The 288,358-nt window shown below is 44.8% G+C and overlaps 1 protein-coding gene across 3 annotated transcripts; it reads right to left on the minus strand.

Moving 5' to 3' along the window:
- Positions 1–3,504: 3,504 nt before the first annotated feature.
- Positions 3,505–176,229, minus strand: LOC144504205 (cadherin-6-like). Of its 3 annotated transcripts, none has more exons than XM_078229318.1 (12): positions 175,999–176,116; positions 123,034–123,328; positions 98,017–98,136; positions 87,184–87,351; positions 83,149–83,336; positions 82,812–83,055; positions 47,018–47,027; positions 36,599–36,735; positions 31,120–31,247; positions 24,588–24,705; positions 19,634–19,885; positions 3,505–3,995 (listed from the first exon to the last, which is right to left on the minus strand). In XM_078229318.1, exons 1-12 carry the CDS (start codon positions 176,059–176,061, stop codon positions 3,505–3,507), a joined length of 2,214 nt encoding a protein of 737 aa, XP_078085444.1. In that variant the 5' UTR covers positions 176,062–176,116. The 3 variants fall into 3 exon arrangements, with proteins under 3 accessions (XP_078085444.1, XP_078085443.1, XP_078085442.1); XM_078229317.1 differs by lacking the exon at positions 47,018–47,027 and adding an exon at positions 28,071–28,097 and having other exon boundaries at positions 31,135–31,247; positions 82,802–83,055; XM_078229316.1 differs by lacking the exon at positions 47,018–47,027 and having other exon boundaries at positions 82,802–83,055; positions 175,999–176,229.
- Positions 176,230–288,358: the final 112,129 nt, after the last annotated feature.

A 288,358-nucleotide genomic window follows, 5' to 3' on the forward strand; every position in this document is an offset into this window, starting at 1 on the left:
AGAATGTTTTGTGTTATCCACAGGAGAGCCTCAGAGTGCTGTGTACGTGATCTTTGTACTGTTACCAAAAGGTGCGGGGAGCCAGTCTTTTTATTGAAGACAATGAGCCTGTTTGAGGAAATGGTGCGCGTGTTTTGGCAGAATGTGGAATATAAAAATTGCTGTTGTTTATTGGCACATTCTACCATCGCTTACCCCTTGTCATGCTGAATGAACAATGATGCTCTTGAAGAGTATCAGATTTAGTACTCCAATTATTAATTACTAACCAGGACCACTGCCTGTGGTAACCAAATAAGACATGGTCCATTTTAATATTGTGGGATTCCAGATGCCAGGAATTAGGTCCACAATAAGTTACATTGCCCAATGGTACTAGGTCTTCCCAGAAGTTTTGGTTGCCATTTGTCATATAGTGATGCCTCTAAGACTCGCACCCTTGCTTCTGAACATTTATCCTTCAGTGCACCTCTGTTACCTCAGAATTTAACCGATTCTCTTTAATATCCCTCAGGGCCCAACCTGCGGCAATCCAAAAACGTTTGATCAGTAGAGTGGTTCACTGACAGAGTTAGAACCATAGAATCCCTACAGTGTAGGAGGAGATCCTTTGGCCCAACAAGTTGCACCGACTCTCCAAATGAGCATCATACCGAGGCCCACACCCCTGCCCTATTCCCATAATCCTGCAGATTTACCATGGCTAATTCACCTAACCTGCACATCTTTGGACTGTGGGATGGAACTGCAAAACATGCAAACTCCACACAGACAGTGACCCAAGCCAGGAATTGAACCCGGGTCCCTGGCGCTATGAAGCAGCAGTGCTAACCACTGTGCCACCATGCTGCAGAATTCTCCGTGATCCAGATCCATGATTGACCCGAGAGGAGGATTACTTGATGCCGAACACCTTGGATGAGGACAGGAAACTGTAAAAAGCTCCAAATTTAAAAATCAAATCGTCTTTTTTTTGCGCATTTATCTTTCATTTTATCAAGTCCTCAATGCTTCCCATTAGATTGAGTCAAAGAAGCTGGCAGTGACATTGCAGAGGAGAAGTCCGAGCTCACGGGTTTGTAAGCTTAATGTAGGCTGAATTATTGGATTTTTTTCACCGAGGTGCGGGACATTAAGGGTAAATGTACGATTAAATTTTGGTTGCTGTGAAAGTGATTCAGATGGGGACAATAAGGAATGGTACCTCTAAACTAAGGTGGTTTTTGAAGAATATTTTACCATGATTCACACTGCCATTAAGTTCAATGGTTATATTCAGGAACCATTGCAACAGTTTAGCATCCTGCGCTCCCATTATTATTGAAATGAAAAGCAGTGAATGAAGATCTTTTTTTCCTGTTATTTAGTTCTATCAGATCATCACTTATACCTCCAGGTTAGCCCAACAATCAATTTGTTATCTGTCCCAGCAAGGTAACCGGCCAGCACCCGGGGGGGGTGGGGGGGGGTCTCAGTAACATGCCCCTCAGCGATGTGTACAGAATGCAGGAGCTTACTGACCCATAATTAAAACAAAGTACCCTTCCAGTCGTTTCATGGAGAGGTAACATTGAGGTGTTAGATACAAGTCTAAGTGGGGATATAGGTCTGGTTGCTATATAACCCTTCCCTCAGAAGTCAAACTAATTACAAGAGATAATTTCATGAATTTGCATTTCAGGCAGTTGGGAATCTGAGTTACCATCAGTTTATTTGTGGGTAAAAACTAAAATTTGTAAACTTACCCCTTTGGAGTTAACCCTTCAACGTGGCACTGTGACGGATCTTAATTTCAACAAAAGATCCTCGCCTACAGACTTAATAATGAATAATGCACTGCCATGTGATTTATGTTAACATCACCTTGGAGATATAAAACTATCGGCAGCACAGAGAGTACAAATTGGATATGAGATAGTGGCCGGCATTTTACCGGCACGCCCGCCCGAGGCTCATAAGATCGCACCCGAGGATAACGGAGACTGCCGTTCTGTGAGCCTCGCGCCACCCCCCCCCCCCCGAAATTGGGGCAGGCATGTGAGTAAAATCAGGGCCAGTGTTTCTGATCTTTAAATAATTACGTAGACTGAACCCCGTTAGCACATCTCTCTTCTACGAGACTTTGTAATGCTGAAGGCATGTAATAAATGCCTCACTGCCCATTCCCAATGTATTGTAGGGAGGTTGAGCTACATTTGAGTGGGATGATCAGAATTGACTTGCCTCTGGGTGTATTGCACGCTGACCATTTGTGGTGGTGAGTGAGGCGTTATCCTGAACGGAAGAGCCAAATCGGTATAAAAATCCACTTGGCAGCACGTGTGGTGTATCACGTGCCACTGTTGCCCCCAACCCAACGGGTAACTGCATTCGTCTGCAACTTAAGTTACTGGCCCTTTCCCAGGAATTGAAAGTTCTGAAGTGATTTTAAGCTTTGCAACGTTTCAGACAAGAAAGTAAAAGGGAACGATGTATCGTCACGGTAACGTGTACAGCTTAGAAACCGCTGCAGCATCAAACTGTCAACAACATCAAGCAGATTAACTCTGTTTTAAGATGCACCTGTAGTGATTCACATCGACACTACATAATACAGCCCTGCATACAATATGTATACATCTGTGTATATTGAATCTAAGTTACAGTACAGTACATTGTGAAAGAAACAGTTGACTCAACCACATGTTCAGCTCAAACATCTAATTCACTAATTTTACCAAAGGGATGTGCTGGCCAGCAGACTTCAGAGTCTAAGACTGTTAAACCTGGGATGGATCCAGCAAGCTTCTGACTAGACCAAGTCTTGTAGTTCAATGGCGCATGTGTGACTCTCTTTTGCGTCTTTAGAAGCTTCGTGTCGGTTTGATGCACATTGTAATGTATTTCACGAGCAGCTCGATGGACATAATTTGTTCCACGTGTACAAACAGTCCTGCAGACGGATAGTGTTCCTCTTCCAGACTGAGCGGGATCCTATCTTGCGTCGGTGTAACTTGAGGAGAGTAGCACAAAATGAGTTTTTGACCTGGAAGGAAAGAACCATTGCATCTGTGATCCAAAACTTGGTTCCAACTTAGATCTTCCAAACCATCAACATTTGCCTCAGGCCATTTTCAAGAACTTGCCCTATGCACATCCCTATTTTAACACATTTTCTATTCCTCTGTGGAGACAGGATTACCTGTGAAATATTTCTATATGAGAAACAGAATGAGCAACATAACTTGTGTCTCCACTAGTACATCAGTGGCTAAGGATAGGTATATAATTACTGTATAAATTCCCATTGACATGGAGTCGGGTTCTTGAGGATTCTCATTAAATGAAGGGTAAATTACACACTTTTCACACTGGAACCATTCTGAGACCATGAATATATGGAATAAAGTCCAACAGTTCACAATAAATGTTTGTTTAGTAGGATAGGTTTCATAAAATGGCCCTTGTGTTTACACAGCAACACTTTTGTTTTGATAGCTGAATTTGAAGGGATGGTTTTCCTGGCTAAGAGTCCCTGTCACTGTCTTCTCCTCCATACATGTCTGATAGTTTTTTGAACCGAGGTCCCCAGTCACTCAAGTAATCGTAATCCTGGTCTGTCTCTGTAGTAATTGATTCTAAGGAGCTGAGAGACTCAGCTATGGACCCATTTCCCTCGTAGGCGTATGTTGCTAGAGAATCGTAAGGCGGAGCTCCGGGATCTGTATCGTTCTCCTTTAACCTCTGGTTAATGAAATCTCTGACGTCAGTATTATCTGGTACGGGTGGGGCCGGCCGAGGTAGAAGGAAGTTCTCTGGTTTTATGTCCCTGCGTAGCTGGGTGTCTTCTATTACTTCTGGGTTCCTCAGCGTGCTAATGTCAAAGGCCTGCGTATCCTCCTCACCACCGCCTTCGTCATTGTAGCTGACAATGTTGTCCCGGATATCCTCTTTGGAAATGATGAGAGGTTCCTTCTTTCTTTGTTTCCTCATGGCAGCAAAGAGCACTACAATAACTGAAAAGAAAAAGAATATAATTTAATTGTTCTATCCCGGAAGTGGAGAGTGCACTGTTTTAATCCTAGAGTAAATCCTCCCCCTCTTAGAAACGGATAGAACCTTAGAAACCCTACAGTGCAGAAGGAGGTCATTCGGCCCATCGAGTCTGCACGGACAACAATCCCACCCCACTACCCCACACATTTACCCCACTAATCCCTCTAACCTACACATCCCAGGACACTAAAGGGCAATTTTGCATGGCCAATCAACCGAACCCACACATCGTTGGACTGTGGGAGGAAACCGGAGGAAACCCACCCAGACACGGGGAGAGTGTGCAAACTCCACACAGACAGTGACCCAAGACGGGAATCGAACCCAGGTCTTTGGAGCTGTGAGGCAGCAGTGCTAACCACTGTGCTACCGTGCCACTCTGTTTACAGGAACATGCTAAGTCTTTGGTTCTCTTTGCTGTGGACCAGTGACCTACCTCCTCTTTACTAATTTAGATGCAATAAAAATGAGCTGAATCAAGATCCATTTAAATCAACTTTGAAATTGGATTTTGTTTTGCGATCTCTTTCTTTTGTTGACGTAACACACCACCACGCTGATTTGCTGGATCACACAATGATAGGATATGGATCTGCCAATGCTCTATCCCACATCTTTAGTACCTGAGGCAAAAGGCAATTCAGTTTGGGCATTTGTCAGGGGCAGAAAATTGGAAGGACAACTCAATTGCACTTTACTCGACAAGGGCAGCATGGTGGCACAGTGGTTAGCACTGCTGCCTCACAGCGCCAGAATACCCGGGTTCGATTCCTGGCTTGGGTGACTGTGTGGAGTTTGCACGTTCTCCCCATGTCTGCGTGAGTTTTCTCCGGGTGCTCTGGTTTCCTCCCACAGTCCGAAAGATGTGCGGGTCAGGTACATTGGCCAAGCTAAATTCTCCCTCAGTGTTACCCGAACAGGCGCCGGAGTGTGGCGACTAGGGGATTTTCACAGTAACTTCATTGCAGCTTTAATGTAAGCCTACTTTTGAACTAATAAATAATTTTTTTTTTAAATAGCCAAAACTAAAGGGCTGGGATTAGCACATGCATCTTAGTTCGGACACTGTTGCATGGTGGCTAGACTCGTAGCAGATTCACATCTTCGAGATTCAAAGTTCTGATTTATGTCCTCTCCCCGACCATATGATTCATTCTCATAGTTGGGCAGAGTGTTGTGATGCTGGCAATATTGAGATGAGATATTAAACTGTGGGTGTGGGGAACAGCCAATAATCTGTTCAAATACTGCCAATGAGTACTAACGATACCACAGTGTTATTTCAAAGCAAGGGCTGCTTCAAATATCCTGCCCTGATAATCATCTCTCAAACCATACCATCAAAACAATGAGAGGCCTTGAATCTTTGGACAATGACAGATAGGAAAAGATCCCCTGCTCGATCTGGCCGGTACATTAGTGATACTCGTGGATGGCAATATTTATACTCCATCCACCCCTCCAACCAGAAACCAGGTCATCATCTGGGACCTCCCCCTTGGAGCTGCCTCACGTTGAGATGCCGTAAGCTTGGCAGATGAAACCTTGTTCATGAAGAAACAGCAGCAACTCCAAGGGGGATTCCAGACCACATTCCATTTATTGATCTCATTGCTCAAGAAGAACAAAATGGCAACAGACAAGGCAGGCAAAACATTTGAGAGACATGGAGCGGCACGGTGGCACAGTGGTTAGCACTGCTGCCTCACAGTGCCAGGGACCCGAGTTCAATTCCCGTGTGGAGTTTGCACGTTCTCCCCGTGTCTGCGTGGGTTTACTCTGGGTGCTCCAGTTTCCTCCCACACTCCAAAGATGTGCAGGTTAGGTGGATGAGCCATGCTAAAATTGCCCCTTAGTGTCAGGAGGATTGGCAGGGTAGATACATGGAATTCTGGAGGGCCGGCGTGGGATTGTTGTCGGTGCAGGCCGAATGGCCTCCTTCTGCACTGTAGGGATTCTATAATGAAAAAGCGCTACATAAATGGCAGAGAAAATCCAAATTATGAGAAGAAAGTAGAAAACATCCGAGTGTTTTTTTTTCAATGGTGTGCTCCCATTGGAGAGCATTTCCCACTGGGAATGAACACTCAAAACTTTATTCAGCTGTTTTTCGAATTTCTGACATGTGATGAATAAGGTTTCTCGGGGGAATGCAGAGTCAGAATATCAACCAGGAAAGCATATTAACTCTAAATAATTAGACCCACATCTTTCAATGCCTAGATTATTGTTTAAAAATACATTCCTGGAGCTGTGGCGGCTTCTCGAGAACTCGTCTCCCAAGCTCGATGTACTTTACCGCTGTCAGCTTTATGAACTTTAGGAACAAAGTTTTCGGGATTTCAAAGGGGTAGAGGGAGGAGGGAGCAGTCGAGTTCCTCGATAAACAATGTTGGAAAGCTCTTTTGCAGGCATTACCGTGGTATGAATTGCTCATTAGAATTGAGTTCTCCCACCAGCGAGAAATGAGAACATTTGCTTTTACGACTGCACGTGTGAGCATCTCACGAAGCAGGCTTCTTCCATGATTAACGGTGCGTTAATGCTCCATTGCCCTCTTTGGCAATGCCAGTGTTTTCAGGACTGGTTGGTTACAATACAAGTTGTGTGGAGGGTGCCTGAGAAAGGATTTGTGGGGAAGGATGGAGCAGAGGGCAGGTAAGGGTGGAACGGATAGTGCTGGCTTGTCTGGGTGCCCTTTTAAGTATGGCACCCAGTCCTTTGACTCCTTGAGTTAATTCAGGGAATGGGGACGTCCTTCCTCCCCCACCTGTGAAAATCGGTGAGCTCCTCGCGAATATATATGTAATAAGATGAACAGTCAAAAACTGTGCCCCTCACAGGATCTACACCCACCACTGAACTTTAGACTCCAGAACAGAATACCCTGGCCTGCGTTTTTAGCATCATTAAGGTGTCTGCAGTTATGTAAAATGTTTGTTTATATGTATCATGGGTGCCACAGTGGTTAGCACGGCTGCCTCACAATGCCAGGGACCTGGGTTCGATTCCCGGCTTGGGTCAAGATCTGTGTGGAGTTTGCACATTCTCCCCGTGTCTGCGTGGGTTTCCTCTGGAGGCTCCGGTTTCCTCCCAAAGTCCAAAGATGTGCGGGCTGATTGGCTGTGCTAATTTGGCCCTAGTTTTGGGGGGAATAGCAGGGTAAATATGTGGGGTTATTGGGATAGGGTGGGTTTGTGGTCGGTGCAGGATCGATGGGCTGAATGGCCTCCTTCTGTACTGTAAGGATTCTATGATTCTATACAGAAATAGGTTCCTTTCAATAGAAAGAAAATGAGTGGTGGAAATACAAGTCATAGATTACTGAACGAATGATGTAGGTTAGGGGGATTAGCAGAATAAATATGTGGGGTTATGGGGATAGGACAGGGGGTGAACCTAGATAAGATGCTCTGTCAGAGAATCAGTGCAGAGTGGATGGGCCAAATGGCCTCCTTCTGTAGTGTAGGGATTCTTTGATTCCATGGCAGAGATTTCATGGTAGGAGTCGCTACAAGCAGAACAGGAGGATGCTTTAACTCACCACAAAACCCTGACCACAAACTGGGTCATCAGAGGTGACCATGTTTGGGGCTTTAGTTAGCGAATGCATGGTAAATTAAACCAGGACAAATTTAAAAGGGCAATACTCATCGAAAAGGACCCCGGATTCGCATCAGGGAGGGGAACCTCCTAACCAGCACAACAATGACCCAAGAATAAAAGAGAGACAGAATTTAAAGCATTCAAGTATTTCCAATCAGTTTCAGAGGATCTACACCCAGTTTATGAAACTGCTCCATTCATCAAATGGCCATTCATATTGTCCATTTCTTGCAGTGAGCAGCCGAACTGTACAGTTCTAACTGTACATTGACTCTGTCTACACTTCCCGCTGCCTCAGCAAAGCAGCCAGCATAATCAAGGACCCCACACACCCCGGACATTCTCTCTTCCACCTTCTTCCGTCGGGAAAAAGATACAAAATTCTGAGATCGTATACCAACCGACTCAAGAACAGCTTCTTCCCTGCTGCCGTCAGACTTTTGAATGGGGCGACCTCGCACTAAGTTGATCTTTCTCAACACCCTCGCTATGACTGTAACACTACATTCTGCGCTCTCTCTTTTCCTTCTCTATGAACGGTATGCTTTGTCTGTACAGCGCGCAAGAAACAATACTTTTCATTGTATACTAATACACGTGTCAACAATAAATTGAGTCAAATCAATTCATACATATATAATATATCAACACGGTCAGCACTGGTCATCGCCATCACAGGACTTGTGACTGTGAAGGCACTGCAACAAGGTGACACGGTGGCACAGTGGTTAGCACTGCTGCCTCACAGAGCCAGGGACCCGGGACAGCACGGTGGCACAGTGGTTAGCACTGCTGCCTCACAGAGCCAGGGACCCGGGACAGCACGGTGGCACAGTGGTTAGCACTGCTGCCTCACAGAGCCAGGGACCCGGGTTTGATTCCGGCCTTGGCTGACTGTGTGTGGAGTTTGCACGTTCTCCCCGTGTCTGCATGGGTTTCCTCCCACACTCCAAAGATGCGTAGGTTAGGTGGATTGGTCATGCTAAATTGCCCCTTAGTGTTTCAATGATGTTTAAGTTAAGTGGATTGGCCATGATAGATGTGTGGGGTTACAGGGATAGTTTGGAGTGTGGGCCTGTTTAAAGTGTTCTTTTGGAGCATCGGTGCAGACCTGATGGGCTGAATGGCCTCCTTCTGCAGTGTAGGGATTCTATGTTGCCATTGGGACCTGCTTTCAAGCAGGAACATTGTTTTGATAAGCAGTTATTCCTGCAGCGACATCTCTGGAACCACTACTTTGAGCATGTCTAACTTCACCAATGCCGAGTTGTCCTGGTGGAATTTCTCCACCCACTGTACTGCACAAAGTCAAACTGACTCCTGGCAAGGATGGTCCAGAGGTTCAGGATCAAAATTTTCCATGTTCTCCTCAAGAAGGCTTTCCAATTATTCATCAATGGTTGCGGAGATTCTGTTCAGGAACGCATCGGACAACTTTCATCCGAGGCTAGACCGATGTTTATTTCCAGTGACTGCTTGGTAAGGAGCCATCGTGATAACCTCATAGTAACTGCTGTTCATCGCCCACTGAACAAAATGGACACCAAAGCTCCAGTGAGCACAATTGTTGTCATGCATCCAGCCCACTAGCTTCATACCGTCATTACTGTCCCCCACAGAACCATGGCTGTGATTCTCCCATCCCGCTACACTAATTTTTTAATGCAGCGGGCTGGGAGAATCGCACGTCGGCCAATTCACGGGATTCCCATGAGTGTTCGTGCCGCGCTTGCGGCTCCCAGGCCCCAATTTCTGGCGGCTTCTGCATGGCACTGGAAATCGGCTGGGAGGCAGGGCTACCATTTAAATAGTATTTTACATTTCTGCCTGCAAATGGGGTGGGGGGCGGGGGGGATCGTCACTTCTGGGGAGGGGGGTGGAACGGACGCAGGGGAGGGGTTCGGGGCTGGCCCTCGAATGGATGGGGTGGCCGCAATCGGGCCGGTGGGGAATTGGGGGGCCCCCCTGCGGGGGTCCAGCAATTGAGCTGGCGAGCAAACGAGAGGCTGACACTTTGGGGCCACTGCACATGCGCAGAGGCCGCTGGTTTCAGCCTTTCCGGCATGAATAGGCCCCACTCCGTGACATTTATTGATATTCGCCCTGGCGACCTCTGCAGTGCACAGAGTGTGGGAAATTCTAGTGTGAACCTCCACTGAAAAAAACCAGCGTGAATTACTCCAGTTTTCCCGCGAATTCAACGCTTAGAAAGTTTTTGGGAGAATTCCGGCCCAGGACTGTGGGGATATCCGAGGTGCCTCTTGACGAACACTAGTTGTTCCGGAGTGTTGCCAGTTCACGGGTGACCTGTGCTATGAGATCCCTCCTGTTTTGTGACTGAAGAATGGGTGGAGCTGTGATGTCCAGAAATGTGAGAAGCAGCACGAGGGCAACCTCAGATTGCAGAGGGCGAAGGATACAAAATCTGGTCAGGTGCTCCATGTAGCACAGTATGAAATGATAACCTCCATCCTTCATAGGCTGCATGTCAACCCTTGTCCACATTCATTTAAGTCACTTTAGACCAGTTAGTTTTCCTCGTACATCTTGTCTAATGGTAGTGATTTTAAATAATAGGTTTTCTGAGATTAGTGTTGTACTGGAAACATGTGTGATGCAAAGATTATGAACCCTGTACAAGAACAAGTGTGATTGGAACAGCTACTGAGGCATCTCCCTACTCAACATTCTTGGAAATATATTTGCCTGAATTGCCCCAGTCAGACTATAGATCCTTTCTGTTTGCATCTTCCCCAAACATCAATGCGGCCTCAGAAGTTGAAGATCTACAATTGACATGACCTTGTCAGTCTTGACAACTTCAACAGAAATGCCATGAACAAGGAGACCACTACATTTTTAAAAATTCAATTGTGGGACATGGGTGTCGCTGGCTGGTCAGCATTTATTGCCCATCCCTCGTTGCCCTTGAGAAGGTGGTGGTGAGCTGCTTTCTTGAAATGCTGCAGTCCATGTGCTGTGGGTTGACTCAGGGGCGGCACGGTAGCACAGTGGTTAGCACTGCTGCTTCACAGCTCCAGGGACCTGGGTTCAATTCCCGGCTTGGGTCACTGTCTGTGTGGAGTTTGCACATTCTCCTCGTGTCTGCGTGGGTTTCCTCCGGGTGCCTCCCACAGTCCAAAGATGTGCGGGTTAGGTTGATTGGCCATGCTAAAATTGCCCCTTAGTGTCCTGAGATGCGTAGGTTAGAGGGATTAGCGGGTAAATGTGTAGGGATATGGGGGTAGGGCCTGGGTGGGATTGTGGTCGGTGCAGACCCGATGGGCCAGATGGCCTCTTTCTGCACTGTAGGGTTTCTATGATTCACTGAATGAAAGAGAGATCTCACTGACACTCCTATTGCTCTGTCCTGCCTGTAACACTTTACTACGCATCTCTCACAGCCAATGTACTGTCCTGTTAGAGATGTTTCCAAACTTTTCAGAAGGCTTCTTGTGTGCTTTCTTTTCGTCACCATGGCCAGCTCTGAAGAAGGGTCATCCTGACTCGAAACATTGGCTCCAATCTCCACAGATGCTGTCAGACCCGCTGAGATTTTCCAGCATTTTCCGTCTTTGTTTCAAAGTGGGCTGGTTGGATGACGTCCAGGGCTGTTCCCTTGGTAGCCATGTACTCACCATTGCTCTTGTCCATGTCATCTAGAGTTATGTAAGCATGAAAGTTTCCAGGATGTGACATTCGCCTCGCGTGAATTTCAGTTCAGTTTTCCCACACTTGAGGACAACAATAGCCCTCTGTTCCATTTAAGCAGATCACAAAACAGCACGGCCCTCTCTCCACTCATCGCCATCTTCAGTGTGTGCATGGGTGAGGCTAGTTAGTACAGACTGCTTTGCTTTTACACTGGTTCTACAAGAGGTGTGAATGCCATCACATTTTCATCTGGATATAACAAAGGAGGGATGAACTTGTCACCAAGGAACTGTTAAGTGGCACTTGTCATGTGAGCCTGTGAAGACAACACCATGTAATTTTCACTTCCAACACAGGATACGACACCTCCTTTGAAGTTAAATCGGCAGATGTAAACTGGTTCTTTTGAAACTTATATTAAATTTTACACCTTTCTCCAACCACCAGTTGTGCCTTTACAGTGTTCATGCTGTAACTGAGCAAACTTGTGTGTGATGTTACGCTTGTACACTGCAACAGGCTCGAGCAAGAATTCCACCACTAAGATTTTAAAACGCGTACATAGTGCTGCCCAGTTCATGAAATGGGCAATATGATGTTGGAATCTGAAAACAGAAAATGCTGGAAAATCTAAGCAGGTCTGACAGCATCTGTGGAGAGAGAATAGAGTAAGAAGTCTCACAACACCAGGTTAAAGTCCAACAGGTTTATTTGGTAGCAAATACGATAAGCTTTCGGAGCGCTGCCCCTTCGTCAGATGGAGTGGAGTCCATCTGACGAAGGAGCAGTGCTCCGAAAGCTTATGGTATTTGCTACCAAATAAACCCGTTGGACTTTAACCTGGTGTTGTGAGACTTCTTACTGTGCTTACCCCAGTCCAACGCCGGCATCTCCACATCGAGAGAGAATAGAGCCAACGTTTCAAGTCCTATTTTCTTTGTCTTCAGCTCTGACGAAAGGTCATCCAGACTCAAAACGTTGGCTCTATTCTCTCTCCACTGATGCTGTCAGACCCGCTGACATTTTCCAGCATCTTCTGTTTTTGTTTCGTGAAATGGGCAGTTTCGCAAATTGGGTGAAACATATGGAAATGAGACATGGATTTGTGCAATTTGAACAGGAGCTGTGTCTCTGAACTGATTAGGGTTATCGACTTGTATTGAGTATAAATGCTGGAAGGAGCAAAGGCTTGACACTATTACTATTTTAATAGCCATGTCTATTTGTTAAGATAAAAGCAAAATACTGCGGATGCTGGAATCTGAAATAAAAACAGAAAATGTTGAAAATGTTTGAAAATCTCAGCAGGTCTGACAGCATCTGTGGGGAGAACCCAGATGTTAAGATCCCAATGCCAGCGGCAGGTCAGTAAGAGGACAAAAGTGCCGTGGAGAGAGAATAGAGCCAACGTTTTGAGTCCTATTTTCCTTGTCCTCAGCTCTGACGAAGGGTCATCCAGACTTAAAATGTGGGCTCTATTCTCACTGCCAGAACCCAATTTAGCTGCCCAAAGGCAGACTCAAACTCCACACATTGTTTTATGTTGGTCAGCAGTTAGCAATTTACATCAGCAACACCAGGATTCAGTTTAACTCTTGGTGTTAAAGGGGCACCGTTCAATTGAAGTCAACCAAAGATGACACTGCACAGGGCATCTAAAGTGTGGCAGTTCAATACTGTCACTTTATAGCACCAATTAAAGTTAGAATCATAGAATCCCTACAGAAGGAGGCCATTCAGTCCATCAAGTCTGCATTGCCTCTCCAACAGAACATTCCACCCACGCCCTATGCCCGCAGCATCACGCATTTACTCCACTAATCTCCCTCAGCTACAATCTTGGGACACTAATGGACAATTTGCCATGGCCAATCCACCTAACCTGCACATCTTTGGACTGTGGGAGGAAAACGGAGCACCCGGAGGAAACACACGCAGACACAGGGGAGAATGTACAAACTCCACACAGTCACCTGAGACCGGAATCGAACCCGTGCCTGAACCTGTGAGGCTGCAGTGCTAACCACTGTGCCACCGTGCCCATCATAGTAGAATAGCCTCTCGCCAAATAAAAGTGACATTCTTGCTGTTCAAGGCAATTTTCTATGATAAAAGGTCCAGCATTGTGTTCTGATGATCTGTATAACTCACCAAGTTAATATCCATAAAACAGTGAGAATGTATTGCTCACCCCCACTCTTGACTGCTCTTCTTTTCTGACTTCCTACCTAATGTTTTCTCTTTGCCTTTTCACCCTGTCACTTAGTCTTTTCCTGCTGCTGTCTCTCTGTTAGTTTATTACTTCTGTCCCTTCCTTTTGTTCACTCACTCCATCCTGCCTCATTTGAGCTGCACATCTCCCCAATGTTAACATTCTGAAGGGTATGGACAAGGCAGAAGACTGAGAGTTTCTTCTCTTTGGTCAGGGAATCTAAAACACGGAGTCGCGGTCCAATTGTTTCGGATTAAAGTGAGGAGAAATCTCTTGACCCCCAAGGGTTGTGAATCGTTGGAATTCTCTATCATAGAATCCCTCAGGTGCAGAAGGAGGCCAGTGAGGTGTGGATGCTCCATCGTTGAATATATTTAAGGTTGGGATGGACAGATCTTTGATCTCTTAAGGGACCTGGGAAATGGGCAAGAAAAATAAGTTAATGCCAAGAATTATCCATGATCAAATTGAATGGTGGAGCGGGCTCCAAGCTCTTCTGTTGCTTCTGTTTTTGATGTTTCTAATTTCAAAATGCTGGCTGTAACTCGTGATTATTTTTCATGGCAGGTGAAAGATTTGGCAAACTATTTAGGAAATAATAAAGCAAAAATGACTCTTCATTCAAGGTGTTTTCATATCATTGCCCTTTAAAAGAAAAATTCTTGAGGGAAATACAATGGTATTACAAGGGCGGCATGGTGGCACAGTGGTTAGCACTGTTGCCTCACAGCGCCAGGGACCCGGGTTCAATTCCGCCCTCGGGTCACTGTCTGTCTGGAATTTGCACGTTCTCCCCGTGTCTGCGTGGGTTTCCTCCGGGTGCTCCGGTTTCCTCCCACACTCCAAAGATGTGCAGGTTAGGTGGATTGGTCATACTAAATTGACCCTAGTGTCAGGGGGATTAGCAGGGTAAATATGTGGGGTTACGGGAATAGGGCCTGGTTGGGATTGTGGTCGGTGCAGACTTGATGGGCCGAATGGCCTCCTTCTGCACTGTAGGGATTCTACGATCAGATTGTGTACAGGGATAACATTCTCAGCATGTGTGAGGATAGGTATTTTCACGGTGCTTAGCTTCCAACTGGGGTTACCTGTGGTACTTGTTCTGACTACACCGACTATTCTCTGTACGTCACTATAAATCAGAAACCCTGTCCTTTTCAGTCAAATTTATATTCCTTCTCCGAAGAGAACGGTCTTCGTTGCAGCTATTTTAGTTCACTCACTTTGTGAAATGATTGCACCTCACCTTGGGGAAAGGAATCCTAATGTAATTATCTCTGGATTTGCATATCAGCAAATTCAATGAGACAGCAGCATCTACAGTGCCCCATCTCGCCCGGTTTAATTAACGTTTTCATTTTAACAGCTGGACTTTTAAGCCCACATACATTGGTAATCTCATCTCGCAGCTTCAGTGTCTGCCTAAGACCTTTGAAAATGTGCCTCCAATGTTGTGAGAGGCCATACATTATAATAAGCAGAGCCTGCGATCAGATCAGTTGTGAGTGCAAAGGAAGTACAGTACCGGTTCCAAATAAAGAGTAATTGGAAAGGCTCCCAACCAGTTCAGCAAATGTATCCAGTGGACAGATGAGCCAGTGAGTGAATCATTAATTGCACAAACTGAAGACAAGTGTATCAAGCCCACAGTTCTAAGCGAACTTCCACAGAACACATGCTTGCCCTGCCTCTGTAACCTCGACAGAAGAATGATGGACATAATAAAACATCAAAAATGGCCCTTTCCAATTGTTTTGTCTCTAAGGGAGCCACCAAGATTATGCTGGTGAGTTCAGGAGAGTCCTCTCAAACTCTCCTGAAGAGAGGCCAGGGAATCTTACCTATTGAATCTGTAGGTAGCATTCCTGAGGGTGAATTTGGATGTGGCCAAGTTGGTTAATCTACATCGCAGTTGGGAATCAATGAATTCTTCAGGCTGTTTGAGATCTGATATTGCGACTAATAATAAACTATGAGGTCAGTGGTACTAAACTAACTGGAACAGTTTATTAACATGTCTTTATCCTAACACAGTCAGCACAAGACTAACCAGCCAAGCTCCACCCAGAGTGATTTTTGTTATGCATGTTGGGGCATGCCCCTTTAAGAGAACAGGTCAGGTGACCTGGGACTCAAGCTCCACCCAGGGTGGAGTCCCAGGTGACTTCTCTTAAAGGGGCATGCCCGAACATACATAACAAAACTCACCACTGACAAAAACTGCCAAGAAACCAGTTCAGGATAAAGCATCAGCAGACAACAAGTCAAGGACTTGCCTTTGGGCAAAACACTGATGACATGAATGTGAACATTATCACAGCCTTTTACAGTAAAAGTGGCGGCACTGAGGTATATTGACTGGATTTCTCTGGCCATTCACATCCCGCTGCCACTGCCAGCGAGAATGAAGAATTGGGTGCTCAGCTAAATCTCTGTTCACCGCAGTGAGACTGGAGGATCCCAGCCACGGGTGAGGTCAGAGAATCTGGCCCACAGGTAAAATTTTACTTTATATTTGTGGAGTGCGGCAGAGGGCATGAAATGTGGTGGTGAGGTTGCTGGCATCAACACCGGCTTCCTCTGACGCTTTCTAGGAACTTAGTGCATTAAAAGCTGAAGGGGCGGTTCCCACAATGTCGTGCTGTGGGCAGAGCCTGGGCAGTGCCAGGGCAGTGATCAGGCATAGAGGTGTAATTATATTCAAATTTATCATAATAGAGTTCCAAATTTTGAACTTTGGAATTCTCATGATGCCACTGGCAGGGGGTGGGGGACAACCGCAGTGTGACTTCCTGCCAATGTAAGATACGAGATTTTACATCAGGCTTGAGGGGCCAAATGGCCTACTCCTGTTCCTAATTGGTATGTTGGTATGATGGCCAAGCAGACAATGGTGAATCACTGGTAATCCTTTCCAGCCTTTACTCAATCAGAAGGCACTAAAACATCCATGGCTGTTAGTTTGGATTGTAAATGATGGTATCCATCCTTTTAACTGTAATAAGTCTTTGGAAGCAGAATTCCCTTCAGCAAAATCCCTTTATTCACAATTCCAACAGCAGTACACAGAGTGCTCTCAGTCAGCAGTCTACCTTCAGGAGTGCCAGAGGAACTGACACTCCCAGTTAAATACAAGGAAAAAATTCCCTGATTGGCCCATCAATTGACTCCTTCATCAGGACCAACATCAAAGGCCTGATTGAAGTCATTACCCTAACTACTCCTACATTCCTAACAGAATTTTTATTCTTTACCCTCCCACCTTGAGCATTTGCATGTCTTTGTTGATGCTGTTGTAATTTATTTGATTTTCCAGCCCAGTTTCCTCATTGCTCCCACAAGGCGGCAAGGCTGGTTTCTCTCTACATGCTCCTGCTCTAGCCTGTCAATCCTTGCTGTGTGCAGTCAGCATTCCTTCCTTCGCTATGACCAGTACCCTAACCCTCAGTAGTATGACTACCCTCTGAAAACCTTGCTCCATCAATCTCTCTCTCTCTCTATAGGTGTTCATGCAGCATTGTCAGGAAAACAATGGGGGAAATTTTCCCATCCCACCCGCCACAGGAATCGTAGCGGGCGGGGGCGGACCACGCAAAGGTCCTTTGACTTCGGACGGGATTTTCCGGATTTGGAGAGAATGGAGCTGGAAAATCCCGCCCAATGAGTATATTTATTATTAAGGAAAAACTGTGCAGAGGCTGGCAAGCTACGGTGCCCCAGTCCCTACATGTCTTCTCCATGTCTTCAGATTGTCTTCAAACTAAGGTAGGACTCCACCCCCTGGGGTGATAACCCAATTCCAATTGGCCCCTCAAGCCAGATGACCCTCTTCTGCTGTGCTGCCCTTAAAGAGACAATCACCACATCCTCGCTGTGTCAGATTGTCTCCAACTCTGCCTTAGCATCTGGGATCTTCAGATCATCGCATCTCAGTTGAAGACAGATCCTGCATATGTGTCAGAGTTGTTGCCTTCAACTCAGATCTGTCTACACACTTCAGGAGCCACACAATACTGTGGCTGTAAACCTCTATGCAAATGTGTCTGTTGCTGAATCTGTACAGAATATTTAAGACAGAGCAAAGGAGCAACATTTTCTTTCTCGGAGGGATGAGAGAATGTGGAATACATCATCAGAGTTGGCAACTAAAGTAGAAAGAAAGACAGATTTCATTTCTACAACACCTTTCACATCATTGGGAGATCCCAAAGAACTTTGCAGCAAATGAGATACTTTAACTGTTGTGGGAAATGCAGCCACCTGGTTGTGCACAGTAAGATCCCACAAAAACAATGATAGAACTGGTCAGATTATCCATACTGTGGGGGTTGGTAGTGAGCTAAACATTGGCCGCGACACCAGGGAGAAGTGTCAACACTCCAACTTTTACAAAAAGGTTTGAAAAGTGGTTACAGGAAAGGGGGGAATGACAGGAACAAGGCATGGGATTAGAATCCAAAAGGCAAAATGCTGGAAAATCTCACCAGGTCTGACAGCATCTGTAAGGAGAGAAAAGAGCTGACGTTTAGAGTCCAGATGGCCCTTTGTCAAAGCTTTGACAAACGATCATTTGGATTCGAAATGTCAGCTCTTTTCTCTCCTTACAGACGCTGCCAGACCTGCTGAGATTTTCCAGCATTTTCTCTTTTGGTTTCAGATTCCAGCATCCGCAGCAATTTGCTTTTATGGGATTAGAATGACTGTTTTTTGCGAAGAATAAACCCAGCAGAGTGTTTGGACTGAGTAATCTGTTTTAACGGTATTAATCTCTGCAGAATAGCAAGGGCTCTTCATAAGTTTTTCAATTCTTCTGGGCAAGGCTGTATTTGTGAACAGGGTAACTCTCTTTAACCTGTGCTTAACGCTGTCTCCACTCCCATTGTCTGTACATTTGAGACTTGATTACCTGTAAAGACTCGCATTCCAACCATTATTTTGTAAATTGAGTTTGTGTCTTTATATGCCCTGTTTGTGAACAGAACTCCCACTCACCTGATGAAGGGGCAGCGCTCCGAAAGCTAGTGGCTTGTGCTACCAAATAAACCTGTTGGACTTTAACCTGGTGTTGTGAGACTCCTTACTGTGTTTACCCCAGTCCAACACCCGCATCTCCACATCATTTGTGAACAGGGGCATGACTCACTTAATAATGTTACAATTTTAACTCATTTGGAAGTCACCACCTGAGGGAATGCACTGCAAATCCTACTCCCTTTCTCCTTCTATATGTTCTCTTCAGAATGAGGCCCACACAACATGCGATCACCTGCCAGCTACATCGCAACTTATTAGGCCAAGCTCCTTCGCCTGCCCCAAGCACCAGCACACGACACAATGAGTTTGAGGAAAGGACAGGAGTGAAGAGGAGATGCCGGGTCAAGGCAGAAGGAAGTCCTGGCTTTGAGGAGACTCTGCAATCCTTGCATGGGCAGCAGGGTAGCATGGGCATTCTTCAAATGGCCATTAATTCAAGAGCAAAGGCTTTTGTACATGCCAGGAGCAACTGGTGTGAACCGTGTACCAACACAAACTTGGATCGAGACAGCAACTTTAAAACAACAAAATGTTCCCAGGCACTTTTCAGGGGCATTAACAAACAGTGGTTAGCACTCCTGCCTCACAGTGCCAGGGACCCGGGTTCAATTCCGGCCTCGGATCACTGTCCATGTGGAGTTTGCACATTCTCCCCGTGTCTGTGCGGGTTTCTTCCAGGTGCCCCGATTTCCTCCCGCAGTCCAAAGATGTGCAGGTTAGGTGGATTGGTCACGGTAAATTGCTCCTTAGTGTCAGGGGGACTAGCTGGATAAATACATGGGGATAGGGCCTCCAAAGATGTGCGGGTTAGACTATAAGACCATAAGGTTGGGTGGATTAGCCATGGGAAATGTGTGGGGTTACAGGGATAGAGCAAGGGAGAGGGCCTGAGTAAGAGACTATTTCAGAAAGTCGGTTGGAGAATCGATGGGCTGAATGGCTTGTCACCTGAAGTTACCATTTCAGGCATTGAGAGGTGTCACCCTGTGTTTCTGACTCAAGTGACTGCAGTTGCTTGAGATGAGAGGCAGAAGTGGACAATTGACTGAAATGAGAGAGCGACTGATAAAAATTTGAAGACAGACTTACCGAGCAGAATAATGATACACAGCAGAATAGCAATGAGGGCACCAGTGCTGAGGCCGGGCGGAAGGATGATAGCTTCAGTATTGCAGGATTGCATTGTGCCATCACTGTCACAGGCACACACTCTAATCAGCAAGGTATTAGTGCTGCTCTGTATTGGATACTCCTTGTCAGAAATGAGAACGGGCAGAAGGTAAGTGTTCATCTCTTGACGACTAAATCCACCTCTCCTGGTCAGAATTCCTGCTGTATTATCTGAAAATAATAGTCAAAGAGGTGAATCATTATGTTGTGTGACTCCATCAATCCTTTCACAAAACTGCAAAGCAGAGAGGTTACAAGACTAACTAGCTTTTCTACTTTATTGTTTGATCGTTATCTGCTTTTTATGCCCTAGAAATCTGTTGGCTTCTTCTCTGCCACTCTCCACACAATCCTTTCAAATGTTTCTCCCCGGCAATAAATGGTTTAAGGTCGGGATCCCTGCTTTACAAAAGCACAGAGCCCAATATGTTCGAGGATTTTTTGTTTTGACAGGATGGATGTCCCGTTAAAATGAACAGGATCGACCATTACAAAACTGTAACAGCACATGATCACCCTCCTTTCCAGAAAGATAGAAAGGGGCGAGTCTGAGATCGTAAAATCCCATCCGAGGCCAATGGAGATTTCCGTTCTGCGACCCTCGCCCGTCCCGGAAAATTCCAGCCAGAATATCTAAGGATGAGTAATCTGGGGAATGAGTAAGATCATGCGGAAGTCATACTTCTCAGGGCAGGCACAAAGGTCCAGTTAAATTGTGTTCCTGTGGAGTGAGATGGTCAGATAGTGTATGTTTCCACAGGGGTAGGTGGGGTATTGTGTGTATCTCTATGATGAGATAGTCAGAAAGTGTAAGATTCATAGAAACATAGAAGACAGGAACAGAAGGAGGCCATTTGGCCCTTCGAGCCTGCTCCGCCATTCATTATGATCATGGCTGATCATCCAACTCAATAGCCTCATCCTGCTTTTTCCCCATAACCTTTGATCCCATTCGCCCCAAGTGCTATATCCAGCTGCCTCTTGAATATGCAGGAGGATTCAGGGGGATTTCTGCGGGGGTAGGTGGGGTATTATATGTACCTCTGTGATGTGATGGTCAGGTTGTGGTTGTTTCTGCAGGGGTAGGTGGGGTGATATTGTACCTGTGGTCATTGTCCTTTTAAGGGCAACACGGCAGAGTAAGGGTCACATAGTCTGGGTGACCAATCAGAACTCTTGAGTGTGGAATCATCCCATGGTGAGAAAAGCTCTGAGGCAGAGACATTTTGGGAGCTAAATACAGCCAATTCTTATTAATAGATATTTTTTGTGTTCACTAATTAAGTCTGTGAAAGTGTCGCTTTACAGTACCTCTATAATGAGATGGTCAGATAGTGTCTTTTTCTGCAGGTGTAAGTGGGGTATTGAATGTACCTCTATAATGAGATTGTCAGGTTATGTGTGGGTGTTTCTGCAGGGTTCAATGGGGTGGTGTATATTCCTGTACAGCGAGATGGTCACAGTGGGATAGTCACTTGGAGAGTGAGTTTATATATTCTGTGCTGTGGAATTAGAGGATCTGCTATTGAGGTGTGATGGACATTCCCCTGACATCTCACTGTAATTAATGAGATTTAGCGACAGAACCAATGGAGAAACTGCGTCAATGCTTGTTTCTCGTGGGTCTCCGGCACTGGGGGAGTGGGAAAACCGGCATAGAATTTCCAGGCCCCAATAGAATTCTCCCCTCTTCAGTACGATGGTCCGGGTTACAAAGTTTATCAGAGTCACTCTGAAAATAAGGAGAAATCACCTCCTACAGTAACTGAACAGTGCGTGAGAGAAACGACATGTCCTGAATGATACATGAGTGTGTAATACCCTGAGATTGTGTCGCCGCTATTAGCTCCATTCTGCGTTCAGGATTTTGGTTTATAGTAAACACTGTGCAGAGAAAGAGGGTGGATCCATGCCATTTCATTCCTCTGCAGAATATTGCTGAAACCTGCCTGCTTCTCCCAGTTTATTTCCCCAAACCCCATCTTGGCACACGGCTTGCAGCTTGCCGTTTGCATATGCCACCTGAATTAAGCTTATATTTTCAGAAAGGCTGAACTGAGAGACACAGTGGTGAGAGTTCACATCGGACCAGCTGTTACTTTTAATGTGAAAGCTGACATTAGGCTGGTCTTGGGAATTAATAAAGGACATAATTGGAAGATTTTTAAAAGGCTAAAATTAATTATGCCAGATCCAAGAATAAACTCGGCTTCATTTCCATATGAATTATGTGTTTTATAATACATATCCAGGATAATAAATAATGCAATATTTCACTCCAAGGAATAAACTTGTTATATCTTCTTACCAGCCACAAGATTGATGAAGCTACTTTATTTATGACACAGCGTTGTAATTTAAACTCACTGACATCATCCTTAAAAGCCAAGGATATTTCATGTACAACTCACTGGTATACTGAGTAAAAATAAAATGCAGATTACTGTGTGTTGTAAAAAGGTACTGTAATGTCAGACAATATCGTTATTTATTAAAGGAACAGGGAGCTAAAAGTAGTTGTAGAATCCGTAGGACTCCAAAGATGTGCGGGTTAGTGGATTGGCAATGCTAAATTGCCCCTTGGTGTCAGGGGGATTAGCAGGGTAAATACATGGGGTTACGGCCTGGGTGGGATTGTTGTCGGTACAGGCTCGATGGGCCACGTGGCCTCCTCTGCACTGTAGGGATTCTATAATTCTATGCTTCTATGATTTAAAACTTTGCAATCATTTTTAATTACATCAATTAACAGTCATATTTGTGCACCATAATCTCCTCGTATCTACTTGTTTTCCTAGACCTATTTGTTGTGTGTCATTGTTAACTTTATTGTCAAATAATTGACTAATTTACCAGTCTGAAATGACAAGACCGTCTCTCCCTTGTGCTGATACACAATGGACATAACCTCACCACTGAAGGTGATGAAATGAATGAGTTCGCACAGCCTTTCAATGGACCTTTGCAAAATCTTAACATTGGTTTCAAAGTCAATCTTGGTGAGAATAATTTACAATTACTTGTTAACAATTTTATTTAACTTTTGCAGAAAGGACGTGTATGCACAAAGCTCAAAATTTCAAGTGAAATAAATCTGTCCAGACAAAATGACACCGATATGGGTTAGTCTAATTCACGCTACAAGTGAGGCTTCTTTGTTATCCCAGAGATTGCTGGTGACTGGGGTATAAACACTTACTCTTCTCTCAAAGAGACAGGTTTTTACCATTTGGTTCTTGGGAAATTAACTTAGCCAGGAATTCTGTTAGAACTGCTCCAACGAGGCATTCCTTCCACAATTCCTGGGAAAGTTATTGCAGCATACTGGAAGCAGCTTGAAGGGATTTCTGTCTTTAGCTGCTTTTGTATACAGGCGAGCAGATGGCTATCATAATCAAGGCGTGAAGTCTCATAAGTTTGATCCTGGAAATTTACTGGGATCATACATTGGCTTGGAGAGTTTGATAGGAGAGCGGAAAACAGATGAGCTACAAATTGCCTGTGAAATACTTTGAAAATCTGCCTTGGCGAGCAACTGCAAACTCTTATTCGCGTGTGAACTTAAAGCTTATTAGAATTGAGTTCCAGGTACCTACAATAGCTGTGTTACCAGCTGTGGCCTCAGATATTCTGTGCAGACCAATGAAGATGTTTGATATGTTTCTATTGGGGGGAAGGTGGGATCAGGCTATTGAGTTGGACCATTCGCCATGATTATAATGAATGGTGGAGCAGGCTCGAACGGCCGAATGGCCTCCTCCTGTTCCAATTTTCAATGTTTCTATGAAGTGTAGCAGCAGGAGCTCTGGTTTAAAGTTCAGACTTAATCATGAGCAAGCCTTATTGTGCTGCTCCAAGTCGTAACCATGTGGATCCCTGACGTCCCAGACAGATCTTGCTGAGGTAGACTCTCAAATATCATGGAGTTTGATATCTTTATGATGTCCACTGGACTGTGCAGTCTTTGGTCTACAGGTTATTCGGGAACAAAAGATTAATTTTTCCATAACGTGCCAAATAAGGTTATAACAATCAGTCGTTTGGCAGTGGTGGACTTTGCTAAACAGTCCGTTTAATAATAGCACTGGAATCATTGGGTATGAAAATTATGTTGTTTCTAGATTGGGTGACTGATGTGGAATGTCAGTTTCAAACATCTGTGTCACAGGTTGAGATTTTACCCCCCTCTCCGCTGACTCTTACTACCTAAGCTGAGACATGGCAAATCCTAACAGAGAAACAGCACAGAGACCAAGGGCCGGGATCTTACGGCTTCGCTCGAGCGAGACTGGCAATGCCCGCCCCAGGTCAACAGACATATCTCCACCCCTCACCCACTCCGATTCTGTGGCGGGCGAGGCGCAAAGCTCCCACCTTTAACCAATTATGAAGCAACCCCAAATGTGAAATATAAGTAGCAAACGCTGGAAGCTCTCAGTAGCTCAGGCAGATGTAGGTTGACTGATGCTGCCTGGTGTGCTGAGAATTTACAGCATCTTCTCTTTCTGTAACACTTCACTGTGTTTTATTTTAAATTTGTTAATGGGAAGTGGGTGGGCATTTATTGCCCATTCCAAAGCCAACCACATTGCTGGAGTCACATGTAGGCCAGACCAGGTAAGGATGGCAGATTTCCTTCACTAAAGGGACATTAGTGAACCAGATGGGTTTTTCCGACAATCGTCAATGGTTTCATGGTCATCAGTAGATTCTTAATTACAGATGTTTTTTATTGAATTCAAATTTCACCATCTGCCGTGGCGGGATTCGAACCCGGGTCCCCAGGACATTAGCTGAGTGTCTGGATTGAAAGTCTAGCTATAAGACCACGAGGCCGTGGCCTCCCCTTGCTGGCTGTGAGTTAAATCCCTACCTTCGTTATCCCGAACTGTGAAATTGGGATTGTTGGCGGCCTCTGGAGCCAAACTGAAGAAGAATCTGGATCCACTTGGCGGCGAGTCCTGATCCATAGCACCAACAGTTTGTATCAGCTGTACGTCAAATCAACACCAAAATCAATTCCACGCTATCATCCACATCTTGCTCTTTAAACACAAAACTGTTCCAAGGACCGAGTAGTTACAAAGCATACAAGTCAAATTTGCACCACAGTTTTTAAATACTGCTTCCCACTAAATATATAACTTGGATTTTTACAGTACTTTCCATGTAAGGAAAGGGTAGGGAGTTAGTCAAAGAGGCAGGTTTCCAGGAACATTTTAGAGGAGGAGAAACAGGTGCAAGGGGGTTTGGAAGGTAATTCGGGAGCTTAGGGTCGAGGCAGCTGAAGGCACAACCAATAATGTAGCAATTAACATCAGGGAAGCCTGAATTGGAGCAGCAGAGAGATTGTAAAGGGCTTGTAGGGTTGGAGGAGGTTAGGGAGGGGCAAAGCAATGGAGGGATTTGAAAAGAAGAAGAACGTTAAAAGTTGCTAGGACGGGAACCAACGTAGGTTAACGAGGGGTGATAACTATCATAGAATCCCTACAGTGCAGAAAGAGGCCATTTAGCCCATCGAGCCTGCACCAACTCACTGATGGAGCATCTTACCCAAGCTCTCTCCCCTGCCCTATCCTCATAACCGCACACATTTATCACGGCTAATTCCCCCTAACCTACACATCTTGGGACACTAAGGGGCAATTTTAATATGACTAATCCACCTAACCTGCACATTTTTGGAGTGTGGGAGGAAACCGGAGCACCTGGAGGAAACCCACACAGACACGGGGAGAATGTGCAAACTCCACACACAGAGTCTCACCCGAGGCTGGAATTGATTCAGGGTCCCTGGCACTGTGAGGCAGCATTGCTAACCATTGTGCCACCTTTCCACCCTGATACTAATAATGATCATTTTTCGTGTTATCTTAAATGGGTCAAAATTGATATTGGTGGACACACAATAAGCACTCAACTGCTAATGTAACTACCAGTACATTTTATCTTGTCAATCATTGTCCATAAACCACTGTTTGATGCGCCGAATGTATGTATTAGGATTGACTATCATGCCCTACTATTCAAACAGACTGAAAATTCATTGTTCGAATGGCGGGGTATGTGGATTGGTCACATTGCTAAAGGACTGGAGGGTTGGCAGTATTCATTATGATGATAAATCATGAGGCAATACCTTCAGGAGAACGGAAAGAGAAGGAAAGGACAGGGAAAATCAGGAAAAAAAACATGTGAACAAGTTTCTTATAAATAATTAAGCAGACTCAAGTCTTTTATGAAAATAACTGGAGTGATACAAAATAATCCATCCCACTATGTCTCATATTTCTAATTTCTATTGATTCGATAAATAAGATATGTGGTGATAAAATTCGATATAAAAGACAGAGAAATTGATTGCTGTCCATTCTTCCAAGGGAGCTGGGTGCCGGCTAAAGTAACAGGGAGCAAAGCTGCTGAATTGCGCTATTCACACACAGTGGACAAAACCACAGAATACGAGACGCCAGCAACATTCGCAAAAATCACGCAATGTCGTGAAAAAAAGTAGAGTTTGACTTAGAATAGAATCCTACAGTGCAGAAAGACGGAGGATGAGGGGAGACTTAATAGAGGTGTATAAAATTATGAAAGGCATAGATAGGGTGAACGGTGGGAAGCTTTTCCCCGGGTCGGTGGTGACGTTCACGAGGGGTCATAGGTTCAAGGTGAAGGGGGAGAGGTTTAACACAGATGTCAGAAGGACATATTTTACACAGAGGGTCGTGGGGGCCTGGAATGCGCTGCCAGGCAAGGTGGTGGAGGCGGACACACTGGGAACGTTTAAGACTTATCTGGACAGCCATATGAACGGAGTGGGAATGGAGGGATTCAAAAGAATGGTCTAGTTTGGACCAGGGAGCGGCGCGGGCTTGGAGGGCCGAAGGGCCTGTTCCTGTGCTGTATTGTTCTTTGTTCTTTCTTTGTTAGAAGGAGACCATTCGGCCCATCAAGCCTACATCGCCAACAATCCCACCCGGGCCCTAACCCCACCTTGCATTAAGTTGATCTTTCTCTACACCCTAGCTATGACTGTAACACTACATTCTGCACTCTCTCATTTCCTTCTCTATGAACGGTATGCTTTGTCTGTATAGCGCGCAAGAAACAATACTTTTCACTGTATCCCAATACATGTGACAATAATAAATCAAATCAAATAACCCCATGCATTTACCCCGCTAATCTCCCTGACACTAAGGGGCAATTTAGCATGGCCAATTCACCTAACCTGTACATCTTTGGACTGTGGGAGGAAACCGGAGCACCCGGAGGAAACCCACGCAGACACGGGGAGAATGTGCAAACTCCACACAGACAGTGACCCAAGCCTGGAATCGAACCCAGGTACCTGGCGCTGTGAGGCAATAGTGTTAACCACCGTGCCACCATGCCAGAAATCAATGGCCTGGTTTGTAAATAAATGGCATTGTGGCCTGTGTGCCCTGAACCAGCAGAACATGAGCACATCATCTGACAAACATTTCAGTGCATTACTGAGGTAGTTTAGCACAGTCAAAGAATTGTCTTCCAGATGATATTTTAAACAGAGATCCGGTCAGCCTTTCCCACTGGCCCAGATGGATGTGAAAGATTCTCTGATATTAGGAACCACCCCCTCCAGCCTCCTGCTCCATTCAACATGATCCTGGCTGATCTGTGATCCAACTCCATCGACCCACTTTTGCCACATATCCCGAATATCTTTGGTGAATAAGAATCTATCTAGCTTGGATTTCAAATGAACATTTCATCTAACATCAATTGCCACTCAGAAGATGTGTGGGTTAAGTGGATTGGCGATGTTAAATTGCCCCTTAGTGTCAGGGAGATTAGCAGGGTAAATACGTGGGGTTACGGGGATAGGACCTGGGTGGTACTGTTGTTGATGTAGACTCGATGGGCCAAATGGCCTCCTTTTGTGGGGTTTCTATGATTCATTTGTAGAAAAGAGTTCCAAGCTTTTACCACCTTTAGTCTGTTATATCATGCAAAGAACTGGAAAGTTCTCCCTGTGATGTGGCTCCCATTCAGTTAGAAAGGAGATTCCCTCATCATTCAATTCACTTTTTTTTAACTCATGTATGGGATGTGGGCATCATTGGCTCGGTCAGCATTTAGTCTCCATCCCTAATTGCCCCTGAGGTGGTGGCGAGCCGTCACCTCAAATATAACTGACTGACTTTCTCTGCCACTTCGGAGGGCAATTGAGAGTCACATTCCTGTGGGTTTTATTTAGATCAGATTGGGTGAGGACAATAGATTTCCTCAAAGAGGATTAGTTGAGCAGATGGGTATTTATGACAACCCAGCAGTTTCATGGTCACTTTTACCCGGGGAGGGATTTTCCAGCCCTTTCGGCCAGTGGGATCTTCTGGTCCTGCCGGAGTTGACCCACCGGCCGACAGTGGGGTGGGTGAGCCATGCAAAAGCCCATTAACTTTGGTGGGACTGGAAGATCCTGCTGGGGCCAATGGCTCATTGCAACTACTGCAGTAAACTCCCACGGTGCGGTGGGAGGGAAATCTCGGCCTGGGTTTATATTTCCAGATTTATTTAATTAATTGAATTAAAATTTCCCAGCTGCCATGGTGGGATTTGAACATTTGCTTTTGGATTCTTCTTCCAGGGCCTCGTGTATAGTAACCCACCACCCCACAGTCACTCTAACATCACACATTGGTGAGAATTTGCTCTGTGCAAATGTATTGCCATGATTACCTATAGGGAAGCATTTTGGGATATATTTAAGGTGTAATAAAGTGTTGTATGAATCCAAGTCCTTTCAATATCCTGGAATCTCATACAATAAAAATGGAATTGAATTCATTTGTCGCTGTACGTCAGTGGTGCCGATTATTCAACTTATTTCAATAATCTTCACATTAATCTAATATCCTGCACCATTTGTGAACTTTGGCTCATCTATTACACTGCTGCATGTATCTTATTCTGCATCAAGCCATGTTCACTCATCACCCTACCTTTTCATATATCTCAATGCATCCCAGTCCATAAAGACTTCACTCCAGCAGTTCCTCAAGGCAATATCCTAGAATCAACTATCTTCAGCTGCTTCAAGAATCATAGAAGCCCTACAGTGCAGAAAGAAGCCACTGGGCCTATCAAGTCTGCACGCAATCCCACCCAGGCCCGATCCCCATAACCTCACTTACCCACCCTGTTAGTTCCCCTGACACCAAGGAGCAATTTACTATGGCCAATCAACCTAACCTGCACATCTTTGGACTGTGGGAGGAAACCGGAGCACCCAGAGAAAACCCACGCAGACATGGGGAGAATGTGCAAACCCCACACAGTCACCCGAGGCTGGATTTGAACCCGGGTCCCTGGCGCTGTGAGGCAGCAGTGCTAACCACTATGCCACCATGCCGCCCAATGACCTTCCTTATATCAGAAGTTGTACTCACTGTTCACTGACGATTGCACAATGGTCACCATTCTTCGGATAATGAGGCAGGTCATGTCCACATGCAGCAAAACGTGGACTACACTCAGGTTTGAGTTGAAAACTAACATTCATGTCATATAAAGGCCAACCAATAACCATCTCAAACAAGAGAGTCAAGCCACCTCGAACACTCAATGGGTGTTGCTCTCATCAGCTTCCCCACCATCAGTCACAGTTGAACAGAAACACAACAAACAGAAGCAACATGGCTTGGAAACTAAGTGGCTCATCTCTGGACTCCCCAAATCATCTCCACTGTTGACAAGGGATGGAATACTGCCCACTTGCCTGAGCACCTAGAGCAACACTGAAGAAGTTCAAAACCATCCAGGACAAAGCAACCCGCTTGATCAGCACTTCATCCATCAGCTTAAACACTCACTCCCTCCATTACTGCTGCACAGCCACTCCAGAGATGGACTGCAATGAGTCGCCAAGCATCCTCCCAAACCTGCAACTTGCATCTCCCAGAAGGACAAGGGTAAGAGAGCACCATCAACTTCAAATACCCCTCCAAGAAGTACAACATCCTGACTCGGAAATATTTCACTCTTCCTTCAACATTGCAGTCAAAAGTTTGGAACTCCCACCCAAACAGCAACTTGCCCTATGGGCTGCAGTGGTTCAAATAAAGGTGCCTCGCTCTTACTTTCCCCAACGACAATTAGGCAGAAGCAATAAATACGAATCTGATCAGCACTACTCATCCTGAGAATAAGTTTTTAAATGAATTAACAATTGTTGCTTATGAAGATCCCAGACTAATTAATTTGGAAATGATTAGATGGATGAAGCTGGAGTAACTCCTCTCAGATATGGGCAGCACGGTGGTACAGTGGTTAGCACTGCTGCCTCAAAGCACCAAGGACCCAGTTTCAATTCCAGCCTTGGGTCACTGTCTGTGTGGAGTCTGCACTTTCTCCCTGTGTCTGCGTTGGTTTCTTCCAGATGCTCCGGTTTCCTCCCACAGTCCAAAGATGTGCAGGTTAGGTTAATTGGCCATACTAAATCAACCCTAGTGTCAGGGGGATTAGCGGGGTAAACGTGTGGGGTTATGGGAATAGGGCCTGGGTGGCATGTGGTCGGTACAGACTCGATGGGCCGAATGGTCTCCTTCTGTGCTATATGGATTCTATGACACATAAAGCATACTCTCTTCCACCTTCTTCCGTCGGGGAAAAAGATACAAAAGTCTGAGGTCACCTACCAACCGATTCAAGAACAGCTTCTTTCCTGCTGCCATCAGACTTTTGAATGGACCTACCTAGCAGTAAGTTGATCTTTCTCTGCGCCCTAGCTATGACTGTAACGCTACCTTCTGCACTCTCTCCTTTCCTTCTCTATGAACGGTATGCTTTGCTTAGCACGCAAGAAACAATACTTTTCACTGTATGTTAATACATGTGACAATAATAAATCAAATCAAATACAGTTTGAACTACACAGTACAAATAATTGTTGCCATTGAGGTGGCTAAGACATGTAGCTAAAATTCCAGTCACTGACCACAAGCAGAAGGAATGTCTCTATTATAACGTATCACACCCTGAACACTAAGCCAATGGCAACAAACGTATGTGCAAGGGAATTAAAATTCAGACATTCAGACAACACTGGACTTTTTAAATATGTTCCTTCCAGTTCAATTTTTTAACTGTTTCTTCTAATTTCAGCTGAAAAACAATTCAATTTGTTTTGGGGAATTTATCATCTTGTCGCCAAAGTGGTTGGGATTCCGCCATGGCACTGGAGTGAAATAATGTGCAGATGGATTGGGAGGTGCATGAAATACAGAGCATGGACAGGAAGATTGAAAAGCCTTCACGGTCACATGGGAACGAAGAGGGCAGCAAGGCAGCCGTGTGGGAACGATGGGACGATCAAGCTATCGACATCTTAATTTCAATCTTCAACATTTATTGCAACTTACCTGTCCAGCCTTCGCGTTTTCACAGACAAAGGTCTCATAAACCACGGGGAATTCTGGAGCATTGTCATTGACATCTAAAACTCTGATTAGAACTGGTACTCGGCTCGTTTGCCTTGAGTTTTCCAAAACTGCAAATAAGCAAAAATAGATGGAAGTCAAGGTAGCCGACAGTGTAATCAATGAAGACTCTAAGCAGATTTAATCCAAGTATCACAGGTCTAAGTCTGATTCCGAGGACGAATCCCAGAAAATGTATCATTCCCAGTTCTTCCAACTGAACATCGGAACAGGAGAAGACCATTCAGCCCCTCTGATCTATTCCACCATTCAACGAGATTCTGGTTGATGCTTATTCTAACTCTATCCACCTGAATTGGTTCCTTAATAAACCCCATCGACCAAAAATCTATCCATCACAGATTTCATGCGTGCGGTTCTCCAGCCTCTCAGCCGAGTGCTTCCCGCCAGTCGGAGATGGCATGTTGTTTGCTAGTGGCGGGATTCTCTAGTTTCCCATTGACGTCACGCCATGCCGGTGGTAAATCCCGCCGGTGTGAAAGACCAGGAGAATTCCGGCCAACATCTTTAATTGAGCTCGAAGCTTTTGGTGGGAGAGAGTTCTGCCAATCCAATTGCGTGAATAAATGTTTCCCAACTTTTCTCCTATAAGGCCCTGCTTGGAATTTAGGGTCATGCCCCCTTTTCCTAGATTCCCCCACTAACAGAAACAGTTTCTATCTGGGCTATCACTTGCTTCTAAAAACGGGGAAAACATTTCAATGATGGCATTTTTAAAAAAAAACATTTTGTACTCCATTTGTTACAAAACCGAGTGGACCGGGCAAACCCAAATCCAGTCCGTCTTTGCTCCAAAAACCACTGGAACCAAATGCTGGCCCAAATGCCCTGTTCAGCCCAGGATCAAACCAGGTTTTCCGTTCTTTCTGATCCCAGGAATCCTTGGGCTTCACTGGATCAAACATGAAAAGTTGGGATGCACAAGGCAAATGGTTCATTAAAAATTAAATCCAAAGCAACACATTTCCTACTCCACATTTTCAAAGCAGAGATTGCACCATTTGTTGAAATAGGTTGATTTTTTTTAATAATGGAAATCGACCACAACTGTGGATCTTTTGGTTATAAGACTGAATTTATAACTACAACTGTTAAATTTATTGCTCTTAATTTTTTCACATGCAATGTAAAATCAGATGCTGCCTGCTCAAAAGTTGCAACTCAAATCAGGAGTTTATCTGTGGTTGTGGAGGAGGTGTGGCTTGATGTTGGAATGGAAAGTTAGATGTTAGTCATATGTGTTCCTGGTGAGAGAGCCAGCACCTTAAACCCAACTGAAAGGTCAGCTGTTTCTGCTGCTGCTTCAACTGGAGGTGAGAGTTTTAAGAATTAGCACCCTCCTCACTTGCCTGTGTCTCTGAACTGTGAATGGAGCAAGGTATGGAATCAAAGATCGCTGTGGAGTGGGGAAGTCAGATACAAAGATCACTCTGAAACTCAAAGAATGAAACTCATGGAAGAGTGCGAACATCGTCAAATTAATTCAATGTTGAGAGTTACACAAAACTCAATTCTTCGCCTCATATTATTCATGTTGTCAGTTGCAGTCACACTGAATCACAGAACGGTTACAGTGCAGAAGGAGGCCATTCAGCCCATTGCGTCCATGCCAGCTCTCTGCAAAAGCAACCCAGCTACTCTCACTCTCCCCAGCTTTTCCCTGTAGCCCTGCAATTTTTTTTTCTTCAGACTATTATCCAAATACCTTTTGTAAGTTACAATTGAATCTACCTCCACCACACACAGAGGTCACGCATTCCACATATTTTGAAATGCTCTCCTCAGATACAAACCAAATCTGGAAGGCAACCGACAAAGATCCCACCATAAGAAGACTTTGAGTTAAAAAATGGAGAATAATGGGCGAGCTGACTACAAAATCCTGACATGGGTTCCTCAGTTCCAAAGCTCCATACCAAGAATGGTCCAGCCTTGACTATTTTCCAAACCATCACTACTCCCATTTACTTCGATGGAAACAAAAGTTCTGAGTTTCTGAGTCATCTGCTTTACACTATTGCGTAAGGTAAGGTTACTACTGCCAAAGAGTCAAGATAAAATGCAGTGTGAAGTTCAAGCAGGGTTAGAATGAAGGGGATAATTGGACCAAGGGAATCCAGATGTAATACAGTCCCCAGTTTAAAGCCATGTATTCCATTCTTAGTTTTGTACAGCAGTTTGAGTTTATAACATTATTCAAAGCTGAATTGCATAACCTGCAGCAATTTGGGAAATGATGATTAGGGTGGTTAGACTGCTAAACTGAAACATAGGAACAAAGGAAATAGGAGCAGCAGTAGGCCATTTGACCCCTCCACCCTGCTCTGCCATTCAACTAGATCATGGCTCATCATGGCACAACACTGTTTTGCAGCAATATCCCCATCCTTTAATTTATTTAATATCTAGAAATCTATCGATTTCTGACTTGAATATACTCAAGGCCTACACTGTCCCCTGGGGTAGAGGTTTCCAAAAATTCACCACCCTTTGAATGAAAACATTTCCCCCCATCTCAGTCTTAGCCTCTTATTCTGAAGCTGTGAACACTGGTTACAGACGCCCCCCGCCCCCTAGAAACACACTTCCTGCATCTACCCTGTCAAGCTTTGTAAGAAATTTCATAGAATCCTACAGTACAGAAAGAGGCCATTCGGCCCATCGAGTCTGCACCGACCACAATCCCACCCAGGCTCTACCCCCATATCCCTACATATTTATCCACTAATCCCTCTAACCTACGCATCTCAGGTCACCAAGGGCAATTTTTTAGCATGGCCAATCAACCTAACCCGCACATCTTTGGACTGTGGGAGGAAACCGGAGCACCTGGGGGAAACCCACGCAGACACGAGGAGAATGTGCAGACTCCACACAGACAGTGACCCAAGCCGGGAATCGAGCCCAGGTCCCTGGAGCTGTGAAGCAGCAGTGCTAACCACTGTGCTACCATACCGCTACATTTCTAAATTTCTACATTTCTATGAGATCTCCTCTCATTCTTCTAAACTGTAGAGAATACTGACCCAGACTCCTCATTCTCTCCTCATAGAATAATCCCACCATCCCAAGAATCAATTGGGTGAACCTTGCTTACACATCTTCTATAGCAAGTCTATCCTTCCTCAGATAAGGAGACTAAAACTGTACAAAATACTCCAGCTGTGGTCTCACCAAGGCTCTTTACAATTTCAGCAAGGCTCAGATCCACTTGCAATAGAGTCCAACATATTATCTGACTTCCCAATTGCTTGCTGCACTTGCATGTTAGCTTTCAGTGACTCGTGAACAAGGACACCCAGGTCCCTTTGGACATCAATGCTTCACCTCTCTCAGCATTTAAGAAATACTCCGTATTTCTGTTTTTCCAATCAAAGTGGATAACTTCACACTTGTTCACATTATATTCCTTCTGCCAGGTTCTTGTCCACTCACTCACTCCGTCTGTCTAAATCTCCTTGAAGCCTCTCTCCATCCACCTCACAACTCACATTCCCACCGAGCTTTGTGCCATCAGGAATATTTTTGCATTTGGTCCCAAAATCCAAGAACTGAGGAGCTACAGCACCACCACAGGTGGGAGGATATAATTTAGTATGACAAATTTGTATAGAGATTCCATTATAAATGGGAACATGAGAATTCAGAGGGGAAAAGTTCACATGATTATGTGCCGAGATGTGTGATATTTCATGCCCAGGAGAATCGTCCCATTCACCTTGTCAGTCCTTTCCCCTTGGCTAATGTCTTTTTCTGTCATTCTCGATGGAGTGCTGTCACTTTACTGAAGGGTTTAGTGCCAGTATTCTATCATGCGTGTTTAAAGCCAGTATACTTAAATGGAGTAGGGTTAGGCTTCTTAAGCAACATTCTTAATTCATCGCCACAAATTGTTCATCTTGCCAGCAGAAGTTGCAGTTACGTACCTCACAATTATCTCTCCAGAAATAAGTCAAATCTGGAAGCAGAGATGAAGCTGTTTTGGTTGGGAGGCTCTCTCAATTCAAACCAACATGATGAGAAATTTCAGATACCTCTCTTAGGTTTGATTTAAATCCTATTTAAAATGCATCCAACAGGTAGTGGCATGGAAATTTCATGAGAGAGCTTTATTGAGAAATAATTCGTCGGCATGCCACTGGGGTTTTACAAAGCTTAAAAAATACAGATCTTTTAAATTACTTTGCATGCACTACTATTCTTTATAAATGTTCCCCCTTTTTACTGAAGGAGTCACATTATCATCAGAGTCTTAGGGTTGCTGCAGACTTGTGTGGTATAAGATTTGGGATTAATGTAGAGTCATAGAGGTCTACAGCACAGCAAAAGACCCTTGGCCCATTTAATCTGCATTGGTCAAAGACAAACCATCCAACTATTCTCATCCCATTTTCCAGCACTTGGCCCATAGCCTTGTATGCCTTGGCATCGCAAGAGCACATCTACATGCTTCTTAAATATTATGAAGGTCTCTGCCTCCACCACCCTTTCAGGCAGTGAGTTCCAGACTCCCACCATCCTCTGGTTGAAAAAGGTTTTCCTCACATCCCCTCTCAGCCTCCTGTCCCTTATCTTAAATCTGTGTCCCCTAGTCATTGATCCCTCCACCATGGAGAAAAGTTTCTTCCTGTCTACTCTATCTGTGCCCTTCTTAATCTTATACATCTCAATCATGTCCCCTCTCAGTCTCCTCTGCTCCAAGGAAAATAACCCCAGTCTATCCAATCTCTTTTCATAACTAAAACTCTCCAGCCCAGGCAACATCCTGGTGAATCTCCTCTGCACCCTTTTCAGTGCTGTCACATCCTTCCTTTAATGTGGATTCTAGAACTACACACAATACCCTTGCTGTGGCCTAACCAACATTTTATATAGTTCCAGCATAACCTCCCAGCTCTTAAACTCTCTGCCTCAGCCAATAAAGGCAAGTATACAATCTGCCTTCTTAACCACCTGTCTTGCTACCTTAAGAGAGCAATGTACATGCACACCAAGGTCCATCAGACATTGGTGCTTCACAGGGTCCTGCCATTCATTATGTCTTCCTGTGTCTGCCATAGTGGGCTCTCCTAGTTCCTATCTTCCACCGTCACATGCGTTATCTTGCATTCACTACAAACCCATTTATGTTACATTTACGAGACTGTTTCTCTCTCCAGTGGGGTTTGGCCGCATATGTTTGGCAAATATTTTGCCCAGACTTGGACAGAAGCTGGGAGGACTCCTCACAGGGAGGCAGATGCTTGAGCAAGACAAGACTCATGCCAAGGGACCCAATATTACTCTGTTTGAAAATTAGAAACAGCTTACTGTTTGCCTAATACGAATCTAAACAACTTTGGTGAATCACAGGAACAGTGTGGAAAAATGGAAACAAAACAGCAGCCATGTTGAAGCTTACCTGTCTCGGTTGCTATGACAGTAATATTGTGCCACGGCATTTCTTCCCGGTCGAGTGGTTTTAATGTTACAATTGATCCATTGGCAGAGTTTATGTTGAAGTATCTGTCCAAATCAGTATGTCGATCGATAGAGTAACTGGAAAGTTCAAATCAGAAAAACAATTTAGATAACTAAATACCCATTTCCAAAAGATGGAGATTTTGACCCTTTGTGTTTGTTGATTCCTATTGCAAACTCAAACACCTTTTATGCAGGGCTTTGACCCAGCAATCAGTTTCCTGACTGAATATCCTCCCACCTATTCCAGCCAAGAGTTAGATGCAGTATCATTTAATGTTTTTTGTGCCTACTTAGGATAACTTTCCAACTATTGTTAATATTTTTCCTTGTATCGGCAGCATTCTCTGACATTAAGCCTCTGTAAGTGCTGCTCTGTAACCGTCTAGTGTTCAGTTGTTCCGTGTTTTATTATGTTTATTTACTGGGGAGGTGATGGCCTAGTGGTATTATCGCTAGACCATTAATCCAGAAACTCAGCTAATATTCTGGGGACCCAGGTTCAAATTCCGCCAAGGCAAATGGTTGGAATTTGAATTCAATAAAAAATATCTGGAATTAAGAGTCTACTGATGATCATCAACCATTGTCGATTGTCGGAAAAACCCACCTGGTTCACTAATGTCCTTTAGGGAAGGAAATCTGCCGTCCTTACCTGGTCTGGCCTACATGTGATTCCGGAGCCACAGCAATGTAGTTGACTCTCAACTGCCCTCGGGCAACGAGGGATGGGCAATAAATGCTGGCCCAGCCAGCGATGCCCATGTCCCACAAATGAGTAAAAAACAAATGAGTCTGTTTACAATTGCTGCTTACTGTGCTTGGCTAGTTAAGCCTGGGTATGGACTCAGGGAAAAGTTATAGAAACCAGGGGGTGAATTTTCCGGTTCCGCCCACCACGGGAATCATAGTGGACGAGAGGTGGACCCTGGAAAGGTCTGTTGACCTCGGGTCTGACTTCTAAGGTGGGATTTTCCGGGTACGCCCCGAAACTGGGAAATCCCACCTTAGAAGTCAGACTGGAGGCACGGAGTAGATATCATAAAGCACAGTAAATAAAACTCATTACCCGTTGAAACTAATGTAATTTCTTTGTAGATCAGAAATATAAAATTTACTACAATGGTCCCTAGGATTTGTCTGTCAATGATCGGTGAAAACATATCTGCCCATTTTTCCTCTCTCGCTCCCCTGAGGATATTTCTAACATGGATAAGTGCTTTTGCGGTGATTCAATCAAGATTGAGGACTTGTCACATGACCAATTGTGGACATGCATTTATGTTTTAACATTTTGTTCTCCAATATAAGGGTGCATTTGAAAAGAAGATTGAAAATGCATTAAAGAGCTCCACTGCTAACTCATAAAAAACCCGAGTCACACAGATAGTTAAAGGTGGCCTTTTGTTTACTCATTTTCAGGATGTGAACATCACTCACCCCAGCCTGCATTTATTATCCATTTTAACTGCCCTCAAGAAAGTGGGGTGAGTCACCTTCTTGAACCGCTGGAGCCCATGTGGTGTAAGTACTCCCACACTGCTGTTAGGAAGGGGGAATCCAGAATTTTGACCCAATGATAGTGAAGGAATGGTGATATAGTTCTAAGTCAGGATGGTGAGTGCCTTTGAGGGGAATAGGTAGTGTTCCATGTATTTGCCACCTTGTCCTCCTAGGTGACAGAGGTTGTGAGTTTGGAAGTTGCAGTTGAAGACCCTTGGTGAGTTGCTGCAGTGCACCTTGTAAATGGTACGCACTGCTGCCACTGTACATTGATGGTGGAGGGAGTGAATGCTTAAGATGATGGATGGGCTACCAATTATACAGCTGTTTTGTCCTGTATGGTAGTAAGCTTTTGAGTATTGTAGGAGCTACATTCATCCTGAGAAGTGAAGAGTATTCCGTCACACTCCTGACTTGAGCCTTGTCGATGGTGGACAGACTTTGGGGAGTCTGGAGCTGAGTTACCTGCTCTGGAGCCACAGTGTTTAGATGGTTGGTTTAGTTCACTTCTGGCCATTGGTAACCCCCAGGAGGTTTATGGTGGGGGATTCAGCGATGGTAATGCCAATGAACGTGAAGGGGAGATGGTTAGATTCTCTCGTGTTGGAGATGGTCATTGCTATCACTTGTTTGACATGAATGTTACTTGCCATTTTCAGCTCAAACTTAATCTCTAGTTAGTGTTGAGTCACCTGGTCTCAACTAGTGACAAAACAATTAGAATGCATAAACATGAGTGGGGGAGGGGGAAAACTGGTCAAAATTTCCACCCCTAATCACCATGCAGTGAATCCTGCTGCACCTATGGGAATTGTGTGAGGACAAGATTAGTCTTGGTTACCATGCCCTGATGATAACAAATCTTGAAGATATGTCAATAATCCGCACAGGACTAGTGATCTGGAGACATGGGGCTGAACTTTCCCAGAGAGTGAACAACACTCTTCAGCAAAGCTCTATTGCGTTTTCCCATCTCCATGCAAGTTTCCCGGAGGCAGCCTCCCAGCAAAATGGGCTATCCACGCCACAGCAACAGGTAGCAATTAAGGTACTTAAAATGGCTAGCAGCCATTTTGGGCACAATAACATTTTGCCAGTGGTGCACTGACCCCCCACTGTATCTGCCTCCAGAAAATGGGAGGAGAGGGCTTCACAGTGGGATATCGGAGCCTCGCTTCTTCTGATGCTGTTGAAACATAGAAGATAGGAGCAGGAGGAGGCCATTTGGCCCCTTGAGCCTGCTCTGCCATTCATCACGATCATGACTGATTGTCCAACTCAATAGCCTAATCTCCCCATAACCTTTGATCCCATTCGCCCCATATTCTATATCCAGCCACCTCTTGAATACATTCAATGTTTTGACATCAACTATTTCCTGTGGTAATGAATTCCACAGGCTCACCACTCTTTGGGTGAAGAAATGTCTCCTTGTCTTCGTCCTAAATGGTCTACCACAAATCCTCAGAAGGGTTCATCGGCAGCAAATGGCAAGATTGCTGACTTCACATTGAATAATGAGATTATGGAGACTATATGCATTCTATTATTCACCAGCTCCACAAACACTAAAGGCTGGAGTGCCTTCCTGCTACTCTATCAGTCTGGCCAGACCTCCATAGGTCTCTTTTGTGGAGGGCTTTGAGGTCTTGCACATCCAGCTCTGGATCTCACCCATTATCACTATTTGGACAGTGAACACAGAGATGACCTGTTAATTAGCCAGCTCTCATAAGACAAGACTATTGAGTAGTGAGGGCGGCATGGTGGCACAGTGGTTAGCACTGCTGCCTCACAGCGCCAGGGACCTGCGTTCAATTCCGGTCTCAGGCTGTCTGTGTGGAGTCTGCATGTTCTCCACGTGTTTGCGTGGGTTTCCTCTGGGTGCTCCGGTTTCCTCCCGTAGTTTGAAAGACGTGCTGGTTAGGTTGATTGGCCATGTTAAATTGCCCCTTAGTGTGTAAATGGGTGTGTAAATATGTGAGAATGGGTGCTCCGGTTTCCTTCCACACTTCAAAGATTTGCGGGTTAGATTGATTGGCCATGCTAAAAATTGCCCCTTAGTGTCGCAAGATGTGTAGATTAGGGGGATTAGTGGGGTAAATGTGTGGGGTTACAGGGATAGGGGCTGGGTAAGATGCTTTGAATGAGAGTCAGTGCAGACCTGATGGGCTGAATAGCCTCCTCTTGTGCAGAAGGGATTCTATGATTCTAGGCCTTGTGGAGCAGTGGGTAGCATCCCCACCTCTGAGACAGAGATTTTGGGGTTCAAAGGCCGAGGAAGGTGTGTTGTGGCCAAACAGGTTAAGTATCAGTTTATAAATCCTTCCAACACTCACCGAAAACAATGGTAAGAGTGGGAGAGATTCCTGGTCAGCCATGTGGTGGAAAGAAATTGGAGCCTCTACCATCACTGTCCATAGCTCCAGGCTGCATGTAAAAGTTCATGTTGCCACAGCAACGTGTGCTCCTTAGAGGGGTTAGTTGGCTCAGGAGGCTTGGTATGGATCAGACTGGTGCCAAAAGCACCAAGCTTGATTCCCCTATCCAGCTGGATTGATTTGAGATCTGCTGCCTTGTCGTATCCATGGTGAAGATCACGGCACACAGGGTCACACCTACCCTTAGGCAGAGATTCCCACAGAGAGGAATACATGCCGCCATCATATGATATTTCACTAATGTTCTTTTACTGGGATTTAATTTGTCTCCCACTGTTGTTTCATTCAAGATGCGACCGTCCGGCACACATCTGCAATGTGTGAGGCCGGGACTCAGAAATGGTCCCGACTTCTGGATTCTGGCACCTCTGGGAAAATGCAGTCCATGAGTTCAAATTCCACCGTGGCAGCTGGGGCATTTAAATTCACTGAATTAAATCAATCAGGAATAAAATGCTTATATTTGTAATGGCGACCATGAAACTACCAGCCTGCTACAAAAAAAACATAGAAACATAGAAAAACTCCAGCACAAAACAGGCCCTTCGGCCCCACAAGTTGTGCCGAACATATCCCTACCTTTTAGGCCTATCTATAACCCTCCATCCTATTAAGTCCCATAGAAACATCTGGTTCACTCGTGCCCTTAAGAGAAAAAAGATCTTTTTTTTCATTTGTTCATGGGGCATGGGCATCACAGGCGGGCCAGCATTCATCCCTAGCTGCCCAAGGGCAGTTGAAGAGTCAACCACATTGCTGTGGCTCTGGAGTCACATGTAGGCCAGACCAGGTAAGGGCAGCAGATTTCCTTCCCTAAAGGACATTAGTGAACCAGATGGGTTTTTCCGACAATGGTCATCAGTAGATTCTTAATTCAAATTCCACCATCTGCCGTGGTGGGATTTGAACCCGGGTCCCCAGAACATTAGCTGAGTTTCTGGATTAATAGTCTAATGATAATATCACTAGGCCATTGCCTCCCCATCCACCACCTCTGTCCAGTCTGGCCTATATGTGACTCCAGGCACACAGCAATGCAATTGACCCTTAGCCCCTGAAATGACCTAGCAAATCAGTTAGTTGAGAAAATGTCTGCTGTTAGATATGATTATGTGATCAGGCAGTGCTTGCTGGGCCATCCTGAGTGTGCTAATAGCTACGCTAACAACCAGTTTAAGATAATTAGTTGCACTCATAAATGACTCATTTAGGTGACATACATTTATACACAGGGACCCGTTCTGTGCAACCGAAATCAATCTGTTCAAGCCTTGTGCCTTTTTTGAATTACCCGGGAGCTTGGGGAGTCCATAGTCCCCCATTGCTTTCTCCATGGCAACGTCTCAGCCAATCAGAACCATCTTGCCAACCAATCAGCACATTCTTCTCCCTCAGTATAAATTGTTGTTTGAAATTGGGCATTCTTGCATTTGTCCTGATGCGTGCAAGATGAAAAGTTTCAGCAACACGTCCCTCTTTTTAGCAGTATTCACTTTGTTGTCAAGAAAATGGTTCAGCACCATCTTCTCAAAGGCAATCGGGTTTGGGTGGTAAATGCTGCCTTGCCTCTTGCGCTCCCATCCCATGAATGAAGTAAAAAAAAAACCTTGGGTGGGGCACTGGTCCCATGGAGTTATCCCCCTCCAAGAAACCAATGTGTTCAGTCAAGGATGGGAAGAGACTAAACCACCAAAAGAAATAAATTAACATGTGTTTGAACATCAAATAAAATGTGTTGAAACATAAATTTACAAAGAGTTGTTCTCCAGTGTATGGTGGCAATGAGTGGGAAGTAGCAAGTTCCTCATGCTGTGAGTTCTCATCTAAACCATCTGCCAGTGATAAAGTGCTAAATGCAGGAAAGATCATTCCCAAAGGGAGGCAAGGAAAAACTGGGAAAGTGAGTCATGTTTTACCCAATCCTCAGGCATTTCCTTACATTTGAGCATTTTCAGGAGGCCGGGAGTAAGTCCCAGCTGTGTTGTGAGTCGGAATGATACATGGTTCATTGAGATGAAGTACATTAAAAATGGATCTTCGGGGCAAGTTAGGAACATGTATTTAAAGAGCACACAATACAGAATCTACTTTATCCTCGTGTTGTTCTGAAAGCACAAAGAGGAAATGCATTTGAATTCTGGAATTGGAACTAGCCTGGAATTCCTGCATTTCTCCATTCTCTCCCCACTCTCCATGTAAAATCATTCCAACTAAACTACCTCTCCCAGTGCTGAAGAAATCACTTTGGACTCGAAACGTTAACTCTGTTTCTCTCTCCACAGTTGCTGCCAGACCTGCTAAGCTTTTCCAGCACTTTCTGCTTTCATTTCAGATCTCCAGCACCCACAGTATTTTGCTTTGATCTCTATGTTCTTTACCTGGTCCCCTTGTAAGTGGCTCCTTCTCCTTAAGACACTCTTCCCCCTTTCTTTCAAAACCATCAATTATTAAACTCTTAATCACCCATCTTTTGCTGGCTGTCATCCCCTCTCCAAGCTCCTCCTCCCTTTGCCACCTCTAAATCTGTGCCCAGTTTTCTTGCAGCTTTACAGTTTGACTCAATCCTAGATTTTAACCTCTACAGCAGGAGTTCACGGCTGACATTTTCTGCAGCTCTGAGCGTGATGCACTGTCCATCTTTCATCCTCGATTCCTCTGCGGCCTCTAAGATGGTCTCATCCACGCCATGCCCCTTCCTCCTCCAACATGATGGAGCGGCACGGTGGCACAGTGGTTAGCACTGCTGCCTCACAGCACCAGGAAATAGGTTCAATTCCCGGCTTGGGTCACTGTCTGTGTGGCGTCTGCACATTCTCCCAGTGTCTGCGTGGGTTTCCTCTGGGTGCTTTTGGTTTCCTCCCACAGTCTGAAAGACATGCTGATTAGATGCATTGGCCATGCTAAATTCTCCCTCAGTGTACCCAAACAGGTGCCGGAGTGTGGCGACTCGGGGATTTTCACAGTAACTTCATTGCAGTGTTAATGTACGCCTACTTATGACTAATAAATAAATACATTTTCCTCCGATCACAGCGAAATTGGAGTCCAATAAGGATCCATTGTTAACCCTCCCCTCTCCTTATTTTATGCTATTCTTTGATGGCATCACCAGTGTCATGGCGGGAATTTGAAGACCAAGTTGCGAATTCTGAAAACTGTTCACTGGGATACAGAAACGTCAGTGACTTTGGTGTGGGAACTGTGCTAGGAGCAGCGGACCACATGGAGATGAAGATAAGGGTTGAGTGAGTGTTAGTGAGGGGATGAAGATGGAAAGACAGCAAGGAGAACATCAAAGAATCAAGCTGGTTAAAAAAAAAACTGGTGGATTTTTGGGTCCTGTGAATATAGGCAAGTCTAGTCAATAGATCTGCCTCATTCCTATCATCCTTACTCCAATTCTTGGCGGAACAGCAGCACAATGGTTAGCACTGCTGCCTCACAGCGCCAGGGACCCAGGTTTGATTCCTGGCTTGGGTGTCTGTCTGTATGGAGTTTGCACATTCTCCCCATGTCTGCGTGGGTTTCCTCCGGATGCTCCGGTTTCCTCTCACAGTCCGAAAGACGTGCTGGTTAGGTGAATTGGACGTGCTAAATTCTCCCTCAATGTACCCGAACAGGCGCCAGAATGTGGCAACTAAGGGATTTCACAGTAACTTCATTGCAGTGTTAAAGTAAACCTACTTGTGACTAATAAATAAACTTTACTTTTTACTTTTTACTCATTTTTTTGCAATCCCTCTCCTTCCAAGGACAAGCTTATCACTACCGTGTCCACTTTACAGTGGATACCCATTCCCAATCATCCTGACCCCTCATCATTCCTCTCTCCATTTCCCCCTCTCCCCCTCTGCTTCCTTGCACTATTCCACACTCAGCTCCCACCCCCCCCCGCCCCCCTCCCGATGTGTTTCACTGTCAATCTGTTTTGACCATATCAAAATCTCTGTATCTCTCATCTCCCCATCTCCGGCTGAAACCCAGTACACTCCCAAGCTGACTACAAACCCATATCTCCTGTCCACCGAATACTTCTGTCCCTCTTTGTTTATTGACCCTTCCCATTCTCTCACACTCTAGCAGAACCCCAATCTATTACAGTATCCCATCGCCCACTATCCACCCCTGTTTTATGGCTGACCTCCATCCATCTCCTTCTCCCTTAGCTGACACTTCCTCCCACGATGTATCACAGCAATTTGTGTCAGGAGCAGTAATCCATGTACAGAAAGGTGATGGTGCCTTACAGTCCACTCAGAAAGTCCAAGTTGCTGTGGCAACAATCACTTCTACATGCATGCTAGTCTGAAGCTATGAAGGGGTTCCAACATTCTCCTCATTACACAGCTGACCAGGATCTCTCCCCACCCCCCTCACCGTCTGCCATTAGCGTGTGTGTTGGAAGGATTTGCAGGTTGACACTCAGTCTGCTACAAACGCACTTTCCATGGCCAAGTGGGAATTGAACCCAGAGCTTCCGGTGCAGAGGCAGGTTTGCTACCCTCTGCACTGCAAGGCCTCCAAAATATGTACAGAACACAGCTCCATCAATGTAACATAGCTCTTTGAGAAAGAAATGATCTTTTTCAGACATTTGGGCTGGGATTTTATGACCTCGTTTGGGCGAGGCTCGTAAAATCCTGCCTGAGGCCAACGGAGAATTCCGTTCTGCGTTGAAATTCTGATCTTGAAGTGGTGCAACCCAAGCACAAAAGCAAGGAAGCTTAATCGTGTCACAGTAAAAACAATTGGAAGTTTTTGATTTTTAAGAATGGAGCAGGTTGACTGGCCCAAGAGAGTCTGAGGATTGAAGATAAGACATGACAGGCTAGGCCACGTTGGTAGATAGTGGGGAAGAAGTGGAGGCTAAGAGCATGTGACAGGAGGCTCAGGAGCAGGTCAAGGAATCGAGGTGTGAGGCAAAGGGTGGGGGGCAGCTGAGAGACAGAAAACAGCAGCACCCATAGCAGCAACCTGGTTTGCTGAAGTCTCAACAAACCCCTTTTGGGAGATTCGTGGGTCCGTCATCAGATTAACATTGAAAACCCAATTTAAATTTCACCTGCAAGTATTACAGACGTATTACAGGGAAAGTGTCACTGCTCCTGTGGACAATTTAACACCAGAATCACCATGTGGTTGCACTGGATCCTTCAAAATGGAATGTGTGACCAATTTGAATGTATTACAGATATAATTCTACACTCAGAAAGCCTAATACTTGGAAAGCCTTTTGCTATTTATTTATTAGTCACAAGTAAGGCTTACATTAATACTGCAATGCAGTTACTGTGAAAATCCCCTAGTCACCACACTCTGGCGCCTGTTCGGGTCAATGCACCCTAACCAGCATGTCTTTCAGACTGTGGGAGGAAACCAGAGCACCCGGAGGAAACCCACGCAGACACGGGGAGAACATGAACCTCCCCGACCTTCCCTTTTCTTCTTCTTCACCACCCCCTGCTGCCTCCGTACTTAAACTCATTACATCTCCAGGCTTGTCAAGCTTTGGCAAAAGGTCACTGACTTGAAACGTTGATTCTGTTTCTTTCCCTCCAGGTCCTGCCTGGCCTCCTGAACATTCCCAACTATTTTCTGCTTTTATTTCAGACTACTAGGCTAATCGGTGCTTTGGATTTGTTTTAGCAAGCAGCAGTCAGGGCGAGTGCATGGGAAGGATGACGCGATCTACCTTGGAGACCGTTTGAATTTAACACCTCGGCATGTAGACAGACTCAGGAATTCTTAGCAGTGGCAAGGTATTAATAACACAATCATCAGTAACTCCACTTCTGTCAGTCTGTGGGGAAATCCCACCACACAGTTGGTCCACGACTGCTAAGCAACCCGATGATTTTTCAACACGCGTGCTGCAAATGATCTCCCAGATAAGGGCTGGTTTTGTGGCTTTCCCTGGTGTCAGTAAATGTATTAAAAAAAAATACCGCCAGACCGTAATCATAATCTTTTCAGCCGCAGAGCAATTTTCTATTATTAACCAGTTAGATTTGGACTCCTGTTTGACTGTGATCTGGATATGCTGTGGAGTTCACACCTCATTATGACACTTGGCTCCTGAGAGCTGCGTTGTAATGAAGGCGCTGCCTCGCTGCTGCGTTATCAGTGTTGTACAGGTACAAGTCCATCATGATTCATACTTGTGTTATTATCTTATGGTTGCCCGGAGCGATAGTGTCGCGCTGTAATTGCTTTTCCTCCCAGACTCACCTAAGTAGTCACACTAAGGCATTGAAATGTACTGACTTTTAATAGGAAGTCAATCTCGAGGGATGGATTTTTTTTAGCCCCCCCCCCCCGCCCCCCGCCGTCCTCCTGCAGAGGAAGGGGCGTAACTGACCACTCAAGTTTCAAACTGGGCCTCATTTCTCCTGGGCCCAGGGTTTGGGGTTTAGAACCGGATGGGGTCTGGACAGCTTGGACTTCAAGGACAGTTCACTAGATTGATTCCTGGGAGCAGAGAGCTGTCCTAGAGAGACTGAGTAGATTGAGCCTGTATTGAATGGAGTTACATAGAAAATAGGAGCAGGAGGAGGCCATCGGCCCTTCGAGCCTCCTCCGCTATTCATTTTGATCATGGCTGATCATCAAATTCAATATCCTGATTCCCCTTTCCCCCATATCCCATGATTCCTTTAGCCCCAAGAGCGATATCTAATTCCTTCTCGAAATCACACAATGTTTTGGCCTCAATTGCTTTCTGTGGGAGTGAATTCCACACATTCACCACCCTCTGGGTGAAGAAATTTCTCCTCACTTCAGTACGAAAACTATGACCCCTAGTTCTAGACTCCCCCACCATTAGGAACATTCTCTCTGAATCTACCCTGTCTAATCCTGTTAGAATTTTATAAGTTTTTATGAGATCCCCTCTCATTCTTCTAAACTCCAATGAATATATTCCGATACGACTTAGTCTCTCCTCATATGACAGACTTGCCATCCCAGGAATCAGCCTGTACTCCCTCTATAACAAGGGCATCCTTCCTCAGATAAGGACACCAAAACTGCACACAATACTCCAGGTGTGGCCTCACACCAATGTCCCCTGTATAATTGCAGTAAACCATCCCTATACACTATACTTGAGGGAACTCAATGAAATATATAAACCCTTAATTTTTCTAAGTTTTTAGTTTATTTATTAGTCACAAGTAAGTCTTACATTAACACTGCAATGAAGTTACTGTGAAACACTGCAATGAGGTCTCTGGCGCTGTGAAGCAGCAGTGCTAATCATTATGCCACCTGCTTCCCCCTGGCTGAATTAGGGGCCATAGTTTCAGGATAAGGTCAGCCATTTAGGACTGAGATGAGAAGGAATTTCTTCACTCAGAACAAACATACGAATTAGGAGGAGGATTAGGCTATTTGGCCCCATGGGCCTGCTCCACCAGTCAATAAGATCGTGGCTGAACCCACTGTAACCTTCGCTCCGCATTCCCCCTCCCTCCACCCCGATACCCTTTGACTCCCTCATTAGTCAAGAATCTATCTACCTCTGCCTTAAAAATGACCCTGCTTCCACAGCTCTCTGTGAAAGAGAGTTCCAAAAACTCACCACCCTCTTGAGAGAATTAATTTCTTCTCATCTCCCTCGTAAATGGGAGGCCTTCTATTTTTAAACTGTGCTTACGAAGAGACTTTGAATCTTTGGAATTCTCCATTCCAGAGATGTTTGGTCATTGAGTATTTTCAAGATAGAAATGGATGGACTTTTGGGCACCAAGTATACCGAGGGATATGGAGATCAGGTGCACAAGTGGAATTGAGGCAAGGGTTAAGTCATGAACTTATTGAACACTGAAGTAGTCTCGAAAGGCCGAATGGCCTACTCCTGCTTCTATTTTCAATGTTTCCATGTGTTTCTCTGAAGCAGATGTGAGGGGCCGAATGAACTACTGATCCTGCATCTTAGGAAGGAAGTCAGGTTTCTAACTGGAGACTGGGGTTACTCCATGGTGACAGATGGAGCGATGGCGGCTACTGAACGGTAAGCTACTGCCCTTCTCTTTGGAGTGCGATTGGCCACCAGGCAAATAAAAGGGTGAACATTCTGTCCTTTTGTGGAGGCCAGATGCTGCAGATGCCAATCAGAGGGGACCTGAAGCAGTCTGACTCACTCTGACCCCATGAAATGTCTGCCCAAGTCCCAACTTGATATTGCACGAGGAGAAGTTTTCTCCGTGGACTTGATGCTGAGGTGGGGGTGAGGTGAGATCTGCAGGTTCCTGCAGCATGTGTTATGGAGCTAGGAAGAGTGTGTGCCTGCACCTTCCAACTCCACTACAAAAAAACCTCAGTAAAAATAAACTTCTAACATCCTTGTCATGTCATTTACTGATCCGAATACCAGCACACACAAGCAGATCTTTTGTGTCTCAATCTATGCCCATGTTCCCCTTGGAAATTTCAATAGTGTGGCTTCTAATGCCATTATCCAGTCTGCAATTCATGTTGGATGAAGTTGACAACTTGTTTCAGAGGTTACTGAGAGGTAAAGGCTTCCAATCCTATTTTTAGGCCTCATTATTATTGATTTTCTTAAGGGTGAACTTGATCCACTATCGCTTGCTGGAATAGTACCCTTTGGCACAATAAAAATATAAATTGCTGTCCTTCACTAGATAAATTACTGAACAGTCTGATTGTGCCCAGAACATATAGCACAGAAAAAGACCATTCGGCCCATCTGGTCAATGTCAGTTCTATGCTCTACTTGAGTGTCCTCTCTCCCCTCTACATTTAATCCTATCAGCATTTCCTGATATTGCTTTTTCCCTCATGCACCTAGCTAACTTTTCCATAAATATATCTATATTATTCATCTCTCCTGAAGGGGAGCCATTGGCCTAGTGGTATTAGAACATAGAACATAGAAAAGCTACAGCACAAACAGGCCCTTCGGCCCACAAGTTGCGCCGGTCATGTCCCTGCCTACCTAGGCCTATATATAGGCTTACCTATAACCCTCAATCCTGTTATCGTTCCTACCTACCTAGGCCTAAATATAGGCTTACCTATAACCCTCAATCGTATTATCGCTCGACTATTAATCCAGAAACTCAGCTAATGTTCTGGGGACCTGGTTTCGAGTCCCACCCATGGCAGATGGTGGAAATTGATTCAATGAAAAATACCTAGAATTAAGAATCTACTGATGACCATGAAACCATTGTCAGAAAAACCCATCTGGTTCACTAATGACCTTTAGGAAAGGAAATCTGCCGCCCTTACCCAGTCTGGCCTACCTGTGACTCCAGAGCCACAGCAATGTGGGTGACTCTCAACTGCCCTCTGAACAAGGGCAACTAGGGATGGGCAATAAATGCTGACCAGCCAACGAGGTCCATGTCCCATGAATGAATTATATGACAACAAGTTCCACATTCTCTGGGTAAAATTGTTTCCACTGATTTATTTATCTGATTCATTAGCGACTTTCCTATATTAATGATGCCTAGTTCTGGACTTTTCTAAAAGTGGAAATATAGGCCGGAATTTTACCATCCCACCCGCCATGGGAATCGGAGCGGGCAAGGGGCGGACCATGGAAAGGTCTGTTGACCCCGGGGGGATTTTACGGTTTCAGGACAAGTGGGGCCGTATAATCCCACCCATATTATCTATATTAATTGTACAGTTGTAGAGAACTCTATCAGGTTACCTCACCCCCTTTTCTAAGGCAGAGTTGGTGGTATGTTGCAGTTCAGTAAGAAGTCTCACAACACCAGGTTAAAGTCCAACAGGACTTTATGTTACAGTTCACCCAGGGAGTTCAAGGCCAGAATTCCCTGATCCCATCCGCGCTGGGATTATCCAGTCCCGCTGCGGTGAATGGAGTTTTAGCTGAGCATAGAATTCTCCATTCTCACTGGCATCAGTGATGGAGAGAATGAGATCAGAGAATCCCGGTCCAGGTTTCTGCAGCAATATGCCTGTTGCAGTCTGAGCGGCGCGGTAGCACAGTGGTTAGCACTGCTGCCTCACAGCGCCAGAGACCCGGGTTCGATTCCCGGCTAAGGGTGACTATCTGTGTAGAGTTTGCACGTCCTCCCCGTGTCTGCATGGGTTTCCTCCGGGTGCTCCGGTTTCCTCCCACAGTCTGAAAGACGTACTGGTTAGGTGGATTGGCCTTGGAAAATTGCCCCTAAAGTGTCCCAAGATGTGTAGGTTAGGAGGATTAGTGGGGTAAATTCCTGGGGTTACAGGGATAGGGTGGGGGGTAGGCCTGGGTAAAATGCTCTGTCAGAGAGTTGGTGTAGACCTGACGGGCCGAATGGCCTCTTTCTGCACTGTTGAGATTCTATGACTCTATGGATAGTGATGATAGAGGCTCCAGTAATGTACATCCCACCAGATAACTGACCAGGAGTCACTCCCACTCTTATTGCCTGCCACGAGTGCATGGTGGAAGGATTTACAAGTTAATACTCAAGTTTAGCCACATTATGAAAGCACGTTCCTTGGCCGTTAAGTCCTGGAGTGGAACCTGAATCTGGAGCTTCTAGCAGAGAAGCAGGGATGCTACCCATTGTACCTCAATACCTCCTGTAGCAAGGAGTTCCAACCTATTCAAGTCATTTTGACAACTGTAACCTCTTGGCAATGGTATTATCCTAGTAAATCTTTTTTGCACAATGCCCAGCGAGTCTGTATCATTTGATCCAATACCCATTGGATCAACATTCTGAGCACAGTATGGTGTAAACAATTTACATATAAATTTAATATACCTTCTTTTGTGTTGCAATTACAGAAATGAACCCCATGTATTTTTCAGAGACTTTGTGGGTTCCTTAATTCGCCAATTTAAAATTTGGGGAATAAAAATGAGCTCTATGATTGTTAGAATGTTTGAAAATAAGCAAAAAACCGCCTCTTGTGTTTCAAGCACACACTGCCTGCTACCAAAACATCCTGATTCATTCCCACTCAAATGCTTATCCGAATGTTTGAATCAGGGTAAGACCAAAAGTGCAACGTACTTGCGGGGATCATCATTTGATGAACAATGAGGAATTCTAAAAAAAAACATTTCTAAATTATATTGTGGCTAACATTTAGAATGACCCTGTAACTTGGGTGCAATTTTTAGTTCATTGGTGGTATAAACTCTGCGCTGCACTGACTACACGCAGGAGAAATTTAATATAAGTGTGTGAAACATTGTGATAAAATGGCATTCAAGGGAATTAAATTCAATAAAAATAATGGCCCACATGATCTCATACTACAACGTAACTTTTAATATTTAAACATATTATGATTCAAAGTACTTGCTGCCTCCTATTTCAGGCTTCCATGTATCTCAGGGTTGGACAGTATTGTAACGGCATTTTGGGCAATTTAATGCATTTTTCTGACACTCAGCAGATGATGTGGAGATGCCGGGGTTGGACTGGGGTGAACACAGTAAGAAGTCTCACAACACCAGGTTGAAGTCCAACAGGTTTATTTGGTAGCAAATACCATAAGCTTTCGGAGCGCTGCTCCTTCGTCAGATGGAGTGGAAATGTGCTCTCAAACAGTGCACAGAGACACAGAAAGCAAGTTACAGAACTTGATTTCTGTGTCTCTGTGCACTGTTTGAGAGCACATTTCCACTCCATCTGACGAAGGAGCAGCGCTCCGAAAGCTTATGGTATTTGCTACCAAATAAACCTGTTGGACTTTAACCTGGTGTTGTGAGACTTCTTACTGTACTCAGCAGATATCCAGACGAATTGGGCATTGAGTACAGGGACATTATGTTACAGTTGTATAAGTCGTTGGTGAGGCCGAGCTTGGAGTATTGTGGACAATTTTGATCACCCTGTTACAGGAAAGACATTGATAAACTGGAAAGAGTGCAGAGAAGATTTACGAGGATGTTGCCAGGATTAGTGGGCCTGAGTTACAGGGAGCGGTTGGCCAGGCTAGGACTTTATTCCTTGGAACATGGGAGAATGAGGGTTGACCTTACTAAGGTGTGTAAAATCATGAGGGGCATAGATAGGATGAACGCACATAGTCAGGGAAGGGGAATTGAAAACTAGAGGGCACAGGTTTAAGGTGAGAGGGGAAAGATTTAAAAGGGACCTGAGGGGCAACTTCTTCACACAGAGGATGGCGCGTGTATGGAATGAGCAGCCAGAGAGAGTGGTTGAGGCAGGTACAATTGCAACATTTAAAAAGCATTTGGTTAAGTACATGGATGGGAAAGGATTAGAGGGATATGGGCCAAACACGGGCAACTGGGAGTAGCTGGGAGGGCACCATGGTCAGCATGGAGCGGTTGGGCCGAAGGGCCTTTTTCCGTGCTGTATTGCTCTGTGACTCTATGACTCTAATTAGGAATAGTTTTGTAATGTTGCCACAGCGAAGGTGAACACGATTTAACCCAGTCCTCACATTCATGTAAAAGGTTACATCAATTTATTTTTCACATTTATTGTAATGAAACGTCCTCGGGGGTTTAATAGCAGCACCATAAAGCAAAACTAGAAACTGGGGGCTGAATTTTCCAGCCCTTTCTGCTGGAGAGATCTTCTGGTCCTGCCAATGGTGACTTCTTCCCCCCCACCATATGGCCCGCTATCCCCTTCCCCTCCCCACCCCCCGATCCCCTCCCCTTCCAACTTCCCCCATGGTGGTTTTCCCCAGCTGCAGACGTCAGCAGGACTGGAAGATTCCGCTGGTGGCCAATGGTGACCCACCCCCACTGGCAGAAAGCACGCTGTGGAGTGATGGAGGAGGGAGGTGGGGGGGGGGGGGGGGGGAGCAAAAACTCCCCCAGATAGCAACAAAAGGACAGATGATCAAACAAAGAAGTAGGTTTTAAGGAGCACCTTATAGTCGGAAAGAGAGTTGGAATGATGGAGAGAGAGAAAGGCAGAGCATTGGGAAACAGCAGCTGATGATGCGGTTACCAGTGGTAGCCTGATTAAAATCGGGGAGACTCAAGAGGCCGGAATTTAATAAGCACAGAGATCCTTGTGGAGTTGGAGAGGATTACAAAGATAGAGAGAGGGGGGTGAGGCTGTGTTGGGATTTGAAAATAAGCATGTGAATTTTAAAATGGAGGCATTGCTTAGCCAGGAGCCGGGAGGTCAGTGAACACAGAGGGTGCTGAATGAAGAGGACTTGATGTGGAGAAGCAGAGTTTTGGGGGACCTCGTGTTTACAGGAGGTTGACCAGGAGTGCTTTGGAGTAGTAAAGTCTCGGGCCGGAATATTACGGCCGTTCAGTCCATCGGGATTTTCCCATCCCGCTGCAGTGAACGGAGATTTGGCGGGATCCCAAATTCTCCGACCTCGCTGCAGCGAGGTGTGGTGTGAACGGCCGGTAGGATTGCACCCTCGGGGTAATAAGGTAAGAGTGAGGGTTTCAGCGTTAGATTAGCTGAGGTAGGGGCAAGGTAGGGGCAGTTTTATAACCAAGGGCATTGCTGTGTTCACTTTGCAGACTTGCACTCCTTGCTTTAGCTCCAGTGTCAGAGATGGCTCACTGGGTAACATTCTCACCCTGGGTTAGAAGATTGTGGGTTCAGATCAGAATTGAGTATAAAATCCAGACAAATATTTTCAGCGCTGTGCTGTCTCTCAGGTGAAGTGAGGCCCGTCTGGTGGATGGCATGCTATTAATGAGGAGCACACGAGCTCTTGCTGGTGTCCTAGCCAACATTTATCCCTCAGTTATTATCACTGCAATGATGCACTTTCAACAATTGCATTAGTGTACAGCAAAGCATTTATTTACAAGGAACTACATGCGGCACGGTAGCACAGTGGTTAGCACTGCTGCTTCACAGCTCCAGGGACCTGGGTTCGATTCCCGGCTCGGGTCTGTGTGGAGTTTGCACATTCTCCTCGTGTCTGCGTGGGTTTCCTCTGGGTGCTCCGGTTTCCTCCCACTGTCCAAAGATGTACTGGTTAGGTTGATTGGCCATGCTAAAATTGCCCTTAGTGTCCTGGGATGCATAGGTTAGAGGGATTAGTGGGTAAATATGTAGGGTTATGGGGGTAGGGCCTGGGTGGGATTGTGGTCGGTGCAGACTCAATGGGCCGAATGGCCTCTTTCTGTACTGTAGGGATTCTAAGATTCTAAGATACAGGAGCAGCAACGTGTGTGCTGCTAGTTCTGGAACACCTCTGCCTAAGGGAATTCCTTCTCCTGGGCTGATTCCCCGCTCTGAGTCCCGATTGGTCACCTAGGCTAGATGACCCTTACTCTGCTGTGTTACCCTTAAAGGGACAAATCATTAAAAGATTGTGATTGGTCATCTGGTCACTTATTTAATTGTTTTCTGTGTGAGCTTGCTGTGCACCAATTGGCTGCTGAGTTTTCCCTATTACAACAGTGACTACAGATCAAAAACATTTCTTCCTCACAACCTACTTCCTGTAAGGACTCCATTCATTTCTCTCAATTTCTCCAGCTCCATATCCTTTGTTCTGTGCTGCATCAATGCTTCTGACACACCTTCCTTTTCCTTCAACCGAGGATTCCTCACACTCGGGTTGACAAGGCCCTCAACTCTGTTCAACCCTTCTGCTCTTAGTCCCTTCCCCTGCCTCCCAGAACTGTGAGAGCGCTCCCCTTTTCTCCTCACGTTCCACCCCACCCACCCCCGCATTCAAAGGATTGTCCTCCACCATTTCTACCAATCCAGCACCATGCCACCAGGAAGTGTACACTTGCCCTTTTACTTCTTCCCTCTTACTGCCAAGGCCCCAAACCCTCCTTCCGGGTAAAGCAGTGATTCACTTGTATTCTTCTCAATTTAGTCTGCTGTATTCAATGTTCACAATGTGATGCCCTCCACAGGGGAGACCAAACGCAGACTGGGCGAATGTTTTGCCAAACACATTGGCTCAGTCCGCATGTGGCACGGTGGCACAGTGGTTAGCGCTGCTACCTCACAGTGCCAGGGACTTGGGTTCAATTCCGGCCTCGGGTCACTATCTGTGCGGAGTCTGCACATTCTCCCCGTGTCTGCGTGGGTTTCCTCCGGGTGCTCCGGTTTCCTCCCACAGTGCAAAGATGTGTAGGTTCGGTGGATTGGCCATGCTAAATTGCCCCTTAGTGTCCAAACATTTGCAGGTTAGGTGGAGTAGCCATGGTAAATTCACAGGGTTACAGGGATAGGATGGAGAGGAGGGCCTGGGTGGGGATGCTCTTTCAGAGAGTTGGTGCAGGCTCGATGGGCAGTTGGCCTCGTTCTGCACTGTAGGGAATCTGTGATTCTAAGTACGACCCTGCGCTTCCAGTTGCTTTCAACTTTAACTCAGCAATTTGCTCTCATGCTCACGTCTCTGTCCTCAGCCTGCTGCAGGGTTCCAGTGAAGCTCAACGTGAGCTCGAGAAACAGCACCTCATCTCCTGATTAGACACTTCTGGATCCAGCAATGAGTTGGACAGTTTCAGGCCGTGAACTCTGTCTGGTTCTGTTTTTTGCCGTGTGTCAGTCTGAATCCTGTTTCTCGTGTTTCTGTTTTCAGACAGAGTCACTTGTTGTTCTACCATTAACAGTCACTTTGGACAAAAACTTTGGGTGGAATTCTACCGGCACATCCACCCGAGGTTCGTATGATTTCGCCCGAGGTCAATGGAGAATGCTGTTCTCCGAGCCCCGGGGCGGGCGTGCCGGTCAGTTCCTTTGTTTCTTCGTTACAACCATTCCCACTCCCTTTGCCTTTTGTTCCATGACATTTTTGTCATTTAATCTCTCCCTAAATTCCCTCAGTGTATGTGAACAGGCGCCGGAGTGTGGCGACTAGGGGATTTCACAGTAACTTCATTGCAGTGTGAATGTAAGCCTACTTGTGACACGAATAAAATAAACTTTAAACTCTTGTCCTCTACCCCATCCCAAACTTTCCCTGTTGTTCTTAGCATCCCTACAGTACAGAAGGAGGCCATTCGGCCCATCAAGTCTGTACCGACCACAATCCCACCCAGGACCTATTCCCGTAACCCCACGCATTTATCCTAGCTAGTCCCCCTGACACCAGGGTCAATTTAGCATGGCCAATCAACCTATGCCGCACATCTTTGAACTGTGGGAGGAAACTGGAGCACCTGGAGGAAACCCACGCAGACATGGGGAGAACGTGCAGACTCCACACAGACAGTGACCCGAGGCTGGAATCGAACCAGGATCCCTGGCACTGTGAGGCAGCAGTGCTAACCACTGTGCCACCCACTCTCCCCTATTTCAACGACATAAAACCCATCATATTTCTACCCTGCTTCAGTTCTGAAGAGGGCTGAAACATTCACTCTGTTTCTCTCTCCACTGATGCTGCTGTGCATTTCCAATCCTTCCCACTTTTATTTCAAAATATTTCCCTGGTTGTAGAGGGCTTTGGGACGCGCTACGTTCCTGAAGGGCGCTCTCTAAATGTAAAGTCTTTCTTTTCACATGGATTTCTTCCAGCAGGCTGCAAATGAAAGCAATTTTCCATTTCTCCATCGAACGCTAACTGGTGTAGAACAGCAGCTCATTCAGAGCAGCAACTGCCGACATACAGTTTTTAGTTGGGGGTGGGGGGAGAGAGGGAGGGAGGGGTGCACTGTCACAGAGGGACAGGTGGGTGGTAAAACTGCGAAGGTTTCACATTCACCTTGGTTTGAGTGAACCGTGGATTGTCTGCTCCAATCTCACCAGCAGGTGGCACTCAGACACCAGCCACTGACTGTCGTTATCCGCAATGGTTTAATTAGCCAGACCAAGCCAAGATGCAACACTCACAAAACAAATATAAATCTTTCATCCCGCGTCTGGGGGAGGAATCAGCTCAAACAACAACTATAACTTGTTCCCTTGGAGATTCCTCATTTAGGATTATGAACCCTATCATCTTTCCTGTCCCTAAGATATTTACGACCTTTTTCTTCTTGCTCTTTTCCATGAGCTGAATTTGCCGTGGTCTATTACGGTCTGTTGCCACCATACGTGCCGAGGGTCTCGATGTAGACCTCTAGTCTCTATGCTGAGCAAGATATTGAGTGTGATGAAGATTCTGGTTCAACACAATGGGATTAAATTTCTTACAAGCAGCAGCTATATACAGCACTGCACAGGCTGTGATCGAGCCTGGGTTCAAACAGTTACATGGACTGATTACTTAACCATTCTATTTGTCCTTTGGCACACTGCTTACCTTTGCTCTGCCAACACATTTTGATCTCTTATTGGGCCGCGATCATCACCCTTCTTAGCCAAGATCATTTACATTGCCTTTGTCCTTTTGTCTATGACACTCCAAAGGTGCGGGTTAGGTTGATGGGCCATGCTAAATTGTCCCTTAGTGTCCTGGGATGTTTGTTAGGGGGATTAGCAAGGTAAATATGTGGGCTTTCAGGGATAGGGCCTGGGTGGGCTTGTTGTCGGTGCAGACTCGATGGGCCGAATGGCCTCCTTCTGCACTGTAGGGATTCTATGATTCTACACCTTTGTCAATCTCCCCCTTGTCTACGTGCTCTGTTCTCTCTCCACAGACGCTATCAGACCTGCTGAGATTTTCCAGCATTTTCTTTTTCAGATTCTAGCGTCTGCAATAATTTGCTTTTATTTTACTTGACTTTATGCCTGATTCATGAGGTATAGATGGAGTCTTGCAGAGTCACAGACAGTCTTCATTAGGGATCACAGGCAATAATGAGCATCTAGCATGGTGGCTGCACCTTTTAACCTCCTGCCTTGCACATGGTAGTGTCACCTATGCAGCTTTTTAAAGGTACATGCCATTGTCTGCATTGGCACACATGCAATATCACAACACAATTTGCTCTCTATCAAGCAGAACATCTGAATGAATACTCCGGGTAACCCAAGTCAAGTGTCTAATCTTACTCTTGTCTACGTAAATTTAAAATAAAAAGAAACTCACAATTTATATTGGACACATTGTTATTGTCACAAATGGACATCTCAAAGGGCGTCACGGACATTGAAGTACCTTTGATGTGTAGTTACTGTAGGAATTGGGCGTACATGTCCACCGATCACTGAAAGTGGCAACGCAGGTGGATAAAGTAGTTAGGAAGGCATGCGGCTTGCCTTCATCGGTCGGGGCATTGAGTATAAAAATCAGCAGGTCATGCTGCAGCTGTACAGAACCTTAGTTAGGCCTCATTCGGAATATTGTGTACAATTCTGGTTGCCACACTACCAGAATGATGTGGATGCTTTCGAGAGGGTACAGAAGAGGTTTACCAGGATGTTGCCTGGTCTGGAGGGTATTAGCTATGAGGAGAGGTTGGATAAACTCGGTTTGTTCTCACTGGAACGACGGAGGTTGAGGGGCGACCTGATAGAGGTTTACAAGATTATGAGTGGCATGGACAGGGTGAATAGTCAGATGCTCTTTCCTAGGATAAGAAAGTCAAGTACGAGGGGACATAGGTTTAAGGTGCGTGGGGAAAAGTTTAGAGGAGATGTGCGAGGCAAGTGTTTTTTACACAGAGGGTGGTGAATGTCTGGAACGCGCTGCCCGGGGAGGTGGTGGGAGCAGGTACGATAGCGGCATTTAAGGGTCATCTAGACAAATACATGAATAGGATGGGAATGGAAGGATACGGACTCCGTAAGTGCATGCGGTTTTAGTTTAGGCTGGCATTGTGATTGGCCCAGAGCCTTGAATGTTATGGCGTGCCAAACACTCATCCCGGTACTTTTAAAAGGATGTGAGGCATCCCGCCTCCACCACCCTCCCAGGCAGCGCATTCCAAACTGTCACCACCCTCTGAGTAAAAAGGTTTTTCCTCAAATCCCCCCTAAACCTCCCACCCCTCACTTTTAACATGTGTCCTCTTGTGACTGACACTTCAGCTAAGGGGCTCAGAGCCTCGAAAGCTTGTGTGGCTTTTGCTACCAAATAAACCTGTTGGACTTTAACCTGGTGTTGTTAAACTTCTTACTGTGTTTACCCCAGTCCAACGCCGGCATCTCCACATTGTGATCGGCACAGGCTTGGGGGGCCGAAGGGCCTGTTCCTGTGCTGTACTTTTCTTTGTTCTTTGAATGTCAGCAGCTATTTTACAAATAGCAATGTGTTAATGACGAGGGTTATCTGCTTTTTGAGGTGTCGATTAAGGGATAAAAATTGGTCCGGAAATGAGGAATAAAACTCTCATTCATCTTTGCAAGTGTGCCACTGGATCTTTTGCCCTTTGAGAAGAGAAATGGGACCTCAGTTTAATGTCACGTCCAGAAGGCAGCATCCCAGACAATGCAGCACCCCTTGAGTCCCACACTGGAGGGCCAGGCTAGATTATCCTGCTGAACTCCAGGGGAGGGATTTGAACCTACGATCTTCTGTGTTAAAGGGAAGAGTGCTATCAACTGAGCCATCTGATGATTACTGTTGATTGACCCACTAGATGTGTGTCTTGGATTTCCATATCTCCTTTAATACATCAAGGAATCCTTGAAGCTGAGATTATAGGTGGCGTTAAGAGCTTAAATCAACTGACTTCATACAGAGAAAGTTTTTAATTACATTTTTAATTGTTTTTTTCTGCTAATTATAGGAATGGAAAAGTCCAATGTTTGGCTGTGAACAACAGGTCCTCCTAGGACAGGGTATTGTGTAAAGGTCTCCATTACAGACCTGAACTCCAGCCTTAAAACAGCCCTAGACCAGAATAACCCGACTGTAGCAAGGCAAATATATCTACTTTCCATACTGGACACTTCTCTGGACCCTCTGGGGAATGCGTTCCTCGTTGTTCATTCTGGCAGATAAAAGAAAGACTTGCATTTAGATAGCGCCTTCCGTCCAAAGGATGGCCCAAATTGTTTTACAGCCAATGAAGTACTTTTCTGACGTGTAGTCACTATTGTAAAGCTGGAAATAGCAATATGACAACGACTAGATGAGCTGGATTTATTTTGCTCTCGATTTTTTCTTCAAATTTTGTTAAACTTATTGAAAGTAGAAATGTCACACTGCATAGAATCATAGAACAGTACAGCACAGAAAGAGGCCATTCAGCCCAATGAGTCTGAATCATAGAATCACAGAATACTACTGTGCAGAAGAGGCCCTTCGGCCCATCGAGTCTGCACTGACGCATGAAAGGCCCTGACCTGCCCACCTAATCCCATCTGCCAGCACTTGGCCCAGAGCCTTGAATGTTATGGCGTGCCAAACACTCATCCCGGTACTTTTAAAAGGATGTGAGGCATCCCGCCTCCACCACCCTCCCAGGCAGCGCATTCCAAACTGTCACCACCCTCTGAGTAAAAAGGTTTTTCCTCAAATCCCCCCTAAACCTCCCACCCCTCACTTTTAACATGTGTCCTCTTGTGACTGACACTTCAGCTAAGGGGAACAGCTGCTCCCTCTCCACTCTGTCCATGCCCCTCATAATCTTGAATACCTCAATCAGGTCGCCCCCTCAATTTTCTCTGCTCCAGAGAAAACAACTCAAGCCTATCCAACCTCTCTTTATAACTTAAGTGTTCCATCCCAGGCTGCATCCTGGTGAATCTCCTCTGCACCTCTCAGTCTCTGTCAAGAGCTTATGAATTTGTTGCGAAGGAAGCTATACTGAGTTCTGACTGTTCGGGATTATTTCACATGGGGGTGCTTCTAACTTCAGAAAGAGAAATAACTTTTTGTTTCCAGGCTGAACTTGAACTCTGCTCCCTTCAAGTCAAGTGTGCCAGCCCACCACATCACGAAACCTCTCCCAGGGCCCAGCTTTCAATCTCCCACCTCACCCTCTTAATTAGCGCCCTGTCAGAGGTTTCTGAAATCCTGGTGGTTGATTAAGCACTTGCGTTCTGAATCAGCCAGTAACACACGCTGTTTTCTTGGAGATACCAAGATGGAGAACTGCTGAAAAGAGAGATATTTTACAACGGACAAGATAAAAGGCTTTGTCTACAGCTCCCACGCGTTGTATGATCTTCTCATGAGCAGGACTGAATCTGCCTGGATGCCACCATGACACGCAGCATTGGTATGCCAATTTGAGACCTGCAGGGAACTCATGTTCACTCCTGGAATATGCGACATCGCTCTGGTTAAGTCAACGTTTATAATCCATCCCTAAATGCCCTGAAGACGTTGGTGGTGAGCCGCTGCAGGCCATTTGCTATAGATACAGCCACAGTGCTGTTAGGAACTCCCAGAATTCTGACCCCCATGATAATTGTTCATATTGAGTTGCTGAAGATTATGAATCTCACCACCATGTGCAGTAAGCATTTACTTTAGAAGGTTCACCAGGATTTTGCCTGGTCTGGAGGGATTTAGGTAAAACCATAAGACCATAAGACATAGGAGCAGAATTAGGCCACTCAGCCCATCGAGTCTACTCCACCATTCAATCATGGCTGATATTTTTCTCATCCCCATTCTCCTGCCTTTTCGCCATAACCCCTGATCCCCTTATTAATCAAGAACCTATCTATCTCTGTCTAAAAGACACTCAATGACCCGGCCTCCACAGCCGCCTGTGGCAAAGAGTTCCACAGATTCAACACTCTCTGGCTGAAGAAATTCCTCCTCATCTCTGTTTTAAAGGGTTGTCCCTTTAGCCTGAGGTTGTGCCCCCTGGTTCTAGTTTTTCCTGCGAGTGGAAACATCCTCTCCATGTCCACTCTATCCAGGCCTCACAGTATCCTGTAAGTTTCAATAAGATCCCCCCTCATCCTTCTAAACTCCAACGAGTACAGACCCAGAGTCCTCAACCGTTCCTCATACGACAAGGGATCATTCTTGTGAACCTCCTCTGGACCCTTTCCATGGCCACACATCCTTTCTTAGATATGGGGACCAAAACTGCTCACAATATTCCAAGTGGGGTCTGACCAGAGCCTTATACAGCCTCAGAAGTACATCCCTGCTCTTGTATTCTAGCCCCCTCGACATGAATGCAAACATTGCATGAAGAGAGGTTGGATAAACTCGGATTATTTTCACTGGAAAGACGGAGGCTGAGGGGCGACCTGATTGAGGCCTACAAAACTATGAGAGGCACAGACAAGGTAAATAGTCAGAGGCTTTTTCCCAGGGTGGAAGTATCAATTACAAGAGGGCACAGGTTCAAGGTGAGAGGTGGTAAGTTTTCGGTGAGAGGAGAGAGATACAAAAGGGTCCAGAGGGCCAATGTTTTCACACAGACGGTTGAGAGTGTCTGGAACAAGCTGCCAGAGGTAGTAGTAGAGGCGGGTACAATTTTGTCTTTTAAAAAGTGTTCTCATCCCCATTCTCCTGCCTTTTCCCCATAATCCCTGATCCCCTTATTAATCAAGAGCCTATCTATCTCTGTCTTAAAGACATTCAACGACTTGGCCTCCACAGCCTTCTGCGGCAAAGAGTTCCACAGATTCCCCACTGTCTGACTGAAGAAATTCCTCCTCATCTCTGTTTTAAAGGGTCATCTCTTTAGCCCGAGGTTGTGCCCTCTGGTTCTAGTTTTTCTGCTAGAAAAACTAGAACCAGTTTGTGCGGGGGATGTGTGGGGAACGTTTTTCACACAGAGGTTGGTGGGTGCCTGGAACGGTCTGCCAGTGGGGGTGTGGAAACAGGCACATTCGCAACGTTCAAGGTACATCTTGATATACACATGAATGGGAGGCGAACAGAGGGATAGAAACCTCTTATTGGTGCAGGCCTGATGGGCCGAATGGCCTGCTCTGTGCTGTATTGTTTATTGTCTTTTAAGACCTGTGTTATGTAAATTCATTAAACTGGTTTAAGATTTAGGAGTGTGAACTAACAAAATTAAATTTGTAACCTCAAACTAAACATAAAGTACAGAATCTAAGGGGCATTTGGTTAATTATTGTCTGTTATTCTATTACAGAGAATTTTTTTTGTACCTGTCATCAGAACCTGGCTTTAAATCCAATTGACAATGAGTGAATGAAAGTCTATCTGGACCAGTAGTTGTAAGGGCCTTACAATAACTATCTTGGGCAATCTCTCTTCAGTTTCTAACTGCTGAGATTAACAGCATAGAATTACCCATTATTTGGCACCCAGGAAGCACCAAAAACAATTATTGTCGTAGTCGTATATATTTTCAAGGTTAGGGGTTAAAGATTAAAGGTGAAACAGAACAGAAAGCGAGCTTTACCCTCCAGTTGCATTTTCTGTAATTCTGATTGTATTCGATGCTGACGGGGGGTGAGGGGGGGCGGGGGTGGGGGGGAGGGGGGTGGTGGGGGGTGGGGGTGGGGGGTAACCTTATCAGCTCGCTGTATGAACAGAGGAGGGGAAGATCCAGAGTGGTTTCAAGAACAACAGGAACAAAGACATTGAAGAGAAAAAAATCTGCTTTCAGATATTCCAAAACCAGTTCAGAAAAGTCTCACAGTCAGTGGTTAGCACTGCTGCCTCACAGCGCCAGGGACCCGGATTCGATTCCCGACTTGGGTCACTGTCTGTGCAGAGTATGTCCGTTTTCCCCGTGTCTGGGTGGGTTTCCTCAGGGTGCTCCGTCCGGATTCTTCCCACAGTCCGAAAGACGTGTTAGTCAGGGTGCATTGGCCGTGCTAAATTTTCCCTCAGTGTACCCGAACAGGCGCCGGAGTGTGGCGGCCAGGGGATTTTCACAGTAACGTCATTGCGGTGTTAATGCAAGCCTACTTGTGACAACGATAAATTCTAAACTTTAAAGACTTTAAACTTTAAAAATTCATTTTCCAGCCTTATTGATTTTCCTCCTCATGCCCACACATGCATGGGAAGAGGGATTCGGAGAGATCAGGAACACCGGCGAGCGAGAGATCTAGCAAGAACTCTGAAAGCATGTCATTGGAACCTTTATGACTGCCTTCATGGACTTTGTGTCTCAGCCACTCGCTCATTCTTGGAGTCGATGCGTCTCATTGGCTCCTGTTGTGCATCACTCAAGCTCTGAATACAGAGACTGAAAATCTATGGGAACCAAGAGCTCAAGAGAAAGAAAAAAACCCACATTTAGGGATCTAATTGTACTTCACAAACGAAGCTGACACACAGCTCTCATTAATTCTACACACTGTGTCCAATGCAAAGGCCTCGCAAAATGAAATGACTTTGCATTAGAACAGATGAAAAAGTCTGTGCCAGTCAATAGGAGTTGTGGACTGTCTTAGCCTGACAATAGAATGTGGCAATATAGTCATCGCAAGGCACGGCAGTAAACGCAGACAACACTCAACCAGATTGCGCTAAACAGAAGGTATAACAAAATATTCAAAAGCCTGTTAGATATCACTTAAAGGTACAACCGCACTCCCACTCCACGCTGAATACCAGCGCAGCCCTTTTGTATCAGAGGTGTGGCAATGTTTCAAAATAAGTTTGAGGATCATTGAAATGTGTGCAAGGCAGTCATAGATTGGACAGATTATCCGTGCTCCCTTTAAAACTTAGTTGTTATGCCCTGCCCGTTTTTTTCCACTGTGTGGTCCCTTTAAATTATTTTGCGTAGCCGTAAACGCAGACAAGACCTGCCTGGCCCGCTTACCCATGCAGCTCAGCGGGAACACTGCAACTAACCATGATTGAGTCATAGAGGTTTACAGCATGGAAACAGGCCCTTCGGCCCAACTTCTCCATGCTGCCCTTCTTTTTTAAACCCCTAAGCTAATCCCAATTGCCCGCATTTGGCCCATATCCCTCTATACCCATCTTACCCATGAACTGTCTAAACACTTTTTAAAAGACAAAATTGTCCCCGCCTCTCCTATTATCTCTGGCAGCTTGTTCCAGACACTCACCACCCTGTGTGTGAAAACATTGCCTCTCTGGACACTTTTGTATCTCTCTCCTCTCACCTTAAACCTATGCCCTCTAGTTTTAGACTCCCCTACCTTTGGGAAAAGATATTGAGTATCTAGCTGATCTGTGCCCCTCATAATTTTATAGACCGCTATAAGATCACCCCTCAGCCTCCTACGCTCCAGAGAAAAAAGTTCCAGTCTTTGCAGCCTCTCCTTATAACGCAAACCACCAAGTCCCAGTAGCATCCTAATAAATCTTTTCTGCACTCTTTCTAGTTTAATAATATCCTTTATATAATAGGATGACCAGAACTGTACACACATGTAATGAACTGAAAGTGAAGCATAATGCGTTCGTGCTCTCAGGGGAATGCGGCGGGGTGCAGCTTTGCATTGGGGTTGTGGGGGGGCGGGGGTGGGGGGGGGGCAGCTAGTGGTAGAGCTGGAACTTGGAGGCGGACCTGGCCATTAGGGGGCTGGCGATCAGAGCGCTGTGGTGGGGTGGGGAGAGGGGGGGGGGTGAGGGGAGGGGAAGAAGGGGGGGGGGGGAGTTTGGGGTCGCCGATCGGATGGCTGGTGATTAGGAGGAGCATGTCACGGCACCGTTGCACTGTGGTTAGCACTGCTGCCTCACCGTGCCAGGGATCTGAGTTCAATTCTGGCCTCGGGTGACTGTGTGGAGTTTGCACTTTCTCCCCGTGTCTGCGTGGGTTTCTTCTGGGCCCTCCGGTTTCCTCCCGCAGTCTAAAGATGTGCGAGTTAGGTTGATTTTTCATGTAAAGATTGACCCTAGTGTCAGGGGGATTGGCAGGTGAATGTGTGGGGTTGCGGAAGTAGGGCCAGGGTGGGATTGTGGTTGGTACAGACTCGATGGGCTGAATGGCGTCCTTCTGTACTGTAGGAATTCTATGATTCTTTAACCGATCGCCCAGTTCGCTGGGAAATTCGCACATGCGCACTGGCCCCCTCAGCAGTCTGATGCCAGCTTCTCTGACGGGATTAGGCCCCCCCCCCCCCCACCGGTGTCAATCCCCTCATGGCCTCTGTGATGTACAGAGTGCCGTAAATTCATTTTACTAAGCTCGCCCAAAAAAACGGGCAGGTAAAACTCCTGTTTTCCCACCTGTTGGACACTTCGTTCTTTATTTCAGAAATTCACGCCCCCTTACCTTTCAAACAGATCACTCGCCCCTCACCCCATTTCATTCTTAATACTAGCCTCAGCATTCATCACTTATCCAAATAATAACAACAGCAACTTGCATTCATATTGCACCTCTAATGGAGCAAAACATCCCCAAAACATTCACAGGAGCAAAACCATCTCAATTTCAGGACATCAGATTAAAGGTTTGGACAAAAGGGTGGATTTTAAGGAGTGTCTTAAGGGCAGGAGAGGTGGAGATGGGGTGTTTTAGAGAGGGAATTCCAGAGCTTATGGTTGAGGCATCTCAAAGCAGGGACAGCACAGTGGCACAGTGGTTAGTAAAGTTTATTTATTAGTCACAAGTAAGGCTTACATTAACAATGCAATGAAGTTACTGTGAAATTCCCCTAGTCGCCACACTCCAGTGCCTGTTCGGGTCAATGTACCAAACCAGCACATCTTTCAGACTGTGGGAGAAAACCGGAGCACCCGGAGGAAACCCACACAAACGGGGAGAACGTGCAAACTCCACACAGACAGTGACCCAAGCTGGGAATCGAACCCAGATCCCTGGCGCTGTGAGGCAGCAGTGCTAACCACTGTGCTACTGTGCCACCCATTGCTGCCTCACAGCGCCAGGGACCTGGGCTCGATTCCCAGCTTGGGTCACTATCTGTGTGGAGTCTGCATGTTCTCCTCATGTCTACATGGGTTTCCTCCGGGTGCTCCGGTTTCCTCCCATAGTCCGAAAGACGTGCTGATTAGGTGCATTGGCCTTGGTAAATTCTCCTTCAGTGTACCCGAACAGGCACCGGAGTGTGGTGACTAGTGGGCTGGAATTCTCTCACTCGCCACTGGAATTTTAGTTGGCCGGTTGTGGACAATGTGAAATCCCATTGACAGTCGGGTGGGAATTTCCGGCTTTTCGACCAGTGCGGCGGGAGAATTCCGCCCGGACATTTTCACAGTAACTTCATTGCAGTTGCTTACTTGTGACACTGATAAATAAACTTTAAGAAACTGTTTAAACCTATCACTAATGGTTGTGCCTTGCTGCAACTGAATGTCAGTTTGGTACACCTCCTCACACCGTCTAACAGTTTCCTAACCAAAGCTATTGATAAAGGAATAGAAAAATGAAACACCAGCCACTGTCGAGAGAACAATGTCAGCTACCTTTTGAAAAATTAAATAGAATTATCATTAACTTTAGCACCGATTTCTTCTGTTTAATTTTGACTAATTTCTTTTGTTGCCGGTGTTCATTTAAATTAATGTCGGTGCTGGGAAATTAGCTCAGGGTGTTTGCTGAGTGCGCACTGAGATTGAATTAACATCAATAAAGATATAATCACAAGGACATGAATGCTTCATCTTCAGTCTGTATCTGCCAATTCAGCTGTCTTGCACTATCAAGCTCAACAACTGTGTTCAGGCAGGAGTCCCCATTGGTGCCATCAGTACTCAGTGTTCAAATAAAACTTCATATCAGCAGCAAGGGAAAAACAAACAGCGGGACGTAAAGTTAATTGTTACAGTGTGCAGTTGTTTAATCTTACAGAAAACTTATTGGCGCAGAGCAGTGGCAATGTTACTCAGCTGCTCAATATCGGTTGTTCTTGAACCTTTATGACTTTGAAGTTGGGTTTTCCCAATATTACTGCATAAGTGCTTTTATTTGTATTTTGTTCGCTGTGTGAAATTCCTCTGCCGCTTATTTAACTTAAAATAAATGGGTTGCCATCTCTCTTACAACATCCCAAGTGGAGCCGATGGCCTGGTGGCATTATCACTGGACTATTGATCCAGAAAGAAAAGTGGAAAATCTCAGCAGGTCTGACAGCATCTGTGGAGAGAGAAAAGAGCCAACGTTTCCGGGGGGATTGCTGAGACTCTCCAGCGTTTTCTGTTTGAGATTCCAGCATCCACAGTGTTTTGCCTTTATATCAATCCAGAAACCCACCTCATGTTCTGGGGACCCGGGTTCGAATCCCGCCACGGCAGGTGGGGAATTTGAATTGAATAAAAAAATAAGGAATTAAAAATCGACTGATGACCATGGAACCATTGTCGATTGCTGAAAAAACCCATCTGGTTCACTAATGCCCTTTAGGGAAGGAAATCTGCCCTCCTTACCTGGTCTGGCCTACATGTGACTCCAGAGCCACAGCAATGAGGTGGACTCTCAACAGCCCTCAGAAATGGCTTAGCAAGACACTCAGTTGTCCAGAAGGCAGCACATCATCACCTTCTGAGGGGTGACTGGGATGGGCAGTAAATGCTGGCCAGCATGTCCCACGAATGAATAAAGAAAATGTTGTTTTTGGACAAAAAGATATTCAAAGCCAATGGTTAGAATGCCTGATATTGAGCAATTAGTGTGTCTTATCCAAGTCATATAGAATTTATATTGTAGTGTCACTGTCACGACTGATATATAAATAAGTACCAGTGCCTCTGGTGAAGTACTGTCTCAGTTGGAAAGCTAACGCCAGTGATGCAGTTTTCACAGTGTCTGAAAAATTGGCTGCCCTGAAAATGAAAATTGTGACTGGCATTGCTCTTGTGCTGTTCCGACAATCTGATTTCCAGGATTCTGCCATGGCAGCAAGAGAACTCTCCCCTTCAAGAAGATACTGAACAACTGCCCCAAACACATACATTACTACTTCCTGATACACAATTCCCACCAACAGATACAGATCTTGCACAAAGTGTAAGCACTTCGTACATCTTAATGCGAACACTAACACTTAGCGCTTCAGTTTCCAAGTTTTGCGCAGGCATCTTACCCAACATTGGAGGAGAAAAGAAGACATTCAGCCCCTTGAGCTTGTTCATAGAATCATAGAATCCCTGCAAAGCAGAAGGAGGCCATTCGGCCCCTCAAAACTGCACCAACTCTCTTACCCAGGCTCTCTTCCCCTTCCCCATAACCCCACACATTTACCATGACTAATCCATCTAACCTACAAATCTTGGGATACTAGGGGGAAATTTACCATGGCCAATCCAGCTAATCTGCACATCTTTGGACAGTGGGAGGAACCCGAAGCACCCGGAGGAAACCCACACGGATACGGGGAGAATGTGCAAACTCCACACAGACAATGACCCGAGGCCGGAACCGAATCCAGGTCCCTGGCACTGTGAGAGAGCAGTACTAACCACTATGCCACCGTGCCGTCCTCTGTCATTGTGCTGCCATTCAATTGGATCACGGCTGATTTGCACACTGGATAACTGGCCTAACAAAATTGAACTGACCTCAAGAGTTGAAAATCCACAGCAGTTTGGGGATGGAGGAGGGATTTAAGTTCCAGATGTTCACCATCATTCATGTAGCAAAACACTTGCTGATTTCGAGTAGGCAACACGATGGCAGGTGGAGTATAATGTGAGAAAATGTGAGGTAATTCACTTTGGTGGGACGAATAGAAAAGCGGAATATATTTTCAAAGGCACGGTAGCACAGTGGTTAGCACTGCTGCCTCACAGCGCCAGGGACCTGGGTTCGACTCACAGCTTGGGTCACTGTCTGTGTGGAGTTTGCACGTTCTCTCCGTGTCTGCGTGGGTTTCCTTTGGGTGCTCCAGTTTCCTCCCACAGTCCAAAGATCTGTGGGTTAAGTTGATTGGCCATGCTAAATTGACCCTTAGTTTCAGGGGGATTAGCTGGGTAAATGTGTGGGGTTATGGGAATAGGTGGGATTGTGATCTGTACAGACTTTTGGGCTGAATGGCCTCCTTCTATACTGTAGGTGTTCTATGGTGCTATGTTCTACGATTCTATGATTGAAACTTGTGAATGTTGATGGCCAGAGAGAGTTGGGTATGCAGGAACACAAAATGTTAGCGTGCAGGTACAGCAGCAATTAAGAAGGCAAATGGCATGTTGACCTTTATTGTAAGGGGACTGGAGTACAAGAATAACAAATTCTTGCTCCCATTGTACAGGGCTTTGCTGAGATCATACTGCATGCAGATTTGGTCTTCATATTGAAGGAACAATAGACTTGCATTGGAGGCATTACAGTGATAGTTCACTGGATTGGTCCCTGGGATAAGAGAGTTGTCCTATATTGAGTGGCTGGGTAAATTAGGTTTATATTCTTTGGACTTTAGAAGAATGAGAGGTGATCTCATTGAAACAGGCAAGATGATAAGGGATGGCACTGAGAGGATGTTTCTCCTGGCTGGGGAATCTAGAACATGTGGGGGCACAGTGCCAGGATAAAGGGGCAATCATCTACGGCTGAGATGACGAGAAATTTCTTACTCAAAGGGTTGTAAATCCAGAAGATTATGGATGTTCCATTATTGAGATAGACAAGTTTTTAGTTTCTTAGAATCAAAGTATTTTGGGAGTATGTGGGAAAGTGGAGTTGAAGCGAAGGATCAGCCTTGACTGTACTGAATAGTGGAGCAGGCTCGATGGGCTGAATGGTCTACCCCCTCCTCCAAGTCTTAAATTTTATGTTCTAATGTTCACCTTTCACTGATCACACTGTAAGTTTAAGATTATACCCCCTTGTTCTGTCAGCAGTGGAATTAGTTGTTCTCTGTCTATTTCAAAGAGCTTGATTAGATCACAGAATGATAGAATAGTGTCATAGAATCATTACAGCACAGAAGTGGGCCATTCGGCCCATTGCATCTGTGCCAGTTCTCTGCCACAGCAGCTCACCCATTCTAACTCACCTGCCTCTTCTCCATAGCTCTGTAAATATTTTCTCTTCAGATAATTATTTAATACCCCTTTTGAAAACCATGATTGAATCTGCCTCCCCCACACTCTCAAGAGAGTAAATTGCAAATCCTAACCACTCACTGTGAAAAATGTTTTGTCGCTGTTGCTTCTTAAGCCAGTCACCTTGACTTAATGTTCCCTGATTCTCAACTCTTCCTCCAGGACGAGCAGTTTCTCCTCACTTCCTCCGACCGGACCACAATATCAAATCTCTTCTCAACCTTCCCTTCTCCAAGAAGAACAATCCCAGCTTCTTCAATCCATCTACGGAATTGAAATTCCTCATCCCTGGAATCATTCTGGTGAATCTTTTCCATAGCCACTCTTAATGCCCTCACATCTTTCCTGGTGCCCAGAATTTTAATATTCCAATTGGATCACCCTCTCAATGGCTTAAACTCAAAAGGGGAACAACTTACGTTTATGCAAACTATTCTCATAAATTAAGCCATTGAAACTAAATATTAAAGACCAGCAACATTCTGCCAAGAGAACAAAGATGTTCTTGAAGGAACAGAACAATTAGTTACCAAAACAATGAGAGAAACCTGAAAATAAAGCAAGCTAACTCCGTTTCTCCCTCCACGGATGCAACCATTGTGCCACCGTGTGAAGGCGGAGAACATTCAGTTAACAATACCAGGGAGATAAGTTGGCATCATAATCGGACCGATTGCATTTGCTACACAATGTACACTGTGCATAGTGGTTAGCACTGCTGGCTCACAGCGTCGGGGACCCAGGTTCGATTCCCGGCTTGGGTGACTGTCTGTGTGGAGTCTGCATGTTCTCCCCGTGTCTGAGTGGGTTTCCTCCGGGTGCTCCGGTTTCCTCCCAGAGTCTGAAAAATGTACTGGTTCGATGCATTGGCCGTGCTAAATCCTCCCTCAGTGTACCCGAACAGGTGCCGGAGTGTGGCGACTAAGGGATTTTCACAGTAACTTCATTGCAATGTTAATGTAAGCCGACTTGTGACACTAATAAATAAACTTTAAAAATACCTAGCAACTAACAATGGTAACCGCCTGGAAACATAGAGATTTCTACCATCTGCTATAAGGGCAACTACCAGGCAAAAGTGAAAGAAAGGCTTGAATTTACTGACTAGCCGACAGACTGGGATAGGGATCATCAGCCAGTTTGCTGTCAAACAAGTTACTGATGCATTATCTCGCAGGACTGTTATTTTCAATTATTCTCACATGGAATACAAACAGTCCAATCTTATCAGATGTCATAAAAATCTTCGGGAGTCACTCATGAACTTTCCATGGCCATTGAGCCTCTGGAGACACAGTCTACATAAGTTGAAAGGGGTTTCGCCCCAGTACTGATGAATTGAATTCAGCCTGCCAGGGTGATCTTCTATATAAGGCTCTAGTTAATGACATCCTTGCACCAGCCAGGGACAGACCCAGAGTGTGGATGCAACAAAGCACCATCCAGGGTCATTATACAGCACACCACTCACATTTGAAACAAGTGCTCCAGATAGCTTGATGGATGAGGGCTGCTTTATAGTATGACTCCATCACAGTCTCCAAGATCATTATTATCTGTCACAAGCTCTACAACTTTCCAGTGCAGAGATGCATAATGAGAAGGAGGAAAGCTCTTTCAGCAATGACCATGGCAAAGTGAAGATAGTGGCCCAAGTGGATAGCGACAGGAACATCAATGCAGCCAAGAAGACTATTGTAGCACACGCTGATTCAAGAGATAATCAGCAGGAGTACTAATGGCTAAACACAAGTGATTTCAAGTCCACTCCATTACACCAACTATCAAAGCCTGTCCTGTGAATGCTGATACCATATTCATTAGCAGCCAGAAACTCCCTGATCAATGATCAGGTAAAATGGAAACCAATTTATCACATTATTCCATGTGGTTTTACTGTTTTGTCCCGGTGTTTGTCCCAGATAGTGAAAACGTACAATCTGCAACTCTTTGCTCTTAAACGGCTACCACTAAATCTGCCATCTTTTCCTGTCTATTTCTAGCCCCACCTGCCAATAATTGCATTGGGACAATGCCACAGGTTGTATTGGCACGACAGACAGGCACTCTTTCCCTGGTCACACTGATGGGCTTCTCCCTGGAATGTTTGATCTATTGAAACCTCATTGTTTTCTCTGCTGATTCCTCAAGCTCACTGTCTAACTCATGGCAGTTTGATCCCGCTGTGTTGGTGCTTGCAACAGATGGTGTGAATAACGCCAAGTCCTGCGGGGGTGCCGTTGGCGTCTGTTCCCACCGCAGGTCTACGAGACCGATAAGAGGAACTTCATGTTACAAATGCAAGAGCAATACCTTGAAACTGTGTCTGTGTGTACACTGTATCTAGAATTATGCTTCAATATGTCAGTGAATAAGTGTGCGAGTGTGTTAGTTACATTAATAAGTAATTGGTTTTCTATTTGATGTTTATATTGATGCGCTGAGTTAGACTGAACCTTGGTTGATTATTGACAACACTTTGCCTTACCAAAGCCTCTCCCACCAGTCTATAGTTTCCATCAGCTACCTTACCCAAACTGCCCCAATGGTGACATGGCCCTTATCACCAAATCACACCTCACACCCCATTTGACATCTTTTCCTTGCCTTCTTTCACCCCTGTTGCCTCTTCTTTAAAACCCTACACCCACCTCCCCCCACAAAGCCTTACCTAATTTCTCCCTGAGCCATTCTCCCTCTTCTCCTCTGTACTCTCAATGATTCCTAATCTCCAACTCAACTCCACGTACCCTCCCTTCTCCAGATTTACTGTCTACCTGCTCTCCCTAAACCTCTCCATCTATGTGAATGGTCCTAAGTCCCACATCCCGACCCTTCCCCAGTGATCCTGCAGAGTTTTCCTCTTCAGGTACTTCTCCAATTCCTTTTTGAAAGCCACAATGTGAATCTGCCTCCACCACAGGCTCAGGCAGCGCATTCCAGATCCCAAAAAATCACTGCATCAAGAGATTTTCCTTTGGTTCTTTTACCAGTCATCTTGAATTCATGCCCTCTGGACGTTGCCCCATCTACCGACAGGAACAATTTCTCTCTATCTACTCTGTCTTCTAGAACCCCACACGATTCTGAACACTTTTTTTTCAAGATCATGAAAGATCTCATTGTTAATTGTATAAATTATGGTTGGGTCTACAGGTGGGGAGTATTCATTGGATAATGTGCACATATCAAGGGACATGATGGTGATGTAGTTGTAATACCACTGGACTAACAATCCAGGGGCTCAGGATAATCCTCGAGGAACTGGGAAGCACCTATCTTGAGGAACGAGGCCTTCTTCAATTGGTAAGTGCTGCAGGGCATTATCAAAACTAAGCATCTTAATTTACCTTGCATTTTCATTGCAGTTTTTGTTTTCTGTTACTGTGATCCTGTACTTAATTTGTTAATTAAGTTGACTCAAAAGTGTGCAAGGGACACTTATTAACATTAGTGTAGAGTTGGGAGCTATTCATTTGTAATGTCACACTTTGTGAATGTATCTATAAATGAGTAGAGATTGATCCTCATTCGCCAACTAGCTGCAAGAAGCTTAACACTTCCTGTCTCGTGACTCTTCATGTCTTCCTGGTTGCCTGGTTCCCAGAAGGATCTTGAGAGAGCTGCTACAAACTCTCAGCTGGGAAATGCTTCATGACTCAACAAGGTTCATGCAGAGCAAGGACAAAACATATAAATAGAAACAACAGGGTTACAAAAGAGAACACCACGAGATGGAAATGCTGGCATTGGACAGTAAGAGGTCTCACAACACCAGGTTAAAGTCCAACAGATTTATCTGGAATCACGAGCTTTCGGAGCTCTCCTCCTTCATCATGTGAGTAGAGGTAGATTCACAAACACGGCATATACAGACAAAGACAAGATCTTCACTAAAGAATTCTTACTAAAAGGAAAAAAAAGGAGGCAATCACTGAGCCATAGATTTCAGTCAAATGTAGCCAAACTCTATTTAAGAGTCTTTGAAAGTGATGTTGACCTATGTTTGGGCCATTGATTTACCCTTCATTGAAAATCGCCAGTGTGACAGAGAGTGATTTTGATGAATTGTTATAAAAGAAAAATACTGCAGGTACTGGAAGTCTGAAATAAAAGCAGAAAATACTGGATAAACTCAGCAGGTCTGGCGGCATCTGTGAAGACAGAAACAGAGTTAACATTTTGAGTTCATATGACTTCTTCAGAGCTAAAGAGGGGTAGAAATTAATCAATTATATAGCGGGAGAGAGTTGGAGGATGTGGAGCAGAATAGAAGGTCAGGATAGATCGGAGCTAAGGAAGGATTGACAAAGATGTCATGGACACAAGACAAAGAGGGTGTTAATGGTAGTGTTAAGGACTAAAGAAGGTGCTGGTGCATAAAGGCAAGATAGAAGGTGTCAATAGGAGAATAAAGGTCAGTGCTCTGTGAAAGCAAAACCTAAGAACAAGTGACAGATGGCACAGTGAGGGAGAGAGAATTTATATTGAGACAAACAAAAAAGGGTCATGATGGAGGAGAAAAGGTCACAGTCTAAAGCTGATGAACTCAATGTTCAGGCCTTGGACAGTGAGGAGGGGGGTGGGAGGAGGTAAAGGGGCAGGTATTGTACCTTCCGCGATTGCATGGGAAAGTGCTGTGGGAAGGGGGTGAAGTATTAGGGGTGATGGAGGAGTGGGCCAAAGTGTCACTGAGGGAGTGGTCCCTGTGGAATGCTGACATGGGGGGTGAGGGGAAGATGTGTTGAGTCGTGGCATAGTGCTGGAGTTGGCGGAAATGGTGGAGGATGATCCTTTGAATGCAGAGGGTGGTGGGGTGAAAAGTGAGGACTAGGATGAACCTATCATAGTTCTGGGAGGGAGGGGAGGGGTGAAGTCAGGGGTGCAGGTGATGGATTGGATACAGTTGTGCGCGCTGTCAACTACGATCGTGAGGCCAGGATCCAGGGAGGGGGGGGGGGGGTGGGGGGCTGGTGGGGGGAGAGAAAGTGTCTGAGAGTTGGCACTCAGACTTTGTGACGCAAAGGTCAGTGCACCAGACAACAACAGCACCCTTGTCAATCAGTTTAATCACAAAGTCAGGCTTAAAAGCATCTGGACACCAGAATAAGGAAGTGGGCACAAAGTTGGTTAAACAAGAGAGGACTCATCAGATTTGGAGGAGGGGTTACTCCAGAGGTTTCACGATGGATTTACACCGTAACGTTTAGACTATATTTGATGTGCCTTGTTCACCATGGCCATGCTAAATTGCCCCTTAGTGTCCAAAAGATATGCAAGTTAGGTGGATTGGCCATGATCAATACGCAGGCATGATGTGGAGATGCCGGCATTGGACTGGGGTGGGCACAGTAAGAAGTCTCACAACACCAGGTTAAAGTCCAACAGGTTTATTTGGAATCACGAGCTTTCGGAGCGCTGCTTCTTCCTCAGGTGACTATGCAGTGTCATGGGGATAGGGTGGGGGAGTGGGCTGAGGTAGAGTGCACTTTCGGAAGGTTGGTGCATACTCGATGGGCTGAATGGCCTTCTTCTGCACTGTAAGGATTCTATGGATTCACTTCTGGTCTGTGTTTACAGCCGTGTACACGAATGGCTTCAGTCATCTGCACTTGGGAAAATTGTTGATGTGGAGGGCTGGTCAAAAGCGCACTGGCATTCGACGGGCAGGACTGCAAGATCCTGGCGGCGGGCGGGGCTGGAAAATGTCAGCCATGACGAATGCACTGATTGAACTGTGGCAGCGGGGCCGTCTATCCTGGCTGAATCTTTCTTGTCAGAAGCAGTCCTGTTCAAAAATTAAGTCAGGATTTGTTTGATGGCTGGCAGTGTGCTTTGAGGTGCTAATGCAAGTGGATCAGCAGACGATGGAAGATAGAAGATAAATTATTCTGATTGCTGAGCTATTACAGCACCATCCTTTCAGAAGGATTTCATTAGTGAGGCAGCAAAGCCCACACAAGGTGTGAGAGCTGACTTAAAATGCTTGGATGTAAACGGAAATGATTCCCATGGCGCCAAATTACAACTCAAGTTATTCAGCTTTACTTTAGTCCAGAGGTCTGAATTCCCCAATTTGCAAATGCCTGCAATTCCTCTACAACTTCTTAAGGAGCCAACAAAAAAAAAACCCAACTAATCCATGAGTTTTACTGCTTATTAAAAGTTGTGGAAGGATTATGTTCCAATAACATGTATTTCAACTCCTCAGGGACTGGTTCTGTTTCGATTGTTTTAAGTACGATACTTCAGTGAAATGTTGCTCATGCATATTATTCTCCCGGTAAATAAATCTGACAATGTGTGTTAGCCTGTAACATTCATAAAATATGGCAGCTTTCGAGTAAGGAGAATTTTAAAAAAATTATTAGTGTCACAAGTAGGCTTACATTAACATTGCAATGAAGTTACTGTGAAAATCCCCCAGTCACCACACTCCGGCACCTGTTCAGGAGAATTTAGCATGGCCAATGCAGCTAACCAGCACGTCTTTCTGACTGTGGGAGGAAACCAAAGCACCCAGAGGAAGCCCACACAGACATGGTTCCACAGAAGACTAAGGAAATTTGGCATGTCAGCTGCGACTCTCATCAACTTTTACAGATGCACCATAGAAAGCATTCTTTTTGGTTGGATCACAGCTTGGTATGGCTCCTGCTCTGCCCAAGGCCGCAAGGAACTACAAAAGGTCGTGAATGTAGCCCAATCCATCACGCAAACCAGCCTCCCATCTATTGACTCTGTCTCTGGTGAGACCACATTTGGAGTATTGTGTGCAGTTCTGGTCACCTCACTATAGGAAGGATGTGGAAGCGCTGGAAAGAGTGCAGGGGAGATTTACCAGGATGCTGCCTGGTTTGGAGGGTAGGTCTTATGAGGAAAGGTTGCGGGAGCTAGGGCTGTTCTCTCTGGAGCGGAGGAGGCTGAGGGGAGACTTAATAGAGGTTTATAAAATGATGAAGGGGATAGATAGAGTGAACGTTCAAAGACTATTTCCTCGGGTGGATGGAGCTATTACAAGGGGGCATAACTATAGGGTTCGTGGTGGGAGATACAGGAAGGATATCAGAGGTAGGTTCTTTATGCAGAGAGTGGTTGGGGTGTGGAATGGACTGCCTGCAGTGATAGTGCAGTCAGACACTTTAGGAACATTTAAGCGGTTATTGGATAGGCACATGGAGCACACCAGGATGATAGGGAGTGGGATAGCTTGATCTTGGTTTCAGAGAAAGCTCGGCACAACATCGTGGGCCGAAGGGCCTGTTCTGTGCTGTACTGTTCTATGTTCTATGTTCTACACTTCCCACTGCCTTGGCAAAGCAACCAGCATAATTAAGGACCCCATACATCCCGGACATTCTCTCTTCCACCTTCTTCCGTCGGGGAAAAGATACAAAAGTCTGAGGTCACGTACCAACCGACTCAAGAACAGCTTCTTCCCTGCTGCTGTCAGACTTTTGAATGGACTTACCTTGCATTAAGTTGATCTTTCTCTACACCCTAGCTATGACTGTAACACTACATTCTGCACCCTCTCCTTTCCTTCTCTATGAACGGTATGCTTTGTCTGTATAGTATGCAAGAAACAATACTTTTCACTCTATGTTAATACATGTGACAATAATAAATCAAATCAAATCAAAAATGGGAAGAACGTAGAGGCTGATAACATAATTTAAAGGTGATAGTTAATTCTGGTCTTGCTTTCTCAATCACGTTACACACACAGGCGCAACTTTTGTTTTATAGCAGCTTGTTGCCCTTGTGAAAACTGTGTTTTTGCTGTAGATCCATGAAAAGGTCACCATCACCTGGAGGGTCCCCTCCAAGTCACTCACCATCCTGACTTGGAAAAACATTGGCCATTCCTTCACTGTCACTGGGTCAAAATCCTGGAACTTGTTGCCTAACAGCACTGTGGGCGTACCTACACCACAAGGACTGCAGTGTTTCAGGAAGGCAGTTCACCACCATCTTCTCAAGGGTAATTAGGGGCGGGCAACAAATGTTGGCCTCGCCAGCGAGGCTCACATCTCACATAAAAAATCAGTACGAGGAGAAATGAAATGAAATGAATGAATGAACGTCGTCAAAGTCCCAGAGGACCATAGATTGCTCTCCCCTTTTTGAGAGAGAGAGAGAGAGTTGACTGGTGATGATTTAACCTGAGGTTCACCACACCTCGGGCGAGGGGCAAGGTTGAGAAGGATGGATAACCTCAGCTGGTACAGGAATTGAACCTACGCCTCTGGTGTCGCTCTGTATCACAAACCAGCTGAGGGAAAATGCCTACACCAACACATTAATTCAAATGCAAAAACCTCTAATGGTTACATTCAATATTATGCCTCTTCTCAGTGCTCCATGTGCGCTGGTGATGTTATATAATATCATAGTACTTACATCACAGAGAGATGGGAGGCGATGGTCTGGTGGTATTATCACTCGACTATTCATCCAGAAACTCAGCGAATTTTCTGAGGACCTGGATTCAAATCCTGCCACGGCAGATGGTGAAATTTGAATTCAATAAAAAATACCTGGAATTAAGAATCTACTGATGACCATGAAACCATTGTAGGAAAAACCCACCTGGTTCATGAATGTCCGTCAGGGCAGGAAATCTGCCGTCCTTACCCGGTCTGGCCTATATGTGACTCCAGAGCCACTGCAATGTGGTTGACTTTCAATTGCCATTGGGCAACTAGGGATGGGCAATAAATGCTGGCCAGCCAGTGATGCCCATGTCCCATAAATGAATGAAAAAAAGGTCATGATTTATGTTCCACCCTTTGAACCCCATTAACATATCCTTCCATTCCTTTCTCCGTAACGTGTTTATTTGCATCACTTTACATTTATTTTTGATAGCGTCTCCCTCATTCAATCGCACAGTGCCCATGTCTTATTCAATAGAAAGGCTTTTTTCAATTTTATTCTTTTAATTTTGGCCGGAGTTCTGTGATGAATTTCCAGACATGGAGCTACATATGTGAGCAGACATATTGGAAATCAAAGCACAGAGGCCATTCGGCCCAGTGGTATTTTCTATCCAAAGTTTGCTGTGTACATGCAATGGCCAAGGATTTCTGGCCGTTCCCACGGGCGGGATCTTCCAGTCCTGCAAATGGTAACCCCACTCCACGGGGCAGAGGGTGAAAACAACGAGAACGGCACGGTAGCGGCACGGTAGCACAGTGGTTAGCACTGCTGCTTCACAGCTCCAGGGTCCCAGGTTCGATTCCCAGCTCGGGTCACTGTCTGTGTGGAGTTTGCACATTCTCCTCGTGTCTGCGTGGGTTTCCTCCGGGTGCTCCGGTTTCCTCCCACAGTCCAAAGATGTGCGGGTTAGGTTGATTGGCCAGGTTAAAAATTGCCCCTTAGAGTCCTGAGATGCGTAGGTTAGTGGGATTAGTGGGTAAAATATGTGGGGGTAGGGCCTGGGTGGGATTGTGGTCGGTGCAGACTCGATGGGCCGAATGGCCTCCTTCTGCACTGTAGGGTTTCTATGATTTCTATGATGATAAGAAACCCCATTGACAGTGACGGGACTGGAAGATCCCACTGCCAATGGCGGGCTGCCTCCACGAAACACACCACGGGGTGGGTGGAAAATTCCACCTAATGTGTTGACACATGATACAAATTAAAATTCTGGAATTCTAGAAACCAGGCTATGATTGCAGAGTGGACCATTTTCCCTGAAGAAGACAAAAAGTGTGTCACGATTTCATATCAAGCACTCAGGAATGTAAGTAATAAAACATTTCATGTATACTTAATCCATGATTAAATAAAGATCATGGAAAAAAAGATCGACTTCCTTGTAGGAATTAGACAAACACGCTCCTTACTTATATTTTCAATTTAAAAATACTTTGTGTACAAAGTCGTTTTTGAAAGCCTGATTTGGTTTCCCCACGTAAGGAATTCTTCCATGTTCTGTGGATATTAATTGGCAAGAGGCTCATTTACAGTTCTGTGTACGGTTCTGGTCACCCTATTATAGAAAGGATATTATTAAACTAGAAAGAGTGCAGAAAAGATTTACTAGAATGCTACCGGGATTTGATGATTTGAGTTATAAGGAGAGGCTGGGTAGACTGGGACTTTTTTCTCTGGAGCGGAGGAGGCTGAGGGGTGATCTTACAGAGGTCTATAAAATAATGAGGGGCATAGATCAGCTCGATACTCAATATCTTTTCCGAAAGTTAGGGGAGTCTAAAACTAGAGGGGATAGGTTCAAGGTGAGAGGGGAGAGATACAAAAGGGTCCAGAGGGGCAATTTTTTCACACAGAGGGTGGTGAGTGTCTGGAACAAGCTGCCAGAGGTAGTAGTAGGGTACAATTTTGTCTTTTAAAAAGCATTTAGACAGTTACATGGGTAAGATGGGTATAGAGGGATATGGGCCAAATGCGGGCAATTGGGACTAGCTTAGGGTTTTTAAAAAAAGGGCGGCATGGATAAGTTGGGCCGAAGGGCCTGTTTCAATGCTGTAAACCTCTATGAATCTATGACTCTATTTCTCTGTTTCATACAGGGAAATATCCACCCTTTAATCCTTGGCTGCTGCTTTATATTTTATTTCTTGCGAAAATGATACAATTCACAATGAGATAATATGGAAAAACGATGATATGTTAAAACCATGGACATTAGAGCCAAGAAGATTTGAATACTGAATAGGGTGCAAATAAAATCAATCGCCATTTTTCGGATGCGTTGTTGAATTGAGGATCCACCTGCCTGCTCAGGTGGGTGTGAAAGATCCCGTGACACCATTATGTCCTGGTCAATATTTATCCACATCAGAGGAGCAGATTATTTGTGTCAGTATCACATTGCTGTTTTTGGGAGCTTGCTGCGTTTTAAAAATTCATTTGTGGGACACGGGCGTCGCTGGCAGACGCGTAGTTGCCCGAGGACAGTTGAGAGTCAACCACATTGCTGTGGCTCTGGAGTCACATGTAGGCCAGACCGGGTAAGGACAACAGATTTCCTTCCCTAAAAGACATTAGTGAACCAGATGGGTTTTTCGACAATGGTTTCATGGTCATCAGTAATTCCAGATATTTTTTATTGAATTCAAATTCCACCATCTGCCGTAGCTGGATTCGACCCCGGGTACCCAGAACATTAGCTGTGTTTGTGGATTAATAATCTAGAGATAATACCACTAGGCCATCGGCTCCCCTTGTGTTTCCTACATTACAACAGTAATGGTGCTTCATTGGCTGTAAAGCGCTCCGAGGCATGTGGAGCTCATGAAAAACGCTACCTAAATACAAGACTTTCTTTTAGCTATTACGCAGAGCTAATGGTGCTTTGCTGTCTTTCAGAATTAGTTTTGAAGTGCACACAGATGTGGAGCAATGCTTGGATTCTGGAGGCTTACTTGTATGAGTGCCACGTTCTGAATATAGCAGCTATGATGCTTGAGTTTCCATGTACAAACTTTACAGAGCAGCAGTTAGTTCGAGGCGGAAATGTAAATGAAGCAATTATACAAATGCAACGTTTTATAATGCTATAATGTGGACAGCCTCTACTCTGTCAAGAGGATAAAGCTTACCTAACCAAACTGTGAGATGCGTCAGGATCTTGTGCTGTTATGGTATCTATGATAGTCCCCACATCAATGTCTTCATATACGTCTAACATGTAAAAGGGTCGACTGAACACTGGGGGCTCATCCACATCCTCAACTATAATCCTCACGGTGGCTGTGTCCTTGTACGGACCCTGGTTAAGGAATCGAGAGTCAAGGTGACTGTTCAGTGCTTCTACCTTTAAGATATAGTTTTTCTTGCTCTCATAGTCCAACATCTGAGGTAGAAGAACAAAGCATTGGTTAATCTGATTGCATGAAACAAAATGGAAAGGTTCTAGAAGAAAGTAAGCTATTGACTATGTCTGCACCTTTTTCACGAGGACAACACCTTCTTGTGTAGCCTCATCTGTGATGATGTCAAACATATTCATCCCATCACCGTCAATGATACGATAAGTTATTTCTGCATTTTCTCCAATATCGGCATCGTAAGCTTTAATTCTGCCCACAGCAGAACCTTCTCGTGAAGACTCCTTGACACTCATTTGGTATACACCTGCAAGAATAAGAAATTCTCTCAGCTATGGTCAGATGGCTGGACATTACTTTGGATGACACTCCAGTAAAACTCAACCAGAACTGTGTGAGCCAGGGCTTCTCAATGAATGGATGGCTTACTTTGAAACGTACATTCAATCAAATGTAACACCGTGTCCAATTCTCCACAAGGACGTGGTGGCTTTTGAGAGGGTACAGAAAAGGTTTACCAGGATGTTACCTGCCTGGTATGGAGGGTATTAGCTATGAGGAGAGATTGAATAAACTGGGATTGTTCTCCCTGGAAAGACGGAGGCTGAGGGGGGCCACCTGATAGAAGTTTATAAAATTATGAGGGGTATGGATAAGGTGAAAAGTTGGAAGCCTTTTCCCAGGGCAGAAATGATAATCACAAGAGGGCACAAGGTAAGGGAGGAAAGGTTCAGTGGAGATGTGCAGAGGAAGGTTTTTACACAGAGGGTGGTGGGGGCCTGGAATGCGCTGCCATGTGAGGTGGTTGAGGCAGATACGTGAGCGACATTTAAGACTTATCTGGATAGGCAGATGAACAGGCGGGGAATAGAGAGATACAGGCAGTTGGTCTAGATAGGACAACATGATCGGTGCAGACTTGGAGGGATGAAGGGCCTATTCCTGTGCTGTACTGTTCTTTGTTCTTTGTAAAGTTTCATTAACGCATACAGTAGCCCAATGAGAAATTTAACCAAGCGTCGAGAAAGCCTAACATATGTGCAGGAGCAAACGTTTATCTTTTCTTCCGCACCGTAAGCATTGCAAGAAGTTGGATGGGTCTGGTACACATCAGGTTTGCAAACACAAGTTGGATTTGGTATGAAGGAATCATTTCACTAATCAATAGAATGCATGATCTAATCCACTCTGCTGCAATTCTTTATTGTTAGTCATTGGCTGGAATTTTCTCGGCACGCCTGCTCTGATTCTGGGGGCGGGCAAGGCTCGGAGAACGGTATTTTCCCTTGGTCTCAGGCGGGATCGTACGAACCTTGGGCAGTTGTCCCGGTAAAATTCCGCCTATTGTGGGTCTTTTTTAAATGTTATCAATTTTTTAAAAATCATCTTGTGATGTGAAGATCATCCTGAGGAGATGATGGTGGGTCTTCCTCTGTAGATGTTTGATGCAACTGTGTGACTTGCTAAACCACTGAAGTTTAAATATTAAACACCAATGAGACTGTGTCTAGTTGGCAATAAGACCAACTATATTAATGAAGCAGTGTGGATTTTACAACAAGCTGACAGTTTATTTTCAATACGGAGAAATGACTCCTTCTATCAACTTCTTATTTTTTATCATTGTTGTGGATCTTAGATGAGGTTATTTATGGTCTGGATTCACAGGTACTGCTGGAGGCAAGGTAAACCTTTTATTGAACGTTATATTAACATTGCAGGCTTGGCCCAAGGCTATACATAGAATGATCTCTCTTGGAGTCATAGTCATAGAGTCACACACTGCAGCAAAGACCCTTTGGCCTATCGAGTCTGCACCAACAATAGCTACCATTAAAGTCACATGGATCCCATTTCCCTGCACTTGTTCCATATCCTTGAATATTATGATATTTCAAGCGCTCATCCAAATATTTTTTAATGGTTTTAAGGTTTCCGGCCTCCAATACCTTCTCAGGCGGTGCATTCCAGATTCCCACCACCCTCTGAGTGAAAAAGCTCCCTCTGGACCTCCTGTCCCTTACCTTAAAACTATGTCCTCTCAAGATTGGCCCCTCAACCAAGAGGAACAGCTGCTCCCTACTCACCCTGTCCATACACTTCATAATCTTATTCACCTCAATCATGTCCTTCTCAGCCTTCTCTGCTCCAGAGAAAACAATCCAAGCCTATCTAGTCTCTCCTTATATCTCAAATGCTCCATCCCAGGCAATGTCCTGGTGAACCTCCTCTCTAGCCCCTCTAGTGCAATCACATCCTTCCTCTTTGTCATGTGATCTTACTTCACTGATGATATAGACATCAATTTATATGTGTAATATAGAAACATAGAAGATAGGAGCAGGAGGAGGCCATTCGGCCCTTCGAGCCTGCTCCGCCATTCATCACAATCATGGCTGATCATCCAACTCAATAGTCTAATCCTGCTTTCTACCCATAACCTTTGATACCATTCACCCCAAATGCTATATCCAGCCGCCTCTTGAATACATTCAATGTTTTGGCATTAACTACTTCCTGTGGTAATGAATTCCACAGGCTCAGCACTCTTTGGGTGAAGAAATGTCTCCTCATCTCCGTTCTAAATGGTCTATCCTGACTCCTCAGACTGTGACCCCTGGTTCTGGACTTCCCCCACCATCGGGAACATCATAGAAAATGATAGAAACCCTACAGTGCAGAAGGAGGCCATTCGGCCCATCGAGTCTGCACCGACCACAATCGCACCCAGGCCCTACCCCCATATCCCTATATATTTACCCGCTAATCCCTCTAACCTTCGCATCTCAGGACTCTAAGGGGCAATTTTTAAGCATGGCCAATCAACCTAACCCGCACATCTTTGGGCTGTGGGAGGAAACCGGAGCACCCGGAGGAAACCCACGCAGACACGAGGAGAATGTGCAAACTCCACACAGACAGTGACCCAAGCCGGGAATCGAACCCAGGTCCCTGGAGCTGTGAAGCAGCAGTGCTAACCACTGTGCTACCATGCCGCCCTGCATCTACCCTGTCTGGTCCTATTAGGATTTTATGAGTCTCTATGAGATCCCCCCTCATTCGTCTGAACTCCAGGGCGGCACGGTAGCACAGTGGTTAGCACTGCTGCTTCACAGCTCCAGGGTCCCGGGTTCGATTCCCGGCTCAGGTCACTGTTTGTGTGGAGTTTGCACATTCTCCTCGTGTCTGCGTGGGTTTCCTCCGGGTGCTCCGGTTTCCTCCCACAGTCCAAAGATGTGCGGGTTAGGTTGATTGGCCAGGTTAAAAATTGCCCCTTAGAGTCCTGGGATGTGTAGGTTAGAGGGATGAGCAGGTAAATATGTGGGGGTAGGGCCTGGGTGGGATTGTGGTCGGTGCAGACTCGATGGGCCGAATGGCCTCCTTCTGCACTGTAGGGTTTCTAAAAAAAAAACAATCCTCACCTAATCAATCTCTCCTCATACATAGTCCCGCCACCCCTGGAATCATTACCCCTTATATTATATTATCTCTTTGTGTGAGACCTAGCTATACTTTCAAAAGGTCTGTTCCTCCACAATGCCCTTGGTAAGATGTGACCTGATGAAAATACCATATCCACATTACCAGAAACCATTTGCTGAGACCTTTATCCTTTTTAACCAGAGACCTATTTCTGTAGTTTTCAATAAATTTCTCGGACCCCAGACAGCCATTTCTTACAGTTGGACTTATTCCCAGCCCCAAGAATTCTAAAACTGGAAAACAAATATATTATCATGATCCATAAATAAATCATCCCAACAACAGAATACTTCTTAGATTATATATAAAGTGTCAATACTTGCAAATTCTTTCAATAATCTAAAATAATAGGTCAATAGGCATGCCAAATGTACAACGCTCTTGGACATGAATGTTGGATGTGATTTGTGTGGGTAATTAATAAACTATGGATTTAATATTTTGAGTGCTCTTTGCTTTTAATCCGATTTATGTAAATCTCACAAAAGAAAGTATTTCTATGTTGGAAAGGAATATTATCAGAGCAGCAACCGTCACGACTGTGTGGACACCAGGCTCATTTGGACTAAAAGGCAATGGTGATCGAATACGATTATGCCTTTATTCATCAATGCCACACACTTACAAACTATCGTTTCAAATTTTGCAATAAAGCATTAAATATGACTCACTTTGAGGAAATCTGGGAGGATTGTCGTTGACATCGGTGAGGGTGATGTTTACAGATGTTGTGCCAGATAATCCTCCCATCTGCCCACCCATGTCCTTAGCCTGGATGATCACTTGATACTGCTCCTTTGCTTCTCTGTCCATGTTGAGTAAAGCTGTCCGAATAATACCTAGAATAGCACACAGAAACAAATCAATCGGGGTTGCAGGGTATTAATAAAGCAGCAGACAAGAACATTTTTCATATTCTTGGGAGATTTTGCTCTTGTTCAATCACCGAGCACTGAGTCAGCTTCTTATTTTGTCCAGGAAATTACAAACAGCTCTCTAATAATTACTCACCCATGGCATGGTACAAGTCAATAACATGTTAGCTTAACCAGCAAAAAACTAGTTCCCAGAAGTACAATTGGTAACTTTGCTGATTCGTGTGAAACTGTGCATTGTAAAGAGCACAATTTCTGATTCTGTTGCATACGTTTATCTCATCCAAACTGATGTTGGATGTTTGAGATTTTTTTTTATTCGTTCATGGGATGTGGGCGTCGCTGGCTGGGACAGCATACATTGTCTATCCCTGCGGGCATTTAAGAATCAACCACATTGCTGTGGATCCGGAGTCACATGTAGGCCAGACCGGGTAAGGACGGCAGATTTCCTTCCCTAAAGGACATTAGTGAACCAGATGGGTTTTTCCGACAATCAACAATGGTTTCATGGTCATCATTCCAAATCTTTATTAAATTCAAATTTTGCCATTTGCCGTGGAGGGATTTGAACCGGGTCCTCAGAGCATTGCCCTGGGTCTCTGGATTATGAGTCCAGTGACAATATCACTGTGCCACCTCCTGCCCCCAAATTGATTGATCTCAGTGTTACTGGGCTAGGTGTGAGGAATACATTTCCTATTGCTGATGACCAGCCAAGGTTGATGCTGGTAAAACCAAACGTGGTTACCCAGGAAGGGCGGGAGAAGGTTGACTATGACACTGCATCAGTCAATGATGCTGACACTCAGATAGAAAAGCGTGAAGACTGCATGCAGTGCGCGCCACAGAAAAACTAGAATTGCTTTGCCTGTGATTCCCCAGTCATTCAGGGGCTGAATAAAATATTCCTTGATGTAGGTGAGAGCGGTAACTTGGTGCAACATGATTAATAAAACTCAAAATGGATTTACCACAAAATAACTGAACATTTCTTTAGCATCATGTCACCACTTATGAATAACCCGATTTTAAATTACTTTAAAAATTATACCAAACTATTTATTAGAGCCGGGGGGGGGGGCCTCTGGGGATCTCCATTGGGGAGGGTGGGGCTTCCCTGTGTCCTCGCAGAGTGGGGTGGGGGTGACAAGTGGTGGTTGCCCGTGTACAAGTAGTGGGAGGCAAGGTTGCCTGTGTGCATGAGGGTGGGGAGTCTGTGCGTGTGTGTGTGTGGTGGGGGGAGTCTGTTTTTTTCTTAAATTGGGATTCCCACGCTGCCAGTTTCTTTCCTAACCCCCCAGTGTGATGGTGTGAACCAGGCCTCCATTTCCGTTTTGGCAGTGAGTGCTGCAGCCAATCTTCTCGCCTGAGGCCGCAGTCTGCGCAAAAATGGGAACATTCCACCCACTGGCCTGAATTTTACCCCCTCGCTCGGGCAAGGTTCATCAAATCCCACCCGAGGCCAATGGAGAATTCCGTTCTGCGAACCTCGCCCGCCCCAATTCCGGGACGGGTGAGGTGGTAAAATTCTGGCCACTGTGTCCACACTGGCCAAACCAGAGTTATCCAACCTAATCCCATTTTCCAGATCTAGGTCTGTAGCTCTGTATGTTACAATACTTGAAGTGCAGATCCAAGTATTTTTAAATGCGGTGAGGGTTCTTGCGCTTCCTATCCTTCCAGTAGCAGCAGTGTGTACTAGCTACAAGATGCACTGCAGCAATTCACCAAAAATCCTTAGACAGCACCTTCCAAAACCACAACCACTTCCATCTAGAAGGACAAGTGTAGCAGATATCTGGGAACACCACCACCTGCAAGTTCCCCTCCAAGCCACTCACCATTCTGACTTGGAAATATATCACCATTCCTTCACAGTCGCTGGGTCAAAATCCTGGAAATCCCTCCCTAACGGCATTGTAGGTCAACCCATAGCCCATGGACTGCAGCGATTCAAGAAGGCAGCTCACCACCACCTTCTCAAGGGATGGGCAATAAATGCTGGCCCAGTCAGTGACGCCCATGTCCCCCAAATGAATAAATAAAAGGCAGTGAATTTCAAACCTTTGCCACATTCTGGAGGAGAACATTTTCCTCAATTCTCCTCTCATCCTTCCATCAATTACTTTAAATAATTGCCCCCTGGCTGTTGACGTCTCTGCTGATGGAAATAGATCCTTCCCCTTCACTCTCCTCTACCTCTTCAATGGTGAGTCGATCAAAGTAAGGGCCATCTCTTGTGGTTTCCTCCATGCATTGAGTCAAGATGCAATCAAACACCATCTCCACCATCACCAGCTCCCAACCATTTGGGATTTTCTCACCTTATGAAAGGATGATTGAAGTCTCTCATTGGAATAACTTTCCAATTCTCACAAATCCTTCTGATCCACACACAGAAGAAACAGACTTCTTTTGCCACAGTTAATCACTGGCTGTGAGGGCGCAGGGGGCTGATAAACAAGATTATGGAGGAAAGCATGTCCACTTGATTGATTTCCCTCTGTTGTATCACCTATTTCGGTCCAGATACTGGAGGAAATTCCACTCGTCATGCTGGATTGCCCAGTTATATGATGAAGTTTTGAAGTTAAATTATGTTACAATATAAGAATATGTTCGTAAAATATAGAAGTAGAATTAGGCCATTCAGCCCATCAGGTTCGCTGCGCCATTCGATCATGGCTGATATGCTCCTCATCCCCATTTTCCTGCCTTCTCCCCATAACCCTTCAACCCATTACCAATTAAAAATCTGTCTAACTCCTCCTTAAATTCACTCACTGTCCCACCATCCACCGCACTTTGGGACAGCGAATTCCACAGATTCACAACCCTTTGGGAGAAGTAGTTTTTCCTCAACTCTGTTTTAAATTTGCTACCTCTTATCCTAAGGCCATGACCTCTCATCCTAGAATGCCCTACCAGCGGAAGCATCCACTCCACGTCTACTTTATCCATACCTTTTATCATCTTGCATACCTCAATTTGATCTCCCCTCAATCTTCTAAATTCCAGAGAGTAACGGCCCTAAACTGTTCAATCTCTCTTCATACGACAAACCCCTCATCTCTGGAATCAATCTAGTGAACCTCCTCTGAACTGCCTCCAATGTCACTACATCTTTCCTCAAATAAGGGGACCAAAACTGTGCACAATACTCCAGGTGCGGCCTCTCCAATGCCTTGTATAGTTGCAACAATACTGCCTTACCTTTACATTCTATTCCTTTAGCTATAAAGGAGCGGCATGGTGGCACAATGGTTAGCACTGTTGCTTCACAGTGCCAGGGACCCAGGTTCGATTCCTGGCTTGGGTCATTGTCTGTGTGGAGTTTGCACATTCTCCTCGTGTCTGCATGGGTTTCCTCCAGGTGTTCTGGTTTCTTCCCACATTCTGAAAGACTTGCTGGTTAGGTGCATTGACCTGAACAGGTGCCAGATTGTGGTGACGAGGGGAATTTCATAGTAGCTTCATTGCAGCGTTAATGTAAGCCTTACTTGTGACTAGTAAATAAATTTTAACTTTAAATGCCAACATTCCATTCCCTAAAAAAAACTGCAGCCAAGGATTTTCTTGGATGTTCTACAGCATCCGAACAAACACTTTGCCCTTTGATTGTCTCAGTGGCAGAATGGCCTGCTTAGCTAGAAGATCCTCAAATTTACCAGAGAACTAGCAATATGGTTACGTTTCAGAGGAATACGCGTTGACATTCCTGTAAAGAGAGACGTGTTCTGGAATCTTTTCATCTTGCACTCATCAGGACAAACACAAGAATGTCAATTTTCAGACAATCACAAGAATTTGTACTGCAGGAGAAAAGGGTGCTGATTGGTTCGCAGATCGACTCTGATTCGCCGAGGTGTTGCCATGGGAAATGAGACAGTGGTTGCCCAAGCTCCTGGGTAATTCAGAAAAAGGTGCAGGGTCTGAACAAGTTCCTTTAGTTTGCAGGGAATGGGTTCCTGTGAATGAGAATATGTCACTGCTAACAAGTTGTGGTGAACCATCGTTGGTTCCCACCAGGTAGTACTGAGCCAGGGTCTGGCCAGTACTATGAGTCTGTATATATGTTGCTGTTGGGGTTAGGGTTGGGTTGTTCTACTTGTTACTGTTGGGGTTAGGGTTGGGCTGTTCTACCTGTATTATAGTTATTATGGTTCATCCCAGTCGGGCTCCGCCTCCTGGGAGAGGTATAAAGGTCACTGCTCTGTCTGGGACCCCTCACTCTGGGATCGTGTATTACATATGGTAGCTCCATTGTAATAGTAAATAAAAGCCTTTATTTCCTCGAGCATCTCTAGCCTCGTGAGTTATATCGCGCATCACAAGTGTAAATGCGTCACTTTCCAGCCTGGTTAGTGTAACTGTGGTATGTGTGGTAATCCTGTTCCTGATATGATCATTTGACCAGGACAACCTTTCCAAAGATGCGTCGATCATTGGAGCTTGAGGAACACTGCGTGCATGCCAACCAACAGCAACCCATCCTGTCAGTCCACTCGTCTGCACTCATTTTCTTTTCAGTGCAGTCCGAGCAAAGCTGTCCAAAGCAGCTTAAGGGATCGGGGAATTTTAAGCAGGGAGTATGTCAAATGTAACTCAAGTTTCCACTCTTCAAATGGACCATGTTTTCTCACGCACACAGACATGGGTGGCACGATGGCACAGTGATTAGCACTGCTGCCTCACAGCACCAGAGACCCGGGTTCGATTCCCAGCTTGGGTCATTGTCTGTGCGGAGTCTGCATGTTCTCCCCATGTCTGCGTGGGTTTCCGCCGAGTGCTCCGGTTTCCTCTCACATTCTTAAAGACGTGCTGGCTAGGTGCATTGGCCATGCTAAATTCTCCCTCAGTATGCCCGAACAGGCGCCAGAGTGTGGCAGCTAGGGGATTTTCACAGTGGCTTCATTGCAGTGGCACGGTGGTAAGCCTACTTGTGACCCTAATAAATAAAAACTGTTGCCATGTTTTAAAACGTTTTACAGATTTAAAAATATTCAATTTACTAATACACTGAAGAGTGAACATCAATAAAGCTAACAGATCATAGAATCCTACAATGCACAAGGAGGCCATTTGGCCCATTGAGTCTGCACCAACTCTCCAACAGAGCATCCCACACAAGCCCTATCTCTGTAATCCTACATATTTACCCTGCTAACCTACACATCTTGGGACATTAAGGGGCAATTTAGCATGGCCAATCCACCTAACCTGCACATCTCTGGAATGTGCAAGAAAACTGGAGCACCCGGAGGAAACCCACGCAGACATGGGGAGAATGTGCAAACTCTACATAGACAGTGACCCAAAGCCAGAATTGAACCCGGGTCCCTGGAGCTGAGAGGGAGGAGATTGAGCAGATTAGTTTTGTACTCGGTGGAGTTTAGAAGGCTGAGGGGTGATCTTATAGAGGCATATAAGATAATGAAGGGGCTGGATAGGGTAGAAATGGAGAGATTCTTTCCACTTAGAAAGGAAACCAGAACTAGAGGGCACAGCCTCAAAATAGAGTGGGGTCAGTTTAGGACAGAGTTGAGGAGGAACTTCTTCTCACAGAGGATGGTGAATCTCTGGAATTCTCTGCCCACTGAAGTGGTGGAGGCTACCTCGTTGAATATGTTTAAGTCACGGATAGATGGATTTCTGATCGGTAAGGGAATTAAGGGTTATGGGGAGCAGGCGGGTAAATGGAACTGATTCACTTCAGATCAGCCATGATCTTATTGAATGGCAGGGCAGTCTTGAGGGGCTAGATGGCCTACTCCTGCTCCTATTTCTTATGTTCTTATTCCAAGGCTGGAATTCAACCCAGGTCCCCGACGCTGTGAGACAGCAGTGCTAACCACTACCATGTACCTTGTACATAGTGTAGCAAATGCAGTCAGTCCAATTATGATGCCAACTTATCACCCTGGCATTGTTAACTGAATGTTCTCCGCCTTCACACGGTGGCATAGTGGTTAGCACTGCTGCCTCACAGCGCCAGGGACCCGGGTTCAATTCCGGCCTTGGGTCACTGTCTGTGTGGAGTTTGCACATTCTCCCCGTGTCTGAGTGGGTTTCCTCCGGGTGCTCCGGTTTCCTCCCACACTCCAAAAATGTCCGGGTTAGGTTGATTGGTCACGCTAAATTGACCCTAGTGTCAGGGGGAATTGACAGGGTAAATATGTGGGGTTACGGGAATGGAGCCTGGGTGGGATTGTGGTCAGTGCAGACTCGATGGGCTGAATGGCCTCTTTCTGCACTGTCGGGATTCTATGATTGCAGCTGGAACACGCACGAAGGAAGAAGGTTTTAATTTGCAACAATAATGATTTTTTATTTTGCTACTCACTCCCAGTTGCATTCTTTCCAATGTGAACATAGGCTGTTAATTACAGAAACAAATTCTCTGATTAGAATTTTAGGTATGCAAATTTTAGGCAAAAAAATGAAAATGATAATTTCTTGGAACATTTTTGATCATTTTTTAAAATGTGGCCATTATGACCTACTTTCCAGATTGCTGCTTGCATCAGCATGTCCAACATTGCAATTTGACTAAAATAAGCTGTCATTTGTATTTTGCTCTCAATTTTTTGATCGCATTACTCCCTCAGTACTTATCCTTTCATGCAATCTACATTAGCTGAAAGATTTGGCAGCTAGGATCCGTGATATCCAGGGCATCTGCATAGTTTCACTACCAGTGATGCCTTCTCATTCATCCAGACGTGACACTGCTGTACAGTGGATGGGGAGTGGGATAGTGGAGGTGGGTCAGGGAGATGGGGATGCTGGGGATCCGAGGTTTGTAAGCAACAGTACGGGGGAAGAGAATTAGTCTCAGCCTTTTGGCTAAGATCAAGCCTCAGATCAAACGTCAGATCAACCTCAATGCCTTCTCTTGTCAGCTTGGATCTTGTATGCCTCTCTAGTGGGGACAATGAATTGGGTTCAGTTTGAATTTGATTTTTGGAGCAAGCAGGTGAGATGGATTAAAGGCTTGCCCTTTCCACTCTGTGCATTGGCTTTGGAACTTTAAGAATGGAGTAAAAACCCTTTTTTAAAATTTAGATTATTAACTTATCTGGATGGTTGGACATAATTTGGGGAAAGAAATAGTGTCTCCCCTATCTCTATAACCTCCTCCAGCCCTACAACTCTCCAAGGTCTCTTGACTCCAATTCTGGCCACTTGGATATCTCCAATTTTAATTATTTTGCCTTTGGTGGCCAGGCCTTTAGCCGCCAAGCTCTGGAATTCCCTCCCCGAACCTCTCCAGCTCAGTCTCCTCTATTGAGATGCTTCCTTAGCCCTAACCCTTTGATGCAACATTTGGTAATCTGTCCTAATATCGCCTTATGTGGTTCAGTGTCAAACTTTATTTGGAAAGACCCCTTTGGAGCAGCTTAGAATGTTTTACTCAGTAAAAGATGCGATATGAACGCAAGTTGTGTTGCAATTGTACATGCTATGTGCTATATCGTGTAACTTAAAATAAGAAGCTGGAGAAAGTGGTGGCTCAGGCTGTTTCTGTAATTAAGCAGTGAATAGAACTAATATTTGATTAAGTTTCTACTGCATTTCTTTGAACCAAGTCTACTCATGAGTGCACCTTCTGAAGTTTAAATTATATATCCCACCTAGGAAGCATTAGAAACATAGAAAAACTACAGCACAAAACAGGCCCTTCGGCCCCACAAGTTGTGCCGAACATATCCCTACCTTTTAGGCCTACCTATAACCCTCCATCCTATTAAGTCCCATGTACTCATCCAGGAGTCTCTTAAAAGACCCTATTGAGTTTGCCTCCACCACCACTGATGGCAGCCGATTCCACTCGCCCACCACCCTCTGTGTGAAAAACTTCCCCGCTCGGGGGTCGCGTAACTATTTCTACAAATATAAGTTTCTTTGAGAATATTTTGAGTTTTTCAAGTATAAATAGATCAGATTGAGTTTTGATCAAGTTTACATGTCAGGGTCTAAAGTACCATGTGCACAAATTTTGAATGGTAATACAAATGGAATGTAACCATGTGTAAGCTCAGATTGCGTTGACTGAATTGACGCTCTTCATAGAATCCCTACAGTGCAGAAGGAGGCCATTCGGCTTATCGAGTCTGCACCAACCACAATCCCACCCAGGCCCTATCCCCATACATTTACCTTAGCTAGTCTCCCTGACACTAAGGGGCAATTTAGCATAGCCAATCCACCAAACAGGCGCATCTTTGGACTGTGGGAGAAAACCAGAGGAAACCCACTCAGACATGGGGAGAATGTGCAAACTCCACACAGACAGTGACCCGAACCGGGAATCGAACTCGGGTCCCTGACGCTGTGAGGCAGCAGTACTAATCACTGTGCCATCGTGCCACCCCAGTTTTCTCTTCATCTCCTTTGCATTTCATGTTCAATTTCTAGGGTTTTTTGGGGTTTGTTTTTACCTCAGTTATGAACAACAGCTTAAAAAGTCACCAGTGCTCATGTGGAGAAACACTACCTTCAGAATCAAGTGTAAAACATTGCTAATCTCTTCGTGACTGGCACTTGATGAAGAGAGCAATGTCGGAGACTGTAAAACAGCTCATCTTGTTGCGGCCCAAGTGACCCCTGAGCAATCATATTAGAGCTCTGTAAATGTACCATTTCTCTGTTGAGTTCAGACTAATCCAATGTATTTCGTGCATAAAATCCCATTAGCGTTGGAATATCCGAAGCAGCTGAATTACTGAGAGATTAGGCCAGTAAAGAGCGGTATTCCAGTTCTCATATTGCAGAGCTCTGCACAGTTATATCGTCAGACATGTAACATCCTGAATAATTGAAAGGTGATGCTGGTCCAAAGTAGATCATCAATCCCTTGTGAGTTCTGACATTACAAATATACAGGCCACACAGTGGAAAAGGTGACATTGGGAGGTGATATATCCATGGAGAAGGCAAGGCCCATTTGTACAGAAGCCATATGCCATTTACATGGCTCATATATCTATCTGAAATATTGACAGGTTGCTCCATCACCCAAATAACCTGCCCTGTTTTCAAATATCAACTTCTCCATCATCTCCTCAGCTTGTTCCGTTCTTAGCTATCGGGCTCTCTGTTCTATTGGGAATATGGGAATGCTGCATGCAGGTATGAATTCATACTGAGGCATACTGTAACCAAATTTGAAACAGCTATGAAGCTATAGGATATTTCTATGCACATTATATTACTTCCACCTGAGGTGCATTGTTAGGCCTACGCAGGATTATGTAGGATCACAGTGCAGGAACAGGCGATTATGTCCAACCAGTCCGTGCTGAGGTTTAAGATCCATTGGAGCCTCCTCCCATCTTTCTTCATTTGTATCCATCAGTGTAACCCTTTGTTCCCATCCCCTTTATATTCTTGTCCAGCTTCTCCCTAAGATGCTTCTGGACAATGAAAGGCGATGGCCTAGTGGTATTATCACTAGACTATTAACCCAGAAACTCAGCTAGTGCTCTGGGGACCTGGGTTCGAATCCCGCCACGCCAGGTGGTGAAATTTGAATTCAATATAAAATATCTGGAATTAAGAACCTACTAATGACCATCAAACCATTGTTGATTGTTGGAAAAACCCATCTGGTTCACTAATGTCCTTGAGGGAAGGAAATCTGCCATCCTTACCTGGTCTGGCCTATATGTGATGCCACAGCAATGAAGTTGACTCTCAACTGCCCTTCAAGGGCAACTAGGGATGGGCAATAAATGCTGGCCAACCAGTGACACCCATGTCCCATGAATGAATTAAAAAAAACAAGGATTGCTTAGTGAGGAGATGAGGGATCACCAAAGTATCAATGTTATAAACGTACCACCGTCCTTACACTTGCAGGGGGACCAGAACCAGAACCAGGGCCCATAAATAAAAGGCAGAAACTAATAAATCTATTAGGGAATTCAGGAGAGACTTCTGTAATCAGGAAGTGTTTACAACATGGAACTTGTTACGACAGGGAGACCTGAGAGAGGTCTACAAAATTATCAGAGGCATAGACAGGGTGGATAGTCAGAGGCTTTTTCCCAGGGTGGAAGTGTCAATTACAAGAGGGCACAGGTTCAAGGTGAGAGGGGGGAAGGTTTAAGGGGGTTTTTCCGGAGCCGGTTTTTCAAGCAGAGAAAGTGGTGGGTGTCTGGAACGCGCTGTCAGTGGAGGTGGTGGAAACACATTAGCAACATTTAAGAGGCATTTGGATGGGTACATGAATAGGGAGGGAATAGAGGGATATGGACCAAGTAAAAGCAGAAGGTTTTTGTTTTAGTTCAGTTAGGGTATTATGATCGGCACGGGCTTGGAGGGCCGAAGGGCCCGTTCCTGTGCTCTATTTTTTTTTGTTCTTTATTGGAGGAAAATCGCATAGACCCTATAAAGGGGGAGCTGGATAAACACATGAGTGATTGAAAGATATCTTGGTGGGATTAAATGAAGAAGGGTGGGAGGTCGCTTGAGTGGAACATAAACACTGGCATGGACCAGTTACACTCGAATGGCCTGTTTCTGTGCTCCATGTACTTTTTCTAATAATGTGTAATCTGAGCTAAAAAACACTTAGGAGATAATTCAAGAAACCTCAGTTTGAAGAAGAAGAAGTTGTCTGACCTGTTTTTGGCTCCACCGAGAAGTAAGGTTGTCCTTGTAAGATACTGTAGGCCACCTGGGCACTGTATCCATAGGTAGGGTCATCAGCATCTGTCGCGATGACTTGAATAACTGACGTACCTGTAACACATCCAAGCAAATCAAACAGTGCAGTGAACATCTTCTGAAAAAAATTGCACATGTCAATGCAAACTCAGAAGACTAAGGAAATTTGGCATGTCAACTATGACTCTCACCAACTTTTACAGATGCACCATAGAAATCATTCTTTCTGATTGTATCACAGCTTAAGAACATAAGAACATAAGAAATAGGAGCAGGAGTAGGCCATCTAGCCCCTCGAGCCTGCCCCGCCATTCAATAAGATCATGGCTGATCTGACGTGGATCAGTACCACTTACCCGCCTGATCCCCATAACCCTTAATTCCCTTACCGATCAGGAATCCATCCATCCGCGCTTTAAACATATTCAGCGAGGTAGCCTCCACCACCTCAGTGGGCAGAGAATTCCAGAAATTCACCACCCTCTGGGAGAAGAAGTTCCTCCTCAACTCTGTCTTAAACCGACCCCCCTTTATTTTGAGGCTGTGTCCTCTAGTTTTAACTTCCTTACTAAGTGGAAAGAATCTCTCCGCCTCCACCCTATCCAGCCCCCGCATTATCTTATAAGTCTCCATAAGATCCCCCCTCATCCTTCTAAACTCCAACGAGTACAAACCCAATCTCCTCAGCCTCTCCTCATAATCCAAACCCCTCATCTCCGGTATCAACCTGGTGAACCTTCTCTGCACTCCCTCCAATGCCAATATATCCTTCCTCATATAAGGGGACCAATACTGCACACAGTATTCCAGCTGCGGTCTCACCAATGCCCTGTACAGGTGCATCAAGACATCCCTGCTTTTATATTCTATCCCCCTCGCAATATAGGCCAACATCCCATTTGCCTTCTTGATCACCTGTTGTACCTGCAGACTGGGCTTTTGCGTCTCGGTATGGTATGGCTCCTGCTCTGCCCAAGACCGCAAGAACTACAAAAGGTTGTGAATGTAGCCCAATCCATCACGCAAACCAGCCTCCCACCCATTGACTCTGTCTACACTTCCCGCTGCCTCGGCAAAGCAGCCAGCATAATTAAGGACCCCACGCACCCCAGACATTCTCTCTTCCACCTTCTTCTGTCGGGAGAAAGATACAAAAGTCTGAAGTCACTTGCCAACTGACTCAAGAACAGCTTCTTCCCTGCTGCCGTCAGACTTTTGAATGGACTTACCTCACATTAAGTTGATCTTTCTCTACACCCTAGCTATGACTGTAACACTACATTCTGCACTCTCTCCTTTCCTTCTCTATGAATGTTATGCTTTGTCTGTACAGCGCGCAAGAAACAATACTTTTCACTGTGTGTTAATACATGTGACAATAATAAACCAAATCAAATCAAAAATCAAAAACTCTTCTCAAACTTTCAAGTGGCTGTTTTTGTTGATGACTACAAGTTTCTTCCTAATGTACTGGAGAGTATCTTAATGGAGCCCTACTTAGTTTGAGAAGAAAGGGTCACACCAGGTTAGTGCTACTTTTGAAGTAAGCTGGAAAGAGAAGGGTTTTTTTTTCGAAATGAGCATTTCTGCTTTTGGTATTTTGTCTTCCAGCGTTTGTGATGAAGAATTCATGAGATTTTCCAACCCAGGATAAGGGAGCTAATTATTTACACTCATGGACTCAAGCTTAGAAAATTGATATCTCAAAACAGAAGTCACTCTCCATGTGTGAGAGTGTTTCCTTGCACCAGTTGATTACCCACACATGTAACCTTCACTACACCTCCAAAGAAATTGGACACATACTTTGATGCAGGCAGGAAGTCAAATGCACATTGAAATTTAGATTCAAAGGAAATACAAACAGATCTAGATATTTATATCTAACCACTTGATAATACAGAACTTGAGTATTGGTGGAAAAGAGATACATACTGTCGAAGACTTTCATCTCACAATCATCAGGACAGATGCAAGAATGTCAAATTTCAAAGGGAGCAACAATTTATACTACGTGAAAAAAGGGTACTGATTGGTTGGCAAGTCCATTCTGATTGGTTGAGGCATTGCCATGGAGAATGCACTTGGCAACAATAGTTCCCTGGTGCATTTGCCATGACAGTGGTTCGAACAATTAGAGTCAACTTATCAACCAATCAGCACCCTTTTCTCATGCAGCATACATTGTTTCTTCCTTTGAAATTTGATATTCTTGTGTCTGTCCTGATGAGTGCAAGGTACTGATCTTTAGAAGCATATCTCTTTTCTTCAGCAATATTTATATTTCTTGACTTTAAAAAAAACTATGCTAACCCAGCAATATTTATGGCACAGAAAGAGGCCATTTGCCCACTCTGCCTGTGCCAGGCGAGGAAAAGTGATCCAGCTCTCGGTTCATCGCCCTGTGGGTTACGGCATTTCAAATAAATGGAATGTTTTGTTTAAATGTGCCAAGGGTTGCTGCCTCTACTTGCCTTTCTGGTCCTCTGTGTGAACAAAATTCTCCTCAACTCCCCACTAATCCTACCAATTAGTTTACATAGAAACATAGAAGATAGGAGCAGGAGGAGGCCATTCGGCCCTTTGAGCCTACTCTGCCATTCATTATGATCATGGCTGATCATCCAACTCAATACTGATTTTTCCCCAGAACCTTTGATCCCATTCGCCCCAAGTGCTATATCCAGCCGCCGCTTGAATACATTCAATGTTTTAGCATCAACTACTTCCTGTGGTAATGAATTCCACAGGCTAACCACTCTTTGGGTGAAGAAATGTCTCCTCATCTCTGTCCTAAATGGTCTATCCTGACTCCTCAGACTGTGACCCCTGGTTCTGGACTCCCCCAAAATCAGGAACATCCTCCCTGCATCTACCCTGTCTAGTCCTGTTAGAATTTTATAAGTCTCTATGAGGTCCCCCCCTCATTCGTCTGAACTCCAGCGAAAACAATCCTAACCTAGTCAATCTCTCCTCATACATCAGTCCCGCCTTCCCCGGAATCAGCCTGGTAAACCTTCGCTGCACTCCCTCGAGAGCAAGAACATCCTTCCTCAGAAAAGGAGACCAAAACTGCACACAATACTCTAGGTGTGGCCTCACCAAGCCCTGTATAATCGCAACAACACATCCCTGCTCCTGTACTCGAAACCTCTCGCAATGAAGACCAACATACCATTTGCCTTCTTTACCACCTGCTGTACCTGCATGCTTACCTTCAGTGACTGGTGCACAAGGTCACCCAGGTCCCGCTGCACACTCCCCTCTCCCAATTTACAGCCATTCACGTAGTAATCTGCATTCTTGTTTTTGCTTTCAAAGTGAATAACCTCATGCTTATCCAAATTATGCTGCATCTGCCATTGATTTACCCACTCACCCAGCCTGTCCAGATCATTCTGAAGGATCTCTGCGTCCTCGTCACAGTTCACCATCCCACCCAACTTGGTATCATCTGCAAACTTTGAGATGTTCCATTTTGTTCCCTCATCCAAATTATTAATATATATTGTGAATAGCTGGGGTCCCAGCACTGATCCCTGCGCCACCCCACTAGTTACTGCCTGACAATTTGAAAAGCACCCATTAATTCCTACTCTTTGTTCCCTCTCTGCCAACCAGTTTCCTATCCATCTCAATACACTTCCCCCAATCCCATGCACTTTAATCTTGCACGATAATCTCTTTTGCAGGACTTTGTCAAACGCTTTCTGAAAGTCCAAATATACAACATCAACTGGCTCTACTAGTTACATCTTCAAAGAATTCCAACAGATTTGTCAAGCATGATTTCCCCTTCATAAATCCATGCTGACTCTGTCTGATCCTTAGGTTAGGGGCGAAGTATAACTCAGATATCAGAGGGACGTTTTTTACACAGAGGGTGGTGGGGGCCTGGAATGCACTGCCAAGTAGGGTGGTGGAGGCAGGCACGCTGACATCGTTTAAGACTTACCTGGATAGTCACATGAGCAGCCTGGGAATGGAGGGATACAAACGATTGGTCTAGTTGGACCAAGGAGCGGCACAGGCTTGGAGGGCCGAAGGGCTTGTTTCCTGTGCTGTACTGTTCTTTGTTCTTTGTTCTATCCTGCCACTGCTTTCTAAATGCTCTGCTATAACGTCCTTGATAATGGATTCGAGAATTTTCCCCACCACCGATGTTAAGATTACTGGTCTACAATTCCCTGTTTTTTTTCTACCTCCCTTTTTGAATATTGGAGCGACATTAGCTACCCTTTAAATCCACGTTCCTGATTAAGGGAAATGGCCCCTTTTTGCTCACCTCAATCCCCCTTCAGCCTTCTCTTTTCCCATGGAAATCACCCCAGCCTATCCAATCTTTCCTTCAAGCCAAAATTCCTCCATCCTGCCAAGATTCTTGTAAATTTCATCTCTCTCTATCCTCTCCGGTACGATAAATGCAGGTTGCTGTTGTTTACTGATACAGCAAAAACAGGCCAATGAATACAATGCGCAGATTTTTCTGGCCATTCACGCCAGCAGGATTTTGTGCTCCCACTTTGGTGAATGGAGATTTGGCTGAGTGTCAAATTCTCCATCCTCGCTGCAGCGGCAGTGTGGCGTGAGCGGCCGGTAAGATCGCGTCCATCGAGGGTGAATTTCTGCAGGGGCCCTCCATCTCATTCACAGTAACTTGGCAGAAAGAACAGCCAAAACCTCAGGAAATGTGCCAGTGTTTTTTGCCAAGGTGTTCGCAGTTCTTCTGTAGAACTGTCACATAGAAATTCAAGCCCAATGTGTTAACAGCCTTTTTGTAAGCTGGAGATGCTTGTGTTCATTTTAGATGAACCCAGGTCTCCATTTACGTTTAAAATTTAAAGTTTGTTTAGTAGCGTCACAAGTAGGCTTACATTAACATTGCAATGAAGTTACTGTGAAAATCCCCTAGTCGCCACACTCCGGCGCCTGTTCGGGTACACCGAGGTAGAATTTAGCATGGCCAATTCACCTAACCAGCACATCTTTCGGACTGTGGAAGGAAACCGGAGCACCCGGAGGAAACCCACGCAGACATGGGGAAAATGTGCTGACTCCACACAGACAGTGACCCAAGCCAGGAATCAAACCCAGGGATTGGGGATAAAAGGGTCTTTCTCAGGATGGCAGCCGGTGACTAGCTGTGTGCCTCAGGGGTCAGTGCTGGGACCACAACTTTTCACAATATACATTAACGATTTGGGGGAAAGAACTGAAGGCACTGTTGCTAAGTTTGCAGATGATACAAAGATGTGTAGAGGGACAGGTAGTATTGAGGAAGCAGGGGAGCTGCAGGAGGACTTGGGCAGGTTAGGAATGTGGGCAAAGAAGTGGCAGATGGAATGAAGTGTGGAAAAGTGTGAGGTTATGCACTTTGGAAGGAGGAATGGAGGCATAGACTATTTTCTAAATGGGCAAATGCTTAGGAAATCAGAAACACAAAGGGACTTGGGAGTCATTGTTCAAGATTCTCTGAAGGTTAACGTGCAGGTTCAGTCGGCAGTTAGGAAGGCAAATGCAATGTTAGCATTTATGTGTCGAGAGGACTAGAATACAAGAGCAGGGATGTACTTCTGAGGCTGTATAAGGCTCTGGTCAGACCCCATTTGGAATATTGTGAGCAGTTTTTGACCCCATATCTAAGGAAGGATGTGCTGGCCTTGGAAAAGATCCGGAGGAGGTTCACAAGAATGATCCCTGGAATGAAGAGCTTGTTGTATGTGGAACGGTTGAGGACTCTGCGTCTATTCTTGTTGGAGTTTAGAAGGATGAGGGTGGATCTCATTAAAACTTACAGGGTACCGCGAGGCCTTGGATAAAGTGGACATGGAGAGGATGTTTCCACTAGTAGGAAAAACTGGAACCAGAGGGCACAACCTCAGGCTAAAGGGACGATCCTTTAAAACTGAGATGAGGAGGAATTTCTTCAGCCAGTGAGTGGTGAATCTGTGGAACACTTTGCAGCAGAAGGCCGTGGAGGCCAAGTCATTGAGTGTCTTTAAGACAGAGATAGAAAGGTTCTTGATTCATAAGGGGATCAGGGGTTATGGGGAAAAGGCAGGAAAATGGGGATGAGAAAAATATCAGCCATGATTGAATGGCGGAGCAGACTTGATGGGCCGAGTGGCCTGATTTTGCTCCTATGTCTTATGGTCTCATGGTCCCTGGAGCTGTGAGGCAACAGTGCTAACTACTTATGTGCATGTATGTAGTGTGGAGATGTGTACAATGACAGTAATTATAATCCATTGAAGTTACATTTTGAGAAAGCCAACAAGAGGAAGGGCATCTCTTGAACTGTTGGCGAATGTATTGCATCAGCCCCATCACCTTTACGCAACTGGATACTGCTGACATAGTTGAGCACTTACACTAGTTATTCTCTAAGTCTCTCCCAACAGTGGACTTTATGACTGAAATTCTCCCGTCTTGCCCATCGTTGAAATCATAGCAGGCAAGACAGAAAATTCAGCAAAACAAGTAAAGATCCATTGAGTTCAGGTGGGAATTTCCAGTCTTGAGTGCGTGGGGTCTGAGAATCCCACCCTATATCTTCTGGGAAACTCGTGCATCTTTTTCACACAATGGAAAATTCTGGGAAAACTCAGCAGATCTGTCAGAAAATAAAGTTCAGGTCTGGAGTTCTCTCAGCTCTGAAGAAGAGTCATATTGGACTCAAAACATTGACTCCATTTTCTCTCTCCCTATGCCTGCTGAGTTGTTCCAGTGCTTTCTGTTTTTGATTGCTGCATCCATGGTATTTTAGTGCATCTTTTTACCTGCCTGATATCTAGGTTTGTACAGCCTGTATGTTAAACCTTTATCACTGTACTCTACCATACTGGGTACGGAGGTGGGACAGCTCCCTGTATAACTAAAGAAACTTAAGATCAAAAGCTTGGGGAAATCCAATGCACTTGGAGTATTGTGACAGTCCTCAGCACTGTAAGAACAATAGGGTTTCCCTCGTCCTCACTTTCCACCCCCACCAGCCTCCTTGTTCAAAGTATCAGCCGCTGCATGCCTCCCACTTCCAGCATGATGCTGCCACTAAACATATTTCCTTTCGCTCTTCTGTCAGCATTCCTAAGCGATTGGTCGCTCTGTCCATTCTTCTATCATCCCCAGTGCCTCGTCCCCCTACCCACGGCACCTTCCCGTGCAATTGTAGGAGGTGCAATCATGACCTTTCAACTTGTCTATTCTCAACTGTCCAAAGCCCCAAATACCCCTTCTAAGTGAATCAGAGGTTTACTTGTACATAATTTAGTCTACTGTGTTCACTGTTCACATTGCAATCATTGAAATCCTACAATGCAGAAGGAGAACATTTGGCTCATCGAGTCTGCACCAACAACAATCCCATCTACGCCCTATCCCCGTAACCCCACATATTTACTCTGCTAATCCCTCTAAGCTATGCATCCCCGGACTAAGGGGGTGATTAAGCAAGGCCAATACAACTAACCCGCACGTCTTTCGGACTGTGGGAGGAAACCGGAGCACCCGGCCAAAACTCACGCAAACACAGGGAGAACGTGCAAACTCCACACAGACAGTGACCCAAGCCGGGAATTGAACTCAAGTCGCTGGAGCTGTGAGGCCACAGTGCTAACCATTGCCGCCCCAAATAGGGGAGACCAAACGCAGACTGAGTGACCGCTTTGTGGAAAATATTGCTACCTCACAGCTCCAGGGTCCCGGGTTCGATTCTGGCTTTGGGTCGCTGTCTGTGCGGAGTTTGCATGTTCCTCCCGTGTCTACGTGGGTTTCCTCCGGGTGCTCCGGTTTCCTTCCACAGTCCAAAGATATGTGGGTTAGGCGGATTGGCCATGTTAAATTACCCCTTAGTGTCAGGGGGGTTAGCAGGGTAAATATGTGGGGTTACAGGGATAGGACCTGGATGGATGTGTTGTCAGTGCAGGTTTGATGGGCCAAATGGCCTCCTTCTGCAGTGTTAGGATTCTAGGATTCTAACCTGACCCTGACCAACTAGTTGCTTTCTATTTGAACTCTCCACTTTGCCCTCGCACGGATATTTCCATCCTTGGCCTGCTGCAATGTTCCAGTGAAGTCCAATGCAAGCTTCAGGAACATTTTCATCTTACATCTTCCCATTCGGCACTTTACATCCTTCTGGACTCAGCTTGGGCCAGTAGAAAGTTGCTGCTTATATTGAAATGATTGTTTCTGGGGATTCCCCTCACCCTCGATCTTGTTGTGTAGTATTTTCCGACTCTGAGATGGACATGCATTGACTGTGGGGTTGGCTTTGTTATTTTTTGTAAATAAGTGATGGGTTAGTCATGTCACAATCTTAGAATTCTCACATGTGTGGGAAGTGATGTTGGTTTTCGGCAATAGCACAAGTGGGTAACAGGAGGTTTGAATCATGCAGTGCAGAAGAGGCCCTTCGGCCCATCGAGTCTGCACGGAGAAACACTTGACCTCCCACCTAATCCCATTTACCAGCACTTGGCCCATAGCTCTGAATGTTATGTCATGCAAAGTACTCATCTAGGTGCTTTTTAAAGGATGTGAGGCATCCCGCCTCCCAGGCAGCGCATTCCAGACCGTCACCACCGTCTGGGTAACAGCGCTTTTCCTCACATCCCCCCTAGACCTCCTGCCCCGCACCTTGAACATGTGTCCCCTCGTGACTGTCCCTTCAACTAAGGGGAACAGCTGCTCCCTATCCACTCTGTCCATGTCCCTCATAATCTTGTACACCTCGATCAGGTCGCCCCTCAGTCTTCTCTGCTGCAACGAATACAACCCAGGCCTACGCAGCCTCTCTTCATAACTTGAATGTTCCATCCTAGCTAATTTAGATTGCCACACTCTCCATTGGGACAGGAAATCAGACGTGGTGTTATTTCTGCACTCAGATTGCACATGAACGAACTGGATTCAATCACAAAAATCAAACAACGAGGGACACATAACCAAACAGCATAAGCTTATCTATAATGATGGCAGAAAACACATCAGGCCTTTTAAATCTGTAATCTGCTCTGTTAGCAGTCCATATCAAGGGCCTCTTTACCCAAGCATCCACTGCATGCTCCAGCGCTCTCACCCTCAATTCAATTTCACTCTGAACCACTCTGGTCCTCACGTTGTGCATGATTCACATCCCTCTCCACCTCTCCCTCATCTCAGACAAGGGCCTTTGCATGTCCCATTTGCCTTTTGATCTGCCTGGGACGCGCATCAACAGCTTTATGTTTTTCTCTAAATGGTCTCACTTTCAGTCTGAATGGCCCACAGATGAGTGTTTGTCACATTTGCTGAGGAGGTCTACCTGGCTTAATTAGCACATTAATCCTGTTTGGAGACAGAAGACAAAGCCACTTCCTGGAAGCCACACAAGCAATAACTGGGTGGCCATGTTAGAATTAGTAAGAAGATTCACAACACCAGGTTAAAGTCCAACAGGTTTATTTGGTAGCACAAGCCACAAGCTTTCGGAGCGCTGCTCCTTCATCAGGTGAGTGGGAGTTCTTTTCACAAACAGGGCATATAAAGACACAAACTCAATTTACAAAATAATCGTTGGAATGTGAGTCTTTACAGGTAATCAAGTCTTAAAGGTACAGACAATGTAAGTGGAGAGAGCGTTAAGCACAGATTAAAGAGATGTGTATTGTCTCCAGACAGGACAGTTAGTGAGATTTTGCAAGCCCAAGCAAGTCATGTGACATGAACCCAAGATCCCGGTTGAGGCCATCCTCATGTGTGCAGAACTTGGCTATCAGTTTCTGCTCAGCGATTCTGCGCTGTTGTCTTTATATGCCCTGTTTATGAACAGAACTCCCACTCACCTGATGAAGGGGCAGTGCTCCGAAAGCTTGTGGCTTGTGCTACCAAATAACCCTGTTGGACTTTAACCTGGTGTTGTGAGACTTCTTACTGTGCCCACCCAAGTCCAACGCCGACATCTCCACATCATGTTAGATTTAGCCAAGCTCTACTGTCTAAACTTACATGGTATAAAGTCTCACAACACCAGGTTAAAGTCCAGCAGGTTTACTTGGAATCACGAGCTTTCGGAGCGCTGCTCCTTCATCAGGTGAGTGACTCACTCAGCTGATGAAGGAGTTGGGATGTCTTGTTGAAATTGTACACTACATGGTAAGGCCACACTTGGAATACTGTGTACAGTTCTGGTCACCCTTTTATAGAAAGAATATTATAAAACTAGAAAGAGTGCAGAAAAGATTTACTAGGATGCTATTGGGACTTGATGGTTTGAGTTATAAGGAGAGGCTGGATAGTCTGGGACTTTTTTCTCTGGAGCATAGGAGGCTGAGGGGTGATCTTATAGAGATCTATAAAATAATGAGGGGCATAGATCAGCTAGACAGTCAATATCTTTTCCCAAAGATAGGGGAGTCTAAAACCAGAGGGCATAGGTTTAAGGTGAGAGGGGAGAAATACAAAAGTGTCCAGAGGGGCAATTTTTTCACACAGAGGGTGGTGAGTGTCTGGAACAAGCTGCCGGAGGTAGTAGTAGAGAAGGGTACAATTTTGTCTTTTAAAAAGCATTTAGACAGTTACATGGGTATATGGGCACCTATGGGACAGATGGGTATAGAGGGATATGGGCCAAATGCAGACAATTGGGACTAGCTTAGGGGCTTAAAAAAAATGGGCAGCATGGCAGCGACAGTGAAGGAACAATTTCCAAGTCAGGATGGTGAGTGGCTTGAAAGGGAACTTGCAGGTGGTGGTGTTTCCATGCATCATGCTGCCCTTGTCCTTCTAGATGGTAGAGTTTGTGGGTTTGGAAGATGCTGTTGCATCATAGAATCCCTACAGTTGGGCCGAAGGGCCTGGTTCCATGCTGTAAACCTCTATGACTCTACGGCGTGTTTGAACAGTTTCATTAATATCTTTACAGGAGGGGAAAAGTTTTTATTCATTCACAGATTGTGGCCATTGCCATAGATCAGCATTTATTAATGAGGTGTTAGTGCCATTTTCTTGAATCGCTGCAGTCCATGTGGTATAGGTGCACCCACATTGCTCTTAGGATGGAAGTTCCAGGATTTTGACCCAGCGACAGTGAAGGAACAATTTCCAAGTCAGCAAGGTGAGTGGCTTGAAAGGGAACTTGCAGGTGGTGGTGTTTCCATGCATCATGCTGCCCTTGTCCTTCTAGATGGTAGAGTTTGTGGGTTTGGAAGATGCTGTTGAATCATAGAATCCCTACAGTGCAGAAGAAGGCCATTTGACCCATCGAGCCTGCACCAACAACAATCCCACCCAGACCCTATCTCTAAAAACACATGTACTCACCCTGCTGATCCCCCAAAACTAAGAGGCAATTTAGCATGGCCAATCCATGGAAGGTGCCTTGTCAAATGGCTGCAGTGCATCTTGAAGATGATAGATGATGCCACTGTGCATTGGTGGTGCTGGGAGTGAATGTTTAAGGTGGTGATTGAGGTGCCAATCAAATAGTCTGCTTTGTGCTGGATGACATTGAGCCTCTTGAGTATTCCATCACCTCCTGACTTGTGTCTTGTAGATGTGTTCAGGTTTTGGGGAGTCAGGAAGTGAGTTAGTCACCACAGAATTCCCAACCTCTGACCTTTGGTAGCTACAGTATTTATCTGGCTGATGCAGTTCATAAGTTCATAACATATGGAAGCAGAATTAGGCCATTCGGCCCATTGAGTCCGCTCCGTCATTCAATCATGGCTGATATGCTCCTCATTCCCATTTTCCTGCCTTCTCCCCATAACCCTTCAACCGATTACCAATTAAAAATCTGTCTAACTCCTCCTTAACTTTACTCACTGTTCCAGCATCCACCGCACTTTGGGGTAGCGAATTCCACAGATTCACAACCCTTTGAGAGAAGTAGTTTCTCCTCAATTTTGTTTTAAATTTGCTATGCCTTATTCTAAGACTATGACTTCTCGTTCTAGAATGTCCCACAAGAGGAAACATCCACTCCATGTCTACTTTATCCATACCTTTTTTCATCTTGTATATCTCAATTTGATCTCCCCTCATTCTTCTAATTTCCAGAGAGCATAGACCTAAACTGTGCACAATACTGCAATTGCGGCCTCACCAATGCTTGTAAAGTTGCAACAATACTTCCTTACCTTTATATTCTATTCCTTTAGCTATAAATGCCAACATTCCATTCGCTTCCTTTATTATCCGCTGCAGCTGTATGCCAGTTTTCAGTGACTCATGAACGAGGACACCCAGATTCCTCTGCACCGGAACACCCCAAAGTCTCTCCCCATTTAGATAATAAGTCGCCTTCCCATTTTTTTGAGTTTTCAATGAATACTAACCCCCAAACCTTTGATATTGTTACCGACACTTTCACTCTTCCCAAAATGACCAAGAAGACATGGTCTGAGAATATGAGATATCAAAAACATCCAAAACACACACAATCAATTCCCCGTGGCAACTGAAATGCGATCTTGTGTGGTACCTCGGACTGTCCTTTTTCTTCCAAATCATTCGACGTAAAAAACCTTCCCCCAATGAACTTTATCAGCGGGATTCTCTGCCCGTGTGTCTCAATGGGATTTCCCATTGAATCCACCCCATGCCACGGGGAAACCCGCGGCGGAGGTGCGCCGACGGTGGGACCTGAACATCCTGCCGGTGTGAAGTGCTGGAAGATCTAACCCTATGTGGCAAATATTATGCTGCATTAAAATGCTTAGGTTTTACATTAGGAAAACGTTTTAAATCCAGGAAATGGTGAGAAGTTAGCTGCCCCAGATACTGGTTGGAGCAAATGAATCATAGAATCCAACAGTACAGAAGGAGGCCATTGGCCCATTGAGTCTGCATCGAGCACAGTCCCACTCAGGCCCAATCCCCATGCACTTACCCTAGCTAGACCCCCAACACTAAGGGGCAATTGAGCGTGATCAATCAACCTAACCTGCACATCTTTGGACTGTGGGAGGAAACCGGGGCACCCAGAAGAAACCCACGCAGACACGGGGAGAACATGCAGACTCCACGCAGACAGTGGCCCGAGCCGGGAATCGAACCCGGGTCCCTGGCGCTGTGAGGCAGCAGTGCTAACCACTGTGCCACCGTGCCATGATCTTAAAGGTAACTAACCCTTCAGTGAGTGAATTCCTCTTTGATTATTAAATAAATATCCATAAATATTTGATAATTACATAATGGGGTGTGCAAACTCCACACAGACAGTGACCCAAGTTGAGAATCGAACCCAGGTCCCTGGCGCTGTGAGGCAGCAGTGCTAACCACTTTGCCAACGTGCCACCCTAAATGGCAGAGCTATATTTAAGGGAAAACTAAATGTGGCATTTGAGGGGGAAGGAAATAGAGAGGTACGATAGTAGATTTAGATGAGTATAGATGGCAAGAGACACAAATGGAACATAAATAACAGCATAGACATAGTGGGGCTGAAGGGCCTGTTTCTGTCCTGTATATGCGAAGTAAAATGAAGACTTGAAAGCTAACAGATAGCTTGTCCGTCACTTGTAAATTCAAAGCCAAACAATTGGCTTCTTCTTCTCATTGAGAAGACCCTTTATATTGGTCATCTGTGAAGAATTGACACCTTGAGTCCACTGTTCTTCAGAACTTTCTCTTCCAAAGAAGCCATATTGGACTCAGAACATGAACTCTGTTTCCCTCCTGAGACTCGGGTGCTGCTGCTGCCTCATTCCCTTGGCCCACTCTCCGGAGCTGTGCCCACTGACAAGTGGCGTTTGTGTCAGCACCCACTGGGGGAAAGATTGAATATTTTTGTAATTCCTCTCCTGCCAAACGGCCTGCCTGCTTCAGAGAGCAACACACTGACACTCGATAATAATCGGTAAAGAAACTTCCATCTCTTAAACCCTGCAAAAGTACAATTTATCACAGCGGCACCACATCTCTTCAGGACTGGTCCACCACTGAAGCCCCATTGATAGTCCAAACAAATTAGCCTTGATCCTCTCTGACAGGTAAGAAAGAACACATGATTTATAACACCTGATCATGCTCAGTGTTGTGTCTATTTTTGCTTATTTGAGTTGATTTGTCCAATGTGATGTTAATAAATGAGATCCTGTGTGTTTACAGAGCGGGCTGACGCTCACCATTGTCACGCTAAAGGTTTATTTTTGTGTAAGTGGGACAGTTTTGCTGTTCTGTCGAAGCAGTGGGTGACAAATGTTCTCCAGCACAAGCAGGCTCAAAGCTGAAGCTAATGAACAGACACATCAACAGCAAATGGAAGCCAAATTCTGGCACTAATGTTCTCAGACAATGGACTGCAAATCAGCAACAAGCAAAGAAGAAACAAAGAGGCTCGAAATCTATTTATAATGGCAGCAACTCCCTCACACCTGGCACATTTATTATGGTGAATCAGGAAAAAGCAGAGAATAGAATCCCACCAGTATAGAAGGAGGCCATTCGGCCCATTGAGTCTGTACCAGCCACAATCCCACCCAGGGCCTATTCCCGCAACCCCACACTTTCACCCTGCTAAGCCCCCTGAAACAAGGGGCAATTTAGCACGGCCAATCAACCTAACCTGCATATCTTTGGACTGTGGGAGGAAACCGGAGCACCTGGAGGAAACCCACGCAGACATGGGGAGAATGTGCAGGCTCCACACAGACGGTGACCCAAGCCAGGAATTGAACCTGCGACCCTGACTCTGTGAGGCAGCAGTGCTAACCACTGTGCCACCCCAAAACTGAACAAATACTTTGGGTAGGATTGATTTATATATTTTTATTCATTCGTGGGATATAGGCATTGCTGGTTGGCCAGCATTTATTGCCCATCCCGAGTTGCCCGAGGGCAGTTGAGAGTCAACCACATTGCAGTGGGTCTGGAGTCACATGTAGGTCAGACCGGGTAAAGACGGCAGATTTCCTTCCCTAAAGGACATTCATGAACCAGGTGGGTTTTTCCAACAATCGACAATGGTTTCATGGTCATCAGTAGATTCCTAATTCCAGATTTTCTTCATTGAATTCAAATCCCACCATTTTTTTTTATTGAATTCAAATTCCACCATCTGCCGTGGCGGGATTTGAACCGGGGTTCCCAGAACACCAGCTGAGTTTCTGAATTAATAGTCTGGCGATAAAACCACTAGACCATTGCCTCCCCCGCTCCATTCATTGTTTGATTGATTTGTTTATTTATTAGTGTCATAAGTAGGCTTACATTAACACTGCAATGAAATTACTGTGAAAATCCCCTTGTCGCCACACTCTGGCGCCTGTTCGGGTACACTGAGGGAGAATTTATCATGGCCAATACACCTAATCAGCACGTCTTTTGGATTTTCCGGCCCTTCCTGTTGGGGAGATCTTCCGGCACCGCCAAAGGTGAACCCACCCCCCCACCCCCCATGGCAGGAAAGGTGAACCGTTCAAGACACCATTGACATCGGCAGGGCTGAAAGATCCTAATGCAGAGCCGCCTCTGCTGCTGTAAGACGGGTTGCAGTGGGACTGGAAAGTGCCGCCCTTTGTGTCTGACTTCACAGAAGAAAATATATTTTTTCAAAACTCCCAGAAAACCTGGAGAACCAAGGCAGCCGGCATGAGTAACTGAGAGAGAACGTGGTAGTAAAAATAAAATGTAGTATTGAAGAAATTAATGGGTCTGAAAGTTGATAGATCCCCTGGATCTATATCCCAGAGTGTTGAAAACAGTGGCTGTAGAGATACTGGATACATTAGTGGGCATCTTCCAAAATTCTATTGATTCTGGAAAGGTTCCTGCAGGTCGGAAGGTAATTAATGTAACCCATTGTTTCAGCAAGATGTGAGAGACAAAACAGGGAACTACAGAGCTGGTGGCCTGACATCAGTAGTCGGGAAAATGTGAGAATCTATTATGAAGGATTTGATCCCTGGACAATAAGAAAACAAGGTTGGGCAGGGTCTGAGTGGGTTTATGAAAGGGATATCATGTTTGATAAGCCTGTTGGTGTTTTTGAGGATGTAACTAGCAGAACAGGTGAGGGAGAAACCAATGAATGTGGTGTACTTCAGAAGGCTTTTGATGAGATCCCACACTCGAGGTTAGTAAACAAAATTAGAGTGCACGGGATTAGGGGTAAAATACTGGCATGGATTAAGAATTGGTTAACAGACAGGAAACAGAGAGTAGGAATAAATGGGCCACTCTCAGGATGTCAGGCTGTGACCAATGGGGGTACCACAAGGATCAGTGCTTGGGCCCAAAAGAGAAAACGCTGGAAAATCTCAGCAGGTCTGGCAGCATCTGTAAGGAGAGAAACGAGCTGATGTTTCGAGTCCAGATGTCCCTTTGTCAAAGCTAAAAAGCACAGAAAGTGGGAGATATTTATACTGCCGAGTGAGGGAATGAAAGATGAGTCATAGCCACAGAAACCAGGGGAAAAGACTGCTAATAACTGTCCACAGAGAGATTAAAGGGTGTGAATGGCCAAACAGCAGAGAAGCTAAAATGAAGATGTTTGGGGGAGTTGGGGGGGGGGGGGGGGGGGGGGGGGGTTGGGGGGGGGGGGGTTGGTGGGGGAGGGGGGGTTTGGGGGGGGAAGGGGCGGGGACTGGGCCTTGTGATTGGGGACTCCACAATTAAGGGGACAGATAGGAGGGTCGGAACTAAAGGTAGGGACTCAGGGTTGGTGTGTTGCCTACCAGGGGCTGGGGTCCGGGATGTGTCTGACAGGGTATTCAGGACTCTTAGGGGGGAGGGAGATAAACCACAAGTTATTGTACATGTGGGGACACACGACATAGGGAGGATAGGGGAAGGGGATATTAGGCAGGGATTTATGGAGTTGGGGTGGAAACTAAAGGCCAAGACTGACAGAGTGGTTATTTCTGGACTCTTGCCTGTACCACGGGATAGTTTAGAGAGGAATAGGGAGAGGGAAGGTTTGAATTCATGGCTGAGGGGATGGTGCAGGAGGGAGGGGTTCAGGTACTTAAGCAATTGGGGCTCGTACTGGGGAAGGTGTGACCTCTATGAGAAGGATGGTCTACACCTTAATCAGAAGGGGACCAATATCCTGGGGGGTAAATTTGCTAAGGCCATGCAGGGAGGTTTAAACTGATTCGGGGGGGGGGAGGGATCCTGAGTAGTGGGGCTGAAAGTGAGGGATGCATGGATGGGGACTGCAATGCACGGCATTGCAGAGGTGGGGTGGAGCAGGGTTTGAAATGTGTATACTTCAATGCCAGGAGTATTCGCAATAAAGTGGGTGAACTTGCAGCGTGGATCAGTACCTGGGACTTCGATGTTGTGGCTATTTCAGAGACATGGATAGAGCAGGGGCAGGAATGGATGCTGCAGGTCCCGGGGTTCAAATGTTTTAGTCGAAGTAGGGAAGGAGGTAGAAGAGGGGGAGGGGTAGCATTATTGGTCAGAGATTGTATCACAGTGTCAGAGAGGAGGTTTGATGAGGACTTATCTGTTGAGGTAGTATGGGCGGAGATTAGAAATAGGAGAGGAGAGGTCACCCTGTTGGGAGTCTTTTATAGACCTCCTAAAAGTTCTAGAGAGGTTGAGGAAAGGATTGCGGAGTCAATCCTGCTTAGGAGTGAAAGTAATAGGGCAATTGTTATGGGGGATTTTAACTTGACTAATATTGACTGGAATTGTTATAGCTCTAGCTCGTTAGAGGGGTCAGTTTTTGTTCAAAGCGTGCAGGAAGGTTTTTTGACTCAGTATGTAGACAGGCCAACTAGAGGTGAGGCTATATTGGATCTGGTGCTGGGAAATGAGCCAGACCAGGTGCTAGACTTGGAAGTTGGTGTGCATTTTGGTGATAGTGACCACAATTCGGTTACGTTCACCTTAGTGATGGAAAGGGATAGGCATGAACCTCGGGCCAGTGGTTTTAGCTGGGGGAAGGGTAATTATGAGGCTATTAGGAGAGAATTAGGAAACATAGGTTGGACTAGGAGATTACAGGGACTGGGAACGTCCGACATGTGGAGTTTTTTCAAGGAGCAGCTACTGCGAGTCTGTGATAGGTATGTCCCTGTCAGGCAAGGAGGAATTGGTAGGGCTAGGGAACCGTGGTGCACCAAAAAAGTTTCTTTGTTGGTTAAAAAGAAAAAGGAGGCTTATGTTCGGATGAGACGTGAGCACTCGGGTAGTGCACTAGAAAGCTTTAGATTGGCTAAGAGGGAGTTGAAGAGCGAGCTTAGAAGGGCTAAAAGGGGACATGAGAAGACTTTGGCGGATAGGGTTAAAGAGAATCCTAAGGCGTTCTATAGGTATGTCAAGAACAGAAGGTTGGTTAGGGCAAGTTTAGGGCCAGTTATAGATGGCAGAGGGAAGTTATGTGTGGAACCGGAGGAGATTGGTGAAGCATTGAACCAATATTTCTCTTCGGTGTTCACGCAAGGGGACATGAATATAGCTGAGGAGGACACTGGGTTGCAGGGGAGTAGAATAGACAGTATTACAGTTGATAAGGAGGATGTGCAGGATATTCTGGAGGGTCTGAAAATAGATAAATCCCCTGGTCCGGATGGGATTTATCCAAGGATTCTCTGGGAGGCAAGAGAAGTGATTGCAGAGCCTCTGGCTCTGATCTTCAGGTCGTCGTTGGCCTCTGGTATAGTACCAGAAGATTGGAGGTTAGCGAATGTTGTCCCATTGTTTAAGAAGGGGAACAGAGACTTCCCCGGGAATTATAGACCGGTGAGTCTCACTTCTGTTGTCGGCAAGATGTTGGAAAAAATTATAAGGGATAGGATTTATAATTATTTGGAGAGTAATGGATTGATAGGTGATAGTCAGCATGGTTTTGTGGCAGGTAGGTCGTGCCTTACTAACCTTATTGAGTTTTTTGAGAAAGTGACCAAGGAGGTGGATGGGGGCAAGGCAGTGGACGTGGTATATATGGATTTTAGTAAGGCGTTTGATAAGGTTCACCATGGTAGGCTTCTGCAGAAAATGCAGATGTATGGGATTGGGGGTGATCTAGGAAATTGGATCAGGAATTGGCTAGCGGATAGGAAACAGAGGGTGGTGGTTGATAGTAAATATTCATCATGGAGTGCGGTTACAAGTGGTGTACCTCAGGGATCTGTTTTGGGGCCACTGCTGTTTGTAATATTTATTAATGATCTGGATGAGGGTATAGTTGGGTGGATTAGCAAATTTGCTGATGACACCAAAGTCGGTGGTGTGGTAGACAGTGAGGAAGGGTGTCGTAGTTTGCAGGAAGACTTAGACAGGTTGCAAAGTTGGGCCGAGAGGTGGCGGATGGAGTTTAATGCGGAGAAGTGTGAGGTAATTCACTTTGGTAGGAATAACAGATGTGTTGAGTATAGGGCTAACGGGAGGACTTTGAATAGTGTGGAGGAGCAGAGGGATCTAGGTGTATGTGTGCATAGATCCCTGAAAGTTGGGAATCAAGTAGATAAGGTTGTTAAGAAGGCATATGGTGTCTTGGCGTTTATTGGTAGGGGGATTGAATTTAGGAGTCGTAGCGTTATGTTGCAACTGTACACAACTCTGGTGCGGCCGCACTTGGAGTACTGTGTGCAGTTCTGGTCCCCACATTACAGGAAGGATGTGGAGGCTTTGGAGAGGGTGCAGAGGAGGTTTACCAGGATGTTGCCTGGTATGGAGGGGAGATCCTATGAGGAGAGGCTGAGGGATTTGGGATTGTTTTCGCTGGAAAGGCGGCGGCTAAGAGGGGATCTTATTGAAACATATAAGATGATTAGAGGTTTAGATAGGGTGGATAGTGATAGCCTTTTTCCTCTGATGGAGAAATCCAGCACGAGGGGGCATGGCTTTAAATTGAGGGGGGGTAGTTATAGAACCGATGTCAGGGGTAGGTTCTTTACCCAGAGGGTGGTGAGGGATTGGAATGCCCTGCCAGCATCAGTAGTAAATGCGCCTAGTTTGGGGGCGTTTAAGAGATCCGTAGATAGGTTCATGGACGAAAAGAAATTGGTTTAGGTTGGAGGGTCACAGTTTTTTTTTTTAACTGGTCGGTGCAACATCGTGGGCCGAAGGGCCTGTTCTGCGCTGTAATGTTCTATGTTCTATGTTCTATGAATGGATGGGACAGAGGTAAGATTTAGAAAAGGAGACAAAAAGCAGGAGAAAAGGTAAGTGAAGGGGGATAAAGTAGCGGGAAAGAATGGGGGGGGGGGGAGAAAAATGAAGAAAGACGATAAAGAAATAAAAGGTAGGGAACAGTCAAAAAATAAAATAAAATAAAATGAAAACACAGGGGACGAGGTGGGGTAGAGCAAACCATCTGAAGTTGTTGAATTCGATGTTGAGACCGGAAGGCTGCAAAGTGCCTAGCTGGAAGATGAGATGCTGTTCCTCCAGTTTGCGTTGAGCTTGCTTTGGCCCAACTATTCACAATCTCTCGCAATGATTTGGATGTCGGAACCAAATGTGATATATCCAAGTTTGTGAATGATACAAACTGAGGTGAGAATGTGAGTTGTGAGATGAATGCATAGAGGCTTCAAGGGGATTTCGACAGCCAAGTGAGTGCACAAGAACCTGGCAGAAGGAATACAACGTAGAAAAATGTGAGTTATCCACTTTGACAGGAAAAACAGAAGTACGGAGAATTTCTTAAATGCCGAGAGAGGCTAAGCATTGATGTCCAAAGAGCATCCTTATTCACAAGTCACTGAAAGCTAAGATGCAGGTGCAGCAAGCAATTAGGAAGTCAGATAGTATATTGAACTTTATTGCAAGTGGATCTAAGTCTTGCTGAAAAGATGCCTCAGTCTTGTGAGAGCACAGCTGAAGTATTTTGTACGGTTTTAGTCTCTATCTAAGGAAGGATATATTTGTCATAGAGGGAGTACAAGCAAGGTTCACCCGACTGATGCCTGGGATGGTGGGATTGTCCTATGAGGAGAGAATGAGGAGGCTGGGTCAGTATTCTTTATAGTTTAGAAGAATGAGAGGAAATCTCATGGAAACATACACATTCCTTACAGGGCTGGACAGGGTAGATGCAGGGAGGATCTTTCCTCTGGCTGGGGGATCCAGAACCAAGGGACACAGTGTCAGAATCAGAGGCAGGCCTTTTGGGACTGAGATGAGGAGGGATTTCTTCACTCAAGAGGGTGGCGAATCTTTAGATTTCTCTGGCCCAGAGGGCAGCAAGGTCCTGAGTCTATTCAAGACAGGAATCAATAGATTTCTAGATGTTGAGGGGTATGGGAATAGTGGAGGCGAATACCATCGAGGTAGAAGATCAGTTATGATCTAGTTGAATGGTGCAGCAGGCTTGAGGGGCTGAATGGCCTTTCCTCGTGACTATTTCCAATATTTTATCTTTGAATCTGATAGCATCATTGGATTATAGATGGAAATGTATATTTATCCACTCTGTTTTCCACTGGCATCTCCTGACCTCACATTTTCTTTTCCTGAGATTAAATGGCTCAAAGTTAGTAGTTAGACTGATATTGAGTTAACCCGTGACAAAAGATCATCGATCCAAATCATTAACCCAGCTTTCTCTCTCCACAGAAGCTGTCTGACTTGCTGAGAATTTCCAGCAATTTCTGCTTTGATTTAGTAAAGTTAATCTTGGATCTGGCAGAGGCACAATGAGGTGAATGGACTTCCTTCCATGCTGATAGATCCTATGATGAAGGCAGACCATGGGTTGGTTTCCTAAAAGGAAGCACTCACTAATCTGTCACCAAGGGGTAGGTGCTGAGGGCAGTTCAGCAGCTTACGCAGGCACCAGGAAGGGAAACTGGGGGATGAGTCACTCTGGGTGCACTGCCAACCATCCACGACCTCTTGGCTGAGGAACGCTGTACAAATTATAAATAATCACTGAAATATTAATAGTGGAAATATTTTGGAAACTTTCCAGTAACGTCATAAAGTAACAATACGGGAAGTCGCTGCAGCAACTTGCCAAGGCTCCTTTGACAGCATGTTCCAAATCCACAACCTCTACCACATAGAAGGACAAGAGCAGCAGACACATGGGAACATCACTCCAAGTTACTCACCATCCAATTTACAATCTTCAGAATTATCTTCTTCATGAAATCCATCACTTATGCCCATCTACCTTCTCAATCTCCCCGTATTTTTCGGTATTTTACCGACTCCTTCAAAATCCTTACTCAACAATTCCACTTTTCCATTCTCCCCCAATCTGGCCCTATTTCCAATTTGCCTCTTCAAATCAAACTGAACTCTTCTACCATGTCTCCCACGTTTAAATCTTTGCATTCTGCCTTTGGCATTGTCTGTGGTACAAAGATCATTCTTGTACAAGTCACCAAACTGTCCAACCTCGGCTATGGTTAGTTGTCTTTCCACCTAGTTTCAATGCCTCTGTTTACCTCCCCACCTTCATGGTGGATTCTGTGGCTCCCCCCTTATTCCTTCATAGAATTGATTTCCCATCCCTAATTGCCCTTTCTGAGGACAGTTAAGTGCCATCCACATTGCTGTGGGTCTGGAGTCACATCGAGGTCAGACTAAGGATGGCAGGCTTCCTTCCCTAAAGGACATCAGTGAATCAGATGGGTTTTTATGACAATCAATGATAGTTTCATGGTTATCATTACTGGGCCAGCTTCATATTCCATATTTATTAATTAAATTTAAATTTCACCAGCTGCTATGGTGGGATTTGAACCCATGGCCAAGAGCAATAACCTAGGCCTCTAGATTACTAGTCCAGTGGCATTGCTATGAAGCCACTGGATAACTGGCAATTAAATCACAGGCCTGGAATTCCACAATGGCCTCATTTCACCATTTTTAGCACCTTTAGCGCCTCTTCTTTTCTGATGCTAGTTTATGGTTTGTTCCCTGCTCTCTCCATTCCAGTACTGGAGGCTGCCCCTTCAATTCACACACTCCTGTTGCCTGGAATTCTCCAACAAAACCACTTCAATTCACAACCTCTTTACCTGCCTTTCCTCTTCCTCTGTTCCTCACATGCCGAGCAAAGAGCTCTTAGGCATTGCTTTTCACTTAGGATCATAGAATCATAGAATCCTACAGTGCAGAAGGAGGCCATTTGGCCCATCGAGTCTGCACTGACCACAATCTCACCCGGGCCCTATTCCCAAATGCAAGTGGCATTTTTTCTTGCTAAATGTAAAGACTCCTGAGTTAATAAGAAAACTATCAGAACATAGGAAATAGGAGAAGGAGTAGGCCATTCAGCCCCTTCAGTCCACTCCAATCCCATGGCCACTCTACCTCAACACTACTTTGTTGCTCTATACCCATATCCCTCGATTTCCTTAATGTCTATCGTTCTCAGTCTTGAATATCCTCAACACCAGCTTCCTTAGTCCCCTGGAGTAGAGAATTGTGAAGGCCCATAACCTTCTGAGTGAAGAAATTCTTCCTTATCTCAGTTCTAAATGGCTCATCACTTATCCTGAGGCAGTGCCCCTTAGTTGCAAACTCTCCAGCCACAGGGAAACAGCTTCTCAGTATCTACTTTGTCAAGTCCTCCAAGAATGTCATTCATTTCAATGAGATCACATCTCATTCTTCCAAACATCATTGAATATAAACCCATTCAGCCCAATGCAATATCAATTACATTTTCTCAGAGCTCACGCATATGATGTGCGCACCAAGTTATTAAATCCTGATGCTTTTTTTGGGGTCTATCAGCAAAAATACCAGCAAAGATTTTCAAACGTAAGGCCTTTTGTAGGCAGCTGATTGGTTTTTTTTCACAATCCGCTCTTAGTTCATTGTTAAAGATCACTTGAGCCTATTTTAAAGAGGAGCAGGGGAATCATTCTCTTTGTCCTGGCCAGTATTTACCCCTCAATCAACACCATTACACAGATTATCTGGTCATTGTCCAGTTGTTGCTTATGGGGGGGCTTGCTGTTCACAAATTGGCTCTCATATTTCCTACATTAAAGTACTTCACTGGTTGCAGAGCGCTTTGGCTCAGGCTGAGGTTGTGAACGGTGCTGTGTGAATGCAAGCAGGCGGCACGGTGGCACAGTGGTTAGCACTGCTGCCTCACAGCGCCAGGGACCCGGGTTCAATTCCAGCCTTAGATGACTACCTGTGTGGAATTTGCATGCTCCCCCCTCGTGTTTGCATAGGTTTCCTCTGGGCACTCCAGTTTCCTCCACACTCCAAAGAGGTACGAGTTAGGTTCATTGGCCATGCTAAATTTCCCCTTAGTGTCAGGCGGTTAACAGGGTAAATATTTGGGGTTATGGGAATAGGGCCTGGGTGGGATTGTTGTCAGTGCAGGCTCGATGAGCCGAATGGCCTCCTTCTGCACTGTCGGGATTCTAATTTTTTAATGTGAAATGCATTTGGAAACCTTTAATGCAGTGGCAGTGGCTAAATATTGATCACAAATTGCTACTGAACGAAAGAAACTGATATGGATCAGAACATCTTAATAAGCCAGTGGTGGGGTGGCACGGTGGCACAGTGGTGAGCACTGCTGCCTCACAATGCCAAGGACCCGGGTTTGATTCCCGGTTTGGGTCACTGTCTATGTGGAGTTTGCACATTCTCCTCGTGTCTGCATGGACTTCCTCCGAGTGCTCCAGTTTCCTCCCACAGTCCAAAAGACGTATAGATTAGGTACATTGGCCGTGCTAAATTCTCCCTCAGTGTACCCGAACAGGCGCCCGGAGTGTGGCGACTGGGGGATTTTCACAGTAACTTCATTGTGGTGTTAATGTAAGCCGACTTGTGACACTAATAAAGAAAGGATGTTATTTTGAGATGAGATTAATTTATTAAGACCAACTGCAGGGGGTTTTACTGCATCCCATATTATACCAGACCTGGGAATGGTTGGTGATAATAATGGATATCATTGGAACATTGTTAGCATTGATAGCTCTTACATTGAGGAGTAAAATGACTTCACTATAATAAAAACTGGGATAAGCTTAAAACATCACAAGCAGCAAAATTCTATTTTGATTGGGATTATTTTTTCAATACTTGTGGTTTCATTTTATTTGTTCAACTTACCGACGGCGGACATTTCCGGAACCGTGGCCATATATGTTTCCTTTGAAAACTTTGGCTCATTGTCGTTAATATCATGGATCTTGATAATAAACTCAGATTCTGGTTCCACCGGCCTGCCAGTCCTCCTTTCAATGGCTTGGGCACGCAACGTATAAAAAGATTTTTCCTCCCGGTCCATTTTCTTTAAGGCGTGAATGTCCCCAGTGTTCTCGTCAATAGTAAACACCGTGCCAGCCCCATCACCCGACAAAATGTACTTCAGAGTGCCGTCGCCCTTATCGACATCAGAGTGAAGCTGGAAAAGGGAAGAGAGAGAGAGTAGGAGGGTTACCAGTCTCGTAAGTTCAAAATGCATCTATCCTGCCAGCTAAGCAGGGAAGAACTCAGCAGGTGACAAAAACGGTACGCCATTCAGTTCTGAAGAAAGATTACCTCAACCTGAATCATTTTTCTCCACAGATTCTGTAATGACTTCAATCAGGCCATTGAGGTTGGCCTATTGGGGTATGAACTCCCTGGTTAAGGATCCAATTGATGGACCAATCAGGGAGTCTTTGCCTTGTACTTAACCGGGCGTGTCAGTTCCTCTGATACCCCTAGAGGTAGACTGCTAACTACCAGCACTCTGCGTACTGCTGTTAGAGTTTGTAAATAAAGGGATTTTGGTGAAGGGATTTCTGCCTCTGCAGACTTATTACAGATTCTGCCTGACCTATTGACCATTTCCAGTATTTTATATCATACACCAAAACTCTTTTACAAAGGATTAGAAAGTATACAGCACAGTAACAGGTCATTCAGCGCAATAGGGCAGGCGATGGCCGAGTGGTATTATCGCGAGACTATTGATCCAGAAACTCAGCTAATGTTCTGGGGACCCGGGTTCGAATCCCACCATGGCAGATGGTGGAATTTGAATTCAATAAAAACTATCTGAAATTAAGAATCTACTGATGACCATGAAACCATTGTCGATTGTCAGAAAAACCCACCTGGTTCACTAATGTCCTTTAGGGAAGGAAATCTGCCATCCTTACCTGGTCTGGCCTACATGTGACTCCAGATCCACAGCAATGTGGTTGACTCTCAACTGACCTCTGAGCAAGGGCAACTGGAGATGGGCAATGAATGCTGACCAACCAGCAACACCCATGTCCCAAGAATGAATATAAAAAATATAGGTCCATGCTGGTATTGATGCCATATGAGTCTCTTCCCATCGCTCTTTATCTAACCCCATCAGCTTATTCTTCCACGGATGATGGAACTCTCTTCCTTGTCCAATCCATGATATTTTCCCATTTCTGAGCTATGCTCAAATCACTCTGACCTCACTTCTCAACAGCCACGCTAAACCCTCATGTTCGACCTCGCAAATATGTTCCACTCTGGAAATTGAATCACGCTTGTGTAAGTGACCCCAAGCCCTTTAGAGGTCATGGTGTGAATGTGACATGTACATGTTCCTCCCTGGTGTGAACAGCTTAAAGAGAATAGCAGGCATACCGAGAGCAAAGTAACCACGAGGCTCTCTTTGTGAATGAAACACACTGGAGCCACTTGGAATATTTTCAGGGAAATTATCACTGTCCATTACCTTCAGGAAGTAGCTGTGTAATTTATGGGGGAAAAAAAGTGAAATTAGATACGCTATTAGAGAGAACATCAGAAAAAAGTGAAAACAGGTCCATTTTTCGACTCATTTCTGCATCATTATGAGCACTTAAGCCATTTGAGACCAGAAGTTTCAGATGCTGCCTAAGACTTAATGAGTTTCTATCTCTTCTCCATTCCATCAGTTAATATTCAGAGCCGAGCGTTATTGAGAACACCACTCCTTAAAAGGAATAATCTGACTCAGTACATCCATTTAACTTCATTAAATCTAATAAAGAATTGAGTATTTATCTGACAATTCCACTTCTTCAAAATGTCATATCTCTTGATGGATCAGGCTTTTAAAACACTACTGGAGCTCGTTCCATCTAAAGAGCGGAATTAACTTGGATTGTTTCTGTCCGGCCTCACCATCCATCAGACTTCAGGGGATCTGAAGTTTGTAAAAGAAAAGAGTGTGTCAGATGCTGTTCATTAAAAGCTGTCTTTGCTTACTCAGCCATCATTTCTACATTGTGAACAAATTGAAAATTAGCTTGTAGGAATGCTGGTTGTCTTAATTTCCACTTGGAACCAACAATGCTTTTTTTATACTCGATCGTGGGACATGGGCATCGCAGGCTGGCCAGCATTTATTGTTCATCCCTAGTTTTTCATTTGATTTGATTTATTATTGTCACATGTATTGGGGTATAGTGAAAAGTATTGTTTCTTGTGTGCCATACAGACAAAGCATACCGTTCATAGAGTACATAGGGGAGAAGAAAAGGAGGGTGCAGAATGTAGTGTTACAGTCATAGTTAGGGTGTAGAGAAACTTAATATAAGGTCGGTCCATCCAATGGCAGCAGGGAAGACGCTGTTCTTGAGTCGGTTGGTACGTGACCTCAGACTTTTATCTTTTTTCCAATGGAAGAAGGTGGAAGAGAGAATGTCTGGGGTCCTTGATTATGCTGGCTGCTTTTCCGAGGCAGCAAGAAGTGTAGATGGAATCAATGGGGGCTGGATTGCATGATGGACTGGGCTACATTCACAACCCTTTGTAGTTTATTGCGTACATGGACAGAGCAGGAACCATACCAAGCTATGATACAACCAGCAAGGATGCTTTCTATGATGCATCTGTAAAAGTTGGTGAGAGTTGTAGCAGACATGCCAAATTTCCTTAGCCTCCTGAGAAAGTAGAGGCGTTGGTGGGCTTTTGTTAACTGTAGCATTGGCGTGGAAGGACCAGGATAGGTCGCTGGTGATCTGAACACCTAGTTGCCCTTGAGAAGGTGGTGGCTTTCTTGAATCGCTGCAGTCCACATGATGTGAATTGACCCACAATGCCGTTAGGGAGGAAACTCCAGGATTTTGACTCAGCGACTGCGAAGGAATAGTGATATATTTCCAAGTCAGGATGTTGAGTGGCTTGGAGGGGAACTTGCAGGTGATGATGCTCCCATGTATCTACTACCCTTGTCCCTCTAGATGGAAGTGGTTGTGGGTTTGGAAGGTGATGGATGTACTATGCACACAAGAACATTAAACCAATTGCACCAAATGCACAGAACAAAACGGAAGTTATATACGGTACCGGAGAAGCCAGCTGACTGCGGCTGAGCACTGCTTGAGTTATTGGCAGAACCCATTTCACACAAAGTTGCAATGCAGATGCCTCAGTAGCACCATTTCTCAGACTGAACCAGAGGGATACATTTGTCTTCATTCCTTTTTCCATTGGTTATTAATCAAGAATAATTGAGATGCATTTCATAACAGCAGCACTAAATAAATTGCACAAATACATCATCAAGTGCTGAGTGAGTCATGGTGCGTAAGAGGAAAAGAGTTTTTAAAAAATCACAGCCATAGAATAAAAATAAATCAACTTGAAAAGTACTGGTGCAATATGAAGGTAGAGATTTGAAAAGGCAAAAGTCTACTTTATTTATTAGTGCCACAAGTAGGCTTACGTTAACACTGCAATGAAGTTACTGTGAAAATCTCCTAGTAGCCACACGCTGGCGCCTGTTCGGGGACACTGAGGGAGAATTTAGCACGGCCAATGCACCTAACCAGCATGTCTTTCAGACTGTGGGAGGAAACTGGAGCACCCGGAGGAAACACACGCAGACACAGGGAGAACGTGCAGACTCTGCACAGACAGTGACCCAAGCCGGGAATCAAATCCGGGTCCCTGGCGCTGTGAGGCAGCAGTGCTAACAACTGTGCCACCGTGCCGCCCCAAAAAAAGCACAGTAAGTAGTCTCACAACACCAGGTTAAAGTCCAGCAGGTTTATTTGGTAGCATGACCTGATGAAGGGGCAACGCCCCGAAAGCTCATGCTACCAAATAAACCGGTTGGTCTTTAACCTGGTGTTGTGAGACTACTTACTGTGCCTACACCAGTCCAATGTCAACAACTCCACATCATGGCTACCAAAAAAAGCAAGGAGGAGAGTTTACATGGAATGGTGAGGTGGAAAGCAACCACAAGCAGAATTATACTGAAGGAGGTAAACAGATCCAAAATATATGAATAGTGGCAAAGCATCGCATGAATCCTATAATGTGCTTGGGTTAAAGTGACACATTCGATTTAAAGTCAGGATGAAAGAGTAACTATTCATCCAGGAAACCTGGTTTGTTGGTGAATTAATGTGCTGTCACCAGAGAGGCAGCGAGCAAATGCAGACAGTGATGTTGTAAAATGGTCACGTAATTCCCTGAAGGGATGGGAAGGGGGGGGGGGGAAGGGAAATCAGAAAAGTCATCCCTTATTGTGCTAACTCACCTTCCTGTCGCAGGACAGACTACCAGCACACACGCCATTCATCAGCTTTCAAATCGAGAACAAATATCTTTAAGACTAAAGACGGAAAATGCTGGAAACACTCAGGTCTGACAGCATCATCGGGAGAGGGAAACAGAGTTGAGGATTCAAGTTAAAAGCAAATTACTCCGGATGCTGGAATCTGAAACAAAAACAGAAAATGCTGGAAAATCTCAGCAGGTCTGACAGCATCTGTGGAGAGAGAATAGGGCCAACGTTTCGAGTCTGGACATGAAACGTCAGCACTATTCTCTCTCCACAGATGCTGTCAGCTGAGATTTTGGGTCATCCAGACTCAAAATATTATCTCTATTCTCTCGCCACAGATGCAGTCATACCTGCTGAGATTTTCCAGCATTTTCTATTCATGTGATGGTTCAAGTTGCTGGCCTTTCACCAGAGCTGGAGTATTTTCAGCACTTTCTGTTTTAACCCAGTATTCATAATTTTGAAAGCACTAGTGTGGTAATATAAATAACACTCAGAAATGACCGCAAAGGATAAATCCTTGTATATATCTATATTTCAGTTAAAATAAACCTCCTAACCAGAGATAACATTGTCACTTCAAATGTTGCATTTATTGTTCTCCGTACATCCAAACTGTGTCAAGGTTGCATGTCTTACATCAGTCAAAGTGAGGATGGGTTTTCAGAAAATACAATAAAATATTAAAATAATGTGACGATAATTCAGTGTTGTGCAAACCCAAACGAGTCTCTTAACCATGACCCTCGCTGCGTTTTCGAAGTGTTTACAGATTCCCCCAATGATGGATGTGACTGAACTGCTCAAGAACATGGTATGTCCATCATCGGGAAGGAATGTTCTAGAAAGGGCCCACTAATGGAAAGGTAACAACTGAGATATTGTGAAGAGCAGAAAAAAAAGACAGCTGAGAATGGGAATGAAGAGGGAAGAAAGGGGAAAAGAATATTGAAAAGAATTGGAAAGAGAGGCAAGGTAAGTTTATTTAGCGTACCAGTACAACTGAACAAAATTCTCAAGATTATTCAGGTCACTTTATGTTAAAATTCTTAATGAAGCATCTTACATAAAACTGTGATCTCAAAGTTTATTCATTAGTGTCAAAAGTAGACTTACATTAACACTGCAATGAAGTTACTGTGAAAATTCCTTAGTCGCCTGTTCGGGTACACTGAGGGAAATTTGGCACGGCCAATGCGCCTAACCAGGACATCTTTCAGGCTGTGGGAGGAAACCGGAGCACCCGGCGGAAACCCACGCAGACACGGGGAGAACATGCAAACTCCACACAGACAGTGACCCAAACCGGGAATCAAACCCAGGTCCCTGGCGCTGTGAGGCAGCAGTGCTAACCACTGTGCCACCGTGTTCAGAACATCACCTCAGCATTCACAGAAGCCAACAATTTTTCGAGTTGCTGGGTTTTGGATTTATTTCTTCTTGTTTTTGGATGGCAGTTGTTCATCATTCTGCCATTCACATCTCCTCCAGACACATCTTTTGTTGCTTCAGTTGTCCCATGACCACTCCCGTTGGCCTTGCTCCACTAACTGTTTTGTCATTTAATCTCTCCTGCCCTCCACCCTATCTCAGGCCTTCCCTCCACCACCTTCACCAACTCCTCCTTTTCACTTGCTGAAAAACTAAAACATCTCGAACCCTAAAACACCTCAAACACTGGCTGGTATTTTACGACCTCACTCGGGCCGAGGCTCGTAAAATCCTGCTCAAGTCCAATGGAGAATTCCATTCAGTAAGCCTTGCCCTCCCCAATTCCGGGGCGGGTGAGGTGGTAAAATAATTCCGTCCTATCTCATTTGCCAATGAAAGATCAATAAGCTGAAATGTTAACTCTGCTTTTGTCTCTGCACAGGTTTGGAAACCTGCCGAGTATTTCCAGCATTTTCTGTTTTTCTTTCACATTTCCTTCACCTGTTGTCTAAAAACAATAACAGCAGCGTTTAGGATCTGAAGGTGTTAAAAACAGAGGCGGGATCTTGAAGCACTACGCCCTGTGCGTGAGATCGCTGAAGGGGGCTCAAAATCCAATGAAAACTCGCTGACGAGATTGTAGTTTCTGATTTTCCCATCCTCCCGCCAGTGGCCTAGTCAGGTTCACATCCATAATGGTCGATAACCTGATTTGAATAGATTTGCAGACAATTATACAACCCCCCACCCCTCGCCAAATTAGCCCCCCTCGCTAAATTCCCATATGTTGGTAAGATTCTCGATAGCTTTACCCAAATGTAAACATAGGTTGTTAAGGGGCACAGGTTGGCATGGAATCAAAAGAGAAAATGCTGGAAAATCTCAGCAGGCCTGGCAATGAATGTAAGGAGAGAAAAGAGCTGACGTGTTGAGTCCAGATGACCCTCTGGGCCTGATTTTACCATCACGTTGTGCCCGTTTTCGGCCGTGAAAACTTGGCAAAGTTGGGCGTGAGGCGAGTAACGTAACCCGCGCCCACCTCCATGCCAGTTCCCCCTTTACCAAGGCCCAAAAATGGCCACGATCGGGACCGGGCCCAAAGTGGGCGCGATGGCAATTTAAATGCATTTGCATGCATTTAAATTGACTTAATGGGCTGCACACCCAACCTTACCGGCACTTCCCCCTTTACCATCACGTTTGCCCATCCAGAATCAGCGTGAAATAGACATGCTCCACAAAAGTCCGATTCAGGCGTTCCAGTTAGTGAGGAGGTAAGTGCTGAGCGTCCGATGGCTCTCTGTTTGAGATTGGTGGGGGGCGGGGGGGCGGGAAGGGGAGGGGGGGTGGGGGAAGGTAGGTCTGACGGCTCTTTGCTTGAGACCAGTGAGAGGGAAGGAGGCATCCGCTGCCACTCTGCCTGTGATCGTTGGGGGCAAGGGAGGGAGGGACCTGTGATTGGTCTGGGTGGCGGAGGGGATGGGGGGATAAGGGGATCAGTAATTTTGTGGGGGTGGGGCAATTTCTGTGGGGGCTAGGGGGAGGCTTTATCCGGCCTGGGAGCGATGTGGCAGGGGAGCCGCATTCTATTATTTATTTTTCTACGCATGCTCAGTTGGAGGCACCGATTGGAGCTGCAGGATTTTGGGCACATTAAGCCCCGCCCACAAGCTTCTACAGTGTGATTTGGAATTGCTGAAATTTTTTCAGGCCGAGTGTGTGTGGGGGGCCTGAGAACGGGTCTAAAAGTCGGATCTGAAATACTCCCAGTTTCAAGTCCGCCCAAAATGGTAAAATAGGGCCCTTTGTCAAAGCTTTGACAGAGAGTCATCTGGACTCGAAACGTCAGCTCTTTTCTCTCCTCACAGATACTGCCAGACCTGCTGAGATTTTCCAGCATTTTCTCTTTTGGTTTCAGATTTCAGCACCCACAGTAATTTGCTTTTATTTAGATTGGCATGGCATGAGTTGGCATGGAGAGGGCATGGGGTGAAGTCTGGAGGACTGTTTTCTGTTTTATTGTTATTGCTGCAACTGATACGAAATCCTCATGCTCTGAGGTAGGTCTTTGAAGCCACAAACTCCTGAGACAAAATAAACTGCTGTTCACCGTGCCAGGGCTGATATCTGGATCAGTTTTGGCTTCATCTGCAGTTATTTCGATATTGTTCACTGTATTTGCCTCATTCATCTCTTCCCATTTGCAATACTTACACTTTTACATTGATATTTTTACACTTCAAATCAAAATAGTATGGAAACTTTACGCACACGGCATTACACTTTGTGGATTTTTAGCTGGGGAAAGAAAAACACCTACAGTGCCGCATCTCATACACCCACACGAACACGTTAATGAAATCCTAGTGATAACACCACATGGATTACAGCAAAAAATCAGCCTGGGTATGGGCAACAGTGAATGGGGGAGCTGAGAGCGAGAGAGAGAGAGAGAGTACTAAAGAGAGAGGGAGGGAGGGAGGGAGAGACAAAGGCAGAAAGATAGAGAGAGAAAAGCAATGTTTAGCAGGGTTGGGAGTGGCATAGTGGTGATGTCATTGGACTTGTCCTCTTGCGGCCCAGACTAATATTCTGGACTCATTTGCTCAACTCTCACCATGGCAACTGGTGGAATTTACTTTCAATTAATAAATCTCCACCTGAAAGTTAGACTTAGTCACCCTGAAACTATCATGGAGTGTTGTAAAAACCCATTTGGCTCTCTCTGACGTCCTAGTCTGGCCTGGTTTACATGTGACTCCAGACCCACACCAATGGTGGTTGACGCTGAAATGGCTCACAATTCATTCAGCTCCAGGGAAATTAGGGATGGGCAACAAATGCTGCCCTTGTCGATGAGGCTAATGTCCAGCGAAAGAATGTTTTTTTTTAAATCCAGAGAAAGCCAGAATTAAAAAGAAACTCAGGAAGACGATCTTCTAAAGCTTGGAAACAGAACACTTCACAAAGCACCACGCTGCTCTGCCTCAATAAACAGTTTCCAACCTTCTGCACAAAGGACCAAAGTGATGTTTGCAAGATTTACTGAATCCCTGTTATTTTAACCATTCTGCATTATCTCTCCTTGTGTTCCTCACTTGACACATTTAACTATATTAATCCTTCTGTAGTGTATCTCCTCTAGCCTCCAGCTGGGTGAGTTTGCCCTCACACATCCACTACTCCCTGTCCCAGCAAAACAAAGACACCTCCAGCAATGATCTTTCATCCCAAAGCTATCATGTCTACAGGGTCTATCTTGTACCTACTCCAGGGCTAAAAGCCACCCCTCAATCAGACTTCATGGGCTCAGCTTTGCAAAGACATAGACAACAGTTTCCTCCATAAGCACTTCTCACCGCCTGCTAACTGTTTCTGTGTAGGTGGACTGCCTGTGTTCCCCACGTTAGGTAACAGCAAAAAACCAGCCTGGGTCTGGGCAACAGTGAACCCTCCACCTTCCTCAATTTCCAAACCATTCTAAGCTTGATCAAGCTTTCAGCCGCCCCTCCCTGGTTCCACGTGCACTTCTTGGAGTTAGAAGCCTTCCCACATCTAGGGCAGCACAGTGACACAGTGGTTAGCACTGCTGCCTCACAGTGCCAGGGATCCGGGTTCGATTCCCGGCTTGGGTCATTATCTGTGTCACGGTCTGCACGTTCTCCCTGTGTCTGCGTGGGTTTCCTCCGGATGCTCCGGTTCCCTCCCACAGTCTGAAAGACATGCTGGTTAGGTGCATTGACCATGCTAAATTCTCCCTCAGTGTACCCGAACAGGCGCCGGAGTGTGGCAACTAGGGGATTTTCACAGTAACTTCATTGCAGTGTTAATGTAAGCTTACTTGTGATAATAATAAATAAACTTAAACTCAGCTTAAACATCTCTTTCCGCAACTCATTCTTCCTGGAAGAGGTGAGTATAGAAGGGCACCACTCTCCATCAAGCATGGTTGAACAGGAGACTCTCCCCACTTTTACCACCCACTGTAGGAATACAGGAAGGATTTGCAGATTGATACTCACCCTGTTTGGCCATATTGTGGACACACCTTCCTTAGTCATCGAGTACTGGGACAGGACTTGAACCTAGAACTTTTCGCTCAGAGATAGGGATGGTACCTACTGCATTGGCGGGGCAAATATGTGGGGCTACGGAGATTGGGCCGAGGTGGGATTGTTGTCGGTGCAGACTCGATGGACCGAATGGCCTCCTTCTGCATTGTAGGCTTTCTATGATTTCTACGATTCAGTACCAGACTTCCATGCTTCCCTGCCTTTATTTCAAGAACATTTGCTATATTAAATATGTGATGTAAATGCAAATTATTATTTTTATAACAGCGATTGTGTCTCACATCCTTGCTGTAATCAGCTCCCATGTTTACATAAAGTGCTTTCATAAATAATTAGTTACAAAAAGATAGGAGTCACTGACATGCTTTCGTTCTCGTTCCCAATTATATCAGTTAATTATTTTACTATTTTTATTTAAGTGGAGAATGGTGATGACGTCATCATCAAGGGACACGGTTAAGAGTTGGTTTTGAGTCTGACAGAAGCTAAATTAATACCTGGGGATTAAAGTTCCACTCTATTTTTAACAAATAGGTTGATACATTCCAATCAAATTCTTGCATACGCTATTTTAACAATAACCTGTATCAGTGATGCACTCGTCACATGCCGAAATTATTTTGGAACACATTACGTTCAGGAGGAAAGGGTTACAGTGGATGTTAGCATTGGTAACCGGAGAGAAGTGGAGGAGGTATGGTGGAAAACTGCAGGGTTTTAAGGGAGCTTTTTGAAAGCAGATGGGTGGCATTGAACAGGGAGCTGGTTAGAAGCTTCCAGAAGGCAAGGTTGCCATGCTGAGCTAGATAGTCTAGAAAGAGGTAAATGCAAAATACTGCGGTTGCTGGAATCTGAAACAAAAACAGAAAAATGCCGGAAAATCTCAGCGGGTCTGGCAGCATCTGTGGAAAGAGAATAGAGCCAATGTTTCGAGTCTGGATGACTCTTTGTCAGAGCTGAGAGTCTAGAAAGAGGAGTAGGTAAGAATAGTTAGAGGGGTAAAAACTACACGGTGGCACAGTGGTTAGTGCTGCTGCCTCACAGTGCCAGAGACCCAGGTTCAATTCCCGGCTTGGGTCACTGTCTGTGTGGAGTTTGCACATTCTCCCCGTGTCTGCGTGGGTTTCCTCCGGGTGCTCCGGTTTCCTCCCACAGTCTGAAAAACATGTTGGTTGGGTGCATTGGCCATGCTAAATTATCTCAGTGTACACGAACAGGTGCTGGAGTGTGGCGACCAGGGGATTTTCGCAGTAACTTCATTGCAGTGTTAATATAAGCCTACTTGTGACACTAATAAATAAACTTTGGGGCGGCAAGGTGACACAGTGGTTAGCATTGCTGCCTCACAGCTCCAGGGACCTGGTCGATTCCCGGCTTGGGTCACTGTCTATGTGAAGTTTGCACGTTCTCCTCGTGTCAGCGTGGGTTTCCTCCGGGTGCTCCGGTTTCCTCCTACTGTCCAAAGATGTGTGCTTTAGGTTGATTGGCCATGCTAAATTGCCCATGGTATCCTGAGATGTGTAGGTTAGAGGGATTAGCAGGGTAAATGTGTGGGTTTGTGGGGATGGGGCCTTGGGTGGGATTGTTGTCGGTGCAGACTCGATAGGCTGAATGACCTCCTTCTGCACTGTAGGGATTCTATGATTCAAAAAGTGTATATGTGACTATCAAACAGGGGGAGATCACAGGGACAAGTTCAGTCCGGTGAGGCCATTGGAAGATTTGAAATGCAGATCTTGGGAAGTTGGGGCAAAACGGGATGGTGAGATTCTGAAGTTGAATGGAGGTGCATTTGCCAGGGTTTAGTTGAGTTGGAGGTTGTGGAGGGTTGATGCCATCAAGCATGGCAGCATTGAAGGCATAGACTTTGGCAGCACAGGAAGAGAGCGATAAGAGACAAGAGGTGAACAATTTTCAGCGGAGCAAGAAAGGGATTTCACAAATGTAAGTTGAGGAAACTAGGCTTGTTGTAGACGGGGACATCTTAAGGTTCTCTGCTTTCAAGCTCCACTTGAAATGGTAGAAAGGGGATCAATGCAGTCGAGGTTAGAGATGGGGGAACTGAAAAGGTTGATATTGGCTTTGTTAGCATTCAACTGACAATGTTGTTCACTCATTTAAAGTTAATGAGTGTTGAAATAGAAACACACAGGGATCTCACGAGCTGCTTAGGTATGTACCATGGGAGTCCCATGTAGAATTTAAATCCATTTTCCCATTATATATCTCAAACTGTTGACACTAACAGATCCTGCTGTTCTCATTCAGAATTTAATGAGCCAATGGAGAACTATTTTCAAACCTCTAAACCTGAATAAAGGAATCTGCTAATGTCCAGGGGACGGGCGAGATATCCTTCATGTGTGTACTGCTGCTGTCGCATTGAAGTCAAGTCAAAGGAAATACAAAAAGCACAAGAAAATAGTTCTAAGGAGGCAAAATGAATTTCAAAAGGGACAATTGTGCTCAAAAAAATCTTGCCAAGTTCCTTGAGGAGATAACAGATAAGGGGAAGGTATGGACGTGAAGTTTAAGAAATACTTAGACATGGCACCAGAATAGAGATTAACAGGGAAGGTGAAAGGACATAGAGATAGAGGGATTGGGATTAAATTGGTTCAAAAGGACAACTCGGAGAGCAGGAGTTTAAGAGTGCTTTGTCAGGGTGGTTGGAAGCGGGTGTCCCAAAAAGTTCATTTCTGGGGCCACTTCTTTTTACTGCATATAGCAATCATAGAATTCCCACAGTGCAGAAGGAAGCCATACGGCCCATCGAGTCTACACCGGCAACAATCCCACCCAAGCCCTATCCCTGTAACGCTGCGCATTTACCATGCTAATTCCCCCGACACTAAGGGGCAATTTAACATGGCCAATCAACTGAACGCGCACATCTTTGGAGTGTGAGAGGAAACTGGAGCACCCGGAGGAAACCCACGCAAGCACGGGAAGAAGGTGCAAACTCCACACAGACAGTAATCAGAGGCTAGGAACTTAACCAGGGTCCTTGGCACTGTGAGGCAGCAGTGCTAACCAATGTGCCACCATGCCAGCCCAATGATTAGAAAAGGACTAAGAGGGAGCGGCAGGCGAATATGCGACCCGGAGTGAAATATAAAGTATGGTTAATAAGAGCAGAAAATGCTGGAAATATTCAGCAATTTCTGACAGCATCTGTGGAGATATAAACAGAGTTAATGAGTGGGAATTCCTCCCCCGCCCCACTGCCCCCGCCAAACTCCCAGCAGTGTGCCTTGCAGTGGCTGAGGCAGCCGCCATTTGCCGGTGGTGGGATCTTCCGGTTCCACCGCTGCCAACGGGGTTTGCACCCTCTGCTGAGGAATCCACAGCGGGGGTCACCGTCAGTGGGATAGGAGGAATATCTCACCCAATTAGTGGTTCACTAGTGTCCTATAGGGAAAGAAATCTGCCGTCCATACTCTGTCCTGGCCTACATGTGACTCCAGAGCCACAGCAATGTGGTTGACTCTCAACTGTCCTCAGGTAACTAGGGATGGGCAATAAATGCTGGCCAGCCAGTGACGTCCATGTCCCACTGTTTTGAAGTTGAGTTTATAAACATGTACAGAATGTCTGTAAAGAATGTAAAATACTAGAGGGGAAACAACAGTGTGTGTGGTCCCGTTAGAAGCAGGTTGTGTCGGTGCCTTTAAAAGTTGGTTTTGTTCAATGCTGAGATGTTTAAAATGCAGCCTACACACAGACTCTAAGCTGCAACATTTGTTTCGAGCACCAAGCCTCAGGGTTGCCTTGGTAACCGGCTCTGCAGGTTTTTGCGTTTTGTTAGCCGATGAGTTTATAGAAGGCACTCAGCTAAAAGGAGCCTATCAGATTTGAATTTGCTGCTGTTGTCAGCAACAAACCAATCCTGGTGCAGAGAATGCATTGGTCATCAGGAATATAAAAGAGGAACTCAACTGTCTTCAGTTCAGTTCCACCCGGGGTTGAGCCTGGAGTTCAACCAGAAGCAGGGCAGTTGAATCAACTGGAGCATTTGGTTCTTAACTCTGCCAGCTTCAGAGAGGTCATAAGATAAAATCACCCTCTAACCAGCGAAAAGTATCAAATCAGACAGCACTTACAGACAGCGGACAACCACACTGAAGAACTCTAAAACTTCCGAACGCTATCAGACCTGGTTGTACATTTTCTTTGAGAGGGACTAAAATTCTGTTATTACTGTTTTGGCCACGAATGCTTCTTGTGTTTACTTGAACAGCATTTCGGTCGAACTTTTCTGAAATTAAAATTTTACTTGTTGAGTTAAAGTTCCTGTTTGGTTAAAAATAAAATAACTTGTTAATTATTCTCTTAAGGCGGGCGTCAGGTCTCTATGTTAATGAACCTCTAAATGTTAAGGTAGAACAGTTAACACTTTCCCAAGCGCTTTAACAGGTTACGAAGCGGGTTAACAGGGATTAACCTCTGCGCCGTAACACCCATGAATGAGTAAAAAGTAATTTCAGTGCAGAAGGAAGCCATACGGCCCATCGAGTCTACACCGGCAACAATCCCACCCAAGCCCTATCCCTGTAACCCCGCGCATTTACCATGCTAATTCCCCCAACACTAAGGGGCAATTTAACAAGGCCAATCAACTAAACCCGCACATCTTTGGAGTGTGGGAGGAAACTGGAGCACCCGGAGGAAACCAACTGTTGGTTCAGTGACCAACAGAAACGACACTGTGATATTGATGAAATTGGGAAATTTGAAAAAAAGGTGCCAATGAAATTCAATGCAGTGAGTGAGGTGATGGACCTTGGTGAAAAAAATGACGGTAATTCTATTCTGAATGGAAGTAGGTCTATTGTTGTAGGAGCAGAAATAGATTCACGGCTTTAGATTCACAAAACATTAAAGGCTGATAATGATGTAAAAGAAAAGATTCTAGGTTTATCACAGAGATAGAATATAAAAGAAGCAATGAATAGCCAGTGTAAAGTCTTCATAAAAGCTCAGTTAGACAATGTCTCGTGCATCATGTTATAGAAAGGATATTGATGCATTAAGCAGGGTACAAAGCAGATATGATAACATGTTGCCTGCTACAATGAAATGCAAAGAAAGGTTTCAAAAGTTGATTTTTTCATAATTCGAACAGTGCAGTTGTGGAGGCAATAGAGCCAGCGTCTAACAGCACAAAAAGAGGCCCTTTGGCTCATCTTCACTGTGCCAACCATTGAGCATCTATCTATTCTAACCCAATTTTCCAGCTCTTGGTCCATGGAACTATTTGGGATTAAATAAAGAACTGAATAAAGTAATAGTCAAGGGGTTTAAATAAGGGCCCATGTATAAAAGATTAAACGTAAGTGATTGAGAGCAGAAGATAGGAAAAAACCTCTTCCTAACTCGAATCATGAGAGTTATACGGTTGTGGAATTCACTTCCAGAATTAATGGATGAGGTAGAAACCATGTCAATGTTCAAACTCTGAGTGGATACATCGAAAGGAGGATAATGAAATGTAGGAGCAGGGAGGCTAAATATGATTCGGACTATTTGAAGGGTGAATGCCAACTTCTATCAGATGGGCCAAAAGGCCTTTTCTACACTTTATGGCTCTTTGATTTGATTTATTATTGTCACATGTATTAGTATACGGTGAAAAATGTTGTTTCTTGTGCGCTATACAGACAAAGCATACTGTTCATAGGGAAGGAAAGGAGAGAGTGCAGAATATAGTGTTACAGTCATAGTTAGGGTATAGCGAAAGATCAACTTAATGCGAGGTAGGTCCATTCAAAAGTCTGATGGCGACAGGGGAGAAGCTGTTTTTGAGTCGGTTGGTACGTGACCTCAGACTTTTGTATCATTTTCCCGACGGAAGAAGGTGAAAGAGAGTATGTCCGGGGTGCGTGAGGTCCTTATTTATGCTGGCTGCTTTTCCAAGGCAGTGGGAAGTATAGACAGCATCACTGGATGGGAGGCTGGTTTGAGTGATGGACTGGGCTTCATTCGCAACTCTTTGTAGTTTCTTGCGGTCTTGGACAGGGCAGGAGCCTTACCAAGCTGTGTATCTGTAGAAGTTGGTGAGAATTGTAGCTGACATGCCAAATTTCTTTAGTCTTCTGAGAAGGTAGAGGTGTTGGTGGGCTTTCTTAACTATAGCATCTGCATGGAGGGACCAGGACTGGTTGTTGATAATCTGGACACCTAAAAACTTGAAGCTCTCGACCATTTCTACTTCGTCCCCATTAGAGTGACTCTATGACTATGACCAAAACCTCTATGCATTTCCAGGATAGAGAGCAATGCAAATAAATTGAAATTGGCCCAGAAACAAAGACTAACCTCTCTAAAAGTTTTGGACAGGCTGTATTAGATTGCTATGCTTGCACACATGTTGCCAATGTGCTTTGTCCTGGCTTTTGAAGGCTCATAGTACAGGCTGCTCACCAGAAGGTAAAGCACTGGGATTCTCAGGACAAGGGCACAGATTCCAGCCAGTCTTCAAGTGAACACATCAATGAGGCTTATAATATGAAGCAATGAAAGCCCTCAATGCTCTAATCTCAGTCTTAAGACTAGTGTAAGTGCATGTCAAAGACCAGTCTCTTCTGCTCTCATTGTGCCACTGTGGATGGGAATGAAATGTCAGCCCCAGAAGTGTAAGCAGAACTGAAATTTCTGAGCTGGATTCAGAAGATTCAGGATTTGCGGGTGCTGTACAGACTGCTTTTTTTTGTAATCATTCGTGAGACATGAGCATCGCTGGCTAGGCCAGCATTTATTGCCCACCCCTAGTTGCCCGAGGGCAGTTGAGAATCAACCACATTGCTGTGGTTCTGGAGTCACGTGTAGACCAGGTAAGGATGGCAGATTTCCTTCCTTAAAGGACATTAGTGAACCAGATGGGTTTTTACGACAATCGACAATAGTTTCATGGTCATCAGTAGATTCTTAATTCCAGATTTTCTTCATTGAATTCAAATCCCACCATCTGCAGTGGTGGGATTTGAACCCAGGTCCCCAGAACATTAGCTGAGTTTCTGGATTAATAGTCGAGGCCATCACCTCCCTCAGATACTTGCTACATTATTCCCTTAGAAAAAAGTAGTCACTCCAACCAACTGCAAATGAAGTAAGAAAATTACTGAAATGCTTTGAAATACTGACTGTCTCTCCATTGATCCCAATTCAGTTCTTTCCAATCCTGCCTAATTGATTCCCTCCTTTCAGCTACTTTCTCCAATTAGATCCTCAGCGATGATCGCTTAAGAAGTATGCCAAAAACACAATCAAATTAATGACAATTCTATACAAAATGGGATTCTTACATTGAACCTCACTCACTAGCATGAATGTAGAGCTGTAGATGATGCATGGACCATTTAACACGGGTTCTCATTTCACAATGCGCCTTTGTTCTGGATTTGGGCTGATGGATGTTTCGACTTTGATTGCATTGCTCTCTTTTATTCACAGTCACAAACTTAAAAGAAATGGATAGAACTTTTCCTGGAGCTAATCACAAAGGTTGGGGAGGGGTGGAGGGGGGGGGGGGGCATAGCTTTAGGGTAAGGGGCAGGAGATTCAGAGGGGATTTGAGAAAAAACAACGTTCTCCCTCAGAGGGTGGTAGGACATGATTGGGGTGTATAAGATTATGAGGGGTATGGACAGAGTGAGTAGGGGGCAGCTGTTCCCCTTGGTTGAGGGGCTAATCATGAGGGGGCATAATTTTAAGGTAAAGGACAGGAGATTCAGGAGGGACTTTTTCACTCAGAGGATGGTGGGAATCTGCCGTGGAAGGTAGTGGAGGCCGGAAACCTTACAACCTTCAAAAAATATTTGGGTGAGCATTTGAAATATCAAAACATTCAAGGATATGGGAAAAGTGCTGGAAAAATGGGAATAGTGTGCCTTTAGTGGTAGTTATTGTCGGTGCAGACTCGATGGGCCGAAGGGCCTTTTTTTGCACTGTATACCTCTGTGACTCGATGCTGGCTTCACTCTCTCTTCTCTCGGCCTTACTGCAACAATCTTCTACTCATCTTACAGCTGAATTCAGCTGATCCTTAAATTTGTGCTTTTGGAAATGACAATTGCTATTTCGGGGAAGGGGGGCCTTTAATTTTTGAAGTACTGCAAGATGTATCATGCTTTTTAAAAAAAGAATATGTATGTCGTCAATGGTGGCAAATAGTTCTATAATATTGTAATAGGAAGAGCTGAACAGGAAGGATTCATATTCCACAATATTATTCCACTAATCGTTCTAAGGTGTAGAGGCAAAGCAGCGTTGTGCAACATGATTAAATCTATACATATTCCAGATGTCTAAAATAAAAAGGCGACTTTGAAAAATGCTAATTAGGCAGATGGTATAGTTCGGTAGTTAGTCGTCTGAATGTCACTGCGGAGGAAAGTTACGGCAATTGCTGCTCCTGTGCGAGCGAGCCCGATTGTTTAATGAGTTTTCTCTGAGCCAATTTATCAAGGGGTGTCGACTGTGGTCTCTGGTCTATCACTGGTGAAGTCAGGAAATAGTACAAATTGGCCTGGTAAAAGACAGGCACGCACAAACTAACATCAAAAGCTGCTTAATGTTCAGCGCACGAACATCTTTTTTTTGTCGCGCAGGCGAACTGAAACTCTGAAAGAGAGATACCAGCTATTTTTTTCATCATTCTGTCGAATGAAATTCAATCACCTTTCAGTGAAATGGAACACATCGCTTGGTTAACATACCACATTCGCTTCACATGACTTTGTAAGTTATGTCATTAGCTGGTTGAATTTGACTGCGTTACGGATTGTTTCGATGAGGGTATTTTGTGAGGCATGACTTGCGGTAAAATCATTGAATCCCTACAGTGCAAAAGAGGCCATTCGGCCCATCGAGTTTGCACCGCCTCTCTGACAGAGCATCTTACGCAGGCCCTTTCCCCCGCCCTATTCCCGTAACCCCAAACATTTATCATGGCTAATCCCTCTAACCTACACATCTTGGGACACGAAGGGGCAATTTGGCATGGCCAATCCAGCTAAACTTGCACATCTTTGGAGTGTGGGAGAAAACCGGAGCACCTGGAGGAAACCAACACAGACATGGGGAGAGCGCGCAAACTCTAGACAGTCACCTGAAATTGAACCCGGGTCCCTGGAGCTAGTGCTAACCACTCTGCCACCGTGACGCCTGGGCTGAGGAGTAGGTGATCCTGGACCTATTGTTTCCAGAGATCATCACCACTGGGAGTGTTCCTTACCTCAAGACTGGGCCTGTTGTAGAGTTATTGAGGGAGGTTTTCCGCCATGATTAGTCAAGAACTCTATTATTGGAGCATCATGGGACTATCAGAATGTTAAAAGGTGAGCTGGATGGACACTGGTGATTCTGTGTCAGTCAATCCTTACTGTTGTAAAACAGCAGACGGCAATATTTTCTGCAGATGCATTAAATAGCGCATTGTCAAAGGATTTGAAACTCCTTTTATGAATGCATTTACAGGGACCACGATTGATGGACCTGACTCCAAATAAGGGTTTCAAATATTATTCTCTTCATCCACCGTGATTTTCAAATTTAACCTTTGTCTGATTTAATTTCACACATTTTTTTTCCCAATTACAACTTCAGTGCTGGAAAATGTCACAACTTACTCCTTCAAATGTGTTCCATAATTGGGCTGAGTCTTTCTTAAGGAACTAGTCAACAGGAGTCACAGTGGCGTGAATCTCCAGGTAATACTATACTCACAGAACTCAAATAGCTGCAAACCTCAACAAAACCCAATTCTAAAAGTGCACTATAATTGCCGCACTTCGGTCATCAGCTGACAAAACCAAACTCAACTGCAAATTTCTGACCAATTTTGACAACAGTTTGGCTGCTGAATAATAACTGTGAGATATTTCCAATTCCAGTTTCTCCATACCTGAAATCACTGGGTAATAATGCAAAAACGCGCATGGTGTCAACATATTATTAGACAGTGTACTCTTGTACATGCCACCTGCAGTTACTTAATGTAGTGTATCAAAAAAAGCATTGTGCATTTTGTGCTCATGCAGATCTAGTTCTGAATGTCATTGGCTGAGTGTATAAATGTTTCCATCCCAAGAACTTTCAAGGCACAAACTTTGTTTTCTGCACGAACAACCAAAAAGACAAAGCATGACAGTATCAGGAGAAGCCCAGCGTGGCCAATTTGGAAATGCTCCCTGTCTTCACTGGTTACATTAACTCAGCGGGTAGGGCATGTGGAAGTGGGCCCACAGTTTGCTCTCTATCGCTGTCCATGGTGAACCGTCAGGCAACTTTCAATTGGGCAGGGCTTGGCTTGGGTAATTGCTTCAGTTCGCTGGGATAACTGACAATAAGAAAATGCGTACACTCTCAAATGATTCATGCCGGGGTATACTGCACCATGCACCATAGGCAAGAATGTTCATGGCTGCCCAGAATTCAGCATTTCATTGGAGACCTTGGAAAGCTAATTGTGAAAGCTGTTGTAAAAATGAGAGTAAAAGCAAAATACTGCAGATGCTGGAAATCTGAACTTCTGTAGAGGGGTCATCTAGATCCAAAAAGTTAACTCTGTTTCTCTCCATAGATGCTGCCAGATCTGTTCATCCAGAATTTTCTGTTTGTGATATAAAAATGCAGGGTATTTTTTGCCTTCTTTTTAATCTGAAGTATGGTTGGCTCTTCTATAGAACCTTAGTTAGGCTGCACTTGGAATATAGTGTTCAATTCTGGTCGCCACACTACCAGAAGGATGTGGAGGCTTTGGAGAGGGTACAGAAAAGATTTACCAGGATGTTGCCTGGTATGGAGGGCATTAGCTATGAGGGGAGGTTGGAGAAACTTGGTTTGTTCTCACTGGAGTGACGGAGGTTGAGGGGGCAACCTGATAGAAGTCTACAAGATTATGAGAGGCATGGACAGAGTGGATAGTCAGAAGCTTTTTCCCAGGGTGGAAGAGTCAATTACTAGGGGGCATAGGTTTAAGGTGCGAGGGGCAAGGTTTAAAGGAGATGTACGAGGCAGATTTTTTACACAGAGAGTAGTAGGTGCCTGGAACTCCAGGTTCAATTCCAGCCTCGGGTCACTGTCTGTGTGGAGTTTGTACATTCTTCCCATGTCTGCATGGGTTTCCTCCGGGTGCTGTGGTTTCCACCCACAATCAAAAGATCTGCTGGTTAGGTTGATTGGCCATGCTGAACTGAGCCTGAGGGCAGAACTTTCCTATCCCACCTGCCACTGGAATTGGAGCGGGTGGGATACAGTCCATGCAAAGGTCCACTGATCTCGGACAGGATTTTTCTGGCCACACTCGCCCCAAGACAGGAAAATCCCACCCTTAGTGTCAGGGGAATTAGCAGGGTAAATACGTGGGGTTACGGGAATAGAGTCTGGGTGGAATTGTTGTCAGTGCAGACTCAATGGGCCGAATGGCCTCCTTCTGCAAAAGTACTCTCTAATAGTGAGAGTATTAGAGGACCGTCAAGTCCTTGTGAAATGCTCTTCTAGGGAGAAACCAATGGAATCATGTGCAAGGAAACAGGAAATGAAAATAAATAGCTTTCCCCCCTCCCCCAACATCTCCACCTGTCACAGTTTACAGCTTCTCTGCCGTTTGGCCATTCACGCCCTTTATTCTCTCTATGGACTGCCATTAGCAGCCTTTTCCCCTGGTTTTTGTGGCTATGACTCATCTTTCATTCCCTCCCCCTGCAGTATAATTATCTCCCACTTTCTATGTCTTTTAGCTTTGACAAAGTGTCATCTGGACTCGAAACGTCAGCTCTTTTCTCTCCTTACAGATGCTGCCAGACCTGCTGAGACTTTCCAGCGTTTTCTCTTTTATAAAATAAATAGCTGTTTTTATAAATAAGACATTTTACAGGACATAAGCATGGCTGCCTGGGCTTTTTCCTACCTGCTCTCCATTTAGAACCATAGAAAATTACAGCTCAGAAACAGGCCTTTTGGCCCTTCTTGTCTGTGCCGAACCATTTTATGCCTAGTCCCTCTGACCTGCACTTGGACCATATCCCTCCACACCTCTCTCATCCATGAACCCGTCCAAGTTTTTCTTAAATGTTAAAAGTGACCCCGCGTTTACCACTTTACCCGGCAGCTCATTCCACACTCCCACCACTCTTTGCGTGAAGAAGCCCCCCCTAATATTCCCTTTAAACTTTTCTCCTTTCACCCTTAACCCATGCCCTCTGGTTTTTTTCTCCCCTAGCCTCAGCGGAAAAAGCCTGCTTGCATTCACTCTATCTATACCCATCAAAATCTTATACACCTCTATCAAATCTCCCCTCATTCTTCTACGCTCCTGGGACTAAAGTCCCAACCTATTCAATCTCTCTCTGTAACTCAGCTTCTCAAGTCCCGGCAACATCCTTGTGAACCTTCTCTGCACTCTTACAAACTTATTTACACCCTTCCTGTAACTAGGCGACCAAAACTGTACACAATACTCCAAATTCGGCCTCACCAATGCCTTATATAACCTTACCATAACACTCCAACTTTTATATTCGATACTCCGATTTATAAAGGCCAATGTACCAAAGGCACTCTTTACGACCCTATCCACCTGTGATGTCACTTTTAGGGAATTCTGTACCTGCATTCCCAGATCCCTCTGTTCAACTGCACTCTTCAGAGTCCTACCATTTACCCTGTACGTTCTACTTTGGTTTGTCCTTCCAATGTGCAAAATTTCACACTTGTCTGCGTTAAATTCCATGTGCCATTTTTCATCCCATTTTTCTAGTTGGTCCAAATCCCTCTGCAAGCTTTGAAAACCTTCCTCACTGTCCACTACACCTCCAATCTTTGTATCATCTGCAAAGTTGCTGATCCAATTTACCACATTATCATCCAGATCATTGATATAGATGACAAACAACAATGGACCCAACACCGATCCCTGCGGCACACCACTGGTCACAGGCCTCCACTCAGAGAAGCAATCCTCCACAACCACTCTCTGGCTTCTTCCATTGAACCAGTGTCTAATCCAATTTACTACCTCCCCATGTATACCTAGCGATTGAACCTTCCTAACTAACCTCCCATTTCTGCAGTCACACGTAGGTCAGACCAGATAAGGCCTGTAGATTTCCTTCCCTAAACCAGATGGGTTTTTGACTTTCAATCCTGGATTTCTATTGAATTCAAATTTCATCCTCTGCCATGGTGGGAGTTGAACACAGGTTCCTAGATCTTGCACTGGTTTTCTGGATTGCTAGTCCAGCAACAATGCCACTGTGCCACTGTCTCCCCTACTGGTGCAAAGCATTTTAGTTAGGAAATCTGGCTTTGTTTCAAGGATCATTAATTCCGAGTAACCTAAGGAATAACATCCCCCGAGAGTTAATTGATCAAGATTTGAATGTTTTTTGCTGATTAGGATGGGACATTAGCTATAGTCTTTTTCAAGAAGATTGTAATAATACAAATATTAATCATTCTCATGTTGACCAAATGATTGTTTCTTGTTCATAATTATACTACTAATGGCGCACTGGCATCTCATAAGGCAAGGGGGGTGGGGGGGGGGTCACCTGGCCTATAACTACAGCAGTGATGGGATTGTTTCCTTCTCAGTTTTATTCATTGCTAACCATAGAATCTCTACAATGCAGAAAGAGGCCATTTGGCCCATCGAGTCTGCACCAACAACAATCCCACCCAGGTCCTATCCCTGTAACCCCACGTATTTACCCTGCTAATCTCCCTGTCACTAAGGGGCAATTTAGCATGGCCAATCCACCCACCCCACACATCTTTGGACTGTGGGAGGAAACCGGAGCATCCGAAGGAAACCCATACAGATAGGGGAGAGTGTGCAACCTCTACACAGACAGCGACCCGATCCGGAATTGTGTGGCAGCAGTGCTAACCTCTGTTAATAATATTTAAATCATTTTGAGTTAAAACTTTTTATCGACGAACATCTAACAAACATTGTTACAATTTACATTAAGTAGTCTCATACCAGGTTAAAGTCCAACAGGTTTATTTGGTTTATTTGGACAATAAACCTGTTGGACTTTAACCTGGTGTTGCGAGACTACTTACTTTGCGTACCCCAGTCCAACGCCGGCAACTCCACATCATAATTTACATTACAACCCTTCTACGAGCTGCTACAGAACCAACTCACCCAGGCTTGGACTATCTACAAGATACACAGCGGCAAGTTGCCAAGGCTTTTTTGAAGGCACCTTCCAAACTGGTGACACCCACCAGCTAAAAGAAAAAGGGCAGCAGACAGTGGGGAACACCACCACCTGGAAGTTCGCACGCCAGCACGTCTGGGAAAGTATCGCCGCTCCTTCTCTGTCGCTGGATCAAAATCCTGCAGAATCCTCCATAACAGCACTGTGGGTGTACCTACACCACGTGGATTGTAACGGCTACAAAAGGTGGCAAGCCATCACCTTCTCAAGGACAATTAGGGATGGGCCATATCCATAGAATCCCTACAGTGCAGAAAAAGGCCATCTGTCCAATGGGGAACAAATGCTGGCCTAGCCATCGAAGGCCACACTCGCTTGAACGAATGAAAAACAGAACGGCATTTAGAGATGATAGCTTTCAACCATTGAGTTTCGCGAAAATAGAAACAGAAAATGCTGGAAAATTTCAGCCAATCTGGCAGCATTTGTGGAGAGAGAATTGGGTTAATGGGCAGTAGTGTCAGGTTCTGACGGAAAACCAATATGTTTTTCCCCAGAGAAACAGACAGGTTTTCTCTCCAGATCTTACGACACTTTGCCGTTTTAAAACCCACCGTGAATTTTGCACCATTATTGTGAGGGGCGGGTTCTAAAGATACCAGACTTTTGAATGGACTTACCTTGCATTAAGTTGATCTTTCTCTACACCCTAGCTATGACTGTAACACTACATTCCGCACTCTCTCGTTTCCTTCTCTATGAGCGGTATGCTTTGTCTGCATAGTGCGCAAGACACAATACTTTTCATTGTATGTTAATACATGTGACAATAATAAATCAAATCAAATCAAATCAGAAAGGTTGTCTCCATAGAGATTGGAGCACTCTTCTTAAATAGCACCCCAAACTCAAATTAATGTTGAAGACTTACCCCCCTCTCAATCATCGGCATCGGGGCATCGGTGCCCCTTCCATCGCCACCTTCACGTGAAATCAACCCCCACTATGGGCCACACCCCTATAGGCCTTGCCGTTGTTGGCCTTGCCTCTGGCAGTGCCAACCTGCGGTGCCAACCTGGCAATACCAGGGCACTGATGCCATGTCCCTGTCCACCTGAAGGTTACATTGGTCTGTGCAGCCCAAAGTGGTCATCATGACTGGTTTCTGTTTTTGGAAACCAGTAGTGATTCCCACCGGTGTGACATCATGCTGGCACGGATCATAGAATCATAGAAACCCTACAGTGCAGAAGGAGGCCATTCGGCCCATCGAGTCTGCACCGACCACAATCCTACCCAGGCCCTACCCCCACATATTTACCCGCTAATCTCTCTAACCTACACATCTCAGGAATCTAAGGGGCAATTTTTAACCTGGCCAATCAACCTAACCCGCACATCTTTGGACTGTGGGAGGAAACCAGAGCACCCGGAGGAAACCCACGCAGACACGAGGAGAATGTGCAAACTCCACACAGACAGTGACCCGAGCCAGGAATTGAACCCGGGATCCTGGAGCTGTGAAGCAGCAGTGCTAACCACTGTGCGCAGGGAGGGCGGGCAGCGAGGGAGATCTCATTCTCGAGATCTCCCTGGCTCAAATCCCTTATTGCCCTCTCGTGAGAATTTCTGGCCATGAGGGGATCTGTGCCAGTTGGGGCTGGAGAATCTCTCCCCCCCACCCCCCCAGTGTTTCAGATCTGTACGACCTCTTCACAGCTTTTCCAGCATTTTCTGTTTTTATTTCAGCTTTCTGACATTGAAACCATAGAAAATTACAGCTCAGAAACAGGTCTTTTGGCCCTTCTTGTCTATGCCGAACCATTTTTTGCCCAGTCCCACTTACCTGCACTTGGACCATATCCCTCCACACCCCTCTCATCCATGAACCCATCCAAGTTTTTCTTAAATGTTAAAAGTGACCCCGCATTTACCACTTTATCCGGCAGCTAATTCCACACTCCCACCACTCTGCGTGAAGAAGCTCCCCCTAATATTCCCTTTAAACTTTTCTCCTTTCACCCTTAACCCATGCCCTCCGGTTTTTTTCTCTCCTAGCCTCAGTGGAAAAAGCCTGCTTGCATTCACTCTATCTACACCCATCAAAATCTTATACACCTCTATTAAATCTCCCCTCATTCATCTACGCTCCAGGGAATAAAGTCCCAACCTATTCAATCTCTCTCTGTAACTCAGCTTCTCAAGTCCCGGCAACATCCTTGTGAACCTTCTCTGCACTCTTTCAACCTTATTTACATCCTTCCTGTAACTAGGTGACCAAAACTGTGCACAATACTCTAAATTCAGCCTCACCAATGCCTTATATAACCTTACCATAACACTCCAACTATTATACTCGATACTCCGATTTATAAAGGCTAATGTACCAAAGGCACTCTTTACGACCCTATCCACCTGTGACGTCACTTTTAGGGAATTCTGTACCTGTATTCCCAGATCCCTCTGTTCAACTGCACTCTTCAGAGTCCTAACATTTACCCTGGACGTTTTACTTAGGTTTGTCCTTCCAAAGTGCAATATCTCACACTTGTCTGCGTTAAATTCCATTTGTCATTTTTCAGCCCATTTTTCTAGTTGGTCCAAATCCCTCTGCCAACTTTGAAAACCTTCCTCACTGTCCACTACACCTCCAATCTTTGCATCATCAGCAAATTTGCTGATCCAATTGACCACATTATCATCCAGATCATTGATATAGATGACAAATAACAATGGACCCAACACCGATCCCTGCGGCACACCACTGGTCACAGGCCTCCACTCAGAGAAGCAATCCTCCACAACCACTCTTTGGCTTCTTCCATTGAACCAGTGTCTAATCCAATTTACTACCTCCCCATGTATACCCAGCGACTGAACCTTCCTAACTAACCTCCCATGAGGGACCTTGTCAAAGGCCTTGCTGAAATCCAGGTAGACAACATCCACCGCCTTCCCTTCTTCCACTTTCCTGGTAACCTCCTCGAAAAACTCGAATAGATTGGTCAAACATGACCTACCACGCACAAAGCCATGTTGACTCTCCCTAATAAGCCCCTGTCTATCCAAATATTTGTAGGTCCTATCCCTTATCACACCTTCCAATAACTTGCCCACCACCGACGTCAAACTTACTGGCCTATAATTTCCCGGATTTCTTTTGGAATCTTTTTTAAACAACGGAACAACATGAGCCACCCTCCAATCATCCGGCACCTCCCCCATGAATACTGACATTTTAAATATGTCTGCCAGGGCCCCTGCAAGTTCAACACTAGCTTCTCTCAAGGTCTGTGGGAATACCCTGTCTGGTCCTGGGGATTTATCCACTCTGATTTGCCTCAAGACAGCAAGCACCTCCTCCCCTTTAATCTGTAAAGGTTCCATGACCTCCCTACCTGTTTGCCCTATTTCCGTAGACTCCATGCCCATTTCCTCAGTGAATACGGATGCAAAAAAAACCATTTAGTATCTCCCCCATTTCTTTTGGTTCCATACACAGTCTACCACTCTGGTCTTCAAGAGGACCAATTTTATCCCTCACTTTCCTTTTGCTCCTAACATACCTATAGAAGCTCTTTGGATTTTCCTTCACTCTGTCTGACAAAGCAACCTCATGTCTTCTTTTAGCCCTCCTGATTTCCCTCTTAAGTAGCTTCTTGCACTTTTTATACTCCTCGAGCATCTGATCTGTTCCTTGCTGCCTGTGCATTTCATACAACTCTCTCTTCCTCTTAATCAGTGTTACAATCTCCCTCAAGAACCAAGGTTCCTTATTCCTATTTACTTTGCCTTTAATCCTGACAGGAACATACAAACACTGCACTCTCAAAATTTCTCCTTTGAAGGCCTCCCACTTTCCATTTATATCCTTACCAGAGAACAGGCTGTGCCAATCCACACTTCCCAGATCCCTTCTCATTTCATCAAATTTGGCCTTTTTCCAGTTCAGAACTTCAACCCGAGGACCAGATCTATCCTTATCCATGATCAGATTGAAACTAATGGCATTATGGTCACTGGATACAAAGTGTTCCCTCACACTCACACCCATCACTTGCCCTAACTCATTTCCCAATAGGAGATCCAATATCGCATCCTCTCTAGTTGGCACCTCTATATACTGATATAGAAAATTCTCCTGAACACATTTTACAAACTCTACCCCGTCTAAACCTTTAACAGTATGCGAGCCCCAATCTATATGTGGAAAATTAAAATCCGCTACTATCACAACTTTGTGTTTCTTGCAGTTGTCAGCTATCTCTCTGCTGATTTGCTCCTCCAATTCTCGCTGACTATTGGGTGGTCTATAATACAACCCTATTAATGTGGTCATACCTTTCCTGTTTCTCAGCTCCACCCATAGGGCCTCTGTAGACAAGCTCCCTAATCTATCCTGCCTGAGTACCGCTGTAACATTTTCCCTGACCAACAATGCCACCCCCTCCCACCTTTCATCCCTCTGCCTCTATCCCGCCTGAAACATTGGAACCCTGGAACATTGAGCTGCCAGTCCTGCCCCTCCTGTAGCCAAGTTTCACTAATGGCTATAATGTCATATTTCCATGTGTCTATCCACGCCTTCAGCTCATCTGCCTTCCCCACAATACTCCTGGCATTGAAATAGACACACCTCAAAAGATTATTTCCACCACACTCAACCCTTCCATTTGTGATTTTGCTTGAACTAACCTGTCTTTTTACCCTTGCTCCACTATCTGCTCTGGCACTCTGGTTCCCATCCCCCTGCAAATCTAGTTTAAACGCTCCCCAATAACACTAGCAAACCTCCCTGCAAGTATATTGGTCCCCTTGTAGTTTAGGTGTAACCCGTCTCTCTTGTACAGGTCCCACCTGCCCCAGAAAAGGTCCCAATGATCCAAGAATCGGAAACCCTACCCCCTACACCAGTTCCTCAGCCACGTGTTCATCCGCCCAAGCATCCTACTCCTGCCCTCATTGGCATGTGGTACAGGTAGCAATCCTGAGATTACTAACCTTGGGGTCCTGCTTTTTAACTTCCTTCCAAGCTCTCTGTACTCATTCTTTAGGACCTCCTCACTCTTCCTACCTACGTCATTTGTACCGATGTGTACCACGACATCTGGTTGATCACCTTCCCACTTTAGAACGCTGTGCACGCGATCAGAGACATCCCTGACCTTGGCACCCGGGAGGCAACAAACCATGCGGGAGTCTCTGTCCCGACCACAGAACCTCCTGTCCGTACCTCTGACCATTGAGTCCCCTAGCACTACTGCTCTCCTCTTCTTCCTCCCACCCTTTTGCGCTGTAGAACCAGACTCAGTCTCAGAGTTCTGGCTGTCGCAGCTTGTCCCAGGTAAAGCATCTCCCACAACAGTATCCAATTCAGTATACCTGTTGTGGAGGGGGAATGGCCAAAGGGGAACCCTGCTCTGCCTGTCCTTTCACACTGCCATTTCCTCTCCTTACAGTAACCCAATTTCCTGTGCTCTGCTGCTTAGGTGTAACTATCTCCCTAAAGCTACTGTCTATATACTTCTCATTCTCCAGAATTAGATGGAGGTCATCAAGCTCCTTCTCCAGTTCCCGAACACGCTTTGCTTTGCGTGTTATCTGCACATCTGCGGCTTTGATTTTGGGTTTGGGAAAAGTTGCCCAAGAATGGAATGTGCCGAGTAAAAGGAGGAATCGGCTGAACTGTGACGATGGGCCTGATTTTACCATTGCGTAAAACGTGGTAAAGTCGGGTGTGAGGCCATTAATGCGATCCGTGCCCGCGTCCGCGCAGATGGCCACTTTACCGAAACCTGGGAATGGCGGCGATCTGCTTCGCACCCAGAACGGGCGCAGCGGCTATTTAAATGCATTTGCATGCATTTAAAGTGAATTAATGAACTGCCCGCCCAACTCTATCAGTATTTCCCCCTTTACCACCGCGTTTGCCAATCCGGAACCACGCCAAAATGGACCTGCTAAATAAAAGTCTGAATCGGGCGCTCCAGCCGCTGAAGGGCGCGTTCAGAGCTTCCAACGGCTCTCTGACTCAGATCAGTGGTGGGGGGGAGGAGGGAGGTGGGTCAGATCATTCTCTCTTTGGGGGGGGAGGGACTTGAGGCCAGATCGTTGTCTGGTTGGGGTGGGTGGGGGTGGGGGGGGGGGAGGAGGAGGAGGAGGCTGGTCAGATCTATCTCTGCAGGTGGGGGGAGGGGGGGAGGGGGGAGGGGAGAGGGCTGATTGTTGTCTGATGATGGGGGGGAGGGCTGATCGTTGTCTGGTGGCGGGGGGGAAGGGAGGGCCGATCGTTGTCTGGTGGTAGGGGGGGGAGGGCTGATCGTTGTCTGTTGGGGACGGAGGAGGAGGCGGGTCAGATGTTCCTTTGAGGTGGGGCGGGGGGTGATTGAGGCCAGACCATTCTCTGGGGTGGGGGGGAGTGAGGCCAGATCGTTGTCTGGGGAGGATGAGGAGGGAGGCGGGTAAGATGTATCTCTGGTGGGGGGTGGGGGGAGGAGGCCCGATCGCTCACTGGTGGGGGGGGGAGCAGATGGATCTCTGGTGGGCAGAGGGGGCAGATGGATCTCTGGGGAGGGGTCAGATGGATCTCTGGTGGGTGGGCAGGTGGGTCTGCTGCCACTCTGCGGGTGATCAGTGGGGAGGGAGGGGGCAGGGGTGGCGATCAGTCTGGGTGGCGGAGGGGTGGTGGATAAGGGTGACAGCGATGTGTGCGAGTAGTGAGGGGGTGGATAAGGGGGACAGTGATGTGTGTGGGTAGTGGGGGGGTGGTTAAGGGGGGTAGTGATGTGTGCGGGTAGTGGGAGGGGCTGGGTAAGGGGGACAGTGATGTGTGTGGGTCATGGGAGGGTGGATAAGGGGGACAGTGATATCTGTGGGCTCCATTGCTCCCGCTTTTCGCTCCTGGGCCGCTTTCTCCGCTTTCTGCGGCCCACGAGCGATCTGACACGGGCGCGCTTTTTCAAATTTTTTTCTAACTGCGCATGCGCAGTTCAGAGCTCCGATCGTTTCGGCCGCGCTAAGCCCCGCCCACAGCGCGAATGGGACCCGCGATGTGTCTTTCAGGCTGAGTGCGTATGGGGGGCACCCGAAAGCTGATTTACAAGTCGGGTCTGAATTGTGCCCAGATTCAGCATTTAGAATGAAAATGGTAAAATCGGGCCCGATGTCTCTTTAAATATAAAGATAAGGAAAAAACAATCTCTCCAGACAAGTAGCAACATCTGTTACTCGCACCTCATTTTCAATCTCTGAGTGGAAACCCTGTCGTCGTGACAACATGGAGATTGATAGCACTCAAAGGAATCTGGAGAAATTAATTGGATAGACCAAGGAATGGCAGATGGAATCTAATGTGAATCGATGTGAGCTAATGCATATTGATACAGGGTAGATAAAATATGTGCACACAACTGTGTGTCCATTAGTAAAGGTGGAAAAGGAGATGGTTATAGATGCAATTATTGATCATTCATTAGAAGTAGCCAGCCTAATCGAGCAATAGGATGCCTTTTATTTTGGCTGCAGATGCATTACTTAAACCCGCTGCAACTTGTACAGAAACCTGCATTCGGAATAATGAGTACATTTTTACCTCAAAAAGGGATATTAAAACTGATGAACCTTAGAATCCCAACAGTGCAGAAGGAGGCCATTTGGCCCATCAAGCCTGCACCATCTTCTCCCCCCTCCTCCCTCCCGATCCCATGTATTTACCATGGCTAATCTATCTAACCGTCACATCTTGGGACACTAAGGGGCAATTTAGCATGGCCAATGCACATCTTTGGACTGTGGGAGGAAACCAGAGCTCCCAGAGGAAACCCACGCGGACACGGGGAGAACATGCAAACTCCACACCGACAGTCACCCAAGGCATGGAATTGAACCCGGGTCCCTGGCGCTGTGAGACAGCAGTGCCATCAGAGCTCAGAGAATAGGAAAAGGATTTGGGGACAAAATTCAGAATAGGAGGAGAGTTTTTTAAAGAATTGAACACTTCTTTTAAATAAGAGATTTAAGAGTTGATAAAGCTTTTGTGTTTTCTTAAGTGGAATAAGAGTTGATATGTGTTTTTAACTGCAGAAAACTGATTGAGCATGATCCAGGTAGTTGACATTTATAGATAATTCAGAAGCAAGCAGATTGCTTCTTCTAAACTATTCTTACAGCACTGGAGGATATGGACACCAAGTTAAAAAACCTCCAGAAAGACTTAGGGATTTGAAGATTTATTTTCTTAAAGATTAGTGGAAATGAAGAACAGGCAATCAGCAAAGGAAATTAACCCCAGGTCAAATAGACTGTTTTGAACAAAGTTAACAAATGGCTGAAGAATAAAGGGATGGCAGTGGGTTTTCATTACAGTTTGTGTCCTTGTCTGTGCTAGATGTTGTTGGGCAGCGAGGTGTTGTCGAAATAACCTTGGCCAGTTGTAGTTTACTGGTGACAGAGCAGGTGGATATTGATTCATGTGTCAGAGGTATCAGTCAAGCAGACTTTTCTGTCAGCCCTTTTGAATAATATTGCAACTACAAACATCCGAGTGTGTGGCGAGTATCCCATCGTCTGCCTTGTAGATGGACAGGAGATAAGCCAGTTATTGCCGGGTACCCAGTCTCTGCCCTATCACTGAGGCCCAGATACTGCCATCGCTGATCCAGCTAAGCTGGTGTTGACCCTCAAAGTGTTGATGGTAGGGGGCCTGATGGCAATTTTGCCGGCTGGGCATATTATGTGGCACCTATTTCAGGTGTAAACATGTACAATGGAACACCAACGTACATGGTATTTGTAAATGAAAACAAAACTCCAGAATCTAAAGCAAGGGGAAACCTGGTTTGACTTCCTAATTGTACATATCTGATTTGCACCTTCAGTGATTCGCTAACTGGGGCAGCACAGTGGCATAGTGGTTAGCACTGCTGCCTCACAGTGCCAGGGACCCGGGTTTGATTCCCGGCTTGGGTCACTGTCTGTGTGGAGTTTGCACGTTCTCGCCGTGTCTGCGTGGGTTTCCTCCGGGTGCTTCGGTTTCCTCCCACCGTCCAAAGATGTGTGGGTTAGGTGGATTGGCCATGCTAAATTGCCCCTTAGTGTCAGGGGGACTAGCTAAGATAAATGCATGGAGTGATGGAGATAGGGCCTGTGTGGGCTTGTGGTAGGTGCAGACCTGATGGGCCGAATGGCCTCCTTTTGCACTGTAGGATTCTATGAACCCACTCATAGGCATCACTATCTGAGTTATTCTTCAATGCTGATAGGTTAGGAATGTGAATAAAGTCCTCCTCTGATGGTTTACCAAACTCCTCCAAGCAGATAAGTGAATCATTGGTGAAAATTCCTGTGTGCTGATTGCCCTGTCCCATTCTACCATCGATTCCCACCCAGTGTGCTTGCTGTGGGGGGCTAACCTTGTCTATCCTCTTCCTGTCCAACTCATTCATCCCGCTGACCCTGTAGACCTGGCCAACAGATCTGCTCTCAACGCCCTCTTAGTATCTCTTTCCATATATGGCTCTAAGTGTCATATTTTGTTTTATAATGTTCCTGTGAAGCATCTTGGGATGTTTTGTTATGTGAAAGGTGCTATATAAATACAAGCTGTTGCTGTTGTTTGATATCAGGTTGGTGTTAAGTTAGCTGTGTTAACAGTTAGGGTGTGCTATTTGCTTGAAGTGTGTTTGGATGAGGGGAGGGGGTGGTGGGTATGTTCGATGCTTTTGTTCTTGATACCTGTCCAGAAGCACGTAAGAACATAAAAAATAGGAGCAGGAGTAGGCCACTCAGCCCTTCAAACCTGCTCCCCCATTCAATAAGATCATAAAATCCTTACAGTACAGAAGGAAGCCATTTGGCCCATCGAATCTGCACTGACTCTCCAAAACAGCATCTTACTCAGGCCCACTCCCTGTCCCATTCCCTTACCCCCACACATTTTTTCTGCTAATTCCCCTAACCTACACACCTTTGGACACTAATGGGCAATTTAGCATGGCCAATCCACCTAATCTGCACATCTTTGGAGTGTGGGAGGAAACCAGAGCACCGGGAGGAAACTCAACACAGATATGGTTGATCTTCAACTCCACATTCCTGCACTACCATCATTTCTTTATTCCCTCGGGCAGCACGGTGGCACAGTGGTTAGCATTGCTGCCTCACAGCACCAGAGATCTGGGTGCGCTTCCCGGCTTGGTTCGCTGTCTGTGCAGAGTCTGCAAGTTCTCCCCATGTCTGCGTGGCTTTGCTCTGGTTTCCTTCCACGGTCTGAAAGACGTGCTGGTTAGGTGCATTGGCCATGCTAAATTCTCCCTCAGTGAATCCGAACAGGCGCCGGAGTGTGGCGACGAGGGAATTTCACAGTGACTTCATTGCAGTGTTAATGTAAGCCTACTTGTAATACTTTCTCTACACCCTAGCTATGACTATAACACTACATTCTGCACTCTCTTGCTTTCTTCTCTATGAACGGTATGCTGCACAAGAAACAATACTTTTCACTGTATACTAATACATGTGACAATAATAAATCAAATTTAATAAATAAACTTTTTTTTAAAACTTAGTGCCCAAAACAATTATCAACATTTGTTTTAATATATTCAATGATACAGCCCTCTGAGTGAAGACATTTCTCCTCATTTCAAGCTTAAATGTCCAGAACTTTCTGCAGACAACAGGGCAGACAGTCAGGTAAAATCAGACTGAACTCAGGTAACCCCGATTACCAAACACCCTGACAATGATTCCCTGGCAAGCTTCACACACGAGTAATAGTCACTTGTGTCAGCCACCTTGTGTCTGTGAAAATGTCTCTCAACAAACATCCAAAACTCTTAGGAGGTTAAAATAAGGAAGATATTTAGCTGAAAAAAATCAGAAAAGGAAAAACTTAATTGTCATTGATTTCATCAAGACCCACTTTGGGTTTGGTCCAATCCTGGATCGATTTGATTTTAAACTGGAAGGGGCAGATGACATTAAGAAGCATCATACAATAGATTACATTCATGTTGATGTGATATCAGAAGACATTCTATGATTGACTATCATCAGTGGCCAACGAAGCGTAAGCATGTTTGACATTTAAAGAGTTGAATTGGCTAATGGAGATGATCCTTATCATGGAATATTCCAGCTTCAGCGGCAGCTTGTAGCAAGGTGACAAGGTAAGATTTCTCCCAGGAATGCAAACAGCTTTGCGTAGATAATGGAGTATATTGTGAAAGGAATTAATTTCGTAGAACATGACAGCTCTGAAGGAGGCCATTCAGCCCATTATGTATATGCCAGCTCTTTGAGAGAGCTATCTAGTTAATCCCCTAACATTTCACCATAGCGCTGCAATATTTCATAGAATCCCTACAGTTCAGAAGGAGGCCATTCAGCCCATGGAGTCTGTACCAACAACAATCCTACCCAGGCCCTATCCCCTGTAACCCCATATATTTACCCCACTAATTCCTCTAACCTATGCATCCTGGGACACTAAGGGGCAATTTAGCATGGCCAATCCACCTAACTTGCACATCTTTGGACTGTAGGAGGAAACCCACGCAAACATGGGGAGGACGTGCAAACTCCACACAGACAGTGACCCAAGCCAGGAATCGAACCCGGGTCCCCGGTGCTGTGAGGCAGCAGTGCTAACCACTGCGCTACCGTGCCACCCAGAAGCTCTCAGGTTCAGGGTAGTCTTTATACGGTAAAGTGCTGTAAACATTTTCTACAGATGGCAAGTAATGTGAAACAGGTAACAAACATACTCTTTTTCCTCTCAATTTGAAGGGCTTTTTGGTCTGATCAAAATTAAATGTTATATTCTTATGATGCAGTAAGTGTGTACATGTGATGTTTATACCATTATAATTTGAATCTTAATTATTAAGGCATCTTATAGCTCAGGACAATGGTGGCAAAAGAAAGCACTGATTTGGGAATATCACAGTTCTAATGAGTGTTTAAATATCGTAAAACCTGAAACATGGGACTAGATTATCCCAGCTCCTTGACACATTTGCACTGCCGGGGAGATTTCCCAGGAATAGGGAAAGAAGACGAATGGTTTCTCTCATCCATGGAGCTGGCAGCCAAATAGGGTGTCTGAGGCCCCAATTAGGGGAGTGCTGTCAGAACATTCCCACCAGTGGAATTGTCCCACTTCAACGCACCACCCTGCCACTGCGTGAGGAGACTGCCCACATCCTGTCCTGAAACTCCATCCCCCAGTGATGGGGCTGCATAATGAAAGGCCACAATTGCCACCATGTCTGATCCTGTGTTTGGGGTCTCCATCCTGGTGTTCCCTACTGACTTCAGGTAGAAGCCTTTATTTTCTGTGTTGGTCAACGTGGGGTGGGGGCACGACGTTGAGGTGCCTTCATGGCCTCTAGTCTGCCTCAGCAGCACCAACCTCTCCTGATGGGGCTGGGAAGCCAGGGCTCCCGGGCTGCGGAGCCTCAGATGAGGCTTGTGGCATTGGGAACCCGCCAGCCACCCTCACTAGGGGAGCAAGCGTGAAGGTACCTCCTGGAGCAGTACACCATCAGTCTGACTGCTAGCAAGTGCAGACTGGGGGGCTCACATTCAGTTCCACTGTTGGGGTCCTCAAGGGAAAATCTGGCGGATTTAAGAGAATCTGTGCATTTCCCAATTTCCCGTCATTTTCCATTATAAAAAGGTCTTCATAAATTTTGTAACAATCAATCACTTGTGACGGTTCAACTCAGAGCTCATGTTGTCAAGAATATTTGACACATATTAATGTCTCCATTAATATTCAGCATCTGAAAAGGTCACAATATTTATAGTCAAACATTACATGCAAGACATCCAGGCAAAAAAAGGGAGCAATTGTTCAACCCAAGACTTGCATATAACTCGCTGGTACCATGACTGAAGCATGCTAATTCTGCAAGGAGCAGAACTGGGATGGTAAAATGTACATGGTTTAAGATATTACCAGCAATTTACTCGCTCCAAGCATTGAGCCTATAGATCTAATGTCATTAAAATTCACTTAGAAATAGAGGCAAACAAAATTAGACCTTCCTCGTTCTTCGTAACACTTTATCAACAAAAGAAATCAAAAGATAGTTTGACTAAAAGCATTGCTCTGTCGATCTTCTCCTGCATGAAATCCTTTGTCACTGAAGTGCATTCGGCCTTGACTGCTGATGCAGCATCTCAGTTAATATGACTAAATATGACAGCAGATACAGTAAGCCTGACATTATTTGATAATAAATGTGGTTAGAGAGGAAAAGCACAGTGGTGTAGGCAATTAATGCCCTCAGTTTCTCTCAAAGAATGTCCAAGCAGTCAATACCCTTGAAAGCCCCCCGCCACCCCTCACCCCTGATTTTATGATTGTTGTTTGCAATTCCCCACCGATGTTACGCAATGCAATTTGCCAAATTGAATAAACTGGCAGATTTCTGTTTCCAATAAGTTAGAGGAGGCAATATTGTAGCAAGGCAGAAATGGACACCATGTCAAACACAACATTCGGGAACTTTTCCTCAGAATGGCACACATTTTGCTATTGTAATTTTGCTGAAAGTATTGGGCAAATTCAAATTCCTACTATATGCCCATCAGAATTAGGGTGGGGGAGTGGGTACAGCTCTGAGGAAATTTCCGACCAGCTGCTAATACGTCGCTGTTAAACACCAGGCGAGTCAGCACAAGAAGCCAATTCAAAAGTGGACAATACTTTGCGATAGATTTTCCTCTTCACTGCCTTTTGATTTTCCGGTGTTATAGATCGCCTGCACCTATCAAACCCTGCCAATTGTTTTGACTTTCTGAAAATCACCGTAATGGGAATTAGGTAGTTTTAGCTCTGGAATACCACACAGGCAGTGACAGCGAGACCATATCCCACTGTCTCCAGCATTTTGTGTTCTTTTGGGAATTCTTCCAATTCTGCTATCTGAAAGGGCGGAAGAAACAAATGCACCACCTGAAATGTGACGGGCAAGAAATATACACGGTATACTTCATTTTTAACTAACTCCCCATGATTCATATAAGAGCAGTGATGTTATAGAATGTAACGCACAATCCATTGTTCCTCAGTTGAAGCTTCACATTAAGGATTCTCAGACTAATTGCTATTAAGTAAACACTATATGAGTTGATACAAGTTTATTTAGGAGCGGCACGGTGGCACAGTGGTTAGCACTGTTGCCTCACAGTGCCAGGGATCTGGGTAGATTCCAACCTCAGGCCTCTATCTGTGTGGAATTTACACGTTTTCCCCGTGTCTGCATCGGTTTTTTCCCATTGTCCAAAGGTAGAGTCATAGAGTCAAAAAGGTTTACAACATGGAAACAGGCCCTTCAGCCCAACCTTGTCGATGTCGCCCTTCTTTTTTAAACCCCTAAGCTAGTCCCAATTGCCCGCATTTGGCCCATATCCCTCTATACCCATCTTACCCATGTAACTATCTAAATGCTTTTTAAAAGACAAAATTGTACCCGCCTCTACTACTACCTCTGGCAGCTTGTTCCAGACACTCACCACCCTCTGTGTGAAAAAAATGTCCCTCTGGACCTTTTTGTATCCTTTGGTGTGTAGGTTGAGTTCATTGGCCATGCTAAATTGTCCCTTAGTGTCAGGGGGACTCGCAGGGTAAATATGTAGGGTTAAGGGGATAGGACCTGGGTGGGATTGTTGTCGGTGAAGGGTCAATGGGCTCCTTCTGCACTGTTGGAATTACATAATTTTTCTATGATTCTAAGACTGATTAAGAGACTGCAGATATTCTGGCTACAGTTTGTTAAATTTCTGCCCAGTTGCTTTGTTACAGCTTTTGCTAAGTGTCCCATTGTAATTTGAGTTGCCACTTACATAAATGATGGTCAGAATCTGTGTTTGAGATTGATGTGAATTTGATGGCTGTAGACAGTTAAATATGTAGTAATGTACTGCTTGTGATACTTTCAACCCTTAACTGCTTTTAAACAGAGAAAATTTGTTTTTCCTTGATTTTAGTCCCATCATTGCATCTTCTTTCTTTGTACACATTTTTCCTAGTCTTTACTCTGTACAGAAGGATCCATTGTCTATGATGATTATCTCAGTCCCTGCAGTAAGTTACTGACCCACATGCTGAGCTACGTTTAGAGATCACCGTTGTGTATGAAACACCTCTTCAGATTCAAAACCAAGACATTGGGGGCTAACTTAATCATCACTTTTGCATTGTTTCATTTATAAGCTTGGATTTTTGTTTATGTTTGCACAGATATTGGAAACCTGGGCGGGATCTTGCGGTCCCTCTGCAGTGGGTTTTCGGCGGCAGAGGTGGTTGCCATTGGCTTCACATCTTCCAGTCCTACCGAAGTCTGTGCCGTTTTGTATGGCGCGCACGCCCCTTTGCTGGGGCCCCTGCCGCGGAGAGCTGTCTTTGGCAGGACTGGAAGATCCCGTCAGCAGGAAAGGCTGGACATTCCTGCCAAAGGTCAGGTAGAAAATCTTCAGCCGGCACGTTTGAAATGGGTGCCCTGGCATTGGCTCAGGTCAGAATGTGGTTTGCCGTGCCCTCTGGAGCCATCACTTTCATGGGTACTATTTTTCTAATCAAATTTTCTCATCCTATTTCCTAAAGCAGTGAAATATGGTGACAATAATTCAAGGGACATTTGCTGTCTCCCATGGGGCCATTCTTCAAGTGTTAAAAGGTGAATCTGATAGACTATGTAACCTTGGTCGGCATCATATAGAAGCCCATTTCCATTTTCACCCAGTGTCTACAAACATCCAACTTGTTGCAAAGGGAAATCACTAAATAGCAAGCAGAGGAAGCAACCCTGCCTAATCTCTCCTCTTCATAGCCCAGTGAGTCTAAAGGCAATTTTAACATGTTCTCATTAACATTAACATGTTCTCTACCATCCCAATGAAGATCAGCTATCTCAGCATTGCTCAGAAATAAAAACTTGGACCCTCGGTTTGCATGGTAGGCATTAACAAACAGAAACATTTTCAGTGGTTATGGGATCAAGCCTCACTCCAAACTGGCATGGTGGCACAGTGGTTAGCACTGCTGCCTCACAGCACCAGGGACCCAGGTGCGACTCCTGGCTTGGGTCACTGTCCGTGCGGAGTCTGCATGTTCTTTCTGTATCTATGTGGGTTTCCTCTGGGTGCTCCGGCTTCCTCCCACAGTGCAAAAGACATGCTAGTTAGGTGCATTAGCCATGCTAAATTCCCCCTCAGTGTACCCGAACAGGCAGCAGAGTATGGCGACTCGGGGAATTTCATAGTAACTTCATTGCAGTGTTAATATAAACCTACTTGTGACACAAATAAATAAATCTTCAGCACAGAAATTAAGGTTGCCACTCCAATGCTGTCCAGTGGGAGTGTTGAGCTATTAGAGGTGCCATATTTTCTATGACATGTTAAACTGAGGCCCCATCTACCTGCTTGGATGTAAGCAATCTCACTGCACTATTCTGAAGAACAGGGGAGATTTCCCTGCTTCCCAGGCCAATATTTATCCCTCAATTAACATTCAAAAACAGATTATCTAGTCATTGTCACATTGCTGTTTGTGGGAACTTGCTATGTGCAAATTGGCTGCTGCATTTCATTACTCGGTGACCACAATACAACAGTGACTATATTTCAAGAAGTACTTCATTGGCCATAAGGTGCTTTGAACTCCAGTGATTCTGCAAAGCGCTGCATGAATGCAAGTTAGTTTTTGCTTTCTTTTTCAATGATCTCAAACATGTTGCTCTATCTGTCATCAGGGATGGATGTTCCTTTGTGCTTCTGTTTTGTCACTTGTAACTACAATGGCAGTTATATCATTGTGTCAAGTTGCACAGGATTGGGGAAAATATGAAGTCAGTGATCACCAAAAGTCACTGACTGAAGAAGTGTCAGGAATGCTGCTAATGATGTCTTTCCACTCCACAAAACATTGTTGAAAACAGAGGAGAGGATTTTAAAATTTTTTTTATTCATTTGTGCGATATGGGCGTCGCTGGCTGGCCAGCATTTATTGCCCGAAGACAGCTAAGAGCCAACTACATTGCTGTGGCTCTGGAGTCACATGTAGGCCAGACCGGGTGAGGACGGCAGATTTCCTTCCCTAATGGACATTCGTGAACCAGATGGGTTTTTCCAACAATCGACAATGGTTTCACGGCCATCCACGTTCATCCAGGATGGCGGGACTGATGTATGAGGAGAGATTGACTAGGTTAGGATTGTTTTCGCTTATGTAGGGATGAGGAAACAAGGTTCAGATGGCTCGATTGAGGGTTACAAGTTAGCAAGGAATGAGCTGAAAAAGGGGCTTAGGAGAGCTAGGAGGGGACACGAGAAGTCCTTGGCGGGTCGGATCAAGGAAAACCCCAAGGCTTTTTACTCTTATGTGAGGAATAAAAGAATGACCAGGGTGAGGTTAGGGCCGGTCAAGGACAGTAGTGGGAACTTGTGTATGGAGTCAGTAGAGATAGGCGAGGTGATGAATGAATACTTTTCTTCAGTGTTCACCAAGGAGAGGGGCCATGTTTTTGAGGAAGAGAAGGTATTACAGGCTAATAGGCTGGAGGAAATAGATGTTCGGAGGGAGGATGTCCTGGCAGTTTTGAATAAACTGAAGGTCGATAAGTCCCCTGGGCCTGATGAAATGTATCCTAGGATTCTTTGGGAGGCGAGGGATGAGATTGCAGAGCCTTTGGCTTTGATCTTTGGGTCCTCGCTGTCCACGGGGATCGTGCCAGAGGACTGGAGAATGGCGAATGTTGTTCCTCTGTTTAAGAAAGGGAATAGAAATGACCCTGGTAATTACAGACCGGTTAGTCTTACTTCGGTGGTTGGTAAATTGATGGAAAAGGTCCTTAGAGATGGGATTTACGACCATGTAGAAAGATGCGGATTAATCCGGGATAGTCAGCACGGATTCGTGAAGGGCAAGTCGTGCCTCACAAATTTGATAGAATTTTTTGAGGAGGTAACTAAGTGTGTTGATGAAGGTAGGGCAGTTGATGTCATATACATGGATTTTAGTAAGGCGTTTGATAAGGTCCCCCATGGTCGGCTTATGATGAAAGTGAGGAGGTGTGGGATAGAGGGAAAGTTGGCCGATTGGATAGGTAACTGGCTGTCTGATCGAAGACAGAGGGTGGTGGTGGATGGAAAATTTTCGGATTGGAGGCAGGTTGCTAGCGGAGTGCCGCAGGGATCAGTGCTTGGTCCCCTGCTCTTTGTGATTTTTATTAATGACTTAGAGGAGGGGGCTGAAGGGTGGATCAGTAAATTTGCTGATGACACCAAGATTGGTGGAGTAGTGGATGAGGTGGAGGGCTGTTGTAGACTGCAAAGAGACATAGGTAGGATGCAAAGCTGGGCTGAAAAATGGCAAATGGAGTTTAACCCTGATAAATGTGAGGTGATTCATTTTGGTAGGACTAATTTAAATGTGGATTACAGGGTCAAAGGTAGGGTTCTGAAGACTGTGGAGGAACAGAGAGATCTTGGGGTCCATATCCACAGATCTCTAAAGGTTGCCACTCAAGTGGATAGAGCTGTGAAGAAGGCCTATAGTGTGTTAGCTTTTATTAACAGGGGGTTGGAGTTTAAGAGCCGTGGGGTTATGCTGCAACTGTACAGGACCTTGGTGAGACCACATTTGGAATATTGTGTGCAGTTCTGGTCACCTCACTATAAGAAGGATGTGGAAGCGCTGGAAAGAGTGCAGAGGAGATTTACCAGGATGCTGCCTGGTTTGGAGGGTAGGTCTTATGAGGAAAGGTTGAGGGAGCTAGGGCTGTTCTCTCTGGAGCGGAGGAGGCTGAGGGGAGACTTAATTGAGGTTTATAAAATGATGAAGGGGATAGATAGAGTGAACGTTCAAAGACTATTTCCTCGGGTGGATGGAGCTATTACAAGGGGGCATAACTATAGGGTTCGTGGTGGGAGATATAGGAGGGATATCAGAGGTAGGTTCTTTACGCAGAGAGTGGTTGGGGTGTGGAATGGACTGCCTGCAGTGATAGTGGAGTCAGACACTTTAGGAACATTTAAGCGGTTATTGGATAGGCACATGGAGCACACCAGGATGATAGGGAGTGGGATAGCTTGATCTTGGTTTCAGATAAAGCTCGGCACAACATCGTGGGCCGAAGGGTCTGTTCTGTGCTGTACTGTTCTATGTTCTAGTTTTGACGAATGAGGGGGCATCTCATAGAGACTTATAATATTGTAAAAGGACTGGATATGGGAGGATAGTCCTGATGGTGGGGGAGTCCAGAACCAAGGGTTACAGTCTGAGGATTCAGGGTAGACCATTTAGGATGGAGGTAAGGAGACATTTCTTCACCCAAAGAACAGTGAGCCTGTGGAATTCAATATCAGAGGAGGTAGTTGAAGCCAAAACATTGAATGTATTCAAGAGGCAGCTGGATTCAGCACTTGGGGTGAATGAGATCAAAGGTTATGGGAAGAAAGCAGGACTCAGCCATTGAGTTGGATGATCAGCCATGATTGTAATGAATGGCAGAGAGGCTCGAAGGGCCAAATGGCCTCCTCCGATCTTCCATGTTTCCATCAATGGATTTTTAATTCCAGATTTTTTTTATTGAATTGAAATTCCGTCATCTGCTGTGGCAGGATTCAAACCTGGGTCCCCAGAACATTAGCTGAGTTTCTGGATTAATAGTCTAGCGATAATACCACTGGGCCACCTCCAGGATGGCATGCACTGTCCCAAACCTTGGGCAAATCGAGCGATTAATTTTTCTCTTACTGAGGGAGGTAATTCTGATTTTGTGCAGTAGTTTAGAACAAGTGTTAGTGAGTCAGTGCTTCAGTCTGTATCTCTGCTCATTTCGATACGTATTGAATAGGTGAAACAGACGGCCTATTCACAACGATCCATTTCCACATGACTGACCCAAGTCAAAATTACCCCACTGGAGTTTTACAATTTTAAAACAAAATATCTTTCAAAGTTTCCTCCAGTCGGAAAAGTATTGCTGGGAAAGGATTTCTTCTGGAAGGTTTTCTAAGCAGGTCATTGCAACTCACTCCAGATGAAAACTGAGGTCTCATCATGTCTGAGCTCAATCAGTGTCGACAGAACAGTGTCAGCAATTTTCTTTTGAGCAGCGCTAATGCATTGTGATGCTGCTGAGTTTGACTGGGGAGATTTATTACTGAGGAATAAAGGGTAAAATCACTCACACGATGACCGCTTTTACTTTGAGGCGTCTCAGCAATTATTGCATTCGTATTTTCCAGTCCATTTTTTCAGAACTGACAGCCACATTCAGTGGCGTGACAGGGTGGATGCGGGGAAGGTGTCTGGGGAGCCTGGAGTTGAGAATATTGGGGGTTACAGTGTCAGAACAAGGGGTAGCCATTTAGGTGAAATTTCTGTGCTCAAAGGAATGGGAATATTTGGAATTCTCCTCCTAAGGTTTGTGGATCCTCATAGTTATTCCATGCATTGATAGATTTTACACCTCCAATAAAATTTAATAAGCGTGGGGATAGTGCAGAAAAGTGGGATTGAGATGGAATATCAGCAATTATATAAGTGAATGATCGAATCGAATTGAATGGCCAAATAGGCAACTCTCGCTCCTATTTCTAATATGATGAACAATAGTCCAGTAGAGTATGCATGTTAGGCTACACTGTTTAAAACAATGATATTCAACAGCAGCACATTATTGTAAATGTTTCCATTAATGAGGGTACACAATAGTAAGTTAAAAACATCAGCACTGCTCAACCCCAATGCAGCCTCTCCATTATTCTCCCTCGCCCCTGCATCATAAAGAAAGGTTCACGACTGGAGGGAAGGTGACACTCCACATTGTCAACAGGCTTTGTTCTTTTCAAATGTTAACACGATTCTCTGCAGCAATCACGGGCAACTCTCCCAAACACCCGCAATATCAGCCGTCATGCACAGATGCAGAAACGCCACAGAACTCCGCTGACTGTGAATCCAGACCTACTTAACATTCACCACAGGGATTCAACACTTCAAGAGTTCAACGACAGGCGGGAATCTCCACAAAATTAAAAGCCAGGGGTCTGTGTGGGACCGTGGAAAGCATTTGTAAATGTATTCGGAGTTGTGGAAAGATATGGGATAGCATGGTGAGAGTATGGAGTCATTAGGCTGTGAGCTTCAATCCGTCTACCATAGGACCATATAATAAGACTGCAGGTGATGCAAGGCACAGGGAGGGATCGCAACATCAGGTTCTCTGTATGAAGCTTGTGACAGTTGCTAAATTGCATCCTCAGTCCCTACTCGGTTGTGGCTCAGTGGGTAGCATTCTCATCTCTCAAGTTAGAAGGTTGTGGGTTCAAATCCCACCCCAGAGACCAAACTGCAAAAATGTAGGCAGCTAATTCCAGTGCGGTGCTGAGGAAATGATGTGGAGATGCCGGCGTTGGACTGTGGTGGGCACAGTAAGAAGTCTCACAACACTAGTTTAGAGTCCAACAGATTTATTTGGAATCATGAGTTTTCGGAACACTGCCCCGAAAGCTCGTGATTCCAAATAAACCTGCTGGACTTTAACCTGGTGTTGTGAGACTTCTTACTGTGCTGAGGATAAGCTGTGCTGTTAGGGGTATTCCCTTTCAGACGGGATATTAAAATCCGGCTCTATCTGGTCTCTCAAGCTGACGTAGTGCTTTGGCACATCCCGAGGTTGTGAAAGGTGCTATATAAATGCAAACTCTGTCTTTTCCCCGACCACTAAAGAATTGGTTGTCAGCCCAGCAGTGCTGCTGAGGTTTAGCAGGTGCTGGTGTGGGCACAAATAACAAATCTCTTTAAATGTTAGTGGTAGGTTTCTGCTCTGTATAATGTTTGGTGGCTGGGGAAGAAATGTAGCTCTATGAACAGAATCCAGTCAAATCCTCTGACAGCACATTGCAGATCCCAAGGCCTCACTTGTGAAATATCAGCACAACGCTATGACTGGCTTTCCTCTGTTATGAAGAAATGTCAAGACATCGCCATAGGCAAAAACCAATGCTTTGAGCTGGCGTTAATTTTAATTTTTAGATTGAACATAACCCAAATGCAAGATAAAACCTGAATTAAAATGCTTCGTGGCCATTTTGAAATCTAATGCTTTATGTTGTGGGCAAATACATTGGTGCCTGTTTCATGAGTGTCACAACCCTTGTGATCACAATCTTATACCAGATAATCTAAAGAAGGGATTTTCTGGCCCTTGCCACTGGTGGGATCTTCCAGTCCCGCTGAAGGTGACACCCGTAAGCGGCGGGTGCCCCATCGACAGGAGTGGGGGAACCATACAAAACGCCATAGACACCAGCAGGACTGGAAGATCCCAATGGTAGCCAATGGCAAGACACCTCCACCATTGCTGCTGCTGGAAAACCCACTGGAGAAGGATGGGGTAATGGTGGGGGGCAGTGGAGAAGGTGGGGTGAATGTTGGGAAATGGTGGGAGGGTAGGGTGGGGTGATGACAGGGGGTGGGGGAGGTTGGGAAGGGGTAATGGAAAATCTCACCCAAACCTTTCCATGAAAATTTCACTTTTTTTTTGTCATGCAGAACCTTTCTGAGTGGAAATGTCAAAATGCGTTCCTTTGACAACAGGCAGATGAGCAAAATGTGGTTCGTTTCGAAGTCAAGTTTGTTTTGGTAGTCTTGGATAAAAAACAGTTATAAGAAGATCCAGTTGTGAGGTGGTGCCATTAATTTAAATATCCCGATCTTTGAATTTGGCAAGTCCTCTAATATCAGCAAGTCACATTTGGAGTGAGTGGAAGCCGTTTTTTAAATGGTATGGAGTTTCCTAAGACCCCAAAATGGGAGGCAGAAAGAGGAAACCCACCTTGAGATGGGGAGAATGCGCAAACTCCACTCATCATGTGGAGATGCCGGCGTTGGACTAAGTTGGGTGCAGCAAGAAGTCTCACAACACTAGGTTAAAGTCCAACACGTTTATCTGGTGTCACGAGCTTTCGGAGTAGTGCTGCTTCTCACCTAATGAAGGAGCAGTGTTCTAAAAGCCCGGGACACCAAATAAACCAGTTGGACCTTAGCCTGGCATTGTGAGACTTCTTACTGAACACAAGCTCCACTCCGACAGTGACCCGAGGACGGAATTGAACCCAGGTCCCTGGTGCTGTGAGGCAGCTGTGCTAACCACTGTACCACCACATCATCCAGAACTTCCCCTCCTTCAGTCGCTCCAGTAATGAAACACTCCAGACTCAATCATCCCACCACTCCTGCTGGCCTTCCGTGTTCACAAACTTGCAACTTTTACCGCGATGTTGCCACATGTACCATTATTGCAAATTCCTCTTGTTTACCCTTCTATCATAGATTCCACCTTAACTTTGAATTTTTCAACGGTTAGCTTTGTGCAATTATTCCTTGATTCCCAAATGTGTTCTGAGGAAACTGCAGGATAGCTTCCATTTCCATTATTCAACACTTATTTTCTCTCCTCTCCAGTGCAGAGACAGTGGCATTTTCAACGTGAGACCAGAGGAGTGTGTAATGCATTGTGCACCTTGTCTACACACTTGCTGCTTGTGCTCATCTCAAACTCAGCACAGATACCATGAACTCCACGATACTGTGTACAGTTTTGGTCATCCAGTTATAGAAATACATTAAGACCATAAGACACAGGAGCAGAATTAGGCCACTCGGCCCATCGAGTCTGCTCCGCCATTCAATCTTGGCTGATATTTTTCTCATTCCCATTGTCCTGCCTTTTCTCCATAACCCCGGATCCTCTTATTAATCAAGAACCTATCTATCTCTGTCTTAAAGACACTCAATGACCCGGCCTCCACAGCCTTCTGCAGCAAAGAGTTCCATAGATTCACCACTCTCTGGCTGAAGAAATTCCTTCTCATCTCTGTTTTAAAGGATCGTCCCTTTAGCTTGAGGTTGTGCCCTCTGGTTCTAGTTTTTCCTACTAGTGGAAACATCCTTTCCACGTCCGTTCTATCCAGGCCTCGCAGTATCCTGTAAGTTTCAATAAGATCCCCTGGAAAGAGTGCAAAGAAGATTTACAAGGATGTTGCCAGGATTAGTGGGCCTGAGTTATAGGGAGCGGTTGGCCAGGCTAGGATTTTATTCCTTGGAACGTAGGAGATTGAGGGGTGACCTTATTCAGGTGTGTAAAATCAGGAGAGGCACAGATAGGATGAACGCACCGAGTCTTTTTCCCAGTGAAGGGTAATTGAAAACTAGAGGGCACAGGTTTAAGGTGAGACGGGAAAGATTTAAAAGGGACCTGAGGGGCAACTTCTTCATGCAGAGGGTGGGGCGTATATGGAATGAGCTTCCGGAGAAAGTGGTTGAGGCAGGTTTAATAGCAACATTTAAAAAGCTTTTGGATAAGTACATGGATGGGAAAGGATGAGAGAGGTATGGGGAAAATGTGGGCAATTGGGACCAGCTGGGAGGGCACCATGGTCAGCATGGACTGGTTGGGCTGAAGGGCCTGTCTCCGTGTTGTATTGTTCTGTGATTCTATGTAAAATCTAATGCTGTCACAATTCACTGGGAAAGATAAAGCATTTGAAAATACTGGGCTCCAAACAACAGCACATTTACAAAGCAGTGTAATTTCACCAGAGTCTATGGTACAATTTCAAGTTGCTTCGTCTGTAATGGTGAGATATGGATGTTGTAATTCCTTGCATTGATTTCAATGCTGCGCTTAATAGCATCTGCATTTATAGAGAAATGCAGAAACTGCTTTTAATCAATATCCCAAGTTACCCTTGAATCACCACTAAATGCATAACAACCCTACTAATTTTGAATACTTTGACATTTAAGCCATTCCCAGAGTGGCACCCACATACCTCTATAGAAACATAAAAGCTTTTTCCACATGGCTGCCAGGGGGCTATTAAATCATCCTTCACATTCAGAGCATCAAATAGAATTTCTAAATTATTTAGGGCGCTATTCATTTGTCTGATCATTAAATGTGTGACATAAATATTGGATCAAGAAGGTAACTGCACAACATTCTATTTATTTTCCTGGTAAGATCTATTCAAACTTGGCTTGCGCCTTCCCATTCTGAATTCTGTGATACCAATCTTCACTCGCCGTGTTGGAGTTTGACTGGGAGCTCACTGCATTCTGGAAGCACAATGCTCGGTAACAAGGCTGAGGAGATGCAAATTGAAACCTATGAATTCAGTCAGCCCTTGAAATGTGGGTCTTCTAAATCGGGAATAACGCTGGACTTGATTTGAACTCCCAAAGTGTCACTGAGGACCCAGAGTAAGACGCAATCTGGTTCTGGTATTTTCCACACATTTCCATCTCATGGGAGGAGTTTTGACTGAAATATTACACACTTCTCCTACTGAGCTTCAAATAGAAATGAAAATTGAGACCGATGTTGGCTTTTGGACACAGTCACAATGACCAGCACCATTTAAACCCTCCCCAAGAGCCCCCCCCTCCACCCACCCACAACCCAACCCATGCCCCCACCCCCCACCCCACCCCACCCCACCCCACCCTCCCCCCACCCCTCCTTCATGTGTCTGGGATGTTTCAGGTCGCGGACAGTTTAATGTCTGAGACTTAATTGTGTAACATGTAACATAACATATAGGGGCAGAAGTAGGCCATTCAGCCCATCGAGTCTGCTCCACCATTCAATGAGATCATGACTGATCTGATATGATAATCCTCAATTCCACTTTCCCGTCTTATCCCCATAACCCTCGATTCCCTAACTGATTAATTATCTGTCTACAGGAAAAAGGTGTTTAAGTATCTGGCTTAAGTCAAAGTTAGTAAAGACTTGATTAATGACATGAATTAAATATTGTTTGTTGATGCTGTTTCTTGCTTTGCAAAGATATTGCTGGCTTTCCCAATCAGGAAAATGGTTATCCATCTGGATTAGTACCACTGGTCAAACATCCGCTTGAAACAGGTGAAAAGCAGTAGTGGGAGGGCCGGGCGGGGGGCGGATGGGTGGTGGTGGTTGATGATGGCAGGGGCTGGGGAGATGGGGGCAGAGGGGAATGGTGGCAGTAGCGGGAGTAATTGAGCACGGCCAATCCACCTAACCCGCACATCTTTGGACTGTGGGAGGAAACTGGAGCGCCCAGAGGAAACCCACACAGACACTGGGAGAAGGTGCAAACTCCACCCGGACAGTGACCCAAGGCTGGAATTGAACCCGGGTCCCCAGCACTGTGAGAACAAAGAACCAAGAACAGTACAGCACAGGAACAGGCTCTTCGGCCCACCAAGTCTGTGCCGACACAGATGCCTCTCCAATCTAATATTTCCTTGCCTCAACATGATCCATATCCCTCTATTCCCTGCCTATTCATGTATCTGTCCAGATGCCTCTTGAATGTTGTTATGTAATCTGCTTCCACACCTCCTCCAGCAGCATGTTCCAGACATTCACAAACTTCTGTGTGAAAAACTTGCCTCTTACATCTCTTTTAAACTTTCCCCCTCTCACTTTCAACCTATGCCCCTGAGTAATTGACCCTTCGACCTTGGGGAAAGGACACTGACGATCCACTCTTTCCAAGCCTGTCATAATCTTGTAAACCTCTATCAGGTGTCCCCCACATCCTCTGACGCTCCAATGAAAATACCCCAAGTTTGTTCAACCTTCCTTCATAGTCCATATCTTCCAAACCAGACAACATCCTGGTAAATCTCTTCTGCACTCTTTCCAATACATCAACATCCTTCTGGTAGTGAGCCGACCAGAATTGTACACAATACTCCAAATGCGGCCTAACCAAAGTTTTATACAGCTGCAACATGACTTTCCAATTCCTATACTCAGCGCCCCAACTGATGAAGGCCAGCATGCCATACGCCTTCTTGACCACCTTCTTCACCTGAGTTGCCACCTTCAGGGAACTGTGGGTCTGCATGCCTAGATTCCCCTGTGTGCTAATATTTCTAAGGGCTCTACCATTTACTGTATGCTTTCCTTCTGCAATAGACCTTCCAAATCGCATCACCTCACATTTGTCAGGGTTAAATTCCATCTGCCATCTTTCGGCCCAGGTCTCCAGCCGATTTATATCCTGCTGCATCCTCTGACAATCTTCCTCACTATCCGCTATTCTCACAATTTTTGTATTATCTGCAAATTTACTAATCAGACCACCTACATTTTCCTCCAAATCATTTATAACTTATGAATAACAGAGGTCCAGCATTGGTCCTTGTGGAACACCGCTTGTCACAGACCTCCAGTTAGAAAAGCACCCTTCCACTGCTAATCTGTGCTTTCTATGCCCAAGCCAGTTTTGTATCCATCTTACCAGCTCACCTCAGATCCCATATGACTTCACCTTCTGTATCAGCCTCCCATGAGGAATCTTATCGAAAGCTTTACTAAAGTCCATGTATACAACATCCACTGCCCTGCCCTGGTCAATTTTTTTTGTTACTTCCTAAAAGAACTCAATCAAGTTTGTGAGACACGACCTCCCTTTCACAAAGTCATGCTGCCTATCGCTAATAAGCCTATTCTCTTCCAGATGTGAGTACATCCTGTCCCTAAGAATCTTCTCCAACAATTTCCCCACCCCTGCTGTAAGGCTCACAGGCCTGTGATTTTCCGGATTGTCCCTTCTGCCCTTCTTAAGCAGAGGAACAAGAGGCAGCAGCAGTGCTAACTACTGTGCCACCGTGCTTCCTTGGAGTCAATGGAGGTATTTGAGCAGAGGGGTGATTGATATTTGAAGCAGGTTAAGAGACCAGTAGCAAAGTTTTGGATGGTTTCAAATTTGCAGAAAACAGAATGTGGGAACAAGCCGAAGTATTATCTTACGTGTTGAATTCCAGGACTTTTTAAACAAATGTTTAAACAAATGTTTTGGGGGGAAACTTCCAGCAATTTCATCTATTGTTTGAAGAAAACTTGCAAAAGAGTCACATTGGAACAGTGCAGGAGGAACTTGCACATCTGTGAGACCATTCAGTGTCGGGGAAATCAGGACAAAGCAGCTGGATTGCAGAATAAGTGGCAGTGCTAACCAACCGACTGTAATTTTCATTGGGTTAAAACAATTCACAGGTTGATGCAAGATTTGTGTTTGCAAATTGCCACGGTGACCGGAGATGATCGAAGTAGGCAACCGCTGATTAAAATATAAATCGAAATTCTACTGAAGGTGTTAAAAGGGGGGAAGGCTGGTGACCTCGATTATGTTGGAGATGTGTGTTCCTTGGCACCGCATTATTTATCAAGTCATTTTCTGTCGCAGATCTAAAGAGTTAGATTGGATCGTCACCAAATTTGATGGATAGGGTTCTGGACTGTACATTTATACTACATTTTGCTGCATTGAAGTTGTTACGTTGAAGATGGAAGGAATTACTGGTGGTGATTTTTTTTATTTGCTCATGGGATGTGGGCGTCGCCAGTCGGCCAACATTTATTGCCCATCCCCAGAATCAACCACATTGTTGTGGCTCTGGAGTCACATTTAGACCAGATAGGAATGATAGATTTCCTTCTCTAAAGGACATTAGTGAACCAGATGGGTTTTTATGACAATCAACAATGGTTTCATGTTCTCGGTAGACTTTTAATTCCAATTTTTTATTGAATTCAAATTTCACCATCTACCGTGGTGGGATTTGAACCCGGGTCCCCAGAGCCGCTGGGCCTATGGATTACTAGTCCAGTGACAACATCACAGCCGCTGGCAAAAGGTTTTTTTTAGGATTTTAGAGTGGATCCAACCAGTGCAAAGTAAGAGGTATTTATATCCACGTTAAAATAACAGACAGTGCATGTCCACAGGAACACAATGAAGCATTCGTTTGCAGCTAACAATAAGAGGAATATCTCTCGGCTCTTACCTTCCCCACATACTGTGGTTCTGACCCTGTGTACTCCTCCAGCAGAAAGAACTGATTCCACATCCAGCCCCGTTTGGAGCGGTGTAACACTGAGAGCTTGCCACCCACAAGCTTCACTGGCACCCCGGCCTGTTGCTCTTCAGCAGTCCTGGCAGACAGGGGGGACATCAGCCTGGGCTCCGGCAGGCAGACCCACAGCAACAGCAGCACACACCCATTCCATATCGCCATTCTTATTCCGAGGAGAACTGCAGAGTCGAACTGGGTATTTTGTCGGCTGTGCTCCAATTATCCGTCAGTGTCTCTCTGACTAACCTTTTTGCTCCATTTGTAAACTACGAGGTCTTCTATCAATCTTCAAGCTGGTTTATTTTTTAGTTTCTGGGGATTTCTACAGAGAGAGAGTGAGAGAAAGTAAACAGAATGCTTCAAAATGGGACTACGTTCTTTAATTTAAACAGCAGATATATAAAATGCAGCTCATGCTGACGATATTTAATTCAAATTGCTAATATGATTTCACTGAGAACATTGCACAACTGGACTGGGACTCTGGTATGTGTCCATCACAGCAGACCCCCTCCTACTTAAACAAATACAGAAAACATGCTCCACTGCCCAAGATCACATTGTGGAGCTGAAATTTATAATCACTCTTCAATGCATCCTATAGCAGTGAGGGTGAAAATCCAGGTCCCGGAATGACTAATCCCCAGGTTAGGGTCAACCAGTACCAACTCTGAAATAATGCCAGCCTGGGGAATGTCTGGGGGAAGCAGTTCATTTGGTACGCAATTGTAAAACAAAAAGGGCCAATTGATATGGAGTTTGATCAATGATGGAACACAGAAGATCAAGGAGTGATTTCATCCAAGTTCTCCAGAACGTTGTGATAGGCTGGATTGCAAGGAGCCATTGTCACTGATTGGGAAGCCAAGGGCTTTAGGGGGTACAGTCAAGTAATTAGAGCCAGACCTTTTAACAGGTGAAATTAGGAAACACTTCTTCATGAAAATCATAGAAATCATAGAAATCATAGAAACCCTACAGTGCAGAAGGAGGCCATTCGGCCCATCGAGTCTGCACCGACCACAATCCCACCCAGGCCCAACCCCACATATTTACCCACTAATCCCTCTAACCTACGCATCTCAGGACTCTAAGGGGCAATTTTTAACCTGGCCAATCAACCTAACCCGCACATCTTTGGACTGTGGGAGGAAACCGGAGCACCCGGAGGAAACCCACGCAGACACGAGGAGAATGTGCAAACTCCACACAGACAGTGACCCGAGCTGGGAATCGAACCCGGGACCCTGGAGCTGTGAAGCAGCAGTGCTAACCACTGTGCTACCGTGCCGCCCCAGTGGGATGGCACGGTAAGGGTGGGAGAAGTTTGGAACTGTCTTCCGCAAGGGGAGATTGGTGTTTAAAGCTGAAGTTGATCGATTTCCGTTTGCCCAATTAAGGGATAAGCAGATTTCAGGGGTTGGGTGGAAAATCTGACATTATCTCAGTGAATGGTGAAATAGACACAAGGTTCTAACTAGCCTCCTCCTGTTCCTATGTATTTCTAGACACATCAGTAATAGGAGTTTAGCTGGCAATGAGAGCAGTGTTTTCCAACAGCAGGGAAGGGGGATATTCCATTTGGAGCAGTGCTCTGGGGGACACTATGAACTCTGTTTAATGGTTTCAGGAGATGATTTCAGGATGTTGATATGTAGAAATGAGCCCATGCCAACTGGGTTAGGTGGGCAGCATGCAGGAATTGTCACAGCTCCCAGAGGGATAAGTGTGAGGTGCATCTGACATTGGCTATCTCTTGGCGTTACAGGATAAAGAGGATTTTAATTTTGGGCCAGTGGTGTGCTCACAGGTTTGCCGTAATGTGCTTTTGAGGGATTGCAGCATGACATCACCAGAAAGGAAATGTGTCATGCGATCTAGTTTCAGTTTCACTTTTGCTCTTAAGCCACACGCAGCTCTGCTGCTGGTATATTCAAGCTTTCTGTCTGTGTATAAATGTTCTCATGTGCCTAGTTTCAACAAATAAACCCACAATGCATTTGTGCAATCTCGTATGAGTGATTGGCGCCTTTATATCATTATAAAAACATAACAAGGTCTATCCTTGGAGGTGGGGAAGGGGCTGCGAAAGTGATGGTGGGGCGATCAAGAGGATTGAAAGTGATTGGGAGCAGGAGAGGGGATCAGGCGAAGGGGAAGCAAGTGGTGGATGAAGGATCGTTTGGGAGAAGGGAAAGTGAGGGACAGGGAGGAAGGGTCAGATTAGGAAATGGAGGGGGTGGAGAAACTGATTGGCTGACAGTCAAGCACCATCCAATTGGGTAATGAGTCTTTTTGCTTTCCAATTGGTGTAGAATGGTAGTGCGTGGGCCGACGATTGGCTGGAGAATGAGGGCAAATCATGTGATGAAACCCCCAGGAATACATTTAATGGCAGTTGGCAGCCCACTCCTCCAAATGGAATCTACACTTGCATGCCATTTCCGGTACCCAGTTTGTGCCAATGTCACATGCATGGCACCATCAAATATCTTGGCAGCAATCTTTCTGTACAAGATAGCGAGGTGGAAACTGAAAGGGAAATTGTGTAAATATATCTAAAACATTTGCTATATTCGTTAAAAATAAACAAAAAACCCTTAAACTAATACAGCATCATTATATAGCATTACACAAGTATAACTGGCAATGAAATATGATTTTAATTTCCACTAGTGAGACAGGCCATAACTCAGTAATGGAAATAAAAGACATGTTTCATTACATTCTGTCATGTATTGCCTATCTATATTGGAACTATAATTCATTAAGTGGAAATTATAGTCACTGTAAAAACTTGGGTAGAAATTCATTACATGGCCATTTTAGTCAATCTCTGGAAAAGGACAGTATGCGACATACTTTCTAAAACATTTCTTGGAATTGGGAATATTAAAAGGAATAACTGGTAATTATCTTTACACATACTCAATATCCTTTTATCTCCCTGGAGAGAGTGCTAAGCAGACATTGTGAATGTCTGTAGGTTCTGAGCCAATATCAAAACCAGCAGAAGAAGATATTCAAATTAATGGACATGAAAATTGGTTAGTTCCTCCAATGAAATAATACTTAGATGATGGGATGGAAAAACACACATTTAAATTTGATCACAACACAAAGATAGATGGCATTGTGAGCAGTGTAGAATTACAAAGAGATATTGATAGACCAAGTGAATGGGCAAAAATGGATTCTAATGTGGGCAGATGTGAATCTAAAAGGATAGTGTAATCCTTCTGTTGGCATCCTGCCTTTAGAGAGCATTGGCAATCAAGGGCTTTCATTGAACAGGTCCATAATGATGCTTGGCAAAGTACTGCAGTGGTTTGCTGGTGCCTTCAGTTGTATGGCCAATCAGGAAACTCCACTGCCCTTACCACCTGCTTCCAGGAATATTGGAAACATTTACAGGCTGATAATCAACCTGCTTGATCACAATATGCACACATCTTTTACAGCCCTCATTCCTGGAACGAGACTTGAACTTGGAGTTTCTGAGCAAGAGCTCGGGGTGCTACCACTGCACCACAGGACCTCCCAGGTAGAATAACATACTTTTTAAACAGTGAGAAGCTGGAAACAGTGGAGCTCCAAAGGGATTAGTGGGTCCTGGTGGATTGATCATTAGAAAGACGTGAACAGATACAGAAGATAATTGAAAAAGGTAATGAAATGCTGGTTTTTATAGCCAGAGGACGAGGATACATGGAGACAGAAGCCATGTTTGACCTATTGAAGCCCTTGGTAAGATCACATCTGGGCTCAGTTGATATTACTCGTGCCTCTGGGTCAGTAGGTTGTAGGAATAATGTGGAACAATTCCAGCTACATCTTAGAAAGGATATCTTGGCCTTGCAGAGTCCAGCTTTTTGATTTGATTTGATTTGATTTATTATTGTCACATGTATTAACATACTGTGAAAAGTATTGTTTCTCACGCGCTAAACAGACAAAACATACCGTTCATAGAGAAGGAAAGGAGAGAGTGCAGAATATCGTGTTCCAGTCACAGCTAGGGTGTAAAGAAAGATCAACTTAATGAGGAAATTGAATTAAAGCATTGTTAGAGAGTTTAAAAGAGTTAGAATTAAGTTTTAGAAGCATAGAACAAGAGTAAAAGATAGAATTAGAAGATATGCTGGGCACAGCTTGCAAGAAGTTGCCTCACTCCGGCGCCATCTTGGACGGCATAAAATTACCAGAATGACACTTGGACTCCAAAGGTTAACTTGCAAGAAAAGATTGTTCAAACTATTGTCTTTGAAGTACAGTCACTGTTACAATGTAGGAAATGCAGTAGTCTCATAATGTGCACTGAGAGGCTTCATAATGTGCACTGTGATAATGCAAATATTATCTGTTTTTAGTGAATGTTGGTTGAGGAATAAATATTGACTGGAACATTGGCTATAACTCCCCTGTTCTTCTTCAAAATAGTGAGATGGGATCGTTTACACCCACCCTGAGAGGATTGACAGGGCATCAGTTTAACAATGCATCAAAGAGACAGCACGTCCAACACTGCAGCATTCCTTCATTGCTGGAATATAAGCCTAGATATTCAGGTCTCTGAGGTGGGGTTTAAACAACAATTAACTCAGCCAGAGGCACGAGGGCTACCACCTGAGCTCAGTGACCCAGGGAGTCTGAGGCAGAGTAAGATGCAAGCAACTTAGACTTGTGGGGAAAGATGGGCAAGAACATAAGAGAATTGAGTTAGCTAAGCAGGCTACAGAAGACCTTTGGAAATGTCACTTTTAACTGGCTTACTTTCTGTTCATGAAGCCTCACAGTCTAGCAGTGTCCAAACTGAAATGGAACTGAAATTTAAAGAATTGGTGAAAGGACACAAATTGGATTCTCGTGCACTTCCTTTATCAGAAAAGAATAAAATGAAGTCTGAACCGCAATAGCAGAAAAGCATGTTTGAGGTTTTAATCTGGCTACATCTAAAGGAAGAAGTCTGCTATTTTCCTGGTATTATGCCTTAGATACATTCACAGTACCTGAGAAGAAAGTTTAAGAACATCCCCAAGAAAAAAAATACTTTGGTTAAACCTTGCCCTCGAGATCAGTGAGGCACCTGTAAAATGTTGTTGGCACTCTGGAGGATATGTTTGTGCTTTACCCATTATTATTGGAGTTAGCTTTTCACCAGGTGAACTCCCTGTTTTCTCTTTTCTCCAGTCCCTTGATGGCGCCAAGGTCAAAATTCATTAGCATCACCAGATCAAAGCAGACTAGTCACAAGAAACAACCGCTTCAACTGAACATACCAACTTGAGGCCTGATCAATATTCGTCCTCGCTCCTCGTTTTGCTGAGTCCAGTGAGTTGCCGACACCTACCACTAACTAAGACTTCTCGGTATTTCATGTTTATTACAAATGTTTCTCTCTGTAAATAATTCAACTGCAGCCAAGAAGGAGGATGATAGTAGGAGATAAAAGCAACATTCTGATAAGACTGTGGCATTATCGTTTGGATAGTTGCCTCTTTACAAATGTGTCAGTAATAGGCTTTTAATTGGCTATTATATACCTGACTACTAGTAACATTCATTATTTAAATAAAAGCCTTACCTTCTTAATTGAAAAGGAATCAGCTGGGGCAAAAAGCCTGGTTTATTTATATGAGACGTGTGTTTCTGTCCTCATTCTTTAGAAGTTACCTCCATTGGCTGTTTCCAGCTGTTTTATCAACGGGACTTGTTGAAAGAGTCCAGAAATGTATCACAAACCTTTGAAGTATTTTTGTCTGCAGTAATGTGTGACTTGCATGAGATTCGATCCAAATTCGAGAAAAGGTTGGCTGGACTTAATGGTGGGTCATTAGGTTCCTTTTTTTTGATTCTCTACTTCATATTCCTGGTACACCAGTGTGAGGAAACCATTGTCTCCTTTAGCTCCAGGCTAGTGATAGAATAATTAAAACACAACTTGCGCAGGAGTATCAGAATCCCTGTATAGTTACAACATGAGCTGTGATATCAGGTGTGGGAGATGGAGCATGGCATGGTCTGCTCTGACCAGCTCCACATGCAGTAAGTTAAGGTCAGCTGCTGCTGCATTCTTCATCATGGCACCTATTCGTTCAGCTCAGTTGCCAATAAACCTTCCTCGAAATGACTTCTCTTTCAGCTGAGCTGCCCTAATCTCTTACAGCCTCTACTCAGGTGGGCAACATGTGATTTGTTTGCCTCGTTTGACCCTGAACACGGTGCGTTCTCTTTCTGATTGACAAAGATGTTATGAAAATGTCAGCGGCAATCCAAACACAAGTCCAGGGGTAAAAGCTGGTATTACTTGGAGTTTGTAACCTGTGGTGCCACCACCTTTAAAGAGCAAATAATGTATCAACTTATGTTGAAATGCTTCAAAGTAGATTTAAATAGAATTACATAAAAATGTGCATCTATGTAGGCATTTATGTTCCATTTGAGCCTCCTCCTGTCATTCTTCATTGAATTGTGTCAGCGTAACCCTCTACTCCTTTCTCCCTTATGTGTTTATCCAGACTCCTCTTAAATAAATTGATGCTATTTGCCTCAACTTGCTTCCTTTGAAGTACATCTGGGTAAAGAATTTTCTATCTTATATTGACAACCTCTAGTTTTGCTCTTCCATCTAAGTGGAAATATTTTCCTGTGGTTTCCCGCTAAACAACTTCCATAATTTTAAAGATCTCTGTCAGTTAACCCCTCATCCTTCTCTTATTCATAGGAAAATGGAGCAAAGCCTGTCAATCCTTTCCCAAAGTACTTCACAAAATAATGAGTTATTTTACCCACTTGGTTAAAGAAATAGGACTAGGTTGCATAGACCATGGTTCATGCGCTTTACAAATCATAATGTATCATCTTATATATTCTCCACTGGAAACTATATTGGACAACCAGTATGCAACAGTGAGTTGATCAGGTGGTTTTATTCCCTGATGTGGAACCAAAGGGATAGAAAGAAATCATAGAAACCCTACAGTGCAGAAGGAGGCCATTCGGCCCATCGAGTCTGCACCGACCACAATCCCACCCAGGCCCTACCCCCACATATTTACCCGCTAATCCCTCTAACCTACGCATCCCAGGACTCTAAGGGGCAATTTTTAACCTGGCCAATCAACCTAACCCGCACATCTTTGGACTGTGGGAGGAAACCGGAGCACCCGGAGGAAACCCACGCAGACACGAGGAGAATGTGCAAACTCCACACAGACAGTGACCCGAGCCGGGAATCGAACCTGGGACCCTGGAGCTGTGAAGCAGCAATGCTAACCACTGTGCTACCGTGCCGCCCTCCACTGTGCTACCGTGCCGCAACTTGCTATGAAAAATGCAAGAGGCACTTGCATTTTTCATAGCAAGTTGCTTTCATGAAATCGATAATAAAGGGTCATACAAAACAATCGTGTATTTTGTTTGATTCTGTTTGGTTCAGATTCTGGAATAGTTGAACGTGAGAAGGCAGGGCATGAGCTCCAGTAGGAACAGGGAACACTGCACCTCTGATATTGAGGGTTACCAATAAGTAATCCCATCCTCATTCATCCCACCTTCATGTCTTTTCACTTTGCGAATGTTGCCTGGACTGAACTGGTAATGAGTATATGTTGCATTATGTCGTATACATTATTTGATTTGATTTGATTTATTATTGTCACAAGTATTAACATACAGTGAAAAGTATTGTTTCTCGAGTGCTATACAGACAAAGCATACCGTGCATAGGGAAGGAAACGAGAGAGTGCAGAATGAGGTGTGACAGACATAGCTAGGGTGTGGAGAAAGATTAACTTAATGCAAGGTAAGTCCATTCAAAATTCTGACAGCAGAAGATAAGAAGCTGTTCTTGAGTACATTAAGAGTAATGCTAGCATTTGAGCTGAACATTTCTATAGGCTACTCTACTGGTTTGTGAAACCATTCAGTCTATATGATAGGGTTGTAGACAAAAGAAATCCTTATTTTCACTATGAGTGTCCAGCCTATCTGTTCTGCTACTTCCAAAACTGTGAAGGGGACTTGCAATCAAAATAATGGAAATAATATAAAATTTATTTATTTATTAGTTACAAGTAGGCTTACATTAACACTGCAATGAAGTTACTGTGAAAATCCCCTAGTTGCCACCCTCTGGCGCCTGTTCGGGTACACTGAGGGAAAATTTAGTATGGCCAATGCACCTAACCAGCATGTCTTTCGGACTGTGGGAGGAAACTGGAGCACTCAGAGGAAACCCACCCAGACACAGGGAGAACGTGCAGACTCCGCACAGTGACCCAAGCCAGGAATCAATCCCGGGTCCCTGGCGCTGTGAGGCGGCAGTGCTAACCACTGTGCACCGTGCTGCCCAGTGCTATGCAGGAAGATTGAGTTCCAAACTGGAGTTGGCAATCCATTGAAGGCTTGTAATGCAATTTGATGTACCTGCCCTTGCAGTTGTGTAGAATATTCAGGGGTGATGTCCAGTGTTCAAAGAGATATGAAAATCAAATGTGGAGAAATCTCAATGTAGACCCATTCCTAACTCAGGCTATCCTTACCCTAAAATGCCTGGTATCTCACCCAAAATTCTTATAGCGATGACACTTGTCCACTCATTACAGAGCGTATACATAGCAGCCATCAACCCCTAATGTTACTAGGTGCTAATTATTGATTAAGTGAGGCATCAACGATACAGCAGTGGTTAGGCAATTAATGGGAAACAAAAAAATAGCAACAGAGAAGAAAAAACATTTGGAGAAACAGAAAAATTGCAAGAAGGGGTATAATTTCACATTCCACTGCCCAGACAAGTAGTTTCTCCAGAAGAGACAAAGTTACTGGAATCAGCAACAAATTAACAGTAAAAAGGAGATTGCTAAAAACAGAAACATGCATAATAGATTGCAAATTCAACAATACTCTTTTATTGTTCCCTAGGCAATACTTATTACTGGCAGCCAGAAATCAGTAAATTAATAAAAATCCTTAATCCATTGCCTAGGTAACACGAATTGTAGACAGTCAAGTGTCACTCATTATTAGTCAATCTCAAGAATTACTCAACTTTCATGATTTCTCACAACTTTTAATGTAATTCATGTTGAGGGAGAAAAATCAACCTGTCACCATTAGTGTTTGCTATGGACAACATTGCTGACTGCAGAAAGAAACTGTCTGACTGACAACCTCGTTTGGGTTGCATCTATAGACACATAACAGACTGCATCTGAAGAGAAAGATCACTATTGCCAACAAAAACACTGCCACAATGCAAAGAGATGGAAAGATGCCAGGCTTGCTATTAGCAGAAACTGGATCTTCTAATTGGCTCAAGATTCTCTTTGTACCTTGTGGAGTGGTTAGCAAAACTGGCCAATTGGTGTTGGCCTATGTGTGGGGGGGCAGGGGGGGGGGGGGGGGGGGTGGGTGGGTGGGGGGGGGGGGGAGGGGGGGGGGAGGGGGGGGGGATTATGATCATAGGAAGAGTATCACAGCCAGTCATGAGAAAATCAATGTTGACACAAACACAAACAGAGCTGCAATCATTGGTCACAAGTTTATTTCGTTTTTCTTTTATGGGATGTGGCTGTCGCTGGCAAGGCCAATGTTTGTTGCCCATCCCTAATTACATTTGAGCTGATTGGCTTGTTTCTGCCACTTCAGAGTCAATCGCATTGCTGTGAGTCTGGAGTCACGTATAGGCCAGACTGGATAAGGAGGGCAGATTTCCTCCCCGAAAGGAAGGATTGAATCCATATTTCCTGGGCATTACTAATCCGATGACGTTACCACTCCATCACCATCTTCCCATGAGGTAGGGGGGAGTGAAGGGCTTATGTACATCCTGTGAAATGACAATGCACCTTTGTGTGGATTTGCAGCCAAAATAGAGGAAAGATTAAGACAGTTCCTGCCCATGTAATTAATCCAAACTTATACTGGTCATTTGCCTGCTTCTATTTCAATCTCCAGGAAATGGAACATTCTTTACCTCATGCAAATTATCTTCCAAGATCAGCGCACATTTGCGATGGTGCAACCACCTGATCCCTGAGGGCTGTTTTAGATCAGAAACAAGCCTTTGCTATTGGTGCTGGCCATTTAACACAAGTGGTCACTTCTATTTGGAAAAATAACCTAACATACTATGTGTCTGTGTGGAGTTTGCACGTTCTCCCCATGTCTGCGTGGGTTTCCTCCGGATGCTCCGGTTCCCTCCCACAGTCCACAGATGTGCAGGTGAGGTGGATTGGCTTGGCTAAATTGCCCCTACAAATTGTGTAGATTAGGGGGGATTAGCGGGGTAAATATATGGGTTTACAGGGGTGGGGTCTGGGTAAGATGCTCTTCTGGAGAGTTGGTGCAGACTCGATGGGCCAAATGGCCTGCTTCTGCAAGGGTAGGGATTCTATGATTCTATTCAATTAGACGTAGGCCACTCGGCCCCTTGACCCTGCTCCACCATTCAATAAGATCATGGCTTAATCTCAACCCCACATTCCTGTGTACAGTTTACTCCTGATCTGATCTCTCAATTTTGATCAACTGTGTGGTGTTGTCACCTGGTTATCTGTTCGCTTCTATATTTCGACCAATGCATTTTCTGGGATCAAAAGAAAACACTTAAAAACAACTTGTTTTCCTGGTTTGGTATCATGGATGATGGGTGCAGGTGCAGAATCATAAAGGTTTCTGATAATTATCTGAGTATAGACGCTCCGGACTCTCATCAATCGGAGTAGACAGAGGAACAAAGTGGTCCAACCACATGAGGGAGCCAGACATCTATATAAGAGGGATCTGAACACTGCAATCTGTGTTACACACACACACACCTCTCCTGTCCAATAGCAATTTGCCCCAAATACAAACTGTTCTGTCAAAAGTGCGGAGAAAGCAGAAACCGTGATCCAACTCAGGGAGAAAATCTGTGTGAAATGTCGATTACCCGACTGCCAAGCTGCTAATAACTGACAAATATATTCCTGCACTTGTGCCTTTCTCCCCCCGACCTTTGGGCTTTCTGAGTTGTGGAGGGAAGTGTGAGTGAGATGTTTACACCGGGCTAACAGCACCCCCTCTCCCAAACACAACCAAGGGTCCACAGGAGACAGACTGGGTTCAAAACCCGCAACCTGCACCACTCGCTTTGCTTTTAAGTCTCGACGCCTTAAAGATCTCCTTTGGTGAGATGATTTTTTCTCAATATTGCCCCTGCGCTGACTTGCCAATTTCATTCACCGTCCAATATCAGGGGGGAGAAAAATACAGTCATGGATTATTCCTCAAAATATGTTTCCGTTGCTAGGTTGAGATTTGTGTTGTGGTAACAGATGTTACCCAGTAACGTCATTGTAAAGAAGAACTACTCTGAACTTCTCACAGAGAGAGAAAGAGGAGGCGAGAGGGGGGAGAGAGAAGGGGAGAGAGATAAGGAGAGAGAGGGGGAGAGAGATAAGGAGAGAGAGAGGGGGAGAGAGATAAGGAGAGAGGGGTAGAGAGATAAGGAGACAGAGGGGAGATAGAAAAGGAGAGAGAGGAAAGGGGAGAGAGGGGGGAGAGAGACAGCGAAGGAGGGGGAGAAAGATGAGGAGAGAGGAGAGAGAATGAATGAGAGAGGGAGAGAGGGGGAGCGATAAGGGGAGAGAGGGGGAGAGAGATAAGAAGGGGAGAGAGAAAAGGGGAGGAAGAATATGAGAGGTAGAGGGGAGAGAGGAGAGGGGAGAGATAAGAGAGAGATAAGGAGAGAGGGGGAGAGAGAGGAGGGCGATCTGAGAGCAGAGGAGAGAAGGAGAAGGGGAGGAAGAGGGGAGAGAGGGAGGGGAGAGAGAGGAGACAGAGGAGAGAGAGAGAGATAAAGAGAGGGGGAGAGAAAGGAGAGCGGGGGAGAGAGAGAGGAGAGGGGGAGAGCGATGAGGGGAGAGAGGAGACAGGAGAGTGGGGGAGAGAGATAAGGGGAAAGAGGGGGAGAGAAAGGAGAGGGGGAGAGAGGGACGAGGAGATGGAGAGAGGAGGCAGAGAGAGATATCCTCTGGGGAATGAGATCCCAGTCAGTGTTCCCTCAATCGGAGACTCCCCGCCACCAAAAACACATAATGACACTGCCGCAAATATTTCCCTTTTGTGCAGGGTGAAAGAATTCATGTCACGTTACCCAGAATAAAGGCAACGTCTAACCTGCCACTCTCCACATTGAATAGCCCGGGAAGCAGCAAGCCAGACTGTACAAGAGCTTTAAATAGGCCAGTGATTGATCTGAGGTTTATTTGTCTAACACAGCCCCATGCTGCACACACTCTGGCTGCAAAAAATGAATGATTTTATCTGGATTGAAGGAGAGAATGTGTGTGAAATGCTAGGGAAGAATTCTGATCCGCTAAATAAACTGCTTGAATAAAACACCAGGATAAACTGCCACTCCATCCCCCCCACCCCCACCCAACCTCAGCGACCACCCGCCTTGACAAAGTCTGAGAATGAATGTGTTCTCATGTAGGTGGAAGTTAAGCGAAGCCAGGATCCAGCACAAGTCTGTGTGCGTCCTCCAATATCACAATCCCGAAAGAAATGCTTCCCAAGTGGCATCGTGCAGACTTGGAGAGAAACTTTATTTTAGACTGAGTAAGCCCAGCTTGGCATGCTGTGTCTGAGCGGTGAGTCAGCTGCGTTAGCGGATCCGCAATCGCCAGACACTTCCCTGGGCTGAACTGGGGGGTTCTGTCAGGGTGAAACTTTCCAGGGTGATGGGAGACAGGCAGGGGAACAACTCGTGTTGGGGAAGAGACACAAGTTTACACACACACACACAATCAAATGCAGCAATGAGGGAGGCAGCAGAGATGGCCAATAGAATATTGAACAGAAAGGGGACGGAAGGTTAAAATGAAAATTGATGTGTTGCTCTAAGCTCTCAGTCAAACCGTTTCAATCGGTTCCTGATTAAGGGGATCAGGGGTTATGGGGAAAAGGCAGGAGAATGGGGATGAGAAAAATATCAGCCATGATTGAATGGCGGAGCAAACTCGAAGGGCCGAGTGGCCTAATTCTATTCCTATGTCTCGGTCTATAAGCTGCTCAGTCTCCAGAGGCACCGACAATCGCATTCCCGGGAGGAAACGGTAACGAACTGGCCACCGAGAGAGGCATTTCAGGTTGAGTTGATTGATTTGAACTGGGGTTTGGGTTCTTACCCTGGCGGGGGCGTTTGACCACGGACCCTTTTTACTATTATTACCCATCTCTGTTGGGGGAAGATAACCTGCTGACAGAACCTTACAGCCCAGGAGGCCATTCTGCCCATCAGACTCTGCGCCATCTGTGCCGTTTGGCCCTACCCTCCCCTCGCCCCCGGGCCCTGGTGGAGTGAGGCATTATCCGCACGTTAACACCCGCGGGAAAAGGAGTAACTGGAGCCCCCACCCAGTCTGACTCCAGTCCATCGCCACTGCCTCGCACGCAAGGGCAGGCATCCCAGTTCAAATGAGTTCACACCCATGGTGTCTGGAGTTGCTGGTGAAGTGGGGGAAGGGGAGAGGGGACGGGGGGAGGGAGGGGGGGACAGACTATATAAAATATGTTGCTTCATCTGAGAAAAGGGAGAGAAAATGCAGCAATGGCTAATCTTTCCGGATACTTGAATTGCACCGTCAGTTGGCTTATTAACAATTTTAATAGCACCTTCTAAAAATGTCCATAGTTTACCAGTCCTGACTGATTGGGAGAAGGTGCAGGCTGGAATTCAAATTAAGAGAAAACAGACAAGAAATAATTCATGGATATTTTCCTGGGGGGTGGGGTTCCAGGGACACTCCATCCTGCCAGAGTGATCTGGGACTATTTCCCCAGGCCACAACATCCAATGGGTTTGTTCACTTGCTTTTAGCCCTTAAGGAATCTCCAATCAGCTTCTGTGACAGCTCACTCTGAAATCTGGGCTCCGTTGCCCTCTCTGTGGGACTAACATTGCAAGAAGCCTCCAGCTGTTTGCAGCATTCAGCTGGTTTTGCTGGCGGAAGATACAACCGTGCTGTGCAGCAATAATCCACACACTAGCCACAACAGTGGATTGGCTGGTGGAAGGAGAGGACGGTGCTCTGTGCGAGCAGTTCACTCCCTTCACTGCTGGTCAACAGAGGCAGGAGACAAACCAGAGTCGTGTCCAAACCTGAAGACCTGAGGCTCTGGGGAGCTCTGCAATTTTTGAGAAACAGCCACCACGGCATTGACCAACTGACGAATTGGGAGTGTTTCGGAATTCGAGCAGGGTGGGTTCCCAATACACCCCAAACTGAAGGGATTCGACACCAGCAGGGTAATTACATGGGATACCGGGATTTGGGGTGGCACAGTGGTTAGCACTGTTGCCTCACAGCCAATGACCCGGTCTTGGGTCACTGTCTGTGTGGAGTTTGCACGTTCTCCCCGTGTCTGCGTGGGTTTCCTCAGGGTGCTCCGGTTCCCTCCAAAAATGTGCGGGTTAGGTTGATTGGCCATGCTAAATTGCCCCTTAGTGTCAGGGGATTAGCAGGGTAAATATGTGGGGTGACGGGGATAGGGCCTGGGTGGGACTGTTGTCGGTACAGACTCCATGGGCCAAATGGCCCCCTTCTGCACTGTAGATGCTATGATAGGGCCTGGGTGGGATTGCTGCTGGTGCAGGCCCGATGGGCCGAATGGCCTCCTTCTGCACTGTTGGGATTCTATGAAACGTTAACTCTGTTTCTCTCTCCATAGATGCTGCCAGACCTGCTGAGTCTTTCCAGCATTTTGTGTTTTTATCCCAAAATTAGTTTCAGTCACCCGAGCTGGTTAAATTCAAATACCCCCTCGCCCCCACCTTTATATCCCCGTTGTTTTACAGATGGCGGGAACTGAACAAGACAAGGAACAGTCCCGGGCCATGAAAACAACATAACTCGGGGTACCGTAAATCTGAGCGAGGCTGCCTGATCCGCTCAGTATTTCCAGCGTGCCCTCTCCGGCGAGCTTATGATGTTGCCTCCTTGCAGGGAACACCACAACAATTCTGAACTTAATTATCACGAGAAACAACCTGTCTTCGAATTACAGGAACACTTTTTCACAATGTTCAAACTAATAGCACAGCTCCATTCGGAATTATAACATCACAGTTCCTCGGCGGCTTTTACATTTCATAACGCTCAGTAACAACATTCAGTAACTTCTTGACAAATGAAACCGTGTGTTCGGCTTGTATATTGAAAGAACAAGTAATAATCGTGTTCCGCCTGTTTAAGTCTGTGTAATGATTCCTAGCTTTGTGAGACCCTCAGCTGCCCTCTGGAAACAATTATTGGGTAATTTTCCAGAAAACAGGAAAACATAAAACACCGCAGACGTTGGATGTGTGAAATTAAAACAGAAAAAAAGCTAGATACTGAAGAGGTCAGACAGTAGTTACAAAACAGGTAGATAAGTTCACAAGTAGTTAACTTGAAATGATAGCTAGTTCTCTCCATTGACGTTATCTAACCAGTTGTGTGTTCCCAGTATTGTCTGATTTTGTCTTTCTACATCTTTTTACACATTCCTTCTCTCCTAGCAATCTTCCCTTTCCAATTAACCCCGGGTATAGTTAGGATGATCTTTTAGCCAACTGCAGTCATGGTTAGATTCTGAACGGGGTTCCAAATGTTTAAATCGATGTCCTCTTAACTTCCACGTTTGCCTAAATTTACAAGCTGGAAATTCTGATAAGACAAAGGAAGGTCTCTCACCTGTCCACACATCCTCAGCAACCCAGCATTGGTTTGTTCTCAATAAGCAACAGTTCCAAAATCCTCTGACTGAATCGTTCTTGTTAAGGTCAACAAGAATGAGTCAGGACTCTTTGATTTATGCCAATTTCGGGTCTTGTAATCCGGCCGCCACAAGGTGAGCATTGTGAAGTGTCATGCCGCTCAGGAACTGTGATGCTGCAATTCCGAATTGAGTTCTGCTATTGGTTTGAACATTGAGAATGTGTTTTTGAACTGGAACCGTCAAGGAGCCAAAATCCTGTTCATGGGATCAACGCTAAAAGATATGTCTCCATAAACTTTGGTAACCATAAGGTTTCTTTTTAAGGTCAATGGGGTTTGACCCAGAGTTAGATATTTTCAAATAATATTTGTAAAGAAATTGGCAATGGTCATTGGTGAACAATTTCTGTGGCAAATCTACATCAAGTGATCTCACATAGGTCCATGCCTTCTTGACACAAGCAAGTCATGTGAAATACATGCATTCTCTTTCAATACATTACTGAACCCGTGAGAGATGTATTTATCTATTAATCTGGGAATTGTAGAAACATAGCTATATATATGTGTGTGTATACTATATGTATCATTGCTACAATGATGTTTCTCATGGCCACCTCCAAGGAAGAGGTGTTTGGATTAAATGTAACAAGTATTATGAGTTTAATACATGCACTGGCCTCTTCTTAATTCATGGGTGCCAGTGTCAAATTCAATGCTGTGTCTCAATAGCGCACAGTGAATCCCACGGGGCAGTTCTGACCAGGTAATGCTATACCCGTGACAGATTGAGCAGCCTCTTTAGTGTTGCTCCAATAGCGAGCCTGTGAACTGGGAATCTTACACCGGTCGGCCGCTGCATTGGAAAACGGTGAGATTACAAGAGCTGATGTTGTGCAGTTGTTGAAGTCCCGACCACTGAGGATTTTACACGGAAGTTGGGTGGGCAATGCACCAAATACAATGTTAGCTGAGACACAACCTTTAACAGGAGTTAAATCCAACCAAATGTTTTTAAAAAGGCATCTATCACCGCCGCTATGTCATATTGAGTCACATATTCCACACGCACATCAATAATTACACGCTTTTGATAAACTATTTAATTCGAAAGCTGCTGGTGTGGGACTTTCATGTGAGTTATATAAATAACTGCAGCATAAGGTTCGGTAAAGGGTAGATCTGGAAATAGATCTATGCGTGTTAGCATTGGAGCTAAAGCTCTGGAGTTACTGAGATCCTGGAGGAGACTTCAAGGGAAAACTTGAGGCAACAGGTGAGAATATTCTGCAAGAAATTCCCGAATGGTAGAAAGGGTAAAGACACACTGAGAACCGAACACAACAATCCGGCTGTCCCAAAATAATCCTCCAAAGTCCCCTGCTCCAAGCGGCTATCAATGTAACACACATTTACTTAAAATATCTGACCCTGGGATCTTTAAATTGATTATGCACCGAGCACACTATGGGAAGCTTATAGCGTCACATTTTTACACTTAGATGCATCACTATGCTTTGCACTCCTAAGACTGCCATGCCAGCCCAGCTCCAAGCACCCGCGGTTCAGCCCCTCCAACTTTCTCACCTAACTCATTCAATCACCACCAGTCTCCGTGGGGAAGGGAGAAGAGCGACTTGTTTAGATAATATGCATTCCATTATTGCTATCCCCATCAATCTTGATTTATTGAATCTACCAATCTCCGCTGAGCAGTAATTAAGCTTCTGCTTTCTTTTTACTGGCACAGAGAGAGGGATCCGTTTTAATAGTTCCAAGCAGCTCGGAAATTAAAAGAGAAAACGCTGGAAAATCTCAGCAGGTCTGGCGGCATCTGTAAGGAGAGAAAAGAGCTGACGTTTCGAGTCCAGATGACCCTTTGTCAAAGCTCACGATATCAAAAGCTTTTGTTTAGCTCGGAAATTACTGTCTGCACATTTTTTAAAAATGCGACAGGACAGGCACGGGTTAAAATAGTTCATTTTTGACACCGTGAACTGTGGTTAAGGTAACGGCGAGTCACACTCTCTTTAAGCCCAGACACTAACTCGGAGAGGCTAATTTTATTAATCTTACTCAGGGAATTGTAAATATGTTCAGACCAACATTCAGTGTAACACATGGGGCTGGGGGCAAAGTTAAATGTGGCTGAGACCTTATGGACGTGAGCTGAAATGCTAATACTGTAAGTGATTTTTTTTTTACCTCGGTTTGCAGAATAAACACCTCCGGCCGAATGGGTTAAAAGTTCTCTTCTACACAGCCGCTCTCTCATTTCCCCGTGTTGGTGTTCAGATTGCCCAGGATAATGTTGGGGACACATTCAGCCCGGTTCCACCTCTCGCCTGCCCCAAGCACTCACTGCCCCATATCATTATGCCCCGAAAATATGATGTGAAACCACAGCGTTGTCACCCCGGCCACAGACTGCGAACAGAGCCGACCAGAGGATGGGACTAACTGAGTGGAAATAGCTCAGGCTGGAGTTTGCAGAGACAGCGGAATTCTCTGATTTTTTTTTGGGCGCGGTGTTTTATTTAAGAGGAGGTGACATCTCACACAGAGCAGAACACTCCCCCCTTCCTGAGAAAGCACTCACACTTTCACCCTCTTTAACAGAGACGCAAACACACCTCAGCATTGCACACACACACACATCCTTGAGAAGCAACTTTTTTTTTGTCAGAGACGCTTTTGTTTCACGAATAAAAGTCACTTTAAACTGTTCCTCTCATCCAAATGTGAGCTGATATTTTTTCTCTGCTGGGCCAGCACAGATGCGAAGGGCCGATCGGCCTGATTCTGTACTGGAGCATGTTCAGATTCAGTGGGAAGAGGGAATGCCAGTTACACACACACACCCTGGAGGCATCCAAGGACGGCCAGGACTCGAAGGGGTTAAAGCCACAGCTAACTTAAAACAAAACGGTCTCCAGAGACAATCCCGCCCGGAGTGTGGGGGGGGGGGGGGGGGGGGGTGAGGTTGACACTGACTCTGATTTTGGAACTGGTGTTCCTGCGACATAACTACCTGAATTGCTGCTAAATCGCAAAGGGTGAGAGACCCAGAGTGTGATCTGAGCTTGCCCACAGCAGCGAGGTAGCTGGGTGTCATTGTCAAGCACTCCCCATTTAAAGAGACAACATTAACAGTGACAGAAGACAGACTTTGTGCTTTGTTGTAGTTGCCTGTCAGAAATGTCCACAACCGGTGTCTCTCTACAATCGGTTTATAATCCATTACACACACACACATATAAATATATATATCTGACCAACATTTGCAGCAAGATCAATAATCTGGCATCCAACGCTAAATGCAGAAGCAGAATTGAATGCAATGAGTAGAGGGGCCTTTCTATCTGTCAAAATTTTAAAAGCTCTCCTGTTTTAAACTCCGCTGTCAGGGATGCTCAGGTTGTGTGTGTGTGTGTGTGCCTGTCTCTGCCGCATGTTGCTTCTCTCGGTGCCTGCTTGACCTTGGGCGCACACACACACACACACACCAATGCACAACCCCAGTAGCAGACTGGAGAGGAACCTTCCTCCTCACTAGCCCCAAGTCTATCAGTTTCGCCCGAGAGCCGGGATGATTTGTCACTGCAGTTTTGCAGAGGGAAGGCGCTGGGGCAGACGCTCTCTGTGGCGCTGACAAGCTCCCTCTCTCCCTCTCCCTCTCCGACACAGAAACTCGCCCACTCTTGTCTGTTCAGGATTCTTCCAATATGCCTCAGCTCCCGACAAAGGTGCAATGCAATTAAAGCAAACTATTAAAGTTAGCTGGAACGCACAAAATCTCCAAATGTTCAGCCGCCGTGAATATTGATACCAAAAAGTGAACACTGCCCCATTCAATTCTCTACCCCACACTAAACATCCGAGTTTCCCCCATCTCAGCGCTGCAGTTGACTTCAGCAGCGACTCTGCTATATAAATTACACATTGTATTAAAGCGCTGACAATCACAAGGGCTGTTTTTCATGCATTGAGGGAAAAGAGAAGGGGGAGAGAGAGAGAGAGAATGAGAATGAGAATGAAATGATTATTCATTGCCCCTCTCCCAACAAAGTGCCCGCCGCTGGAAAACCTCAAGCTCCGGCGGGACAGAAGGTGGGTCCTTACCTTTTCTCTCGCAGGGACTTTCCGGGGAGATGTTCAGCCGCTGGCTCCGGCGACAGTGTTGTGATGGGGTGGGTGGGGGGGAATAGCTGTCTGTCTGGGTCAGTCACCGCCGCGGCTCCTTTCTCGATGCTGAGATCCCAAGACTTGCTTCTTCCATCTACTTCAAGCTCTCGGAGGCAAGAACCCGCAGCAAGAGAGAGGGAGGTGATGGTGGGGGGGGAGGGGGTGGGGGGGACTGGGGGGTGGGGAGAGGGAGAGAGAGAGAGAGACAGAGAGAGAATTTTTCTGACTGTCAGTCTACTGATTGGTGACCATTCGGGTCCTCTGCTTATTATTAATAATAATATCCGCCCGAGGCAGGGGAGGAGTGACAAGACTTGTGTGCTTTCACGGCTGGAGCCTCTCTGCTCTTGCACAGGCGAAGGGGCACTGGGAATCCTTGTGTCTTGCAGACTGAGGGATTTGCAAGTGAATTCAGTGGGAGTGTTAGAGTGAAGAGCTTTATTTTAAAAACAGTCCCCCCCCCACCCCCCCCCCCCCCACACACACAGACACACACAATGATGGATTGACCTCTCTACATTTGAAGTTTGAAGCAATTGCATCTCTCTCTCTATCTCCCTTCTCTCCCCCACCCCCACCCCCCGACACACACTTTATAAACTGTTTCTTTCATGATCTGTGATCATATAAAAAAAGATGAAAGAAAGCAACAAATTGTGAGCCGTTTTCACACCAGGCACCTCTGATACCAAACTGAGATAAGGTAGACTTTGCTGCTCCCACATGTCCTGAACAGGTCCGGAATCTAGCCCATTACTGCTCAAAGCACTGACAGTCTCAATAGCAATAATCCTCTCACCATGAAAGTTCATGTTTGTGTCCCGCCCCCACCTCCCACCACCCGTTCTTTGGCTAAAATAATATGGGTAAAAACAAAATTAATGTCATTCCGATGGGGGAAAAAGTTCAATTATTTTGGCAATACATTATGTCCCTCAGTGTAGAAATCTGAGCCGACATAACTAACGTATTCATACAATCCTACCAAGAAAATACTTTTGTACTTAATGACTTTTGCACTTAATGACTTGCTTCAATTGCCTGTCATATAAATATTTAGCTGTAGAGTAATCCATTCTTGTGCTGGTTAACACACAGAACTAACACAGCTCCTTGAGTGTGTGAGAGAATAGCCCCCCTCGCAGAGTTGGCAGAATTTCCAGTACCTACTCCCAGGACAGTTCAAGCCAGAGATTCTGAGTCGAACTCATGCTCCAAGGAACTTGCTTTCCTGGAACATTTGTCTTCCTTTCCAGCAACTGTGTGCTTTCTTCCTCATGTTTTGCACGCAATCTTTGAAGAAATATTGATTATAGCAAAAGATTTACAGCACAGAGGGAAACCTTTTGGGCCATGGTGTTCAGGCCAGGAGAGAAATGGGGAGGTGGTAGCGTAGTGGCATCGTCACTGGGTTGGTAATCCATGGACCCTGTGTAAGATTTGGGGACCTGGGTTCAAATCCGACCATAGAAGATGGTGATATTTGAATTCAGTAAAAAAAATCTGGAATTAAAAGTAATGATGTCAATTATTGTAAAAACCCATCTGGTTCACTAATGCCCTTTCGGGGAGGAAATCTGCCATTCTTACTGGTCTGACTACGTTTGACTCCAGATCCACAGCAATGTGGCTGACTCTCAACTTCCCTCTGAAATAGAGGGCAGTTAGGGATGGCCAATAAATACTGGCCTAGCCAGTGATGCTCATGTCCCATAAATGAATTTTAAAAAGGCTGCAATTTTTAAAATTATTTGACCATGGGATGGGGGCATCACTGGTTGGGCCAGCATTCATTGCCCATCCCTAATTGAACTGAACTAGGTCATTTCAAATGGCATTTAAGAGTCAACCACATTGCTGTGGCCCTGGAGTCACATGTAGTGGAGATGCCGTCACATGTAGGCCAGACCAGGTAAGGATGGCAGATTTCTTTCCCTAAAGGATATTAGTGAACTAGATGGGTTTTTACAACAACAGCAATGGTTTCATCATCATCAATAGACATAGATTACAGATTTTAAAAATTAGATTCAAATTTCACCATCTGCCGTGCTGGGATTTGAACCCGGGTCCCCAGAGCATTATCCTGGATCTCTGGGTTACTAGTCCAGTGACAATACCACAATGTCACCACCTCCCCTAAATCTGAAATAAAAACAGAAAGTGCTGGAAAATCTCAATAGGACTGGTAATGTCTGCAGGGAGAGAAACACAATTAACATGTTTTTGAGTCCACCATGAGTCTTTAGAATAGAAGGTTCCAAGGAAGACTCATGTTGCACTAGAAATGTTAACTCTGTTTCTCTCTCTGCAGATGCTGCCAGACCTGCTGAGATTGTCCAGCACTTTTTGCTTTTTATTGCAGATTTCAATCCAACTCCACTTCCCAGCTTTTGGCCTATCGTCCTGTAGGTTACAACACTTCCAACTGTATAACCAAATGCTTTATCACATGTGATAAGTGTTTCTGCCTCTTCTACTCCCTTTCGGACAGTAAGTTCCAGGCCAGCACCACCCTCTGGGTGAAAAAATATTCTCTCCAATTCCCCTCTTAGCCTTACACTGATTACTTGAAATTTATTGGTCCTGGCAGTGATCTTTTGGCTAAGGAAATAGGCTTTTCCATTACACACTATGCAGATCCCTCATAATTGCATACACCACAATTAAATCTTCTCTCCTCTGCTTGAAATAAATCAACCATAACCTACCCAATTTTTCTCCACTGCCAGTGTTGGTCATTTCCTGGGCAGCGAGTGACAATCCAATTTAATTTCTGAGCACAGGGAGATGCACAAGTACCAAAATGGGGTCAAAAGAAAAGTTCACTTTTGAAATACAGAACAGTCCGAGGCAAAGTCAGACCGTTACTTGACACTGAAGGTTGTTGCATTCCTTTCACTAATGCTCTCACTGGAAAAGCTAACATTAGTACCAAAAAAAAAGAAACTAATTGAAAGGTCACTCTTCTTAATAGTTCATGTAGCATTACATTGATGCTAGATCATTGTCACAGTCCATAGCACTTAAGAGAGTATTCCTATTAGCTGAGTAGGAGATGATAATCCAAAACCATTCTGCAGTGTTTAATTGGAATCACTCCTGTTATTATACTTTTACATTATATGCTGCATTTTTATTGGAGAAATGTTTCTCCCTTCAGGGCTGCCAGCCCACTCCTTTCCATTTCACACCACAGTCACTTTATAGCAATAGGGGTGTGAATCACAACCACCTGTTTTAGTGCTATGTGATATCTTGAAGAGTACCTGCAAAGTTCTGGCCACCATTTATGTTGCCACATCATAAAGGTATCAACGCCGGAATTCTACCACCGTGCCTGCCCAGGAATGTCCATTGACCGCGGGCGGGAATTTCCAGTCTCACTCGAGTGAGGCCATAAAATCCCGAGAGGTAACTCTTAGTCTGTGCGACCTCTGGAATGGGTTTCAGTTGCCTGAGCGGTTCAGAGAGGAACTTCTTTCCTGGAGTTTTTCTATGTTTTCTGCCTCACACAGGAGATCATAAGGTTGAGGGGAGCGAGGAAGATTGGGGGTGGGGGGGGGGGGGGGGGGGGGGTTGGGGGGGAGGGCAGCGGGGGGCAGTGGGCAGCAGTTTTAAAAAATTCATTCATGGGATGTGGGTGTTGCTGGCTAGACTAGCATTTATTGCCCATCTCTAATTGCCCTTGAGAAGGTGGTGGTGAACTGCCTTCTTGAAACCACTGCAGTCCATGTGGTATAAGTATTAGGGAGGGAGTTCCTCGATTTTGACCCAGTGATAGTGAAAGAATGGCTGATATGCTTCCAAGTTAGGTGGTGGTATTCCCATGTATCTGCTGCCCTTGTTCTCTTAGATGGTGGAGGTCGTGGGTTTGGAAGGTGCTGCCGAAGGAACCTTGTGAGTTCCTGCAGTGCATCTTGTAGGTGGCACACACGGCTGCCATTGTGCGTCAGTGGGGGAGGAATTGAATGTTTGTGAAAGGGATAGCAATCAAGCGGGGCTGTTTTATCCTGGATGGTGTCAAATTTCTTGAGTGTTGTTGGAGCCGCACTCATCCAGGCAAGTGGAGAATATTCCATCACACTCCTGCCTTGTGCCTTGTAGATTGTGGGCAGGCTTTGTGGAGTCAAGAAATGAGTTACTCACTGCAGGATTCCTAGCCTTTGACCTGCTCTTGCAGACAAACCAAAGAAGAACGTACAGGGTAAATGGTAGGACTCTGAAGAGTGCAGTTGAACAGAGGGATCTGGGAATACAGGTACAGAATTCCCTAAAAGTGACGTCACAGGTGGATAGGGTCGTAAAGAGTGCCTTTGGTACATTGGCCTTTATAAATCGGAGTATCGAGTCTAAAAGTTGGAGTGTTATGGTAAGGTTATATAAGGCATTGGTGAGGCCGAATTTGGAGTATTGTGTACAGTTTTGGTCACCTAGTTACAGGAAGGATGTAAATAAGATTGAAAGAGTGCAGAGAAGGTTCACAAGGATGTTGCCGGGACTTGAGAAGCTGAGTTACAGAGAGAGATTGAATAGGTTGGGGCTTTATTCCCTGGAGCGTAGAAGATTGAGGGGAGATTTGATAGAGGTGTATAAGATTTTGATGGGTATAGATAGAGTGAATGCAAGCAGGCTTTTTCCGCTGAGGCTAGGGGAGAAAAAAACCAGAGGGCATGGGTTAAGGGTGAAAGGAGAAAAGTTTAAAGGGAATACTAGGGGGGGTTTCTTCACGCAGAGAGTGGTGGGAGTGTGGAATGAGCTGCCGGATAAAGTGGTAAATGCGGGGTCACTTTTAACATTTAAGAAAAACTTGGACGGGTTCATGGATGAGAGGGGTGTGGAGGGATATGGTCCAAGTGCAGGTCAGTGGGACTAGGCATAAAATGGTTCGGCACAGACCAGAAGGGCCAAAAGGCCTGTTTCTGAGCTGTAATTTTCTATGGTTCTTTGGTTCAGTCACAGTATTTATATGGCTGGGTCCAGTTCAGTTTCTGATCAATGGTAACCCCCAGGATGTTGATAGTGGGTGATTCAGTGATGGTGATGCCATTGAATGTCAAGGGGTGATGATTAGATTCTCTTTTATTGGAGATGGTCATTACCTGGCATTTGTGTGGCACGAATGTTACTTGCCACTTGCCAACTCAAGCCTGGATATTGTCCAGATCTTGCTGCATTTGAACATGGACTGCTTCAGTATCTGAGGCATCGCCAATGGTACTGAACATTGGGTAATCATCAGTTAACATCCCCACTCTGACCTTCTGATGGAAGGAAAGTAATTGAAGAAGCAGTTGCAGATGTTTGGGCCTAGAACACTACCCTGAGAAACTCCTGCCTTGATGTCCGGGAGCTGTGATGACAGAGCTCCAATGGCCACAACCATCTTCCTTTGCGCTAAGTATGACTCTAACAAAGTATTTTCCCCGATTCTCATTGGTTCTAGTTTTGCTAGGGCTCCTTATGGGGATAAGAAGCAATGATGTGGAGATGCCGGCGTTGGACTGGGGTAAACACAGTAAGAAGTTTAACAACACCAGGTTAAAGTCCAACAGGTTTATTTGGTAGCAAAAGCCACACAAGCTTTCGGAGCTCTAAGCCCCTTCTTCAGGTGAGTGGGAATTCTGTTCACAAACAGAGCTTATAAAGACACAGACTCAATTTACATGAATAATGGTTGGAATGCGAATACTTACAACTAATCAAGTCTTTAAGAAACAAAACAATGTGAATGGAGAGAGCATCAAGACAGGTTAAAAAGATGTGTATTGTCTCCAGACAAGACAGCCAGTGAAACTCTGCAGGTCCACGCAACTGTGGGAGTTACAAATAGTGTGACATGAACCCAATATCTCGGTTGAGGCCGTCCTCGTGTGTGCGGAACTTGGCTATCAGTTTCTGCTCAGCGACTCTGCGCTGTCGTGTGTCGCGAAGGCCGCCTTGGAGAACGCTTACCCGAATATCAGAGGCCGAATGCCCGTGACCGCTGAAGTGCTCCCCAACAGGAAGAGAACAGCCTTGCCTGGTGATTGTCGAGCGGTGTTCATTCATCCGTTGTCGCAGCGTCTGCATAGTTTCCCCAATGTACCATGCCTCGGGACATCCCCCTGAAGAAGGGGCTTAGAGCTCCGAAAGCTTGTGTGGCTTTTGCTACCAAATAAACCTGTTGGACTTTAACCTGGTGTTGTCAAACTTCTTACGCTAAGAAGCAAAGCAGCCAGCATAATTAAGGACACCACGCACTCCGGACATTCTCTCTTCCACCTTCTTCCACCGGGAAAAAGATACAAAAGCTTGAAGTCACGTATCAACCGACTGAAGAACAGCTTCTTCCCTGCTGCTGTCAGATTTTTGAATGGATTTACCTTGCATTAAGTTGATTTTTCTCTACACCTAGCTATGACTGTAGCACTACATTCTGCACTCTCTCATTTCCTTCTCTATGAACGGTATGTTTTATCTGTATAGTGCGCAAGCAACAATACTTTTCACTGTATGTTAATACATGTGACACTAATAAATCAAATCAAATTAAATCAAATTAAATCAGAAGAGAAATTGAAATTGAGGATTATCATATCAGATCGGTCATGATCTCATTGAATGGCAGAGCAGACCTGATGGGCTGAATGGCTTATTTCTGCTCCTAAGTCTTATGGTCTTATGGATGGATGCCACATTTGGTCAAATTTGGCCTTGATATCAAAGGCAGTCACTCTTACTGGAAGGAAAAAGTGTCTACCCATGCATCATTTTATGGGGTAGCCTTGATGGACCAGCAGTCATTTCCAATTTCTTATAGAATAGAATCATAGAATCCCTACAATGCAGAAGGAGGTAATTTGGCCCATCGAGTCTACACCAAACACGATCCACCCAGGCCCTACTCCCGCAGCCCCACATATTTACCCTGCTAATCCCCTGATACTAGGATCAATTTATCATGGCCAATCAACCTAACCTACACATCTTTGGACTGTGGGAGGAAACTGGAGTACCCAGAGGAAACCCACGCAGACATGGGGAGAACGTGCAACCTTCACACAGACAGTGACCCGAGGCAGGAATTGAACCCGGGCCCCCTGGCACTGTGAGGCAGCAGTGCAAACCACTGCGCCACCGTGCCATTCAATATCCCAATATTCTTATGTTTAGTTCCAACACTTTTAATGGGTAACTTCTATTATTTAACAAGATGCAACAAAAGAAAATGACAATATGAAGCAATTTCCATTTTAGAAAAAAAATTCACTGAACAACAAATTTGTGAAAGTTTCTTTTCTCTGTTGTTCTGAGTTTTGGATGAGTGGCTCTTTTAGATAAGTAACTACAATGGATAACTAGGATTTATACTCATTATTAGTGAAAATTCAGGATAACCGGTTACTCAATGGCAGAAATCGACTGTATTCACAAGGGAGGATTCAACTGGCTAAGCATTGCGCAAACATGAACTGTATGTTCAATATTTTTCAAATGAATGAGCAATGGGTAAAGTCAGTGACGAATGTAGACAGAGAGAGCATTGGTTTGGCCAACATGTTTCCAAAATGGTGCACATCTTAGAGACACTTGCTAAATCAGAATACGAGGTTCAAATTGACATTCTAACAATAAGCACATTTTCTTTTAAAATTCATTTTATGGGATGTGGGCAGTGCTGGTTAGACCAACATCTATTGCCCATCCCTATTTGCCTTTGAGAAGGTGTTGGTGAGCTGTCTTCTTAAGCTGCTGCAGTCCATTTGGGGTAAGTACACCCACAGTGCTGTTAAGGAGAGATTTCCAGGATTTTGAACCAGCGACAATAAATGAACAGCAATATATTTCCAAATCAAGATGGTGAGTGACTTGGAGGAGACCTCCAGGTGGTGGTGTTCCAGGTATCTGCTTCTCTTGTCCTTCTAGATGGAAGTAGTTGTGGGTTTGAAAGATGCTGCCGAAGGAACCTTGGTGAGTTCCTGCAGTGCTTCTTGCAGATGGTACATACTGCTGCTACTTGTGTCAGTGTTGGAGGGAGTGAACGTTTGTGGATGGGGTGCCAATCAAGTGGGGCTGCTTCGTCCTGGATGGTGTTGAGCTTCTTCAGCGTTGTTGGAGGTGCACTCATCCAGTCAAATGGAGGCTATTCCAGCATACTCCTGACTTGTGCCTTGTCGATGGTGGACAGGCTTTGGGGAGTCAGGAGTTACTCGCTGCAGGATTCCTAACCTTTGACCTGCTCTGGTAGCCACAGCACTTATTTGACTAGTCCAGTTCAGTTTATGGTCAATGGTAATGTCCAGGATTTTGTTAGTGGGGGATTCAGTGATGGTAATGCCATTGAATGTCAAAGTTGGATCCTCGCTATTGGAGATGGTCATTGCCTGGCACTTGTGTAGCGCGAATGTTAATTGCCACTTGCCAGCCCAAGCCTGGATATTGTCCAGGCCTTGCTGTATTTGGACATGAACTGCTTCAGTGTCTGAGGAGTCGCAAATGATATTTAATATTGTGCAGTCATCAACGAACATCTGCGCTTCTGACCTTATGATGGAAGGAAAATCATTGATATTGCACAATGATATTTTGATTGGAATTACAGATAAGATCTATCACTTTTTGTTGGAAAGTTTATTGTATCCATGCAGAAGTGTTTTTAGGTTGAAAGGGTCCAAGGATTCAGTCTGTGCTGCAACCTTAATACTCCTGGGTGTGGGAGGTTAAAACCAATCAGGGTTCTTGCTGCTGCTTGCTACACAGTGATCCCTGTTTCCTGTTGTATTGTGGCTCTGTCTCTCACCCAGTGCCTACAAGGATACACTTTGCAGATGGAGAGTGTAGTTCAAGTTTATTTATTAGCGTCACAAGCAGGCTTACATTAACACTGTAATGTTAATGTAACACATTAACACATCCAAAGATGTGAGTGCTAGGTTGATTGGCCATTCTAAATTGCCCCTTAGTGTCCTGGGATGCATAGGTTAGAGGGATTAGTGGGTAAATATGTAGGGATATGGGGATAGGGCTTGTGTGGGATTGAGGTTGGTGCAGACTCGATGGGCCGGGTGGCCTCTTTCTGCACTGTAGGATTCTATGATTCTATAACACTGCAATGAAGTTACCGTGAAAATCCCCTCGTCGCCACACTCCGGTGCCTGTTTCGGGTACACTGAGGGAGAATTTAGCATGGTCAATCCACCTAACCAGCACGCCTTTCAGACTGTGGGAGGAAACCAGAACAGCCTGAGGAAACCCATGCAGACAGGGGCTGAATGTGCAAACTCCACACGGACAGTGACCCAAGCTGGAAATCGAACCCGGGTCCCTGATGCTGTGAGGCAGCAGTTGCTAACCACTGTGCCACCGTGCTGCTCCAATGGATTTAGAGTCAGCTGCCAAGGCTGGACTGAGAATCAAAGCAAGGATCTTCTATATGGCACAACTCCACACTGAACAATACAGCTTAAAAATAAATGAGAATGGTTGGTGTTGAATTGGGGCTGATTGACCACACAAGCGAACAGCTGTTTTATTAGATGAACAGCGCTGACAAGAACAAATAGAGGAATAAGTACAAAAATGGGCTTGAATTGTCAAAATGCACATTTAGTCTTTGCTCAGAAAAGGAGGGAGTGAAAAGGGATTGCAATATGGAAAATACATCCTAATAACCACTGTTTATTAATCTGTTAGTCTGCAATATGTGGGGAGATCTTATTTCTCACAGAGCGTAGTGAGTTTTTGGAAGTCCCTTCCTCAAAAGACAGTAGAAACAGAGTCCTTGAATATTTTTAAGGCAGTGATAAATAGATTCTTATTAAGGGGGTGAAAGAAAACTGGAGTAGGCAGGAGGGTACAATCAGACCAGCCATGATATTATTGAATGACAACGCAGGCTCGAGGGGCCGAATGGTCTACTTCTGCTCCCAATTCATATGTTTGTATGTAAACAATGTATCTCAAAAACTAATAGTGGATTTCAATGAAGCATGGTACACAGATAGGGTAAGGTGCATGGAAGAAATGATTCATTTTTGATGAAGGTACAGATTCAGATCAAAAGGGGAACCTTCAACATTTCTGGCTAGTTACACAGAACAAGCCCACTCCTGGTGCAAGGAGCTCATCCTGGATTGGACAGTAGGAGTGGGGGCCAAAGCAGAGGGCTGGTGTCACACTCATGGCCCCACAACATTGAAGGCCTTCTGCCTGCTGCTGGTCTACAAAGGGTCGGAATGCAAACCCCACTGCCTTATCACCAGAAGTACCCCTCCATTTGGGTGTTCCATGGTTTCAGAGAGAGAGGAAGGTGAGTCAGGAGTCTGAGAATGCTCCATAACAACTCACCAAAATCATAACATTGAGGCCAGCATCTACACCAGGTTCAGGGATAGCTCCATCGAAATTGGGAAGTCTTGTAAATCTTGGGCCTGCCTTATGGGAGCTGACACTTGATGGAATGTCTTTCTGTCCTTTGTTGTGCCTGAGAGTATGGACACAGAGGGAAATCCGCCCTTGTTGTATCACTCGGACATGCAAATCAAGGCTTCTGCTCTTAACTTGTTTAAAGTTGAAAGTTTATTTCACAATTAGGGTTCGGGAATAGGGCCTGGGTGGATTGTGGTCAGTGCAGACTTGATGGGCTGAATGGCCTCCTTCTGCATTGTAGGGATTCTATGATATACAAACATGGTGAAGTGTTTTATAGGAACGAGAATAGGCTGTTCAGCCCTTTGGTCTGTTTGACTGTAGAATTCGATCCTGGCTGATCAATACCTCCATCCCATTTGCTTGCGTTCATTCCTGATTTCTTGACATCACAAAAACTTATCAATGTCAGCCTTGAAAATTTCCATCAATTCCCTAATATTTATAACCTTTTGGGAGAAAGAATTTCAGATTTCCACTACCCTTTGCGTGGAAAAGTTATTCCTGATTTCATGCTAAATGGTCTAGTGCGAAAGGTTAAGATTATGTGGACCTTTTCTGCATTTCTCTCCCCAGAAGAAATCATTTCTCTCTATTTATCTTTATCATTGTTAAGGACCTTAATAAGATCACTCTTCAAATACCTAAACTCAGGGATTGCAAATTATGTTTACTTCAACTTATTTTCATCATTTCACTCTTCTAGCCTTTATGTCATTCAGGTGAATCTGCACTGTGCAGCCACAGAGGGATAAAAGGAGGCCATTCAGCCCTCCTAACCTGGGCAGCATGGTGGCACAATGATTAGCACTACTGCCTCACAGTGCCAGGGGCCTTGGAGTTTGCACATTCTCCCTGACATTTCTCCGGGTGCTCCAGTTTCCTCCCACAGTCCAAAGATGTACGGGTTTGGTGCATAAGCCATGCTAAATTGCCCCTTACTGTCAGGGGGATTAACAGGGTAAATACATGGGGTTATGGGGATAGAGTTTGAGCGGGATTGTTATCGATGCAGGCTCGATGGGCCAAATGGCCTTCTTCTGCCAGAGATTCTGTCGAGATTCTATGATTTTATGATTTAAACTGTTCTGTCATTCAGTTAGACCATGGTTGATGTTCATCTTGACTCCGTTAACTTGTGTTCTTAATACCCTTACTCAACAATAATCTATCAATGTCAATTTTGAAATGTTTGATTAGTTGCCTTAACCTCAAAAGATTTTCGGGTGGAGAAATCTGTATTTCTCTATATAAAGGGCCTTTTATATCAGAAAGTGCTTCACGCCATCACTTCCTATCAGCCTAGCTCTAATTTTAAGGTTATACCCCATTACTCTGGACTCTCCAACCAGAGGAAATAGTTTATCTCCATCTACCCTATCAACCCCTTTGATCGTCTTCAAGACTTCAATTAGTTCAACGGTAAATCTTCTATGCTCAGGGGAATACACATCTAGCCTATGCAACCTGCCTCATAACTCTACTCTTCGAAGGTCAATCTATTTTTCCTGTCGTGTGATTCCTCAAACTGAACTCAGTGCTCCACATGGGGTCTGACCAAGGCTTTGTGTCGAAACATCACCTCCTTGCTTTTGTATTCCGGTTCCCTCGGGATAAAGGCCAATATTCCATTTGTCTCTTTGATTACTTTTTATCCCCAGGCATTAGCTTTTAGTGGTTTGTGTACATGGGCACCAAATCCCTCGTTCGATGCCTCACTGTGAAGTTAACAACCTTATCTTTTTAAGATTACAAGAACAAATGGCAGTAGTTACAGTTTAGTGACGCTTTATCTGATCTATACAGGGTAATAAGCAGAGAGTTGGGAAACTGTAGTGTACAGGTACCCATGTTAAGAAGTAAATCGTACAAAATATTGTTCAGGACATCATCCATCACTTCCCACACAGCACTCCGGCTCCAGCTAAAGCTTGTTATGCATAATTAACCTAAGATGGTACGATGATGGAGGATTTGAAACTTTTATATCTTTGGTTCCATGATACATTAATTCAAATATCCACCATTTGAAACATTTTGTAGATATCTTTCTGCGATGTGGGCCATTTTTATGTTCACAGCATGTTTAAATATTTGCTGTTTCTCAAATGTCTTCAAGAATCTGCTTTGCAGCAAAAGCCTTTTGACGTACAGACAATAATGACACATAAGAATGTGCTGCACACATTTCGCTCAATGAAGATTCACCAGACTGAATTTTGGGATGAAGCGATTGTCTTATTAGGAGGGATTGAGTAGACTTTGCCTATATTTCATCGAGTTTGGAAGAATGAGAGGTGATCTCCTTGAAAGATATAAAATTCTTTAAGGGCAGAATTTTAGGTGCCCCGTTAAAGAGTGCACGATAACATCATGTCATTGCGCACTTGAGCAATATCTCGGTCGGTGGGCCCAGCCACGGATAGGCTATGTGCCCATCAACAATCATCAAACTACTTGAGTGGATTATCTCCTCAACTGACTGGTACATGATGTTACCCGTGCAATTTTAAGCTAGTCACAAAGGGAGGTGCAACAACTGTTTTTGAACTTATTTCAGTCAAAGGTGGAATAAAAGGGACTGAGGCAAGGGCTGGCTGAGGAGTTATGGGGAGGCGCTGGCCTTGTGGCGTTATCACTAGACTATTAATCTAGAAACTCAGCTAATGTTCTGGGGACTCGAGTTCAAACCCCGCCACGGCAGATGGTGGAATTTGTATTCAACAGAAAATATTTGGAATTAAGAATCTACTGATGGCCATGAAACCACTGTCGATTGTCGGAAAAACCCATCTGGTTCACTAATGTCCTTTAGGGGAGGAAATCTGCTGTCCTTACCTGGTCTGGCCTACATGTAACTCCAGAGCCACAGCAATGTGGTGGACTCTCAACTGCCTTGAATGGCAACTTAACCACTTGATGGGCAATAAATGCTGGCCAGCCAGTGATGCCCATGTCCAATGAATAATAAATTTAAAATAAAGTTGGGTTTCTGGGAGTGATGTGAGGTGGTGTTTCTGTGTCTGGACAGTGTTTTTTTCTTCTGTGTTGGGTGAATCATAGTGTGGAGCTTACAGGACATTGCTGTCCCCTGGCACTGGAGATCTGGGTCCCTCTCTTACTCTCTGCCCATAGCTCAGCCCCATTTGCAAACTTGCAGATAGGTACAGTACACTCAGCAGGGAACACCTACTCCTCTGAGGAAGAGGACGGGGACTAAAGAGAGAGGAGGCCTGGTGGGTGCAGGTGTTGGCACCGGTTCATCAGGGATAGCAGGGAGGACAAGGAGGATGTCCCTGTAGAAGATGCCACCACCCAGCTGTCAGGGTGTACAGGCAACAATCAAACTACTTCGACATGACTGAAGTCCAGTGCCGCAGAAGGCTCAGGTTTTCAAGGGAAGCTGTAAGGTCCATCTGCCAGATGTCCTGGAGATAGTCTCCAATTATTTGGGGTGATACCCCGTGCCCGTGGCTCTGAAGGTCATTGTGGCACTAAACCCGTATGCCCCCGGATCGTTGCAGGGCTCTGTGGGTCATCTTTGGGGAGTCTACAGTCAGCTGCACACTGCAGTGTAAGGTTGGAGAATGCTGCTATCTTCAGACAGGTGAGAACATTCCTTCATTTCAGGATGGACCAGGCTGAGTGGGCCAGAGGCTTTGTCACAATTGTCGGGTATTCATCCGGCTGTATGGATACTGCAGTTCCAAGCAATAAAAGAACTAACTTCAGAAAGTAAACCAACAAAATGGTTTAATAAAAAAACTTCATTGCTCCAACACTTGGGGCCGCACCTTGGACCATACAAGCTCCCCACAATTCCCATCTGCTTCTTATTTATACCAGGTCAGCTGGTCAGCTGACCACCACATTGTTTTGCCATTGGTCTCATTGCCTACCGGGTTAGATGGTCAGCTGACCCTCATAGCATGTTACCATTGGTTACATTATAATGTGGTGTCCTCTCACCACTGTGCGCTACCAACTCATCCGACACGGTAATGCCCACCGACGTGCCAGTAACCACGCGGGCGCTCGGCACTGAAAGGTGGTATGCCGCAGGTGCATCTTGTGAGGTTTGATACTGCAGTGGAGGGCCATCAGTCTCCTGGCTGGCTCTGGTGGGTGGTTCACCTGAGGGGTGGAAACAAGTAGCCAGAAGTATCACTCATGTCACACAGTGTCACTTTTCCACAAATGCTGCCCACTGCAATGCGTCTGAGTTACATTGAAGTATCTCAGTGACTGGCGCATTGCTGAGCTCGTTCTGAGGGATGAGATGCCCAAGCTTTCATCCTCACCCTGTCATGAGTCAGCCCTCTGGGTATTAGCTTCTTCTGAGATGCCAGCCTCTCTACAACCAACTCGAGCTCCAATTTCAGCAACTCATCACCCCTGGCTGCTCCCCCCTGTTTGTTTCTCCTGCAGGTAAGTGCAGAACTCCAAAGAGTACTCAACCTTCCAACGCCATACAGGAGGAATACAGGAGTTGGAATGTCTTGTTGAAGTTGTACAAGACATTGGTAAGGCCACACTTGAAATACTGTGTACAGTTCTGGTCACCCTATTATAGAAAATATATTATTAAACTAGAAAGAGTGCAGAAAAGATTTACTAGGTTGCTACCAGGACTTGATGGTTTGAGTTATAAGGAGAGGCTGGATAGACTGAGACTTTTTTCCCTGGGACATAGGAGGCTGAGGGGTGATCTTATAGAGGATTATAAAATAATGAGGGGCATAGATCAGCTAGATAATCAATATCTTTTCCCAAATGTAGGGGAGTCTAAAGCTAGAGGGCATAGGTTTAAGGTGAGAGGGGAGGGATACAAAAGGGTCCAGAGGGGCAATTGTTTCACACAGAGGGTGATGAGTGTCTGGAACAAGCTGCCAGAGGTAGGAGTAGAGACGGGTACAATTTTGTCTTTTAAAAAGCATTTAGACAGTTACATGGGTAAGATGGGTATGGAGGGATATGGGCCATACACGGGCACTAGCTTAGGTGTTTAAAAAAGGGCGGCATGGACAAGTGGGCCGAAGGGCCTGTTTCCCTTCTGTAAACCTCTATGACTCTATACCATGCTGTCCCCCAACTCCGATAGCCCCTGAGATGCAAGAGAATGTTATCTTTTTTTTGGACACCTGACCAACTGATGGAGTAAGAAATTTAACAACACCAGGTTAAAGTCCAACAGGTTTATTTGGTAGCAAAAGCCACACAAGCTTTCGGAGCTGCAAGCCCCTTCTTCAGGTGAGTGGGAATTCTGTTCACAAACAGAGCATATAAAGACACAAACTCAATTTACATGAATAATGGTTGGAATGCGAATACTTACAACTAATCAAGTCTTTAAGAAACAAAACAATGTGAGTGGAGAGAGCATCAAGACAGGCTAAAAAGATGTGTATTGTCTCCAGACAAGACAGCCAGTGATATTATTAGTAATTATTATTATAGTATTATTATTATTATAGTAAATATTATTAATAATATCTCACGGGCATTCGGCCTCTGATATTCGGGTAAGCGTTCTCCAAGGCGGCCTTCGTGACACACGACAGTGCAGAGTCGCTGAGCAGAAACTGATAGCCAAGTTCCGCACACACGAGGACGGCCTCAACCGGGATATTGGGTTCATGTCACACTATTTGTAACCCCCACAGTTGCCTAGACCTGCAGAGTTTCACTGGCAGTCTTGTCTGGAGACAATACACATCTTTTTAGCCTGTCTTGATGCTCTCTCCACTCACATTGTTTTGTTTCTTAAAGACTTGATTAGTTGTAAGTATTCGCATTCCAACCATTATTCATGTAAATTGAGTTTGTGTCTTTATATGCTCTGTTTGTGAACAGAATTCCCACTCACCTGAAGAAGGGGCTTGCAGCTCCGAAAGCTTGTGTGGCTTTTGCTACCAAATAAACCTGTTGGACTTTAACCTGGTGTTGTTAAACCTCTTACTGTGTTTACCCCAGTCCAACGCCGGCATCTCCACATCACAACTGATGGACCCAGGGCTTCAGCTTCTTCTCTCCGGCCTTGAGATGCACAGGTAGATGTGTGCTCTGAGACTTCCTGATAACCATATGCTTGATTGCAGCAATGGACAGACACCTTTCCTCTGTCCCCCACACTTGACAATGCCCACTCGGAACTCACACATGCCAAGCGAAGAAGGACATCTCAACCTTTTTCAGCATTGGATCCAGATGCACTGGACTACGTCATGCCCCCTGACCTCATGTACCACCTGTATCCAGGCCTTCTTGGTGAGGTGTGGTGGCCTCCTCTCTCCATTCCTGTTAGGGCGTTCCCCCTGAGTGTCACTGCCTCCAATAGCCCTCGCAGACAACCATCGGAGAAACAAGGAACTTGCTGGCTGCCAGAGCCCCTCTCCCGCCCGGTTTCAGCTGATGACATTCTGCATCCTCCAAGTTATTCGGCGACCTCAGTGCGTCACCTTTAAACCTTGCGGCAGTGCAACCTAGGACACAGTGCCTGCGCCGCACCACCCATCCCCGTCACGCCCATTAACCAAATGTGGCCACGATTTATGCTGGCTGCCACTTTAGTGAACAAGCAGTGTAATATCGCGAGTTTTAATTGACCTTAGGCGGGATGAAGAATTGAGGCTGCTTCCGATTCCACCCAACGAGCAAGCATGTCACACATGAAATTTTGATTTTGATTTGATTTATTATTGTCACATGTATTAACAGACAGTGAAAAGTATTGTTTCTTGTGCGCTGTACAGACAAAGCATACCGTTCATAGAGAAGGAAAGGAGAGAGTGCAGAATGTAGTGTTACAGTCATAGCTGGGGTGTAGAGAATGCAAGGTAAGTCCATTCAAAAGTCTGACAGCAGCAGGGAAGAAGCTGTTCTTGAGTCGATTGGTACGTGACTTTAGACTTTTGTATCTTTTTCCCGAAGAAGGTGGAAGAGAGAATGCCTGGGGTGCGTGGGGTCCTTAATTATGCCGAGGCAGAGGGAAGTGTTGACAGAGTCAATGGATGGGAGGCTGGTTTGCATGATGGATTGGGCTACGTTCACGACCTTTTGTAGTTCCTTGCAGTCTTGGGCAGAGCAGGAGCTGTATTCTACCCCAAATTCTACCCTAAGCGTATATGCTGCGAGAAGGTTTCCCCTGGTTGGAGAATCCAGAACAGTGGATCACAGTCTCAGAATAAAGGGTCGTCAATTTAGGGCTGACATTTGGAGAAATTTCTCTGCTCAAAGGATTATGGATCTTTGGACCTCCCAGTGATCTGTGGGTGCTCATTCTGAACATGTTCATGACAAACATTGATGCATTTTTGGCTACAAAGGGAATTAAGGGATAAGAGGATAGTGCTGGAAGTGGAATTGAGTAGAACATCAAGAATGGTTGCATATGGCACAGGAGACTGAAGGACCAAATAGGCGACTCCTGCTCCTAATATTGTTATGATTTTATTCCATTCTCATGGCAAAGATATTGTTCTGCTAAGCCTCACTTAAAAAGTAGTCATCAGCAATGGACATTACAATCACTAATTGATGTTAGAGCTTGGAACAATAGAAAATAATATAAGATCTTTTTTTTTGTTTATTCATTCATGGGACATGGGCGTTGCTGGCTGGCCAGCATTTATTGTCCATCTCTAATTGCCCTTGAAACTGGGTGGCTTGCTAGGCCATTTCAGAGGGCAGTTGAGAGTCAACCGCATTGTTGTGGCTCTGGAGTCACATGTAGGCCAGACTAGGTAAGCACGGCAGCTATACAATGATCATAGAATCGCTACAGTGTAGAAGGAGGCCTTATTTCCATAACCCCTCATATTTACCCTGCTAATCCCCCAACACTAGGGTTAATTTAGCATGGCCAATCAACCTTCGGACCGTGGGAGGAAACCGGAGCACCCGAAGGAAACCCATGTAGACACGGGGAGAAGGTGCAAACTCCATACATGATGTGGAGTTGCCAGCGTTGGACTGGGGTAGGCACAGTAAGTAGGCTCACAACACCAGGTTAAAGTCCAACAGGTTTATTTGGTAGCACGAACTTTCAGAGCGTTGCCCCTTCACCACTTCATCACTCACCTGATGAAGGGGCAACGCTTCAAAAGTTTGTGATTCCAGATAAACCTATTGGACTTTAACCTGGTGTTGTGAGACTTCTTACTGTGCAAACTTCATACAGACAGTGACCCGAGGCTGGAATTGAACCCAGGTCCCTGGCGCTGTGAAGTAGCAGTGCTAATCACTGTGTCACCGTTCCGCCCCAAATGCACAGATGCACAGATATGCGTCAGATAATGAACAGATGCTCCCCTATTATATGTACACAATTCGTTTAGTTAAGACGACTTGCTAATAATGATAGAACAGGTTATATTGTGGAAGATGGGATAATTTAAATTCATGCTTTAACTTATTCTTTGCTGCATGATCTCAAATTAAAACTTTAAAGTATATAGACAGGAGGATCACCGGTGAATGATGCCCCAGAAACGAGCCTTTGCCTGAATTTTGAGCACACAAGTCCAAATCCTATATTAGAATGCTTCGAGTTTGCCACCTGCACATGCACAAGGTGGATAAGGGCTGCTCTTATAATGGAGATCGTCTTTCAGTTCAAAAAGAGGGCGGCTGCACATTTACAGAGTCTCTTTTCTGGGGTAGAGTAGCTATTTTTGAGGTATGGTTAGGCATGCTCTGCACTGGTGCCTCCGAACTGCGGGTAAGTCAGCCGTCCATAACAGTAGTCATTCGGAAACACATAGCCTAACAGCAAGAATTAACTCAAAGGCGTTTGTTCATCAGGCATTTGGCTCACTGCTGTTAATTTAGAACTCGGATCTATCTCACACCACCAAAAAAAATAAACACCACCTGCTTGTTGCCTAAGCCCTTGATAAATAATACACATTCCTGCAATCTTTATTAACTAGCAAGGTTAAATAGAGGATGGATCATCTGTGACAGTGAGTGACGGAGGTAGTGTGAGTGAGCCACAACTCCCGACTAGCATTAACATGAGGGATGACTGAACTTCATCGGTGCGATGTCCTCGCTTCCTGTTCCAGCTCACAGTTCATCAAGAAATGTACCTCACTCACTAGCGCACGCCAACATTCAGCTTTGAACATTCGTGCTGCAGCCATCATTAACCGAGATTTGTAATCTTGTCTTTCCCCCTAAGAAAAAGTGCAATATTACATCTTAGTGACACTTCCTTAAAGCAGGAGATTCATTGCAATATGGATTTTAGCAAAGTTTTTAAAAAAAAGAACCCCAGTAATTAAGGACCCAAATATCACGTTAAAAAATTGCCTAACTAACTTGTTTCTCTTTAAATTGCTTACATGGAAAAAAATAACTCTCCAGAGCTCAGAATGTACCAATGTTTCACAGTTAGTGAAGCCCCTTTGAACGATCGTCTGTTGTAATGTTGCAAGTCCAAAGATGTGCGGGTTAGGTAAACTTGTTCGACTTTAACCTGGTGTTGTTAGACTTCTTACTGGGTTAGGTGGAGACAGAGATGAGGAGGAATTTCTTCAGCCAGAGAGTGGTGAATCTGTGGAAGTCTTTGCCGCAGAAGGCTGTGGAGGCCAGGTCATTGAGTGCCTTTAAGACAGAGATAGACAGGTTCTTGATTAATAAGGGGATCTTTATGGGGAAAAGGCAGGAGAATAGGGATGGGAAAAATATCAGCCATGATTGAATGACGGAGCAGACTCGATGGGCCGAGTGGCCTAATTCTGCTCCTATGCCGTATGGTCTTATGGATTGGCCATGCTAAATTGCCCTTTAGTGTCAGGGGGACTCATTAGGGTAAATGCATGGGGTTATGTGGATAGGGCCTGGGTGGGATTGTGGTTGATGCAAACTCGATGGGCTGAATGGCCTCCTTGGAGGATTTTTTGATTAAATGATTCTAAGACATGGCAGCCAATATCCACACAGCAAACTTCTACAAACAGCAACAAGAAAGCCACCAGATCATCTTTGTTTTTATTCATTTACGGGATGAGAGTGTCACTGGCTGGGCCAGCCCCTTCCTAATTGCCCTCCATTTCAGAGGGCAGCTGAGAGTCAACAACATTGCTGTGGATCTGGAGTCACATGTTGGCCAGGCCGGGTAAGGACAACAGATTTCCTTCCTTCCCTAAAGTACGTTAGTGAACCATCTGCCCTGGCAGGATTTAAACCCAGGTCCCCCGATCTTGCTCTGGCTCTCTGGACTACTACTCTTGTGACAGTTCCACTCTGCCACTGCCTCCCCATTGCCTCTTTGTTCAGCGATGTTTAGTGAGGGACAGATATTAACCGAATCAATGGGAATAACTCCCCTGCTCTCCTTCAACATTGTGCTGTGAGATGTTTTATATTCATCCTGCAAGGGCAGATAGGCCTTGGTTTAATCTCTCACCAAAACGATGGTACAGGGATCAAAAGAGAAAACGCTGGAAAATCTCAGCAGGTTTGGAAGCATCCGTAATGAGTGAAAAGAGCTGCCGTTTCAAGTTCAAATGACCCATTTTCAAAGCTAAAAGGCATAGAAAGTGGGAAATATTTATACTGTGAGGTGAGGGAATGAAAGATGAGTCATAGCCACAAAAACAAGGGGAAAGGCTAAGAGCTGCCAATGGCAGCCCATAGAGAGAATAAAGGGTGCGAATGGCCAAACGGCAGAGAAGCTGAAATCAGAGGGTGTGACAGATGATGATGCGGGGGGAGAGATGGGTGGGAGCAAGGTAAAACTGAGAAAAAGGCAAAAAGGGAAGCAAAGGAAGGGAAAAGGTAAGAAAAGGGGGGGGATAAAATAGGGGCAAAGTGTGGGGGGAAAGAAAAATAAAGAAAGACAATAAAGAAATAAAAGGTAGAGAACAGTCTTTCCCCTGGTTTTTGTGGCTATGACTCATCTTTCATCCCCTCCCCCTGCAGTATAAATATCTCCCACTTTCTGTGCCTTTTAGCTTTGACAAAGGGTCGTCTGGACTCGAAACGCCAGCTCTTTTCTCTCCTTACAGACCTGCTGAGATTTTCCAGCATTTTCTCTTTTGGTTTCAGATTCCAGCATCCTCAGCAATTTGCTTTTATCCATGTTACAGGAATGCCAGCCTAGATTATGTGGACAGATGTCTGGACCAGACTTTGAACATACAACCATTTGATTCAGAGTCGATCCATGTCAACGAAATGCTGACAAAACTTTGATGTCATATTTTATCCCTGAGATATGTATATCATATATATAGCCTGTCATCACTAAGGCTGTCTACCTCCACCATTGCCATATCATCCAACCCCGTCATCGGCTCAACTCATCTGCTGCTGAAATCTTCATTCACACAGTGAGTGTGACCCTTCAACTAATTGTGGGATCCTCATTGAGGCATGCAGAGTCTAAACCAGGAAGATTTAAGTCATGTATGGAAAGCAAAATAAAAATAGGGAAGGGAAGAAAGGATTAAGGGGGAGAAAAAATGAACACAATTAAATTCTTAAGGAATGAGCCTCCACATTTGTAGGATTGAAGTTTCAGGACTGGAGAGGCCATTCATCAATAATTAAGACTTACCTTGCAGTTTGTTTTTATTCATTTGTGGGACATGGGTGTCATTGGCTGGCCAGCAGTTATTGCCCATCCCTAGTTGCCCGAGGACAGTTGAGAGTCAACCGCATTGCTCGAGTCACATGTAGGCCAGACCAGGTAAGGACGGCAGATTTCCTTCCCTAAAGGACATTAGTGACCCAGATGGGTTCTTCCGACAATCGTCAATGGTTTCATGGATCATCATTGGACTTAATTCCTGATATTTTTTACTGAATTCAAATTCCACCATCTGCTGTGGTGGGATTCGAACCTGGGTCCATAGAATATTAGCTGAGTTAAATATGCACTTACACTTGCATGGTGAGCCTTCACTTTTTCTGGCATAATTAGTAGATAACCAGTTGGGTAAGTACCACAACCTCTCAGCCTTGCTGTGTTTCAATGCCAAGTATCTTGGTGAGGTACCCGTGTAATGAAACATGTGGAGGAGCAGGGAAGCTCAAACAGCAACCTCTGGACGATCATGTTGAACCGCGCACAGGCATGCTGTCTGAGTTATTCCACAACTGCCGTGAATGTCAATAGTTTCTAATCATCCTCAACATTAAATCGGGACTTGCATTTCCACAGAAACCACTGTAAGACCATAGATTTACCTCAGCTCAGCAGATTAAAAAGTATGACAAAATTTATATGAAGCATTTGCATTATTTAATAGAATACCTTAATTCCTTCAATGACTACTTTTAACTTCATATATAATTAAAAGGGAAGGGCATCTGAGAAGGTAAGTAGTTCAAATGACAAGTTCCATTCTCTACTGTGCAAACTGTACGAGTTATTTAAAAACTGCTGTGCTCTTTGCTTTAGCCATCCATTTCATCAGGTAACAGGTGGAACAGATGTTCTGTGACAGGGGAAGCTTTTTGCAAAATGTCTGCACCTCACAATTGGCGTCAATGAGATTGGTGTATTTAAGGAGCCGGTAGTAAGAATTTTTAATTACTATTTTATGTCCCACAGTACTTGAATATTCATACATGCCAACTCAGAAAATTAGTAGGAAATTGGTCAACAGCTGACACAGCCTTCAGAAGGCTGACAACTCAAAAATGGCTGGATTATAAAGCTGTGTGAAAGCAGCGTTGAAAGCACTGGGTTTGGGCTGGAGGTGTACACAGCATTCCTGCACTCACACAGAAGGAAGAAAATGAGGATTGAAAAAAAAGACTTGCATTAACACGGCAGCTGCAATAACTAGCCAATGACATTCTTCTGACGTGTCTTGTTGTAATAGAGTCAGAGAGTTATAGGGCAGAATTCTCCTGTCCCACCTGCCTTGGGAATTGTAGCAGGCGGGACACGGATCATGCAAAGGTCTGTTGATTTTGGGCGGGATTTTCCGGCCTTGGGGCGAGTGCGGCTGGAAAATCCCACCCATAGAGCCATACAGTGCAGAAAAGGCCATTTGGCGCATCGAGACGGCATTGACAATAGCTACCACTAAAGGTGTGCTAATCCCATTTTCCTGCACTTGTCCCATATCTTTGAATGTTATGACGTTTCAAATGCTCATCTAACCACATATTTTTTAATTGTTGTAAGGTTTCCAGCCTCCACTGCCTTCCCAGGCAGTGCATTCCAGATTCCCACCTCCCTCTGAGTGAAAAATCTCTTCTCAAATTCCCTCTGAATCTCCTGCCCCTTACCCTAAAACTCTGCCTCCTAATGAGTGACCCCCCAACCAAGAGGAACAGCTGCTCCCTGCTCACTCTGTCCATTACCCCCATAATCTTATACTCCTCAATCATGTCCCCCCTCAGCCTTTTCCACTCTAAAGAAAACAATCCAAGCCTATCCAATATCTCCTTATAGCTCAAATGCTCCATCCCAGGCACGTAAGCACATGAAAGGACATATAGAGCACGAAAGCCTGACATGGGATGTACGTGTTTAAGGTACACCTACTCGAGCAAAAAATTCCATCATGCAGAGCGGGCCTTTCAAGCTCTGCATGGACAACCAAGGTCCCAAAATGGAGGACACATAGACTAATTTCCAGCTTGCTGCCCCATATATTGAGTAAGGGCAAACCATAAGCATTCTTGGTGTGTTCCTGAACAGCTATCAGACGCTTTGCAAAATGCAAATAAGAAGCCCAACATCTGCTTCTGATCCACCAAAGCTGTTTAGCTATTGTGGCTACATTCAGAGAATCTAAACGTATCAGTTGGCAACAAAGCAGGGTAGTAAATTCTTTAATTCAGGAACCAGGAGGAGTCAGGAACGCTCCCGTCATCTCGATACTTTAATCAGCAATGCTCCACCACAACCCCACACTTCTCTCCCAATCTTCAGTCTTCCATACTCCTGGCTCCCTGATCCCCATTCACTTTTCCCAGGCCCCTCGCCTCCCCCCGCTCCCAATCCCGATCCTCACCTTTTCTCACATGCACACCCTCCAAAATCCATGCCAATTTGTCTGAAAGCCTCTGCGATGCAAGCAGGGGCACAATTCTACTCTACTCTTCTCTAAACTAACCTCCACAAACATTGGGTCCACTCGGTCTGTGTTTGAGTGTCGGGGGCACCAAGGGTCTCACTCACCACTGATCTCCAGACCCCCGCAGAATCTCTGGGCCTAATTCTCTTGGTGATTTCGAGGAGATGTTATCCAGGAGGGATTGACTTTGTAAATTCCAATTTGTGTGTCTCCAAGTATTGTGGAATCTAAAGAGAGGACGGATGCTGAATTCTCCTCACGTTAGAAAAGGAAGACATTTTGTCTTGGAGTTTAATTGAAATCTTGGGAAATCATTCTGTATAGTTTGAGTTGGATTGCTAACAGTAGCGGAAGACAATCTATAACTGGGAGAATGGTTTTGATACTGATTTATTTAAAAAAATGAAGCCTTGACAGCAAATAAGGGATTTAAGACGCAGTGTTATTTGACATTTGACACTGGCTGGAGCGATAAGTAACAAATTAAAAAACTCCTTGCCTAAGTCCCTCTCCCAGCTAATGGCTCATTTCAATGGGCTGAGGAATACACTATCCACATCAGGATAGTTGCGTTAAAAATAGTGCATTTCGGTTGATGGTTTTGTAACTTTATTCTTAGAGTTTGGCCATCACTGGCAGGACCGACACTTATCGCAGATCTCCCGTTGCCCTGGAAACAATGGCGGTGCTTTTACTCTGTGAATGGCTGCTGCTTGTATACTGAGGGTAATCACACAATGCTGTTGGGTAGGGGGTTTCCAGGGTTGCAACCCAACAATGAGGAAGGATCACAGAAATATCTCCAAGCTGGTGACCTCAACATTTCTGGATTTGTTTTTCTTAAAAAATAAGGAAGAAAAACAACGGACCAGTTGGTTTATGAAAGAATTAAACAGACCTAACTTCAAATGGGCTATTGCTGCCCTTATTCTCTGCCAAGCTCTCTGACAGACCACAAGCAGACAGAGAACTGTGCACCATTCAACTACATAATACATTCATTGGGACACTGCACATTATTCAGCTGCATATATAGTTCATCGAGAGAATGTGAACTATTCAACTCCATATACACAGAAACACTGTGCACTATTCAATTCCATATACACAGATACACGGTGCATTATTCACTGGGTGGCACGGTGGCACAGTGGTTAGCACTGCTGCCTTACAGCGCCAGGAACCTAGGTTAAATTCCAGGCTTGGGTCACTGTCTATGCGGAGTCTGCACGTTCTGCCCGTGTCTGCGTAGGTTTCCTCCGAAAGACGTGCTGGTTAGGTGCATTGGCCATGCTAAATTCTTCCTCAGTGTACCCAAACAGGCAAGGGGATTTTCATAGTAACTTCATTGCAGTATTAATGTAAGCTTACATGTGATAATAATAAATAAACTTTTAAAACCATATACTGTGCATTATTCAACTCCCTATACACAGAGACACTGCACACTATTTAACTCCATATATGTTCTCTCCTTCCCCAATATGCACATTTTATTCTTGCGTTCTTGGGTTTCTTCATTGTTCCTTCAACTCACCCTGCTGTTTCTCTTGACCTCCCTGACCTCAGTTCTATCTGCCTCTCTATTCCTCATCTCCTCCTACTAACATTGCAATTCCACCACCAGTAGTGTGCTGCTCTCCTTTTCCTCTCTCATCCACCATTACCGTTAATGCCTGCACTCACCCATCTTGATGGCAGCTCTCTGACCATCAAAATGGCTCTTCCACCTCATCCATATCAGCACCCCCAGCAAAGCAATGCTCCATTATAGCGGAAGGGCATGTTAGTATGGTGGTGAAAAAGACATTTGGGACACTTGCCTTTATCAATCAATCAAGACATAGATTACAAAAACAGGGAAGTCATGTTGGAGATGGATAGAAATTTGGTGAAGCCACAGCTAGAGTACTGTGTACAGTTCTAGTCACCATATATCGGAAGGATGTGATTGCACTGGAGGGAGTGTGGAGGAGATTTACCAGGATGCTGCCTGGGATGGAACATTTAAGTTATGAAGGGAGATTGCGTAAACTTGGTTGTTTTTGTTGGAGCAGAGAAGACTGAGGGGCGACCAGATTGAGGTGTACAAGGCTATGAGAGACATGGGCCGTGTAGATAAGGAGTAGCTGTTCCCTTAGTTGAAGGGTCAGTCACGAAGGGACATAGGTTCAAGGTGAGGGGCAGGAGGTTTAGGGGGATGTGAGGAAAAACCTTTTACCCAGAGGGTGGTGATGGTCTGGAATGCGCTGCCTGGGAGGGTGGTGGAGGCGGGTTGCCTCACATCCTTTAAAAAGTATCTGGATGAGCACTTGGCACATCATAACATTCAGGGCTATGGGTCAAGTGCTGGCAGGAGGGATTGGGTGGGAGTTCAGGTGTTTCTAATGTGAAGGTGCGGACTCGATGGGCTGAAGGGCCTCTTTTGCACTGTATGGTTCTATGATTCTATGATTCTTCAGTTCCCTTCCCTTCTCACTCACCAGCTTCACCTCTTGCTTCTTCCTCGTCAAAACAGCTGCCTCCTATCCCCTCGGCCAGTGCTACTCCCAGCTTCTCCCCTTCACCCAGAGCATGGCGTGTGACTAGTGCCCTGAATACATCGATGGGTTATAGATTGCTATCAGCAGATTGCACCCAATGTGTGCTAGAAATTGTATTTGTCAGGTTAGGCTTCAACTTTATGAACATATGAATTAAGTGCAGGAGTAGGCCATTCAGCCCCTTGAGCCTATTCAATAAGAACAAGGCTGATCTCATTGCCTTTTGCTCGGGTTTCTGTTTGACAGTCTCTGCTAAAATGTATTTGCATAATTGCAACCATATAACTTTCCATCAACCGGTGCCATGGGTAGCATAATGGAATGTGATTGTATATTTTATGACATACCCATTCAGAAGTATTCCTTAATGTATTTAATAGTGACAACCTGGCACAGTTTTACTAATACAACTGAAAATGGGTTTATCAGGAAAAGTAAGCATTTTAAGTGAGCATGTCTAATCACTCACCTGTGAATAACTTGATTTAAATTCACTGAAAATGATGTTAAGGAAACAATATTGAGCTATTTATTTACCAGTCCCATTTGTGTACACTTATCCTCCAGGTAGCATCCTTGAATAATTGCACATAGCCAAGCCTGGATGTGGTTTCACTAAAAGGCAGGAGCACAAGTCTACCTGAGCCAGAACGGAGATCTAACCCTGTGCACTTGATGTTATTCTGAACATCTTGCCATCTAGCTAACTGAGCTGACCTGCCCCCTGTCCCCACGACCGCCCCCCCCCCCCCCCCCCCCCCCTCCCCTTGTGTGCACTGATCAGCTTTTTAGCAAAATAAATATTTCGAATACATGCAAAGCTTTGAAAAGGTGCTGACCAGTGGCTGGGCAATGAAGAATACCAATGCAGGTACCAGCGCAATGAGTTGAATTGCAGAATGGTGGCCTGGGGTTATGGCCAGTTTTGTGGTCAGGATCTGATCCAGGCCAATTAAATCTGAAACCAACGTAAAAGATTGAGGGCTACCCAGGCATGAGGGGTTTTGATGACCTTTCAATCACATTCAAAATTCCCCAGTTGTTAACACTGGTATCCTTGATTGTGCCTCGTTTGGGCTGATATAACGAGGTGTACAACCTGAATTCAAATAACAACAACAGCAACATGCATTTATATGGCACCTTTAAGGAGCACAATTTCCATTGTGAAGCATGGCTGGGCATCGAGCAACATGAGGAGAAATTAATTTAGATGGTCAAAAGCTTGGTGCAAGATGTAGGATCATCTTAAAGGAGGAGAGAGAAGTGCAGAGATGGCGAGATTTAGGGAGAGAATTCCAGCAATTAGGCCCAGGCAGCTGGAGGTTGCGGCCAAAGTTTCTTTTAATTCATTCATCGGACATGGGTGTCGCTGGCTGGCCAACATTTATTGCCCATCCCTAGTTGCCCATGGAGGGTCAACCACATTGCTGTGGCTCTGGAGTCACATGTAGGCCAGACCAGGTAGGGATGGCATATTTCCTTCCCTGAAGGACATTAGTGAACCTAATGGATTTTTCCAACAAACGACAATTCTTTCGCAGTCATCAGTACTTTTTATTGAATTCAAATTCCGCCACCTGTTGTGGCGGGATTCGAACACAGGTCTCCAGAACATTAGCTGTGTTTCTGGATTAATAGTCCAGCGATAATATCACTAGGCCATCGCCTGTGGAAAAATTAAAATTGGGCATGCTCAAGAGGCAGGCGTTGGATGTCTCTGAGGATTCTGGGGCTGGAGCTGAGAAAGGAAGGGGAAAGACCACAGTGGGATTTGAACGCAAGGATGAGAACTTTAAATTTGAGACTTTGTTTAAATAGGAGACAGTGCATGTCAGCAAAACCAGGGCTGATAGGTGAACGGGAAGCAGGTGAGAGTTAGGAGATGGGCAGCAGATTTTTTGATGATCTCAATTTTACAAAGGATAGAATATTGGAGGGGGGGAGGGGAGGTGCAGCCAGGGGGAGCATTGAGTAGTCAAGTCGGGAGGGTACAGATGGTGGTCGTGAAGGCATGGACATTTTTCTCACAGCAAGGAAGCTGAGCAAGGACAAAGCTAAGCGATGTTATGGAGTTGGAAAATGGCGGATTTAGTGACTATGTGATCAGAATCTCATCTCAGGATTCGATAGGATACCAAGGTTTCAAACAGTCTGGTGTAGCCGCAGAAAGTTTCCCAGGAGATGGATGGATTCAATGGGGAAGGATAGGAAGTTCACATTGAATTCAGGTCACCGCCTTGCACAGTCTGGGATCAACTTTGTCTTTGGGCAATAATATAAATCAGGAGATATCAAATCTACAGCCCATTAACCATCGCTCCCTGATTTCTATTTCTGTCACCACAACAGGATGTATCCCAAAAGAGAAGATGCTGGAAAATCTCAGCAGGTCTGGCAGCATCTGTAAGGAGAGAAAAGAGCTGACCTTTTGAGTCCAGATGATCCTTTGTCAAAGCTAAAAGGCATAGAAAGTGGGAGATATTTATACTGCAGGGTGAAGGAATGAAAGATGAGTCATAGCCACAGAAACCAGGGGAAAAGACTGCTAATAGCTGTTCACAGAGAGAATAAAGGGTGTGAATAGCCAAACGGCAGAGAAGCTGTAAGCTGTGACAGATGAAGATGTTGCGGGGGAGGGTGGGGTGGTGGAAGATGGGACAGAGGTGGAATGTAGAAAAGGGAAAGCGGGGCAAGAAAAGATAAGGGAAGCGGGATAAAGTAGGGAGAAAGAGTTTGGGGTGGGGGGGAGGAAAGAAGGAAGACAATAAAGAAATAAAATGTAGACAACTGTAAAAAATAAAATAAAATAGAATGAAAACAAAGGGGTCGAGGTGGGGTAGAGCAAATCATCTGAAGTTGTTGAATTCGATGTTGAGACCGGAAGGCTGTAAAGTGCCTAGCCATTTATTAGGAAGTGATGTATAGAACATAGAACATAGAAAGCCACAGCACAAACAGGCCCTTCGGCCCACAGGTTGCGCCGATCACATCCCCACCTCTAGGCCTATCTATAGCCCTCAATCCCATTAAATCCCATGTACTCATCCAGAAGTCTCTTAAAAGACCCCAACGAGTTTGCCTCCACCACCACCGACGTCAGCCGATTCCACTCACCCACCACCCTCTGAGTGAAAAACTTACCCCTGACATCTCCTCTGTACCTACCCCCCAGCACCTTAAACCTGTGTCCTCTCGTAGCAACCATTTCAGCCCTTGGAAATAGCCTCTGAGAGTCTACCCTATCCAGACCTCTCAACATCTTGTAAACCTCTATCAGGTCACCTCTCATCCTTCGTCTCTCCAGGGAGAAGAGACCAAGCTCCCTCAACCTATCCTCATAAGGCATGCCCCCCAATCCAGGCAACATCCTTGTAAATCTCCTCTGCACCCTTTCAATGGCTTCAACATCTTTCCTGTAATGAGGTGACCAGAACTGCGCGCAGTACTCCAAGTGGGGTCTAACCAGGGTCCTATAAAGCTGCAGCATTATCTCCCGACTCCTAAACTCAATCCCTCGATTAATGAAGGCCAGTACGCCGTACGCCTTCTTGACCGCATCCTCCACCTGCGAGGCCGATTTAAGAGTCCTATGGACCCGGACCCCAAGGTCCTTCTGATCCTCTACACTGCTAAGAATGGTACCCTTCATATTATATTGCTGCTTCATCCCATTGGATCTGCCAAAATGGATCACCACACACTTATCCGGGTTGAAGTCCATCTGCCACTTCTCCGCCCAGTCTTGCATTCTATCTATGTCTCGCTGCAACTTCTGACATCCCTCCAAACTATCCACAACACCACCTACCTTGGTGTCGTCAGCAAACTTACCAACCCATCCCTCCACTTCCTCATCCAGGTCATTTATGAAAATGACAAACAGCAAGGGTCCCAGAACAGATCCCTGGGGCACTCCACTGGTCACTGACCGCCATGCAGAGAAAGACCCCTCCACAGCCACTCTCTGCCTTCTGCAGGCAAGCCAGTTCTGGATCCACAAGGCAACAGCCCCTTGGATCCCATGCCCTCTCACTTTCTCAAGAAGTCTTGCATGGGGGACCTTATCGAACGCCTTGCTGAAGTCCATATAGACCACATCCACCGCTCTTCCTTCGTCAATGTGTTTGGTCACATTTTCAAAGAACTCAACCAGGCTCGTAAGGCACGACCTGCCCTTGACAAAGCCGTGCTGACTACTTTTGATCATACTAAACTTCTCTAGATGATCATAAATCCTGTCTCTCAGGATCCTCTCCATCAACTTACCAACCACTGAGGTTAGACTCACCGGTCGGTAATTTCCCGGGCTGTCCCTGTTCCCTTTCTTGAATATAGGGACCACATCTGCAATCCTCCAATCCTCCGGAACCTCTCCCGTCTCCATCGACGATGCAAAGATCATCGCCAAAGGCTCCGCAATCTCCTCCCTCGCCTCCCACAGTAACCTGGGGTACATCCCATCCGGTCCTGGCGACTTACCAACCTTGATGCCATTCAATAGTTCCAACACATCCTCTTTCTTTATGTCCACATGCTCGATCCTTGGGGATGATGGGGAAATGAATCGATATCACTGGCTTCACACTGTCGTCCAAAGACAAACTTACCTCTGTTGAGGTTAATTTGGAACTAATCTTCAGCATGTATGAAAACGACATCACCAGTTCCAATGTTCCCATGCACTTGTTAAGCCGTTTGCTTAAACCACTTGCCTCTAATATATGAATGATGTTAAGTCTCCACTACAGAATGAAACAAAATAAGTACCTCATGCAAATCATTAACTAAAGCACTTGAGTACCATACAAAAGGTCCATCATAGAGAATCAAACATCAGAGGGGGAAGGGAAAGGGAATGGCAAACTGGAAACCATGGTGACAAAACCATCCGTTCCTTTGTTTGTTGCTATTTTGCAGTAACGGTGATGTTACAAACATGAAGTTCATAAGATTGTAATGTTTTGGCATTGCCTTTTGAATTGGATTTAAAATGCAGGAATGGAGGGGTCCTCATAGAAATCATAGAAACCCTACAGTGCAGAAGGAGGCCATTCGGCCCATCGAGTCTGCACCGACCACAATCCCACCCAGGCCCCACCCCCACATATTTACCCACTAATCCCTCTAACCTACTCATCTCAGGACTCTAAGGGGCAATTTTTAACCTGGCCAATCAACCTAACCCGCACATCTTTGGACTGTGGGAGGAAACCGGAGCACCCGGAGGAAACCCACGCAGACAATGTGCAAACTCCACACAGACAGTGACCCGAGCCGGGAATCGAACCCGGGACCCTGGAGCTGTGAAGCAGCAATGCTAACCACTGTGCTACCGTGCCTGTAATCTGTTCTGCATTCTGCCCAGCAACAAGCCTCAGCAGTTTGGTTGGTATCAGTTAAAGAGGAAGCAGGTGCAAGATGTTTTTAGCTGTAATCAATGGCAAGGACAGTTGTGTTTACTGTGGATAGACTGTTACTTTCTCGCAAAGAGGTGTTAGGAATGTTAAGTTTTATAAAATTATTATTTTAAAAACTGTCCATATAGTCCCGAGATAGAATGGAATAGGGTGGTGCAGAGGGCAGCTGATTAGAATTTCTACCTGGATACCAGGCCCATGTGAATCATGTTGCTATGGAGGTTAGTTTTGGGAAGGGAAGAGTCCATAATAAGCCATTCTACTATTGGAATTCAGGGTTTCTAATATATCCCTAAAACTCACAGATGGAAATCAGCCACTTGAGAGACAGAGAACAGATTTTAGTGGCAGTTAGTCCTGTACTTGAAGCAGAGAAAATGGTGACTGTATTGGTCACCACACAGAACACAAGTGGGAGCTTGTGCTCAGATTGAAGAGTCTAAATTTGTGAGGATTTATGGGAGGCTGAAAGATTTGGCTCAATTGGGGGAAGGAATCTCCAGTGTAACCCTCACAGTGAAAGTCAATTCTAGGATTAGAAGTTACCCAGCTGGAAAAGGGAAAAGGAATCTAGCCACTGGAAGCGGAAGATGCCTTCGGACTAGTTTCATGAGAATGAAGTGATTACATGAGCATCAGTGTAAAGTAATGGGAGATCTGCTGTAGAATTCTACTGCCCCACCCCACAGGAATTGGAGTGGGTGAGGAACGGACAATGGGAAGGTCTGTTGAGCTCAGGTGGGATTTTCCACTCTCGTGTCGAGTGAGGCTGTAAAATCCCGCCCCTTCCGTCATTCTAAATGAGGAATTTCTTTTCTGTAGTTTAGAGTATAAGTTGCTTACTGAATAGTGCTTGGCAAATATTGTTTTTAGCATGTTTGTTACAGTAAAAGTCTTAAAACTTGAAATCTTGTTGTGTGATCCCTTCAGTCAATCATTAGAAATTCAAAAAGCTTTTGAAAAGTTACTGGTCTCTGTGGGATTGGTAACAGTATTTTAAAATAGGTGTTAGTGATGTGCGCTTGGCTTAATTCAGGATTCAGATTTTGATTGTCCAATTTCCGTTGCTCAAGGGAATTGGTGCAAACCGCAAAATGTGAAGAGAAAGGCAACACTACCTGGTGGTAATTAGTGAAAGGAGCATCTGTCAGATGTCTGAAGAAAGAGATGGCGATGGGCAGAGAGTGCCCCTGGGCTACACGATCCTGTTGTGCATGACATAGATACTTTGGACATTTACTGCCTCATCCATAATGAAATAGATGCAGATGTCTAATCACTTGATGGCTACAGTAATCGTCTCCCGTGGCACAGATACAATGGTCAATATCAAATAATACAAATTTAAAAGCAAGCATTTCATCCTCAGTGTTCCGGATGACTGTATCCATTTATAAATCGTTGGGCTCAGGAATTAAATTCCTGTGACAACTCTCCTTCTGATTTTAAAAAAGATATTCATTCTCTCAATATAGGTGTCACTGGTAGGATCAGTCCGGACTGTCCAATCCTAATAGCTCTTGTGAAAGTGGTGGTTAACTTTCTTAAATGGCTGCAGTCCATCTGTTGGAGGTGCAACCATAGCGCTGTTAGAGGGAGGGAGTTCTGGGATTTTAACCCAGAGACAGTGAAGGAACGGTGATATATTTCCAAGTCGGGATTGTGAGTGATTTGGAGGTGGTGCTGTTCCCACTACGTCTGTGGCCGTTGTCCTTCTCGGTGGTAGTTTTAATTGACTGTTAACTAATTGAGCACACCATTCATGAGGCAAGCAACAGAAGTCTATAAAATGGAAGAGGTGGTAAAGCTGTTTTGTTGCTGCCAAATTCAGCGACGCGTGTATGGTGCAGACAGAACTTACTAAAGTGTCCCTCTGTACAATCGCTTAACTCTTTGTGAATGTGGACCTAGATCAATTGCTCTCCAGATTAGATTGACTCAGATCAGAAAATCAGCTTTTGGCTTCATCTTTACATCACTTTAAAATTCCCTCGATGGAAAGCAATTGGTGATGGATACAGAGGTGACAAGTGGGAGCATTGCTTTTTCCACAGGGAGCTGTCACGATCTGGAATCGGCTGCCTGCCTGGAAGGCGGAGGCAGCTTCAGGTGTACCATTCAAAGAAGAAATGGACAAATCCTCCAGGGAAAATAATTCACAAGGCTATGGGGGGAAAAAAGGCCGGGCTAATTGGTTAGCTCCAACAAAGAGCCAGTACAGGACAATGGGTAGAATGGACTTTTGTGCTTTATTGTTCCCTGATTCTATGAAATCATTGTGAATCTCTCTCAAACATTAATTCTGTCAAACAATGAAACAAGAATGGAAGTGTATCAGTTGCTATGATAATATGGCAACTGATTAAATAGCTGCAACTTTCATTATCTTCTCTCCCCAATTCAGTCAAAATGATGAGGGTTCATGCTCAAAGCTGAAAATATTAAGGAAATCTGTCCAGAATTTAACTTCCCGTAAAATATCTCATTGTTTTAAAATTGACACTCCCTATCTCCTCTTTTTCTACCTCTGTCAACCATTTCTGTGACAATCTGTAAGCTTTTAAAACCCATGCTTTATGTGACCTAACCAAATTGATTTAAGTCACTATCTCTCTCAGTTTTTTCATCCTTTCTTAAGGCCCTGAACTTTAGGCCTAGATTCCCCCCCCCCACCACCCACCCACCCACCACCCCCCGCTTTAGTTTCTCAGGAATTTAAAATACACTGAGTGTATTTTCAGTGCAACAGTTAATGCACTTATGTGAAATTGTTATATATTTTAACAGAGGATTGGAAGAGGTTAAGGACCGAGGGAAGAGAAGTGAATTTGTTAAAGCAGCGCACAAAGGAAGTTTTGTGAGCATGGTAACCTGTGCTTTGCTGCATACACTTAGTCCACATCATTACATTTTAACCTCTCAAAACGGAACCTTTCTTTTAGCTTTCGAATATCACCAAAGATAATCTTCAAGATCCTCATTATGGTTCATTATCACTGAGCAAACCTCAGAACTACCTTATTAGGGATGAAATGTCAGAAGAGCAGATTCTGAAAAGGGTCAGAACGAAATGAAATTATGGCTGAAGCCACTTCTGTTAAAGATTCCAATTGCCATTAAGTGGTTTAGCTCATTTATAAAATTTGCCAGATGTTAATGTGCTCAGTCTCAAAAGTTAAGTTAGCCAGAGCAAACTTTAAAAAAAAGTATAACTTTTGAAAGGTGTTAATAGCAGAAAGTTGGACAACTTGTGTAAAATTTTGCAAATAAATCACACTCTCTGGTCCATGATAATATATATTTTTTAAATGAGCCCCATCTGCCTGCTTGAAAATCCAGCCATTTGACAAATATGTACTTTTAAATGAAAGATTTACATTCTGTTTGTGAGGGCACATTACACACACATGTATCCCAATCCTGGCATGAAACAGTGAAAGCGAAGCCTCTCTGGATTAAGTCCTGCTAATTAATTAAATATTCAGGAAAAGGCCCCCAGTCCACTTTACACCCAGTACTGGGAACTCCCCAAAGAAGAGAGAGGGACCAGCTGCCAGTCTGGAGCACTTAAAGGCCTGTTGTAAAACTTTTAAAGAACAAAGGATTCTTGTTACAATTATATCGGTCTTGGGTAAGAACACACCTGGAATATTGCGCTCACTTTTGGGGTGGAATCCTTCCATCCCACCTGCCATGGGAATTATAGCGGGCAGGACACGGGAATATGTAGAAGTCCGTTGACCTCGGGCAGGATTTTCTGATCTTGGGGTAAGCACGGCCAGAAAATCCCACCCTGGGTCTCTGTATTTAACATAAACGTGCATTGGAAACAGCACAGTGAACATTCATGAGATAGTTTACCCAATTCCCTTTTGAAAACCAGTAATGAATCTTCCTTCGCCACACTTTCAGGCAATTCTTTCAATCTCCATGTAAGCCTGGAAGGAGTTAAAATATACCTATTGAGGGCGACGTGTAGCCAACTAGCTATAGTTTGATACAAGATGGCCAAAGAAAGGACACCACTGTGGCCTGATGGGAAATATGGCTTACTTAAGAACAAAGCAGTTTTAACTCCAGGTGAGTGTGTGAACTCCAACAGCAAGAAGTCAGCTCAACAAATATCTTTGATTTTACGAAGGTCAATAAAGTCAACAGGATACTGGACAGGATGGAAAAAAACATGGCATGGTGGGCGGCACGATGGCACAGTGGTTAGCACTGCTGCCTCACAGCTCCAGGGACCAGGGTTCCATTCCAGGCTTGGGTCACTGTCTGTGTGGAGTTTGCACATTCTCCCCGTGTCTGCGTGGGTTTCTTCCGGGTGCTCCAGTTTCCTCCCACAGTCCAAAGATGTGCGGGTTAGGTGGATTGGCCATGCTAAATTGCCCCTTAGTGTCCTGGGATGTGTGGGTTAGAGGGATTAGTGGGGTAACTGTGTGGGGTTGTGGGGATAGGGCCTGGGGTGAGATTGTGGTCGGTGCAGACTCGATGGACCAAATGGCCTCCTTCTGCACTGTAGGGATTCTATGATTCTATGAACACGTTTCACTGATAATAAACTCAATCTAATCGGTCAAATAGACAGGAGACAGATACAAAAAGGAGTCAGAAAGACAACTGGCCCTCAGGTCAAGCAGCCTGCAATGAACTAACTTGAACTATATACCCATGATCAGCACCTGCGTGTGGAAATGAATGTTTCTCAGAGGATAAGCATTGAAGCTTTGGAAGTAAATTGGAAGAAGAACCGCAGAAGCAAGAAGAAGGAAACCTCAAGCTCTCAGTTTGATGAAGTCTGATCCCTCTCCATACCTGACCAGCACGAGTGGGCAGGGACACCCCTACAGGTCCATTAGATAAGTATCAGGAGTTGGAAATCTCTGCTTACAAATTTATGATAGTAGATTTTAGGGAAATAGAAACATTATAATTATGATATAGTGTAAGAGAATCAGTCTTGTGGCAGTCATAAGTATTTAAGGTTTTTTTTTATATTTTCCTAATAAAGACGTGATTTGTGTCGATCAATTAGATGGAGCAAGGGTTTCGGTTGACAGATGATATTCTTTGCTCACCACTAGCCATTTCTATTCCATTTCAATCATGCCCTGTAGGACACTTCTATCTTAGAGATTAAAGCTTTTTAAAAAAGTTTATTTATGAATGTGACAAGTAGGCTTACATTAACACTGCAATGAAGTTACTGTGAAAATCCCCTAGTTGCCACACTTCGGTGCCTGATCGGGTACACTGAGGGAGAATTTACCATGGCCAATACATCTATCCAGCACGTCTTTTGGACTGTGGGAGGAAACTGGAGTACACGGAGGAAACCCACGCAGACACAGGGAGAATGTGTAGACTCCACATAGACAGTGACCCAAGCTGGTAATCAAACCCGGGTCCCTTACACTGTGAGGCAGCAGTGCTAACCACTGTGCCACCGTAGCTAGAGGTATTCTTTCTGCATGAAGCCCAGCTTTACACTAACCTAAGTAAGGCAACTACCATAGTAACTAGGCCACTGGTGCTGACTTTGCCGTAAGGATGGTTGGGTAGTCTGCTTCAAATAGCTGCTCATCTTCCTGGCATGCTGACTTCATCTTGAATGTCTTCAACCATTTAAAATGAGAATATTTAAAAGCAACCTCCATAATTAACTTTAAATTGTCCTACCAATTGGCAGGGGAATCTGGAGTGAAAGATCAGAGAGTCTGGAAGTGGAGTGAGCTCATTGAGGAGTGACTTCTTTCACATTCGCCCCTTTAACTCTCACCCTTCTCTGGATTGCTTGCGAAAGCTTCAGTTACATTCAGCTGCCCAAACTCTTTGCAATTGGTTTTGACTGATTTTTCTCTCACATAAACATTCTGAAAATACTCTGATGCCACAAAGAAAACCTCCCAGCAAAAATAACATTAAAGGAAAAAAAACAGCAATAAAAAACCATTGCATAAATTCCATTCCATCAGCGCTCTGCCTGAAGGCAGGTTCTTGGCTCATTGTCTGCTGATACTTCATCCTGAGCTGTTCTCTCTTGGCAGTTCTTTTTTGTCAGCGGTGGTTTGCCGCTGCCTTCTACTTTCAAGAGCAGGGTGAGGAAACATGTCGAAAGTCTATCTTAGCCGTAATGAGCTCAAACCCAAGCTGTTGATGTTCCAGCCAACTGAGCTAACCTTTTTATTATTCATTCATGGGACATGGGCATCGCTGGCTGACCAGGATTTATTGCCCATCCCTAGTTGCCTTTGAAGGGCAGTTGAGAGTCAACCACGGGTTGCTGTGGCTCTGGAGTCACATGTAGTCCAGACCAAATACGGATGATAGATTTTCTTTCCTGTAGGACATTATTGAACCAGATGGGTTTTTCCGACAATCAACAATGGTTTCATGGTCATCATTAGATTCTTAATTCTAGATTTTTAAAAAGTTAAATACAAATTCCAGCATCTGCCGTGGCGGGATTTGAACCCGGGTCCCCAGAACATTAGCTGAGTTTCTGGATTAATAGTCTAGCGATAATATAACAATGCCATTGCCTCCTCATTATAACTGGCCCCCATTGCAAAAAATGAAGAAGGAAAGATGTTCATCAAAAGTACCTCTTCCCTATAAGGGTTTCTTTGTGAGACTTCTCTCTATCTCCACAATTCGGATGTGGACAATGGAGAAATCAGATGCCTTTGGATTTGCATTCATTATTATGTCCTTTCATGCAGTAAGTGCTGAGGAGTTTGGATTTGTGCCAAACGGAGACCCAGAGACATGAGATGAGAGACATGCTGATATCACCTCTGTCTCATTAGCATAGTCCTTTAATGCTTCCGTCTGTTCCAGGTGGAAAAGCCTCGGGGGATCCCTGACTCTGCAAGTGAAGCGTAAAGGAGACAAAGACCCTGCTGTAATAACTCTGCTCATCATTTGCCCTTTGCTTTTGCACCCAAATAAAATGAGAAACTATGACGCTGAGCACAGTGTTTCCCTTTTCATCTTTCCTTTCCCTCTGATCTTCAGGTCGTCGTTGGCCTCTGGTATAGTACCAGAAGATTGGAGGTTAGCGAATGTTGTCCCATTGTTTAAGAAGGGGAACAGAGACTTCCCCGGGAATTATAGACCGGTGAGTCTCACTTCTGTTGTCGGCAAGATGTTGGAAAAAATTATAAGGGATAGGATTTATAGTTATTTGGAGAGTAATGAATTGATAGGTGATAGTCAGCATGGTTTTGTGGCAGGTAGGTCGTGCCTTACTAACCTTATTGAGTTTTTTGAGAAAGTGACCAAGGAGGTGGATGGGGGCAAGGCAGTGGACGTGGTATATATGGATTTTAGTAAGGCGTTTGATAAGGTTCACCATGGTAGGCTTCTGCAGAAAATGCAGATGTATGGGATTGGGGGTGATCTAGGAAATTGGATCAGGAATTGGCTAGCGGATAGGAAACAGAGGGTGGTGGTTGATAGTAAATATTCATCATGGAGTGCGGTTACAAGTGGTGTACCTCAGGGATCTGTTTTGGGGCCACTGCTGTTTGTAATATTTATTAATGATCTGGATGAGGGTATAGTTGGGTGGATTAGCAAATTTGCTGATGACACCAAAGTCGGTGGTGTGGTAGACAGTGAGGAAGGGTGTCGTAGTTTGCAGGAAGACTTAGACAGGTTGCAAAGTTGGGCCGAGAGGTGGCGGATGGAGTTTAATGCGGAGAAGTGTGAGGTAATTCACTTTGGTAGGAATAACAGATGTGTTGAGTATAGGGCTAACGGGAGGACTTTGAATAGTGTGGAGGAGCAGAGGGATCTAGGTGTATGTGTGCATAGATCCCTGAAAGTTGGGAATCAAGTAGATAAGGTTGTTAAGAAGGCATATGGTGTCTTGGCGTTTATTGGTAGGGGGATTGAATTTAGGAGTCGTAGCGTTATGTTGCAACTGTACACAACTCTGGTGCGGCCGCACTTGGAGTACTGTGTGCAGTTCTGGTCCCCACATTACAGGAAGGATGTGGAGGCTTTGGAGAGGGTGCAGAGGAGGTTTACCAGGATGTTGCCTGGTATGGAGGGGAGATCCTATGAGGAGAGGCTGAGGGATTTGGGATTGTTTTCGCTGGAAAGGCGGCGGCTAAGAGGGGATCTTATTGAAACATATAAGATGATTAGAGGTTTAGATAGGGTGGATAGTGATAGCCTTTTTCCTCTGATGGAGAAATCCAGCACGAGGGGGCATGGCTTTAAATTGAGGGGGGGTAGTTATAGAACCGATGTCAGGGGTAGGTTCTTTACCCAGAGGGTGGTGAGGGATTGGAATGCCCTGCCAGCATCAGTAGTAAATGCGCCTAGTTTGGGGGCGTTTAAGAGATCCGTAGATAGGTTCATGGACGAAAAGAAATTGGTTTAGGTTGGAGGGTCACAGTTTGTTTTTTTTTAACTGGTCGGTGCAACATCGTGGGCCGAAGGGCCTGTTCTGCGCTGTAATGTTCTATGTTCTATGTTCTATGTTTTGCTACCTTGTTAGTGTTCTGCACTGCTAATCATTGACTTTTCCCCTTATGCGAATTAAATAATCCCTGTGCACCAGTTAGCAGAGAGAGTTGCAGTTGGGAGCTTCATGGCATCCTCAAAGCAGGGCTTTTCACAGGAATCTCTCCAGGAAAACTTTACTTCCACCCTGGGTTCAAAGTGGGCCTTAAGTGGTGTCAGCTTGAGGTGCTTCTCAATTCAGGGCGGTTAACTCCATCAAGCCTTTTGCAAGATCACAAAATCCAAACACGGATGACAAACATAATTACAACTGACACATGCTGGTGTACCCGTTGCAATACAATGCAACATACATAAAACCCATGCTCTACCGCTTCCACTCAGGAATAACATTATGTGGCTCCAAGCAGCATGTCCTTCGTACTTAAGAGGTTAAATCAAATAGATGCGCTCGCAACTTTTGAGATTGCCTGTGATGGGGGAACAGCAGCAGACCTGGCGATGTTCTAGGAGCTGTAACTAATAGTCAGTGCTTCAGGGTTATAGTTCAATTCAATAAAAGTAATAATGCAAAATGAATGTTAAGAATGTTAGCCTATATGTGCAGAGAGGCATAAGATTGATCCAAGCACTGCCATCACCAAGTGCTTCAGACTCCATCCCGCACATATTTGGGAATCAGTTCCTATAAAAGCAGGCTTCTCTGGTCAGCTGTACTTTAACAATTTTGCTTAAATTGCACAAAGATTGTAAAAATATCCAGCCATTAGCAGTAGCTCTTTGCTTAAAATTATTGACTTTCACCCTCAGATAAATAATATATGGATGGTTATTTGTGTCAGTCAGTGAGGGAATATTGTAAAGTATGTCTTATTTTCGCTTTGTCCATTTCTGAGAATTTCCAATCTTTTTGGCCAATTTCTGCGCTTGTCATTTTGTGTGCCCTTGACCTCTTGGCCGTGCTTTGTGGGAAGATATCCCCGGCTCTCAAACCACTTACCAATACTGCTGTGCTGCTTTCTCTGGAACCCCTGCTCAGATGATTTGCACTCCAGTATTTCATGCCATTCGCAGTCAGAACAAACTCGCTTTCACTCCTCACCGACAACATCAAGTTGAGACCACATGAGAAAATGCATCAAGGCAACATGGTGGAGGGGAGGATTGGCGGTGGGGCGGAGCTGGTGGAACAGAGGGCAGTGGTTTGTTGGGGTCGTTTTAATTTGGGAGATGGTGTGAATTGGGTGATATTGAAAGGACAGCCATTATACATTGCTCACCCCACTCTCTGCCATATAAGTTTTCATAAAAGTCAATTACAGGGAAAATTGGGGTGTGGGAGAAGGGGTAGGCAATGGACACTCATCTGTTTACAAGAGTGCTAGAAAGTTGAATTCACCACTCTGCCCATCCTCTCACCACAACATGGATAATGTATGAGCACACTAAATGGACATATGCATTCTCATACTGGGGATAATAACATAGCATTTATATTACTGGGCTAGTAATCCAGGAGATATAATTATTTTGGATTAAAAACATGAGGTAGGATTTTGAACACGCCTCTCTCCCCCACCCCCCCATCCCGACGTGTTTTGTGGTGGGGAAGGTGGCTCGCTATTGGCTGGCAGCACGCTTGCCCGCTGTTCACACCCTCTGCCACCGGGGAACCCAAGGCAAGGCCAGATGATCCAACCTGCGATAACAGCCGGAAAACGTCTGTCAGTAACCCTGTTTTTCTCTCTCCACCAATGCAGCATGAAAGCTGCTGAGTTTTTCCAGCATTATTTGTTCTTATTTGCCATTAATAATCCAGAAGTCTTGGCTACTTGGCCAGAGACCTGAAATCAAAACCCACCACAGCTGCTGGAGAATTTCAATTCAGTTAATGAGAGTTGGTACAGACCTGATGGGCCGGGTGGTCTCTTTCTTCACTGTAAGGAATAAAACAACATTTTTTTTGTGTTCCACCTTGGACCTTTAGGCAGTGTTATTATCTCCATCCTTTTGTCAGCAAAGTATAAACAATAGGTGGCGACACGGCGACACAGTGGTTAGCACTGCTGCCTCACAGCACCAGGGACCTGGGTTCAATTCCGGCCTGGGGTGACTGTCTGCGTGGAGTTTGCACGTTCTCTGTGTCAGCGTAGGTTTCCTCTGGGTGCTCCACTTTCCTCCCACACTCCAAAGATACGCAGGTTAGGTTGATTGGCCATGCTAAATTGCCCCTTGGTGTCAGTGGGACTAGCAGGATAAATACTTGGGATGACGGGGATAGGGTCTGGATGGGATTGTTTTTGGTGCAGGCTCGATGGGCTGAATGGGCTCCTTCTGCACTGTAGGGATTCTATGATTCTACTGATAGTCGGAAGCAGAGATCACATTCTCTGTGTCTGCGTGGGTTTCCTCCGGCTGCTCCGGTTTCCTCCCACACCCCAAAGATGTGTGGGTTAGGTTGATTAGCCATGCTAAATTGCCCCTGAGTGTCAGGAGACTAGCAGGGTGATGGGGATAGGGCCTGGATGGGATTGTTTTGGGCCAAATGGCCCCCATTTCTCTCACTCTCTCACTCTCACTCACCCTCTCACATTCTCTCTCACCCTCACTCTCTCTACTCTCTCTGACTCTGTCTCACTCTCTCTCACTCTCACTCTCCCTCACTCTCTCTCAATATCACTCTCTCTCACTCTCACTCACTTTTTCTCACTCTCACCCTCTCTCACTGTCTCTCACTCTCACTCTCTCTCACTCTCTCTCACTCTCACTCTCTCTCACTCTCACTCTCTATCTCTCACTCTCTCTCTCACTCACTCTCACTCTCTCTCACTCTCTCTCTCTCTCTCTCACTATCTCTCACTCTCACTCTCTCTCACTCTCACTCTCACTCTCTCACTCTCTCTCTCTCACTCTCTCTCTTTCTCTCACTCTCTCTCACTCTCTCACTCTTTTTCCCAGGGTGGAAGAATCAATTACTAGGGGGCATAGGTTTAAGCTGCGAGAGGCTAGTTTTAAAAGAGATGTACGAGGCAGATGTTTTGCACAGAGAGTGGTGGATACCTGGAACCCGTTGCCGGGGGAGGTAGTGGAAGCGGATACGGTAGTGACTTTTAGGGGGCGTCTTGACAAGTACATGAATGAGATGGGAATAGAGGGATATGGTCCCCGGAAGCGTAGGGGGTTTTAACTAAGTCAGGCAGCATGGTCAGTGCAGGCTTGGAGGGCCGAAGGGCCTGTTCCTGTGCTGTAATTTTCTTTGTTCTTTGTTCTTTCTGCACTGTCGGGATTCTATGATTTGACTGATGGGAATCGGAGATCACGTAGAGGTGAGAGTTCACCTCTACATCTGCTCTCAATTTCTGGGAGGTGTAAATACAAACTTTTATTTTCCTTTGCAAAGTATTGGAAATCATCAGGTATTGCAAATCTGCCCCAAAACAGGGAGCAATTCAATAGAGAACCAAGGTCAAGCGTTTTAATATATATAAATACTGTGTTGTGTCAAAGAAAAGTTTTCAAATTTCTAGTTTTGCTTGAGGCTGGTTAATTTTATATTACTATGTTGGTTCTGCAGTCACAGTTGAAGCGAGATAGCCTCTTTACATCTACTTTATTGATGCCTTTCAGCTTTTCATTGTCAATCTTCCCTCTTCCGATGAAAACACGCTCTTTCTGAAATATGTTTTCTCAACTTGGGGCCACAAGTCATATAATTATGCTTGTCACTCTTCCCTGAACCTTCTTTAATGTACAGCTTGGGATTGATTTTCTTTTAATTCATTCTCAGGATGTGGGCATCCCTGGCCCCACTTCTGTTTGATTCAACTGAGTGCTTTTCTAGGTCACTTTGAAGGGCAATTAAGAGTCAACTGCATTTGGGAGGGTGATGGGGGATTGGGGGGGGCAGGGGGGGGGGAGGGGGGGTAGTGGGGAGAGTGGCTGATGATGTCAAATGCAGGACAGAAAACAGTAAAGCCAACAGATTCTGGTCACTTTTGGTTAATGGTCACTTTTACTGATGCAAATCTTTCTTATTTCCACCTGAATTCCAATTCTCAATTGGTTATGGTGGGATTTATCATAGAATCACTGCAGTGCAGAAGGAGGCCATTCGGCCCATCAGGCCTGCACTGACTTTCCGACAGAGCATCCCACCCAGGACCGATCCCTGTAACCCCACATATTTACCATGGCTAATCCACCTAACCTACATACCTTGGGACACTAAGAGGCAATTTAGCATGGCTCATCAACCTAACCTGCACAGCTTTGGAGTGAGGGAGCAAACCGGACCGTCCGGAGGAAACCCACGCAGACACGGGGAGAACGTGCAAACCCCACATCGGCAGTCAGCTATCGAACCCGGCTCCCAGATGCTGTGAGGCAGCAGTGCTGACCAATGTGCCAATGTGCTGACTTTGTTTCCTCTGGATTATTGATAAAGCCAATGTACTAGCCCACCTCGAGAATGTACAATATTCAAATCTGCACAGATTTCTCCAACTATGGCTGCACTGATATTCTATACGAGATTAAAATAACCGGCCATCTTTCGAATCATAATGTGTCGTGACATATTTTGGTGCTCAACTAGTTCCGATCAATAATTGGATAGTCCGTAATCACATGCAATGCATTAGCTTTCCACCAACACCAATGGATATGCATTTTCTGTGGTAATCTCATTTATCTTTCCCAGTCTACTGCAGATTAGCCTAACTTTTCTACATTAAAATAAATTCCAATTTTTGTTGTGAGCTATATCCACTGGGTGTCTACTAACTTAGTTGCAACTTTAAACTGTATCATGGGTCCATCTCTAACCAGGGCAGGGTATCTAACAGTATCTGCCTTTAATTAGAGTTCCCCTTACATGTTTAGATTTTAAGCTTTTTGTGTGGCAACTTGCTGGAAGTGTGAGCTGTACTGTTGCAACAAAGGAAATGGGGCAGCTGGGATCTGTGAAAATCCCCTAGTTGCCACACTACAGCGCCTGTTCGGGTACACTGAGGGAGAATTTTGCGTGACCAATTCACCTAACCTGCACATCTTTGGACTGTAGGAGGAAACTGGAGCACCCGGAGGAAACCCACACAGACACGGGGAGAACGTGCAAACTCCACACAGACAGTGACCCAAGCCGGGAACTGAACCTGGGTCTGTGGCACTGTGAGGCACTGTGCCACCATGCTGTATATCACATAGTCTAAGCAGAAAGTGTAAATTACAGTGAGTTAATTCACTCTGACTGTGAATGAAAGTTTATTTATTAGTGTGACAAGTAGGCTTACACTCACACTGCAATGAAGTTACTGTGAAAATCCCCAAATCGCCACACTCGGGCATACAGAGGGAAAATTTAGCATGGCCAACGCATCTAACCAGCACATCTTTTGGACTGTGGGAAGAAACTGGAGCACCCGGAGGAAACCCATGCAGGCAACGTGCAAACTCCACACAGACAGTGACCCAAGCCAGGAATCGAACCCAGATCCCAGGCGCTGTGAGATAGAAGTGCTAACCATTGTGCTGCCCAGTGAGTGCATACCTCAAATAAAGAGCTCCCAGTTTTCAAGTTATCAAGCCTCCCTCTTGCGGCACCCTTTGTCCATAGGGCCATATATCGTGGCATATAGAAGCAAGATCCTGATTTTATAAATGGAGGAACAGGGCAACCTGGACAATCAACTTTTGGATTTTTGTTCTTAACTGCACACCTGACCCTCTCTCTAGACTTTATCCATTAATAATGGTACACTCTATTTCCCTCACTGTTTTGACAGCAGGCTATTTAAGCTGATGTATTAGTGAACCATAGATATTGCTCCCAAAATAACATTGGTAATCCTTCTGCATTCTTTAGATGGACATTGAAAGCATCCTCTAAAATGCTCAGGAGCACTTTTTTACTGTCACTATGCTGGACTAAATGATTTATTATTTAATGTTTTGCGCTTGACTCTGCTTCTGAATTTTGGACTAACTTTTAGTCTTCACATTTAACATGGGCATCCATTAACTTGTAAATAGTATGAAGTGCACCTCAATATTTTTTGTCTCTCATCCCTTTGAGGATTCTGGATCACACCTCAATTCGTCCAAACATAAGATTCTTTCGAACACATTTTACTGACATCTAAATGTGTTGAAATTCTGTCTGGATCTAGAACTTGCTAACTCAGAAAATTAATAAATGGCTCCACCGCTAGCCATCCGAGACCTACAAGTGAGTAACGAACGAACTGTCAGATTTCGAGTTCAGTCGTATTTGAATATTTCAAATTTGAGTTTAATGGCAATTGAATGAAATGAACTAAAGGTTTCCCTTGAATGACAGTTACGATTCACAATCAACTCTTCTTGATAGAATTAGTAAATATGTCAGTGATACTCTCAACTGTATTAAAATCTTCCAAACTTTGCTTTTTATTGTGAAATTGTAAACATATTTTGAGTGTTTAATTGTATTTGTTGTAAAGGTTGTTTGGTTTTTCATAGAGGGCTGGAGGCTTGTACGGTTGAACATGAACTGTTTATTGATAATAGATAACTCTATGCATATCCAAGGTACTGCCATCCACAAGTGCTATCTCCATGCTGACTGGTCCCAGAAGCTTTTCCACTATCATGTGACTCTCTACATCACCCACCCAATGAAGGAGCAGCGCTCTGAAAGCTCATGATACCAAGTAAACCTGTTGGACTTTAACCTGGTGTTGTGAGACTTCTTACTGTGCCCAACCCAGTCCAATGCCGGCATCATCATACTCTGGGCAGCACTCTTCTCCAGTCCCACATTAACCTTTATTCTGCCAAACACCCTTATTCTCCATCACCCCCCCTCCCTATCAAGTCCTTACCCAAATACATTTACAATACTACCTTTACTTTACTTGCTACCCCTTCTCCCCCCCCCATCAAGTCTCTGACTTCATAAATGCAGATGTTCTGGAGGCCTGACAATTCTTCCAGATCTCGTTCTGTCACCTTCGGAGAAATGATCGTCTCAGTTGCTTTCGGGTTGACTTGGTGGGTTTGGTGTTGAAGCTGTGGTATCCTGTGCTTCCAGCATTTGATTGTCCCCATTTGATGGATGGTACAAGTTGCATTTCTCTTTATTGACAACCTGTCTGCTTTGTTTGGACATTGTGTGTTTGTCCTGTTCCTTCTGAGGGGAACATTCACTCTGTTCATCCCTAGATTTCACTCAGATGTTCTTTTTCCATGGAGGCCATGATGTTCTTGCTGATCCCTGATGTTCAAAAAATGGAACATTCATTTCCACTTCATAGAATCATAGAATCCTCCAGTACAGAAGGAGGCCATTCGACCCATCGAGTCTGCACTGACCACAATTGAACCCAGGCCCTGTCACCATAACCCCATGCATTTACCCTAGCTAGTCCCCCGACACTAAGGGGCAATTTAGTACGGCCAATCCACCTAGCTTGCACATCTTTGAACTGTGGGAGGTAACTGGAACACCCGGAGGAAACCCATGGGGAGAATGTGCAAACTCCACACACACAGTGACCCAAGCCAGGAATCAAACCTGGGTCCCTGGTGTTGTTTCAAAATGTCAGCCATTCCATTTTTTCAACAACGCAATCGTGCTCATTATGTTTGAGTTACCCAGTGTTTTTTCTTCTAGTTCCTTTATCCTCAGCATTGGATTGACATTTTCTGAACTTATTTCTTTTCTTTGTCCTTGTCCTTCATTTCAGTTTCATTATTGGCCAGGTCTGTCTCCGGTGAAGTCTTAATTTGTTTCAGCTCTGTAATTGTGTCACCCTTGGCTTCATTATCCGTTTGCAGCTTGGAAAGTTCGACAGCTTTTCCTTTCAGTGTCTCCTCTTTTCCATTCAGCTGGTTCTTCAGCTCTTCAGTCTCTTTCTTGTCTTCCTCCTGAAATATTGGACGTTGCTGAGTCTTCTCTACACCAACCGCTTCTTCACTTATTTCAGAGTGGCATTAAACTCCTTTTGCTTGTCTTTGTAATTTTCCAGAAGAATGAACTTTGACCTGAGGGATCCTTGTCATGTGTGAAGCCCTTCACCAGATTTTCCTTTCCTTTGCGAAGCTCAATTGCTTCACCTTCCATCTTCCTGTGATTCAGCAGAGTCTGCTCAAGTATCTTCTGCTGTTCTTCCATTCTGCTGGTCATGGCAGTCTTTGTTTCTTCATTCTGCTTCAGAGTTACAAATCCCTTTTTTGCATTTGATCTTGAAGAACAATCAGTTGCTCTTTCAACAGTTCATAGAATCCCTACAGTGCAGAAGAGGCCATTGGCCCATAGAGTCTGCACCGACCCTCCGAAGCGCACCCTACCTGGGCCCAATCCTCTGCCTTATCCCTCTAACCCCACACATTGATCATGGCCAATCCACCTAACCCGCACATCTTGGATACTGCGGGCCCTATTTTACCATTTTCATTCTAAGTGCTGGGCGGACTTGAAACTGAGAGGGTTTCAGGTCCGACTTTCAGACCCGTTCTGGGGCGCCCCCATACGCACTCAGCCTGAAAAAATATCAGCGAGTCCGAATTGCGCTGCAGTAGCCTGTGGGCAGGACTTAACGTGCCCAAAACCCTGCAGCTCTGATTGGCGCTTCCAACTGCACATGCGCAGAAAAAAAATGATAGAATGCGGCTCCGCTGCCACATTGCTCCCAGATAATGCCTCCCCTTGGTCCCCACAGACATTGCCCCACCCCCACAACATTACTGACCCCCCTTATCCCCCCACGCCCTCTGCCACCCACCGATCTCAGGCAGGGTGGCAGTGGATCCCCATCTCCTCCACTGATCTCAGGCATAGTGGCAGCAGACCCCTTCGTCCCCTCCACTCATCTCAGGCAGAGTGGCAGTAGACCCACCCCCCTTCCCCCCCCCCCCCGCTCCCCAACCCCCCGCCACACTGATCTCAAGCAGAGAGCCATTGGACACTTGGCACTTACCCCCTCACTAACTGGAGCGCCCGAATCGGATTTTTGTAGAGCATGTCTGTTTCGTGCTGAATCTGGATGGGTGAACGCGGTGGTAAAGGGGGAAGTGCCGGTGAGGTTGGGTGTGCAGCTCATTAAGTCAATTTAAATGCATGCAAATGCATTTAAATGGTCATCGTGCCCATTTTGGGCGCGGTCCTGATAGCGGCCATTTTTGGGCCTTGGTAAATGGGGAACCGGCGCCGAGCGGATCACGCTACTCGTCTCACGCCCGACTTTACCAAGTTTTTGCGCCCAAAAACAGGCGCAGCTTGATGGCAAAATTGGACCCTAAGAGGCAATTTAGCATGGCGAACCCACCGAACCTGCACATCTTTCGGACTGTAGGAGGAAACCAGATCACCAGAAGGAAAGACACACAGATGCCGGGAGAACGTGCAAACTCCGCACAGTCACCCTGGATTCTTTTCCACAGAGAGTCGATGATCATGTGACTCTGTACATTAGTATGTCAGTGGTACTGTTTTCGAGTTTAATGTTATTCTGTCAAACACTCTTACTCTCTGCTATTCAGGTATAGGCATGAGTTGGGAATTCACTTATGCACCTACACTTAGAACAAGCTGAACCTGTGATTGTTGAGTTTAGTGGTACATCTTTGTAATATGTGTCTCTGTAATTAAAAGCTTCAATGTGTGCTCCAGTTCTATCCCTCACAGCCTGTCTTTCTGGAGTTGAACATTTAAAATGCCATCGGCACTTAGCAACAGATTGGTTTCACATATCCTCCGTTTATCGAATCTATGTTTAGTGGGAAGCATCTTGGATGGAATTTTCCGGCCATTCCCACCCACCACCACTGCAAGCGAGGACGGAGAATTTGGCGCTCAGCTACATCTCCATTGACTGCAGCGGGACTGGAGAATCCCGCTGGCATGAACGGTTGGAAAATTTTGCCCCTTAACCTGTTATTGTGCCTATTGTACAGTTGAGAACAGCACATCTATGATTGCCCAGTGCAGGCTTGAGACTGACTCGGGGCATTGGTGTTGGCAAGAATTTGGACAAAGTATGACCCTTCTATCTGGATCACTATCTTTTGTCACAGACACAATTTGTGTGCTTTATTATTGCCTCTAACCAAATTGTAAGCACAGTGTGTGTATTTTTACCCTCAGTTTCGTTGTCCCGATTTAAATAATCTCAATCGCAAGCTGTCTTGTGAGTTTTAAAATAATGAAGGCATTTATGATCTCATGTTTGTCCCAGAGGTTTAGAAATGTGATGTCTCACTCACTCAATGTACACACAGATCAGATACAGATGACAAGAACATAAGAACATAAGAAATAGGAGCAGGAGTAGGCCATCTAGCCCCTCGAGCCTGCCCCGCCATTCAATAAGATCATGGCTGATCTGATAGTGGTTTAGTTCCACTTACCTGCCCGCTCCCCATAACCCTTAATTTCCTTATTGATCAGAAATCTATCTACCTGTGACTTAAACATATTTAATGAGGTAGCCTCCACAGGTTCAATGGGCAGAGAATTCCAGAGATTCACTACCCTCTGAGAGAAGAAGTTCCTCCTCAACTCTGTTCTAAACTGACTCCCCCTTATTTTGAGGCTGTGTCCTCTAGTTCTTGTTTCCTTTCTAAGTGGAAAGAATCTCTCTGCCTCTACCCTGTCTAGCCCCTTCATTATCTTATATGTCTCTATAAGATCTCCCCTCAGCCTTCTAAACTCCAACGAGTACAGGCCCAATCTACTCAATCTCTCATAAGCTAACCCCCTCATCTCCGGTATCAACCTGGTGAACCTTCTCTGTACTCCCTCCAAGGCCAATATATCCTTCCGATGAAATAAAAAGACAACAGTACAACTTGATATTATTCCAGTCTCTTTTGTAGCAGGTCTGTGGGTTCTTAGATGAGTTGATGCTTTAACTGGAATGAAGATTCCCAGGAAACTCTAAGATTTCTCGTGGCTCTATGACCAGGAGGTTGGTTCTCAGTGAACCTTTCCTACTTTTAAGGTATTGCTCCTTACTGTCTTGACTGCTTAGTTGACTGCAGGTAGTTTGACAGCTGTCTGCAGGTCTCTATGTCTCCGTCTGCTGTTTTAAACGCAGTCAACAAACATGGCTGCCTCACCCATGTGACCTGCCAAAAACCCAAAGCCCTTTTCCAAATAAGGTGATGCGTTGATCCGATAAACACCTTGAGAGCTTACAAGAGCCAAGGTCTTTCTGTTTGCATGAGGGGCTGGCACAATACAATGAGAGGTCAATGAAATCCATTTCACATTTATTTAACACACAGTAGTTTTCAATGTCCCTGTTGAAACATGGAAGTGAGTTGTCTGCAAACCATTGTCCGTAGTTCGTGATTTATCCTTAAACAATGAAATGTGTGAATTTTACAAGAGGGTGTGAAATTTATTCACTTTAGGTCATAGAGTCATAGAGATTTACAGCATGGAAACAGGCTCTTCAGCCCAACTTGTCCATGCTGCCCTTTTTTTTAAACCCAGAAGCTAGTCCCAATTGCCCACATTTGACCCATATCCCTCTATACCCACCTTATCCATGTAACTGTCTAAATGAGTTATAAGGAGAGTCTGAATAGACTAGGAATTTTTTTCTCTGGAGTGTAGGAGGCTGAGGGGTGATCTTATAGAGGTCTATAAAATAATGGGGGGCATAGGTCAGCTAGATAGTCAACATATTTTCCCAAAGGTAGCGGAGTCTAAAATTAGAGGGCATAGGTTTAAGGTGAGAGGGGAGAGATACAAAAAAGGGTCCAGAGGGGCAATTTTTTCACACAGAGGGTGGTGAGTGTCTGGAACAAGCTGCCAGAGGTAGTAGTTGAGACGGGTACAATTTTGCCTTTTAAAAAGCGTTTAGACAGTTACGTGGGTAAGATGGGTATAGAGGGATATGGGCCAAAGGCGGGCAATTGGGACTAGCTTAGTGGTTTAAAAGAAAGGGCCGGCATGGACAAGTTGGGCCGAAGGGCCTGTTTCCATGCTGTAAACCTCTATGACTATGACTCTATATTAAGTTGATCTTTCTCTACACCCTAGCTATGGCTGTAACACTACATTCTGCACTCTCTCCTTTCTTTCTCTATGAACAGTGTGCTTTGTTTGTATAGCGTGCAAGAAACAATACTTTTCACTGTATACTATTACATGTAATAAATCTAATCAAATATATAAGCAGACATTGCCAACGACTCTGCTGTCTACAGTTCAAATACCCAAAGTCACATGGCATGCTGCAACATCTCACCAGCTTTTATATTCACTTTTTAAAAATTTGACTTTAAAATTCATAATACATTTGCATATTGCTCACTGAAACATTGCAGCAGCCAGCTGACTGAATACTAAAAATGTCCACCCCACACTAACAGCTCATAGCTGTCAGGTTAAACAAGCAGAGAGTGGGAATTCAGCCCTTCACTGGGAGGCAGTCCCGCTTTCGGGAGCTGAACACTAACCTGATTGGCCAGCAGCTCTGGCAGGCCCAGCAACATCAGAACTCAGTAGAGGGCGCTGCTTAGACTGCAAGCAGGCCTGGGCATGAAGACAGTCTGCACCCAGGTCAGTCTGAGGTTTTAGATGGGGAGAAGAGGGTGAGGTGGGGGGGAGAGAGGGGCAATGGGGTTGGGCCATTTCTGGAGGGTGGTTGGGGAGGAACAAAGGGAGTAACACCTTGGGAAGGAATGGTGCTCCAGGTTCACACAGGGCATCCTCAGATGATGTGCGCCCCTTCCTTCCTGACATTCCCACAAATTTGTTTTAAGAAAAGGCCACCTCACTCCCACCCACCTACCTGTGCCAGTGGTATTATGGTGTGAGCAGCATCCTATTCTGGTCAGTTAGTTTGTTAACAAGCTATTTTGACTGTTACTTATTTTTATTTAAAAATGTCAGGCTGGCTGTCCATTTGGGTGCCTTCAGGGGGATCAGGCGAGGGGGTGAGTGGTCTTAAACACCTGTCGTATTTTGTGTGTCTCGCGTCCCCCAAATCCCCCATTAAAAATATTGCCTGACAGTAGTGAAGTTGATGACAGTAAATTCCAACCCTAAGAAATAAACTCTGGCTTATATGGTCTAGGTTACATTTTCTAATGTTGCCATAAACCTAATGAAACTACATCATGCTGAACATTTGACGTATATATAGTTTCATGTCATTTCAGATAAGACACAGTGTCATGTATTGGCTGAAGAAGGCAGTCTGACTTATACCATCCAGTTATCCAGGTGTTTTATACTCCGTATCTTTTGGTTAATTTTGTATAGCATTCAGTAATCACAATCATCTTTATTAACCTTCCACCTTCCGTCATGTCGCCCCCAACATCCCACCCCAATCACTGCTCAAGGAATCCAAGATACAGTGGGAAGAAAACAAAAAAGAAACAAAAAATATAGGATGTATATTGCAAAGAGAATAAATTGCCTCCAGCAATTCAATTTGGGGATTTACCTTGACATCCATTAGTGGAGTAGGGTTCAGTCTGAAGCTTTAACTTATTGAGATTGGTGCCATATCATAAAGATTTGAGTAAAAATCAAATTAATAACTTCGCTTCCAGTCACCTCCAGACCAGTCGCAGAATTCCAAGATTACTGACTGTTACTGACTCCTTTCTTTCAGTAAGAAGTTTAACAACACCAGGTTAAAGTCCAACAGGTTTATTTGGTAGCAAAAGCCACAAGCTTTCGGAGCCTTAAGCTCCTTCTTCAGGTGAGTGGGAATTCTGTTCACAAACAGGGCATATGAAGACACAAACTCAATTTACATGAATAATGATTGGAATGCGAATACTTACAGCTAATCAAGTCTTAAAGGTACAAACAATGTGAGTGGAGAGAGCATTAAGACAGGTTAAAGAGATGTGTATTGTCTCCAGACAGGACAGCCAGTGAGACTCTGCAGGTCCAGGCAAGCTGTGGGGGTTACAGATAGTGTGACATGAACCCAATATCCTGGTGTTTAACCTGGTGTTGTTAAACTTCTTACTGTGTTTACCCCAGTCCAACGCTGGCATCTCCACATCCTTTCTTTCTCACAGGATTCTTCACCCAGTAATGCTATGGAACGGTTAGCATTGCTGCCTCACAGCGCCAGGGACCCAGGTTCGATTCCCGGCTTGGGCCACTGTCTGGGTGGAGCTTGCACGTTCTCCCCACATTTGCGTGGTTTTCGGCTGGGTGCACTGGCTTCGGCTGGGTGCACTGGCACTGGGGTCACAGGTTCAAGGTGAGGGGGGCAAGGTTCAACACAGATGTCAGGGGGACGTATTTTACACAGAGGGTGGTGGGGGCCTGGAATGCACTGCCAAGCAAGGTGATTGAGGCGGACACGCTGGGATCGTTTAAGACTTATTTAGATAACCACATGAACAGACTGGGAATAGAGGAGTACAAAAGAATGGTCTAGTGGGCACATGAGCGGCGCAGGCTTGGAGGGCCGAAGGACCTGTTCCTATGCTGTATTGTTCTTTGTTCCTCTAATAGTCCGAAAGGTGTGCTGGTTAGGTGCATTTAGCCATGCTAAATTCTCCCTCAGTGTACCCGAGAAGGTGCCAGAGTGTGTTACCTAGAGGATTTTCACAGTAACTTCATTGCAGTGTAATGTAAGCCTACTTGATTATAAATAAGCTTTATTTTATAATCAATAGCCGTCATAACACAGGGAGAGAACAGAAATCAGTCAGCATTCCCACTCCTGATTGTATTACGCTGTCCACACGCGTGTGGGCATTAGGCTGAGTGTCGGATCAAGGTTAGCTATAATGATTTTCATCATTGAATAGCACACTTAATGTTCACTATCTGATCTCATGCTTGAAGGATTCCTTTCCACGTGAAGGCAGCTGAAGGCTATTTGCGTTCCTAGAATAATTTTTGCAGATTTGGTCAGAGCTCTGGAAGAGAAGGGCAAGAAAGTTTTTCAAAAAAAAACAACAGAAATATAATCAGAAGGATGGTTTCATGTCATCGTTAGAGACCTTGCAAGACATTCAATAGAAAAAGGTTCGAGCTGGGGACATTTTCAGAGCAACATTAGCTAAGCCTCTAATTGCTAATTGTTTCCCATAAAATGCACAGATGTGATTTGTATTATTGATTAGAGACATGCTGAGAAGCCAGGGGTGCTAGAAGCCCATAATGATTATTGAGTAATGTGCAGTGAGTGCCTGGTTGTGCGTGTAAGAGAATAAAGCAGCATAGTGGACAACAACTCTACACGGTGCAATTTATTTTTTATTCACTCATGGAACATGGGCATCGCTGGCTGGCCAGCATTTGATTATAATTGAGTCTGTGTCTTTATAAGTTCTGTTTGTGAACAGAATTCCCACTCACCTGAAGAAGGGGCTCAGAGCCTCGAAAGCTTGTGTGGCTTTTGCTACCAAATAAACCTGTTGGACTTTAACCTGGTGTTGTTAAACTTCTTACTGTGTTTACCCCAGTCCAACGCCGGCATCTCCACAGCATTTATTGCCCATCCCTAGGTGCCCTTGGAGGGCAGTTGAGAGTCAACCACATTGTTGTGGGTCTGGAGTCACATGGAGGCCAGACCAGGTAAGAGCGACAGATTTCCTTCCCTAAAGGACATTAGTGAACCAGATGGGTTTTTCCCCCCAACAATCGGCAGTGGTTTCATGGTCATCAGTAGATTCCTAATTCCAGATTTTTTTTATTGAATTCAAATTCCACCATCTGCTGTGGCGGGACTCGAACCCATGTCCACAATATGTTAGTTGAGTTTCAGGGTTAATAGTCTCGAAATAATACCACTCGGCCATTGCCTCCCCAATTTACATGGTTGGAAACTGGAGTTGTGGTTCTCGGTTCGAAGTCTTACTCAGAATGTAGGGTTGTAATGTTCAGGTTTTTCTGTGCGCCTTCCCTGAGCTGTAAGAGCCCGATTTAAAGAGTTTGTGTCATCTTAGCTCACCTGCTAGTGCCCTAATTCCAGGTGATCCACACTGGAACATGCAGGCTACGTAAGTGTTTATCAATACTGATGGACAATAAAACTTGTAACCCAACTTCACTTCAAATATCACATTAAATATTGGGATGCCTCTCACATGCTAAGTCTGAACCAATTGTGCTAATCATTGAATCATATTTACAATATTATTATGTACAGTTTTGGGTCCTTTCAATCCGAGCTCGACCTTTCAGAGAAGATGGACAAGAAATGATTCCAGCATATAAGACGTTGCAGGAGATGCAACTGAGCTGAACTTGCTTTCAATGTTAAAGGGAAAGATGAGAGTTGACGTGTTATAGATTTTTGAATTCAGAGGGTGGGTACAATGCTGATTTAAGTGGTTTAGCTAATTTAAACTGTGACCACATAACTGGAGGACATGAATACAAAATGAACAAGCCTCAAATGAGACTGTTGATTAGAAGATTTCTTTCCCTCCACAGAGTAATGGCTTTGTGAAACAGACTCCCAGGAAAAGCAATTAATTCAATGTTGATTAAATCCTTTAAAAAAAAAACTCCGGATGAATATCTGGTTAAAAATAATTGAAGGTTATCAGAGTAGGAATACACAGACAATCAAATGCATTATGGAGCATAATGGGCCTATGTGGCAGAGAATTTAACAATATCCTCTTAGGGCTGCAACTGTTCGGGGTTAACGAGCATAGATTCCAAACCTTCAATCACAGAATAGCATAGAAAAAAAAACCCATTTGGCCCATCGCACCTCATGGCTGCGCCTTGAAAAAACTATCCAATCAGTCTCACTCCCTTGCTCTTGTGCTATCTCCCTGCACATTCTTCTTTTTAAAAATTATTTATCCAATACCCTTTTGTAAGTTACTCTTGAGTCTGCTTTCACCCGTCTTTTAAGCAGAACAACAATCTGTGCAAAATTAATTCTCCTAATCTCTCCTCTTTTGTCAGATATGTTGGAATAATATTCTTCCAGTATTCACATTATTATGAAAGAGAGGGGGAGGGGGGAGGTGCTAGTTCAGTAAAGATTCCACATATTCATCATTTTTGGAGTACTTCTATTGTTTGTTCTCTGTCTGCAGATTTTTGAATTGATTTATTATTGTCATATGTATTGGTATACAGTGAAAAGTATTGTTTCTTGCGCGCTATACAGACAGAGCATACCGTTCATAGAGAAGGAAAGGAGAGAGTGCAGGATGTAGTGTTACAGTCATAGCTAGGGTGTAGAGAAAGATCACCTTAGTGCAAGGTAGGTCCATTCAAAAGTCTGACGGCAGCAGGGAAGAAGCTGTTCTTGAGTCAGTTGGTACGTGACCTCAGACTTTTGTATCTTTTTCCCGACAGAAGAAGGTGGAAGAGAGAATGTCCGGGGTGCGTGGGGTCCTTAATTATGCTGGCTGCTTTGCCGAGGCAGCGGGAAGTGTAGACAGAGTCAATGGGTGGGAGGCTGGTTTGCGTGATGGGTTGGGCCACATTCACGACCTTTTTGTTGTTCCTTGCAGTCTTGGACAGAGCAGGAGCCATACCAAGCTGTGATACAACCAGAAAGAATGCTTTCTATGATGCATCTGTAAAAGTTGATGAGAGTCGTAGCTGACATGCTGAATTTCCTTAGTCTTCTGAGAAAGTAGAGGCGTTGATTAAACATATTGAGTGGAATTCATGACAGTCTCAATTCCATGTTGCCAGTTGGAACAAATACATTCAACAGATCAAATGACCTCTTCTTGTCATGTGCTAATGTGATGAGAAAGATGGCAACTTCTTGTAAGCTATCCCCAGCATAGCTTAGACCTCTAGGTCTATCTTTTACTCTCATTCTATGCTGTTAAAAACTGTACTCTAACTCTTTCAAACTCACTCATAATGTCCTATTTCAATCTCTTACAGATTTGGTGCACTATATTCTGCACTCTCTTCTTTCCTTTTACCCTATGTACTCTATGAATGGTGTGTTTTGTCTGTATAGCGCGCAAGAAATGATACTTTTCACTGTAACCCAATACATGTGACAATAATAAATCAAATCAAAGCAAATATATTTCGATTTCGATTGCTTAGTGTGTGTTGGAAAGTTGGGTTAAGAACAGAGAAATGGGCTAAAAATTGCGTTTAAATAGGAGCAATTCCTGCATCATATCAGGTCTAAAGTTAAAGTTTATTTTGTTAGTTATAACTAAGGCTTACATTAACACTGCAATGAAGTTACTGTGAAATTCCCCTAGTCGCCACACTCCGGCACCTGTTCGGGTCAATGCACCTAACCAGCACATATTTAAGACTGTGGGAGGAAACCGGAGCACCCGGAGGAAACCCATGCAGACACGGGGAGAACGTGCAGACTCGACATAGACAGTGACCCAAGACGGGAATCGAACCCAGGTTCCTGGCGCTGTGAAGCAGCAGTGCTCACCATTGTGCCACCGTGCTGCCCAAAGGCACACCAAAGGCACACAAGATATTGGGCCTTAGTTGCATGGCTCAGGAAGTTCACTAGTGAGGAGAATATTAATATCAGAACACTGCGTCTCCAGCAATGATGATCAGGTAGATTCTGGAAGGGGAAGTGTTTGGGAGATATTGGGAAGACCAGTAACTGGAGGAAGATGATTAGGAGGGAAGGGAAATCAGAAGAACAAAATCAATTGGGGAGGATGGGGAGGATGGGGAGGTTAGGTGGATTGGCCATGCTAAGTTGTCCCTTCGTGTCAGGGGGATTAGCAGGGTAAGTGTATGAGGTTATGGGAATAAGGCCTGGGTGGGATTGTTGTTGGTGCAGACTCGATGGGCCAAATGGCCTCCTTCTGCACTGTAGGGATTCTATGATTGTGAATTGCTGTTGTTGAGAAGCAATTTCAAAACTGACTTAAAACATTCGATCTGAACCAACTCATTTTTAGTTCTGTATCTGGAATGCTCTGCCTAGAAGTATGATTGGGGCAGGTTTAACTGAGGCATTCAAGAGGGCATCAGATGATTATGTGAATAGAAACAATATGCAGGGTACGGGGAAAAGGCAGGGAAATGGCACTAGGTCATGATGCTGGTTTGGAGAGCTGGTGCAGACACGATGGGCCAAATGGCCTCCTTCTGCACCATGACAATTCTGTGATTCTGTGAATTGTTACCATATTCATAATGACCAAGTGTTGGCAGTGATCTGGATTGAGTCATGGGTCAAATGATTACGTAGAGTGGAGATGCAAACATTTCCAATCAGTGGATTCTCATTAATATTTACTTGAGCTTTGATACAGTCAGAATGATAGTTCAAATGCAGCACTATAATCTTCACATAATTCTGCAGTATCATCTTACTGATGTGAAGAAAATTGCTTCCTTCCACCCTTCACTTTTGGATTATTTTAAAATTATAACGTGGGCATCAGCTTCAGGGTAAAAAAATATGAACAACATTAATATTTTCAAATCACTATTCAGTCTCTGGCAGCACGTGGTTGGTGAGAAGAATATCGTCTCTTTCCTATCTGTCTGTGCTGTCTTCATTCAAGATAGCATTTCTCTCTGTCTTCACTGAACATAGAAACTAGAAGCAGGAGTAGGCCATTCGGCCCTTCGAGCCTGCTCTGTCATTCATTTTGATCATGGCTGATCATCAAATTCAATATCCTGATTTTCCCCCCCTTCCTCACATATCCCTTGATCCCTTTAGCCCCAAGAGCTACATCTAATTCCTTCTTGAAATCACACAATATTTTGGCCTCAACTACTTTCTGTGGGAGTGAATTCCACACATTCATCACCCTCTGGGTGAAGAAATTTCTCCTCACCCCAATCCTAAAAGGTTTACCCCCAATCCTCAAACCATGCATCAAGCATTCATCCAGCGACTTCATTCACAGCATTTTCCAATCGGTAGATAGGTCAATTTTTCTGATCTGACTGACTGGGGGCGCTGGTATGGAAAATATGAGACTGGAATATATAGGACTGATCATAAGAAAGGTTTCATTCTCACCCAGTGAGCTCAAAGTGTGAATTTCCTTACTCATGGACATTTTGACTCAAACACAAAGAAAGAAGAAACAGCAAAAACTGGAAAATAAGAGCATTGGTGTGAACTGGCACTCCAATTTAAAGTACACAAGACCAGTTCAGACCAGTAATCTTATTTCCCTGTTTTGACTATTTTTATGTTTAAAGGGATTATTTTTCAGGTTTGGCACTGTGTGCCACCTTTCAGCCCATTAAAATGGGTAATGCCAGGCAAACATGTTGTGTCACAATGAGAACTTGTGATCTTAAAGGTATGTTTGAGGACACAGTTCTCTTTCTTGACTTTGAGCTTCTGAAATTATGTTTGTTGCATTAGTAGAAACATAGAATCCCTACAGCGCAGAAGAGGCCATTTGGCTCATTGAGCATGCACTGACACTCCGATAGAGCACCCTACATAGGCCCAATTCCCTGCCCTAATCCCTTCACCCCATGCATTGGTCATAGCCAATCCACCTAACCTGCACACCTTTGGTTAGGGATGTACATTTAGTAGGCAAAAATGGAAAAAAAATGATGGTGACAGAGGTAATGCTGAAATGCTTTTTGGTGCCATGATTTTTCCTCTCTGATTTTCTGGGCACCGCATTCTAATCTTCTGTAAACAAATCAAAAAGCCAAGGCACAGTTGCCTTGGATACGTCTGAGGGAATGTTTCTTCATCAGCTCTGCTTTGCCATGCAGGCAATTACGGACTTGTCCCATATTCTCCAGGCTGACACTTATGGCCCTTTCCTTTGCTGTGACCACAGCCTTGCATTGTTACATTATTGGATCATTCCGCGCTGTTTCGGGGAATTAAACGCCAAATCAGTTAATCGACAGTGCCCATTTAAGCATAACAAGTGCATTACTTTCTCGTTGAACACTTTAACAATTTATGGAAAAATAAGAAACATAAAGCTTTATAAAATCCTAACAGGATTAGACAGGGTAGATTCAGAAAGAATGTTCCCGATGGTGGGGGAGTCCAGAACCAGGGGTCATAGTTTGAGGATAAGGGGGTCAACCTTTTAGGACTGCAGTGAGGAGAACTTCCTTCACCCACAGAGTGGTGAATGCTAACTGAATCTGTACACTGAAAGAGGAAACCTCATTGAAATAAAATTTGGCCAATTTGAGAAATCCACTGAGAGAGAAATGAGAGAAGGGAGGAGACAGCATGGATTGGTAATGGACCCATATTAATATGAAGGTAGAAGGACCTGCATTTCTTAGTTCATACGTGAAGTTAATTTTAATAGATTTTATTTTTATTAGTGTCACAAGTAGGCTTACATTAACACTGCACTGAAGTTACTGTGAAAATCCCTGGTCACCACACTCCGGTGCCTGTTTGGGGTACACTGAGGAAGAATTTAACACGGCCAATATATCTAACCTGTACGTTTTTCGGACTGTGGGAGGGAACCGAAGCACCTGGAGGAAACCCACGCAGACACGGGGAGAATGTGCAAACTCCACACAGACAGTGACCCAAGCCGGGAATCGAACCCGGGTCCCTGGCGCTGTGAGGCAGCAGTGCTAACCACTGTGCCACATCGGTTTCTCCTGGGTCCTTTGTAAGGACTGACAGGGTGCCAGAAGGAGCTTTGCTTCAATATCGGAACGTGAAATCTACTCCCATCACAGGCAAAAAACAGAGCTACCTGAATAAAAGGGGACCAGAGGAATTTAATGGGCACACAAATTGGATGTAACCGTCTGAAATTCATCATCATTGCATTCATTCTATGTCTGAAAGATTGGGCACAATCCTATTTACCAGGTAATGTTTTGGAAATCTTTGTAGCAATAACATACTTTGCTATTAATAAATAAGTCACCTTCTTCTGCTGTCCACCACTTCACTCTTTTGCATCAAAGTCCCTTGGCTAACACCGTCAGACCTGAGGATTGAAACAAGTGTCCACAATGGGCTTTTAAGCATAAACATGGTTAACGGTAGACTTTACGATCTTGGGTCCTTGCCAATGGATAGACAATCCTTGCGGGAGTTGCTGTCCTCTTCATGCAACTTGTCATTATATATTGTCAGCAGCTAAAGCTACATGCTAGAAATGTATATTTGAAACAGTTACCTGCCAAAAGTTTCAGGCAAATGCTTTATATTTTCACCTCCTGATTTTATCCTTTAATCATTCCTGAAATTCTTCTTCTGTTCTGTGCTATAACCTAAAATCCTTACTTTTGCTCCGTTCTGTGACTGGGAGTTTACTTTATCAGCTCCAGGCTGTAATCAAAATTATTCTTCTTTTCTTCAATAAACTCATCTAGACCTTTACTGAGATTGAGTTCAGAATCAGAACTGACTCCATTTTTACTGATGCCAGGATTTGGAGAGACTCCAGCGAGACACACAACACATGGAATAAATTAATGAATTCCGACACAATTATGAGATTATACATCGGTTTTCGTTGAAGCAGAAGAAAACTACTGCAGATTGCTGAAATCTATTCCGCAGTTGTGACAATTACCTTGAAACTTGATGTTGTTTGGTGATCGACAATGTATTGAGTTACCTTGATGCTTGTCTTTGTGGTTTAGTCTGCCTAAGGTTAGAAGGTTTATTTTCCTAAACAAGCAAAAGACATCTCCGAGCTACTGATTGTAATGGAAGGAAATTGTAAATTATTCTTGGTTTAACGCTTTAATACCAAACCATCCCAGATCTATGTTGGGCTGGAGCAATTGTGATAGAAACATTAATCGCAAAATTCCACCTTGCTTATGGTTGATACATTGCTGTGAATATGAGCCAGCTTTGTAGCCAAGAGATTTTTGATATGGGGAGGCCAGAGGCAGATCTTCCACCCACCTTTCCCAGGGAGGTGTCCATGTTTTTGATCCTTATGCCCTTAAAAGAGATCAGTTTAAAGCTTATTTATTTATGAGGTAGGCTTACATTAACACTGCAATGAAGTTACTGTGAAAATCCCCTAGTCGCCGCACTCTGGTGCCTGTTTGGGTACATAGAGGGACAATTTAGCATGGCCAATGCACCTAACCAGCATGTCTTTCGGACTGTGGGAGGAAACCGGACCAGACATGGGGAGAACGTACAGACTCCGTACAGTGGCGCAAGACCGCGAATCGAACTTGGGTCCCTGACATTATGAGGCAGCAGTTAGAACCACTGTGCCACCGTGCCGCCCAACCTAGAATCTTCTGATTCATGTCAACCGAGAGTTGGTGTGAGTGCCTTTCCAAGCTCTTTAGTCTGGACTAATTCATATCCAGACTAAGTTTACAGTATGTATTCAGGCTATACAATGGCTGTGTTTGGAGCTGAAGAACATGGTACTACTTGTGGCTCAGCCACCTCGGGCTTCAGCAGTCATTGAACCCTTAACTGTCCTTTGCCAGATTGGGGAGAATGCCAATGGAATGTCGTGGCCACTAACTGACACCACTTAGAAATTCAGGATGGAGCCTAAATTTGATTGAGCTCTTTCAAGGGCATAGGATCAAAAGCATGGACACCTTCCTGGGAATGTCTTATAGTTAGACTGGGGTAGGTGGAAGATCTGCCTGTGGCCTCCCATTACTGAAAGATGGGTGGGAGTTATTTATCGTTACTCTTCTGCCAGGAGTGGGAACGTCCGGAGAATTGTGAGCCTGTTCTGACATGAGTAAAATTATACTGACAAAAGCTGAACAGAGAATTATTAGGCATTATCATTTTTGAGGTGTTTCAGGACTGCTGCCTCACAGCGTCAGGACCCGGGTGTGATTCTGGCCTTAAGTCACTGTCTGTGTGGAGTTTGCACATTCTCCCCGTGTCTGCGTGGCTTTCCTTTGGGTGTTCTGGTTTCCTCCCACAGTCCAAAGATGTGCAGGTTTGGTGGATTGGCCATGCTAAATTTCCCCTTAGTGTCCCAAAATGTGTAGGTAAAGTGGATCAGCCATGGTAAAAATGCACAGGGTTACAAGGTTAGGGTGGGTGGGTGGGGCTGGTAAATTCTTTTGGAGAGTCAGTGCAGACTCGATGGGCCAAATGGCCTCCTTCTGCACTGCAGTGATTCTATGGTTCTATTCATGGGCTATCAAATTCCCATGAGTGACTGCAAGATGATAACATTTGACTAAAAGATATTGCTTAGTGGATGAGACATCTCAGCCTCCTCCCGAGGTCCCCACCATCACAGATACTAACCTTCAGCCAATTTGATTGACCCTACATGATATTAAAACATGACTGAAGACACTGAGTATGACAAAGTCTCCAGGCCCTGACAACATTCTGGCAGTAGTACTGAAGATTTGTGCTCCAAAATTATTTATGCCCTTAGCCAAGCTGTTCCAGTACAGCTACAATTCTGACATCCACCCGACAATCTGGAAAATTACCCAAGTATGTCCTGTCCACAAAATGCAGTATAAATCCAATCCGGCCAATTACCACCCATCAGTCAACTTTCAATGGAAAGTTTAGTTGACAGGGCTATCAAGAGGCATTTATTCAGCGAAAGCCTGCTCACCGATATTCATACTGTGTTCCACCAGGACAACTTGACTGCAGATCTGAGTACAGCCTTGCTCCCAATTTTGATATTGATCAACAGACTAAGGTATAAAGTTTAACCAATAATAAAAAGGGTTATGATGAAACTGAGACCCTGTGGTTTTTGGGGAACAGGGTGGGGTGGAAGAGTCAGGGAAATGTCTTACTCACAGACAAATAATCAGCAAAGAAATACAGAAAGGCAGTGGGCCCTGACATCCAGATAAACACAAACCACAACATGTATAAAAGGTAAGAAAATGCAGCCACTTTGCAATAAGGTCAATTTGATGGTGTACCGTATCCACTGAACGTAAAAAAGCTTTGTTCATATGTGCCGCAACACTAGGGGAGCACTTCTTGCACATATGCCAATGCAATATTTTTGTCAGCGTCAAGTGTCAGCTGCCTGCATTAAACCAAACAAGTTGGCTTGACACAGACTAACAATGAAGGTCAAGATAATCATTGGTATGTCTGCACAATCCTTAGTCATTTGCAAGTTCTTGCCTTTAGCCAATCTTTTATTTATTGAAATGTTCCCTCGGTAAAATATCTCTGATGATTCAGTAAATGATGAGGATATAATAATTTTAAAAAATTATTATTGATTCATAGAATCCCTACAGTACAGAAGGAGGCCATTTGGCCCATCGAGTCTGCACCAATCACAATCCCACCCAGGCCCTATTCCTGTAAACCTCATTTACCCTGCTAATCCCCCTGACACTAGGGCCAATTTAGCACGGCCAATCAACCGAACCCGCACATCTTTGGACTGTGGGAGGAAACCGAAGCACCCGGAGAAAGCCTACACAGACATGGGGAGAAATAGCAAACTTCAGATACATATGTTTCAGGTGGGATAGATGGAGATGTAAAAGGGGTGGGGGAGTTGCACTACTGTTTAAAGAGAATATCACAATTGTACTGCGGGACGACATCTCGGAGGGCTCATACAGCGAGGCAATATAGGTAGAGCTCAGGAATAGGAAGGATGTAATCACAATGTTGGGGATTTACTATAGGCCACCCAACAGCCAGTGGGAGACAAAGGAACAGATATGTAGACAGATTTTGGCAAAGAAACAGGGTTGTTGTGGTGGGAGATTTCAACTTCCCCTATATTGACTGGGACTCACTTAGTGCTCGGGGCGTGGATGGGGCAGAGTTTGTAAGGAGCACCCAGGAGGGCTTCTTGAAGCAGTATGTAGATAGTCCAACTAGGGAAGGGGCCATACTGGACCTGGTATTGGGGAATGAGCCTGGCCAAGTGGTTGATGTTTCAGTAGGGGAGCAGTTCAGGAACAGTGACCACAATTCAGTAAGCTTTAAGGTACTGGTGGATAAAGATAAGTGGAGTCCTCAAGTTAAGGTGCTAAATTGGGGGAAGGCTAATTACAACAATATTAGGCAGGAACTGAAGAATGTAGCTTAAGGGCAGATGTTTGAGGGCAAATCAACATCTGGCATGTGGGAGGCTTTCAAGTGTAAGTTGATAGGGATTCAGGACTGGCACATTCCTGTAAGGATGAAGGATAAGTATGGAAAGTTTTGGGAACCTTAGATAACGAGAGATATTGTGAGCCTAGTCAAAGAGAAAAAGGAAGCATTTGTCAAAGCTCGGAGGCTGGGAACACACGAAGCAAGTGTGGAATACAAGGAAAGTAGAAAGAAACTTAACCAGGGAGTAAGGAAGGCTAAAAGGGGTCACAAAAAGTTATTGGCCAGCAGGATTAAGGAAAATCCCAAGGCTTTTTATACATATATAAGGAGCAAGAGGGTAGCCAGGGAGAGGGTTGGCCCACTCAAGGACAGGGGAGGGAAGCTATGCGTGGAGCCAGAGGAAATAAGTGAGGTATTAAATGAGTACTTTGTGTCAGTATTCACCAAAGTGAAGGACATGGTGGATAATGAGTCTGGGAAAGAGTGTGGAGATAGTTTGAGCCATGTTGAGATCAAAAAGGAGGCGGTATTGGGGTTCTTGAGAAACATTAAGGTAGCCAAGTCCCCAGGGCCTGATGGGATGCACCCCAGAATGCTGAGAGAGGCAAGGGAGGAAATTGCTGGGGCCTTGAGAGAAATCTTGTATCCTCACTGGCTACAGTGGAGGTAAACACAGTAAGAAGTTTAACAACACCAGGTTAAAGTCCAACAGGTTTATTTGGTAGCAAAAGCCACACAAGCTTTCGAGGCTCTGAGCCCCTTCTTCAGGTGAGTGGGAATTCTGTTCACAAACAGAACTTATAAGACACAGACTCAATTTACATGAATAATGGTTGGAATGCGAATACTTACAACTAATCCAGTCTTTAAGAAACAAAACAATGGGAGTGGGGAGAGCATCAAGACAGGCTAAAAAGATGTGTATTGTCTCCAGACAAGACAGCCAGTGAAACTCTGCAGGTCCACGCAACTGTGGGAGTTACAAATAGTGTGACATAAATTCTGATTCTAGGATCGCATGATAAAGACTCAGGAGGAAAAAAGCAGAAATATTTATGTGAAATAGTGTGACATAAACCCAATATCCCGGTTGAGGCCGTCCTTGTGTGTGCCTCAAGGACGGCCTCAACCGGGATATTGGGTTTATGTCACACTATTTCACATAAATATTTCTGCTTTTTTCCTCCTGAGTCTTTATCATGCGATCCTAGAATCAGAATTTATGTCACACTATTTGTAACTCCCACAGTTGCGTGGACCTGCAGAGTTTCACTGGCTGTCTTGTCTGGAGACAATACACATCTTTTTAGCCTGTCTTGATGCTCTCCCCACTCCCATTGTTTTGTTTCTTAAAGACTGGATTAGTTGTAAGTATTCGCATTCCAACCATTATTCATGTAAATTGAGTCTGTGTCTTATAAGTTCTGTTTGTGAACAGAATTCCCACTCACCTGAAGAAGGGGCTCAGAGCCTCGAAAGCTTGTGTGGCTTTTGCTACCAAATAAACCTGTTGGACTTTAACCTGGTGTTGTTAAACTTCTTACTGTGTTTACCCCAGTCCAACGCCGGCATCTCCACATCATGACAGTGGAGGTCCCAGAGGATTGGAGAATAGCCAATGTTGCTCCTTTGTTTAAGAAAGATAGCAAGAATAATCCAGGTAATTACAGGCCGGTGAGCCCTACATCAGTGGTAGGGAAATTATTGGAGAGGATTCTTCGAGACAGGATTTACTCCCACTTGGAAATAAGTGGACGTATTAGCGAGAGATAACATGGTTTTGTGAAGGGGGGTCGTGCCTCACTAACTTGATTGAGCTTTTTCGAGGAAGTGACGAAGATGATTGATGAGGTAGGGCAGTGGGTGTTGTCTACATGGACTTCAGTAAGATCTTTGACAAGGTCCCTCATGGCAGACTAGTGCAGAAGGTGAAGTCGCATGGGATTAGAGGTGAGCTGGCAAGGTGGATACAGAACTGGCTCGGTCACAGAAGACAGGGGGTAGCAGTGGAAGGATGCATTTTTGAATGGAGGGCTGTAACAAGTGGCGTTCCTCAGGGATCAGTGCTGGGACCTTTGCTGTTTGTAATATATATAAATGATTTGGAGGAAAATGTAACTGGTTTGATTAGCAAGTTTGCAGACAACATGAAGGCTGATGGATTTGTGGATAGCGATGAGAACCATTAGAGGATACAGCAGGATATAGATCGGTTCGAGACTTAGGTGGAGAGATGGCAGATGGAGTTTATCTGGATAAATGGGAGGTAATGCATTTTGGAAGGTCTAATACAGATAGGAAATACACAGTAAGTGGCAGAATCCTTTAGAGTATTGATAGGCAGAGGGATCTGGGTGCACAGGTACATAGGTCACTGAAAGTGGCAACGCAGGTGGAGAAAGTGGTCAAGAAGGTATACAGCATGCTTGCCTTCATCGGCCGGGGCATTGAGTTTAAAAGTTGGCAAGTCATGCTATAGCTTTATAGAACCTTAGTTAGGCTGCACTTGGAATAAAGTGTTCAATTCTGGTCGCCACACTACCAGAAGGATGTGGAGGCTTTGGAGAGGGTACAGAAAAGTTTTACATTGATGATGCCTGGTATGGAGGGCATTGGCTATGAGGAGAGGTTGGAGAAACTTGGTTTGTTCTCACTGGAACGACGGAGGTTGAGGGGCGACCTGATAGAAGTCTACAAGATTATGAGGGGCATGGACAGAGTGGGTAGTCAGAAGCTTTTTCCCAAGGTGGAAGAGTCAATTACTAGCAGGCATAGGTTTAAGGCACGAGGGGCAAGGTTTAAAGGAGATGTACGAGGCAAGTTTTTTACACAGAGGGTGGTGCGTATCTGGAACTCACTGCTGGGGGAGGTAGTGGAAGCAGATACGATAGTGAATATTAAGGTGCGTCTTGACAAATACCTTGACAAATGCCTTCTTGAAACGCTGCAGTCCATGTGGTCTAGGTATATTCACAGTGCTGTTAAGGAGGGAGTTCCAGGATTTTGACCCAATGACAGTGAAGGAACAGGGATATATTTCCAAGCGAGGCTGGTGTATGGCTTGGAGGGGAACTTTCAAGTTGTGGTGTTCACATGTGTCTGCTACCCTTGTCCTTCTAGCTTATAGCATCATGGGTTTAGAAGGTGTTGTCTAAGGGTCAGTATGTATATATAATCGGCACATGAGGATATATAATCAGGAATAAATGTCCCAAATTCCAATATGGATAATTAATTGTAACATTTAGTTTAAGCACACATTTAAATAAAAAAAATTGATAAAAAAGTATTTTGAATGAAATATTGAACAAAACGTTCAGCAGCCAAGGTGCGGCTCAAAGCCAAACTCTGAGATTAAGAATCTCTTTACCAATTGAGCCAATGAAACAACAAGAAATCTCTGCACAAAGCCTTTCCAACTTGTTCACTGACTCTCCAATAGTTATCAGTTAAAATATAATCTCACCCACTGCAATATTAATTACATGTACCACAGCTTGTTGGGAGCATTTACAAAATGCATTTTATCCATTTTTAACAACAGGGATAATTTTGGTGAGGGAGGCACAATAATAAAAACTCTGATAACAGAATCAACCTTCAGTCACTTTCCATGAATGGACCTAAATTAACTGAACTGAACTTCCTGCCTCTAAATACAGGGTACAATGCTTATTCTGCATTATCTTTATAACTATAGCCAGCTTCCAAACATTCATAGGATCATAGAATCCCTACAGTGCAGAAAGAGGTCATTCAGCCCATTGAGTCTGCACCGACCACAATCTCACCCAGGCCCTATCCCCATAACTCCATGCATTTGCCCCAACTAGTCCCCTTGACATGATGGGGCAAGATGGCTTGGCCAATCCATCTAACCTGCACATCTTTGGACTGTGGGACAACGTGAGGCACAGTTCTGAATCTGTGCAGGTGCCAGTGGCTACAGTGTGGGGTGAGTGTGCACGAGCAACTCTCCCTTACACCGATTACTGGCAGGAGTTACAATGATGTGAAATCGAGGAGATCTTGTATTTATATAGAACCTACCACTACCTCAGGACATCCCAAAATGTTTTACTAACGATGAAGCACTTTGGAAGTGTGGTCGCTGTTGTATTGCAGGATCTGCAGCAGCCAACGTGGCAGCCAATTTGTTCACACAAGCTCTCACAAACAGCAAAGAGATAATGACTGGACAATCCATTTTGATTGAGGAATAAGAATTGCCCGGTACATTGAGTAGAACTCCCCTGCTCTTCTTCAAAATAGTGCCTCAGGATCTTGGTTTAAATGTCAACCAAAATACACCATGTGGTAACAGTGTAACTCTCTCTCAGAGGGTCAGTTTAGCACAGTTGACTGGATGGTTTGTGAAGCGGAGCGATGCCAAAAGCTTGGGTTCAATTCCCGTACCGACTGAGGTTATTCATGAAGGCTCCATCTTCTCACCCCTGAGGCGAGGGGAGAAAAAAACCAGAGGGCATGGGTTAAGGGTGAAAGGAGAAAAGTTTAAAGGGAATATTAGGGGGGGCTTCTTCACGCAGAGAGTGGTGGGAGTGTGGAATGAGCTGCTGGATAAAGTGGTAAATGCGGTTTTAACATTTAAGAAAAACTTGGACGGGTTCATGGATGAGAGGGGTGTGGAGGGATATGGTCCAAGTGCAGGTCAGTGGGACTAGGCAAAAAATGGTTCGGCACAGACAAGAAGGGCCAAAAGGCCTGTTTCTGAGCTGTAATTTTCTATGGTTCTATGGTTCTAACCTTGCCTGAGATGTGGTGATCCTCAGGTTAAATCACCACCAGTCAGCTCTCCCCCTCAAAGGGGCACCGTAAGAAGTCTCACAACACCAGGTTAAAATCCAACAGGTTTACTTGGAATCATGAGCTTTCGGAGCACTGCTCCTTCATCAGGTGAGCTCTGAAAGTTCGTGATTCCTGTTGGACTTTAACCTGATGTTGCGGGACTTCTTACTGTGCCCACCCCAGTCCAACACCGGCATCTCCATATCATGGCCCCTCAAACAGGAAGAGCAGCCTATGGTTATCTGGAATGATGGTGACTTGACTTAACAAAGGACCAAGGGAGTGTTAAGTGTAGTCACCATCATCTCAGATAACCATAGGCTGCTCTCCCCCTTTGAGGGGCCATAATGTGGAGATGCCGGCATTGGACTGGGTTGGGCATAGTAAAAAGTCCACAATACCAGGTTAAAATCCAACAGGTTTATTTGGAATCAGTACAGGAATGAAACAGACAATCTGGTGAACTGGTGCGGCAATAATAATCTCTCCCTCAATATCAACAAAATGAAGGAGATTATCATCGACTTCAGGAAGCGTAAAGGAGAACATGCTCCTGTCTACATCAACGGGGACGAAGTAGAAAGGGTCAAGAGCTTCACATTTTTAAGTGTCCAGACCACCAAGAACCTGCCTGTCCTGGTCCCCCCCACGCCGACACTATAGTTAAAAAAGCCCACCAACGTCTCTACTTTCTCAGAAGACTAAGGAAATTTGGCATGTCAACTACGACTCTCACCAACTTTTACAGATGCACCATAGAAAGCATTCTTTCTGGTTGTATCATAGCTTGGTATGTCTCCTGCTCTGCCCAAGACCGCAAGGAACTACAAAAGGTCGTGAATGTAGCCCAATCCATCACGCAAACCAACCTCCCATCTATTAACTCTGTCTACACTTCCCACTGCCTTGGCAAAGCAGCCAGCATAATTAAGGACCCCACGCACCCCGGACATTCTCTCTTCCACCTTCTTCCATTGGGAAAAAGATATAGAACTCTGAGGTCACGTACCAACCGACTCAAGAACAGCTTCTTCCCTGCTGCTGTCAGACTTTTGAATGGACCTACCTTGCATTAAGTTGATCTTTCTCTACACCCTAGCTATGACTGTAACACTACATTCTGCACTGTCTTGTTTCCTTCTCTACGAACGGTATGCTTTGTCTGTATAACACGCAAGAAACTATACTTTTCACTGTATGTTAATATATGTGACAATAATAAATCAAATCAAATCCTACACCGGGAATCAGGCTACATGTTTGTGGTCAAGTCCTTGGCATGTGTTTCAAACTCGAATTTCTGAGTCTGGAATGCTAACGACTTAGCCACAACTGGCGCTAGCCGTAGCTGCAGATATTGTAGCAATGAAATAAAGAATAAAATTCTTCACGCAAATACAACCGGCTCCTTCCTGGATGCCACTGAAAATAATGCAAGCATCAAGAGGGGGGAATATTGGGTCCAATCCTTTTGTGTGGGATTACTGCTGTGCTTTGAGGCTGACATTTTTTTTGTGCTTTGTTAATGTACATTAAGCCATACTCACAGCAGGAGTTTACTGTTCCGTTCGGGTGACCTGGGGGCTCTTAGCCTGCTCGGTCAGCAGCAGAAACTGCAGGAAAAATCTGACATTCACTACCCCAGCTGAGAATATACGGCTCCAAACACAGCACGGCAACAATGCTGAATGTCTTGGGGGCAAACCACACTGGGAGAGGGAAATGAATTGGAGGCACTTCCAATAGATACTGTATTTTGAGGTAATTGAAGGGACTGGATGAGTAACCATGTTAACCCATTCCAACATCATCCTTTAGAAGATTCAAGATAGAGATGTGATAGAACTGTGGCCTGGGTTTTGAAGCATAGCATAAAGAGACTCGGAAATGTCTCCAGAGTTCTCCTAGACCCACTTTTCAAGGACCTGCTTCCAGCTAATCTGTATTATTGACTGATGGAAGTAAGCTTTCCAAAGCAATAAATTGAACCAACATGCAGAATTTTGAGCCTAAAATTCGACCGCACTCACTGGAAAAGAAAGGTTTGAATTCATATCGAGCCTATCACAATTCACCACACAACATCGCAAAGTGCTTTGTGGCCAAGGAAGTGCTTCCGATGTGTAGTCACCACAGTGATGTAGGAAACACAGCAGCCAATTTGTACATAGCAAGCTCACACACACATGTCCACGCACGCGCAGGCATACACACACATGCACACACGCACACACACATAGACACACAGACACATAGACACACACACATACACAACCATCACAACTGTACTCAATGCATCGTCTAACATGTGCTCAGGTTCGCAAGGTCAAATAAGCAATTGATGACTTATTTATATCCCGCACATTAACTGAGGAACATGTGTTAAAGCATGCAGGCATCGATAGTCGCCTTAGTGGTTTGACATGACAAGAGTTGAGAGCACTTAACACTGCCGGTCACTCCATGATTCCTAGCTTTGATTCAGGAGCCAATTCCCCATTTAAACCATTGTTCCTGTGGGGAAATCAGTTATGATGTTCACAGAATCCCTACAGTACAGAAAGAGGCCATTCGGTCCATCAAGTCTGCACTGATGCTCATATAGAGTATCCTATCCAGGTCCACCTCCGGTTCTACCCCGTAAACCACACATTTATCCTGCCAATCTCCCTAACCTATACATCTTGGGACACTAAGGGGCAATTTAGCATGGCTAATTCACCTAACCTACACATCTTTGGAGACTGAGGGACAATTTAGCATGGCCAAATCTTGCACATCTTTAGACAGTGAGAGGAGACCGGAGCACCCGGAGAACACCCACGCAGACATGGGCAGAATGTGCAAACCTGTTTCGATTTCTAACGTGGTTTCAGGAATCAATTGTGTCATTAAGACTGAGAACTGCCTGCATTAGATCAGCCATGATTGAATGGAAAGAAGGAAGATGCTCATGGGCTGAACGGCCTATTCCTGTTCCTATGTCCCAATCCATCGGGACAGTAATGAGGATCAATCATATCTGATTTTACATTTAATTAACATTTCAATACATTCTGTTAGATTTATGACACTACTTTTGATTTCTAAAGAGTTGAAATTATCTTCGACATTATTTGTAATGAGCGAGTTAATAATTAAAGATTCAAAAATTGTATTAGTTATCTGGTAGAGCCAACTCACAGACAATTAAAGCTTAGAATCTGTTAATAAAATATGCTTTGATGATCTCTTTATATGCTAACTTGAGATTTTCCGAGCCAGTTTGATTGGATCTGCAATCTGTCCACAGATTTATTAGCGAGGAATAGCTCGAAAAATATGTTTATTTAACACACTTGACACTTCCTACTCCATGTACCACCTCTACTCCCATTGTCACTTGGATTCTGAACAGGCCATATACATAACAGCCTCTTCACTCCAAAAGTGATTCATTTTGCAAAACCTTTGAGAGTTCCTGGCATCGTAAGGTGCTATATAAATGCAAGTTTTAAAATGAATGCTTTCCATGTCGCTAATTTATTTGGTTCCACTGAGCTATTGTAAAGAACTAAATTCCTCTATTTCTTTTACTTTTAAAACTCTTTGTTCGTTCTAAATTTCGTTTGGCATATTGCAACTTAAATGTGATAATAATAACTTCGGCAGATGGTGAAATTTAAATTCAATTAAAAATCTGGAATTAACCATCTAATGGTGACCATGAAACCATTGTGGGTTGTTGTAAAAACCTATCTGGTTCACTGATGTTCTTGAGGGAAGGAAGTCTGCCGTATTCTCTGGGTGGGAGGACGATCAAGTGGAATATCAGCTTTACACCTATTAATGGGGGAGACTCGGACTGGGTGATCGCTTTGCTGAGAACCTTCGGTCTGTGTGCGATCAGGACCCTGACCTTCCGGTTGCTGCCATTTTAACACATGACCCTGCTCCAATGCCCACATGTCTGTCCTTGGCCTGCTGCAATGTTCCAGTGAAGCTCAACACAAACTGGAGGAACAGCATCTCATCTTCCGGCTGGGCACTTTACAGCCTTCCAGTCTCAACATCGAATTCAACAACTCCAGATGATTTGCTCTACCCCACCTCATCCCCTTTATTTTCATTCGATTTTATTTAATTTTTTACTATTCTCTACCTTTTATTTCTTCATTGTCTTCGTTCATTTTTCTTCCCCCCGCCGACTCTTTTCCCCTACTTTATCCCTCTTCCCTTACCTTTTCTCGCCTTTTGCTTCTCCTTTTTAAAATCTTACCTCTGTCCCATCCATTTCCCTCTCCCACTGCCCACCCCAACGTCTCTGCTGTTTGGCCATTCATACCTATTCTCTCTGTGGACAGCTATTAGCAGTCTTTTCCCCCTGGTTTCTGTGGCTATGACTCATCTTTCATTCCCTCCCCCTGCAGTATAAATATCTCCCACTTTCTATGCCTTTGACAAAGGGCCGTCTGGACTCGAAACATCAGCTCGTTTCTCTCCTTACAGATGCTGCCAGACCTGCTGAGATTTTCCAGCATTTTCTCTTTTGGTTTGGGATTAGGGACAATGTTGGCTTTACCCTTCCCCCTGATTTTTTTTCTCCATTTAAGTCAACAAATAATATTGGGTGAGGGCAAAATCAGTGTTCCACTCCATCCTAGGGGCTCCCACATAGAGAGCTAGGATAACTTTCCTCTTTGATCATTCGAAATTAAGATTTCTAAATCACCCTCAGATTGCTTCCAGCTGTTACTGTCATGATAACATCATTGGCCTCAACCGGGATCTTGGGTTCATGTCACACTATCCGTAACCCCCACGACTTACCTGGGCTTGCAAAATCTCATTAACTGTCCTGGCTGGAGACAATACACATCTCTTTAACCTGTGCTTGGCCCTCTCTCCACTCACATTGTCTGTACCTTTAAGACTTGATTACCTGTAAAGACTTGCATTCCAATCATTATCTTGTAAATTGAGTTTGTGTCTGTACATGACCTGTTTGTGAACACAAGTCCTCACTCACCTGATGAAGGAGCCTGAGACTCCGAAAGCTAGTGCCAAATAAACCTGTTGGACTTTAATCTGGTGTTGTGAGACTTCTTAATACGATACCATCGCACAGGTCATTTTTCCCCAGATGTACTATCAGTAATGTGTTGGCTGATCCAAGATAAGGAGCCAAAAGGGAAAATATAGTCACCCTCAGACTCCTACTCACTACCCACTAATCCTTGCTGGATGAGGAGGGACCCGTTTTGATGGCTCCTGTGGTCAAATATGTAATGTGACGATGTGGAGATGCCGGCGTTGGACTGGGGTGAACACAGTAAGAGTTTTAACAACACCAGGTTAAAGTCCAACAGGTTTGTTTGGTAGCAAATGCCATTAGCTTTCGGAGCGTTGCTCCTTCGTCAGATGGAGTGGAAATCTGCTCTCAAACAGGGCACAGAGACACAAAATCAAGTTACAGAATACTGATTAGAAGGCGAATCTCTACAGCCAACCAGGTCTTAAAGATAGACAATGTGAGTGGAGGGAGCATTAAGCACAGGTTAAAGAGATGTGTATTGTCTCCAGACAGGATAGCCAGTGAGATTCTGCAAGTCCAGGAGGTAAGCTGTGGGGGTTACTGATAGTGTGACATAAACCCAACATCCCAGTTTAGGCCGTCCTCATGTGTGCGGAACTTGGCTATCAGTTTCTGCTCAGCGACTCTGCGCTGTCGTGTGTCATGAAGGCCGCCTTGGAGAACGCTTACCCGGAGATCAGAAGCTGAGTGCCTGTGACCGCTGAAGTGCTCCCCAACAGGAAGAGGACAGTCTTGCCTGGTGATTGTCGAGCGGCGTTCATTCATCCGTTGTCGTAGCGTCTGCATGGTTTCCCCAATGTACCATGCCTCGGGACATCCTTTCCTACAGCGTATCAGGTAGATAATGTTGGCCAAGTTGCAAGAGTAGGTACCGTGTACCTGGTGGATGGTGTTCTCACGTGGGATGATGGCATCCGTGTCGATGATCCGGCACGTCTTGCAGAGGTTGCTGTGGCAGGGTTGTGTGGTGTCGTGGTCACTGTTCTCCTGAAGGCTGTGTAGTTTGCTGCAGACAATGGTCTGTTTGAGGTTGTGCGTTTGTTTGAAGGCAAGAAGTGGGTGTGTGGGGATGGTCTTGGCGAGATGTTCATCATCATCAATGACATGTTGAAGGTTCTGGAGGAGATGCCATAGCTTCTCCGCTCCGGGGAAGTACTGGACAACGAAGGGTACTCTGTCCACCGTGTCCCGTGTTTGTCTTCTGAGGAGGTCGGTGCGGTTTTTCGCTGTGGCGCACCGGAACTGTCGATTGTTGAGTCGAGCGCCATATCCTGTTCTTATGAGGGCATCTTTCAGCGTCTGGAGGTGTCTGTTGCGATCCTCCTCATCCGAGCAGATCGTGTGTATACGGAGGGCTTGTCCGTAGGGGATGGCTTCTTTAAGGTGTTTAGTGTGGAATCTGGAGAAGTGGAGCATCGTGAGGTTATCCGTGGGCTTACGGTACAGTGAGGTGCTGAGGTGACCGTCCTTAGTGGAGATGCGTGTGTCCAAGAATGCAACCGATTCCAGAGAGTAGTCCATGGTGAGTCTGATGGTGGGATGGAACTTGTTGATGTCATCATACAGTTGTTTCAGTGATTGTTCACCATGACTCCAAAGGAAGAAAATGTCATCGATGTATCCAGTGTATAGCATCGGTTGAAGGTCCTGTGCGGTGAAGAAGTCTTGTTAAGAAGCCATCCCCTACGGACAAGCCCTCCGTATACACACGATCTGCTCGGATGAGGAGGATCGCAACAGACTCCTCCAGACACTGAAAGATGCCCTCATAAGAACAGGATATGGCGCTCGACTCATCAATCGACAGTTCTGACGCGCCACAGCGAGAATCCGCACCGACCTCCTCAGAAGACAAACATGGGACACAGTGGACAGAGTACCCTTCGTCGTCCAGTACTTCCCCGGAGCGGAGAAGCTACGGCATCTACTCCGGAGCCTTCAACATGTCAGTGATGAAGACGAACATCTTGCCAAGGCCAACCCCATACCCCCACTTCTTGCCTTCAAACAACCGCACAACCTCAAACAGACCATTGTCCGCAGCAAACTACCCAGCCTTCAGGAGAACAGTGACCATGACACCACACAACCCTGCCACAGCAACCTCTGCAAGACGTGCCGGATCATTGACATGGATGCCATCATCTCACATGAGAACACCATCCACCAGGTACACGGTACCTACTCTTGCAACTCGGCCAACGTTGTCTACATGATACGCTGCAGGAAAGGATGTCCCGAGGCATGGTACATTGGGGAAACCATGCAGACGCTACGACAACGGATGAATGAACACCGCTCGACAATCACCAGGCAAGACTGTTCTCTTCCTGTGGGGGAGCACTTCAGCGGTCACGGGCATTCAGCCTCTGATCTTCGGGTAAGCGTTCTCCAAGGCGGCCTTCACGACACACGATGGCGCAGAGTCGCTGAGCAGAAACTGATAGCCAAGTTCCGCACACATGAGGACGCCCTAAACCGGGATCTTGGGTTTATGCCACACTATCAGTAACCCCCACAGCATGCCTCCTGGACTTGCAGAATCTCACTGGCTGTCCTGTCTGGAGACAATACACATCTCTTTAACCTGTGCTTAATGCTCCCTCCACTCACATTGTCTATCTTTAAGACCTGGTTGGCTGTAGAGATTCGCCTTCTAATCAGTATTCTGTAACTTGATTTTGTGTCTCTGTGCCCTGTTTGAGAGCAGATTTCCACTCCATCTGACAAAGGAGCAGCGCTCCGAAAGCTGATGGCATTTGCTACCAAATAAACCTGTTGGACTTTAACCTGGTGTTGTTAAAACTCTTACTGTGTCAAATATGTGGGCAAAGGTTGTATTTGTTGATTCAGACCCTAACTGAAAAGGGAAATTGAAAATTGAGAATCAAAACTCCTTGTTGAAACTATATCAAAGGAGACAGAACGTCAGAGCTCAGTAATAGGTGATGAGTCCAGTGGTGCAGTACAGGCAGATTGAAGAAGAAAGAGGCTCGGCCTAGAAGCTGAGAAAAACTCAATGCACAGTTGCTGCAGCTGTTTCATGTTACTTGATGATAACATTGGCGGATCTACGCCATCCAGACTGAGTTGAGGACGTCCTGCAGACATGTACCATTTTTGGTGAAGGCTTTGCCTATGGAACTCAGGTTGGTTGTGCACTGCTGTTGACTGGGGATCCGGTTAGCTCTAAGAAGGAGAAGAACTGAAATTCTTCATAGCGGAGATAGAGTTTGAAGGATGTTGTGACTGAGTTGATGACTTGTATGCTGAGTAGCCAGTCCGCTGTAAGATCTGTCTTAGTTGTAAAAGTCATTTAATGTGCAATTTTTGTCCACAATCAACTGAAATTTTCCTGTTAATTCATTGTTTAACTCATATTAATTCTATCTGGTTCACTAATATCCTTTAGGAAAGGAAATCTGCCATCCTTACCTGGTCTGGCCTACATGTGACTCCAGAGCCACAGCAATGTTGTTGTCTCTCTACTGCCCTCGGGCAACCATGGATGGGCAATAAATGCTGGCCCAGCCTGCAACACCCATGTCCCACAAATGAATGAACGTTAAAAAAAAATTAATTCTGGATGTTAAAGTATAGGAGGTTATCTGAGATAGTATTTAATATTAACTTTGTTTGGCTTTTGTACAATAACAATTCTTTTGTTATAAACCCTGAAATCTTGTGACCTCATTATTTTAGTAAATAACTAGGATTTTCAGACTTCTTTTTCTTGACAAGTTAAGCACCTCTGTTGAGATTGTACCAAAATCCGAGGTTTGCCTGGTATGGTAACACAATATTAAGGGCTGGAATTCTCCGACCTCATCTGCAGATGGGATTCTCCGGCCCTGTTGCAATGAATGGATATTTGGCTGAGTGCCAAATTCTTCATTCTTGCTGCCAGTGGTAGTGGGGCATGAACAGCTGGAGGATTCCGGCCTGTTTAATTACTTTCGCATAACATTGGTTACATGAGCGGCACGGTGGCAGAGTGATTAGCTGCCTCGCAGCGCCAGGGACCCAGGTTCGATTCCCGGCTTGGGTCACTGTCTGTGTGGAGTTTGCATGTTCTCCCTGTGTCTGCGTGGGTTTCCTCCGGGTGCTCCAGTTTCCCCCCACAGTCCAAAGCTGTGCGGGTTAGGTGGATTGGCTGTGCTAAGTTGCCCCTTGGTGTCAGGGGATTAGAAGTGTAAATACGTGGTGTTGCGAGAATAGGGCCTGTGTGGGACTGTTGTTGGTGCAGGCCCGATGGGCTGAATGGCCTCCTTCGGCACGAGGGATTCTGTTCTATGAAATGAGCAAGGTAATGGAGGCTGACAAATGGCCAGTGTCCATTGTATCCATATCCGAGGAAAGGGAAGAACACATTGTAACCAAAGCAGAATAGGTTTTATTCCATGTGGAATACGCTTTGATCATTTGTATCTTGGATCTGTTAATCATACCTGGCCAGCGTGAGTTGTTACTCTCCATAGGAAAACTGCTGATTTGTATTATAAACTTGTATAAAATCCCAGATGAATCATTTATAGTGGAGCTTTCCATTATTCCATTTGACGATATTTATTCTTTAATTATGTTATGTGTTGCACCCAGTAATTGAGCTGTTGAGTCACTATTTGTCTAATTTTGACACATTTTTGCCCTCTCAGCGGTTCCTTAGCTGCGCCCCAGAGTCTTTCCCATGGTTCAGCGGGAGCATACTTCCCACTGAGTCAGAAGTTCCCGGATTCAAATCTCACTCCAGGACTTGAGCATAAAACGCCAGGCTGACACTCCCAGCGCAGTACTGAGAGAGTGCTGCACTGTCAAAGGTGCTGTTTTACAGGTGAGATCTTAAACCAAGGTGCTGTCTCCCTCTCAAGTGGACGTAAAAGATACCTGAGTACTATTCTAAAGGAGACATCGGGAGTTATCTCCAGTGACCTGGCTAATATTTGTCCTTCAATCAATGCGACAAAAACAGATTGCCAGGTCACTATCGCATTGCCATTTGTGGGAGCTTGCCTTGTGCAAAGCGACTGCCGCATTTCCTACATTACATCAGTGACTGCACTTGGAAAGTTCTTCATTATCTGCAAAGTGCTCTGAGATGTCTGGTGGTCCTGAAAGGCACTATATAAATGCAATCTTTCTTTTTCTTACTGCTCTGCAGTCCCCTGGGACATGCTCCCAAACATTCCAAATTTCCTTCTCTTTCAGCTATTTCCTGACAATGGGGAAGCACGGGCATGGCTGAGACTTATCTAATTCAAGCAAAGGATGATGGAGATGAATCATTCATTTGCCCCATTGCTCTCCGAGACTGTTCAAATATATATATATTTGCACAGACGAATGTGTGGCTGGATATAATCTTAAAGCTCCTCATTCATAGAAAATCAAAAAATATTGTCTCTTTCAATCTTCATTATTTAGGTTATGACTCAAGTCAAAATAGCTGTAAATGATTTCCCAGTGGGTGGCAAATTTACTACCAAGTTTTACAATAGTTTTGTATGGTCTCTGTCAGATTAACCACTAAGACTTTCTCCCCTATGGGTAGAAAAGTTACAAAAGTAACGAGTGGGAGGGGGAGATTAGTAGTTGTGTTAATGTCACTTCATGCTGCCTCGAAAAAGCAGCCTGATCAAGGACCCCACGCACCCCGGACATTTTCTCTTCCACCTTCTTCCGTCGGGAAAAAAATACAATAGTCTGAGATTATGTACCAACCGACTCAAGAACAGCTTCTTCCCTGCTGCCGTCAGACTTTTGAATGGGCCTACCTCACATTAAGTTGATTTTTCTCTACACACTAGCTGTGACTGTAACACCACATTCTGCACTCTCTCCTTTCCTTCTCTATGTACGGTATGCTTTGTCTGTATAGCGCGCAAGAAACAATACTTTTCACTGTAAACTAATACATGTGACAATAATAAATCAAATCAAATGTAAGTTCAAATCCCATCCTGGCTGTATTTGTTTCAATAGTTGTGCCTGTTGTGGACCAAAAGTTTTCTAAAGCAAAGTAAAAAACGGGAGTTAAAAGGAAATAGTCTTTAGTTATCTCTGTCATTCTCTTCAACGGGCCTGCAAAAAGAGAAATATCAATGATAGGAGGTGATAAATGAGGGTTCAAAGGATAGTTATGTTTCATTCAAAAACAGAGTCCGGCTGAGATGTTGACATCATCAGCTAACACGGGAGCAGGAGGAGGCCATTTAACACCTCGAGCTTCTTGTGCCATTTAATGAGATCATGGTTGATTCATCACATTAATCCATATATCTGCCTTTACCCCATAATCCTTAATACTCCTGCTGAACAAAAATCTATTTATCTCAGATCTAAAGTTTATAATTGATCTAGCATCTAACTCCCTCTGCGGAAGATGGAACTCCCACCACTGTTCTGTGAAGAAATGTTTCCTCACTTTGCTCCAATGGTCTGTCTTCCATTTTTGGACTCTGTGCTTCAGTCTGAAACTCTCCAACAAACAGACATAGTTCCTCTCTACCATCTGTTCCCCTTAATATCTTGAAAACATCAATTAAATAATCCCTTAATCTTCTGAATTCCAGTACAACCCTACTCTGCGTAATCAGGCTCATAGAAACATAGAATCCTACAGTGTAGAAGGAGGCCATTCAGCCCATCAAGTCTGCACAGACCACAATCCTATCCAGGCCCTATCCCCATAACTCCATGCATTTACCCTAGCTAGTTCCCCCTGACACTAAGGGGAAATTTAGCATGACCAATCCACCTAACCCACATATCTTTGGACCGTGAGAAGAAACCAGAGCACCCAGAGGAAACCCACACAGACATGGGGAGAATGTGTAAACTCCACTCAGACAGTGACTAAAGCTGGGAATCGAACCCAGGTCCCTGGAGCTGTGAGGCAGCAGTGTTAACCACTGTACCACTGTGCTGCTCGCCTCATAATTTAATCCTTAGAGTCCAGTTCTCATGCTGGGGAACCTTCGCTGCACTGCCTCCAAGGCCAATGTGTCCTTTTGAAGGTGTGGTGACCAGAGTTGCTCACAGTGACTCTATTGTGGTCGAACCAGAACGTTGTATAGCTGAAGCATGACTTCTACCCCCGTGTCTTGTTGATCTCGAGCTATGAAGGCCAGTGTTGTGTGAGACATTTTGATCATTTTCTGTACCTGTTCATAACATTTTGATGATCTATGTTCCGGTTGAGTCTGATTCCGGATTCGAAAATTACTCTGTGCAATTTTAATGTATTAAACCATTCACCTAACAACAACTTGTATATATAGCACCTTTAAGACAATAAAAATCTCCCAAGATGTTTCAGATTCACCCCACTAAGCCCTTTGCTTTTGCACACTGCAGTAGGTTTCAAACTGGTTAAATAACTAATGCTATGAATAACCCAGATACAATTCAACTTCCATGCCTTTTCAATGGAAGTATACAGTGTAATAAGTCTTCAGAGGCAGCAGTCCGTCACTAAAATCCCTTTATTTACAAGCTCCAACAGCAGTACACAGAGTGCTATCAATCAGCAGTCTATCTCCAGGGGTGTCAGAGGAACTGACATGCCCAGTTAAGTACAAGGCAAAGACTCCCTGATTGGCCTATCAATTGGATCCTTAATCAGGGAGTTCATACTTCAGTAGGCCAATGTCAATGGCCTGATTGAAGTCGTTACATACAGGTTGCTTCTTTAATGGGTAGCTGATACATAACATCAGTTTATTCCTAAAGTGTCAAGTTAAATATGTACCCCCTATATAAAGTGGATTTGCTCTCTTGAACAACACAAGAACAAGAGGAGGCCATTCAGCCCTTGAGGCTGTTCCATCATTCACTAGTTCCATAAAATCATCAGCCAATCTGCACTTATAGAGAGAATTACATCATAAGAAATTCACATCGTAATCGATATTAGAGAAGATACATGGATGGTAAAGTCTCACACCAGAAGACTGTTACTGTGAAATGTTTCTGTTGGGAGCCCATTTCATGTACCCTTCTATATAGGAAATATTCTCCTGACATCCAATCACACTTCAGGATTGTCAATTTTGTCCTTGAATCTTCTAATATTTTGGTAACAGATTAAGTTAAATAATCTTGACAATTCATTTTATCCATGCTCCTTCCCATTCTGACCATTGGGATTATTCATTTCATTAGTCCTTTCTCATTGATGGGCGCAAGTTCCATTTTCGCCATCTCACAGACCATTGAATATTAATGGAATACCCACACGTTCCTGTGTTTATTTGCACATGTACAGATGCCAGAAGTTGCAGTCCAATTCACTCCATGAATTTGACAGTCTCAGCGTTATTACTACTGCAAAACTTGGGTCTTTAAATGTGGCCACCTGTGATCTGGCATCTTTGGAAAGGGGTCAGGTTGTTGTAATGTCCCAGCTGGTTCATAATGTCCTTCAGAGAAGAGAATCTGCCGTAACTTGTGAACCTATTGCTCTCTGACACTGATGACAATGAGCATGAGATCAACAACAACTTGCATTTATATATCTGTACTAATGGTCTCTAGTAACTAATAGGATGCATCAGTTCTGACAAAGGGTTATCCAGACTCGAAACGTTGGCTCTGTTTCTCTATCCACAGGTGCTGTCAGAGCTGCTGAGTTTATCCAGCATTTTCTGTTTTTGTTTCAGATTCCAGCATCTGCAGTATTTTGCTTTTATCCATCACCACTTTCGCAGGGCACCTAACTCTCACTCACACTCCAAGAGTAAACAATGATGTCCATTCGATATCTTGATATCTATGACTTTCAAATGCTGAATACAATATTGTCAGCCATTGCTCTGTGGTAGCTTCTGAGTCCAAAGGATGGGGGTTTCAGTCACTTTCCAGAATTTAGGCACAAATGTCTAGGCTGACACTCCCCATGTGGTACCAAAGGAATGCTGCACTGTTGGAGGTGCCATCATTTGTATAATGTCTGCCTTCTCAGGTGGACTTAAAGGATCCCATGGCATTATTTGGAGGAAGAGTGCTGGAGTTCTCCCTAGTGGTCTGGCCAATATATATCCCTCAATCATAGAATCATAGAATAAAATCATAGAATCCCTACTGTGCGGAAGGAGGCCATTCAGCCCATCGAGCCTGCACTGACAACAATTCCACCCAGGCCCTATCCCCTTAATTTCATGTATTTACCCTGCTAATTCCCCTGACACTAACTAAGGGGCAATTTAGCATGGCCAATCCACCTAATCCGCACATCTTTGGAGTGTGGGAGGAAACTGGAGCATCCGGAGGAAACCCATGCAGACACGGGGAGAAGGTGCAAACTCCTCACAGACAACCTGAGGCCAGAATTGAACCCGGGTCCCTGGCACTGTGAGACAGCAGTGCTAACCACTGTGCCACCGTGCCGTCCATTAACATCACAGAAAATAGATAATTTGGTAATAATTACATTGCTGTTTGTGGGAGTTTGCTGTGTGCAAATTGGCTATACTTCGGAAGTACTGAGTTCTTTGCAAAGTGTTTTTGGGAAGTCCAGAGATAATGAAAGACGTTGTATAAATTCCAGCCTTTCCTTCTGTAACACGAGTGGATTGTTAATGTGCTGAAACCTCATGAACTAAACGAGAACAATGCAAAAAAAAATAACCAAAGCCCACGTGCAGCACAATTATTATTCACAACTTGAAAGAAGTTTGACAGATTTCAAGCTTCCAAGTTAGTTCTAATAATATTGCTTGCACAACACCAAACAATGTGGAACAAAGGGCGGGTGTGTGTGTGTGCAGAGAGCACTTGGTGTTGTTTGTAATGACTGTGTTGCTGCATATTATTTTGACATTCTTGTTAACCCATTGAAAGCTGTTTTACTTCAGAGACTTGGCTCCATTAGAAGCCTATAGTTTTGGTTATTCATTATGAGAAAGGCCTGATGCTCCACTTATGCCTGTGACACTCATTAATTCTGACTTTTACACTCAACTGTATCATATATGTCCTCCTCCCCATCACTGCCACTTTAGTATCCCTGTCCAATAGTATAATTGTTGAGTGCATACCATGAGCTAATTTATTACACAATTACATTGGACACACTCTGGTTAATTCTTTGCCCTGGTGACAAGAATGGTCCTTCCCTCCTTCATGTCTACATCTTGAAAAGGACATTGACAAGCTCGACAAGGGGCAATTTGCAATGGCTCTTACTCTATTGTAATACAAATGCTGACTGAGTCTATAGCTCACAGTCCCATGCAGAGCTAACATGGTAGATAATGCTTCCAACTCATTTGTCTCATATTATATGCGTGGATGCAATGAAAATCAAAGTGCGTAGGTTCAAACAAGAAATGTCACACCAGGAAGCCTCTGGTTAAAGCTCACATTCTCTCGAACATTACCACGTTAAATGGGGTTGGAAGATGTGAATTTTTACTGTCCAGAATCTTGCTTTTACACTTAGCAATTCAACAGCATTGTAATTGAGGTAGATTTGTTTATCAAAGAATGATCCACTTTAGAATAACTCCTTTCAGCAGAAGTGAAGCACGCAGAGACATAGAACATTTCAAAACTCAGAGGCATCTTTCAACGAACTACAGATTTCTATAAGTTTTGATTTTGATCTGACAGTGCTGCATATTAAACCATATTAAAAAAAATCAGTTTACAGCTGCACATTTGTATGGCAAACTATTTCAAAAGCTCAAAAGGTGAATAAATTACCTGGTGTGGTACTGCGCTATAGAGACTAATGAGGTCCCATGTTTAAACCATGAATCTGTGCTGAATTAACTTAGCTCAGCCAGAGTTGTCGTGTGAGCACTACAATTGGAAAGATTAATAGGAGCTCAGGAAGGGATTCAGCCCCTCAAGCTTGTTTCACCTTTTAGTGAGATCCTGGCTGATCTGTGACCTAACTCCACAAACCCATTTTGCCCCAGATGGACTGAAAAGTACTTCGGATTGTCATTCCACTCCAATTTTTTTTTAACCTTGCATTGGATCTCCGATCCCTGAATGCTCATACTCCAGACAAACCTCTCCAAGATATGCCATAAGATCCCTCAGAGGTGCCAATTCACTAACCACACACAAATTGCCTGGGAATTTTGGACTTCTGATGGGCAACTCCCGTGTACCCACAACCCTCTGAAAAAGCCTCCAAATCCAAGTTGGGAACTTCAGAGGGTTCTGACTTACTTACCTGGAGAGTTACCCATAAGATGTTAGACAGAAAATAAATGGTTTGAAATCTTGGGAAATTGTATATAATCACTCACATTGACCCATTCCCCTGAATCCTATGGACTAGGTTCCAAAGGGGAGTGATGAAACAAGTAACCTGTTTTTAGATGCAGAAATGTGGACATGGAGACTGGGAGAAATCAGTGCTCTGTTTCAAATTTGCCATGGGATCCATTGCGTGTATCTGTAATGCCAGACGCGATCCTAACAACTCACTTAGAAAGTGGCAGCTCTTTCAGTGCCACCTGTACTGTGTGAAGTGTCAGCATAGATTATATACTCAAGTCCTGGACTGCACTTCAATTTCACAGTGCTCTAACTCAGAGGTGAGTGTGCAACTAACCAAGGCAAGCTGACAATTTCTAATCTCCCAGAGGTAGAGTTCTCAGAATAGATTACAGGGCCACATTCCTGATTTCGACCTCACAAATCAATTTCAAAGAGGACTTTGGATGAGGACAGTATTGTGCAAGGCTGTGATACTCCACATGACTGCCTTAACTACATTCGTTGCTATTTAGACTTGGACAGACAGGATGGCAAAGACCAAGAGGCTCGGCACAAGTGGAAAGTACTTCAACCTAAGTCAACATCTTCAGAAGAGAAGGGAAGAAACAGAATGCCGAGGAACAAGCAAATAGAAATACCTGCTGTCAGCGATGGTGATGTGACAGTAGAATACTGTCGCTTTCCCAAGTGACTGAAGCTGGGAAAGGTTGATGAGTTCTCTGTGGTCAGTTTATAGACCGCCTTTGGCATTCTCTCTTCCACCTTCTTCCGTCAGGAAAAAGATACAAAAGTCTGAGGTCACGTACCAACCGACTCAAGAACAGCTTCTTCCCTGCTGCCATCAGACTTTTGAATGGACCTACCACACATTAAGTTGATCTTTCTCCACACCCTAGCTATGACTGTAGCACTACATTCTGCACTCTCTCCTTTCTTTCTCTATGAACGATATGCTTTGTCTGTATAGCACGCAAGAAACAATACTTTTCACTGTATGTTAATACATGTGACAATAGTAAATCAAATCAAATCAAATTGACTGAAGGTAGTACTATCAGAGCTGTTTTTTGCCCACCCCAATTGATGGGCTTAGTGGAGCCAAAAGGGACAAATAGATGAATAACAAACAAACGATGGTGTATCACAGACCAGTGGCAGGACACTGGGTTTAAAAAAATCAAGAGGTAAATTTTCAATTTCGTCCCTTGTGAGACAACCTTGTGAGATTAGCCATGCAAGCATTATAGGGTTTCAATGAGGCAAAGCACGAGGGATGTTCAATACCTGGTGAGCAATCCATACAGATTACCCCATGGTTAGCAAATTACAACATTACCCTCACGTCCACATTGGATATATAATTCTTAACTCAACACTGGAGCGCAGTTTATTGGCAGCAACATACTGCTTGATTTGATTTGATTTATTATTATCTGTATTTGCATACAGTGAAAAGTATTGTTTCTTGTGCACTATACAGACAAAACATACCGTTCATAGAGTACATAGGGGAGAAGGAAAGGAGAGAGTGCAGAATGTAGTATTACAGTCATAGCTAATGTGAAGAGAAAGATCAAATTAATATAAGGTATGTCCATTCAAAATCTGACAGCGGCAGGGAAGAAGCTGTTCTTGAGTCGGTTGGTACGTGACCTCAGACTTTTGTATCTTTTTCCCGATGGGAGAAGGTGGGGCAGAGAATGCCTTGGGTGCGCGGGGTCCTAATTTCTGTAACATTGCGGAAAGATGCTTGCACAGTTCTAGTCAAAATTTTAAGGGGTTAGATTGCTGGGGATTAGCGGGTAAATTATCAATTCACCTTGAGATGTGAAAGAGATTTTTGTGGGAATAGAGTGGATGACCTTTGATGTTAGTTTGACGTTTGGTTTGGTATGTTGAAAAACTTACCCTTGAACTGAATGATTGAGACGTGATGCCCCGAGCAGAACCGTACCTCAGCTAGGATCAGCACCTTGAAGAAAAGGGAAGATGTACCTATAATCTTGATAAAGCAAGGATTGAGTTCCTTGTTGAGCTTTCTTTAGAATCCCTACAGTACAGAAGAAGGCCATTCAGCCCATCGAGTCTGCACCGACAACAATCCCTCCCAGGCCCTATGTCCGTAATCCCACGTATTTACACTGCTAATCTCCCTGACACTAAGGGACAGTTTACTATGGCCAATCAGCCTAACCTGCACATCTTTGGAGTGTGGGAGGAAATCAGAGCACCCGGAGGAAACCCACGCTGACACGGGGAAAACGTGCAAACTCCACACAGACAGTGACCCAAGGCCAGAATTGAACCCAGGTCCCTGGCGCTGTGAGGCAGCAGTGTCAATCACTGAGCCACCGTGCCGCCCATACTCTCAGTTTTGCAGAAGATCTTCATTCAGAGATCTGGATGAGTTGCATTTGAGAGAAGTCTTCATGTAGGAGCTCAATAAGGTTTACAGTAGTTAAAATAAATGTAAGAAGATAAATACATAAGGTGTCAGATGAAGTTAGAAAAGGAGGAAGATAAGTGAGGAAGAAAGAAGCTTGCAGATTACAGGAGGGAACAGGAGACGGTGACAAATGAAACATTTTTCTCTATAATGTATCATGATAATTGCTTCTCCCTTTCTGTCAGATACAAATGGGGTGAAATAGCAAGGCTTACTCACGGAAAATGGCCCAGCTCACCTGGATACAATAACCACAGAATATAAATCCAGGGGTGGATTTCCAATTTATTGCCCAAGTATAAAACAACTCTGTAGAATATCCTAAATTCTGAAACTTCCTAATTCCTGCTTCCAATGAAAACAATCTGTATTGACATGTTGTACATTTACACTGTTGTGTCTGAGCCTCCAAACCATTCAATGGAAATACAAGCATTTTATTTTAAAGTTCATTTATTAGTCACAAGTAGGCTTACATTAACACGGCTATGAAGTTACTGTGAAAATCCCCTAGTTGCCACACTCCGGCACCTGTTCAGGTACAATGAGGGGGAATTTAGCACGGCCAATACATCTAACCAGCACATCTTTTGGACTGTGGGAGGAAACCGGAGCACCCGGAGGAAACCCATGCAGGTACGAGGAGAACGTGCAGACTCCGCACAGACAGTGACCCAAGCTAGGAATCTAACCCAGGTCCTTGGCGCTGTGAGGCAGCAGTGCTAATCACTGTGCCGTCATGCCATCCACATACACACCATGCAATTAAAAGACAGGTATTTAAATGCAATTTGTTCCAATTATTCTTCGATAAATATTTCCTCTTCTGGGTTGCTTGCAATGAATTGTTCTACATGAAGCCATCAAAGAGTGACAGATAGCATGGTGTTAAAGCCATGGTTTAGTAAAGCTTTCATTTAGTTGTCACCTGGAGTTGAGGAAGATAGAACATGGTATACCAGTCACAAAAATACGGCAACGTGGGTTTTCTGTGAAATCCCGGGGGCTCAAAGAAAGAACAAAGAAAATTACAGCACAGGAACAGGCTCTTCAGCCCTCCAATCCTGCACTGACTATGCTGCCCATGTGAACTAATGCCCCCTACCCTTCCAGGGACCATATCCCTCTATTCCCATCCTATTCATGTATTTGTCAAGACACCCCTTAAATGTCACTATCGTATCTGCTTCCACTACCTTCCCCAACAGCGAGTTCCAAGCATCCACCACCCTCTGTGTAAAAAAACATGCCTTGTACATCTCCTTTAAACTTTGCCCCTCGCACCTTAAACCTATGCCCCCTAGTAATTGACTCTTCCACTCTGGGAAAAAGCTTCTGACTATCCACTCTGTCCATGCCCCTCCTAATTTAGTAGACTTCTATCAGGTCGCCCCTCAACCTCCGTCATTGCAGTGAGAACAAACCAAGTTTCTCCAATCTCTCCTCATAGCTAATGCCCTCCATACCAGGCAACATCCTAGTAAATCTATCCTGTACCCTCTCCAAAGCCTCCACATCCTTCTGGTAGTGTGACGACCAGAATTGAACACTGTATTCCAAGTGTGGTCTAACTAAGGTTCTATAAAGCTGCAACATGACTTGCCAATTTTTAAACTCAATGCCCTGGCCGATGAAGGCAAGCATGCCGTATGCCTTCTTGACTACCTTCTCCACCTGCATTGCCACTTTCAGTGACCTATGCACCTGTACATGCTCGCTACAAATTACCCAGCTTTGACAGGTGAAGGCTGAGTCACAGTGAGTGAGAACTTGCTGACAGGTGTACTCTGAAACATTTGAGCTTCAGGGAAGTATTAGCGTAAAAATTCTAGAATGTAGCAGGGGACTCTTGGATGTCGATAAAACTAAATGCAATTGAACTGCTGAGCACTATTTCACGTTGAAGCCTCAAAGCAAGAGGTAGGTAGATGCAAAGTGACAAAAGAGAAGTTCAGAACTTTTGTCAGGCAGCCCTTTTCCCTGCAAAAGG

This window comes from Mustelus asterias, chromosome 2 (genome assembly GCF_964213995.1).
Source record: "Mustelus asterias chromosome 2, sMusAst1.hap1.1, whole genome shotgun sequence".
NCBI lineage: Eukaryota > Metazoa > Chordata > Chondrichthyes > Carcharhiniformes > Triakidae > Mustelus > Mustelus asterias.

Excerpts from the sequence above, each read along its gene's own strand:
- LOC144504205 (XM_078229316.1), bottom strand. The coding sequence starts at position 176,229 with ATGGCGATATGGAATGGGTGTGTGCTGCTGTTGCTGTGGGTCTGCCTG. Across the intron at positions 83,056-83,148 it reads GTGTTGTCCTCGTGAAAAAG|ATGTTGGACTATGAGAGCAA; the intron begins GTGCAGACATAG and ends CTTCTACCTCAG. Across the intron at positions 24,706-31,119 it reads AAAACGCGAAGGCTGGACAG|CTGATACAAACTGTTGGTGC; the intron begins GTAAGTTGCAAT and ends TTTGACGTACAG.